We start from the raw sequence: 288,358 nt of genomic DNA, 5'->3' as shown, positions 1-288,358 counted from the left end.
TTACCTACTTCCATTTTAAAACAAATTAAAAGAAATATTTTAGCAATGGATACAGCTGAAAATTTTCAAGCATGAAAAAATTAAGAAATTAAAAACCTTCTATAATGCCCCATGCAGAGATAGCATCTGTCGGCACTTTTGCATACATCCTTCATGGTTTTATTTTTCCTTTGCTTATATTATCAAAATTAGGAGTTTACTTTATGTCCAGTTTTATTTGCTGCCTCTATTTCCTGCCTTTATTTTTATAAGCATTTTCCCAGCATGAATTACTTTTTGAAGATCTCATTTTTAATAGCCATACAATAGTCCAGTACCTGGGCTGTGCCACAAATGATATAGCTAATTCCCCATCAGGAGGCAGTTAGATGGTTTCCATCTAAATTTGGCTGTTACGAATGATGTTGTGATGACTGGTCCCACACATAGACCTTTGTCTCCATCTCTGATTATTTTCTTATGACAGGTTGCTAGTATCTCTAAGTCAGAGGGTATGGACATTTTTAAGGCTCTGGATAGGTATTGTGAAGTTGCCATCATGGAAAGCTGGCCTGAGTTACACTCCCTACAAGGGGTCTGAACACATCCTCAGATGGGTTTCTGAGACCTCCACCTGCCTGCTTTCAGCATTGTCCCCCAGATTCTCCTGCCTCAGCTTCCTCTTTCTGTCTCCTTCAGAAAATAACAAGAAAAGTTTACTATCTGAAATATTTGTGTATTTATCTTCAGTGGTAAAGAATCCACCTGCCAATGCCAGAGATTCAAGAGAAGTGGGTTCAATCCCTGGTTTGGGAAGATCCTCTAGAGAAGGAAATGGCAACCCACTCAAGTATTCTTGCCTAGAAAATTCCGTGGCCAGACAAACCCAGCAGGCGGGCTACAGTCCATGGGGTCCCAAAGAGTCAGACACAACTCTGAGCAACAGAGCACACAAGCATGGTAAAATATCAGTATACTTACCCTAGTTCCATTAAGTTCAATTTGCAGCAAATTATGAATTTAGCATGAAGTTGGAGCTGCTTTGCTGGTTGGAGCTGAGATAGAGTTTGGTGGTTAACAGTTAACCGAGAGGAGCCAGAGATAACCTCACAACTGGGTAAACAGCTTCAGGTCCGTCCTTAGGAAGGTGTTATTCCCAGGTGGGAGCATCACCTGCACCAGTGCTCCAGCCAGGAGTCCCAGGGCATGGGAGAGGGAGGGAAGAGGATAGAGGCTGTCTGGTTTACTGGATACACCAGGGTCAGTTCCTGGGGTGTCTGCAGAGCTGGAAGTCTCCCTGTTGGCTGCTGGGCAGGTGCGCCTGGGGCATGAGTCATACCAGATCCAACCCCTGATGCAGGGGTAAGGATTTAGGTTCTTTTTCCAAAGCCAAGAGGAGCAGTTGCAGGGATTTAAGCAGGAGTTACCTGTCGTTGTTCTTCAGTCACTAAGTCGTGTCTGTTTGCGACCCCATGGACTGCAGCATTCCAGAGTTCCCTATCCTTCACTGTCTCCCAGAGTTTCCTCAAACTCATGTCCATTGAGTCAATGATGCTATCCAAGCATCTCATCCTCTGTCACCCCTTTCTCCTCCTATCCTAAACCTTTCTCAGCATCAGGTTCTTTTCCAAAGAATCAGCAAGTATTGGAGCTTCAGCTTCAGCCTCAGTCCTTCCAATGAATATTCAGGGTTGGTTTCCTTTAGGATGGACTGGTTGGATCTCCTTGCTGTCTGAGGGACTCTTAATAGTCTTCTCCAGCCAAGTTACCTGTTGGGAGGCCCTCTAACAGCCGTAGGGGATGGGTGAGAGGGACATGACTGATAGCGGAGGAATGGGGGAGGCTAAGGTGGTCCTCCGGGGAGAGATGATGGCCGTGGCAGAAGCTCTGGATACCCTGCCCCGTGTCCCCTGGACCAGCTCTGGGCTCACGTGCTCTTGTGCTGGGTTCCCAGTGCAATGATCGCTCCCCCCTCAGGCCCTGCTTCCCTCTGCCTCTCCAGCTAGGGGTTCTCCAGTGTCCCAGGGGCTTGACCAACCATGGACAGGGCAGCCCGAAAATGGGCAGCCAGAGGATAAACAACCCAGGGGCACCTCTCAACCAGGGAAGGATGGGAGTGAGTAGATAAATACCCAGCTTCCCGCCGAGGGACAGATGGAGGCACATCCTTATACCTCCTCAGAGGGTCCCCAGCGGGGCTGAGCCCCCAGTGTGACCCGCTCTGTGATTCAGCCTTCAGGGCTTTCCTCCCTCCCGCCCCATCCCCTCTTCACTGTGCTTCCTGGGATCAGCTCCCACGTAAACCACTTGCTCTTTTGGAGGAACCCAACTCAGCCCTGATCACTCTGGAGCAGCAGGAGGGATGGAGAGAATAGAGGATCTGGGAGGCACTCAGGGAAGGTGGAGCTGTGATGGGCAGAAGGCGGGTGAGAAGGGGGGAGAGGTGGGCATGAACTAGGTGGGTTAGCAAGTAAACGGTGCCCCTTTCCCTAATTTGCATGTATGTGAACAGGAACTTTGCATGCATCCAGCTGACACCCCATGAAGACACCCTATTTCCACTACCCCAATAATGTCGCTTGTGCTCAACTGTAAACCAATCCCCACCCCACCCTAGCCCCTTTCTGCCAAGGAGGTTATTCTGCATGCCCTAGAACTTCATATGAATAGAGTCCCGCAGAAGGCCTCTAGGGTCTTTTACTCAACATAATGTTTTTGAGATTGATCTGTGTCTGTGTTGATCAGCAAGTTATTCTTGTTTATTGTTCAGTGTTAAATCCATTGTATGGATACAAAACAATTTGTTTATCCATTAAACCTGTTGATTTATTCCAGTTTAGACCTACTACGGATAAAGTTGTTATTAAGATACTTATATAGTCTATTTACAGACCAAAGTTTTCATTACTTAAAAAGGTCTTTAAAAGTGGAATTTCTAGGACATAGAGCGGGCATATGTTTTGCATGATAATAAACTGACAAGCTGTTTTCATTCTAGTGACAGGATTATTTTGCATTCCCACCAGAAGTGTGTACCGATTCCATTTGCTCCATATTCTTCACCAACACTTGATGTTGTCAGTCTTTTTCATTTTATCCATATGGCAGATCCCTGATAACTAACGATGCTGAGCATTTTCCATGTGTGTTTTGGCCCTTGGTGTGTCTTCTAATATGAAGTGTATGTTTAAGTTTTTTGACCATGTTTGTGGAGTTTTTCTTTTCATGACTGATTTGTGAAACTTCTTTACAAATTCCAAATATAAGTCTCTTGTCAGACATAGGTATTGGGATTATTTTTCCCAGTCTGTGGCTTGCTTTTTTTTATTCTTAACGATATGTTTTGAAGGCCAAAGGTTCTTATGCTGATGAACTTCAATTTATCATTCCTATGGCTATTATAGATAGTGCCTTTTTGTGTCTTAAGAAATCTTGGTCTACACCCAAGATCACAAAGATATTTTCCTAAGATTTTCTCTTGTTTTTTTTTTTTTACTTATATTTTTTATCTCAAATTCATTTCTGTATAAGGTGTAAGTTAAGGATCTAGGTTAATTGTTTTTCCATCTAGACACAGGTTTGTTACAGCACCGTTTGTTAAAAAATTGGCTCTTTCTCCCATTGAAATATCTCTCAGGCCTAGATAACGAATATGTGTGGGTTTATTTTGTGTCTCTATGCTACTTCATTGATCCATTTCTATTCTTGCTTTTTCTTGATTATTATCTTCATGGTTTTGAAATCGGATGTTATATGTCCTTCAAATTATTTTTAAAGATCATTTTGGCTAGTCTAGTTTTATTGCATTTGTGCACAGTTTTAGAAACATTTCATTGATTTCTATATAAAAAAAATACCCACAACAAACCTTCATGTGTGTGTGTGTGTGTGTTAGATCTAAGGTTCAATTTGAGGGTAATTGACATCTTAACAGTATTATTTTCTAATTCATGAGCATGATATGTCTTTCTATTTGTCTTTCTTAATTTTCCTGTGAAATAATTTATAGCCCTCAGTGTAGAGGTCTTGTCCATTTAAAAAAAATCCTTAAATGGTGTGTGTTTCATGCTGTCAAATCAAACAGTACTGCATTTTAACTTTTTAGTATGGAGCCGGATTCAGCAAACTCTTTCTGAAAAAGACCAGAGCATAAGTATTTTGGATGTTGCCGATCATGCACTTTCTGTCACAACTGCTTAATTCTGGCGTGGTAGCATGTTGGTCGCCATAAACGATGTGTAAGTAAATGAGCTTTGGCTGCATTCCAAACAAACTTTTGTTTATAGAGACTGAAATTTGACTTGTATAATTTTATGAGTCACAAAACATTTTTATTTTTTGAATGGTTTTCACTATTTAAGAAAAAAAAAACTTTTAAAGCCTTCTTAACTCACAGGCTCAAGAATTAAAAACAAGACAAGCGGCAGGACAGACCTGGCTCACAGGTCACAGCTTGCCAACCTCTGACATGGAGAAAACAGTTGATTTTGGTACTTTTGCACGTACAACTTGCTAAATTCACTTACAGTTTTATGATTTTCCTTATAGTTGCATCTTGCTCTTTGTCTAATTCACTAGCGGTTTTTGTAGATTCCTTAGGATTTTCTATAAAACACGTGTGTCACCTGTAAGTAATAAGAGTTTCAATTTATCCTTTCCACACTTCAAGCCTTTTATTTATTTTTTTGATTTATTGAACTGATTAGAATCTCCAATACAAGGTTGCACTGAACTGATGATAATATACATCATGACTTGTTCCCGGTGGGGGAATACACTCAGCCTTTCACCTCACTATGTGATGTCAGCTGTAGATCTTGCATAGAGGCCCTTTATGAAACTACAGGAGGGCTTCCCTGGTGACTCAGTGGTAAAGAATCCGCCTGCCAATGCAGGAGACACGGATTCAATCCCTGATCTGGGAAGATCCCACATGCCCCAGAGCAACTAAGTCCGTGAACCACAACTACGAAGCCTGTGCTCTTGAGTCCACATACAATTGCTGAAGCCCACGCACCCTAGAGCCTGTGCTTCACGAGAGAAGCCTCCACAGTGAAAAGCCTGCACACGGCAACTAGAGAGCAACCCCCACTCACCACAACTACAGAAAGCCTGCATTCAGCAAGGAAGACCCCGCGCAAGCGAAAATAAATAAATAAAGTAAAAACCACAGGAATTTCCTGCTATCTCTAGTTGGTTGAGAGTTTTTGTTATGAATGAGTGTTGATTCTTTTCAGATAGTTTCTTGGCATTTACTGAGATGATCGTATGGCCTTTCTCCTTTGTTATACTAATGTAGTGAATTACTTCAATTAAAATTATGATGTTGAACCAATCTTACATTCTTGTAATAATTTCTACTTGGTCATGGTGTAATATACTTTTGAAGTATTTCTGGATTTTATGTGTTAATATTTTTAGTGGTTTCGCACTCATGCACTTGAGTTGATTTTCTTTCTTTTAACGATGATGGGGTTACAGTGGTCTCAAAATGAATTATGAGATATACCCTCCTCTTTTATTACATGAGAGAGTTTGTGAAGTTTTAATATTATTTGTGTCTTAAAATTTGAATAGAATTGAACATTGGGTCAGACGTTTTTTGGTAAAAAGATTTTTAATTATGAATTCAATTTAAATATCAGATGTAGGGCTATTCAAAGTATCTATTTCTTCTTCTGCTAGTTTTCTGCAAGCTATATATCTCAAGACATTTTTTGAGTTTGTCTAGGTTCTTGAATTTTTTTGGCATAAAGTTGTTCATATTATTCCCTTATTATCATTTTAATGTCTGTATAATCTGTAGTGATATTTCCTCTAGCATTCCTGAATTGGTAATTTGTATTTCCTTTCATTTTTCTCATATTCTTAGTCAGTGCAAGTTGCTATAGCAAAATATAGAGTGGGTGACTTAGAAACAGGAGGCTGGGGAGTCCTAGATCAAGGTGCCAGGCAAGTCACTTCCTGGTGAGGGTTCTCTTCCTTGCTTGCAGAAAGCCGCCTTCTTAACTGTGTCATCGCTTGGTGGAGAGAGAAAATGAACTCTCTGGTGTCTTCTCATCCTAACCCTATTGTGTCAAGGCCCCAACCCTTCTGACCTCAAGCATGCAAGTTCAGTTGTATCTGACTCTTTGTGGCCCCATGGACTGCAGCCTTCCAATTCCTCTGTCCATGGGGATTCTCCAGGCAAGAGTATTGGAGAGGGCTGCCATTTTATTCTCCAGGGGATCTCCCTGACCCAGGGATTGAACCTGCATCTCCTGCATCGGCGGGCGGATTCTTTGCCACTGAGCCACCTGAGAAGCCATTCATTTAATCATAATTACCTCCTTACAGAGAGCTTCCCTGAGAGCTCAGTTGGTAAAGAATTCACCTACAATGCAGGAGACCCTGGTTCGATTCCTGGGTTGTGAAGATCCGCTGGAGAAGGGAAAGGCTACCCACTCCAGTATTCTGGCCTGGAGAATTCCATCGACTGCATAGTCCATGGGGTTGCAAAGAGTTGGACGTGACTGAGCGACTTTCACTTTCACTTTCCCTCCCTATAGGCCCTATCTCTAATGCAGTCAGAGTGGGTGGAGGTGGGGTAGTTAGGGCTTCAACAGATATATTTAGGGGAGAACACAGTTCAGTCCATACCACGTTTCTTCTTGATAAATTGAAATCTTTGGATATGATCCTCTTTGTCTTTTATATGCTCTTTGTCTTAAAGTCTACTTTCTCTGAATTACTATTTATTCACATACAAGTTTTTATGCTTAACATGTCTTTTTCCATCTTTTTTCTTTTTTGCTATGAGCGTATCTGTGCCTTTATATTTCAGTTCCGTTCAGTCATGTATTTAATGCGTATGTTTTGTTCTCATCATGGAGCTGAGTCTTGCTCTTTCAAGTGATCTGAGAGTCTCCGACTTTTATCTCAAGTATTTTGCCTGTGTTGACCGTATCACCTGCTTTTGTTTGTTTTCTATTGGACCTGTTTGTTCTTGGATTCTCTGTTTCTTCTTTCCTACCTCTTTTTGGTTAACTGAGTATTTGTGGTCTTCTAATCTATTTCCTTTATTGGTTTTTTAATTATGCTTCTTCATGTTATTCCTAGTATTTGCTGTAATGATTACCAATATATTATTCTCCCCTCGGGCTCACTTGCCTGTGCCAGTTTAGCAGTCAGAATGCATTCTTAATTTCTCTCAGTCTAACTGAACACTATACCACTTTATTTATATAAGAACTTTATAACAGTGAAGTTCCATTTACACTCACTCCCATTCATTGGCTATTATTGTCAGATATTTTATTTCTCCCTGTGTTTGTAAACCCCAGAATACATTGTTATTATTGATTCTCTAAACCATTTACTAACTTACAGAATTGAACACAAAAACATATTTATATTTACCATTTCCAGTGCTTTTCCCTATTTGGAAATTTCACCTGATATTATTTCCCTTTAGACTGAAGAACTTCATTTGGGATATTTTGTAGTGTGGGTCAGCTAACAACAAATATTATCATCTTTCACTTATCTGAAGATGTTTTTAATTCACCCTATGTTTTTGAGTTTTTCTGGATTAAAAAATCCTAGGTTAAACATTTTTTTTTCCTTCCAGAACTCTAAAGATTTTAAATTGTCTTGAGGCCTCCATTTATCCGAAATAAAATCAGCTTTTGTTATTATTCTTGTTCCTCAGTATTAATATGTTTACTCCCTCCTGACTATCTTTGTGATCTTTTCTTAATCTTGGGACTGCAGCAGTTTAGCTGTAATGGGTCTAGTTATGACTTTCTTTGTAATTATCCAGTTGGGATTCACTGAGATCCCTAATCTCAGCGGTTACTTTTATCAACTTTTGAAATTATTTCTCTAGAATTTTTCTCAAGTGTTTGCTTTTCTCTTCCATTCTTTCATTCATCTCACGGTTTGCTGAGGGCCTGTTTTCAATATTTTTTACATACCGCTTTTTCTGCAGATGGTGATTGCAGCCATGAAATTAAAAGACACTTACTCCTTGGAAGGAAAGTTATGACCAACCTAGATAGCATATTCAAAAGCAGAGACATTACTTTGCCAACAGAGGTCCGTCTAGTCAAGGCTATGGTTTTTCCAGTGGTCATGTGTGGATGTGAGAGTTGGACTATAAAGAAAGCTGAGCGCCAAAGAATTGATGCTTTTGAACTGTGGTGTTGGAGAAGACTCCTGAGAGTCCCTTGGACTGCAAGGAGATCCAACCAGTCCATCCTAAAGGAGATCAGTCCTGGGTGTTCATTGGAAGGACTGATTCTAAAGCTGAAACTCCAATACTTTGGCCAACTCATGCGAAGAGTTGACTCATTGGAAAAGACTCTGATGCTGGGAGGGATTAGGGGCAGGAGGAGAAGGGGACGACAGAGGATGAGATGGCTGGATGGCATCACCAACTCGATGGACGTGAATTTGAGTAAACTCCGGGAGTCGGTGATGGACAGGGAGGCTTGGTGTGCTGTGATTCATGGGGTAGCAAAGAATCGGACACCACTGAGCAACTGAACTGAACTGAACTTCCCCTATTAACATCCCATATTTGTCTTGTAAACATGTAAACATAATCAATGAACCAATACTGATGTATAATTAGGAACTAAAGTCCATAGTTTATTCAGATTTCCTTAGTTTTTGCTTAATGGTCTTTTCCATTTCCAGGGCCCATCCAGAGTGCCACATACCATCTAACCTGTCTCCTTTGGCTCCTCTTGGCTATGACAGCTTCTCATATTTTCCTTCCTTATGACGACCTTGACAATTTTGAGGAGCGCTGACCAAGGATATTGTTGGACAACCTTCCATGAGAATTTAACTGATGTTTTTCTAACAATTAGACTTGGGGTTTGGATTTTGGAGGAGAAAGCACAGAAGCGGCTGCTCACATCATATCAAGGGTACAGTCATCAATGTGATTTGTGACTGTCGACACTGGCCTTCACCACCTGGTTGAGGGTCATATGGTAGTTCCATTATTAATTTTTTGAGGAATCTCCATGCTGATTTCCACAGTGGCTGCCCGGTTTACAGTGCCACCAGTAGGGAAGGAGGATTCCATTTTCTCTATCTTATCCCTGCTGCTGCTGCTAAGTCACTTCAGTCGTGTCCGACTCTGTGCGACCCCATAGATGGCAGCCCACCAGGCTCCCCCCTCCCTGGGATTCTCCAGGCAAGAACACTGGAGTGGGTTGCCATTTCCTTCTCCAATGCATGAAAGTGAAAAGTGAAAGTGAAGTCACTCAGTCGTGTCTGACTCTTAGCAACCCCATGGACTTCAACCTACAAGGCTCCTCCGTCCATGGGATTTTCCAGGCAAGAGTACTGGAGTAGGGTGCCAATATTGTCCCTAGCTCTTGTTATTTTTTGTTTTTTTGATAAAGGCCATTCCAGTAGGGGTGAAGTGATAGCTCACTGTGGTTTTGATTTGCATTTGCCTTATAATTAGTGATGTTGAACAATTTTTCATGTACCTGTTGGTCATCTGAATTTCTTCTTTGGAAAAGTACCTATTCTGATCCTCTTCCCACTTTTTAATCAAGTTGTTTGTCTATTTTTTAATTGTATGGATTCCCTACATATTTTAGATAATAACCCCTTGTCAGACACATCATTTCCAAATATCTTTTCCCACTCAACCTTCTTTCATGGACAGTGGAGTACCCTCAAGTGGGAAAGAATCTGTCAGATTCTTTCTGTACTCCACTGGAGAATTCCATGGACTGTATAGTCCATGGGGTCACAGAGTCGGACACGACTAAGCACCTTTCACTTCACTCACTAAATGCAAGTGCTTTCCCTTCTCCTTCAGTAAAGCTACCTATGTGCTGCTGCCAACAGACCAAGGCTTGTACCAGGAATGCAATGCCACTTCCACCTCTGTCCTCCCAGCCTCTTCTGGCCATGTCTGGCTCTTACTGGCTTCTGGTCTTTATGCCTGGCCTATCCCATTCCCAGGCCACCTCTTTTTGGATAAAGCCTGCTGGTAGGCATGCATCCTCTTTAGCTATATATATATATCTGTATGAAGATACAGGAAGGTAACTATTTGGGGCATTCATACACTCATTCAATCAATACTATTGAATACTTACTATGTTTTGAGCTCTGTCCTAAGTGCTGGGAGTCAGCAGTGAACAAAAAAAGAGAATATCTCTTATTATATTCAGTGGAGAGGGCAGGCACTAGACCAGCAGGTCAGATACACAGTACGTAAAGCTTGTGATAAGAGTAACTAAGGATAAAAAGCATGAATAAGTAGATGGAGTACAGGAGCGAGGAGACTGTAGATTTATCTTAAGTATATTTCTTTTCATCTTTATTTTCTTTCTAAAATATTTTTAAAACTATTAAATATAGTACAAAAAGAGTATAGAAATGGACTTCCTGACAAAACGTTGAATAAAATATGCTAAAACAGGATAAGGTTGCCGTGCGAGAAAAGCTTGCCAATCATCATGTTGCTGACTACAGCAATTCTTGCTGTCAGCTGGAAAGCTCAGAAAGAATGCAAGAAAATTTTAAAAAATATTTTGTGTAGGGAAGAGGTTAGAGTTTTTAAATAGTAAGGTCAGGAAAGGTGACATCATGAACAAGTTCTGAAAAGAGTGAACCACACAGACGCGTGGGGAAGAGCGAGCAGCAACGCCAAAGGCTTGAGGTGGGAACGTTTCTGGCTGTTGGAGGAACCGTGAGAACGCAGTGCACCCAGAGCGGAGGCCTCATGCAGAGAGCAGAAGAGGGTTATGAGCGTTCAGACTGCTTCGAGCTTTGAAGATCGTTTAAAAACCCACCTTCACTCCCTCTCCCAACATTCAGAGACAGGGAGAAGAGGAGGAGTCTGAAAGATAGACAAAAGTCGAGGTCAGCAAGGTGGGTGTGGTGTCCTGGTCAGAAAGGAGGCAGGAGTGACTATGATACAGAGTCCACGTTCGCACTGCTCGCCACACGACACTCCAGTAAATTGAGAGACGAGTTGTTGGGGCAAGAAATAGTGACTTTATTTGGAAAGCCTGCAGACCAAGAAGATGATGGCCTGGTGTCCCAAAGAATCATCTTATCTAAATTAGAATTCAGGCTCCTTCTATTCTAAAAGGGGAAGGGGTATTATTCATTGCTGCAAATTTCTTGGCACTGAAATCTTTTGTTCTTGCATCTGTCCACATAAGTCCAGTCACAGTGTTCTCATAAACCTCCAATTGTTGGAGGTTTTTTTTTTTATCATTTTAATTGAAGTATAGCTAATTTACAATGTTGTGTTAATGTGTCTATTAGCCGCTCAGTTGTGTCTGACTCTGTGTGACCTCATGGACTATAGCCCACCAGGCTCCTCTGTCCATGGGATTCTCCAGGCAAGAATACTGGAGTGGGTTGCCATTCCTTTCGCCAGGGGATCTTCCCAACCCAGGAATCAAACCCAGGTTTCCTGCGTTGTAAGCAGATTCTTTATCATCTGAGCTACCAAGGAAGCCATTGGGTTAGTATCAGGTATACCACAAAGTGATTCAGTTATACATATATGTTCTGCAACTTTTTATCTCTATATGGACAGAAAAGGTCAGAGCCTTGAGAATGAGCTATCCTGAATATTTTGGGCTGTAGGCAATTTTCTTAAATTGTAGTAAAAACAATAGAATATAAAAGTTAAATAAATAGATCCAATATGAAGTCAGAGTTGTTCTTACTATTACAATCAGGTGAACAAGATGAGGACTGAGACTTGTTCACTAGATCCAGCACGGAGGTCACTGGGAACCAGGACAAGAGTTGCTTCAATGAATGGCTGTGGACACAGCTCGGTCAAGTTCAAGAAAGGAGGAGAGCAAAAGGAATGAGTGGGAAAGCATGAGGGGTCAGGGGAGGTTTATTTCTCTTTTAAGTAGGAGAAATGTTTGCACTCTATACATTAATGGGAATGACTGGATGAAGAAAGGAATGTTTGACGATGGGGAAGAAAGAAAGGAAATGGCACAGCTGTGGTCCCAAGTCTTCCGCCCTTTCCTCTTCTCTCCAGTTTTCCTTTGGTGCCTTTTCTTTAGGCACCAATTTTCTTTTGGGAGTCACACTCCCCTAACATCAGTACAAGTGGCCTGAGCAAGGCTGCTTCATTGCCTAACTACCGCGGTGGGTAGTTTGACTAAGCCTGGCCGAGAGCAGTGCTGCAGTCTCAGGCCTACAGTGCATTTTGGAGGGACCATGTGACCCATGATGGACCAATCAGAGCAAATGAGCATCAGCTTTGGGACTTTTGCTAGAACACCAGGAAAGGGAGGCTTTCTGTCCACTGGGGTAGCTACACAGATAGGGAGAGGGCCAAGCTGTGTCTGCACCCAGAACCTGTGCAACCTCACCCAGCTGCCTGACTGACAGGGGGCCTGCCACAGAGGAGGCTAATAATGCCTGTGCAATAGACGGCCTTTCTGGAGCCTGACTGCCCCCAACTCACACTGGTCCTTCTCCACTGTATTACTCTGCTTTAGCTCCTTTATATTTATCAACACTAACTGAAACACATAATTTCATCTATTACTTTTTTTTTTTTTTTGTCTTCCCCACAAGGTCTGTCTTTTCCACTGCTATGTCTCCAGGATCTAGAATTGTTCCTGGCACAGAGTAGGGTTCCAAATAAATATTAACTGACTGAATAAGAAAATACAGAAAAATATACTACAGCTGCATATTCATACTTGGCCACACCTCGCTTATCCAGGAATCACGCATGGACAGCTTCAGTTATCTGAAATGTAAGAAAACTCAAAAAGCCCTAGAATTACCAAGATGCATGATGCATGAGCCATGTCTGAAAGCATGTTTTGTTTTTGTTTTTGTATTTTTAAACTGAGGTGCCCCCTTCGTGTCCTCATTCAGAGATCAGGGACTACTGTAGATATGGTTCTAACACAGCTGGTGATCTGGTTTTCCCCCCGACACAGCAGGTTAGAGACAGGACTTTGGGGGCATTAGGGGAATAGAAACACTGACACCAGCAAGAAGAAACACGTGGCACCCAGGAGTCAATGAGAGAACTTCAAGTGAGAGCAACCTGGCCTTGGATGCAGGATGGGGAATCTTGGGGGACACCCAGAGTTAGAACATGTAGGGGTGGTAGTGATGACTCAAGGTGCAGAGCAAAGCTTAAATTATCCTCTGCCATCCCCATTCTGGAATTAGAGGGATGTGCGGGATATTTTATTCATCTATTTTAAAAATAGATTGATTCCATGCAGAAAAGTAAGGGGTGGAAATAGAAATCACCCCTCATCTTACTCAGAGAGATGCTTCCTCGGGCCTCATGTGGCTGGTACAGAGGCTGAGTCTGCGCTCACGCCCGGGGTTTGCACTGTGCTTCACAGTCGTGACTTTTGTCAACACCATGATATGTCATTGCACGGACACACACTATTTCACGTAATTGTTTCTCTACTGGACAATCTGCTTCCAAATTTTGGCAGCTGTCAATAACTCTGTAGTGAACATCCTTGTCGTGAGGCAAAGCTTGAGTGCTCAGCCCTGATTATGTTTCCTAATAGTAGAATTGCTGCCTCAAACATATGGGTATTTTAGATTTTTTTATACACACAGCAAAATTTCTACATTCGCAAGTTGGGTTTACGGTCTTTCAGATGCTAAGTTAATCATAGCTCACTGGACAAAGAAATGAAGTCATTATAGAAAACCTTCTGTAATTTCTCATCCCTGGATTGCAGCTGATGGATGTCCTCTGTTGGACAATCGTGTGTGTGTGTGTGCGTGCTCATGCGCACACTTATGTGTCTAGTACCTCCCTGGTGTGCATGACACATTTCTTATTTTCCACTTCACTGGTATTCTCCAACTACCCTCTGAGCTGTACAGAGTGTACACTCCCAATTTACAGGTAAAGAAACTGAGGCTCAGAGAACATGTGTATTACGGTGAAAGGAACGTGGCAAACCCATATGGATTTGAATTCCAGCTCTGCTGCTGGGTGAACTTGATCTGTCTCTTGAGCCCCAGTCCTCTTGTATATAAAGTGAGGACAGGAAGTCCTGCCTTATAGAAAGGATGAAATCAAAAGGCAGATGGAAAGTGTCTGGTACACGTTGGGCACACAGTAAACGCTCAAGCAATATTTGTGTTTAGTGTTAGAAAAATCACGTGTCAAGGTCACAGAGGCAGAATTGAACCCACATCTTCTAACCACACGTCAAGTGCCCATTCTGGACACCATCTGCCTTTGAACCACATCTCCAAACTGAGGAGAGAAGATTTTGGATTTGTATCCGTGTGGGGTTGGGACTTCCCTGGTGGGTCAGTGGTAAAGAATCCACCTGCCAATATAGGAGAGGTGGGTTCGATCCCTGGGTCAGGAAGATTCATCCCCTGGAGAAGGAAATGGCAACCCACTCCAGTATTCTTGCCTGGGAAATCCCATGGAACAGAGGATCCCAGTGGGTTACAGTCCATGGGATTGCAAAGAGTCAGACATGACTGCGTGACTGAGCACGCACGCCATGTGGGGTTAACATTGCTGAGTCTCTGGAAGACTTTGCTGCTATGAATCCAAAGGAGACACTGGTCCTGATTGAGCCAGCTTTAAGAATAATGAAGCCTATAGAGGTGAATGGCTGTCAGCTTGTGGTCTATTGGGACTGGGCGATCTTTGTCATGTTGACTAAACCCGTCTGTGTCAGTGTCCTCCCAGCTTGGTATTTGCGCATCTAGCCTCCCTATCCCAACCCACCCACCCACCCCACCAGTGTCCTGGGCAGGTTTGCTGACAGCAGGACTGAAAGAATCCCTCTCTCACCCAGGCGCACCTCTGGGAAAGTCATTCCAGCTGCCAGCCCAGGCCGTGCAGGGCAATGGATGGCCTCCCTTTAATGTTATCAGGGAGATGGGCCACTCCTTAATCTGCTGCAGTGTCATTAAGAGATAAAATGTTTGCTCTATGGAGTTCCTGATGGCCTTTAGAAACTGCAACTTAAACACCAACCAAGAAGGGCTGCTCAAGGCTTAACCCTCCCCTTCCCAGCACCGACAGTAAAGCATCTGCCTACAATGCGGGAGACCCGGGTTTGATCCCTGGGTTGCGAAAATCCCCTGGAGGAAGGCAATGGCACCCCACTCCAGTACTCTTGCCTGGAAAATCCCATGGACAGAGGAGCCTGGTAGGCTACAGTCCATGGGGTCACAAAGGGTCAGACACGACTGAGCGACTTCACTTTCCCCGCACAGACCCAGGCCTTGGCCAGACGTGTCTACGGATCACTGGCTTCCGCTCCCAAGGAGCCCCGGGGTCCTGCTCTCAGCTCTTCTCAGCCCAGGGAGCAAGTGGGTGTGAGAGAGAGAGGATGAAAGGAAGGAAGGAGCCCGTGACACTGAGTCACTCAGTTCAGGTGTGTGTAGGCGAGGACCCTCCCCTGGACTGGTCGGAGAGCAGAGCACCAAGGGGCCCCCACTGGGGGCAAGTGACTGTGAGATACTCCCTTAACCTCTCTGTTCTAGGCCCCTACAGCGCAGAGGGGCTGGAGGGGCCTCCAGCACCAAGGCTCTAAAGTCTGTTTCATGGCAAGTAGAGCCTGGTTCCCTGAGGGGAGTGACATGTCCATGCCCCCACCCAGGTCCCCACTCCCTGCTGGGACACATGTCACACATGTGACCAGGTTGGGGTGGGGGACAACCCTGGGAATGGCAGGGAAGGGACTTGGATGAGCTGACAGAGGGGAGAAAACTCTGTTACCAAGCGTCCTTTAGGGGCCCAACACGGTGCCAGAACCATCCTCCCTTATACACACACAGAATACCCAGAGCCAGACCTGGGGATGGCCAGGGGACTTGGACTTGGATGAGAGGGGAGAAAACTGTTACCAAGCATCCCTTAGGAGCCCAACATGGTGCCAGAACCACCTTCCCTTTACACACACACAGAATACCCAGAGCCAGCCTCAAAACAGTCCTGTGAAGATGGGGCTTCGTTACCCCCACTTCACAGCTGACAACGCTGAGGCCTCGAGTGCTGGAGAGACTTGTCCAAAGTCATATTAAAAGCAAGTTGTACCCAGGTCTATCTGATTCCAAAACCCAAACTCTTACCCGTCACACCACTGGCAGGCGTGCACGGGAGGGAGGTCTCACCTTGACCCCTCTCTTTCCTGCCTCCCACCTTCTGCACGTGCAGTACCCCTCCTAGCACAGCTTTCCTCCTCTATCCAAGTCCTGTTCAGTCCATGGCCTGCTTCCTCCAGGAAGTCCTCCCTGACGTCTGACAACCAAACCCCTGATGCCTCCACCCACCTAGCTCTCTAGTTGTTCAGTTTGCCATCCTCATTTTAGATTTTGGTGCCATGAGGCCCAGACACAGACATTAGCTCATTGCATCATCTCACCAGATTAATCAATACTTACTGGGCACTGACTTAGAGCCAGGCACTGTGGAGACCACAGAAGGGACGGGAACAGACATCCACCGAGCTCCTGCAGATCCCCCTATGCTGGAAACCCAAGAGGGGTCCCTGCAGGCCCCTCACCCTGTTGGAATACGAAAAACGTGAGGCCCAGATGTGGGGGCTGGCGCTCCTGTCCTGCAGTGAGTCAGCGGCCGGAACTCGAAACCAGGCCAGCCCTCACTCATTTACCTGCCCCTGGAACCCCTTAAAGCCCTCAGCTGGGACAGGATTGGTCCCATAGCTTCTGGTCACACAAGCAGGGCTCAGGCTGCCACAGCTGTGCAGAGAGAGGGTGGGGCGGGGACAGCGAGGGAGGACCCTACGTCACCCTCAGGGACACCCAGGGCCCTGTCACCTCAGGGACAAGCTCCCCTCCTCTGTTGACTCCAGGCTGTGCCTCCCCCTGGGGACTCTGCCTTCCCCTTCCCCCAGGCGTCCCCAGGGCCCAGCTCCAGCTGAGCAGCCTCAGGACGTAAATTAATCCATCTCTAAGCTTCAGACTCCAGACGCTCTTTCCTCTGGCATCCCCAGGCTGGTCCCTCTCCAGCTCGATTCTTGGAGAAATGTTCAAGGAGATGATGCTGCTGGTCCTGGGCTCTGGGAGGGTGAGGCCCGGCCTGGGACTGGCGCTGGGTGGGAATCCCACCCTGGAGCTGGTAACGACGTGTCCCGGGGTGAGAGGGGGCGACAGCTGTGCATCACAGACTTGTCTGCACAGAGGGGATGGTGAAGCCCTTGTGCCCTCCAGGCCCTGGACTTGGCCCTGGGGCCACAAGGGGTGGCTGGGATGCGTCCCTACTTTGCTGGTGGAGGACTCACCTGGTGAGGAGTGTCAGTTTACAAATCCCCTTGGGGGCCTCCCTCCCCAGACTTTACATTCTTAGTCTCCAAAGATGGAGGGAGAAGCTGAGAGAGAGAGAGAGAATGTCAAATCCCGAGCTGTCACAGCTACCAAGAGCTTAGGAAATGAAATCTATAGTGTTAGTCACTCAGTCGTGTTCAAACTGTTTGCAACCCCAGGGACTGTAGCCCACCAGGCTCCTCTGTCCAAGGAGGTCTCCAGGCAAGAATGAAATCTAAGTCACTTGTTAAACATGAGAAACTGAGCCCAGTGTTCACACAGCCAGTTAGCAGCAGAGCTGGGACTAACCAGGTGCATCCTGACCATCCATGTACCTATGTGAGACTGTGTGTGTGTGTGCACGTCTGCCTGGGTGTATGGGACGGTCTTAAGTGTGTTTTGAACAGTCTCAGGGTACACATGTGGATGTCACATTTGCCCCAGGGTGTAGGCATGTCTGAGTGTGACCTGGTGTGCAACAGGGGTCTGAGGGGGACAGTGGCTGTCCCCTGGGGTGAGGGCAGGTCGTATGGGTGCCCGTCTCAGCCATTGCCCTGAGTCCCCCGCCCATCCTGGCTGATGGAGGACCATGTCTCTACGCTGATGCTCCATCCCCTGACAATTTCCAGTTCTTGGCCAGAAGCAGTGAGGAACTCAGTTGTTTCTATTTATTCTTTAGATTATGAAACAAAAATTAGATCTAAACTCTTTTCGGGGAGGTAATTTTTCCTAATCACTCACCCTGTTGCACAGATCTCCACAACTTGATTATGTCTAATTAGATTAATTGGACAGAAAGTGATTTCTTCTCTCTGAGATTATGAACTACGGAGAACGGGGGTGGGGGAAGAGGTATTGGAGGCGTGGGGACTCCCTGCCCTGCAACCAGTCCGGCCTGGTGGGGAGGGGCCGTGCATGGGAATGCTCTGACATCTTTTTCTCTGCTTCTCTCTCCCTCCTTTTCACTGGCTCTGTCACCGTGTCCCTCCATGTCTCTGTCTGCCTCTTTCCCCAACTCTCTTCTGATTTGGGCTTCAGAGGCCTCGGGTCTGTCCTGACCGGGCTGGGGTTCACCCTTCTGCCAGGAGAGGACCCGGGGCTCCCCCTGTGTTACCGAGAGGTGTGACAAGGAGGACAGAGGCACAGCAGGACTGACTCAATGTCACCTTCCGCAGCAGCTGAGCCGCAGGGGCTGGCCTGCAGGGCCAGGGTGGGCCACACCAGCTGAGGGCCTCAGGGAGGTTCCGGCTGGGAGAACAGGCTCCAGGAGGTTCTGAGGGCAGTGGGGCTCGCTGTGCTGAGGCAGAGGGTGGCTGAAGGGTCTGGTCGCCCCATCCTCCTACGGCTCAGGCTGGGCACTGCCACCTGCAGGGGCTTGTGGCAGAGAGCCCCGGGCCCCAGACACTGCTCCTTCCCTGGATCCTGGCCCCAGCTCAGCACCCGCCTCCCCACCCTCTGATGCAGCCAGAAAGCTGAGCTGTTCTCAGCTGCTGCCTCCCTGCAGTCCCTTCCAGGGAGTCTCCCTGCCCCGCCCCCTTGCTATCTCTCCCCACCTCTGTCCTCTGTCCACTGTCCACAGTCCTGACCTAGTCCAGGGCATCATCTTCTTCTCCCAGGTGCTGTACAGGTGCCCTGCTGTCCTGGACTCAGCCTCCCCCTCCTATTCCAGGGCACCATCTACAGCAGAAATGAACATGCCATGCTCCCTCTCAAGGACCATCCACGGCTCCTGTTGCTCTGAGGACTAAAATCCCAACAATGCATGCGGATTGCAGGGCTCTTGTAAACTAGCCACGCAGACCACCCTTCTGGTGCAGCCCCATCTCTTACCATCCCCGGCTCCCACTCCGACCCCACAGACCCAGCTATGTGCAGGCCTTTGCACATGCTGGGTGTCTTCCTGGACAGGAAGTAATTTCCTAGGTGCTGCCTGACACCAGCTTTCTTCACAGCTTTGCTCAGTGGGTAGCGCTATTAAACTGGGTAGTATTAAACTGGTGTGTATGCTCTGGGCTATGGATGTTGCACGATTATCTCAATACTCACAGCAACTACCCTGTGGGGATCATTATTAGCCCCATTTTACAGAAGAGAAAACTGAGGTTCAGAGACACAAAACACCTGGCCAAGGTCACTAGGCTGGGAAGTGGTGGAATTTGAACCCAGGTCTTTGCATGATATCAACTCTCCGCATCCCACCTTTCCCCTCCCAGATTAGGGTCACCTCCTCTGTACTCTTGGGTTTTCTGTATACAAGCTTCTGCCTGATTGTTCCCCAGTTGTCAATTTCTCCACTTCTCACGGGCTGTGAACTCCTCGTGGCCGTGCTGGGTCTCCGTTGTTTTAAGGCCCAGAACCAAGGGTGGGACCAGGTGAACACTTGGCCAGAGTCTGCTGCCCAAAGAGTGGGTGGTGACAGCCCCTCCTGGCGCCTCCCTCTCATGCCCTCCCCTCCTTCCACTTGATACCTCAGTAAGCAAAGCCTTTAAACCAAAAACAATTTTACAGTTCATTTGAGTTAATCATAGCTGCTTTTTCTGGAAACTGTTTTCCCCAAATTGTCTGCAGAGAGGCAGGCAACCTGCCTGGCAGCTCCCCACCTTCCATCACAGAGCCCTGGAATCACAGGAGGGGGTGGGAGGGGTGGGGACCCCAGGAATTCAAGTCTGCTATCATGGCACGCACTGTGGTGGATACGGGGGTACAGCAATGAACAAGACAGATTCACTCCCCACCCTCACGGGGTTCACCATCTAATAAAGAGACCAACTTTGAAGAAATAATCACACAAGGGATTGTATAGTTAGCATTGAGTTGTAATGAGTTAATCATGCTGAAGTCTAATAATACTATTATACAACCCTGCCTGGCAACTTGTTATACCTCTTGGAGACTGTTTTCTCACCTGTCATTGGAGACACTAATGGCACCTTCCTCATGGAGTTTTGCGGAAATCCAGTGAAATGTGCAAAGCTCTTAGCCTAGCACCCATCACTCATTTGGTTATAACATATATTACAGACCATATTCCTTAGTTAGGGCTGCCAGAGCGAAATATCAGACTGGGTGCCTTAGACAACAAAAATGTATCTTTTCGTGGTTCTGGACGCTAGAATTCTGAGATTAAGATTCAACAGAGTGGACCTCTTCTGAGGCCTGCATCCTGGGCTTGTAGGTGACCATCATCTATCTCCTGCCGTTTGCACATGGTCTTCCCTCTGTGTGTGTCTGTTTTGCTCTTCTCTCCTTACAAAGACACAAGTCACATTGGACTAGGGCCCACCCACATGACTTCATTTTAACTTAATCATCTCTTCAAAGATCCTATCTCCAAATACAATCACATTCTGAGGTTCTGTGGGTTACGGGTTCAAGAGAATTTAATGCATATATCCACAAGTCACTTACATGTAAGTATTCATAAAAGTTTTACTTATAATAATAAAAAAAATTAAATGTCCAACTATCACTTCATGGGAAATAGATGGGGAAACAGTGGAAACCGTGTCAGACTTTATTTTGGGGGGCTCCAAAATCACTGCAGATTGTGATTGCAGCCATGAAATTAAAAGACATTTACTCCTTGGAAAGAAAGTTATGACCAACCTAGATAGCATATTCAAAAGCAGAGACATTACTTTGCCAACAAAGGTCCATCTAGTCAAGGCTATGGTTTTTCCAGTGGTCATGTATGGATGTGAGAGTTGGACTGTGAAGAAGGCTGAGCGCCGAAGAATTGATGCTTTTGAACTGTGGTGTTGGAGAAGACTCTTGAGAGTCCCTTGGACTGCAAGGAGATCCAATCAGTCCCTCCTAAAGGAGATTAGTCCTGGGTGTTCATTGAAAGGACTGATGCTAAAGCTGAAACTCCAATCCTTTGGCCACCTCATGCGAAGAGTTGACTCATTGGAAAAGGCTCTGATTCTGGGAGGGATTGGGGGCAGGAGGAGAAGGGGACGACAGAGGATGAGATGACTTGATGGCATCACTGACTCGATGGACATGAGTTTGTGTGAACTCCGGGAGTTGGTGATGGACAGGGAGGCCTGGTGTGCTATAATTCATGGGGTCAAAAAGAGTCGGACATGACTGAGCAACTGAACTGAACTGAACTTTGAGAGAATGATAAATTATGATAGGTTAATAAAAATGGAAGTACACAGCATTTTTTTAAAAAATGAACAAACTACTAATATATACAAAACAGATATGAATATCACAGACATGATCAGAAAAAAAAATCAGACCAAAAACATGCTTTATGGTTCTATTAATATGAACTAACTAACAGCATAGAGACTGGAATAAGAGTTATTTTCAGGGCTGGGAAATTAACCAGAAAAGGGAACAAAAAAACTTTCTGGGGTCCTAGAAATGTGCAGTGGAGATCGTGGAGGACAGAGGAGCCTGGCATGCTGCAGTCCATGGGGTTGCAAAGTCAGACATAACTTAGCAATTGAACAACAATGAAGAATGTACAACAACTTGACCCAAGTGGTAGTTACAGAGGTGTACACATTTGTAAAAATTCATAGAAATGTTGCTGTCAGCTTTCGATATGCATCAAACTACAGATTTAGTGGTAAATAGCAGTCATTTAGGAGAAGGCAATGGCACCCCACTCCAGTACTCTTGCCTGGAAAGTCCCATGGATGGAGGAGCCTGGTAGGCTGCAGCCCATGGGGTTGCTAAGAGTCGGACATGACTGAGCTACTTCACTTTCACTTTTCACTTTCATGCATTGGAGAAGGACATGGCAACCCACTCCAGTGTTCTTGCCTGGAGAATCCCAGGGACGGGGGGGCGGGGCCTGGTGGGCTGCCATCTATGGGGTCGCACAGAGTCGGACACGACTGAAGTGACTTAGCAGCAGCAGCAGCAGCAGCAGTCATTTACTTGGCTCCCAATTCTATCGGTAGTGCATTTAATCAGGTCGAGGCTAGCTCAGCATCTCTCTGATGCTAAATCTCACGGGTCTGTGGTTGACTAGTACTGCAGACTGCAGCTGAATGATAGGATGGCTTCACTCACACATCTGATAGGTGGTAGCTATTAGCTGAAACACCTTCATTCTCCTCCATCTGGACTCTCACCCTCCAGCACACTAGCTCAGTTTCATTCTCATATCTCCAAATACAGCAAGAGAAGGAAAGCCCCCATCACCAAGCACCCTGACGCATATATGTGCTTACTGCTCTGGCCAAAGCAAGTTCATTGCACACTGAAGATTGAAGAGATGAAGAAACAGATTTTCATTATTAATGGGAGAATCCAAAGTGCCACATCAAAAGAGCATGGATATAGGAAGGGAAAGAGTTTGTGGTTATTTTTGTTATTTTTACAATTTACCAAATGTACAGTTAAGATCTGTCCCTCTTACCATACAAGTTATATCAATCTAATAAACATCAGTGATGCAAGGATTCAGTTCAGTCCAGTCACTCAGTCCTTTCCAACTCTTTGTGACCCCGTGGACTGTGGCACACCAGGCTTCCTTGTCCATCACCAACTCCTGGAGTTGCTCAAACTCATGTCCATCGAGTTGGTGATGCCATCCAACAATTTCATCTTCCATCACTCCCTTTTCTTCCTGCTTTCAATCTTTCCCAGCATCAGGGTCTTTTCCAGTGAGTCAGCTCTTCATATCATGTGGCCAAAGTATTGGAGCTTCAGCTTCAGCATCAGTCCTTCCAATGAATATTTAGGACCGATTTCCCTTAGGATTGACTGGTTTGAAGTCCATGCCATGACCTTCATTTTTTGAATGCTGAGTTTTAAGTCAGCTTTTTCACTCTCCCCTTTCACTTTCATCAAGAGTCTCTTTGTTCCTCTTTGCTTTCTGCCATAAGGGTGGTGTCATCTGCATATCTGAGGCTATTGATATTTCTCCCAGCAATCTTGATTCCAGCTTGCACTTCATCCAGCCTGGCATTTTGTATGATATATTCTGCATATAAGTTACATAAGCAGAGTGATAATATACAGCCCTGACATACTCCTTTCCCAATCTGGAACCAGTCCGTTGTTCCATGTCCAGTTCTAATTGTTGCTTCTTAACCTGCATACAGATTTCTCAGGAGGCAGGTCAGGTGGTCTGGTATTCCCATCTCATGAAGAATTTTCCAGTTTGTTGTGATCCACACAAAGACTTGGCATAGTAAATAAAGCAGAAGTAGATGTTTTTCTGGAATTCTCTTGCTTTTTCTATGATCCAACAGATGTTGGCAATTTGATCTCTGGTTCCTCTGCCTTTCCTAAATCCAGCTTGAACATCTGAAAGTTCTCAGTTCACATACTGTTGAAACCTCACTTAGAGAATTTTGAGCCTTACTTTCCTAGTGAATGAGATGAGTACAATTGTGTGTTAGTTTGAATATTCTTTGGGATTGCTTTTCTTTGGGATTGAAATGAAAACTGACGTTTTCCAGTCCTGCGGCCACTGCTGAGCTTTCCAAATTTGCTGACATATCCAGTGCAGAACTTTCACAGCATCATCTTTTAGAATTTAAAATAGCTCAACTGGAGGAATCCCATCACCTCCACTAGCTTTGTTCATAGTGATGCTTCCTAAGGCCCCCCTGCCTTAGGACTCCAGGATGTCTGGCTTTAGGTGATTGATTACACCATCATGGTTATCTGGGTCATTACAATCTTTTTTATATAGTTCTTCTGTGTATTCTTGCCACCTCTTCTTAATATCTTCTGCTTCTCTTAGGTCCATACCGTTTCTGTCCTTTATTGTGCCCATCTTTGCAGGAACTCTTCCCTTGGTATCCCTAATTTTCTTGAAGAGATCTCTAGTCTTTCACATTCTATTGTTTTCTTCTATTTCTTGGCACTTATCACTTAGAAAGGCTTTCTTATCTCTCCTTGCTATTCTTTGAAACTCTGCATTCAAATGGGTATATCATTCCTATCCTCTGCCTTTCTCCTCTTCCTTCCTCAGCTATTTGTAAGGCCTCCTCAGACAACCATTTTGCCTTTTTGCATTTATTTTTCTTGGAGATGGTCTTGATCCCTGCCTCCTATACAGTGTTACAAACCTCTATCCATAGTTCTTCAGGCACTCTATCAAATCCCTTGAATCTATTTGTCACTTCCACTGTATAATCATAAGGGATTTCATTTAGGTCATACCTAAATGGTCTAGTGATTTTTCCTACTTTCTTCAATTTAAGTCTGAATTTGGCAATAAGGAGTTCATGATCTGAGCCATAGTCAGCTCCCAGTCTTGTTTTTGCTGACTGTATAGAATTTCTCCATCTTCAGCTGCAAAGAGTATAATCAATCTGATTTCAGTATTGACCATCTGGTGATTCCATGTGTAGAGTCTTCTCTTGTGTTGCTCAAAGAGGATGTTTGCTATGACTAGTGTATTCTCTTGGCAAAATTTTGTTAGCCTTTGCTCTGCTTCATTTTGTACTCCAAGGCCAAACTTGCCTGTTACTCCAGATATCTCTTGACTTCCTACCTTTGCATTCCAGTCTCCTATGATGAAAAGGACATCTTTTTGTGTGTTAGTTCTAGAAGGTCTTATAGGTCATCATAGAATGGCTCAACTTCAGTTTCTTCACCTTAGTGGTTGGGGCATAGACTTGGATTATTGTGATACAAGGATTGGGTCTGCTAATTACAAAAGGTACTTTTGGCCTAAATAAAGCTTTCTTGTTTTCTATTCTAACTAACTCCTTCCTAAACAGAACCAAGACAGAGGTTGTTACAAGATGCATGTGTGTGTGTGCACGCGTGTGTGCACAGATGGGGAGTTGTAGTAGTTTCATAACTTGCAGCCTCAGTCAGGTTTTGCTCAGATGGGATGGAGATGAGATTTTTCAATGGACTAAGTTGTGAGGAGCTGGGCTGGAGAACTCGGGCTGAGAAATGGACTAGGAAAAGAAACATTCTGGGTCAGCCAGTGTGGCAAATGATAGATTTTCAGCACCACGGAGAGTTCTGATGCAGCTAGAGGGCCTTCTTCAGAGTCCTGGAACCATTCAGTCCTCTCTGTCATCATGGTAGAATGCTCTGGTTATTAAAGTAAATTTGCTCTTGCAAACTGTATGTTATTACCAGAAATGAGGGCACGGTCTCTCACTGAGTTCCAGTCTTGGCTGCACCACAGCTGTGTGACTCTTGAAAAGTCAACAGCTTACTTAACCTCTGTGCCATGGCTGCCTTGTCTATCATTGTTCAGTCGCTCAGTCGTGTTTGACTCTTTGCGACCCCATGGACTGCAGCACTCCAGACCTCCCTGTCTGTCACCAACTCCCAGAGCTTGCTCAAACTCATATCCATTGCGTTAGTGATGCCATCTCATCCTTTGTCTCCCCTTTATCCTCCTGCCCTCAATCTTTCCCAGCATCAGGGTCTTTTCCTATGAATCACTTATTTGCATCATCAGGTGGCCAAAGTATTGGAGTTTCAGCATCAGTCCTTCCAATGAATATTCAGGGTTGATTTCCTTTAGGATTGACAAGTTCAATCTCCTTGCAGTCCAATCCAAGAGACTCTCAGGAAATTAATGGAAGCTGCCTCACAGTGTTCCAGTAAAGACCAAATCAAAACAAGGAAAGTAAGAAGTATAACAGTGGCTGGCACACAGTAAGTGCTAAAAAGTTATCTTTTTCTTACATAAGATGGAAAGGATTCAGAAGGTTTCCATGACCCCAGATGTTTGACAAACTTGTTATATGACTTTAGGTGACTTAAATAATATGCCTGGCCCTGTTCCCATTCTGTAAAATGAATTTATTTGCTATTTCCACCTTACTAGAGTGTATGGTTTTACCAAGAGAGTGTAGCCATATATCACTTGGTAAAATAAATACAGTGATAAAGTAAAATTTAAAAGATATTGGACTAGGTGGCATTTATGGTTCCTATAAACCCTATCTGTTCTGGGTCTTGGGTTCAGGACTTGGGGTGGTGCAAAGTCATGCATGAGGGTTGAATAAATGAGGATGATATTGAAGGTAGGCTAGGAAAGGATGCCAACTCTAAAGCATGTCAAGCCTTCTAGCTCTTACACAATGCACCCACACTTTCCCAATATGCTGAGGCTTTTCATCCCTCTGAGCCCTAATACATAGGAGCTCACCACCCTTTCCCATGGCTTCAGTCATGTGGGCATGGTTGTAGCTTCTTAACTTAATCACAATCTCCTCAGAGCCTGCATACATTCTGAGTCCCTCTCCAGGAATGCACAACATCATTCAGTCTGACAAATGAAGTGACAAAGAAACAAACCAATTTAATGGAAAGAAAAAAAAAGGGGATTAGTTGGGTTCATTCCCCTGAAAATTCAAGGAATTAAAGAGCTTCAGGTACAGCTGGATCCAGGAATTCAAACGCTATTATTTTGGAACAGAGCCTTCTCAGCTTCTCTGTATTGGCATTGTTCACAGTTGCTGTCCCCCCTCTAAGTGGAGGAAGGGAGGCTGGTATGTCAGGCTTCTGGCACACCAGCAACACACCCCTCCTTCCGAGAGTTTCAGCATCTCTGCTATGATTCCCACTGACCTCCACTGAGGCATCTGCCCACGCCGGAAACAATCACTGTAACCAGGAGAGGAGCGCACTGCGTGGCCAGGCCTGGGTGACAGGGGCCTGAAGGGCCAGCCCACCTGGACGGGCTGAGAACAGCCAGGGAGCTGTTTTCAAAGGGAAACTGGGGTGGTCTTACCAGAACGAGAGCAACGCATGAGGAGTAGAGAGGGGGTAGAAGGCCGCTATACATTCCTCTTGACTCATTCTTGGTCTCAGCCCAAGTGGCGCTTCTTCAGAGAAGACTTCCCTGACCCCTGATACGTCAGGGCCCCGCAATTCTTTTCCTTTGCTTTTTGACCTTTGTTAGTCTCACAGCTAAAATGCAAAGCTAAACGTGTACTGGTCTAAATATATACTAAGTGCTTTAGATATATTAATGAATGTAATCCTTCTAATATCCCTAGAAGATGGATATTGTTTAAGCTCAATTTTATAGATGAGGAAACTGAAGTCCAGCAAGGTTAAGTAACTTGCCCAGGGCACACAGCCAGCATGTAATAGAGCTGGTTTTCCAGTCCCGTAGTCACGTTTCAGCCCACGCTTTTCTCCAAAGCACTGTACTACTCTTTTCCTAAGCACAGTCACATAGGTAATCATGACTTTGTACACACATGCGTGTGCACACGTATAAACAAATACACACACAGATGCATGCATTCACACACTCACATACACAATCATACATGCCTTCACATGCACACTCACACCGTTGCACAGTGTTGCAGGTACACAAGCGCTCACACACAAACTCAAATACACATTTGTATGCACTCACAGAAACACACACAATCACAAAATATTTACTCATCTGTACACACAGGTGCTCAAATAAAAATTCTCACACATTCATTCACACTCATCCAGGCATTCACACACATCCGCTTGCACTCCCATAAGTATTCTTATGCAAGGCTACACAAAGTCACACATATGAACACACAGAAACACTCACATGCACACAGTTGGGTGGAGTCGGTGCACAAGGCCTGCCTTCTGCACTCCCATTGTGAACCCCAGAGGTGGGATGCCATCCCTCTGGTCCATCATGGTGTCCCTGGGACCCAGCACAATGCACAGAGCAGGACTGGGTGTCCTCACTTCTCCAATGGGAAGAACAAGGCTGCTCAACCCTTCCCTCCCTTCAAGGGGGTTTGGGAAAGTTAGATACATTAAAAAAAAATGGTGCCTCTTCCCTCCTATTTCCTCCCTCCTTGCTCACTCCCTCTGTCCTCCCCTCACCCTCTCCCCTCCCTCCCTCCCTCCCTCCTACAGCCTCTGCTCACCCCTATCTTCCTCATCCTCTCCTCTTTCTCTGCCTCTGCCCCATGTCACCCCCTCTTCCCAGCCCTCTGCACCTTCCAAAGCTAATTAAATGATACTGTGGAATGTATTTCATTTGCATTTGGTTCGAAAGTGCCACAGAGCACCAGTGCGTGCTCATTAAATGGCTCCTTGTAGAGGGATGTAATGAACCAGTTTTATTACAGCAGTCATCTCGACCCATCCTGGGAGGCGATTCTGTATTCATTGGGAAGAAGGAGGACCACAACTCTGAGTCCCTGGGGTTGGAGGCGAGGGAAAGGAGGAGGACCCCATTTGGGGGAGGTACCCAGTTGCCCTGGCTCTAGCTGGGGTTTCTGGCTGCGGCAGGAGGGCGGAGATGAGGCTGGGCTGTTACTGTGCTTCCACCATAACTGTGAAAGGCAGGAATCGCTGTTGGCTTTGACTAGAGCCATGGCCAAGTTTCCCACCCTGCGCCTCCAGAATTCCCAGGAATGCTTATCACAAAGGGCCCCTTAATTTACTCGTGTACCAAGCACCATCTATAGAAGGAATAGTCAGCCTGGCACACACACACACACAAACCCAGCTCCATGGTATTATGCATGTTCCACTGTGATTACAGTGACAGGGAAAGTTGCTGAGAAGCATTTCTGCATTCCTGGTAGCCTCGGTCCATTGTGCACGTCCTCTGTCTTTGGGATCTAATAGCAGCATCTGAGGCAGTGATGTAATAACAGCGGCCACCATCTCTTGGGCACCTACTGTGTGCCAGGCATTGAGTTTAATGATTTACCTAGATTATCTCATTTAACCCTATAAAGTGAAGTGAAAGTCGCTCAGTCATGTCCGACTCTTTGTGACACCATGGACTAGGCCATGGAGTTCTCTAGGCAAGAATACTGGAGTGGGTAGCCTTTCGCTTCTCCAGGGTATCTTTCCAACCCAGGGATCAAACCCAGGTCTCCTGCACTGCAGGCGGATTCTTTACCAGCTGAGCCACAAGGGAAGCACTAACGGGAAATATTATTATTACCCCATTTCACAGATTAAAATAAACTGAGGCCCCGGAGGATTAGGTCACTTCCCCAATCCTGGCGCAGGTCAGGTAGGTATTGAATTCAGCAATCAGGCTCCCCAGTCCACACCTGACCCAACCCCGCCCCTTCCTGGAGCCTCTCTGTAGGGAATAGCGATAGTCAGCCAGGATGGCGGCGGTCAGGCTCTCTCACCCCACTCCCTCTCGCTCAGGCCCCACGTCCTCTCTCTCACCCAGGTTCTATAAACAATGACTTTGCATGGTTGTGTGACAGCTGAGATCATTTATAGCAATGCATACACGCATCAGGTACTCACTTGGCCACACGTCACCTTTGTCCTGTGTACCTGTATAAGCTCCACCTGAAAAGCTCTTGTGACTGCATTATGGCTGTGTCAGCTGGGTCAACCACGAGAGAATACAGCATGTCTGCCGCATGGCTGCTCTGCCAAGGACAGAATAAACATGCCTGCAGTTCCTACGACTCCCTGAGTTTTCTTCCAGCTTCGCCACTCGCTCCTTCCCTAGCCTGGGTTCAGTGAACAGCGTGCACAGTGTGAACAGCGAGACACTCTCCCACCTCCCAGGTGAGAAAACTGAGGCTCGGCAGACAGAGGGGCTGCTGGGATTTCTAAAGTGCCAGCCACAGGACTTGGTCCTCTGGGGTCTGACAAGTGTTACTCCAGAGCCCCCTCCTCCCTGCATTATACTTTGAGAATGGAGTATGTTTGGTTGGCTGGTTGTTTTTTGTTTCTGACCAGATTTGAGGACTCTGAATATGACTTCAGAAGAGACTAGAGCTGGCTGGAATCCCTGGTCCCAGGCATAATACCTTCCACTCACTCCCCGTCACGGTCAGGCCCCAGCGCAGTCAGACCCGGGTCACCTGAGCTAACTGGGCCAGTACTCTTGATGGTTCCTCCTTGCTGTATTAGAATCCAGGCGAATTAAAGAGTTCTGCTCACCCCTTGGATCACAGCACAACTCTGGCCCCAGAGGTCCTTTCCTCTGCCAGGGGCTCTTTGTAGACAAGAGGTGTTAACTCCACCAGCAGGGAAGTTAACCATCCCTGGGCATGGGAACTATCTGTGCCTGGCATCCTGGCATGCAGCTGGGTCCATCCTGCCCACGGGACTTCACCCTTCTCCTTCCTGAACCACAGGGACCTGGAACCTGGAGACTAACAGGATCTGCTCTCCATGAGGACAGAAGAGTTCAGGAGGGCGCTTAGAGAAAAGCAAGGACGGAGAACTGGAAGAGGTGATCTGGTAGGGAAAGGGAGACCTCAGATGGGCTAGAAGGCAGAATGCAACTTTCCTGAGCACCTACTTTGTGCCTGGCATTCATACACACCCTTCATCTAAGCTTCATCATCTTGGTGGGCAGATGTCATCAATACCATTGTGTGATTATACCCATTTTGCAGATGAGGAAATCAAGGCCTGCTGAAGGTAACACAGTTTGGCCATGGTGGAGCAGGAATTCAAACCCAGGCCCCCAGTGACCTCTAAGTCCATCTATTTTCCAACCACACTGTCTAGGTTTACCCTTCATTGTACGAGGGACCCTATCGCTCCTCCACCTCCATTGCCCACCTTCCCCAAAGCCACCAGGCAGGTCTCTGAGAAAGGGAAACTTCAGTAAATCTCAGCCTTCAACCAGGAGGGGCCGAGACCATCCCCCGGGGAGGAGCCAGCATTTCCCAGCAGAATAAATCACCGGCCTCTTAGTTACCACAGTTGTAGACACTGCCTTCCTTCCCCAGGAAGTTTGTAAATCAAACCTTAGACCTGGATTTGCAGAATCTGCTGGGACGTGTGAGTGAGGCAGGAAGCAGGGGGAGGGCTGCTGGGAGGAGAGCAGCGCCCAAGCCAGGCTCTGGGGGCTTTATAGCGGGGGCAGGGGCACAGCGTGGTGCTGAGGGACCACTGCTCCCACTTCGGCCCCCAGGGATGGTCCTGATGTTCCTGGGGCCCTTGCCAGCCCTGACCTTCTGTGGGTCCCTGACCTGGTGTCTAGGTGTCTGGGGGCAACTGGAGCAAAGGGTCTGGGGCTCAGGGATGGAGGCTGGAGAGGCAGCTTGGGAGGGGGCAGCAGCTCTGAGCTGAGTTCTGGGTGGGGATGTATGATGGAAAGAGGGGCTGATGGTCACAGAGGACAGGCCAGGGGAGGCGGTACCTAGCAGGACCCTGGGCCAGGGCAGCCCAGAGGAAATCAGAAGAGCAGGACTCAGCATTGGAATCAGGGCCTGGCTCAGTTCTGGTGCTGCTGACTGGCTGTGTGACCTTGGGCAAGTCACTTGGCCTCTCTGGGCCTCAGCTGCCTCATCTGCAAAATGAAGGTGATTATTCCTGCCCTGGATGTGGGGAGGAGAACTCAAGGAGGTCAAGGAGCAAAAAGCCAGTAGGGAGGGACCATTCTGAACACACCAGGTTTAGTGCCTGGCTCTGCTCCACCTGCCTCTGCTCTAGCCTCCTAGTGATTGGCCAGGCTCTGGTGTCCCCGCCCCTGAGAGCCCAGCTGATTGGAGGAGGTTGGGTCTTTTTGCAAGTAAGTCTGCTCCCCGGTCCCTTTCTCCTCCCCTCACCAAGGCTACTGCCACTGGGCTTCACACATCTGACCCCAGGAATGACTAGAGCCTGGTAAAAGGTGATTCATTGTTTAAATGCTGGCTAGCTCTGGCCCTCTCTCTCCAAGATCCTTGCTGCTCGCCCAGTCCTATACTGACCCTCCTCTTCCTAATCCCTACCCGCGCCCCCCCCACCACCAGCTGTGTGACTTTGGCCAAGCACATCACCTCTCTGAGCCTCAGACTCCTCCCCTATTAAATGGGGGATGAGAACGCGTACCTCTTGGCATTCTCATCCCCACACATTATTACTTACACATTCTAGTAGTCCTTAAACAAACATTTCTTTGGAGCCTGCTATGTGCCAGGTCCTGGTCTGGGCGTTGAGAATACAGAGATGGACAGTGGTGAAGCCTTTGCTCTCTTGAGCTTCCGTCATCGTGGGGTTGTTGGGTGGCTGCCGTGAGGAGCTGGCGGGGAAGGTGTTTGCAGGTGGCCAGGAGCCGAGGCAATGCAGCGTAAGTCAGTGACACACAGTGAGGTCACTCCCTAGAGAAGGAGTCAGGGCTTGTGCTAAGGAGACACTGTGTTCCTGGGGCCCTTGCCAGCCCTGACTTCTATGGGTCCCTGACCTGGTGTCTAGGTGTCTAGTGACACTCAGTCGTGTCCAACTCTTTGCAACCGCATGGACTGCAGCCCGCCAGGCTCCTCTGTCCATGGGGATTCTCCAGGCAAGGATACTGGAGTAGGTTGCCATGCCCTTCTCCAGGGGATCTTTCTGACCCAGGAATCGATCCAGGGTCTCCTGCATTGCAGGCGGATTCTTTACCAGCTGAACTACCAGGGAAGCCCAAGGAGACGCTAGTTCCATACTATTCGGACTTCCAGGTCCCAGGACAAGCCTCAGCTCGCAGTGGAGTTTGAGCCCTCCCGGGCCCCCTTGACTCTTCAGGCCCACCCAAGGGCCCACAGACTCTACAGGCGAGAGTCACCTGGTCATGTGCACCCGCCTTGGATGAGTAGCTGGTGGTTTCCTCTCTCTGAGCTCACTGTCCTCCCCTTCCAGGTTCAGAATCTTCATCCAGCAGAATCACCTTGGGACAGAGTTGGAGCGGGGAAGTGGGGAGCTGGGTCTCGTTATCGGCCACTGTGCCTGCTCGTGGCCCTGAAGCTGACTGCATGGGCAGAAACTTCCCCCACCAGAGCTGATAACAGAATTTTTAATTATTATAACTATCACCTGAAAAACTGGGACCTGCCGCAGATAATTAAAATGAGATTTGGCTCCTCCTTGCCCATCTCTTCTCTCAGCTTTAAAACCAATGGTGAATTTCACATCACACCTGGAAACAAGAGTTACGAACAGGGACATTGTTGAAGAAAGGAGGCTGTGGGGCAAATGTGCATGCGGACACACACCTCGGGGGCTGGGGGAACATGTGCGTGCATGTGTGCACGTGAGGCTGCATGAGCTCGTGTGTGCGAAATGGCGTGTGTGCACAATGGTGCGTGTGCAGTATTTGGGGAGAGGGGGACGGGAGGGAGGCAGGACCTTATCAGGGGCAGGCCGCAGGAGGTGGGGATCGGTGACAGATGATGCAGTGAGGGTCCTGGGGAGTGGGTTCCAGGTACAGATCTGCCCCTGGGATTGATGGCCGGGACCCTGGAGGCCCAGCAGGGCCCCTGCTTCCTCATTGTTAATTTCCCTTCCTGAAGCCTTTTTTCTCACTGGCAAATTACGCACAGACTCGGCCCACCCTGGGTCCCAACCAACTTGGCGGGAGGGCTGGACAACAATGCCCAAGGCCCGGGGCAGCCGTGGACGTGGGGGGTGGGGTGGGTGGGGGGTGCTGCAGGGAGTCCCCAGCATCGTGGCAGCCTCAGAGCTTGTTCTAAGGAGATGCTAGCTCACTGGAGAACAGAGCCCCATGTTAAGAAGCCCACTGTCGGCTGGGGGAGCCTAGTCCTCCCTGGACAGGAGCCTCTGGGAGAGACTGGGAACTCCCGAGGAGATGGAGTCCCTGCAAACTCACAGAAACATGCGCCCAAGGTGTCCTCACAGAGACCCCCGGTGAGGTGGCCCCTCTCACAGGTGGGGCCCCCCTCCCTGAGGCAGAGGGGCAGCTGGGGGCGATGGGGGCAACCCTCCCAGATGAATGGACCCTGGATCAGTACTGCCAAGACCACCCACTCCTGGGAGACCGGACCCCTCAGGGCCCTCCCCTGACCTGGCGGTGGGAGGAGGGAGCCTCACTGAGCTCCTGTGTCATCACAGACAGGCCCTGCCCCTCTCTGGGCTGGACCCAGTGACGCTAATGCTGCCTCCGCCTCCAGGCTGGACTCCTCTCCTCTCTCACCTCCCCACCCCCTTGCCTCCCTCTCCCTTCTTCTTGATCCTGCAGTTGCAGAAACATAAACTTGGCTAATTTCTTGGTTCTGTAAATCGCCCAATGGGGAGGCCAGGTAGGCGGCCCCCGCTCCACTTCATCACCCACCCTAATGCATCGTCTGACACTTTCAATTTATTTTTCTATTCCTTTGCCATCAGAAATGACGATTAAATTTCCAGCGTAAATACCGCTTTACCAAACTGAATTAATCACAGGAGAGGAGGAACAGACAGGCCAGCAGCACCATCAGAGCACCTCACGCATTAACCCTTCCTCCCAAGTGAGGCCACACCGGGAGGGTGGGGTCTCGAGCCGCCCTGGGATCACCTGACCCAGACCCCTTTGCCCTCTTGCAGCTGTTCTCCCGTGGGGGTCTGGGAGGAGAGTCTTGCCCAAGGTCACCCTCCCCATCAGGACAGGGAGAGTCAGGACACCAGTCCCTCATCCCTACACCTGACTCCTTCCTGACCCACCTCCAGCCCCTCGGGGACTCCTGCGGGGTGGGGGGGAGGGTGGCACTCCATGGCCAAGAGAGGGACAGATGACTTATGCTGGGTTTTGGCATTTTTCAAGCCTGGGTTCCTGCTCCTGAGGGATGAGGGATGAGGGATGAGGATGACCCCCCCCCCTTGATCCTAGAGCCTGGGCTGACAGGAGTCCTGGGGAGATCAGGACAGGGGGACAGCTTGCTGTCTCCTCACCCACTACCATTGCCATCGCCTGCCCCAGCCATGGCCACTCTTATCAATCCAACCATGCATTTGACGTGTCTCCCCTCTTCTTTGTCTCCCACCCCCAACCTCACTCAGCCCAGTCTTCCCTTCCTGGGTCCTCCACGGCCTCCTCACTGGTCTCCCCACTTCCACGCTTGCCCCTACCTACTCTCCATCCATCTGCAGAGTCATCAGTTCAAACTACTGCCCCGTCATTTCCTGACTGGCAACACTTACCTGTTCTCAGGTCAGTTCCCCTCCCTTCCTGGCCACTAGAACTAGGGTGACCCGGCTTCTAAAAGCCCCCTGACCCCCTTTTGGGCTTGGTTACTTCTTCGGACTTCAGGGTTTTTTGTTTTCTTTTTTTTAATCTAAACCTCCCTCCTCAGAGAACCTTCTCTGATCACCGTCCCCCATTCCAAATTAGTGTCTTCCTCCTAAGATTCTCTCTCAAATCTATTTCCTCTCCTTCACAGCTTAACACAAGTTATAATTACACACTAATTTGTGGGTTTGTTTAATAGAATTCTCAGAGGAGGAACTTTGTCTGACTGCTTGATGCTGCTATAGCCTTTAGAACATGCCCTGGAGGTAGTGGAGGCTCAGTGCAGACTTTGTAATGAATGAATGAGTGAATGGATGAGTGAAGGAATGAATGAATGGATAACAAATCTCTCCTGTGCCCACTGTGTGCCAGACTGCGGCTGGACCCTGCAGCTGGAGTAACGAAGTGGACATGCTAGCTGGGCTCTGAAGGTTGAGTAAGAGTTTGCTGGGGTTCTAAGAAGTCCACCTGTTTCTGGGTGGACCCTTCCCAGTCACCCTGAGAGGAAGCCCTTTCCCCTTTGAAACTGATTAATTTAGTGGTTCAGTTCAGTGAGTATGTCAGAGCCCAGACCTCAGGGTCAGATCAACCTGGGTTGAATCCTGATTCTGCCCTTGGCATTGTGTGACCTTGGACGGGTCACTCAGACTCTCTGAACCTCTACCTTCCACTCTGTGAACAGACGACCCTTTGACTGATGTTCAAAATCCCATCCACCATGAGAGAGGTATACATGGCCATGGTGCCTCCTGTCCACGTGGGGGACAGACCCAGGCACAGCCAGTCAACCAGCTGGAAGTTCCAGATTAGTCCAGGCAGCTGGGAAGCGGGTGCTGAATGTAGGCTCCAGGATCCCAGTCCAAGGCAAGGTAAAAGGGAGGCTTCCTGGAAGAGGCAAGCAGCCAGAGCTCCCTGCAGCTTACTCCTGTGACTGTGTGTGTGAGTTTTCCTCCTCTTGTTCTCCCTCTCCCAAAGTCCCTGCTGTTCCCGTTGTCTCCTTTCAGTATCCCTCCACCCTGACAGGAGACCTGAGGGACTCAATCCGGTTCCAAGGGCTGCGTCTCTGCCCTGCAAGCAGACCCTGGGAACTCCCAATAAATACCCACCTCCACGCCTCCGGGAACCACTTCCCTCCAGTTTGGCAGCACACAGGCCAGATGCTTGATGCTGCATCTCTCTATATACATGCGTGCGTGTGCACACACACACAGTCATGCACACCTAGGATAGGCAGTAGCAAGGAGGAAAAGCTGGAGCTGGGGATTAACAGAGCCTCCTGCAGGCGTCGGAGTCAGCTTTTGTGCAGCAGCCTAGAAAGTAGCTGGGCTCCTGCAGGCACTTCCCCGCCGCACCCCCAGTTCCGGGCCTGCAGCAGGCACTCCTGTCTCAGTCATTCATCAATCCACCATCGCATCCCACAGATCTTTACTAGATGCCTGCTGTGTGCCATGCTTTGTGGAAGGGGTGAAGGCAGCATGGTGAGTGGGGCCAAGCCCTGGGCTCAGTTTACTCCTCCATGAAATGGGGCATCACCTGGATTGTCCAAGGACCTCTCCAGTCAGCCCCAATCCTCTCATCTAGAATTACTCTCTGAGGCCAGGCTGAGGTGTGGCCGGGTGAGCCGGAGCCTGGGCAGAGGGTTGAGAAGAGGTTGCAGAGTGGCCAGTGGCTGGAGGGACAAGGAGGGGAATGTGGTTCCTGAGCCAGTTTCATCCCACAGACAATGAGAGTTTTCAGAGAAGACAGACCCCACCTTTCCTCCTCAGCCCAGTGACCTCTGCTGTGACCTCGTCCTCCTCTGGGAGCCCCAGGTTGGGGAGGAGCCCTGGGCCCTGACATGGACTTGGAACCTGACCCCCATCTGAGTGGGGAGCCCCCTTACACCTCTGTGCTCAGAGGGAGAAGCTGAGAACAGAGAGGGAAGCAGCTTGCCTGAGATCACACAACAAATTAGGGATTAGTTCCCACTAATGTGTGTGCCTCTGCTGAAGAAACGTAGAATAATAATCATAATAATAACCAGTGCTGGGCACCCACCACGCATGCCAGCACCTGCTGAGCACTTTATAGGTGAGACTGCATTTCACCTTCACATCGCCCCCACCCCGCCCTCGGTGGAGGTATGACTGGCCCCATTTTACAGATGAGGAAACTGAGGTGCAAAGAGAGAAGAGGCTAGTCCAAGGTCACTCCCACCGGTGCCCTTCTCACCACCCCCATCCCTAGTGGGCATTTCTGCATGCTGGGTGGTTATTTATCCCCGTCTGCCCTCCCTGCTTGTCTCTGATGTCCATGGCTGGGTCAGTTTCACTCCCCACTCCCCTCAGCAGGTGCCCATCATGTAACAGGGGCTCAAAAAAGATTTGTGACAGAGAAGTAAAGTGAGAACTTAAGGAAACCAAGTCTCCCAGAGGTTGATCTCCTTGACCCCTGCACACTGGGAAGACTTCAACTCCTGGCTCTTGTAGGCACCACCTCCCACGCCCTGCAGAGACAGGCTGACTCAGAAGGGGTTAACAGCCCAAGTCTCAGGATTGGTTGACTGGGTCCTGTAATTAAGCCCTGGCTGCCGGCAGAGGGGTGGCCTTGCACTCTGGGGAGAGTCAAAGTCAGCCCCTTCTCCCCCTCCCGGAGCACTGAGCCCTGGTTCAAAGCGCCCCCACATCCCTTCCCCCACCTCCTTTCATCTTCCAAGCAGCCCTGGAATTGGAGTGTGCTGCTGTTTATTCCTGAAAAGGAGGCCCAGAGGGGGAGGGGACAGGCCCAGGGCCATGCCCCTATCGGTGGTGGACCTGGGACCTGCAGCCCCTCCTCTGATTCACCTGCATCCTTCCTCCTCCTCCCTGCCTCTGTGGGTGGTTGAACACCAGGCTCTGGCTTTCAAAGTCCCTGAGCATTTCCTGCCCTCTGGCCACCCTGCAGGGCACTCTGCCTGCCTACCAGCCTGGGGGCATCAGTGCAGGACCCTCCAGGAGACAGGAACCACACAGGAACGTGAACAGGGAAAGTGTTAGCCACTCAGTCTTGTCCAACTCTGCAACCGGGGACTGTAGCCCGCCAGGCTCCTCTGTCCATGGGACTCTCCAGGCAAGAATACTGGAGCGAGTTGCCATTCCCTTCTCAGGGGGACCTCCCCAACCCAGGTCTCCCACATTGCAGGTAAATTCTTCTCCATCTGAGCCACTAGGGAAGCCCAAACAGGGAAAGTTCAACACAAATAATCTTCATTGCAACCGTGGATCAGAGTAACAAGGGATTGGCTAGTAGGAAGTGAAAAGAATGCTATCAGTGCTTTCAAATCCAGAAATGCAAATATATGTCTCAGCCACTACCTCTAGGGCTGAGACAGGGTACCAAGGAAGAGCCCACACCCTGAAGAAGAGGGCAGAGTTGTAGCTCGCTTAGTGGCAGGGAAGTCCCCGTGATGCCACACAGGTGGAACTTGCTGGAGTCTGCCCTCCAGAATTTCCAGAAATCCATTCTTTAAGGATGCCAAGGAATGCTGTTTCTAGCAAGGTGACTCGCTGGATGCATCTGCTATGAAATCACCTTTGGAAGCTATTGGGAGAAACCTCCGGCCACTGGGACCTCCACCAATAGCTACTTGACCCTGGGCTTTTTACCTCCCCTGCTGGGCCTCTTTTTCAGGAATAAACAGCAGTGACCCAACTCCAGGGTTGCTTTGAAGATGAAAGGAGGCGGGGGAAGGGATGTGGGGGGTGCTTTGAACTAGCGATCAGTTCTCAGGGAGGGGAAGGGATTGACTTTGACTCTCCCCAGATTGCAAGGCCACCCTTCTGCCAGCAGCCCACTCTGCTCTCCCCCTTGCAGGGTTTAATTACAAGACCCAATGTGTACTACAGGGTCAAGCCCCGGGAAAGCCAGTTGCGCTGCAGGAGCGGGATGCTGGAGAAGTCTCACGCATCACAGAGCTTCTTTCTGTTAAAACATCCATGTTCCCTACCGGGACCTGGGTGCTGGGGAGGCCAGTGCCCCTGCAACAGCCTACTGAGCCAGAGTGTGCACCAGACCGCGGATGGACGTCTCTCCACTGCCCTCTACTGACAAAGTTTAGCATGGAAAGTTAAGCTGGAAAAGGGAAAAGCTGCAAAGTGACGCCCATTTCCATCCCCACAAATCTGAGTGAATTGGAGCCGACGAGATGCAGTAACTCTGAAACCGGCATGGTGCACGTCTTCGGCTAGTCATGTGTACTCATAAGTACCCGTGTACACATCTTTGAATTCCCATTCAGCAGCAAAGAACTCTATCTCCAGCCTACAAACGGCAGCTACGTATCTTTTAAGTGAACCAGATTTTTCTCTAAAACAAGGAGGCCCACAGTCCTAAGACATGTTGAATCCATTGCTAACTATAACTTACTCCTCTGATTCAGACACGGTTTGCTGACTGTTCTGTTACCAAAGACTAAATTTCTGAGTTAACTTGCAACCCCTTGTATATAAAATTAAAATGAGAAAAAATAGAAGAAAGGGACTAGCATCCATGGGTAAAACAGGTATGTGGGAAGCAAATTGAAAATATGCAAAGCTACTGCTGATTTTTCATGATTTTTTATGCTGATCTTGAGGCCATAGTTGGTACTGTGGCTTCCTTCTTCCTCACTCACTCCATAGCCCCCTAATCAACCCCTTCCTTGTCCAAATGCTCAAATGATCAGGCTTTTCACCTGGTGGTGTGACAAAATCTTCGCTGCTGAATAGTCTGAGTCCTCAGTCATCCTGCCTTTGTTGGGGTGGGAGAGGGATGCTTTAGTTTTCCATTATCCTTCCCAATGGGACCTGAAGGACTAAGGGATGACTTGCAGAAACCCCTGACCCAGATTCTCCTCCCCATCTTTCCCCCATGTGTAGTAGCAGCCCAGTTTCCCTTTGGCAATCGAGATCAATCATTCCAGAAAGCAGATTAACCTCTTTCTTGACTGTTGGTTCAGCAGCATTAAGTCCCAAATGGCCAGGTGGCAGTCTCATCTTCCAGAGCCATTGATGTGTCCCCCAGTGGAAGCCTTATGCCCTTAGTTCAAAGTTGCCAGGATGGGACCAAACTCCAAGCTCTTCAGTATAATAGTGACGGGAGCCACTCCCACCTCGTCTCCTGGAGTCCAGGGGTGCTGGTTCCCCCGCAGCCAGGAGCAGGAGCCAGGGAGCCAGCACAGATAACAGCCTTAGATTCAAAGCATAGTCTGCATCCCATCAGCAAGAACTCCAAGTTTTCAGGGTGTTATCTCCTGATTGGCTCCACAACTGAGCCCCCAGTAACCATTCCATCTTTCAGTTAGGCCAGCCACTTCCAGGCATGTGGTAAGACCAGTTAACTCCATGGACACGAGCCAATGGCTGCACTTTCCTTCTGTATCATGAGTTCCCTGATCAGAAGCAGCCCCATGAGGAATGCTGTGGTGGAGGCTAAGGCATTTTGGAGTTGATGGATGATGTTGCAGGAAATCCAGACCCAGAATGTGCGTTTATTCCAACAGGGGTGAATCCCTTCCCCCTCCATGCTGAAGATGTCCAGTGCTGTCAACCAGCCACCAGGTGGCCGGCAGGTCCTGCTGGGAATGGGTGCCACGTTGGGGCCTCGGTGCTGGTCTCTGCTGTTAGGCTCTTATCAGTTCTGCTTTGATGACAGACAGTCCCAGCCGACTCCATAGCTACTTGTTCACATGCCCATGGAGCAAGCATTGGGGTGGCCGCGGGAAAGGAGGCTGTGTGCAAAGTTTCTTTTTTGCCATCTGATTATTTGGGATCTCATCTACAGTGGATTCCCTCTGGTGAACATTCACTTGGGACACAAATATCTTCAGCGATTAGAACATCTGAGATGTCCAGCCAGACATCTTCCCAGACTATCTCATCACTGGTCTTCAATCCTATTCCTTCCAAGTCCCTGACCATCTGCCAAACCACTGGCCATGCATATGAGTCTATGGCTTTCTCTTACTCTAGACTTGGTGGACTTTCAGATGTACCACTCCAAATTCTGCCCCCTGGAAGGATTTTGGTTCACCACTGTCTTTCAGCGTCACCCCAACATGGGTTGGAAGTGGGGTAGCTGTCTACTTCCCGGTGGTACCAGCCCACTGTGCGGACACACCTGTAAAGCAGGCTCAAGTCCTCTCTTCATCAGTCAGCTGGTCACACGGAAGCCCCAGGCGGCCGTCTGCAGGGACTAAGGGAAGGAAGTGATGTGGCAGGAGCTGGTTTTGAAGGAGTCTGAGCTGCCTGCCCATGTGACTTGCTGGCATGATCCACACTCTTCTGAGCTCATCGCCTATCCCTCTTCCATATGAAAGATTGTGCGCTCCCAACCTTACGGTCAAAAAATACCCAGGTCGCCAATCAAAAAATGGGCCAGAGAACTAAACAGACATTTCTCCAAAGAAGACAAACAGGTGGCTAACAAACACTTGAAAAGATGCTCAACATCACTCATTATCAGAGAAATGCAAATCAAAACCACAATGAGGTACCATCTCACGCCAGTCAGAATAGCTGCTGTCAAAAAAGTCTACAAACAATAAATGCTGGAGAGGGTGTGGAGAAAAGGGAACCCTCTTACACTGTTGGTGGGAATGCAAACTAGTACAGCCACTACGGAGAACAGTGTGGAGATTCCTTAAAAAACTGGAAATAGAACTGCCATATGACCCAGCAATCCCACTGCTAGGCATATACACCGAGGAAACCAGAATTGAAAGAGACACGTGTACCCCAATGTTCATCGCAGCACTGTTTACAATAGCCAGGTCATGGAAGCAACCTAGATGTCCATTGCAGATGAATGGATAAGAAAGCTGTGGTACATATAGACAATGAAATATTACTCAGCTATTAAAAAAAATCCATTTGAATCAGTTCTAATGAGGTGGATGAAACTGGAGCCTATTATACAGAGTGAAGTAAGTCAGAAAGAAAAACACCAATACAGTATATTAACACATATATGTGGAATTTAGAAAGATGGTAACGATGACCCTATATGTGAGATAGCAAAAGAGACAGATGTAAAGAACAGTCTTTTGAACTCTGTGGGAAAAGGTGAGGATGGGATGATTTGAGAGAATTTCATTGAAACATGTATATTATCATTTGTGGAATAGATCGCCAGTCCAGGTTCGATGCATGAGACAGGGTGCTCAGGGCTAGTGCATTGGGATGACCCCGAGGCAGGGGATGGGGAGGGAGGTGGGAGGGGGGTTCAGGATAGGGAACACATGTACACCATGGCGGATTCATGTCAATGTATGGCAAAAACCACCACAATGTTGTAAAGTAATTAGCCTCCAATTAAAATAAATAAATTAATTTTAAAAAAAAAAGAAAGAAAGTACCCAGGTCACGATGGAAAGCTCAGGATATGTGATCACCTGTTGTCCCCTAGTTAAATATTTATTTTCTACCAAGACCCCCTAGCAAGCCAGGAGCCATTCTCAAAAGGTGTGCAGTTATCTGCAGTGGAGAGTTGCGATTAGCTCTGAAATCCTGCAGATCTGAACCGGAATTCCCCTGCGCGTGCCGCCCAGAGGCTCCATACTGCCCCACCTTGTCCACAGACATTTCAAGTGCCCTTAGATCTGCTGGGTCATGGCCCTCACGGCAGAGCTGTTTGCACTGCAGGCTGAAGCTGCCTCAGAACCTTCTCGGTTTCTGCCACAAACCGGCAGATGCTGCGGTGGCGGGCCTCCAGACCTGGTTTGTCTGGCACCTCCCACTAGGGCATCTAAAGTACCTGCTACTTCCTGCTCCTCAGAGCCAATCAGCACAATGTCCTCAACATACGAGCCGGGGTGTCACTCGGTGGAGACAGTCGGTTCTCTGCAGACTGACTCTGACCCGCCAGGGGACTGACTCCTCAGCCTGAGCAGCTGGGCCCAGACCCCAGCGGCACCCTCTCTTGCAGGCCTGCGAGGTCGCAGAAGAGAGCTTCACCTGGCAAAGACTTCAGAGAGGAGGCGCGAACTCAGAGCCCAGTCCCTTCATGTCACGATTTTTCATTAATTCGCTCACTTGCCCATCCACGTGTCCTCCCATCCCCACACCTCCAGCATTTGGTGAGCAGCTACTATGAACTTGGCATGGGGTGCAGCAGCGGGCACAAGAGACCCAGGCCCTGCCTCACTGCCCCAGGCAGTCACAGGGAGAGGTGACAGACACCCCAATGACTCACGCAGTTCATGATGGGCTGGTGGTCATAACGACTGCAACAGGAGAGGAAACGAGTGGACAGCACGGGGACCCAGAACAGTGGTGGAGGTGCAGGGTGGTCAGGAGGAGCTCAGGGGAGGTGACATCCCAGCTGAGACTTGAAGTGGAGGAGCTACCCTGTCCAGGCACCCCCTTCACTCTGGGAAGAGTCCCAGTGGGACGATAAATCATGTGGTCACCTTGGTCAATAGGGTTAAACAATCTCTTGGGCCTGGCACACAGTAGGTGCTCAGCACACAAGAGCCATGAGATCATGATCACAGTTATACTTCAGATGTTATTATTATCTGAAGACACCTCCTGCTCTGAGGTCTCAGAAACCATCAACAAAGGGCGTGGGGTAAGCACTGCTTTCCCTGGATGAAGCTGCTCCTCTGGGGCCACGGAGACCCCCCAAGCTCCTACGGCTGGGGATTGCACCCAGGCAAGAGGTCAATCCCTCTCCATCCCCTATCCTTGCAGAGGAGGCAGGTGGCTCCTGCTGACAGACTGTGGTGCCAGGAATCTGGGGAAAGTTTAATTAATTATGACAATTGACACCTTTGCCAGATGTCCACCGTGAGACTCCAGCTCTGATGATAAAAGGTTTGGGTAATTCTGTCTGAGCAGCACTTTGCAAGCAGTATGTTTTTCATTTGGGTCACCAGGAAACATGGTTTATTTTGAAAGACACTGCCCAGGGAGGGCCGGCTGGCACTTGGCCCTACTTACTCCCATCCTGGCAGATCTCAGAGTGTGCCAGAGCTGGGCAATGGCTATGTTGTCCCTGGGGCTGACCTCAGGGAGGGGGACCTGTGCCCAGGGGACAGGGAGGGTATTTACAGAAAGCAGGGAGAGCAGAGAGGTTTATTGAGAACAGATTCTTGAGGGCAGACTCAGGGTGACTGGTCTGCCTTCCTTTAAACGTCACATCCAGAGAGGGTCAGCATTACTTCTGATTTCTTAGATCAGGAAACTGGGGTTCAGAGGGACAGTGATTTGCCCCAGTCCACCCATGCTCCCCTCACCTTCACCCATCAGCTGCCTAAACCCTGGCCCATGCAGTGTCTTCCAATTTCAGCCCAAGACCCAAGAAGACACCTCAAGGCCCCCAAAGTGTGGTGGGCAGCCTCCTGAGTAGGGGCGGGGCTTATTAACATGCAGATCCCAGGACTCTCCCCAGACTCAGGCACCAGAACCTCTGGGAAGGGGTGGGGCTGGGGAATCTGTATTTAACCATCTCCCTGGCTCAGATGGTAAAGCATCTGCCTACAGTGCAGGAGACCCGGGTTCGATCCCTGGGTGGGAAAGATCCCCTGGAGAAGAAATGGCAACCCACTCCAGTACTCTTGCCTGGAAAACCCCATGGATGCAGGAGCCTGTAGGCTACAGTTGGTGGGGTCACAAAGAGTCGGACACAACTGAGCGACTTCACTTTCGCTCTCACTGAATAAGTGTGCTGCCCTCCAGCCGCTGGGAACCACTGTCCCAGCTAGTTCACTCCTTTGCCATCTCCCCTGCTGCTCCACCTGCCCTCCCAGCAGTGCCAGCTGCGCTTACCTCCACCCATGGCCACCATGCCCTCTTCCCAGCAGCCCTGCGGCAGCAACCACCACTGCCCTTCTCCAGGGTGTCAAGTGAGGCTCAGACTCTGCTCTCGGCTCCAGCCCCACCCCCAGTCCTCTCCCTACTTTCCAGTTCCTGGGGAATCCTGGGTGGGGAGGGCCCTGCTGACTCACTCACACCAGCTCCCCACAAGGGACTCAGCTTCAGAGTCCTGTGGCCCAGGAAGAAATCCGGAAGTCCTGGGTGTTTGTGACTCTGCCACCCCAGTGGTGCTCCACCACCCCGTCTACAGCCCCTCCTCTATCCATGCCCAGCCTCTATCCGGCCACAGGACCTGCATCCCCACAGACTCACATCCCTGCAGATCCAAGGGAGCCCCGCTGGGTCAGGGCAGGAGCCTCAGCTCTATTCTCTCCCATTACAGTCCCCAGACCTCACCTCAGGGTCCTGTTCACGGTTCAGTGAGAGACAACACTACTATCTGTATTTGCTTCCTAACTTTGCATCACCAGGAGATTGGGAGTTGATAGAAAGTTCTGGAACCCTTGAGTTCAAGGTACCTGGAAGCTGACCTGTGCCAGGCACACAGATGCCATCTGCATCACCCCACTGAAACTTTGACACAGCCACGTGAAGGTGTGTGATTCCCCCATGGGGACGCTGGATGGGGACGCTGAGACTTGGAGGGGTCTGCATCTCACCTACAACTCACAAGTGCACGCTGGGGACAGAGCAGGCCGTGGACCCTGAGCCCTAGCCCCCCAACTCCCAACCCTTGCCCATAGCACTGCCCTCCCTCTGGCACCTCCCAATCTGCCCAGCCCAAGGCCTCCAGAAGCCCCTTGGCAGTGATGGTACCACAGGCTCCACTGGGGGAAGAGAGAAATCACAGCCCTGCTTGATGCGTTGTGTCTGCCACCTGGGTCGGGTCAGGGCTGCGGGAGAAGCAGGTATAATCAGTCCAGATGGAGCTGCTGAATCAGCCCCACGTACTCCGTCCTGAGCCCCGTCACTTACTCCAAAGACCTTGTTGTGCCTACTCTTCACTCTGTAAATTTCAAAGTGGCCTTTGGCCAAAAGCGATAAAATTCTGACCTAGAAAAGTTAAAAGGCCTTTGAAATTATGAGCCCGGAGCGCTGGCCTGAGGACAAAGTGGCTGAGGCTGCAGAAGGAAAAAGAAGAAAAGCGGAGCTGCAGTTCCGACTCCTTCAGGTCTTCGGTGAAGTCCGTGGGCCCAGATCCCCGATCTGACCTGTGAGTGGAGAGGAAATGAGAACGTGGTATCAGGGGGCACCCAGCATGGGGAGGGGTACATGCAGGGTCACTTTGCAGCTCCAGCCAGGACAGCTATGCATCTAGGAGCTTGGGAGCCCTGCCATGGTCACAGCTCCAAGGAATGCTTCTCCCAGTGTTAGGGCTTGCATCACTGTGGACTTTATAGCAACGCACTTGAAGGTGTCCAGAGCCTCAGAGACACCAAGTCCCCCACACCTGGGCCATCCTGATGACATCACTGGCAGAGCCAACATGTTTTACCACATCCCACCAAAAAGGCCAGTTCCTCATGCGTTGCTCTCTGCTCTGTGTCTGGACTTCAGGGCACCCCTCCTGCCCAGCAGTGGTCCTGCTCTGCTCATAATGCCTCACAGGTAGGAACACCACTGCAGGGCATGCTGATGGGTGCAGCTGTGAGCATTGGGCAGTCTCCACGTGAGGACTGGCTGGGAATGCTAAGGTGTTCATAAACTGTGAGCAGCCTTCAGCCATGACGGGTGAGGGGTTAGAGGAGGCGTTCCAGCTTGCTTGCCCACCCCCCTAAGATGAGATTGTTGTAGAAAAGAGAGTGGGACACAGGAGTATAGTCACATCTCAGGTCACATCCAAGTCCCTGGGACGGCCACCAAGTGTGGCTTCTTGACTTCTCACAGGAAAGAACCAAGAGTGAGCCATAGGAGAGTGAAAGAAGGTTTATTCAGGGAGGAAACACACTCCTTAGACAGAGTTCGGCCGTCTCAGAAGGCAAGAGAGGCACCACGGTATGGGGATTGTCAGTTTTTATGGGCCTGGGTGATTTCGTGGGTTAATGAGAGGGAAGAATATTCCACCTATTTGGGGGAAGGGATGGGGATTCCAGGAAGTGGACCAGCACCTACCTTTTGACCTTTACAGTCATGGCGCTGGTCGGTGTCGCTTAGCATGCTGATGTGTGAACAGAATACTGAGGCTCAAGGTCCAGTGGAAGACTACTACTCCGCATCTTGGACCTGGTTGGTTCCAATCTGTTTATATCATGTCCCTGGGCTACATCATTCTCTTAAAGGTTACGCCCTGCCCTGTTCCCGTCTCCCCTCAGGGGTGGTTGCCTTTTCTCTAGGAGTCTTTCTGGGTCTCAGAACTTGAAGAGAAGGATTCTTAGATAAACCATCATGTCTGGGATATTGAATTTTAAGGAAACTGGCTTAAGGAAGTTAGTGTATGTTGATTCCTCATTTGTTCGGGTCTAGATGCCACAGTTCCTGGAAGAAATGCTTCAGTTTACGGATAGAGTGGTGGCCAGTTTCTAGCCTAAATAATAATGAAAGCAAGCCCTCCGCTCTCTGTGTTTCATTATATGCTGTCTTCCATTTGTTTAGAGAGAGGGGAGTTGTCTTTAATTGACTCTCCTTCATCATTTTCTGGAGAAGGCAATGGCACCCCACTCCAGTACTCTTGCCTGGCAAATCCCATGGACGGAGGAGCCTGGTGCGCTGCAGTCCATGGGGTCGCTACGAGTCGTACACGACTGAGTGACTTCACTTTCACTTTTCACTTTCATGCGTTGGAGAAAGAAATGGCAACCCACTCCAGTGTTCTTGCCTGGAGAATCCCAGGGACAGGGGAGCCTGGTGGGCTGCCATCTATGGGGTCGCACAGAGTCGGACACGATTGAAGTGACTTAGCAGCAACTTAGCAGCCATCATTTTCACCTAGATATGAAGTGCTTTCTCACCTCTGAACTCTTTCAGTCCCGGTGCCAACCTAGGGATGTGGCAAGCTGGTGACCCCTTGGAGCAGAGCAGACAACTAGGGAATCCAAAGCCTGAAAGCAGAAAAAGATGGCACGGCCATCATACACACGAGCAGGCAGCACTCACAGGGTCCCTGCCCCACCCAGGAGTCTGACACGTGACCCAGTGGGTTTTAACATGTGCAAGACTTCAGTGCAAATGGCAAATGCAAGCACTCATGTTCTGCTTCCGCATTCCCATGGCAGACATCACTAATCCATCCCACCACTCTTTCTCTCTGACCTTGAACTCCATCCCAAACTCCTTTCCAAGGCAGCACATCAAGCAGATACAACCATCCAACTGGTACTGTTTTGAGAGATGATCCTTTTTGCCCAATAAGAATAAGGAAATCTCAGGCTACATAAAATGTTGGTGGTAGAGTCAGAGAGTCCTGGGTTTGAATTCTAGCTTATAAATGACTAACCAGGGCAGCATTGGACAAGCATATTTAATCACTCTGAGCCTCAACTATCCCATCTGTAAAATGGGGGTAATTGGTATCCCATAGGGCTGTTGAGAGGACTACATGAGAAAATCCCTGACCCAGCACATGGCACAGGGCAGATGTTTAACGATACGATCCAAACTGAAGAGAGGGTCTTCTTTGGCTAACATGGGTGTTTCTTGATCACCTGATGACCATCTGGTGGCCACTTTTATCACCAAAGTTGGGAGCCAGGATTCATTGGTGTGTTGGGAAGGTCACTGGGTAGGTGTCAGAGGCCTGTGTCCCCGCCCTAGGTCTCCTGCGAACCAGTTGCATGTTCTAGGTTCTAGGGCAGGTCCCCTCCTCCTGGGGGTGGGGGGATGTGGAAGTGGGGGGAGGGGTAGCTGTAGTAGAAGAATGTTGTCCTACCCGGAAAATAGGATTAGCCTAGATCGCCACTGCTCCCTTCAGACATTTAATAAATCTTTTTTTGGTGGCGCTGCATGTTCACTGCTGTGCGTGGGCTTCCTCTAGTTGCAGTGAGCCGGGGTCACTCTTTGTTGTGGCGCACAGGCTTTCACTGCGGCGCCTTCCCTTGTTGTAGAGTACAGGCTCTAGGCGCATGGGCTCAGTAGTTGTGGCGCATGGGCTCAGTAGTTGCAATTCTCAGGCTCTAGAGCACAGTCTCTGTAGTTGTGGAGCATGGGCTTTAGTTTATTCACATCACATGGAATCTTCCTGGACCAAGGATCAAACCCATGTCCCCTGCATTGGCAGGCAGACTCCCATCCCCTGTACCACCAGGGAAATCCTTCTTAAGATGAGCTGCCACTTAATCCGGAGAAGGCAATGGCACCCCACTCCAGTACTCTTGCCTGGAAACTCCCATGGATGGAGGAGCCTGGTAGGCTGCAGTCCATGGGGTCGCTGAGGGTCGGACACGACTGAGCGACTTCACTTTCACTTTTCACTTTCATGCATTGGAGAAGGAAATGGCAACCCATACCAGTGTTCTTGCCTGGAGAATCCCAGGGACGGGGGAGCCTGGGAGGCTGCGGTCTATGGGGTCGCAGAGTCGGACATGACTGAAGCGACAGCAGCAGCAGCAGCAGCCACTAAATCACCACCCCTACCCGCTCTACCTTCCCATTTCCTAAACAAATTCTCAAAGTTTGGTCCCATGGAGTTAATGGGAAGAAACCTGCCTCCTAATGTAATGCAAATCCCAGCCCACCTTATTGTGCAGCAGTTTCAGTTCATTTGTACTTTCTTGATGACACAATCTGTCTCCGTCTCCAGTAGAGTCTCTAATCCCTGCAATTTCCATGGTGCTAGTAATTACGGGAAAAAAAAGTCTGAAGCACAGAAATTCTGCACCTTGTCTATGAGATTACATACTTTAATGGAGTTTATTAAATTTATTCTGCTGCTAGTGAGGAGATTAAAGTCACTATGCAGCTCTAGAGGGCAAAACAAGGACCAATTGGCAGAATCTTCCAGGAAGCAGGTAGGAATTCAGAAGGAAGAAGCACTTTCTGCTATCAGAGCTGGTCAACATCAAATCAGCCCCGTGAGGGCGGAGGACAAGACCAGCAGGGTCCAGAACCTGGTGTGGTCACTGTGGGGGGTGATGAAGAGGGGTGGCTGAGGATCATACCTGAGTCCATTTTCTAATTCCCACTTTCCAGGGATTTGGAAGAGTGAGTCAGTTTTTCTAAACCTCTGTTTCTCTATTGCCTCCTCTGTGAGATGATGACTGCCCTGCCTAGCGTAGTACGGTGAGCGGGCACACTATTCATTATTAAGAGCTGGGAGGAGGCTCCCTCCTACTCCTAGTGTCCTCGGGGAGGGTGGTCCTACAGATGCCCTGGCCTTTCCTTCCCAAAGAACTGGGGGAGTTTGAGGAGAGCAGGACCAGCTCATGGGGCCCACCCTTATCACTCTCTCTTTGGGAGCCTGACTGTCTTCGGAAGCTTGCCATCTGCCCTGCGTTCCCACTGCCAGAGGTTTTACAGCAATGACTCCCAACACCCTGACCCTGAGGAAGCCTATGGGGTCCAGCGTTGCCTCCAGTAATGGGGTGACTGCTCTCTAATCCTGGGGCCCACAGTAGGGGTCCGTAGGCCTGCAGGATGTGTCCCATACTCCAGCAACAGCTTAATCAGTGATAAAGGGGAGACCCGTTCTCTATCTGCCATGCCCGGGACCCTCTGCTGGGTTTAGAATCAGGGAAGCAGATGCTTCCAGCAGGCCCCCTAAAGCGTTATTATCATCACAAGGACTGAGACTTAAGACACCACTGGCAAAGCAGCTGACATGAGAATTCTGTTTCTAGAACATCCACTCCCCCAAAGGCTGAACCATAACACATGTCTTCGTCACTAAGTCCAGCCCCAGCACAGTGCCCAGCACATAGTAGATGTTCAGTACATGATATCGGGGGCTTTTCTGGTGGCTCAGACAATAAAGAATCTGCCTGCAATGTGGGAGACCTGGGTTCAGTCCCTAGGTTCAGAAGATCCCCTGGAGAAGGGGATGGCTACCCACTCCAGTTTTCTTGCCTGGAGAATTCCATGGACAGAGGAACCTGGCAAGCTACAGCCCATAGGGTCACAAAGAGTCAGACACGACTGAGTGACTAACACTTTCAAATAATACTGAGTGAGTTAATTTTACCACTGTGACAAAGATATACAATCTCTTCCAGAAAATAAAGAACATCCATGCAAAACCCACATTTAACTTAGTGGTGAAACACTGAATGATTTCTGACCAAGATTAGAAACAAGTCAAGTATATCTGCTTTTTTCACTCCTATGTCCCTAAGGAACATAGTACTAAAATTCACAGCCATTGCAATAAGGTAAGAAAAAGAAATAAAAGACATACAGTTTGAATAAGAAGAAATAAAACTATCTCTCCTTGCAGATGACAGGTTGTCTGTGTAGAAAATTCCAAGGAATCTTCAAAATACTTCCCAGAATTAAGTGTGTTCAGCAAGGCTTCTGGATATACAAAATCAATGCACTAAAACCAATTATATTCCTATAAACTAACTGAACACACAGAAACCAAAATTAAAAACACAGTACTACTTAAAATTGTATCAAAGAAAATGAAGCATTTAGCTATACACTTAACAAAATACATCCAGAATCTGTATGCTGAAAATTATAAATTAGTGATAAAAGAAATTTTAGAAGACCTAAATAAATAAATGGAGAAACAGACTGTGCTCATGGATCTGAATATTCAACATATTAAAGATGTCAACTCTCACCAAATTGATACACAGGTTTAACACAATTGTTAACAAAATGCCAGGAAGGCTTTTTGTAAACATAGGCAAGCTTGTTCTAAACTGTATATAGAAAAACACAGAACCTAGGACAGCTAAAACAATCTTGACAAGGAAAAAAATGGGAGGAATCACACTATGTAATGTTAAGATGTACTATGCTGCTGCTGCTGCTGCGTCACTTCAGTCGTGTCCAAATCTGTGCGACCCCATAGACGGCAGCCCACCAGGCTCCACCATCTCTGGGATTCTCAAGGCAAGAATACTGGAGTGGGTTGCCATTTCCTTCTCCAATGCATGAAAGTGAAGTCGCTCAGTCATGTCCGACTCTTCCCAACCCCATGGACTGCAGCCTACCAGGCTCCTCCATCCATGGAATTTGCCAGGCAAGAGTACTGGAGTACTGGTTTCCATTGCCCTCTCCGAAGATGTACTATACAGCTACATTAATCAAGATACTGAGATTTTGGTAGAAGGATAGGCACATCAGTTCAGTTCAGTTCAGTTGCTCAGCCATGTCCAACTCTTTATGACCACATGGACTGCAGCATGCCAGGCTGCCCTGTGCATCACCACTTTCAGAGGTTGCTCAAACTCATGTCCATTGAGTCAGTGATGCCATCCAACCATCTCATCCTCTGTTGTCCCCCTTCTCCTCCTGCCTTCAATTTTCTCAGCATCAGGGTCTTTTCCAATGAGTCAGTTCTTCCCATCAGGTGGTCAAATTATCAGAGCTTCAACTTCAGCATCAGTCCTCCAATGAATAGTCAGGACTGATTTCCTTAGAATTGACTGGTTTGATCTCCTTGCAGTCCAAGAGACTCTCAACAGTCTTCTCCAACACCACTGTTCAAAAGCATCAATTCTTCAGCGCTCAGCTTTCTTTAAGGTCCAACTCTCACATCCATACATGACTACTGGAAAAAACATAGCTTTGACTAGATGGACCTTTGTTGGCAAAATAATGTCTCTGTTTTTTAGTATGCTGTCTAGGTTGGTCGTAGCTTTTCTTCCAAGAAGCAAGCGTCTTTTAATTTCATGGCTGCAGTCACCATCTGCAGTGATTTTGGAGCCCAAGAAAATAAAGTCTGTCATGGTTTCCATTGTTTCCCCATAGACTCATAGATCAATGGAACAGAAAACAGAACTCGGAAGTAGACCTAGCCAAATGCATTCAAATGATTTTTGACAAAAGTGAAAAAGCAATTCCATGGAGGAAGAATAGCCTACCCAACAAGAAGACCTCAGAAATTACACATCTGTAAACAACAAAATTAGCCTCAACTCATACAAAGCTCATAATGGATCATATGTTGTTGTCAGTTGTTCAGTCACGTCCAATTCTTTGCAACCCCATGGACTGCAGCGCACCAAGCTTCCCTGTCCTTCACTATCTCCTAGAGTTTACTCAAACTCATGCTTATTGAGTCAGTGATGCCATCCATCCATCTCATTCTCTGTTGTCCCCTTTTCCTCCTGCCCTCAGTCTTTCCTAGCATCAAGTCTTTTCCAATGAGTCAGCTCTTCACATCAAGTGGCCCAAGTATTGGAGCTTCAGCTTCAGCATCAGTCTTTTCAGTGAATATTCAGGGTTGATTTCCTTTAGAATTAACTAGTTTAATCTCTTTGCTCTCCAAGGGACTCTTAAGAGTCTTCTCTAGAAACATAATTCGAAACCATCAATTGTTCAGCACTCAGCCTTCTTTGTGGTCCAACTCTCACATCCAGACATGACTACTGGAAAAACCATAGTTTTGACTTTGTTACTAAAGTGATGTCTCTGCTTTTTAATATACCGCCTAGGTTTGTCACAGCTTTTCTTCCAAGTAGAAAGTATCTTCTAATTTCATGGCTGCAGTCACCATCCGTGATTTTGGAGCCCAAGAAAATAAAATGTCACGTTTTCACCTTTTCCCCATCTATTTGCCATGAAGTGATGGGACTGGATGCCATGATCTTAGATTTTTAAATATTGAGTTTTAAGCTCGTGTTTTCACTCTTCTCTTTCAATGGATCATATACATAAATGTAAAAAATAAAACTTTTAGAATAAAATATAGAAGAAAGTCTTCCTAATCTAAGGCCAGGTAAAGAGTTCTTAGATTTGATGACAAAAGTGTGAACCATCAAGAGAAAATATTAATTAAATTGAACCTCACTGAAATAAAAAACTTTGTTTTTGTGAAAGCCCTTGTGAGGAAGATTCTGACAATGTGAGACACAAGGGTGGGAGCAGGGGCATCAGCACACCCCAGGAAAGGGACCTTGGAACTTGAACCAGACAAGACAGAGAAAGGCAGAACATGTTTTCAAGCCAAATCTGGAGAAAGAGTTTTCTTTCAGTGGCTTAAAGAAGAAATGTTGGACATTTATGTAGAAAAGTCATTATTTCATGCATCCCATGTTTATGGAATATCTCCAAGTGCCTCTTTTCTATGTACTAGGGCCAGAAGTGGACAAGATAGAGAAGGTCTGTCTCTCCCATCTGGGATCCTGTGGTCACCACTGCTAAGGAAAGGAGGAATGGAGGCATCACTCCCACTATTAATTACCTGAAACCAAAAATATGTATGTTACTTTTGCTCTCAGCCCATTGGCCAGAACTAGTCACATGGTGGCAACCTAACTGCAAAGAATGTTGGGAAGTATGGGGATGTTTGGTGTCTCCTATTTGAAGCACAAACTCCATTACTATTCAAAGCTGATTATTTTATATAACCCAATGATAAATTGCCTATAGTCTGCATCTCATAGGTTGACTTGACTTCATATTTCTCAAGGAATTCAATGCATTTCTTAAATCAATGAGTCAAGATGCTGCTACAGATTATGCCATACACAGTCACGTGGATGGAGAAGATACCACACTATGACCACAGTTAAGATTCCCTCAGAAACAGCCACACCAGAAAGACAGACCCAGAGAATGTCACCTCAGCCTTCACTTCAGCAAAGGCATCTCTTTTCCTCTGGCAGACAGACAACTTGAACACCACTTTTCTCCTGGCTGTGACAAGAAGGGCAAAGAGGGAAAAGATTGGGGTGAGGGCTGAGCCTCATTAGTGGGAAGGATGTGGGTGCTAGCTCTGGAATGTTCCATGACAGTGACTGAGTGGTTGGACTTGGAACCTTCTTTAAATGTGACAGCAGGAGAATCAGGAGACATAGCCCATTCATCACATCTCCTCACCCGCGGTGCTAATGTTTCTGAGTGACCAGGGCCCCCTTCTTGGGAGGCTGTAAAAACCTTTGTAGAAATCAAAGGGCACAGAGTCACAAGCCTGGCAGGGACCCCAGAACAGTAGCCAGTCCAGGTTCTTCATCTTATCAAGGGTCCACGATTGCACAATGCTCTTCACATTCATTTCTTAATTATCTCAAAAACCCGGTTAAGTGATGTTACAAGTTTGTGCCCTTCACAAAGACAGAGTGAAGACCTAATCCCAGTACTGATGAATGAGACTTGTTTGAAAACAAGGTCTTTGCAGATGTAATCAGATTAACATGAGGTCATCAGGGTGAGTCTTCATCCAATAGGACTGGTGTCCTTGTAAGAAAGGGGGAATTTAGACAAAGAAACACACAAGGTGAATGCCCTGTGAAGATGGAAGTGGCAAGATAGGCTGGAAGAGGCAAGGATGACTCCTTCCCAGACGCTCTGGGGGGAGCGTGACCCTGCTGACACCTTTATTTTGGACCTCTTGCCTCCAGAACCATGAGACAATCAGTTTCTGTTGTTTTTAGTCACCACTTTGTGACACTTTATCATGGCAGCCCTAGAAAATTGATGCAGTTGTCATCCCCACTGGTCAGAAGGATAAAGTGAGCTACAGAGAGCGCAATGCCTGACCTAAGATCACACAGCAGGCTGAGAAAGCAGGGCTCTGATCACCCTCCCTCCGGAGCTGCTCAGCAAAGGCATGGGCTCCTCCAAGTCCCTGGAGAGATTTTGTCCTAGACAGAGCTCTCTTCACTGTGAGGAGTGGAACTGTGTTCCCCTCCCAGATGCGAAAGGAGATTGTAGTCCAGTTCTGAGGCTAACATCTCATGGACTTCTCAAGTGTGGATAGCAGGTGGGTGACTGAGAGTTCAAGGCTGAGTGAGGTGGGGTCACCTCAATGGTTCTCTGACTCCTGGATCAGAATCTGAGCTCACAGAGGGAGGGAGTGGCAGGGATAACCTCACAATTCCCACTGGATGTGTCTGGTGTCAGTCCCCCCTCCCCCAGCCACTGCCCAGTTCAAGCCTTAATCCTCTGCCTTCTGAATATGTGCCAGAACCTCCCTCACTCCCCACTAACCATTTCCTGCTTCAGCAAATATTTACTGAGCGCCTACTGTATACCTGGAGATACCTCTGGGTGACAGTGGAGGACAGGGAAGCCTGGTGTGCTGCAGTCCTGCAGTCCATGGGGTCACAAAGAGCTGGACATGACTTAGACACTGAACAACAGCAGCAACTGTGTCCCTGAGCCTGTGCTGAGGGGCCAGTGGTAGGCAATACTGAGTGCCTGCCTACCTTCAATTTCATTACATTTACAGTGAAATGAGAATCAGCATATAAATCCATAGTCATCATGTGATGCTTGCCAAGATAGAATGCAATGGGGACTCGGAGCAGGGGAGCCTAAAGCAGACGAGGGGATGGAGTTGGGCAAGCATTCATGGAAAGAGGTGCTGACCTTGGTTTTGATGATTAGGAGATGCAGCTGGGAAGATGAAGGAGAAGCCTGCTCCAGGTGACAGGAACAGTACATGCACATGTACAGTCATGGCTAGCATGGGATCCAGGCCACAGTAATTGGTTCAGGGGAGGACATGTGACTCAGCCTGGACCAGTGAGACTCCATCCTGGGACTCTGTTGGAATATTGGGTAAGCAAAGTACTTTTTTTCTACTGAAGCTACTGGGAGCCTCCAGGAGGAGAGGGTCTACCTGGGAGTGAAGCCCATTCAGAGGAAAGCAGAGGCAAGAGATTGGGTGTAACGGATGCCTGACAACCTCATCTGAATACCTGGATCCAGCTGTACCTGGATTCCCTTAAACTTCTCAGTTACATGAGCCTATAAATTCCTTTTTTCAACCTTTAATAAGCCAACTTGGATATGTGTTTCTTGTAACAGAAATGGACCCAATCAAAACAATTATTATCCCATTTTCCCACACCACCATGATCCTGCTGGCAGTGGTACACCGGTCACTTACTACCTGGGGATTCAAGCCCAGACCCACTAGTGGGTCTGTGGGAACTGGAGTCTGAGAGAATCACAGTGACAGGCCTGCTGAGGGTCAGGGCAAGAAGAGCTCCAGATGCAATTTAAGAGTCTGAAATAGCTCCCTGAGCCAATCTAATCTGAGAAGGTCTGCATGGCAGACAATCTCCAGGAGTTTCTGGAATCCTCACTGCTCACCTCCCACGGCTGGTCTGACCACGACAGTTCCGTTATCAGGTCCGGCAGAACTGAAACGTCCCAGCACCCCCCTGCTACATCCAACAAGGAGGTGGGGGAGAAGTAATTTCACTCTCCTAACATCTAGGGGAGCAGTTCCTCGGCTGCCAGCAGAACGGCCTGGTGGGGGATGGGAGAGTCTCTGGGAGGCCAAGGGCTCGAATGAATCCTGACAGGTGATCATTCCCCAGAGCAGCAGGTGAGTTGTGATTAGTGCTCCTGGGGAGAGAAAGAGGTGACCGTGCCTCGCCAGCTCCCTAGGACTCCAGCCTGGAGGCTGAATGTATCCAGTGTAGGGGAGGGGAGGCCCCAGTGCTGTGGGATCATCTTCCTGGTATGGCCCAGGATCCGCCACCAAAAGGCCCGTCTAGGTTGGTCTCTGCTCATTGGTTGAGGATTAAATGTCAAGGTGAAACAGATGTCTTGCCTTCTATACCAAGAGCTTTTAAGGGCAGGAATCAAATCTCATTCACATGACTTTAGACTGTGCTGGCACACAGTAGGGACTTATTATATGTTATTTGCATGACTGGATAAATCATGTATATAAAGAATGAAGGGGTAAGGTGACACATAGGTCGTGGGGGCCCATTTAAGCTTTGGGAGCACAACATGGGGAGAGGTCACCCTCCCCAGGATGGGCCAGGGACTGGATGCTCTAGCTAGCTTGAGGAAACATCCTGGAGAAGGAGGATCTGAGATGAACTCCTGATGGGGAGGATTTGGAAACCAAAGGGCAGAATACATTCCAGATGCATCCTGGGTGGTGGCGGAGGCGGGGCGGGGGGGGGAGGGGGTGCTGTGTGTACATGCCCTGGGTCTACGCATGCATGCACACAATATGTGCTTGCTTAAAGACTAGTGGGATTTGACCTCATGGGAGCAAAAATGAGACTCTGATTTCAAGGTGTTAGGTAGTTAGAATAGGAAAAGGGAGTCCAAAATGGCAGAGGCTAAAAGATAAAGAAAGGGAAAAGCCTGCAAAAATGGAGCAAAAGAAAATCCGAGGACCAGAGTGAGAACTTTAGGTGAAACAAACAGCCCTCCTGCCTAGCCCAATTTACATAGGGCAGGCTCAGGGGGAGGAGAGAAAACATATAAAAAGAGGAGCCAAGATTGAGCTCCCTTTATTTTGGGGTTGGCCCACCCTCATGCCTTGAGGATGTACTATCCTTTGCTTGCCAAATAAAACTGAGCTGTAACTGAGCTGTAACGCTGGTCCACCATTTCAAATCTTTGCTGCGGTGAGACAGAACTGAGGGAATTATACACACTCCCCCAACCAAAGGACCCACTAGGTTCTCCTAAGAGTCCTGGGAGAAAGATGTAATTAGACTTACTCTGCAGATGAGGGAACAGAGGGTGCAGTGACCTGCTCTAAGTCACACAGTGGCAGAGCCACCATCTGACCCAGGTCTGACTGAGGGTTGTCCATTCTCAGCCCAGCTCATCCAGGGAAGTCAGGTCCTCTCTCTGCTGAGCCAGGAGCAGTCAGCTGCTGTGCACTGGGGATGGGACAAGGGGGTTTACAGGTGGAACCCTTGGCGGGAAGGACCTCTCCCAGAGGCTTTTCTAATTCTGTCACAAAGAACGAAAAACAACAGCTTCCAGGATCAGCTCGTGGCAGAAGAGTGGAAGGCTGGAGTCCAGCAGGTGTGTGCCTGTGATCCATCCCTGAGTACACCCTTACCCAGAGAGGCTGAAGGCAAGGCTGAATGATCTGTCAGAATCTGAGTCCCAGCTGGTTTCCACAGGCCCTGACCACCTCAGGGCCTCATACCAGGGCCAGGAGGCAGCCCTGTGCTATGCAAGTGGGCATGGGGCCTCCCTACCCACGCCACCCCCTTGCCACCCTATCCCCATGGAGGCAGAAGGGAGCAGAGACACCAGAGTCTGTGATAAGGCCCAGGGTTGGGCAGTGTGAAAGTGTTAGTCACTCAGTTGTGTCTGACTCTTTGTGACCCCATGGATTGTAGCCCTGCAGGCTCCTCTGTCGATGAAATTCTCCAGGCAAGAATACTGGGTTGGGTTGCCATTCTCCTCTCCAGGGAATCTTGCCAACCCTGGGATAGACCCCTGGTCTCCTGCATTGCAGGCAGATTCGTTACCGTCTGAGCCACCACGGTTGGGCAGGGCAGCCACAAATCCCACTTGACTTGGGACAGCCCCATCGTACGCCTGTTGTCTGGATGTGATTCATAGCAGTGTCCCCTTGCTCTCTCTGAACATACTGGCTTGACAGCATTACAGGGTCACCTAAGGTGGGGTGTTCTTTAAAGAGAAGGGGAACAAACACTGACTGGGCTCCTAGCAGTGCCCAGGGGCCCCCGACAAGATTTCCTTCTTTTAATCCTCACAAGCTCCCTAAAGCCTAGAGAGCTCTTCCCACCCCATCCACTGTCAGAGGACCCATAATAGATGTTCCAGGAAAGATCATTTCCTGGGCCAAGTACACCTTTCATGTGCTAATACGCGCAGCGGGATGGAAGAAAACACTGCGCACGGCCTGGGGGCTGCTGCAGCAGGCAGGCGGAGGCGGTCTTCCTGGAGCTCTGGCTGGCTCAGGCAGGCAGGTGGGGAGAGGCATTTCATCATGTTTGAGGCAAAACAACAACAATAAGAATAACAATAATAAATCTTCAATCATCTTTTGTAATACTGAGAATAGAAATTCAAAACAGATAGCCCTTTGTTTTGCCAGGCCAGAGGGAGGGTTGGAGAATTCCAGCACGGGTTCCAAGCTCAGTGTAGGGAGGAATGGAGAGCTGCAGATGGAGAGGGGTAACACTGAGCAGAATCCAGAAACCAGAGGGAGCAGGATCCTAAGCCCTGGGAGACTGGATGTCCCACAGTGCCCCAAAGGGCTCAAGTCAGCTGACCTAATACTAAGGGTAAGGAGTCCAGAGAGCTTGGGGACTGCACAGAGACAAGTGGAGCCTGGGGGCTGAGTCTGCAGTGTTAAGGAGGTGTGTGTGTGTGTGTGTGTAAGTCACTTCAGTTGTGTCCAACTCTTTGCAACTCCGTGGACTGTAGCCCACTAGATTCTTCTGTCCATGGGATTGTCCAGGCAAGAATATTGGAGTGGGTTGCCATGCCCTCCTCCAGGGGATCTTCTCGACCAGGCGACTGAACCCACATCTTTTATGTCTCCTGCATTGGCAGGTGTGTTCTTTACCACTAGCCCCACCTGGGAAGCCTGTTAAGGAGGCAGGTGGGATTTACTCCCGGTTCCCTCCTCCTTTCTTCTGCCTCGTGACCCTGGAGTAGGTAAAGCACGTTTCCAACTCTTTCTGATGTTGAGTGTGGCCGTGGAATTTACGGTGGTCAATGGAACACGGGTGGAAGTGGCTGTTGCCAGTTCTGAACTGAGGCCTTAAAAGGCACGACTCACTCATGCATTTACCTTTGTCACATTTTGGCCAAGGGCCCCGAGGAGAACAGGGAGCCCCTGGTTCCAAGAGAGGCCTAGGAGTGGCCCAGAAATTCATCCAAAGCCTGAAGCAGACCTCCACCCCAGGAGCCTGCAGATTCATAAGTGAGAAAGATAAATGTTTACTGCTATCAGCCTCTGAGAATTTGAAGTTGTTTTGGAAAAGAAACAAAGACAAAAACAAAACCTAATGCAGTTACCCACGCAGATTTCACGATGGAGTCCTTTTCCTAGAAGCACCTGATGGCATCTCCAGCACACTGCCTCCCTCAGAGGGTTATTCTCCTGGCAGGTTATTCTCATGGCAACCAGGATGCCTCTGTCTTGTCCACCTGCAAGGGGGCCACATTAGCTGAGGACCACTGAACCTCACTTCCCTCCTGGGTCTCCCCAGGTGGATCTGAGCATATGTGGTGGATGGGGCACATGCTGAGGGCTCCGCCCATCCTCAGCATCCACTCTGCCCTCCTCCTGGACTGCTGGCCCCTGAAGGCCATCAGTGAGGCCTCCCACCTCTGCCGCCAGTGATGGTGTCTCCAGGAGTCTGAGCCTCTGCTGAGCACCGGGGTCTCTCCCTGCTCCAACAGGCAGTGACCCTGCAAGGCACAGGAGGTGCTGGACAGGTAGGTTGCTCTGGGGAGAATGTCCCATCTCTCGTCTGGATGTTACATGGGCCTCTGAGCTGCACTGCTCAGGAGCTGAGGCTCACGAAACTTGTCGTGAGTATAACCAATACTCCCATGTCCCTATGGAACTGGAAACCGTCCCTGCAGGCACGAAGGGAAAGAACACTCCAAGAAGTTGGCCTTTATTCCTCATAGCCTTCAGAGTCCTCTTGGCCCTGCCCCATGCTGGCTGGGCTAGACCTCCCTCTCCCCCCACCCCCACTTCCATAGCCCTCCAAGACTTTCTTCTCTTGAATCTCAATCAGACCAAAACCACATGATCAGTTTCCACACAGGCTGTTCCCCAGGCTTGGAGGCACCCTTCTGGCGGGTCAGTTCCTTCCCACCCATCAGCCTCTGTGTGATCATCCTCTGTGCTCCTCTATGACAGGGTGGAGAGAAAGAGACAGACAGAGACAGAGATACCTGGAAAGAGGAAGCAAGTACAAGGAGAGATGAGGGAGAGAGAGACGGCAACCAGCAGAGGAGAGAGAAAAATGGGAAGAGAGGCACACAGAGAAGAGAAAAGCAAAAAAAAAAGAAAAAGAGACACCTAGAGGGAGATAAAGGCGGAAAAACACATAAAGAAAGACACAGAAACACGTACATACAAACGCACACAGAGAGAAAGAAAGAGAGCCTTTGGGAGCGGGTATAAAAATAAGGGTGTGACAGAGGCATAAAGAGAATGAGAAATACACTCACACCCACCCACCGCTGCCCCAACGCCTGTGTCCAGACAGAGATGGAGAGATACAATTCAGACAGGCGGAGGGAACAAATGGAGTGTGGGGGCAGAGAAGAGAAAAGGGCACGGATAGCAAGACAGAAAAAAGATAGGGAGAGATGAATACACAGAGAAAGGGAGAGCGAGAGTGATGGGGAGAGGCTGTCAGAGACGCTGGCGGGGAGGGAGCTGGAGGGAGGCAGGAACCGGGCAGCGCCTGGGAGCATCAGACGCTGGGAGCTCACCCCCTCCTCCGCTGCCCACAGCCTTCTTTTCTCCACCACCTCCTGACTGGCTCACAGGAGCCTGAACTGTCAGCGGAGTGGAGATGGTCACCCTCCCAGGTCCAGTCGCCCAGACGCGCTCTGCCCTCCACCTGGAGCCCTAAGGACCAAGAGGTGTTGTGGGCGCATCTGCATTGAGCTGGGCTTTCTCCTCCATCCTCCCCTTGAACCAGCCTCCCTGATGGAAGGACAGAGACCCGCCCAGCATCCGCCCCACCCCCAGGCCTCAGAGCCGCTTGGTTCTCCCTGCTGGTTTCTGAGCCGCAAGGACGGGGTGGGCACAACCAAGTCCCCTCAGCAAGCCTCTGCGGGCCCCCCACCATGGATGAGACACAGCCCCTACCCCAGGGACGCCCACACGGGAGGCAAGCAGCCCCCCTCACATGCCCCTCGCTGGAGGCATGACTGTGGAGGCACCTGCCCTCTCGAAGCTTCAGTGCCCACCTCTGTGAAATGGGGATAATGAGACCTCCCCTTCACGCATGCTCCTGTGTGAGGAAGCAGAACTGGAGGAGACGGGCTGACCCCACTCCCATTTCACCAATCTTCTGGGATTAAACAGAGAAGAGGCAAATGTCTATCCAGTTGCCCCAAACCACATCCCCAGGAGATGAGCCTGGCCTTCAGAGCAATGGGCCTTTGGGTGCAGGAAGCCTAGGTCGAAGTTCTATCAAACACCCCCATCACAGCCAGTTCTCTCTTTGCTGCCGTTCATTTCTCCCAGAGAACAAGATTGGAAAGACAGCTCTAATTTACTTTTCCAGAATGAATAAAGATATGACAGTAACCGGGGTGATGAAGCGCTGGGAGCCCATAATTCACATCTCTCATACTCCACGTTGGAGCCGATTAAGCCAGAGCAACAATCTCAGTCTATTTTCTTCCTCTGTTGCTGAGGAGAGCTGGCTCCCCTGGTTGGTTAGTGGGCATGAGGGACTTAGTAGAAGGGAAACGAGGTCAAGGGGAGGAAGGAGAAGGGTCTTCAAGCGCCTGTGGTCCCATGGTGCGGGTGGGGGACCTCGGGGACCATTTTCTCTTGGGATTGGCTCACCATCGGGCCCCTGGAGGGTGCACAGGTGGGGAGTGTTACTGGGGGTGCTTGCATGTGGGTCTATCACTGAGTCCAAAGGCTGTCCTCCTGCAGCGGAAGATAGATGGGCCCCCATCGCAAACAGATGGAATTTGTTCTTTGTGGACCAATACTCCAAGACGAAAATAGTAGGACAGTGGAGGGAGGAGGCTGAGCCCTGCCAAGAGAGAAGTTAAGAGCGCACATATTTCTCATTCTCGAAGTTAGGAGACCACCCCCGCCCCCCCAGCTACACATGCGCAGAAGGGCTCTTTGGAGTTCAAAAGGGGCGTGATGCTAAGGGATGCTAACTACCTATGGCCTCTGAGGTCGAATCCATCTTGCCTAAGAGCTGTGTGTGTACACATGGAAGGACCCTGAGATATACCAAGTATGGCCTCTGAACCAGGCAAATCAAAACGATTGGCCACAGGAAATCCAGAAGAAGTGCCCCATAAAAGTGATTCACACTACCTTGAGACATGCACTCGGCAACTCTGCGTCCGCCCGTGTGTTTACCCACACTCACTATATTCTTTTTCCTCCTAATACATGCTTCACTACTTTCCATCTTTGTGAGAATTCTTTTCTGCCAAGCCAAAGAGCCAGGGCCTTGTCACGGACCACTGATCTAGTGGCTAGGATTTGGTGCTCTTACCACCGCGACCTGACCTCAGCCTCTGGCTGGGAACTGAAGCCCCACTTCAAGATGCTGTAGGCTGAGGCCACTCAAGATCACTGCCAGGCTGGATGCAGAGTACCTGGGGGCCAGGACTAGCCGTGTCCATGGGGAGAGTGCCGCTAGACACATGGGAGCACATGCAGCCCGTGCACAGGAAGGCTTTTCCTTAGCACTCACGAGGATTTGTGTCATCAGTGAGACCAGGAGCGTGTCTTTGGAGGCAGGGCAAGGCTTGCTCTTGCTAGGACCCCTGATATACGTGGGGGCTGATGCACCAATATGCACAGATGTTTGATGCTCCATGTTGCTTACTGGCTGTGTGAGCTGAGGTGCGTTTCCTACTTCTCCAAGCCTCACTGTCTTCATCTGAGGAATTGAAACAGTCACAGCGCCCACTTTATAGAGTTCAGGGGAGGAGTGAGTGCCCACAGGAAGGGCTCTGTGATTACGAGTTACCATCAGCGTCACTACAGTGAGGATCACAAGGCTCCTTCCCGGCGAACGTGGGGCACATGTTCATCTGTGAACCTGGGGCAGGGGGCCCACTGCACTGGTTCATGGATCTCATGGGCAATGGCCTTTCTGGCCACAGGGTGAGACCTTTGTGTCACCTCCAAGGTGCCATGTCACCTTCCTCTGTGGCTCAGATAGTGAGTGAAAGGTATAGTTCAGGCCAAGGCAGAAAAAGGAAAGACGACCTCAACAGAAGTAGGTTACCTTTATTCAGGCAAGGAGGGGCAACAGTTGGCCTAACGACCAGGCTGGGCTTGGAGAGGGATCAGGGAGGCTCCATATTTACAAGGAGGTTTGTGTAAGCGATTAAGGGAAATGTTAATCAGGCGGGATGTTTTGGGTATACTTTAGTTGAGATGGCATTTGTAGTTGGGCAGAGGGTGATAAGTCTTCTGGGCAGGTGTAGGGGGTGGAAGGTTTTTGGACAGGGGGTGATAAATCCCAGATAGATGCAACCTGCCTGGAGCATCAGGGCGGGACCTAAAGTTCTGTTTTGTTTTCTCCGAGGTCAGATGATGCAGCAAGGGCCTTTGAAACTGTTGTTTTCTTTTCTAGGCCCAAAAGACTCCTTCAGTGAGGACCCAGTGTCCAGCCGGGAGGGAGGGAAAGCAGGTGGAAAGCTGTCCCTCTAGGGCCTGAGAACTTGGACTTTATGCAAAGCCAGAGACCTTCTTTGCTGGAACTGAAAACAATTCTCAGGAACACAAAAGGAGGCATTTGAGAGAGAGATCCAGGTGGCCCGCAAAGAAAGAAAGAAACTGACAACAGAAGAGCTGTCAGTTTAATGCAATTTAAATGCAACCAAAGCCTGAACTCATCTGCCAAGGACCAGGGCTTCTCTTTACAGGGAACGAAGGATCCTCATGCAGGTGCCCTGCCCCTGATGGGGGACAGCAAATCCCCCACAGCTGCCACGCCTTCCAGGGTGGACCCTGGTGTTCATTTCCAGTGTCGTGCAGTCTGCAGTGAGAACGGCTGGGTCCTCCTGGGGTGCCTGTGCCTGGGCTGGGGTGACAGTTGCTTTGGGGGTTCAGGACAGAGTGGAAAGGGAGAGCAGAGTCACAGCCAGCATTAGGAGGGGTGTTCCAGCCAGGGAGCCAAGACCAGCTCATGTTCAAGGGAAGAACTGAGGCTGTGAGCCAATCTGGAGCTTTGGGGAGAAGAGGTGGCGGGGTCATGGTTGATGAGTCTAGAAGAAGACTCAGGAGAAAGGCTAAATTGTGATGGGATCTGGTGCTGCCTAGAGGAGAGGGAGGGGCAAGAAAGGCTCAAAGGCAGAGGAGCCAGATCCCAGTCCTCTCAGGCATTGCCATAGGCCCCCTGACCTCCCTGGGGTCACAGCCATCCTGGATTGCAGAAATGTCAACCTCTTGTCAAAGGTCAGGGGCCCATAGGGAATTGGGACTGTGGTGTACCTTACAATCAGAGACACCCAGGTTTAGAGAGGGACATGGCCTGCCCTCTCACTCAGCACATCAGGGGCCCCCAGCCCAGATGAGGGGCCTTTCTCCACCACCTCTGTCCCCACAGACCATCACGCCTCTGACAATGCGCAAGCCGAGGTCTCCCTCTGAAGAGGCTGGGTTTGCCCTCTCTGGGAAACCCCCCATTAAAGGCTCAGGCTGCCTGGAAATAGACTTTCACAGCATCATCTTTCAGGATTTGAAATAGCTAGATGCTTACTCCTTGGAAGGAAAGTTATGACCAACCTAGATAGCACATTAAAAAGCAGAGACATTACTTTGCCAACAAAGGTCCGTCTAGTCAAGGCTGTGGTTTTTCCAGTGGTCATGTATGGATATGAAAGTTGGACTATAAAGAAAGCTGAGTGCCAAAGAATTGATGCTTTTGAACTGTGGTGTTGGAGAAGACTCTTGAGAGTCCCTTGGACTGCAAGGAGATCCAACCAGTCCATTCTAATGGAGATCAGCCCTGGGTGTTCATTGGAAGAACTGATGTTGAAGCTGAAACTCCAATACTTTGGCTACCTGATGCGAAGAGCTGACTCATTTGAAAGACCCTGATGCTGGGAAAGATTGAGGGCAGGAGGAGAAGGGGATGACAGGATGAGATGGTTGGATGGCATCACTGACTCGATGGACATGGATTTGGGTGGACTCCGGGAGTTGGTGATGGACAGGGAGGCCTGGTGTGTTGTGGTTCATGGGGTCGCAAAGAGTCGGACATGACTGAGCGACTGAACTGAACTGAACTGGCTGGAAGGGATGTGCCGGCCTCTCTCTCTCTCCCATCAGCCAAGTGCGTCCATCTCAGACCAGACAGCGACACTGCAGGGGCCTGGCGGGGTCAGTAGGAGGCCATGAGATAGAGTAAGCTGGGGAGGGGCTGGGTAACAGCATCAGAGGCGGTCCCCAGGGCTGGGAAGGGGTCACAGGAGGGAGGAGGTGCAGGGTGCCGGGTGCGCGCTGCACCTAGGGGACCACTTTCCTGCTGGAATGAGCTCTGTAGGCAGGGACTGTGCCCTGCTCCACACACCGTTCTCTGTGACCCTCCGCAAGTGACCTCAATGATCAGGGCAGGGAAATGGGGATAATAACACCCCCCTAGGACTGCAGGGCAGAGCAATAAACCCCAAAATATGCAACAGGCCCAGCCCAGAGCCTGGCAGGTGGATGGTGTCTGACAGAGGGGCTCCCTCCCGCCCACTGCTGGCCAGGATGCCCCGGGGTGATGCTCCACCATCACGCTTCTGGGACTTGTGTCCTGCTCCCCTGGCTCCTGGCTGTGAGACCCTGGGCAAGCCCCTCTCCCTCCCTGAGCCTCAGTTTCCTCATCTGCAAGATGGAGAATAATAACACCTCCCTGCAGATCGAGGTGAGGACTCGGTGAGGTGATCATTGTTACATACCGGCTCACAGCCTGCATGGAAGGCGCTGCCATCAGAGGCAGCTGCTGTCCCCCAGAGCAGGGGCTCTGCGGGGCCTCTTAGACCATGAAACCCTGGACCGCAGGAGGGCTGTTGTTCCCACAGTTATCATTCACTCCCGGCATCCCTTCCAGAATCCCCCGTGGGATCCATGGCTGTCCCTCCCCTGCCTCCTTGCTTTACCATCTCTTGTCTCTTGGTCCAGCTCTGACAGGGGGGGTCTGGCCTCTACTCAGCCTGTAGAAATGGATTCTCTGTGCTTGCGAAAACTACGCATCTATTACCGCTTGGTTAATGACAGCACGCCCCTGTCTCAGCGTGCCTTCCTCTGCTTTTTTGAATAAACAGTGGTAAGAAGCTCGTGAAGAGCTATTTGGCAAAAGGCAGCACTTCCTTTTAAGCTACATTATGTTAAAATCAGAATTTCCTCTCAACTCGCTAATAACCCCTCCTCTTCCTTTTCTTTTAAAGAAGAGGGTCTCTCGTTCATTCTTGTGAAAGCTGCATTAAGGGAGATGAATCTGGAAGGCATAAACTCCTGAGAAGACATAGCTCTTTAAGATGCATTTATCTGCAGTGCGAGTATGAATGTGTAAGTTGTGGGGTCACTGTAGGGTGGGCTGAATTGTTCTGCTTTGAATGAATTGTAGATCTGGCTGTAAGGGCCGGCTTCTCACCGGTGCTCCAGCTTCTGTTTCAGGTGGTGATACTCCAGGAAGTGGAGTGAGTCCTGCTGGGACTGTCAGCCCTGCCTTGGCCTGTCGTCAGGTAAACAGGTTCACCTGGACCCTCTCACCTGTGCAGATAGGTGGGAGGCTGGTGGACATTCCTGACATCCCCCCTGATTCCCAACCGCTTGAGCCTAGAACTCTTGTCTGGCCAACACTGTCCGTAATCCAGTGACCAACTGTCTCAAATTGCCCAGGACAGAGGGCACTCCAGGGAAGTCAGGGGCAACAAGGATGAGGTGGTCACCCTGTTTCTGAGACTCCAGTCTCTAAGTCTGGCCCTGTCTGAAACTTTGTCTGTGGCCTTGGCCTGGGGTCTCAGAGTCTCACCTCCCTAATGTCTTGGTCCAGCCCCTTGGGTCTTTCCCACTAAGGAACTGGGTTGATGGCCTATCAGATGCAGCAGGGCTGGCCTTCATACCATCGTGGATCTGGGCCCTGCACTTTACAGCCTCCACCCTGGCCCCCCTTCTTCTGTATCCCCTCCCCCAGGATGAGAAATGTGCATGGCTAAAAAGCTGTGCCTATCCAAGGTTTAAGCTTCCCTGGTGGCTCAGACAGTAAAGAGTCTGCCTGCAATGCTGGATACCCAGGTTCAATCCCTGGATTGCGAAGATCCCCTGGAGAAGGGAATGGCAACCCACTCAAGTATTCTTGCCTGGAGAATCCCATGGACAGAAGAACCTGCCAAGCCCCAGTCCTTGGGGTTGCAAAGAGTCAAACATGACTGAGCAATTAACACTTCTCCAAGGTTTGAGATTTATTATTCTAGACCATGGTTCAGGTAGCTGTTGCCATTGTTCAGCCGCTAAGTCGTGTCCCACTCTTTGCCAGCCTATGGACTGCTAGGACCACCCGCCGCCCCCCGACACACACACACTTACCAATTCCCAGACCAAGTGGCCCAGAGACCACTTCCTGAGCCCAGGTGGCACTTCTTCCCTGGCTCATGCTCCAGGTCATGGACTGGGGGCCCATGTGAATACCTGAGCCTGAGGCACAGCTTTGGGCACAGGCAGCGGGCAGAGTGGGATGGACAGTCCAGCATTGGGGTGCCGGGGGCCTCCCTGGTGGAAGCAGTGTCTCAGGTGGGGTTGGGAGGATGAGTAAGGGTACACAAGTCACAGGAGGGGAATAGAGTCCCTGCAGACCCACCAATGGAGCAAAGGCTGGGAGGACCGAGAAGGTAAAAGAGTCCAGCAGAGTCAGTGTCAGAAATTCTAAAAACAGACCTGCCCACGGCTGTACACAGCCAAAGCCACCTTACCCAGAAGGGAGCCATGCCTGGAGAGGTTAACGGGCCCGCCCGGGTCACCTAGGGGTCGGCGATAGAATCTCTGAGCTGGGAGTCCACTACCGCAGACCCTAGGCCGGCCTCCTTGACCTCAGGTCTCTCACACACCCCAGTCCACACCAGCTTCTGTCACACTGATCTTTATCCCTCTTCTACAGCAACTCCTTTTTACCTTTCACCTTCATAGCTGAGACAGTTTCTCAATGTCCAGCCAAAGGGGTAATACGTATCAGATTTGATTTAAGTAATAAAGCATTTGCTGGCCCAGCCATTCGGGCGGGAGAGCTGGGAACAACGAGGCCCGACTGCAAACACAGGCATCAATCTTGCTGTTTTCCCAACATGAGGCCTCAGGATGCTGACTGGGGGCTTTGGGGCCAGCAGCTCTGGGGGTGGATCCTCTGTTTCCAGGCTGTGTGAGTCTGGGTGTCTCCTCACCTCTGGGAGCCTCAGCTTGCTCCTGTGGAAAGTGGGGGACCACCATGTACCCTGCAGGGGCTGTCATAAGGACTGGAGATGTTAGAAAGTTAAGCACCGTACGTGAAGTCAAGTACCCTGTGTCTTCCCGGGGCCTGGGGGTTACACTATGCCAGCAGCTGCCCCGGTGCTGGATAGTGATTGGCCATGAAGTCATGAGACTGACTCAGCTTTAAAAGCTACAGTTTCCCCCATCGGCCACAGTCAGGGGGTGAAATGATCTGATTTATCATTTTTAAAGTCCCCCTTGCAAGCTCAGCCTCACCTTGCCTTACAGCCAATCCTGACCTGAGGATCAGAGTGGGAGAAGCTCAGTGCTACTGTCTGAGGTAGGAGTGGGACCTGAAAAAACGCTATGTGCCCTTGGGTGAGCTCCTGACCCTCCCTGAGCTCCCATTTCAGGGAGACTCCCTTCTTTACTGGGTTGGCGTCAGGCAGCCCCGGCTCTCTGGGCCTCAGTCTCCTGACCTTTACAATTGTTGTAGCCACGCATTCCAGGAAACAAACTCACTCAGAAGGACAATGCAGACACCGGCAGGCCCAAGGCAGAGTCTCCTCTTAGTCAAGGACCCCGGCCAGTTTTTGCGAAAACCTTATATACCCTAAGTGTACGTGCTCAAACCCACCTCCCCAAATTCCCTGAAACTAGTCTGGACAAAGCAAAAGAGATATATGTTCAAAGTTAACCCATGATTCACGTGCCATAAGCCTACGTAGTTAAACAGTGGACATTTGTCAATAGGCCTGTGATCACACCCGGATAAGCATAGCAGAATTTACGACTGTTCTGTTACAGAGATAATTAGTGTATTCTTTTAGGCCATGGAGAGTCTAGGTACGAGTCCTGAGGCTCTTCCATCCAGGGGGGTCTGGTTTTCCATTGGTATGTCGTTTCCATAGACACCAGGCGCAGAGTTCAGAGTCCATTGGGAGAGTGACCATGTATGTAGCCCAGTGTCCACAGTCTGGTCTAAGATGGAGTCCTGCTTTCAAGATAGGGCCTGTTCTGTCTGTTCCCTCCTTCAATATGACCTTACTCATGGGGCTGTTGTGAGAACTATAGGAGAATATGTGGGTGAGGGGACCTTCCTGGTAAGGTCCTTTACCTTACATGCTCGGTAAATGGTGACTGTGGTCCTGGGACTTTCCCAACCTGGCAGAGGCTCAGAGCAACCAAGGCCACCCCATATGTGAGCCCAGGACTGAGAAGAAGCAGTTTAATAAACTGGCAAAAAGAAAGAGTATCAGAGTGAGGGGTCAAGACCAAGCTCCTCCCAGAGGCCAGAAGGAACCTTTGAACCGATAGAGAGGCTGCCATCCCCTCTGCTCCCAGCCTTCCAAGGCTTCTGGGCTGACTCAGATGTGTGTGACCCAAGCCTCCTCCCCATCTGCCCCAAGGCCACTGCTCTGACCTTGCTCCCCTCTGACTCTTCCACTCGCAGAACTCCAGCCATACTGACCTCCCACTGTTTCTCAAACAGAGCCCATTCTGGCCTCTGGGACTTCGCATTTGCTGTTGTCCCCTGGGCTTCCCTGGTGGCTCAGATGGTAAAGAATCTGCCTGCAATGCGGGAGACCCAGGTGCGATCCCTGGGTTGGGAAGATCCCCTGGAGAAGGAGTTGGCAACCCACTCTAGTATTCTTGCCTAGAGAACCCCCATGGACAGATGGGCTGCTGCTTCTGGAGACTGGTGGGCTACAGACCATGGGGTCGCAAAGAGGCAGACACAACTAAGAAACTAACACACACCCTGCCAGGAAACTGCTTCCCTCTGCTGTAACCAGGGCTTGTCCCGCCACTTCATTCAGGACTCTGCTCAGATGTCCCAAAAAACATCACCCTCCCCACCCTATCACTCTGCCCTCAGCCTTGCACTATTTTTCTGCATAGCAATGATCAGCCCTGGCATTATTTACACATGCATTTTGTTAGTGTTTGTCTCCTCCCCACCGCATACAGTGGGAGCTCTGATTGTGAGGCAAGGACTTGACCTGTTCTTGTCCCAGCTCTGTCCCCAGACCACAGGACAGGGCCTGGTGCATAATAAACCCTTGGTAAATGAAGAGGCTGGAGGCAAGATCTCTGGGTTCAAGTTCAAACCCCTTCTTTCCCTCAAAGTATGACCTTGAACTGAATCTTTGATGTCTCTGAGCCAATGTATCTCCTCTGTAAAATGGGCCTAATCATCATGCTAAATGCAGAATGGAGTGTGACCCTATGGTGGATAAGTTGGGAAATTGCCTAGTACAGTTCTAGGCAATATACCATAGCATATGCTCCAGAAACCGTTGCTGTTGTCTTAACAGTAGTAAGTGCATTCATTCCCTCCACAAATGCACTGACACCTCATCTGCTGACAGACACAGAAAATCAAGCTTGGCTTCTGACCTAGAGATGCTCGTGGTTTAGTGGGAGAGACAGACCAGGGAATACCTAAGTAAGGACCATGAGTGGAGACAGAAATAGGCTCATGGCGTCTCCTTTTGACCTTTCCCAAATTCTTCCAGTCGGTGGTGGCTTGTTAGTTCCGTGTCCCTTACCTCCTGTCGTAAAATAACTCACACAGATGGTTATCATGGTGCTTGGCCAGGGCGGAAGGTTTCAGTCAGTGTTTTATAGAGGGTTTTACAAAGAAGGGGATGTTGGAGCTAAGTCTTGAATTGTTGCAGGAAGAGGGACCCCTTCCAGGGCCTGAGAGTGGGCTCTTGTCTAACACTCAGAAATGAATTGTCCAAGGAGCAACATGTGCTGACAAGGCAAGAGACTTTATTGGGAAGAGACACCCGGGCAGAGTAAAGGAGGATGCGGGAACTCAGGAGGACTACTCTGTCGCGTAGCTTGCAGTCTCAGACTTTATGGTGATGAGTTTCCGGGCCATTTCTGACCAGTCATTCTGACTCTGGGTCTTCCCTGGCAGTGCATGCATTGCTTAGCCAAGAGGGATTATAGCAAGGAGGATCCTGGGAGGTGGTGGAATACGTGGCATCTCTTTTTGACCTTTCCTGAATTCTCACAATTGGGGGTGGCATGTTAGTTCTGTGTTCCTTACCAAGACTTCCTATTGTAAAATTATTGCAGGAAGGGGAACCCCTTCCATGGCCCAAGAGTGGACTCTTATCTAACACTCAGAAATGAATTGCCCGAGAGACATACAAGCTGACAAAGCAAGAGACTTTATTGGGAAGGAGCACCCCGGTGGAGAGCAGTGGGATAAGGGAACCCTGGAGAACTGCTGTGCCACGTGGCTCATAGTCTCGGGTTTGATGGTGTTGGGATTAGTTTCTGGGTTGTCATTGGCCAATCATCCTTACTCAGGGTCCTTCCTGGAGATGCACAGATTGCTCAGCCAAGATAGAAACCAGAGAGAAGGATTCTGGGAGATGGTGGGACATGTAGTATCTCCTTTTGACCCTTCCCAAATTCTTCCAGTTAGTGGTAGCTTGTTAGTTTCATATCCCTTACCAACACCTCCTATCATAAAATAAGTCATGCAAGTGGTTACTCTTGTGCCTGGCCAGGGTGGGTGGTTTCAGTCAGTGTTCCCCCTGACAGAGTGAATAAGAATCCAGCAGGCCAACAGGGAGGGAAGAACATGAAGGCAGAGAAAAGAGCAGGTGCAAAAGCAGGGGGGGTTCCTGCCCAGTGGGTACCTGGCTAATGTCTGTGCTTATGCACAGCTGGTGCAGGGCCAAGGAGGTTGGACTGTGACCTGAAGACACTCTGGAGCTTGAGAAGGGTTTCCAGCAGGAGGGATCCAGTTGGATCACTCTAGGGCAGTGGCAATGGCACCCCACTCCAGTACTCTTGCCTGGGAAATCCCATGGACGGAGGAGCCTGGTAGGCTTCCGTCTATGGGGCCACACAGAGTCAGACACGACTGACACGACTTAGCAGCAGCAGGGCAGAGTGGAGGGTGGGATGAACTGGAAGTCAAAGAGGTTGTCAGTGTGTCGAATTGTGGCATGAGAGGGGGGCTTGGACAGAGGGCCAGGATGGGGCCCCGTGATCAGGACAGACATCAAGTTAGCTTAAAAGAAGCAGCCCAGCCAAGGGGTTGGCATGGAAAAGTCTGAGCTGCAGAATAAGACTTCTCCAAACTCCCAACCAACTCAGGGCCTTCCTGCTGACAGAGCTGTGCTGTTACGTGGGCTCAGTGGCTGTGGAGTTCAAGAGCTGGGATGAAGGAAAGGTCAGCAGGGTATTGCCACAAGGTAGGGAGGAAAGGATATGAGGAAGGAACATTCTGTCAACCAGAACCAGCTCAAGGAAACCTAACAGGGCGAGAGAGAAGTTTCCTCCCCCCAGAAACTCAAAGGGGAAATACACTTGTTTCCATGACACACTTGTGTTTTTCAGGAGACCATGTGATTATTTCTGCACTGGAAAGCCACAAATGGAAAATTCCACCTGCTGAGACAGCCGCTTCCTCCTCCAGGCATCAGACAACAGAGGAAGCATCTGTCCTGAGTTTACTGGTGCCTGAAATGCTACCATTGGAGCTTCATTCCTATGGCTTGAGGCTCTGTCTTTTGTTAAAATGCAAGCAACTTCACGGAAGTCTTCAACCCAGACTTATTTTCAGGAACTCAACAAATAGTTTTTGACTTCCTGCTCTAAACCAGGCAGTACCTAGAGGCTCGGGATGGACAGCTTACAGCTTGTCCATGTCCAAGTCTTCAAGGAACTGGCAGGTGATACAGAGCAGGACCCTGGGGGCCTCCAAGGCACAAAAGCCTTTCTGTGCCTCCCATTTCTTGATTATAGGAAATAGGCTTTCATTCGGCCTCCTTGACTTTCCTTGAGTTCCAACCCAGCATGTTCCAAGAGTTGCTAAATAAGGAAGGGAGGGGATGCAGAGAAATGGGAGAATCAAAAGAAACAGTAGTACAGCCTTGGGGCAGGGTCCTCATTTCCCCCCTCAAGGGATACACATAACAATATCTTTGAGCTGTTTTGCATAAACTGAAACCCCACCAGGTAGAAGAAGTTAGTGGTATGCCGCCCACAAGCACATAAACTCCAGACCAGTTGGAACCAAAAGGCTGATGATGCTGACTCCCCCCACTTCAGTCAGTTCAGTCACTCAGTTACGTCTGACTCTTTGCAACCCCATGGACTGCGGCACACCAGGCTTCCTGTCCGTCACCAATTCGCGGAGCTTGCTCAAACTCATGTTGGTGATGCCATCCAACCATCTTGTCCTCTGTCATCCCCTTCTCCCCCCACCTTCAGTCTTTCCCAGCATCAGGGTCTTTTCCAATGAGTCAGCTCTTTGCATAAGGTGGCCAAAGTATTGGAGCTTCAGCTTCAGCTTCAGCCCTTTCAATGAATATTCAGAACTGATCTCCTTTAAGAGGGACTGGTTGGATCTCCTTGCAGTCCAAGGGACTTTCAAGAGTCTTCTCCAACACCAAAGTTCAAAAACGTCAATTCTTTGGTGCTCAGCTTTCTTTATAGTCCAACTCTCACATCCATATGTGACCACTGGAAAAACCATAGCTTTGACTAGTTGGACCCTTGTCAGCAAAGTAACGTCTCTTCTAGGTTGGTCATAGCTTTTCCTCCAAGGAGCAAGCGTCTTTTAATTTCATGGCTGCAGTCACCATCTGCAGTGATTTTGGAGCTCAAGAAAATAAAGTCTGTCACTGTTTACATTGTTTCCTCATCCATTTACCATGAAGTTACCTCACATTTAACCAATCAGAAGGATGCCCACAAACTGATCACACCCCCTCTGAACTATTACTATAAAACTTCTCACTACCTGCTTCCCCCCAGATAGTGTTTATGGTGAAAAACATGCCTGCCAATGCAGGAGCCTTAAGAGATGCGATATCAATCCCTAGGTCAGGAAGACCCCCCATGGAGAAGGAAATGACAACCCACTTCACTCTTCTTTTGTAGAGAATCCCATGGACAAAGGAGCCTGGTGGGCTATGGTCCACAGGTCACAAAGAGTCAGAGACAACTGAAGTGACTTATGCACCCACCTGCTTCAGGTTGGGACACACAGTTTTGAGGGCATTATTAGCCTGCTGTGGTCCCCTTTGCCTGGCAATTCAATAAAGCTATTTCTGCTTCACCCCAAACTCTGTCTCTGAGATTTAATTTGGTGTCGGGGTACAGAGGCCAGATTTTGGCATCATAGATAGGTGGACAGGAGACAATAGGAAACCCAGTCATAATGGTGCAGCAAACAGGAGTGGGAGCAAGATGCTGCTGGAGTTGCCAGGAGAGGTGATTCATTTCATAGTTGGAAAAGGTGAAGCTTGAGCTGTGATCTAAAGGGTGAAGAGAGGGTCGACTGAAAAATAATGCAAAACCTAAAAGTTTTATTCAGTGGACAAATCTGAGGAGTTAAGTCCAGAAAATAGCAGCTCAAATGACCCACAGGCTTGTTCCAAAAAGGCAAGATAGGACTGGGAGTGGAGCTAGGATATATGGGAGGTTTTCTTTTTTTTTTTTTGCAACAAAAGACCAAGTAGTTGGAACATCAAAAGATTAATGTTAATAAAAGAAAACCAGATATCTCAAGTTAAGGAATTTAGCACTTTTCCATGTATAGGAAGATGCAAGAGTCTGAACTCACTGAAATCATTCCTTTGATAGATATCTCAGTTATCTGGGGCCAGTATCCTGTGTTTATTCATGCTGAGTTTCCTCAGGGTTCACTGTCTAGAGTGTCTGCAGTGGCTGACTGCTAGATGGACTTGACAGAGGGCAGCCTATTTGTCTCCATCCCAAATTCCCTTAGGAGTCAGGGTCCAGATGGCTGTAATGTGACGGTTTGATAGCTGTAACATCCTTTCTGTATTGATATGGCTGGCAATATTTTAATTCACAGGGGTTGAGTGGAGAGAGAGAATCCAAGCTGTGGGGGACAGCCAGGGAGAATGGATGGAGTTATGAACCAGAGTGGTGGGGGACAGAGGACCTCAGCCTTGGACACAAGGCAGGACATGGAAGATGGGGCTGGAGCATCAAGAAGGGCTTCTCATTGATTGGATGTTATAACTCATCTCAGGTGGTAGCATCTGGCACAGTCTCTGCTACCTGCCCTTCCATCTCACCTCCTCCTACCAGGCAAGTTTGTATCCTGCCCCTATCTCTCTCTGCTTCTAGCTGTGTGATCTCAGGCAAAGGACTCAACCTCGCCGAGTCTCTTTTTTCCCATATGTGAACTAGACTTACTCTTGACAACATATGGAGCCTATGCCATTGAGCATTGCATCGTGGATTTCCTTCCCCCTTTACTCTCAACTAGACCTTATGAAACATGATTTTACTATATCTGCCCCCTCCACTAAGGCATTCTAGAAACCCTTACTATGGCTAATCAAAGCCATGAACTGAAGCCAGGCTGAACTAAAACTGACTGGAGACTGGTGAGGGTTTCCACGGCAATGAACATGTAAGCAGGTTGTCCTGGGAACCTGCATGGATGCTCTTGGAGACATGAGAGGCCCACTCCTAGTGTGGCCTAAGGGACGCAAATGACCTCTTCAGTTTGGGCTAAAGCAGGGGTAGGGTCAGAGCGGGCAGATGAGTCAAGAAAGGACAGATGAGGTGATCCGTTGCATGCCATGTTCAGAGTCAGAGCTGGACAGGCTGTCCATCCCAGCTCAAGCCCATGGTAAGATGGGGAAAATGAGGCTCAGTAGGGGGAAGGGACTCATCCCAACCATCTTTCCCATCAGGGAAGAATGCCGGCAGAAGTTGGCTGTCCTCCTCGCCCACTGCACCATCCTAAGATTGAAACCACATCTCGACTGATGATAATAGGCCCCCATCTTTTGAGCACTTTCTAGGCACCCAACCCTGCAGCAGACATTTTGTGAGCACCTGCTTGTGTGGCCCTCTACTGACTCCAGGAAGATGGTGATACTGTCACCAGATAAAGGGTGAGGAGGACTGTATGTCTGAGGCTGGATGGGAGTGACAGGCGGATGTAGAATGGTAGAGCCAGAGGGGGTGGTGTAGACCAAACTCATAACCCACCTCGTGGCTTAGTAGGCAGCACCCAGGTATTCAGGTGCTTCTGAGACCTCATCTTGTCCATTCTCACACCAGTCTCCAAAGGTGGAGATGGTTCTCCCCATTATACTGGTGAGGAAACTAAGGTTCATGATACCTAGGGGACTCACCTGAGGCTCACTATGCTTACGTGACATACCTGAGATGCACAGCTGATCACGAGTACATCTGAGACTCACAGGTGCTTACCTCAGGCCTGGCTCTCTTCCAAGTATGATTTGCATGTGTTAACTCAGTCCTTACAACAAGTTAGGAGACTTGCCCAAGGTCACAGAGTTTGTCAATGGCAAAGCCAGGAATCAACCAACCACAGGCCATATGACATCAGAGCACAAACTGTAACCCCAGGCCATCAGCTGCCAAAGCTGGTAAGTGATGGAGCAGGATCTAGACCTGGTCAGCCTGACTCCAGAGCTCATGCGCTCTCCATTACCAAAGGCTCAGGCTGAGCAGAGAGGCCCAAGCCTGGGCACCAACCAGAGCAAGATGGACTGTGGTCGGCACCCCACACAGACTCAGCCCAGACCTCAGAGGAAAGCCAGGGGCAGGGGAAGCCTTCCCGGAGCTGGCCCTTAGGCACCCCCAGAGCAGGGACCAAGTTGTTACCAACCAGGTTCTTGGCCTCCTTGTTGAATAGAAATTGATAAAGGGCCAGACAAGAAATTCAAGGCTTTATTGGAGCCCCTTGCTGCAGCAGGGGAGAGTGAGAATAAGTAACAGGTTCTTTTGCTTGCTCCCTGAAGGGAGGGTGAGTTGGTTCCTAATATGGGGAGAAGGTAGGGGTAGGTCCAAGGGTCAGGCCAGAAAAGTGGCTTAGGTGATCTGCCCACTCCATTGGTGGTGCTGCATGGGTTTTTGGTCTTTTTGTATCTGGTTCATAATTTGCCCCAACTGTGCATGCAGGAAGTTCTTTTTGGTTCCTTATAGTTTCTCTGTCTTCTGTTGCTGGAGGAGAATGTCCAGGTGCAAGCACTGAAGCAAAGAGTCCCAGGTCCCAGCCAATCTCAAAGCTAAACTTGCTGAGTGCGAGACATTACACACCCCTGGGCCTTAGTCAAGGGGGACAACTTTGTCTGAGTCTCAGCATCTTCCCCAGGCCCATTCCAGAGCAAGGAATCAGCTTCTCCTGGGATGGGATTCTGGACTATGCATTTCAGAAATCCTCACAGGTGATTCTGAAGCAGCCCTCAGACTCTGTCATCTACGGCCCAGTGTCAAAGTCTAGCTTGGAAAGTCTGGGGTTGTTGTTCCATCGCTTAGTCATGTCCAACTCTTTGCAACCCCGTGGACTGCAGTACGCCAGGTTTTCCTCTCCTTCACTATCTCCTGGACTTTGCTCAAACCCACATACATTGAATTGATGATGCCATCCAATCATCCTATCCTCTGTCGCTCTCTTCTCTTCCTGTCCTCAGTCTCCCCCAGCAACAGGGTCTTTTCCAATGAGTCAGCTATTCACATCAGATGACCAAAGTATTGGAGCTTCAGCTTTAGCATCGGATCCTTCCAATGAATTCAGTGCTGATTTCCTTTAGGATTAACTGATTTAATCTCCTTGCAGTCCAAGGGACTCTCAAGAGTCTTCTCCAGGACCACAGTTGGAAAACATCAGTTCTTCAGCACTCAGCCTTCTTTATGGTCCAACTTTCAAATCTGTACATGACTACTCAAAAAACTATAGCTTTGACTAGATGGACCTCTGTTGGCAAAGTGATGATCAGACACTAAAGAGAATAGTAAAAATAATGGCAATACGTTGGACGTGCCAGGAGCTTAGCCTGTCCTCCTGTATGCCTTAGCTCCCAATCTAATGACAATGAAAGTTAATAACAAGATTATTACCATCTTATTTCACAGATGATGGGGCTGAGGCTCAGAAAGGGAGGAAACCTGCCTGAAGTCATGCAGCCGGTGAGAGGAGAGCTGGGGTTCATGCTAAGACTGTGTGATCTGCTTGGTCAGGCTTCCTCCCTCCCTCCCTCTCTGTGGAGGGTCTGGGTTGGGGGTGGGTGCAGGCAATGGCTCCTGTGGGGGCTTCTACCAGAAAGCTACCTCTCCTGAATGCAGGAAACAGCCTTTGCCTGTCTCTTCTGTCCATTCCCAAGTGGGAATTTAAGTTTTGCAAAGACCTGATTGCCCAGGAGATTTTTACACACAAAAAAGCAGTTTCTCTTTTAGTGTGAGCACAGCAGCATCAGGTCATGAAGGAGTTGGGGGAGATGTATCAGAAGTTCTGCTGGGTCCCAGTGAGCATAAACAGCTTGGGGTGCAAACAACACCCTCGCAGGAGATGCTCAGATGTTCCCTGGGCCCCCAAGGCCTTAGAAGTTACCAGGGCCTCCCCTCCCAGCCCAGCTGAGATCTAGATCCCCTCTAGTGGTGAGATAATCACTAACCACTACCAGGCTGCTCATTCTGTTAGTCTAAACTAACAGTTGAAAGTTTCTGCCCCTTTGATTATTTCTCTTCACCAGAAAAGTAGGGATGACGCAAGGGAGGAGACATGGGATCCAGAGGCACCATTCCAGGCCAGCAACCCACCCAGTGTGTGATGGGGTCATCTCTCTGGGTCTCATGTTCACTATCTGCAAAACGAATTTCCAAGGGCTGGTGAAAAGCTTAAGGAAGAAAGCACGTATGAAGGGCTCAGTATGTTGTGTGGCACACAGTAGGTGCTCAAAAAAATTAGTTCCCTTCTTCCAATGCAAAGGGACTGCATAGGTATTTGTGCTCTGTCTGGGGAACGGTGATAAATGGGGGCTGCTGCAGGCTGTTTGAGCAGTGGTGTGGGGTGTACATATGCATGTGTGTGTTCTGTGTACCTTGAGGGTGTACATGCAACATGTATGTGATGGCCACAAATGTCTTGTTTGAGATCTATGGGTGAAGCTGGGAGAAATGAGGTGAAGTGATGGTTGGTGATGTGGGGAAGTTAGGGGCCTGGGGCTTGTGCAACCCTGGGGAATTGTCAGCACAACCTATTCGTGATTATTTTAATATGAATAAGAACTTTCCTGACCTTAGAGTAAAACTGACATCTAGGAAGATGCCCCAATCCTACAAGTCTAACTCCTGGTCTCACTGGGGAACGAATAGCAGTGAGCCAGGGAGTAGGCACCAGGCATCTTCCCAGGGTGTCATTTTTAGTCCAAGACCAGAGAGAATGCCCATTATTTGATATTAAAACACCACAATAAATTATAGAGGATAAAATGTGCATAGATTTGAAATATTAAATTGAAAAGCTCAAATAATGAGTATGCCGGTGGCTGGTTGCTGCAGCCTCTGCCTCTGGATGCCCTGGAGATACAGAAGTTCCCCTTCTGTAAGAGGAGTGCCCCGGTGGAATCATTTTGCTATCCCTGCATTTCAGGAAATGAAACCTCAGTGAAACAGACTGGACAGAGCTGTGAGTTGCTCTAACAGGGGTTTTAGAAAACTGTCTTTGCAGAGGGACTGGAGACGAGGGAAACTAGAGGGCTGAGCAGAAGCTATTGCAATAATACAGATGGAGGATCAGCAGGCCTGGGAGCAGGACGGGCAGAGGGAACAGAGGAGAGGGAACTGGGGAAACGTGCCATACAAGTGTCTCCTGGACGTAAGGAAGGGTGAATGTGGAGACAGGAGAGGCAGGAGTTCAATCTGATTGGGATGGCGAGCCCTCTGCGCTCAGCCATATGTGGGGTAGCCACGTTCAGAATCACAGGACGAGCAGGAATGAATATTCTTCAGAAAGTGAAGACTGAAAGGGAAGACAAAGCCCCAGTTGCTTTAAAACTCCAACCTATTATTCAACTAGGACAAATCATACTGATGAAGTAGAAGAGGGGGAAATACTCCCCAATTCATTTTACGAAGCCAGCATTACCTTGATACCAAAACCAGTCAGAGGTATCATAAATAAGGAAAACTACAGAATCTTTACAGAAATAGGTATAAAATTCATCAGTAAAATACTAACAAACTGGATGTAAAGATTATTCACTATGACCAAGTGGGACTTATCCCAAGAATCGAAGCTAGGTTTCACATGTGAAAATCAACATGACATAGCTTATTAATAGAATAAAAGATAACAATTACACAATCATCTTAATAGATACATGAAAAGCATTTGGCAAAACCCAACATCTTCTTATGACAAAAACACTCAACAACAACCAAAAAAGAAAGAAAGAAAGAAATTTCTTTATTCAAACAATGTTCATCTACGAAAACTCCACAAATAACATTAGACAGAATAGTGAAAGACTGAACGCGTTCCCTTGAATTCAGGAGCAAGATTAGGATGTCAGCTCTCACTACTTCTACTCAACATTATACTAGAGGCCCTAACCATGGCAATAAGACAAAAAAAGAAAGAAAAGGCATCTAGATGGTAAAAAAAAATTAAAGTAAACCTATTTGCAGATGGCAAGGTATTGCAGATGAAAAATTCTAAGAAATCCAAACACACAGAAATGATTAATCTAATAAACAAGTTCAGCAAAGTTGAAGGATACAAGAAAATACACAAAAATCTAGTGTATTTTTACATGCTAACAATGAACAATCTGAAATGAAGTTAAAAAAATAATTCCATTAATAAGAGTATCAAACAGAATAAGATACTTAGGGATAAATTTAACAAATAAGTGCAAAACACTCTAAAGCCTACAAAACATTGTTGAAATAAATTAAATATCTAAATAAAACAGATCAGATGAGTCGCTCAGTCGTGTCCAACTCTTTGCGACCCCATGAATCGCAGCACACCAGGCCTTCCTGTCCATCACCAACTCGCGGAGTTCACTGAGACTCACGTCCATCGAGTCAGTGATGCCATCCAGCCATCTCATCCTCTGTCGTCCCCTTCTCCTCTTGCCCCCAATCCCTCCCAGCATCAGAGTCTTTTCCAATGAGTCAACTCTTCGCATGACGTGGCCAAAGTATTGGAGTTTCAATTTAGCATCATTCCTTCCAAAGAAATCCCAGGGCTGATCTCCTTCAGAATGGACTGGTTGGATCTCCTTGCAGTCCAAGGGACTCTCAAGAGTCTTCTCCAACACCACAGTTCAAAAGCATCAATTCTTTGGTGCTCAGCCTTCTTCACAGTCCAACTCTCACATCCATACACGACCACAGGAATAACCATAGCCTTGACTAGACGAACCTTTGTTGGCAAAGTAATGTCTCTGCTTTTGAATATGCTATCTAGGTTGGTCATAACTTTCCTTCCAAGGAGTAAGCGTCTTGTAATTTCATGGCTGCAGTCACCATCTGCAGTGATTTTGGAGCCCAGAAAAATAAAGTCTGACACTGTTTCCACTCTTTCCCCATCTATTTCCCATGAATTGATGGGACCAGATGCCATGATCTTCGTTTTCTGAATGTTGAGCTTTAAGCCAACTTTTTCACTCTCCTCTTTCACTTTCATCAAGAGGCTTTTTAGTTCCTCTTCACTTTCTGCCATAAGGGTGGTGTCATCTGCATATCTGAGGTTATTGATATTTCTCCTGGCAATCTTGATTCCAGCTTGTGCTTTTTCCAGCCCAGCGTTTCTCATGATGTACTCTGCATAGAAGTTAAATAAGCAGGATGACAATATACAGCCTTGACATAATCCTTTTCCTATTTGGAACCAGTCTGTTGTTCCATGTCCAGTTCTAACTGTTGCTTCCTGACCTGCACACAAATTTCTCAAGAGGCAGGTCAGGTGGTCTGGTATTCTCATCTCTTTCAGAATTTTTCACAGTTTATTGTGATCCACATGGTCAAAGGCTTTGGCATAGTCAATAAAGTAGAAATAGATGTTTTTCTGGAACTCTCTTGCTTTTTCCATGATACAGCAGATATTGGCAATTTGATCTCTGGTTCCTCTGCCTTTTCTAAAACCAGCTTGAACATCAGGAAGTTTACGGTTCACATATTGCTGAAGCCTGCCTTGGAGAATTTTGATCATTACTTTACTAGCATGTGAGATGAGTGCAATTGTGCAGTAGTTTGAGCATTCTTTGGCATTGCCTTTCTTTGGGATTGCAATGAAAACTGCCCTTTTCCAGTCCTGTGGCCACTGCTGAGTTTTCCAAATTTGCTGGCATCTTGAGTGCAGCACTTTCACAGCATCATCTTTCAGGATTTGAAATAGCTCCACTGGAATTCCATCCCCTCCACTAGCTTTGTTCATAGTGATGCTTTCTAAGGCCCACTTGACTTCACATTCCAGGATGTCTGGCTCTAGGTCAGTGATTACACCATCATGATTATCTGGGTTGTGAAGATCTTTTTTGTACAGTTCTTCTGTGTATTCTTGCCACCTCTTCTTAATATCTTCTGCTTCTCTTAGGTCCATATCATTTATGTCCTTTGTCGAGCCCATCTTTGCATGAAATGTCCCCTTGGTATCTCTAACTTTTTTTGAAGAGACCTGTAGTCTTTCCCATTCTGTTGTTTTCCTCTATTTCTTTGCATTGATCACTGAGGAAGGCTTTCTTATCTCTTCTTGCTATTCTTTGGAACTCTGCATTCAGATGCTTATATCTTTCCTTTTCTCCTTTGCTTTTTGCTTCTCTTCTTTTCGCAGCTATTTGTAAGGCCATACTCACAGAAAACTAGTCAATCTAATCACACTAGGACCACAGCCTTGTCTAACTCAATGAAACTAAGCCATGCCCGTGGGGCAACCCAAGACGGGCAGGTCATGATGGTGAGATCTGATAGAATGTGGTCCACTGGAGAAGGGAATGGCAAACCACTTCAGTATTCTTGCCTTGAGAACCCCATGAACAGTATGAAAAGGCAAAATGATAGGATACTGAAAGAGGAACTCCCCAGGTCAGCAGGGGCCCAATATGCTACTGGAGATCAGTGGAGAAATAACTCCAGAAAGAATGAAGGGTTGGAGCCAAAGCAAAAAGAATACCCAGCTGTGGATGTGACTGGTGATAGAAGCAAGGTCTGATGCTGTAAAGAGCAATATTGCATAGGAACCTCGAATGTTAGGTCCATGAATCAAGGCAAATTGGAAGTGATCAAACAAGAGATGGCAAGAGTGAACGTCAACATTCTAGGAATCAGCAAACTGAAATGGACTGGAATAGGTGAATTTAACTCAGATGACCGTTATATCTACTACTGCAGGCAGGAATCCCTCAAAAGAAATGGAGTAGCCATCATGGTCAACAAAAGAGTCCAAAATGCAGTACTTGGATGCAATCTCAAAAACAACAGAATGATCTCTGTTCGTTTCCAAGGCAAACCATTCAATATCACAGTAATCCAAGTCTATGCCCCAACCAGTAATGCTGAAGAAGCTGAAGATGAACGTTCTATGAAGACCTATAAGACCTTTTAGAACTAACACCCAAAACAGATGTCCTTTTCATTATAGGGGACTGGAATGCAAAAGTAGGAAGTCAAGAAACACCTGGAGTAACAGGCAAATTTGGCCTTGGAATACGGAATGAAGCAGGGCAAAGACTAATAGAGTTTTGCCAAAAAAAATGCACTGGTCATAGCAAATACCCTCTTCCGACAACACAAAAGACTCTACACATGGACATGACCAGATGGTCAACACCAAAATCAGATTGATTTTATTCTTTGCAGCCAAAGATGGAGAAGCTCTATACAGTCAGCAAAAACAAGACCAGGAGCTGACTGTGGCTCAGACCATGAACTCCTTATTGCCAAATTCAGACTGAAATTGAAGAAAGTAGGGAAAACCACTAGACCATTCAGGTATGACCTAAATCAAATCCCTTATAATTCTACAGTGGAAGTGAGAAATAGATTTAAGGGCCCAGATCTGATGGATAGAGTGCCTGATGGACTATGGAAGGAGTCCAGATATAGCACTACCTATATGGTGAACGGATTTTCAAAAAGGATAAGATCATTAACTGAGTGAGGAAGGAGGAGTCTTTTAAACAAATGATGCTGAGACTATTGGCTAGCCATATGTAAAATAACAAAATTAGATCCCTGTCGCACACTATATACAAAAGTTAACTCAAAGTGGATGAGCCTAAATGTAAGGGCTAAAGTGAACGTGAAGTCGCTCAGATGTGTCTGACTGTGTGCGACCCCGTGGACTGTAGCCCACCAGACTCCTCCGTCCATGGGATTCTCCAGGCAAGAATACTGGAGTGGGTTGCCATTTCCTTCTCCAGGGGATCTTCCCAACCCAGGGATCAAACCCGCATCTCCTGCATTGCAGGCAGATTCTTTACCGACTGAGCCACCAGGGAAGTACTAAGGGCTAAAATTAGATTTAAATATAGGCAGAAAGATCTTCCCAGGTGACTCAGTGGTAAAGAATCCACCTGCAATGCAGGAGACCTGGGTTTGATCCCTGAGTTGGGAAGATACCCTGGAGAAGGAAATGGCAACCCACCCCAGTATTCTTGCCTGGGAAATCCCATAGATAGAGGTGCCTGATAGGCTATAGTCCATGGGGTCACAAAGAGTCTGACACAACTTAGTAACTAAACAACATACATAGACAGAAATCATTATGAGCTTAAATTAGGCAACAGTTTCTTAGATGTGACACCAAAAGCAGAGTTCTAAAAACAAAATGTAAATGTCAGACATCATCAAAATTAAAGGCTTTTGTGTTTCAAAGGACTTCATCAAGAAACTGAAAATACAAACTATAGAATCAGGAAAAAATTGTGCCAATCATGCATCTGATAAGCAACTTATATCTAGAATATGTAAAGAAGGCCTACCATGCCACAACAAAAAGCCAAACAACTCAATTTGTAAATGTACTAAGGATTTGAATAGACATTTCTCTAAAAAAGATACACAAATGACCAATAAGATTATGAAAAGATGCTCAACATCATTAGTCATTAAAGAATACTAAAACCACAGTGAGATACCATTTTCTATACATTAGGACGACTATAAGCAAAAAGTAGACAATAGCCATTGTGAGTGAGGATATGGAAAAATGGGAACCCTCATATACTATTGGTGGGAATATGCAGGCAGGTTCTTTACTGTCTGAGCCACCAGGGAAGCCCCATAAAATGGTGAAAACTGTGAAAAGCAGTTTGGCAGTTCCTCAAAAACTTAAGCTTAGAATTACTGTAGAACTCAGAGATTCTGCTGCTAGGAATATACCCACGAGAAGTGAAAACTTGCCTTCCATTCAGAAGACGGTGTCCACCGGGCAAGCTCAGCTTCAGGGAAAGAAAAGGAGCTGGAGGGACAAGATTAGAATGATTATTCCTGGGTGGGCTTAGGATGCCAGGAAAAGGACTTTTGATGAATTTGGGACTCTTAAGCCCTGAAGAGCCTTTTAGGGTTTTGTCCTCTCTGTGTGTGTGTCTACCTCCTCATGCATGTGAATAGCTGAATTAATATGTACATAATAACTTGTCCTGTGTAACATCTCTCATAGTAAAATGACTGGTATTTCATGGCTCAGTAACTCAAGAGGGAAAATCAAACACTAATATTCAGCTGGCATTTTATTCCAATTCACAAATGTGTGCATCCTTGAGTTCCAGGTCTCGCTGCAGCCCTGTAGCCTCAGTACTTGGGGAAGATCTACTTGGGCAGCTGGGTGTGAGGGGCTCTTCTTCGGTGGGTGCCGAGGGGGAAGCCTGCAAGGATTTCAGAATCCCAGGGAGCTGGAAAGGCCATGGCTCAGTGCATCCATCTTTCTGTGCGGCAGACAAGGTCTCTGCTGATAACTTCCTGTCCATCACATTAGGACCACAGAGAAGGTCCCCTCCCCCAACCCCTAAGTGCTTTAGCTGCTCTGTCCTTTGCTGAGCCTGCGAGGCCTGGCAAAGTAAAGTGAAAGTCGCTCAGTCCTGTCTGACTCTTTGAGACCCCACAGATTATACAGTCCATGGAAGTCTCCAGGCCAGAACGCTGGGGTGGGTAGCCTTTCCCTTCTCCAGGGATCTTCCCAACCCACAGATCAAACCCAGGTCTCCTGCATTACAGGCAGATTCTTTTATCAGCTGAGCCACACGGGAAGCCCAAAGGAAGCCACAATCAAGGCCTGGGGAGCTCCAGCCTAAAAACGTGGTGCTGGTCAACTCTGACGGCTGGTCAGAGCCTCAGCTTCACACATCTTGGTTGGAGTCTGGGCTCCACTCACCCACTGGGGAATTTGGGGGATGCTGTTTCACCCGCTGTGCCTCATTTGATGTCAGTGTCGACCCCTGTGAGTGCCCAGGGTGTCTCTATATGGTCGGTTCCCCATCATCTGCTCTCCCAATTCTCTAACATCACATGCATTGCTTATACACGTAACAGTCATTTGATCATGGTTGACATTGGCATTTCTTCCTGACTGATGTGTTGACATGAACTTTAGCCTTCAGCTTACTGTTGCAATAATGATTATAATTACCACTTTCAATGAACTCATATCTGTAATCTCCTCTGTTAAGGTTGCTGTTAGCAGATACAAATCATCTCTGCTCTCGTGAGCATGATGCACTCTGTTCCCTCCGTGGTCCGGGAATCTGTCCTCCAGGTCTTCGTCGGCTTGGACAAGCTCTTCCGCCACTCTTCATTTGTCCTGCAGGGTGGATTCTGCAGCCCCTCCCTGAAGAACACCTTGCCCTGGACATGTGCAGTGACGAATCCTGCTTTGCTGCTGGCTACTGTATATGGAGAACTTACCCTTAGCCAGACATGGAACTAAGTGTCTTGCCTGCATTAGATATGAGAGAATTTTCATTGCCATTTAACAGATGTGAATACTGGGGTTAGAACGGTAGAACTGTTGAAAGATTTGATCAAAATCCTGCAAATACTGAGGGATGAGCCAGCCATTGAGCTTAGGTCTGTTTGATTCTAGAGCCCAGATTCTTCTCTGGTATATAAAGCCTCCCTCTCCTTTCCCTCCTCCTCTTCCCAGCTCTATGCCCAAGCCCAGCACTGTCAAGACCCCCTGGCAGGCAGCTTGAGGATTCATGTCACTCACTAGAATGGTGAGAGGGTCTGGCTTCAGATCCACCTGATACGGAGCGGGTCTGGGACCCCCAGGATCTACAGCCCAGTCTGAGAACTATCTGCCTGAAGAAGAGACACTGGTTTCCCTTCACTCCTTCTAGCAGCTCAAAGGTTGAACTGGCTCTACGGCCAGCATAACTTTGCAGCAGACGTGGGAGTGATGATGACACTGTTCCTAAGGTTACCATCCAAGGAGCTTCTTCTGGACATCACGAGATTCTCACAGCATCCTTGGAAGTGAAGCTTTCTACCCCTTGAGTGGGGAAACTGAGGCCCAAAATATGACAGATTTTCAGAACTGAGACACCCCTTAAAGATCATCAGCCTCTTCATTTTGTACATAAGAGAAGCCCAGAGAAGGGAATAGACTTGCCCAGTGTCCATAGAAAATGGGGGTCAGGGCCAGCACCAGACCCCAGTGGCCCTAATTCCCAGACCAGCACAACCTCTGAGTCAGTCCAGGGTGCTGGCTTTTTTTTTTTTTTTTTTTCTGTTGCTATTTAGTCTGGTTTTTAGTTTCAGCATGATTCCCAATATATCTGCTCTCCTAAGAAATTGAGAGTGGTGGCAGATTTGTTTGGATTCAGACTTGAGTCCCAGGTCGGCCACTGACTCACCGCGTGTGAGTTGGGCAGCTTCTCCTTTGCCTCCAAGCGCCTCAGTTTTCTTATGTGTACGACAGAGCCAGGTTACCGAGTTTGAGTTCCCCAGGTATTCTGGATGTACTCAGAGCATCCCGTTCTCCCAGGGGTTTCAAAACTGGACGTGGTCTCCATGAGCTCTTGGCTTGGCAGCAGCGGCTTCACTTCCCCAGCAATGATTTTATTTCCTCCTGCTGGAAACTCAGCTCCATGCACTTGGGCTGAATGACTTGATTTGTAGAAATTAACATTTCCTGGGGCTGTTCACATTAGAAGCAGCAGGCGGTTGTTCTGAGTACTTCTGAATGAGCTCGGGAGTCTAGCTGGGACAAATTCGTCCCTCCAATGTGACATATGCTGGACAGTGACACTGAATTATGTCACATTATAATAGCATCTCACCAGGTTCCCAGAACCTTTATTTAACTGGAGTTGGAATCTCCCAGCAAGAGACCCACTCCCCTGTCTGGGAACTTTTCATGGCAGGCAGGGTGCTGAGAACTGATTACAATGGTGTTATAGAGGACAGAACGGGTGTTGATGGCAGAGGGAGGGGCCTCAGGACCTCTGGGGGGTGGGGGTGGGCAGGGGACAGAGATAGGCCCCCTGAAGGGAGAGGAGAAGGAGGGGATTGAGAGGGCCACACTGATGGGATAATTCACTTCACAAGGTCTGTCACCCAGGCTAGGGGCCTTTGAGATTCATCTCATCAATTACCCATTTATTTACACTCTCACTCAGCAAACTTCTTGACCAGTGATGGGCTGGGTGATGTGCCAGGTGAAGGGGAAATAGAGGTGATGAAGAGCTTGTCTTTACCCTCAAGGGGCTCACAGTCTGGTACAGGAGACAGAGGCTCTGCCTCAAGAACTACAGTACAAGATGCCAGGGAGAAGGAGGAGAGAGAGAGAGAGAGAGAGAGAGCACTGAATTCCCTAGGGGAGGCAGGTGGGGCAAGTGTGGGTCTTAGGATGCTGCTGCTGCTGCTGCTGCTAAGTCGCTTCAGTCGTGTCCAACTCTGCGCAACCCCAGACACGGCAGTCCACCGGGCTCCGTCGTCCCTGGGATTCTCCAAGCAAGAACACTGGAGTGGGTTGCCATTTCCTTCTCTGATGCATGAAAGTGAAAAGTGAAAGTGAAGTCGCTCTGTCGTGTCTGACTCTTCGTGACCCCATGGACTGCAGCCTACCAGGCTCCTCCATCCATGGGATTTTCCAGGCAAGAGTACTGGAGTGGGTTGCCAGTGCCTTCTCCAGGTCTTAGGATGGGGGCCCCCCAAACAGACTCTGAACAAGGACTCTGATGCTGGTCACCCATCTGGGAGATGAGCCCAGGGTCACAGGTGAGGACATGGAGAGACTGAGCAAGGCAAGGAGGAGAGCCAGCGAAGCCTTGGTTCATCAGTGGGTTACAGCAGTGGGTACCAGGGCACAGTCCTGCTGGGGACCCACTAAGGGCCTCACAGAGGATGCCTCAGCACCATTCTCCTGGAGGATGTGGAGGATGGACGTTTACCCACTGACTCTTGCGGCATAACTGCCCCCTACACTCCCAGAAAATAGCATGTGGATGGGCAGGAGGACTGGATTCAGGGAGCTGGAGGATTTGAAAGGAAGGATTTATTTCAAGGTCATGTGTGGGGAGATTTGTGCACCTCTCCAAATCTCTGCAAGGAAGGCTTGGGTGGTGGAGCTGGATGAGGTGAGGCAATAGGAGAGAGGGGGGATGCTGCTGTGGACAGGCCCCCACAGAGGCAGAAGTAGACAGACCCAAGGAGATGGCTGGTATTAGCCTTTCACAAGGAAGAAGCAGTTCTGCTCCTGGAATGACTGAGGACACATGGAATCATTTATCAACAGAGAGAAGGTGTATGTGTCTCAGAGCTCCATTTTCCCACATGGGGAGGAAGTTGGGTCAGTTACTGGGAGCAATGGTACTTATGCTTGGGCAGGGGGTTTCAAGAGGATGATGGTTTAAAACAGCATTTGAAGACTAGGACAGTGGACACAGACTACAAGAAGGTCAGAGGAGGTACAGGTGATGTTGGTGCCAGCTGAGGTTGGCAGTATCACAGTCATTACCAAAACAGCCCCTCCACACCGCAGGACCGGAATAGCAGAGGCAAATGATCACGTTGGTCCTTTGCTGGGCTTGGCAAGACGGGAGTGACTCAAAGAGAATACCAGCCAAGATCCGATCACCTCCTGAGCCTCTGCTTTCTCATCTGTCAGATGAACTTGGTAATACCCAGTTCTCAGGATACTGTGAAGATGAGGGTCAACGTCTGCATAGGGCACAATGAAGGGCAGCCCCTATTGTGGTCACCAGGACACACCAGCATGGGAGCCCAGGCTTATCAAACTGAAACTGATGCAGACCATGCCCAAGGTTTCACCAGACTCAGAAAGTGGCTTAGGCCAGTGGCCTGGCCAACACCAAGAAACATCAACCCCAGCATCACTGACATTGAGCCAACAGTACTCTGCTTGGAAGGGGCTCCTAGAAATAAATATGGACCCAACATCAGTGCACCTAAATGTACTCAGCAAAAACCTGCAGTTCTAAAGGGAAAAATAGACAACAATACAATGATAGCAGGAGACTTCAATATCCCATTTTCAACAATAGATAAATCATCCAGACAGAAAGTCAATAAGGAAACTCAAGAAGGATTTGAACTGTACTTTAGATCAAATGTACCTAACAGACATACATAAAACATTCACCAGCAGCAAAACACACATTCTTCTCAAGTACAGATGAAACATACACCAGGTTAGAGAGCAAATTTTTAAAGACTGAAGTGATCCCAAATAGCTTTTCCAATCGCAATGGCATGAAACTTAGAAATCAGCAACAGAAGGAAAGCTAGGACATTCACAAATATGTGGAAATTAAACAGCACACCCCTGAACAACCAATGGATCAAAGTGGAAATTAAAGAGGAAACTTTTCAATGTGAAAATAGGCAAAAATAGGAACACTACACACCAAAACTAAGGTGGAGTTTATAGAGATAGATGCCTACGTTAAGAAAAAAAGAGATCTCTAACAAACAACTTTATGTGCAAGGAACTAGGAAAAGAAGAGCAAACTAAATCTGGCAGATGGAGGGAAATAAAGAGTAGAGCCGGGGAAAATGAAATAGAGAATCGATCGATGCATCCATTGACAGTTAAAAGGATAATGGCTAAAGAGAACATGACATATATCACCTATCGTGGGAAACAGGGGGACTGGATCCACGTAGCCCCCTCCCTCTCACAGTCCGGAGGGCGAGACAATGAGCAAATAACCAACGAAGAAGCCAGCTCATCACTCACGGTGGGAGAGTGAGGAGGGGCATGCAAGGCGTCAGGCCCTGAGATGACAGGACAGTGGGACAGGGCCCCCATTGAGGGTCGTCAGGGAGGGGCTCCTGGCGGAGGGTGGGGGGCGGCACCTGAACTTGGACCTGGGCCCCAAGAAGGACCAGCCATGCAGAGACTGGTGGAGGGCACCCAGGCAGAGAGCTCGGGCCCGTGAGAGGTGAGCAGAGAAGCAGGAGGGACACGGGGAGAGATGGCAGAGCCAAGCAGGCAGGGCCTCCAAGGTCGCAGCCAGAGCTCAGCTTTGCCAACCAAGTGGTGGGGGGTCACTGGGGGTCTGAGCAGGCCAGTGACGGGACCTAGCGTAGCTGCTCGAGTGACCACTCTGCCTGCTGCTGTTTGTTGGTCATTCTATGGCACTGTGACCTTGGACACAAGGTCACTTAAGCTCTAGGAGCCCCGATCTCTTCACCTATAAAGTAGAGATGAAGACCTATAAAGTTGGTCTCCTCGGAGGCCAACAGGACCGTCCATACGGAGCACTTGTCAACGTGCCCCGGGCCTTCTAAGCACCAAACGGAGCTTTGCTCTTTCCTGTCACCACGTCAAAAGCCCTCGTCCTCCACCACAAGACGTCACTTGGCCTGAACCTGTTGAAGCCATAGGTCCCTCTAACCCTATGCACCATCCAGTCCCCCCTGCCCTGGGAGCACCACAGCCCCTGGTTCCTTCTTCTCCCATTTCTCAGATGAGGCCCCCAAGGCTGACTGAAGGTCAGGACCAGGCACGGTTCCCCCATGGGGAGGAGGCCTGTGAACCAAGGGCCTTGGACACCAGAGTCTCTGCTCCCACCGCCCCATCACAAGGCAGTTCTGCCCACATAACGATACCTTTCTTTCTGCACTGGCCTCCACCCTGAGGGTGTCTATTAAGCCCCTGTCCAGTAAGGGTTGCCAGGGGAGGTCAGTAGGAGCCTGGTAACAGGGAACAGCCAGGCCCCGCTCTCAATCAGGGCCTTGCAAATGGCCTTAGCATCCATCAAAGTCACGGCTCCGTCTTCTGGGTGCCCAGGATGTATAACATGTCCCAATCAGGGCCCGGCAGAGAGGTGGTGAGAGGTAATAATTACCTTGGCAGGTTCCTACAGCCAGATTTATGATGACATAAAGAACAAAATTTAGCTCCAGGCAGTAAATAGGCAGCTGGCCCCTCAGCACTTATAGAGAATCTCATGACTGGAGTGGGGCGGCGGGGCCTCTACCCCACGTCTGCTCCGCGGGCGGCCCTGGGCAGAGTCAGGCTGTCCCATTCAATCCCTTTGCTCCAGGCCACCTTGTCCGAGAGGCCACCGGCTCTGACTCATTTCACAGCCTTTGAAAGTCAGCGCGCAGGCCACTGATCACATTTGGCATTGCATCAAGGGGTCCCCTGGTTTCCGACACCCCCCAGACAGGCCGCAGTGCAGCTACAGGCGCAGCCTTTGGAGTCAGCCTGATGTAGGTTCAAGTCTGAGCTCTGCCGGGCAAAGGCTATGACTTTGGGTGAGGAAACTGCCTTCCTGAACCTCTGTTTCCTCATCTCTAAAATGAAGAGGTGGCCTCTACTTTGAAGGGCTGTTGTATGGATTAGGTAAGAGACAAAGGCTGCAGGTGCTAAACGACTGGGCAATGGTGAGCACATTTACTATCCAGGGCTTCAGGATTATGATAAGAGATAGTGACTCTGAGGGCCAGGGATGTCACAGGGGCCCTGCTAGTTCTTTTCAAACATTTTATCTCTAGATTTCACCACCAATCCTACAAGGAGGTAATGTTATGTCCCTTCTCTAGATGAAGAAACTGAGCCTGGGGTAGTTCAGGGACTTGAGCAAGGTCACCAGCTGGGGGATGTGGGAGTTGGCTTGTTGATTCTGCAGCCTGCACGCCTCCTAATACACAGCCCACCCTCCCAGCTCCTCTGAAAGCTCGAGTGAGGCCAGACAGACAGGCAGAACCTCCCTCCCTCCCTCCCTCAGGCCAACATTTCCTAAGCATCTGCTTCAAGTCCAGTACTTTGCCAGGCAATGGATACAATCAGATGAACACGGAAACACTTCCTGCCCTTAAGGAACTCAGCACCTGATGGAGGGAGAGGCAGGACCACTGCTCCATAGCGCAGAACACAGGCTGACCCTCATCCTAACACCCCACATGCTTCTTTCATACTTTGTATTGCTTTCCAAGGAAATGCCTCCAATGGGCTGTCTTTCCTCAATGGCCCCAACCCCTCTCCTCCCAACCTCTTTTAAACCCACTCCCCTGAGGCTCTCACTCCCATCAGTCCCTGTTAGCAGTGGCCCCCGGGTCACCTGTAACCTCCTTGTCACCTGTGATGACCTTTCTGTCAGTGGCTTCCCTGTCAGCAGTGGCCCCAGGTCACCTGTGACCTCCCTGTCAGAAGTGACCTCCCTGTCAGAAGTGACCTCCCTGTCAGTAGTGACCTCCCTGTCACCTGTGATGACCTCCCTGTCAGTGGCTTCCCCGTCAGCAGTGGCCCCAGGTCACCTGTGACCTCCACGTCAGTGCTGACCCTGTGTCACCTGTGACCTCCATGGTGCTGAATCCAATATCAATCCTCAGTCCTCACCAGACTCGGCAGAGCAGTTCATCTGGACACAGTTGGCCAACGGTCCCCCTGAAGCCTTTCCTTCACTTGGCTTCTAGGAAAGATCTCTGGTCTTCCCTTCTCCAAGTCCTAATACTGAGGGTTGGTCTTCACTCGTCCACTAGAAACCATGGTGATCTCATCCATCCTATGGTTTTAAATATCAACTCTGCACTGACAACTTACAAATGTAAAACAGCTTCAGCCCAGCCCCCGTTCGTTCCTCCAGGGCCTCCGCCAGGCTGCCTATCCCTGCTCTCGGTGGTCTGACCGACCTCACAGGGTTCACGTGGCCCAAAGGAAACTCCGCAACTTCTCCCCAGACCTGCTCTCCCCAAGGCTCCCCCATCTCCGTTCACACACTCATCTCAGTTGCTCAAGCCAAAATCTCGGTGTTACCTTCATCACCCCCTGCTGTCACCCCTCATGGGGGACACCCCACACCCAGTCTCTAGCAGACCAGGCTGATTTCACCTCCAAAATCCATCCAGAATTTGACTGCTTCTCACCACCATCCTTAGGTAGAGCTCCGCCCAATCCTCCATCGTGGCTCACCTGGGGGATCGCTGTAATCCATAGCACATACATCCCGTGCTCAGGTAACATGGGCCAGACAGTCACATGATCCCCATGCTCCCCAGCTGTGACGTGGGAAAAGCTAAGAAACATTCTCTGTTGGGCAAGGCCCCATGCTCACTTCCCTCATAGCTCAGTAGGTAACGAATCTACCTGCAATGCAGGAGACCCAGGTTCAATTCCTGGGCCTGGGAAGATCTCCTGGAGAAGGAAATGGCAACCCACTTCAGTATTCTTGCCTGGGAAATCCCATGGACAGAGGAGCCTGGCGGTATACAGTCTCTGGAGTGCAAGGGTCAGACACAACTTAGCGACTAAACCACAGCCACAACCAGCATGCTCACTGCACACCACAGTTCCTAGTTCTAGGGAAGAAGGAGAAGATGAATAATGGGAGTGACCAGGGTGTCGCCAAAGGACCCACTTAGGCAGGAGAATGAGAAATGTCAGGGAGTGGCATTTAAACTAAAATCTAAAGGATAATAATAAATAACCAGCCATGGAAACAGCCCTCGGTGCCAAGACCTTGAGGCAGAAAAGAGCTGAGCATGTGTGAGGCACAGGCCAAGGGCAACTGTGGCTGGACCGTAGATGGCTCTAAAATAATTCCCATCCACAGATTCTGCTTGTAATGTACAAGATGTTCCTGCTGTGGTGATGGGATCTAAGTGCCCTCCCCTTGAACTTTCTCAGGCTGGTGACTTCTGCAGAAGTGATGCTACGTGACTCCCAAGGCTACATTGTAAAGGTAAGAATGGCTTGGCCAAATGTTCATTTGGGGTTTTCCTTAACATCATATGGAAAAGCCCAAATGAATTTCTTGGCCAACCTAGTACATCCTCCATCTCTGTCTCACAGGATGCCTGTTCCTGTGAGTGCACCTCCATGGTGTGAAGAATCTGGAGCCGCCCTTAGAAAGGCCGCAGGGAGAGCTTGGAGACCCCACATACAGCCTAGGAACTCACAGCTAACTGACACTGGCACCAGTTTGCCAGCCACATGAGTGAGCACCAGAAAATAATCTGTAGTCCCAGGTGAGCCCCCTGCCTCTGCAGCAGGAGGCACAGACCCAGTCCACCAGTTCTGACTTCTTTCAGGGTGTTGTTTTTAAAGCTAAGCCTTTTGGGGCATTTGTTATGCAGCAAGAGATAAGGAAGGGGCCCCTTCCTGGCTGCGAGAGCTTGGACCAGACACAACCGGCCTGAACCCCATTTTCCCTCTGTCAGGATGGGGAAACAGCAGTCCGCCTGGGGTGGAGGTAGGCCAGGGTGAGAGCATCACGGGGAGCACACAGCCCGGGGCATGCACACAGTAGGTGCTCAGGAAAAGCCGGGGAGGCTCATGTCACACCTTTCTGTGCCTGGGTTCCTCCAACTGCTCCCTGAGCCCCTCCAGGGCTGGAACCTCACAGCCCAACACAGGCAACACAAACGTTTCCTGGGTGGATACAAGGGCCTCACAGTCCCTGCTAGCTAACAGGATTTGTCCCCTCATATTTGGAAGACAATCCATCTTCTCTGCCCACTCCTACTCTGCACATGGCTAACAGCTCTGGTCGCTGGTCAGTGAAGACCTGCCCCTTGGGGGTCCCCTGCCTGCATGATCCATAGGAGCCCCTGTGCTCTGAGGGCCCCCTTGCCTGCAAGTGTCCTCCTGTTTCTGCTGGGGGGAGGGTTCTGAGCCATCATGTTTTTTCAAAATCCTTTAGACATTCTAGTGATATTAAAAAGCAGCTCATTTCGGTGTTCACTATGTCAGCTCAGATGGTAAAGAATCTGCCTGCAATGCAGGCAACTCAGATTCGATCCCTGGGTTGGGAAGATCCCCTGGAGAAGGGAATAGCAACCCACTCCAGTATTCTTGCCTGGAGAATTCCACAGATTAGGGGAGCGTGGTGGGCTATAGTCCATGGGGTTGCAAAGAGTCGGTCACAACTGAGTGACTAACACTTTTCACTTTCACTTCATGTCCTGCTGTGGAAGTGTGAACATACCCTCTCTCTGTCTCTGCCTCTGTCTCTCTCTGCCTTCATCTCTGTCTCGCTGTCGTATTTCTCTGTGTCCCTCCCCCTTGCCTCCCCACCAACAATATGTCAGGACAATCTGTCCCCTCACAGAGGGACCATCAAGCCACACAGAGCAATATCTCAACACATGTAACCAGATTGCCTGGCCTGGGTTCATAAACAAATGTCCCCAAAAAGGCCATGTGTGGCCAAGCCCTGCCTGGTTCAGCGCATGTCCAAAAGCACTGCGTTTGCTCTGCTGAAAAGAAGGTCCCTTAACAACAGGCATTTTGTCATTGCAGAAGGACCTGGCAGCCAAAAGGGGGACATGCAGGCAGGGCCGCAGGAGGCTAGGCTGGGCCACTCGTGATTGTGGACTTGAAGGGTATGCCTGACCTGGTAGAGCCTCTGTGTCCTTGTCAGCAGAGGAGAGAGTGACAGCATCTTTCTTGCTTGGAGGATTCAGAGAAAGGTATAAATTATCAACACAAGAAATGGTGCTTCTGTGATGGAAGAGACAGTACCTTCTTATGTGGTCCTTGGGGCAGCCTGGGAGCCAGGTGTCCTGAACTCGTTTGGCAAACAGAACCTGGGGGTCACTGAGATGAGCTGAGAGGCCGGGGCACACTTCTTAGAAACAGAGGTGCTGGGACTCCAGTGCTGAGTTCACCTCCAAAGCCAGACTGAACAGCCTAAGTGTGTCCACAGAGGGGACACCAGGACCCCTGGGTCCGGTCTGCTGCCAGGGACTCCTGGATCTCCATGAAGTTAGCTCAGCTGCTCCTCTCTGCCCGAGCCCAGGTGGAGGCTGCAGACCCCAGCAGAGGGCAGCTCCCCATCCCTCATCCAAGGGGCAGAGTCAGGGGCTCACAGCCATGGGGGGCTGGGCTATGGGTCCTGGAGCTGCTCCCATGTCCATGGAGCCTGGGTACAAACTGCTGGAGTCCAGAGCCACCACGGACCCCTGGGTGACTGACCTCCTGCATTCCACGTGGTGTGTCTGCCTCCAAAGGTGAGCTTTCCAGGTCTGCGAGTCCCTGAGCGTATCCAAACTGGGTGTTTTTCAAGTTTCAAGGGTGGCCGTGCCTCTGCTCTGCCATTTGCTTCTGACCAGACCCTGACCCTTGGGCCTGAGCCCTGGAGTCTCACCTCCACGCCCATGGCTTCCTGACCTCCCTGCCACTTGCTGGCCATTTCCCTTTGAAAGTTCATTCCACAGCCTGTCTGGAAACAGGATTAATTAGCCGTGTGTGTGAGTGGTCACCTCTGCAAAGGAACGTCCTTGGGAAAAATCTGGGTTTGGCCTCTTCTTGCACTCTCTTATGGCACAGAGTCCTTTGTGTCCTTAAGACTTTGTGGGATAAGTGGAATATTTGAGGGGTTAGAGAGCACATCCTTGGAAGCAATGTAGAGGTGGAGGAAAAAGAGACAGAAGAGGAGAAGCATTTTCTGGGCCCAGTTCTGCCTCTAGCCCAAAACATGACCTTGGACAAATCCCTTCCTCTCTCTGGCCTCTTTCCCCTGCTGGACCATGAGAGGATAGTAGAAAATGGTCCCCGGTGTTGCCAGGGGCTTTCCTTGTGGCACAGCTGGTAAAGAATCCACCCGCAATACAAGAGACCTGAGTTCGATCCCTGGGTTGGAGAGATCCCCTGGAGAAGGGAAAGGCTACCCACTCCAGTATTCTGGCCTAGAAAATTCCGTGGACGTCCATGGGGTTGCAGAGAGTTGGACACGACTGAGTGATGTAAGAGTCTGCTGAGATCTGGCTTCACACAGCAGACAGGGGCTTATGCCTGCATGGTTAAAGCCTCATGTTCTGGAGTCATTCAGTCCTAATTTCAGTCCCTGCCAACTGGCTCCTTAGTGGTTCCATGATCTTGGGTTGTTTGGTTTCTCTGAGCCTGTTTCCTCAGCTATAAATTGGGTACGATAATAATGAATAGTCAGTGAGAAGAAGCAAGCCAATCTCTTTACACTGTCTAGTATATGGGAAGTATTCACTAGCTAACTCTTCCTAGTGATTATAGTGATGAAGAAGGTGATGATAATGAAGACGATGATGGTGATGATGAAGGTAAAGGTAATAATAACGGTGATGGTGGTGATGATGGTAATGGTGCTGAAAACGATGGTGGTGGTGATGGTGAGGATGGTGGTGATGACGATAATGATGATGGAGACCTCTGCCTGCGGTTTGACCGGTTGCCAGTTTCTCCACTCAGTGTGGACACAGAGCAGGTCAGGAACACAGGGATTCTGTTTGACTCCTTCATTTTATAGGTGGAGAAACTGAGGCAGAGAAGCTGGTCCAAGGTCACACCTCCCAGTAAGGACAGTAGGGGCGCCGCCCCAACCCTGGCCCTGGTCTCTGCACCACCTCCAGCTGCCAGGCTCCTCCTTGCAGCCCCAGGTGCTCCCCTTGCCTTCCCAGACAGGCTGCCCCAGCACCTGACCCTCGGTTTTCTTGCTCATCCCAGAAAACTCTGAGTATGAGTCTTCATCACTGGGTTTTAATCATCCTAGAAGCACCCCAAGCACTTCCCGGGCCACGTGTCCGCTCTTTCTCACAATAAACAGGTTCAGAGTCATCAGTCTGTGTTCACAGGAAAAGCTGGGGCTCCTGGCGGGATCCACACTCTTCTACCTCTTGGAGGACTTCTGTGCGCAGGAAGGGGAAAGGTCCTTAGAGGCCAGAGGAGAACCGCCTGCACAGCATGGGACAGGGGCCGAGACTCCCTCAGGTCACACAGCAGGTCAGAGGCATCCAGGCCACTTGTCACCCCAGCACCAGTGCACTGCTGAGCCTCAACGAGCCTCTGAGACCCGGTTTCCCAGTGGGGGTCACAGGGTCAGGTTCACCTGTTCCTCACCCACATTCTGCTCCTGAGTGTGGAGGCACTGTGGGGTTTCTGCATGGCTCCCCAGCTTCTGGTCACTTGAAAGAAGTGACTTTATTGTTTTAAAATGGTCTGTTCTTGTTACAAAAATAAGGTCAAAACATAGAGTCTAAAACCTTTAAAATGCACCCCAAGGTAACACTGTTAACACTTTCAGGAATACTCCGTGGCTGCCGCTCCTCCTTCCCTGCTCCTGCCCGCTGACCCATTTCCTCCTGCTCTGTCCTATTCTGTGCTGGGAGGGGTGGACTATACCAAGGTTTCTTCACAGATGGATTTTCATGGGTTTGGACCACTGAGAGGCCCCAAAGGAGTCCCGAGGGCAGAAGGAGAGGGAGTCGGGGTCTCTGCTCCCTGTTCCATCTCTGCCTCCATCTGGAACCTCTGAGTGGCTGTGCCCTCCCTGAGACCACAGCTCACTCACCTTCTCCAGAACCTCATGACTCACGGTGGGCTGGGAGGTGACTCCCCAGGAGATACCAAGGTACTGTCACCATGAGAGGAATGGATGCTGAAAGCTGAAATAACAGATGTCATTAGAGGAGGGGATGGGATAGTTTGGTTGGGTTTTGAAGGATGAATAGAAGTTCATTAGATGAACAGTACAGAAGGTATCACAGGCAAAGGGAGTCTGTAGTCTCAGCATGAATGAATTCAGAGCAAACATTCAACATCATCCTCAGAACAAGCCTGGGAGAGAAGAAGCTGGGCTATTCCCCACATGGGAAATGGAGACTCACAGAGGTGAAATTTCTTGTCTCAAAGTCACAGAGTAAGTGGCTAAGCCAGGGTGTACCCCCCCAAGCCTGTGCCTGCTCTTTTTCCTGCCCCATTGGCCTCTGTCACTGTCACCGGGGGGCTCATGACTCTGCCAGTTTGGACTGGCACTTGGACTCAGGCTTGTCTGCACCCTGGACCTTTTCTTGAGGTGTACTGGGATGGTAGGGTGGCCAGGCCAACAAGCCCCACAGCGTGACTCATTAACTAATATCCTGCAGCAGAATATCGAGCCCATGGGCAGGGACCTGGGCCTGCAGGCTGCTCCCTGGGCCTGGAGACTGAGCCCAGGTCCCTGAAAGTCTCAAGTTCTGTACCAGGGCTGCAGGGGGGAGGGACTCAGAGGCGCCAGCAGGACAGGATCTGTTGGGGGCTGGGACCTGAGTTTTTTCCTGCTGGCAGGGCCAGGGAGAGTCCCCATCCACCCCCCAGGTCAACTCTTCTCTCGTTCAGCCGCTTCCCTGCTCACCACCCTCTGTCTGGATGCCTCAGACCCAGGGAAGAATGTCATGGCTGCCTCCTCCCAGAAAGACCAGAACAGGCAAGGAACAGATGAAAAAGAATGATGTGTACACTCCCCAAGGTCCTGCCCTCTGGGTTCTTTGTAGACTATGGACACCCTGGATGGACACTGAGGGGCAGGGGCAGGGATGAGTCTAGTTCCTAAGAAAGCTGAACTAACCTGGCTGCCAGCCTGGTCACTGCCAGGGTTTTGCCTAGGACATGGCTTCCTCATTCTTGCACCCAGGCCCTGCCCACCCTCACCCAGGTTCCATCAGTGGGGCTGCTGCTGTCTTCCCAGCTCCACTGCCGTCACTTCCACTTCCCTCAGGACTCTGCTTCCCACCACCGGGGTCTCTCAACATAGCTTGTGCAAGGCGCAGGGGGTCATGGTGGGGGGTGATAAATGGAGTCCCCTTCACTCTCCAGCTCCTCCCCGACCTGCCAGGTGCCCCCCTTCCCTTTCATATCCCTCCCGGTATCTAGGGACAGTCTCTCCCCTTGTCATCCATCTGCCCCTCTAGGCTGGAAGTGCCACCAGGAAGGGCAGGGATTGGATCACTTTTTGTTCAGAACTTGTAAGCAGTGCCTTGAACAGAGCTTGGCATGTAGTAAGTCCACAATAAACATTTTTTGCAACAAGTGAATGAATAAATGTGAAGATCTCCCAATTAAGTGAGGGCACCCGGGAGAGGAAGAGTAGCAAGCCCACTGTGGTTACAGGGGTGGTTTGAGGAGGCGTTCTGGAAGCAAGGACCCAGGCAGCACCACGGTGGAGGCTTGGACAAACAATCACTGGCAAACTTACCTACCTACTCTGTTCATCAGACCTTTTCCTGAGCACCTCCTGTGCTCCAGGCCTTGAGAGAGGAGTCAATGCTGAGCCCAGCAGACCCTGCTGCTCCCAAGAAGCTCTCTCCAGAGGGAGGGAGACAGGCCGGCCCCAAGGCATCTAGATCAGGGAGCTACAAGCCAAGGATCACCTGCAGTAACTCCTGCTGGGCCCCTTCACTTCATGATTCCCCAGGGTGGGGGTTATTGTTTCCACCTGACAGGTGGGGGAACTGAGGTTCAGGCATCCTGACACCAAACCCCATGGCCCTCCTCCAAAATCTGTTCCTGTCTGGGTTTCTGATTCACTGTCACTTACCGACAGCTGAGGTGGGCGCTGGAGTCACAGACATGGATGGCATGGTTATGGCCATAAACATGCCTTTCCCAACACAGGGCCTCCCTGGTAGCTCAACTGGTAAAGAATCTGTCTGCAATGCAGGAGATCCCCGTTCGATTCCTGGGTTGGGAAGATCCCCTAGAGAAGGGATAGGCTATCAACTCCAGTATTCTTAGGCTTCTCTAGTGGCTCGGCTGGTAAAGAATCTCCCTGCAATGCGGGATACCTGGGTTCAATCCCTGGGTTGGGAAGATCCCCTGGAGAAGGGAATGACAATCCACTCCAGTATTCTTGCCTGGAGAATTCCATGGACAGAGGAGCCTGGGGGCTATGGTCCATGGGGTGGCAAAGAGAAGGACATGACTGAGTGACTTTCACTTTCACTTTTCCCAACACAGCTCAGAGACAGGGAGATGTGACCTAACTGACACAGAAAACAGCGGGGCTCAGAGGACCAGCCTTGGACGCCAGGGCCTCCTCTGTCATCACCATCTCAGTGGAAGCTGGGTTATAACTGAACAAATGAATGAACAAAAGGATGAATGAGTGGGAAAATTGATAAATTCTGTCTTGGGCCAGGGGAAGAGACTCCATGAAACCAAGAACCTTAATGACTGTGCCCCTGCCTTACTGTGTGACCCTGGCCAAGTCTCTTGCCCTCTCTGGGCCTTCTGAAGAACAAGTGAGTTAGTCCCGAAGGACCATAACTCACTCTCTGAGCTTCATCCGTTTGAGGCAAGAGGAGGAGCCGAAAGACCCCGGTTGGTTGGTTCTGACCACAGCTGTCAGCCCGGGCACCATCCAGGATTTGAGGGGGGCTGTGCATCCTGGCATGGAACTGCTGGGACCATTCTGATGAGGATGCATGATGTCAGCAGCAGGACACCAGGGAGGCCAGGCTGACACATGGCCAGTGCAGTTATAATCTTGTGCTCCAGAGAGAGACACAGGAATGACTGATGAGGGCAGTTATAAAAGCTGGTGTCCTGAAGCACTCTCCTGAGCCCCTTTACTTCAGCTATCTTATTTAACCCCAAACATATTACAGATAAGTAAATCTGTTCACTAAGACTCTTTTGTCAGAGATGAAATCCAAGGGGCTCAAACTAAAGAGGGAATTGTGTCCCACAGAACTGGGATGAACAGAGACAGACTTGCTTCAGGCGTGGCTGGATCCAGGGGCTTTCATAAGAACACTGGATCTCTTTTTTCCTACTAACATGTCTTAATTGTCCTTCTCTCTGTCTGTGATGGGAGTTGGATGGACCTTTCTCTCCCTTCACTGCTGGAATTCTTCACGGAGAGGGGAGGGAAGGAAGGAGACATAACCATCAACAGCTCCAAGCTTGCATCACCCCCTCCGGAACGCCATAGAGAGGAAGGAGCTAGTCCCCCCCCGGGGGCCAGATATCAAATCCTAGCAAGGATTCTGATTGGCCTCATTTGGGTCACAGGCCCATGCTTCGGACCAGTCACTGTTTCCAGAAGTTGGGATACTAGAATTGGTCTGGCTGGGGCATTAGCTATCTCTAAGGACAGGAGGTAGGTTGGAGGCTGTCATTAGTAATCCTGTCTGAATCTCATGGCCCATGGACTGGGGAGTGCAAGAGGCTTAGTTTCCTAAAGAAAGGGTCACTAAACACAGAGAGGGCAGACAATGACGAGGTGACAGAAATCGTGTCAGTTACAGTAGACATTATTAATCCCACTTTACAAAGAAGGAAAGTCAGTCTTAAAGAACCTAAGTAATGCTAGTAGGCTAGTAGGTGGCAGAACAAAAACTCAAAAGGCTCTTCACTGCTAATCACCAAGCTAGTGCTTCCTGTGGACCCCACTTCTGCCACACCTCCTCCCCCCCACACACACCTGAGTTCCAAAAGGTTTAAACTGATCATTGCAGGCAGAACAGGACGATTCTCAAAGCTCGGGCGCTTAGGAAGGCCCTGGAGCTTCAAATCTAATCTTCATCATGGGTTTAACTTGAAGTTCCCTTTTCCCCTTCAACTGTGGTGCACAGGGCTGCCCTTGGCAATTTTTCTGTCAACTAAGCAGGGCTGAAACAGGATGCGTCAAAGAGAATAGAGACCAGGTCAGCATTGCCGGGGGCGAGATTAGCAGGAAATACTGGGAGCATTAAGACGGCTGAAGTGTGAGCTGTCTGGCACTCGAGCACATTCTCCAGTGGAGCGCACAGCTCACAGTACTTAGACACAAGCAGAGCCTCCCCAGCCCCTCCTGCCCATCCCAACCTGTCGGTTTCATTTAAGGGATGTTCCATAGCACATCAGTCGAACCTCAGTCCAAACCCTCTCTTTTTACGGATGAGAAAACATAGCCCTGAAACACCCACATGCCCATTCAAGGTCAGAGAGTGAGTTAAGGGTGAAGTAAGAACTGCCCAGCAAGTGCCCACTGAACGGCAGACATTTCGAAGGACACTTTGATACTTGACTTAATCCAAGCCTCAGTCGTGATGATTCCCTTTTATTCATGGGGAAACTGAGTGTCCAGAGGTTACCTGTCTTTCTCAGCATCACACAGCTAGGAAATGACAGAGCTACTTGTGAATGGATTGCTTGGTATAAAAGTCAAGTCCTGGGCCACTGTGCCGGTCATTCATCCATTCACCTCTTTGGTCTCCCCTTAATGATCACCATCTGTTTGAAGCTGGACGCCTGCAAGTGGCATTTCCCAGCTTCTCTGGAACACTGGGCCTAGTGAGCTTCAGACAAAATGGGAAGTGCCAGGAGAAGCCCGGGAAGTCGGAGGCGAGAGACCCTGTTCATCTCTCCCTCTGTCGTGTCGGTGGCCAGCAGCTCTTAAGGACTTCAGTGACTCCAGCAGCAGTCCCAGTGGTCCTGTCGCCACCAGGAGCAGCAGCAGGGGCAGTTCTTCTCCTGGGGTTCCCCCAGCCCTGGCTGGCAGCTGATCCTGACTTCCTAAGCCCAGGTTTCCCTTTCCTTCTCTTTCTGTGCCTTCACCTGTCAACCCTTCCATGACAGAGGACCCTCCTCTCTGTGCAATTGCTCTTGGAGTTTCCATTTTCCTAAATGAACCTTAGGTTTGCCTGAGATGCAATGTCAGTTGAAGGCAAGACTTGGGTAGACCAAGTGGCCCCTGCATTTGACCATAAGTGTTGGTTTCAGTGACAAGAATATGGGGTGTGACGGCTACCTCTAACTGTTCTGGAAAGAAAATGACAAGCTCAGTACTTTAAACTCCCAGATCAAAATATCCTCAGAGAACCAGAGATTTAGGAAGACCCTAAGGAAACATCCTACCTCTTATAATCACAGGCAAGACACAGCTGAAAACCAGGTCCCAAATCCAATCCAAAGCACATTGCTATCCAGTCCTGCTGATGAGAAACTACAATAGAAGTTGAACTTGACTCATAGCCTTGGCAAATCCCATGTGTGAAATCAGTAAGGGATTGACTGAAAAAGACAGGAATCCTGAGAACTGGAAGGAGAACTCAGATGAATCTAAGAACCTTGAACCGCCAGCTCTCCCCAAGCTTCCTTTGCCATTTATGGCAGATGCTGCTCTTGTTTAGGAAAAGTAATCTCCCCTTTCTTGGAGACCCCATAATGCTAAAAGATATTGAGTTGGGAACTCCTGTCCTGCTCTTTACCTTTTCCATTGACTTGCCTGTGTGTCCCGTGCAGAAGGCATATAGATCTTGGTGAAGAGTTATGAACTATTATGAACTTATTCCAAATGCACCTGCTATTCCAGATGTGGTATCTCTCCTAAAGGAGAAAAATCACTTACCTCCTGGCACCTTATATAGCTGGTGTTCTGGCCACTACCAGAAGGCGTTTGCTTTAATTCAGCAGGGACGGCAGGAGACTCTGTCTTGCCTCAGGGCTGTACCTGCTCTCCTGCTAGGATGGAGCTAGACTAGAAGGATGGATCTAGACTAGACTCAATGACTCAGCCTGTCATGCGATACTGTGCTGACTTGCCTGACTGATGACACCATGCAGATCAAACCCACTGGGCAGAGAGTGGACAGCACCCTAGAAGCTTTAGTAAGACGTACACATAGCAGATGGAGAAGGAAATGGCAACCCACTCCAGTATTCTTGCCTGGAGAATCCCATGGACAGAGGAGCCTGGTGGGCTACAGTCCATGGGGATGCAAAGAGTCACACATAACTGAGTGACTAACACACACACAAAGCAGATGGTGGGACTTCGCATCATCAGTTCAGAGGCCTGACCCCTACATGAGGTTCCTGGGTCCATACTGTGGAGCATGTTTGAATACTGCCTCTCTAGGGACAGACAACTTGCTTCTCCTCATACTGCCTTTCACCAAGAAAGACACACATTTGGTGGACTTTTCTGGATCTTGGAAGCAACATCCCACACCTGCAGCATGTGTTGCTCCAAACATTTTTACTGTCTTCGAGTAGGGTCCAAGGCAAAAAGGACCCTGTAGAAAGTCGAGACTGCTGTGTGACTAAGGCCTTGTGATCAAGCCTCTAATGATTCCCCAAATTGTCTGTGACAGATGGAGTAGCTACCGAGCCTGGCCCAGCAGCCCAGACCTTCAGGGTATTGGAGTAAATCTTCGCACTCTTCCAAAGACAGCCTCCACAGAGCACCGGGTGACCAGAAGATACTTGCATCCCATCGTGAGACAGGCGTTATCTGATCCGCTGAGCCATGAAGTTGGACATGCATGACAGTAAGTCATTACCAAATGGAAATGGTGTCAAATTCATGCTCCAGCAGACCTGGAAAGCATAAGTAGGTTGCCGGTGCAAATGGTCCCTACTCTCCCAGGACCTGCTCCTTCACTGCTCCAGTTCCCTTCACCCACGCTGATGACCCCACATGAGGCTCCCGATGACCAGTCAAATGGCGGAGAGCAACAAAATTCTGATTGCTAGATGGTTGTACCAGATATCTTAGACATGTGTGGAAGGGGACTTTTGCCGTTTTTCAGGCCCATACAGAAGTATCCCTGAAAAACAGCAAGGAAGGAAGATCTTCCCAGTGGTCAGAATATGGAGCAGCCTGGGAAGACAGATGGCCCAAGATGAAGATTACAGTGGTTCACAGGTCATCTCTAGTAGGTTGGAGGGATAGTTAGAATCACAGAAAGAGCAAGATTGGAAATTGGAGGAAGTACAGAGATACTCTGAATATTCATTGGAAGTTGAAGCTGAAACTCCAATACTTTGCCCACCTGATGCAGAGAACTCACTCATTTGAAAAGACCCTGGTGCTGGGAAAGATTGAAGGTAGGAGGAGAAGGGGACGACAGAGGATGAGATGGTTGGATGGCATCACCAACTCAATGGACATGAGTTTGAGTAAACCCCAAGAGTTGGTGATGGACAGGAAGGCCTGGTGTGCTGCAGTCCATGGGGACGCAAAGAGTTGGACATGACTGAGCGACTGAACTGAACTGAACAGAGATACTCAAACACAGCTCTGTCCTTGCCCGGAGGGGGCCCCCAGGCTCAGCTGAGAACACTGCGCACGTGATTTGGCCAGGCAATGCTCTAGGAGGGACAATGCACGAGCGAACACAGCCCTGCTCTCCAGGAGCTACACATGGTAAATGTCAAGAAGTAGCTTTACCTACTTTCTGTGCGTGATCTTATGTAATTCTCCATGTGATACCTCCGAGGAGGAACTATGATGCTGCTACATTACTAATGAGAAACTGAGGCCCGGGGAACTGAGTGGGTGGTCCCAGGAGCAGGTAGGACTTGCACTCATTTCCCGCTGAGCCCTGATCCCCTGTCCTTTGCTCCTGCAGCGTGTGTGGGAGATGACATTTCCCCGGCGTGTGGGTATCACCTGTACATGAATGTCTGAGGGACTTGACCCTTCCACTACCTCTCAAGTCCTGTGCCATCAGTGCCCACGGGCGCTGCCTGGGATCAGGGACACTGTGCTGCACCCCCTCTCACTCTCATGACAGCTCTGCCAGGGGTGTATTACCTCCATTTTCAGCAGAGGAAACCTAGTCTCAGAGGATGCAGGGAAGCCGAGGGGCAGAGACAGAGACACAGTTGTAGGGACTGGACTCTCCTCCAGGCAGCCCACCTCTGGATGAGGATGCCCCCAAGTCCCTTACATTCCACAGGCCAGGATTAGACTCTCAGGTCCCTGGCACTGCCTACGAGCCCAGCAGTACTGGCTCCCACCTGTCACCGTCTCCCCTGCCCACCTGTCCCAGTTGCCGGGCCCCTGGCTCCTCCTCAGACACACCACAGCCATCCCTCACTCTCCCTTCAGCCCAGAGCGCCCCCACCCTGCCCCGGCATCCCCTCTGTCTCAGTTTCTCACTTGGTTCTGGTCTCAACTCCAATACGACACTCAGGAGAGCCCACCCGGAACGCTGTCTCAAACACAGCCCTCCCTCCCGTCTGCCCCCTGAGCCCTCGCCCTGCCTTCTGCAGCCTTTATCATCATGTGCTTATGTTCCTCGTCTGGTTTTTGCTGTCCTAGATTGGGTCCCCCAGAAGCAGCACTTTAGAGGAGGATATGTGGCAAGTATTTAAAGGGGAGGTGAGGCAGCTCTTCTAGAGACACAAGGAATTCAGACGGGGGAGACAGGAGTTAAACCAGCTGTCATGGCAGGTTCCTGGTGTTTGTCCCCGGAGGCCCCTGGCAGATGGTCAGACACAGCTTAAGGACAATCCCAACTGAAGGGCGAGGGAGCTGAGGCATTTACACCCCGACCCTAGAGAGTCGCTGGTTGAGAGCTGCTGCCAGGGGCTGTCAGTTCCCTGGCACATCTGACCTGCCAGCTACTCAGACCAAGCCCGTTCTATGAGCCTTCCTTCTCAGACTCCAGGGCCTGGCTGTCCTGCACTTGCCTTTCCCAGGACTCTTGGGCACAATCAGGTATCAACACCATGGGAGGAAGCCACAGGGAACACCAGGGAATGGGGTGGAGGTGCAGGCAGCCAAGGATTGGGAGAGGGAGACGCTGGCAGGAGCCAGACCGACACCCTCAGGCCATTCTAAGAGTCACTCCTCTCCTGGGTGGCGACAGCTCCTGCTCTCTCACGTGTCACCTGGAGGCTGCATGACTTTGTGCAGAGTCCCCACTGGAAATCAAGGAAGTTTGAGCAGGCGACCCCAAGACCTCTTCCCCCCAGGTCTTGGCATCCACCGTGGCTCTGGCATCTCTTGTCCAGGACCACTGGCTCCTCCAGGACCACTGGCTCCTCCAGCGCAGGCCTGAGTCTTGCTGCCTGTGTTTCTCTTCTGTCCAAACTTCACTGCAGCTTGGGCTGAACCCCACTTGGAGGGAGGTGAGGCCTTAAAGGGTCACCAGGAACTGTGGCCCTTTCAGAATCATGAAAGCAAAGACCCCAGGACCACAAGGTGTGTGTGTGCATGTGTGTGACAGCAAGATGAATCACAAAGTCACAGCCATCGCATCCGTCAGCTGATGGGAACTGAGTGGTCATCATCCCCAAGCACTCAGGGGGACCAGATCCGCCGAACGTCAGAGCCGGCAGGGAGTCCAGGCCACCAGCCCTCAGCCTCCTGGTTCTGAGCTCTGGAGTCTAAAGTGCGCAGAGATGGAGCAAGCACCCCAAAGTCACCAGCCAGGCAGCACCAAGCCTCAGACCAGAACCTGGGCTCCAGACTCCTGTCCTGGGTGCTTCCACCAGGCCCGTTGCCCCAGGGGTCTGCTCTCCAGCTGCTCCAGACCTGCCCACCACCCAGTGGCATCTTCAGCACCAGAGTCTGTATCTGATTAAATAACGACCCGGGGGTAACTCCACTGTCCCCAAGGGGATGCTCCATTTGCATGAGATGAGTGACGCCCCCCACACTCCCTTCAGGGCTTAACATGAGGGAAATTCAAGTTCACAGTGGTCTCTTTTTATGCCTCAAGAACATTGCCTATGAGAACCAACTGGAATTGGTTACTTAATGCATCATAACTAGTTGTATGAACCTAAACTGTCCCTGTAAATCTGTGTTAAACGCCCACAGAGAAAGTGAAAGTATTAGTCACTCAATCGTGTTCGACTTTTTGCCACCCCATGGACTGTAGCAGGCCAGGATCCTCGGTCCATGGAATTCTCCAGGCAAGAATACTAGAGTGGGTAGCCATTCCCTTCTCCCGGGGATCTTCCCAACCAAGGGATCGAACCCAGGTCTCCTGCATTGCAGGCAGATTCTTCAAAGCATTTAGGACCCTTAAGTAATGAAGTATTAGCACAAAACCCCTACTGATTACTTCATTTTCTCCCCTGCAGGCCACCCTCCTCACCACCCCTCCCCATCACAACCCACCCTCCAGACAGCAGCCTCAGGATCTTTCTAAAATGCACACCCCACTAGATTTCTGCAGGGCTTCCTGTTCCCCAGGGCTCGCACTGCACTCAGGGTCAAGGTCAAATCCCTTCACGTGGCTCCTGAGGTCCCTTGGGATCCAGCCCCCACTACCTCCTCCATCTTCTCAATCCTTGGTCACTCCCAACCCCCATTATCTGCCTGGGCCAAGGGACCCACTTGACATCCTGCTAACACGTGTCTCTCACTTATCTCTCCTGGAACTTTGCACAAGCTTGTCCCTCTGCCCTGAGAGCCCCCCTTCACTGGCACTTTCCCCAGGGCCTCCAGGTCTCTGCAGAGATGGCCCTTCCCAGGGAGGCCTTCCCTGAGCTCCCCCAGCCCCACATGCCTGTCTTCATGCAACTGACCTCCCAGAATGGAACAACCCAATTGTCCATCTTGGATGAGAGTTGGACTATAAAGGAAGCTAAGCATCGAAGAATTGATGCTTTTGAACTGTGGTGTTGGAGAAGACTCCTTTTTTTTTTTTTTAATTTTATTTTTAAACTTTACATAATTGTATTAGTTTTGCCAAATATCAAAATGAATCCGCCACAGGTATACATGTGTTCCCCATCCTGAACCCTCCTCCCTCCTCCCTCCCCATACCATCCCTCTGGGTCGTCCCAGTGCACTAGCCCCAAGCATCCAGTATCGTGCATCGAACCTGGACTGGCATCTCGTTTCATACATGATATTTTACATGTTTCAATGCCATTCTCCCAAATCTTCCCGCCCTCTCCCTCTCCCATAGAGTCCATAAGACTGTTCTATAGATCAGTGTCTCTTTTGCCGTCTCGTACACAGGGTTATTGTTACCATCTTTCTAAATTCCATATATATGCGTTAGTATACTGTATTGGTGTTTTTCCTTCTGGCTTACTTCACTCTGTATAATAGGCTCCAGTTTCATCCACCTCATTAGAACTGATTCAAATGTATTCTTTTTAATGGCTGAGTAATACTCCATTGTGTATATGTACCACTGCTTTCTTATCCATTCATCTGCTGATGGACATCTAGGTTGCTTCCATGTCCTGGCTATTATAAACAGTGCTGCGATGAACATTGGGGTACACGTGTCTCTTTCCCTTCTGGTTTCCTCAGTGTGTATGCCCAGCAGTGGGATTGCTGGGTCATAAGGCAGTTCTATTTCCAGTTTTTAAAGGAATCTCCACACTGTTCTCCATAGTGGCTGTACTAGTTTGAATTCCCACCAGCAGTGTAAGAGGGTTCCCTTTTCGGTGTTGGAGAAGACTCTTGAGAGTCCCTTGGACTGTAAGGAGATCAAACCAGTCAATTCTAAAGGAAATCAGTCCTGAATATTCACTGGAGGGACTGATGCTGAGGCCCAAGCTCCAATACTTTGGCCACCTACTGCGAAGAGACCAACTCACTGGAATATACCCTGATCCTGGGAAAGATTGAAGGCAGGAGGAGAAGGGGATGACAGAGGATGAGATGGTTGGATGGCATCGCCGACTCAATGGACAAGACTCTGAGCAAGATCCGGAAGATGGTGAAAGACAGGGGAGCCTGCCATGCTGTAGTCCACGGGGTCACAAAATGTCAGACATGTCTGCGCGACTGAACAACAACAACCCCCCAAATGACTCGGAGCAAACTAAGGATGGGGCACGTCTCACCTCTGCAGCCCGAGAATCGGTTTTAGGCCTGACCAATCTGGGGCTTTGGTGACATTGATGGAGGGGTAGAAACTTCAGGCTGCAGACCACAGAGGTGCCATGTGTCCCAGTGGTCAGACTGTGTGTCTGACCCCATTCGTCACTCACTGAACGTCTGTTCAGGCTGTGGCCATCAATGGTGGGGATCCCCTGTTACCAGAAAAGGTATTCCCAACTCACCTCTTGGGAGTGGTTTTTAGTCGCCTAAACCAGAGGTAATTTCATCTCCTTGGCCAGTGATTATTCTAGGAGTTGCTACGTTCCACCTAATGAAATACAAGCAAATCTATCTTGCATGAGGCTTCTAGCACAGATTTCTTTTTCTAAATAAAAGAGACAGACTCAGCTGACACAATTCTTTTGCTGTGCCCAAATTATTTCTGCTGCCTGCTATCCAGACATGATGTCTGGCTGGAGCTACAGCAGCCATTTCATGACTATGAGGCTACCAACCCAAGGACAAGAAGCCTCATATACTAAAGAAGGCAGAGCAGAAAAAACCTGAGTCTTGCATGGCATCATGAACACCTGAACCCGGGCCAGTGGTCACCCACATCTAGACCTCTTTTCAGGTGAAAAAAACAAACCACTGTTTTCTTGAGCCACTATTAGACAGAGTTTCCATTACGTGAAGTCAAACACAATTGTAACTGATACAGACAGACTTGGACTCGAGTCCCTTCTCTGACACTGATGAGCTGTGGCCCTGAGTAAGACAGTTAACCTATCCAACCTTTCCAAGTTTCTGAAATTGCAGTTTATTCACCTGTTAGAGTGGAGTTGACGGTCCCTACCTCACAGGTGTTCTCCATGAGGGGGAAGACTGATGGTGCCCAGGTCAATGCAGAGCCTGGTGCAATAGGAAAAATTGCTAAATGTATCAAGACCTCACCATGCACGGACATGGATCTGAGCTGTTTGCATGAATCATCTCTCTCAATTCTTATCACATTTCTGTAAGATAAGTACTAATACTAACATCCCTTTTTTCATTTACAAATGAGAAAACTGAGTTACAGAGAGGCTGAGTCACTTGCCCTGGGACACACAGTCGGCAAGTGGCAGAGAGGAGATGCGAGCCCAGGAGTCAGACCCCAGAGCTCACGCTCCTGACCATCGTGCTGTGGGGCCTGGTGCAGGGCAGGTGCTCAGTGGATGCCTACTGACCAGATGAGTGAGCGCACTGAGACAGGTGCTGGGGGCGCGTGGGCTTCTAGTCAAGCTCCTTCCATCACTGCCTTGGTTTGTGAGGGGCTCCTAAGGAGACCCTGAACCCAGAGGGCAGTGAGCCCACTCTCCACCCCTCTATATACATACCCACCCCCATCGCCCCCCCACACCTATCTCCACCCCAACCCTTAACCACACACACCTCCACCCCCCACCCACACCCCTACACACTCCACCCCTCACCCACACCCCTAAGGCTGTGTTTCCCCCAGGCTCACTGGCCCTTAAGTGTGTCACTGGCCCATCTCAGTCCTCAGACACTTTCTCATTCCATCTGTGATTGAGACAACACATTGGTTCTCATATTAACTTTTATTGCATATTGATTTTCTCTGCCCTGTCTCAGCCATGTCTGTTTTTATATGCTTAAAGCAGTAGAAGCCATTCAGTGGGAGAAGCAAGAGAGCGTACAAACAAGGACCTCTATTAAGGGGGCCATTGCCTTTGATAGAAGCAGAAGCAGCACCCCCTTCACACTGGCTAAAAGAGCCTGAGGAGGGGGCTGCCACCCTCTTCACACCCCCTGAGATGGGGGTGTCATCTGGGGTGACAGAGGAGAAGACCCTGAAGGTGGCTGCAGGGGTGTGTCTGAGTGGAAGTCAGGGGAAGGTTGGGGTGGGTGCCTCAGCAGGAGTCAAACCTGGCTGGGTGGAGGGGTGGGGGTGCATCTGACAAGGAAGGAAGCAGGAGGTCAAGCCAGAGGCAGGGCCTGATGGAGGCAGAGACTCTGAGCTGCTCTCAAAGAGGCCGGGGCCTTGTTCACTCTCCCTCCCCCACTGAAGAATGTGTTCTGGGCTGGGCCAGGCACATGGCTGCCCACCCACCATCTGAGTCCCAGTGTCCAACACTCCTCCTGAATTGGGGCTTGTTGGATGGTTCACCTCTGGGTACCCCCAGAGGGAGGTTCTGGGAAAGAAGGCACGATGCTGGAGTGTGGAGGCCTGGGCTCAGCTCTGGGTCCCCCATCTCACCTCCTTGAACTGCATTTTCTCCTCTGTGAGGGGGAGAATAATAACACCTGCCTCTTGGGGTGCTGGGCAGGGCAGGTCATGAGGTCTTAACAAGAAGCAGTTCATACAGGGGCTGGTGCAGATGGGCTCAATAAGGGCAGCTGTGACAATGATGGAGATGGGGATGGTGATGATGGTGGAGACAAAGATAGTGGTGATGATGGCGGGATGGTCTTGATGGTTGTATTAAGTCAGGGTTCTCCAGAGATACAGAACCAATAAGGGGTGTGTGTGTGTGTGTGTGCATGTGTGTGTGTGTGCACGTGCGTGTGCGTGAATGAGTGAGGGTAAAGAGAGAAAGCTTTTAAGGATTTGGCTCACACAGTTGTGGCAGACATACTGGCAGACTGGAGACCTGGGGAAGAGCCTATGTCGCTGGTCAAGTCTGAAGGCCCGTCTGCTGGCAGGCTTCCTTCTATTTTGCAGAAGCTCACTCTTGTTTCTCTTAAGACCTCCAACGAATTGGCTGAGATCCATCACGTTGGGGGGCGGGGCGTGGGAGGAAGGGTGATCTGCTTTACTCAAAATCTCCTGATTAAATGTAAATCTCATCTAAAATCTTCTAGACTAGCATTTGACCAAATATCTGGGCACTATGGCCCAGCCAAGTTGACATATAAAATGAACCATCGCCGTGGTGATGATGATGATGGCAGAGACAACAGTGCTGATGATGACAACCAATGACTCGAGGAGAAGGCAGAGAAGCAGGAAACACCCCTCATGGTCCCCATCCTTGATCTCAGATCTCTTTCCTCCCACTGCTCCTCACTCAGCATTCTCATTTTTGGGTCTCAGAGGACACCAGGTGGGGCTTCCCAGATGGTGCTAATTGCGAAGAACCCACCTGCCAACATAGAAGACAAAAGAGATGAGATACAGGTTCGATTCCAGGGTCAGGAAGATCCTCCAGAGGAGAGCACAGCAACCTGCTCCAGTATTCTTGCCTGGAGAAGCCCATGGACAGAGGAACCTGGCAGGCTATAGCCCATGGGGTTGCAAAGAGTCAGACATGACTGAAGGGACTAAGCATGCACAGACACCAGGACATCCTGGAAACTCAGAACTGAGGAGTCTCCTTCTCAGGATTTGGACTTCCAGCCCCCTGCTTGCTCTGCTTGGTAGCAGCTCATGCTCCTAAGCCATCCATGGCCCCTTGCTTCACAGAGCTTCATTGCTTAGAGGGTGGCCACAGGGCAGCAGGGCTGGGAGCCAGTTTCACTCTTTATATGTATGGACATAACTCATTTCCACCAGGAAAGTGGATGGGGCTGACAATCTGTAGAGATACCACAATTGTCCCCACAACTTGTATTGCACTCCGCATCACCTTCTATGTAGGAGATGATACAGGAAGTCTCTGACTCCTCTGAATTCCCTCAAGAAGGACTTGGGGGCAAAATTGGCTACCTCTAGGTATCAGCCGCTGTTCTACTTTCCAGGGAATGTCTTAGAGACTGAGGAGATGTGGGTAGAGGGCTTCGGGTGGAACGCAGCATGGCAGGTAAGGCTCAGCATCCTTGGCTTGTAGTGGGAGACCACTGCAGCTCTGCCCTGAGATCAGGTTTGGCTTCCCTGATCTAATTAGCACTGTGGATAATTAAACTTTACACCCAAACACAGGCCTGCTTCACGGACAGCACTTCAGCTCTCCTACTGCTTAAATATGAGATGGTTCCTCTCCTCAAAGGCCAGAACCAGGGATGCAAAAACCAGAGACAGAACTATAATCACCAGTCTGATAACTCAGCATGAGTTAATAAAAATTAAATTAAAAACAAATCTCCCCAACAAACAAAATAATTGAAAACACTCTGAGTCATTTCTTTATTCCTGCTCTATTCAAAGGAACAAGGGCATTTTCATCCTTTACTCCTTTCTTGTTCTCACGGTTCCACTTATTTATTAAGGTCCCTGGCTGAGCACCTACTTGTAACAGGCACATGCTGGGTGCAGGAAGGAGCAATAAACAAGTCAGACCAAGTGCCCACCCTCCTGGGGCTCACAGTTCTTGAAGGACGAGGCAACAGTCACACAGACAAGTGTATCTAGATGAAGCCAAGCATGCCGTGTACTGGAGGCAACATGGGAGGATACTGAGGGGCTAACTCGGGGGCTGACATTTAAGTTGAGACCTGAAGAAGCTGATTACTTGAAGGGCGGAGGGCAGAGTGATCTATGGAGCAGAACTGCATGTGCAAAGGCCCTGGGGTGGGAAAGAAGGTGCCAGAGGGACAAAGGAAGGGCACTGGGGCAGACTGCTTGAGTAAGAAGAGAGCCTGAGGAGGGGGAGGAGGCAGCAGCCAGACCCTGCAGGGCTCATGGCTTTGGTCAGCAGAACTGAGTTTATTCAAGTTTCTTCAGGTGATATTAAAGGATTTTAAGCACGGGTGTGGCCTGATCAATCTGGGGCTACTGCTAACACTGATTGACATGATGGAGGGGGCCTGATTGTCTCCTCCCAACTCCATCATCAGAAGGTCTGCAGCCATTGCATGGAGCAGCCTGGCCCCATCTAGAAGAGGCATTGCAACCGAATGCGGGACAGAGACAGAGCTGGACCTACAGCTACAAAAGCCACTGGGGATCCTTGGAAATCGGGCAGAGATTTGGACTCCCCGGGGGTTCAACCCAAGAGTATTGAGGTCCTAAGTGCTTCCTAGATGGCTGGGACAAGACCCCCTCACTCTGTAGAGCCTTCCAGTGAAGATCAAGTGTGTGGACAACCTGACCCTCTGTGTTTGACCTGAAGGATGTACCTTCTCCCCAAGCAAACCCATCTGTCCTGGGGAGCCAGGGGACGGCAAATTGCTTCCCCAGACTAACCTGGCATAGTGTGGGCAGAACAGCAGGGAGATAACAGCATCAGACAGACCTGGGCAAGGCCCCAGCATCAGTCTCATTGTGCAGATGTGGACAAAGCTCTCCCCTCCCTTGAGCCTCAGTTTCTGCATCTGTGAAATGGGTACAATGTCTACTCACCTCCTGGTTGCATTTTCCTATTCAAAGTGTGCATGCACACACAAACACACATACATGCACACGCACACACACACACACTCTTACACACACACACAACCACATAATAAAAAATGAAATAGAACCCAAGTTACCTTATGATCCTCTAGACTGTCTAGCCCTGCTCTGAGTGCCCAGAACCAGGGCAAGGGAAAAGGAATGGAGAGCAAAAAAGGTGGCAATTTTCAGCCCAGAGAAAAGTTTGTCCACAAAAGAGATTTTTCAGCCTTGAAAATATTTTAGTTGCATGTTGGACATTGGATATTTTGATTGATCTCATATCTGAAATTAAGACTTCATGGGGATGCCCCTCAGCTTTCTTCCCTAGATCCAGCCTGGAATTCAAAGGAAGGCTTGCACAAGACCTCCTGCTTCATCCTGCCCCGGCCTCACCCTGACTGGGTCTGCAGAGCTGACTGCCTCCTGGCTGCAGGCAGGGGGAGATGAGGGGTGGAAGGAGAGAGCTGGTCCAGTATCATCACCTCCCAGGCACTGACCCCGCCCACTTGTGAGAGTGGCCCAGACAGTGTCCCACCTCTGACCAATCAGATCTACACATCCTCCTTCCTTGGGGAGTGTGGAGGGGTCTCAGAAGGACCTTGGGGCCAAGGGCTGTTTCTGCCCAAGAATAATAAGTCAGACTGTGATAGTAGCTGTGAAAGTGAAGTAACTCAGTTATGTCTGACTCTTTGCGACCCCATGGACTGTACCCCACCAGGCTCCTCCATCCATGGGATTCTCCAGGCAAGAGTACTGGAGTGGGTTGCCATTGCCTTCTCCAGGGGATCTTCCTAACCCAGGGATCAAACCCAGATCTCCTGCATTGCAGGCAGATGCTTTACCATCTGAGCCACCAGGGATAGTAGCTGCAATAGTGACCTAAAATGCTCTGGAAACAGGTGAGGAATATTCATTTCATTTGGAAGTTGAAGAAAGTTACGTAGAAGGTCTTCCTTTGACCTTGGCCTTAACCATGGGGTAGGATTTCAATAGGCAGAGATGGGGTTCAGTATGGAGGCATGAGACGGGCAGTGCAGGGCACAGTTCAGGAACCCTGAGGGTCTAATATGTCTGGGAGAAGGTACAATAAGTCAGGCTGAATTTAGGAAAAGGGACCCCAGTGGAATAGCAAGGGCTGTTGAGAGTAAAGACAGAAAATGTGAACAGGGGAGGGACAGAAACAAATGCTCCCAATTATCAGACAGCCCAGGATAAGCAATGATGTGGGGTCTTGGGGTTGGGGAGAAAGACTAGAGTGGGGTTCAAAGTATACTATTTGGAGCAGCTGAAGATTACTATAAGCTTTACACATGAAGTATAACTGATAGAATCAAGTGTGCATATTTAAACTGTATGATTTGATAAATTTTGACTTATATCTGCAACCTTGAAACTATCCCCACAATTAAGATAATATCCATCACCTGCAAAGTTTCCTTGTACACCTTCCTGCCATCCCCAAAACTCACTCTGTCCCTAGGCAATCACTGATCTGCTTCCTGCAATTAGATAGACAGATAAATAGATGAGCTTTTATTTTCTAGCATTTATACAAATGACATGATACAGTATGTGCTCTTTTTTAACCTGGCCTTTTCATTCAACACAGGTATTTGAGATTCATCCTTGTTGTTGTACGGCATAGTTCATTTCCTTTTTATTGCTGAATGGTGTTCCATTGTATAGATTTGCTTATCCATCTACCTGTTGGATCTCTCGAGTGTCTCGCGTTGTTTGAGCTATTAAAAATAAAATTGTTATGACTGTGTGCAGTATAGTCACAAAGAGTCAGACACAACTGAAGCAACTTAGCACGCATGCCCGCAATGGCTAATGATATTGAACATCCTTCCATGTGCTTATTTGCCATCCATATAAGTCTCATTTAGTGAATGTGTGCCATTTGCTAAGTTGCTTCAACTCATTCGACTGTAGCCCTCCAGGTTCCTCTGTCCATGGAATTCTCCAGGCAAGAATACTAGAGTGGGTTGCCACGCTTATTCTAAATCTTTTGCATTTCCACATGAATTTTAGAATCAATGGATCATTTCTATTAAAAATCCTCCTGGTGTTTTGGTTGAGATTGCATTGAATCTATAAATCAATTTGGGGAGAATTGACATCTTAACAATATTGAGTCTTCCAACTCATGATCACATTCACTATTGAGGTCTTTAATTTCTCTCAGCAACATTTTGTAGTTTTCAGGGTATAAGACTTGCACATGTTTTGTCAGATTTATCTCAAATAATTTTTAATTTCCGGTGCAATTGTAAATGGTATTCTAATCCAATTGTTCATTTTTAATGTATAGAAATAAAATTGATTTTCATATATTGATCTCATAACCTACATGATCTCATAAGTCTGTAACGTTGCCAAACTCATGAATTTTAGAATGTAAATTCTATCAGATTCTCTACTTAATCGTGTCATCTGAGGATAAAGAAAGCTTTACTTGTTTTTTCCAATCTGGATGCTCTCCAGCGTTTTATTAATTTTCCACGTCTTGTTGCACTGACTAGAAGCTCCAATATAATGTTGAACAGAAGTGATGTGACCTGACATCTTTTTTTTCCCCCAATCTTAAACAGCAATGATTCAATTTTTTATCATTAAGTTCCATGCAAGATGTAGGCTTTTTTCATAGATGCCTTTTATTAGGATGAGAACATGTCCTTGTTTCATCTTTGGTAGAACTTTTAATCAGAGATGAATGCTGCATTTTATCAAACTTCTCTGATTATATAATTTTTCCTTTTGCTTTAATTAATATGGTGAATTACTTTCACTTTCAAATGCGAAAGCAACCTTGCATTCCTGGGATAAACCTTTGTTGGTCACGATACACTTTTTTATATTGTTGGATCTGATTGTTAAAACTTCATCCAGCATTTTTGTACCAGTGTTCATGAGGGATACTGACCTGTAGCTGTTTTGGTTTAATTTTTTCTTGTAACATCTTGGTCTGATGTTGGTATTAGAGAAATGCTAACTTCATAGGATGAGTTGAAAAGCATTTCCTCTTCTTCTATATTCTGAGAGATTTGTGTACTTGTTATTATTTCATTCCAAAATGCTATGAATAATTCTCCGGTAAAGGCATTTGGGTCTGGAGATTTCTCTGTTGGAAGATATTTAACCACAAATTCAATTTCTTTTATTGACAGAAGGCTATTAAGGTTCTCTATTTATTGTGAGTCCATTTGGTGTGTGTGTCTTTTAAGTGATTTGTCTATTTCATCTAAGGTGTTGAGTTTATTGATGTGAAATTAGTCATGATGAATATTCATTTCATATCAATTTAATGTAAAACCTGTAGTGATATTACCCCTCTCAGTTCAATACTGGAAGTTTGTTCCTTCTTTCTTTTTCTCCTGGTGAGCTAGGCTAGATGTTTATCAATTCTACTGATTTTTAAAAATGAGTGTCTGGTTTTATTGAATTTCTACCTCTCTCTCTCATTTTTATTTTATTGATTTCCAACCTGATTTTAGTTTTTCTTTTCTTTTTCTTGCTTTAGGTTTAAGCTTTCTCTGTTCTCTGGTTTTACAGTGAAAGCTAACGTCATTGAGTTGTGTCCTCTGTTGTTAAATTCCCATATAGATAGCATATGTACCATGTATGACTTGAACGCATTTAAAAATTCTATGGCCCAGAATAGGTTCTATCTTTATAAATGTTCCACATAACACTTGAAAAGACTGTGTATTCTGCTTTTACTAGATGAATGGTTTTATAACTGTCATTTAGGTCAAGCTGGTTGATTGTGTTGTTCAAATCTTAGATATCCTGACTATTGGTCTACCTGTTATGCTACTTATTAAGACAGAGTATTGAAATCTCTGACTGTAGTTGTGGGTCTTTCTATTTCTCTTTAAAGTTCCATCAGTTTTTGCTTCATGTATTTTTAGCATTTTTTATCCAGTGCTTAAATACATGGGGTCCAGGAAGGGGCAGAGCAGGCCTCCCCAGATGGGACCTCAGCACAGAGAATAGAGTCACATGACAGAGTCCCGGGCACGGGCGTTGGCAGTGTCGCGGCCCCACTGTGAGCCCAGCTCTGGGTGAGCACTTTGGCCTCACTGACCCAACACGTCCTCACTCAGCCTGTGTGAAGGTCCTGGGGCCGTCCTCATCCCACACAGGAGGGGCTCAGAAAGGTGCAGGCCTTCACCCAAATCATGTCCTCTGAAAGAACCTACCCCTTTTTCATCATGAAGTGCCTGTCTTTGCTCAGAAATTTACATTGTCTAATATTAATATAACTACTCTAACTTCCTTTTAATTAATATTTGCATGATATATCTTCTATCTTTTTCGTTTAACCTATTTATGTATTTGTGTTAGTCTCTCAGTCGTGTCTGACTCTTTGTGACTATATGTACTATAGCCCACCAGGCTCCTCTGTCCATGGACTTCTCCAGGCAAGAATACTGGAGTGGATAGCCATTTCCTTCTCCAGGGCATCCTCCCAACTCAGGGACTGAACCCATGCCTCCTGCATTACAGGCAGATTTTTTTACCATCTACCAGGACATTTAAAGTATGTTTCTTGTAGGCAGCATATGATTCTTTTGAAATTTTTCAAAAATTCAATTTGACAATCTCTGCTTCTTTTTTGGTAGAGTTCAAACCACTCTACCAAATAATCACATGTTTAATGTGATTATTGATAGGTAAACATACTTTGGCCACCTGATGCTAAGAACTGACTCATTTGAAAAGACCCTGATGCTGGGAAAAATTGAAGGCAGGAGGAGAAGGGGATGACACAGGATGAGATGGGTGAATGGTATCACTGACTCAATGGACATGAGTTTGAGTAAGCTCCAGGAGTTAGTGATGGACAGGGAGGCCTGGCATGCTGCAGCCCATGGAATCACAAAGAGTTGGACACAACTGAGCGACTGAACTGAACTAAGCCTATCAGTTTTTTATTCATTATCTATTTGTCTCATCTTTGTTCTCTGTTTCTCTTTTCTGCCTTCCTTTCAATAATTTTTATTATTATTACATTTTATCTCCTCTGTTGGCTTATTTCCTATAATCTCCATTTTGCTATTTTTTGGTTGCCTTAAGGGTCTATATGACATATCTTTAACATGTAACAGTCTGATCTCAAGTAAAATCATACCATTTCACATATAAGAACTTTACAACAGTATACTTCCATTTCTACCAGTATTAATCCAATTGTCATATATTTTACCTATACAGATGTTATAAACCTATGTGCACTGGAACAATATAAATATGTTGTTACAATTATTTAACAGTCAATTATCTCTTTAAATAATAAGAAATACATATTTGCCAATGTAGTTATCATTTTTGCTCTTTCTTCCTTTTTTAATCATTTTTGGCTTGTGATATGATTAATTCTTTCAGTTTTTGTATATGTGAAAAGTATTTTGCCTTCACTTTTTTTGGAAGGTATTTTTGCAGGGTAAAGAAATCTAGGTTGGCAATTTTTTCTTTCAATATATTAAGGTACATAACTCTGCACCTTCAAATTTGCATAGCTTATGAGAAGAAATTGGCTGTTATCATAATCAGTATTCCTCTATATCTTACAGCTTTACTGTCTGGCTGCTTTTATTATAATTCTCATTATCACTGGATTTGAGTAACTGGATTATAATGTGTCTTGATATAGCGTCCTTCATATTTCTTGCACCTGGATCTGTCAGATTGTGAGTTTCATCAAATATGGAAAAGTGTTTAGCTATTAGTTCAAATAATTATTTTTACCCCTCCCTCTCCTTTGGGAACTTCAGTTGTATGTATATTAGGTTTCTTGAAATTGCCCCAAATTATTAATAATCTTTTTTTTCATCCCTTTTTTCTCTGTGTATTTCCTTTTGGAGATCTTTTAATCCTATGTCTTCATAGTCTAACTTTTTCCTTCTGTAATATCTAGACTAATTTAGTCTTATCTAGTGGATTTTACATTTCAAGCATTGTAGTTTTCATCTCTAGAATTCAATTTGGGGTTTTATTATGCATTCTATATCTCTACTTTCTAAACATCTGAAATCCTTTTTATGATTATTTTAACATTTTGTCTTCAACTTCTAATACTGATGTCAGTTCTGGATTGGTTTCAATTAATTGATTACTTTCATCATTATGGGTTTTGTCTTCTTGCCTCATTTTATGCTTGACCATCTTTATTTGGGTTCCAGACATTATGACTTATGCCCAGTGTATATTGTGTATTTTTGTATTCCTATAGAACTCTTAGACCTTTCTTTGGGGACATAGTTAAATTATTTGGAAACAGGTTGGTCCTTCTGAGTCTTGTTTTTAACTTATTGTAACGAGTTGAATAGTGTCCCACCCCCAAAAAACTCATGTCCACTTGAAAGCTCAGAATGTGACTTTACTTGAAAATACAGTGTTTGCAGATATAATTAGTAAACATGAAGTTATACTGGATTAGGGTGGCCCCTAAATCCTATGACTGGTGTCTTTATAAGGTTCTGGAAATGCATAGAGAAGAATGTCATGTGACGATGGAGGTAGAGACTGGAGTAATGCATCTATAAATGAAGGAACACCAGGAATGGTCAGCAACCACCAGAAGCCAGGAGAGAAACACGGGATAGATTCTCCCTCACAGCCTCCACAGAAAGCTAACCTTGGCAACAATTTGATTTCAACTTTCTAGCCTCCTGAACTTCAAGGGAACAGATTGTTGTTTCAAGCCACCTAGTTTGTGGTTATTTGTTATGGCAGCCCTAGGAAGCTAGCTCCAATGTGCTAGGCAGATCCAGTGTACCATCTAATCTAGGTATAATTCTTCCCACTGAAGCAAGACCCTTTCGAGTATTCTATCCAGTGCCCCACAAATTCTGAGGTTTTTCAGTCCAGCTGGTGAGCAAAGGCATTATTCCTAGTCATGTTCACCCTAATCCTCTCAAATGGCTCTTTTCCTGCCACTTTTCTCATGCATAGACTCTGAACAGCCCTCATCAAATACTTGAAGGCAACCCTCCGCACAACTCTGGAGTTCTGTCCATTTGGGCAGCTCTTTCCTTTCCAATACTTTAACCACCTGATGCAAACAGCCAATTCTTTGGAAAAGACCCTGATGCTGGGAAGGATTGAAGGCAAAAGGAGAAGAGGGTGACAGAGGATGAGATGGTTGGATTGCATCACCGATTCAGTGAACATGAACTTGGGCAAACTCCAGGAGATAGTGAGGGACAGGGAGACCTGGCGTGCTAAAGTCCACAGGGTCACAAAGAGTCAGACATGACTTAGCGACTGAACAATTCCTCTCTAGAAGTGTGTCCCTGTAACTCCAACTATCTTGCCTCCCTTAACTCCTTCCCTCTCCTCAATTCAGACTCAATTAGGCTCTACCTGGGCTCTTCCTCCCTGGACTGACTGTTGCTGCTGCTTAGTCGCTGTCTTGTCTGACTCTTTGTGACCCCACAGACTGTAGCCCACCAGGCTTCCCTGTCCATGGGATTCTTAAGAATACTGGAGTGGATTGCCATTTCCTTCCCCAGGGGATCTTCCCAACCCAGGGATCAAATCTGCATTTCCTGCTTGTCAGGCGAATTATTAACCACTGAGCCACCTGGGTGGAGAAGGAAATGGCAACCCACTCCAGTGTTCTTGGCTGGAGAATCCCAGGGACGGGGGAGCCTGGTGGGCTGCCGTCTATGGGGTCACACAGAGTCGGACACGACTGAAGCAACTTAGCAGCAGTAGCAGCAGAGCCACCTGGGAAGCCCTGTACTGACTGAGAACTCTCCTAAGGCAGAGAGTTGGGGCAATCGCAGGTCTCGCCTTGTCGGTTTCCCTTCTTCTCAGGAACCACTATCCTTCATTGCCTGATGTCCAGTGTCCCAGTGTTCCATAGTTTCTTTTTTCAGTTGTTCAGGTGGGAGGATAAATTTATTCCCTGTTTATCCTTCTTGGGTATAAGCATAAATGCCAAAATCATAAGATCTCAAAGTCCTAAAATCTAAAAGTCTTACAGGGATTATTGAACCAGAATCTCAAAGTGTCAGGCTTTTAAAACATGGCAAGTTGGGTCTTAGCTCGATCAAAGGACTGGATACTTTCTGATAATGATCACTGACAATAGTTATCAAGTATAAGTTATGCCAGGGACTGTGCTCAGTAATTTGCACACATTTTGCCCTTTTGTCCCCATGACAACCCTAGGGAGTGAGAACTAGTATTTCACCTGACTTTCCAGGTGCTTAGTGAGTGTGAGTCATTGCTGAAGGTCAGTGATTACAATGAACTTGTAATCAACAAGGTCTGAACACAGCCTCGATCTCTTTGCTCCGAAGTCCATGAACTCAGCCTCTCTGCTAGTGTGCCTCCCTCAAGGCCTCTCTGCTGAGTGCCCACCCTTCCTCTGTGCACACCTCCAGTGATGGGGAGCTCATTACCCCTCCCCAGGGCTGCCCATCCATCCTGGCGGTGGACATGTCTCTCCTGTTATTCCTAAATCTGCCCTGGGAGACCCCTCAGGAGAAGATAACCTTCACCTGGGACTCCAGTAGGGAGGGGGAGCAGCTGCCCGAGGTGGGACAGCGCTCACACAGGAGCGGAGGGTCTCGGGTTAGAGGAGCCCCAGCTGCAGCCCCTCCCTGTGATAGAGAGGAAGGGGGTTCATTCTGAGGGAGGGAATCAGCCTAGATGTTGGGAGCAGGAGTTCTCAAAGACGAGTGAAGACGAGCCCAGAGCCCTGGGTGCTGCGGTGGGGGGTGGACTGTGATACAGAACAGCTCCCCAGCAGTCAGGGCACCAGGCCCAAAAAGACCGGAATCCTAAGTGCTGTGCCTTCAATTTCTTGGCTCTTCTCCCTGAAAACTTACTCTACAAAATGTGCCTTTGTCCCATCCATCCTCCCAGATGGCTTTTTAAGTGAAGCTTTCTTGTTAACTGGGAGAAGAAAAAGGAGGGGTGGGAGGAGAGGGAGGAGAGGGAAGTGGGGTGAAGCTGCAACCACCAGCGCTGGAGACAAAGTCAGAAGAACAGTGAATGGGAGGATGGGGTAGGGGAGCCCAGGGGTCCAGGAAGGGGCAGAACAGGCCTCCCTGGATGGGAGAGAGAACGGAGTCACGTGACAGAGTCCCAGGCACAGGCGCTGGTGGTGTCCCGGCCCCACTGTGAGCCCAGCTCTGGGTGAGCACTTTGGCCTCACTGACCCAACACGTCCTCACACAGCCTGCGTGCAGGTCCTGGGACCATCCTCATCCACACAGGAGGGGCTCAGAGAGGTGCAGGCCTTCACCCAAAGTCACACAGCTGGAGAGAGGCAGACTCGGGACTCCAGCCTAGGACTGTGGGACTCCAGAGCCCCGGCTCTTACCCAGGAATCACACAGCCCCTCCCAGACTGCCAGCCGGGAGAACCGAAGAGATCAGCCCCACTGCAGCGCCACTGCCCTCAGGCCTCAGTTTCTCCATCTGTACAATGAGGCAGTTGATGGAACTCCCTGGTTCCAAGCCTGAATCCACAACAGACTTTCCTGGGGGCTTTTCAGCAATACTGAGGTCTGGGCCCAACCTCAGTATCTGGATTTTTTAAAGCCCTGCCTTATCCCAGGACATTCTAACTTGCACAGGGTCACACTGCACCCCCTCAGGTGAATTCTCAAGGTGAGTTTCTCTGGAGCCAATCATGGAAGAAGGTTGAGAGAGAAGATTGGCTGTTACAGCACAGCCCAGCCAGCCCAGTGGGAGGGTCTGTGATGGATTCTGCTTCCACATTCACATCTGGAGGCCTCTTTCATCCCCTCCTCCTTAGCACAGCCTCTAAGCCAGACGTCCAGGAGCCATGATGGATCACCTCTGTGATGGTCGCAGATGGCTCCTCCACCACCCATTGTCAGCTGCCCCAACCCAGTGTCTACAGCAGCGACTCAGTGAACAGTTATGAATATGAAGAAGAGAGTGTGCCTGGGGAGGGGGGCTCTGAGATGGGGATGTCACAGCAGAAATGCCAAGCTGGCTTCCTCGTGTGGCCCTCTTATAGGCCTGGCGTGCATTTTCCCAGTCATCAAATGAATACACACACACACATTCACACACTTTTGTTGCCTTTCCAACCCTAAGGACAAGCTGGATTTTTCAGGTTCCTTATCAGTTCCCAAATAAATTGCAGGAATGACTGAGAAAGGGCAGAGGTGGAGATACAGGCATGCCACTTGCAGACAGGGGCTTTGTCTCTCCTAAGGAAGGGGTATCTGCCCATTTCCCAGAGGGGCAGAGCAAGGCAAGGTGTGAGGCCATTGTCAGAGGATTTCACAGTGGAAGGAGAAGCCTCCCTCCTGCCCACCTGGTCCAGGAGCCTCAGAGCTCACATTCCAACCCTTACTCCCAACCTGCTCCTCCCTAGGGTTCCCAAACCCAGGAAAGTGCTCAGAATCCCTCCCCTTATCACTCCCCAAAGTTCAATTCAGCCATTCCTGCCCCCATTCATTCACTGAACTTACCAAGGCCCACTGTGTGCCTGCCCTGTACCTGGGGCACAGCCGTGACCGAGGCAGCTCCCCTCCCTGCCCTGACATTCGGGGTCACAATCTAACGCCAAGAAGGGAGCACATAAGTGCACAGATGATGAATTAAAGCTGTGCAAAGGGCCGTGCTTGGTGCCCAAAGCTACAGAGCAAGAAGGGGAGAAGAGACCCTAGGCAGAGGGGACAAGGGTGCAGAGACCCCCCCACCCCCACCAGGTAAGGAGAGCTGGGGGTGCTTTTCTGCAGAGGGAAGCCCACAGTTCCCAGCTCTGAGCAGCCACATCAGCTTCACAGTGAGCCTGGGTCCTCCCAGCCCAGGGTCATCTGACTGAACACTGTGACCCCATTTCCGGTATCTAAAATACTGCAGTTAATTTGCAGCCCCAGCTGGCCCTGCCCATGAGCAAGGTGTTCCCTCTAAGGCCCCTGTACTTCTTCCCACTAACCACCACCTCTCTGCACCCCTACTGACCTCCTACTTCTCCCCTTTCTCAGCCTCCCCTGTGGTCTGAGATACCCAGAAGGTCCCCTGACTCCTCTGGATGTTGAGTGTCTCCTGGGGGTCTGTGGGGATGGGCTTGTATTTGACACCCTGTTGAGAGGCCCCTGGTGTCCTCCGGGCCCCTTTGGGGACAGTGCCCTGGTCTGTAACCGGCAGCATCACCCCCCAGCAGGGGACCCAGCAAGAGAAAGGACTGTCACCTAATGAACCCACAAGGACCAGCCGGGGACCCTGAGGGGAGGACTTCCTGTCCCGTGAACCTCCATCCTCAGGCAGATGAATTTCTGCCCACCCGTCCTCTGATCCCTGTATGGGGTCTCCCTGGACCAGGACAATGTAAGGACTGTGGTCAGAGCCCAGGGGCATGTTCTGGAAGCCCTGGTGGCAGCAAAAAGCTGGGGGTGGGGGGTGGGCAGAGCAGACGCAGTCGAGGGGATGTGGCTCCAGTCAAATCCATATCCTCTCTGATGCTACCTCTGGTCCTGAGCATGGGCAGGAGGTGACTCGGAAAATTCCAGAGGAGGAGGACTGTTGGGAATCCAACAACCCCTGGGACATCTGATCATGGCGCTGCCACTGTGACAAGGACGCTGCTAACAGCATGCCGGGCACCGTGCCAGGACTATGTCCTCCTCACAGCATCCTCACAACAGCCTCTGGTGGGAGGGGCCCATTTTAGATGAGGAGACCAGGTCTCAAGAGCGGAACTGTCACTGGCCTGGCCCCACTTTAGGTACCTCTTGGCTCCGGTGTTGCCTGGAACCTCCAAGTGTTCAAGCCGACACCACTTCATCTGTAAAATGTAAAATCTGCCCGTGTCCTGAGGGTGGCATGGCAGTGGTGACTGTCCCTTTTAGAGCAAGTCTGTGGAGGCGAGTGATGAAGTACCAGGTCCCCCAAGGCCAGCCTTGTCTGAGGTGCCCATTAGGGAACAAATGTGGCCCAGCTGTACACCGGCTCGGGATGTGCTGAGGAAATCGCTCCAAGGACAATGAAATGAAGGGAGAATCCATCAGCCTGGCAGGGGGCAGGGAGGCGCCCGCTGTCTTGAGGCCGGGCTCCTGCGGGTGAGCGGTGGCAGGTGGGGAGGCCAGGTCTCTCAGGGGTCCTTCCAGAGACAGGAACTGCCGGGTTCAGATGATTCTCCTGACTCAAATTCGTTCCGTGAGATTTAATTTTAGGATTTTTTTTTTTTTAACTGCTGGCAATAGAGAAGGTCTCTCTTTCTTGTGAACTTGAAATAGTAAGAAGGTCAGTCTGAAACTGTGAGGGCCTTCAAGAGAAGAGGTGCCTTCAGCTCAAGTTTAAGTGGGTTTGTGGCACCTAGTATCCACTTTGGAAGAATAATAGCAAGAACATAGAGGGTCTATGTATGTGCCTAAGCTGTTCTATGGAGAAGGAGATGGCACCCCACTCCAGTACTCTTGCCTGGAAAGCCCCACGGATGGAGGATCCTGGTAGGCTGCAGTCCACGGGGTCGTGAAGAGTCGGACACGAATGAGTGGCTTCACTTTCACTTTTCACTTTCGTGCATTGGAGAAGGAAATGGCAACCCACTCCAGTGTTCTTGCCTAGAGAATCCCAGGGACGGAGGAGCCTGGTGGGCTGCCGTCTATGGGGTCTCACAGAGTTGGACACAACTGAAGCGACTTAGCAGCAGCAGCAAGCTGTTCTAAACACCCTACACATACATTTACTTATTTACTTCTCAGCACAACCTTGTGAAACAGGCATTATTATTCCAGTTTAACAGAGAGAGAAACTGAGACACAGAGAGGTTAAGTTAGACCCCTAAGTTCATACAGCAACTAAGCCCCAGAAGCAAAATTCACACTAAGTTGTCTGGCTTAAGAGGGAGGTCCTTAACCACCTTGACACAGTGTACCTGCATGAAACACAGGGAAGAAAGACAAAGCAATAAATATAAATGATGGAGAGTCTGAACAAAAGATGTAAGCAAGAGAATTGCACTGCCAGCTTGTCTTTTTAAAAAGCACTTGGCCATTCAGGCTTCAGCAAATAGTCGCTAAATACCTACTGGGCATCAGGCCCTGTTCTGGGCACTGGATGGGCTGGAGGAAGGGAGACTATCCAGGAAATGATTGCAATACGTCGGTAATAAATAATGAAGACCCAGGGGAGAAAGGACATGCCCTGCACAGAGCAGGTGGGATGGAACCAGCTCCGATGACTCCCTGCCTAGAGATACATGCCCCAAGCTGCTGCCTGTTCTTATCAAGGGGATCTTGGAAGCCTCAGAATTTGATTTGATTATCAAATTGCTAGAAAACAAAAACCATAGGCCATGGTTCTGTGCGCAGATGACACAATGAAGTATAAGTTGAGGCCAATCAAATAGTTAAAAACAACAACAACAAAAACAGTAATACTCAGTGCTGTTGAGCGTGCAGTGAGTCAAGCATTTTCACACAAAGCAGCTATGGGGAGTGTCCATCAGGGCAATCATTCAGGAAAGTGATTAAACACTTAGGGTGATTTCGCTTCTAGGAATCCATCCTGAGAAAGAGACCAGAGATTCAGGCACAGGTAATGCCAAACATGCTGCGATGCATGGGGTCGCAAAGAGTCAGAGACTGGGCGACTGATCTGATCTGAATGCCAAACGATGTACATCACAGCCTAATGATGTAGAAGACTGAAACCCTGTAACCCTCTAAATGGGCTTCCCTTGTGGCTCAGCTGATAAAGAATCTGCTTGCATGCAAGAGACCTGGCTTTGATCCCTGGGTTGGGAATATCCCCGGAGATGGGAAAGGCTCCAATATTCTGGCTGGGAGAATTCCATGGACTGTATAGTCCATGGGGTCACAAAGATTTGGACACGACTGAGCGACTTTCACTTTCACTAATCCTCTAAATATCCAACCTTAAGGGATAATGATAAAGTTTGATGCATCTGAAGGCTGGTCTACTATGCAGTCATAACATGCTTTTGAGAAATTTTTAATTATATAATAGTGAATAGAAAAAAACTGAGTAAATGTATAATTACTTTATTGCAAGTATAAGTCAACACAATTTCAATTATAATACAATTATAAAATTCAGTACATACATGGTAAAAGATTAGAAGGTGATAATTAAAATAACAAAAATAATAAAAAGCTACTGTTTATTGAGAACCTGCTATGTGCAGGGCACTGTAGTAAATGCTTTACACGTATTGCTGTGCTGTGCTTAGTCGCTCAGTCATGTCCGACTCTTTGCAACCCCATGAACTGTAGCCCACCAGGCTCCCCTGCCCATGGGGATTCTCCAGGCAAGAATACTGAAGCAGGTTGCCATGCCCTCCTCCAGGGATCTTCCCAACCCAGGGATCAAACCCAGGTCTCCCTCACTGCAGACGGATTCTTTATCATCTGAGCAACCAGGGAAGTCCTTATACATATTAGTTCATCTAATTTTCAGGACAACCCTGTATCATTTTATTTCTACTTCATAGGTAGGAAAGTGAGGCACTGAGAGGTTGAGTGACATGTCCCATATCACAAAGCTAAGCTAAACCAGAAGTTCACTCCAGGTCTAGCAAACTCCAAAATCCTTGCATTATCACTGTTAATTGCTCTGCCAAGCTGGGGAAACCAAGGCAGTTGGCTTACAGCAGAACCCAAGCACCAGCAATCTTGAGAACCATCCTGAACCTCTGGACTCGTTATGAGTCCTGTACAGGGACTTAAGCAGGGGAGTAACATGGACCCTGGCCCTTAGGGTGTCTTAGACCAGGACTGAGATAACTCAGCAGGGTTACCTATGAGCTGCTCCTGTCCCCCTGCGTCCTTTCTCGTACTTTATGCCCCAGCAATACCAACTTGCTTGCAGTTCCCTGCACACTTGGTACTGTTTCTTCCCTCCATCCCTTCGCTCATGCTGTGTCCACTGCCTGACATGCCCTCTCCTCTACATGCCTCGACTGCCCTGTGAACTCCTCTGCTTCCCTCAGCACCCCAGCTGAAATGCCACCCTCTCCAGGAATCTTGCGCTCTTGTCCTGAGTGGAAGGAGTGCCTCGGGCACCTTCAGGAATGGTCCTCAGCTCTAGGTGTTGCTGTAGTCTGTTTAGGTATCTCTCCTAATGAGACCCAGGGGATGGGGACCATGTTTCTCATCCCGCTGATACATGGTGGTATGATCTGGTGGTCAGAGCCTGGGCAATGGGGGCAGAGAGCTCCAGTTCTAGCTCAGCGTCACCACTTACAGTTGGACGAGGAGCAAATGAGTTTGTCATGCAGCATCTAGGTTCCCTAGTGTTTCAAATGGGGTGATGCTGACACCTACCTGTCAGGGCCTGTGAGGAGGAAGGGAGTGAGTACTGGCAGAGGGCTAGGAGGCAGGAAACAAGCATCTCCTGTTATCTCTCTGACTCCCCAGGGTCCTCTCAGAGCCTGATCCAGAGTCAATAAACGTTTGAATGATTAAGTGACTATTTTGGCCTGACACTGACAACCATTCAAAGCTCCCATCTCCAGGAGCCTAAGCCCTTTGCTCAGTATCTCTGCCGTCTTCACCCAGCAAGAGACCGCATGTCCCCACATCACCACCACCCTGCCTGTGGCCCCAAACACTGACCACACAGAGGCACCAATGGGCACCAGGGCCCTCTGGCTTCCGATTGAGCTTGGCCCCTGGGAGGACCAGCAGGGGATCAGAGGCAGAGGAGGTCAGGTGTTTTATCTCCCTGTCTCCCTCCCTAGTGTCTGAGGAGCAGGTGCACCCTCTCCCAAAGGCCACAACCCCCGTGGGGCACCCTCCCTGCCTTGCAGCTCTCCCTGCCTTCCTTCAGGCTCAGGCACAGTGAAGACTCCTGTTGTTGACAGCCTGGGCCCCACACCTTCCCTGTGTTTCTCTAACTCCGCCCATACCCCCATCAGCGGTGTCCCCTAAAGTGCCCTGCGTGGGGAGCCCTCTGTCTCCTTGCAGGGACCCTGACCCGACCCAGCACCCCCCACCTCTCCCCTACACCACCCTGCACTCTGACCTAACTGCACGCTGACCTTGACACTGGCTCTGCAGGGAGGGTCTGTGCCTTCTTTTCAGCCACACCCTCCCTGGTGCAATACGCAGACACCTTCCCAGACTCACTTCCTCCGACCTCAGGGCCTTTGTGAGTACCTCACTGGGGCAGCTCCCACCTCATCTCCCTGACCTCTCATGTTTGAGTGACTGTGCTTGGTGTATGTCGGTAGAATACCCTGGTTCAAATCCCACCTCTGCTCTGGTACCATCTCTGTGAACTTGGCCAAGTCATTCACCTCTCTGAGCTTTAAGTTTCTCACCTATGAAATCGGCATCATCATATGGACCCTTTGTGAACTTTGGAGGCTGAAATGAAATGACAAATGCAAAGCCCTGTGTGCATAGGAGAGGCTCAGTAAATGGTGGTGATGGTATTGCCACTGAAATGATGGTGATTATGATGATTATAATGCGTCTGTCCTCCTCCCCTACAGCGAGCCCCTAAGGGCACGAACTGTACCTGATTCAATATTGTGTCCCTAAGGCCTAGCTCAAGGCCAGAACCCAGTGGGTGCTCAAGAAAAGATGCTCACCACGCAGACAATTCATTCCACAAAATATGTATTGACAGGCACTGTTCCAGATGCTGGAAATGCAGCGATAAACAGACAGATACAAATCCTTGCCCTTGAGGATCTGGACAGCTCTGGGGCAGAAGCTGGAACTAAGTGGCCTGGAAAGAAGCACAGATTCCAGAATGTTCGAGCAGGGGGGTTGGGAGATGTAGCAGCGCCCCAGCAACCCCGACCCGGAGCCCCTCCGGCACACCTGAGCTCATCAGTAGCTGCTGTGGGCAGTTCCTGAGAATCCTCTCAGCTTCCCTGGGCTACCCCGGCTTTCTCTGCCCCATGGGAGCCCGTTCAGCCCAGGAGCGTGGTCAACTATAGGGAAGGCGGATTTTGTGCTCACAGAGGTGACCCTCACCCAGTAAAGGATGTGTGCCACCTGACTCCCCTGTGGGTCCCTGGCAGGATGGCCCCACCGCCCACAGCAGCATCTGTGCTCAAGGGCTGCATCTTTGTCTCACTCTTCTCCCTCCCTCTCTCTCTTCTCTCTCACCTGTGCCTAATGAGGTCACCTCCCAAATAAACCACTAGGGACTGTTTGGAAAGCAACCCTGAATATTCACTGGAAGGACTGATGCTGAAGCTGAAGCTCCACTACTTTGGCCACCTGACGTGAAGAACCTACTGATTGCAAAAAACCCTGATGCTGGGAAAGACTGAGGGTAGGAGGATAAAGGGGCGACAGAGGATGACATGGTTGGCTGGCATCACCGACTGGATGGACATGAGTTTGAGCAAACTCTGGAAGATAGTGAAGGACAGGGAAGCCTGGCATGCTGCAGTCCATGGGATCACGAAGAGTTGGACACGACTGAGCAACTGAACACCAACAACCCACACAGAGGCTATCTAGGTCCAAGCTCATCATTGTGCCTCTGAGGAAACATATCCGGACAGAACCAGTAACTCAGCCAGTTCCAGGGCAGTTTGGGGCAGAGCACGCTCCCCACTATGACCCCCCACCATGGCGGCTACAAAGGGCAGAGTCCACAAGAAGATTGGGGGGGGGGATTGGGAGGGGGATTGGGGGGGTTACCTTCTGCCTTCCCTTCCCTGAGCCGCATGCTGAGCATTTTAAAATTCTTTGGTTTTCCAACTAAAAGATGTGGAGAACAGGTAATGCAATTACTTCTACATAAGCGTGTACAGGAATTAAATGTTCCAGCACCGCTCCCCTGCACTCTCAAACGGAGCTGTGTTTACTTCCAAATGGGGTGCCTTCCGGGCACACTGATCTGGGCTGCTGTGCTGCTCCACACAGCTTGAGAAAGACCATCACATCCCCTCATTCTGCCTTTTTCAGGGGTCTGAGGCATTTCACACTCACCTGGTCTTGGGAGGACCTCCAGGCTTCACCAGGCTCCACCCGTGGGTCTGGGAGCAGTGGAGTTCTTCTTCTGTCCTGATGGATCCATGGAGGCTCAGGGAGGTGCACAGCATGGCAGGGCAGTGCAGAGTCTAGTCACAGGCTCCTCTAGCTTCTGGCCTCACTGCTTTTCCTGTCTCATCGCACATTTAGAAGCCGAGTCTCACTATTCCTCAAACACATGAAGTACATTCCTATCCCAGGACCTTTGCACTATCTGTTGCCTCAATCCAGACAGACACAATCTTCCCCCACCCCATTTTTAATGGCTTGTTCCTTTTCTCACTCAGGTCCTGCTCCAAGTTCTTCTCATCAGGATGATCAGGGATCAAGGAGGGCTGCCCTGAAGAGGTGGCCATGTGGCTGATCCGAAGCCTGGAGGCTTGGTGTAGGATGGAGCAGACTCCTGTGCTGGTTGAGGGTGTGGCCAGGATAATGATTAAATCCTAAAGTCTTGTGATTCTGACTTGAAATTTTTTGGTCTTAAGATTCTATTAAGGGATAATTCAAGGGCTGAGGGGTCTAAGACTCCAGGGTTTTAGGCTGTTGGGTGCTAACAGGCTGAGATCTCGCCTGCGAGAACTTGCTCCTGGAGGAAAGACTGTCAGACCCTTCCTTTGGCCGAGAGTAGGTTTTCCCTCTTCCTGCCGCCTCCCCCAGTGCTGTGTGAATGGGGCTCTTTGTGGCGTGGAGAATGCAAATTTATTCTGCAGTTCCAATGTCAGGCGCTTGCCTTATCTGTGTGTTCCAGTTTCCAGAACAAATATTGGAAGACAAGTCTGTGGAGATTTTCTGTATGTACATGAGTTAATTCCTCCAGCCAGGGGCTCGTCCAGACATGGATTGTAACACAGGGCACCACTCCCGCGCTCACTGCTGATGACTGGGCTGCAGCGAGCCCAGCAGGGGGATGCGGGCTCTGACTCCAGGGGGCTGGGGGAGACCTTTGTGTGCTGAGGCTTCGGGCCCGGGGTGGGCTCCCAAGTGAGACAGGGCAGAGCTCACCAGCTCAGTCCCATGACCTCTTCCCAATCCTCTTGGATTCAGTTTCTTCGGGGACCAAGGGTCTGACCCTCCCAGTCTGCCCGGTGGTTCAGACGGTCAGAGGAAACTCCCAGGACTGAGGCAGGTAATGAGCATCAATCCACAATCCTCCTCTCATCACATCTGGGGGCGAGCTCTGCTCCAGAGCTTCACACAGGCTCCCTGCTCTCCCAACCCGGGGGTAGGGGGGCACCATCATCACCCCACTTCACAGACGAGGAAAGCGAGGCACAGGGAGGTAAATGACTTGGCCACATCAGACCGCTGCTCTAAGAACCTGTGAACAGATGTAGAAATATTTAAGTTTTTCTAGCAACCCTCCTAGCCGGGTGCCCAGGGACTGGCTGCACTTCAGCCTGTCCTGAGGGCCTGTTCCTTGTCCTGCTGTGAGGATGCTCAGGTTGTAGCCAGAAGACAGTGAGATGCAGGTGATGCCCCCAGGCCTTTGCTCCTGCTGCGCCCTCTTTCCCCCGCCCCCAACCCCAGTTTATCTGGGAAACTCCCACCCACAAGGTTTTGTCATTCCCTGAGGTCACAAGCCGGGCAGCAGGAAGCAGGCCGGAGGCTCTGAGCCCGCTCCAGGCTGCCAGGACCTCCCCTTGGGGCGAATGGAGGAGCGGTTCCCTCTGGGGGCTGTAAGGTGCCCCTCCTCTCACCCACATCAGTCCCTCCTTCCTTCCTGCAGCCCTGAGACTCCTCCTCTCTCACAAACCCCAGCACGGCTGCTTAGTCGTGTCAGTTAACTCTGAACGGATCACAGGAGCCTTACCTGAGATTTACGAGGACACACTTAGGCACCAGGTGATTAACTCAAACCAACAGGCGATGCACGTGGAGTGTGTTAACCCACGAACCTGGGCGGCGGCCTTCAATCCCTGTATGTCCCCTCGGAGACTCAGCGGTGGCCGGCGGCCCAGCTCCTATCGATTAGCAAACCTTAAGACATTTATGACAAGTTGGAATTAATTGGCCACAGTGAGGGATGAGTTTGACTCGGGCCGAGGTTCTGTGGCCCCGATGAGGTGAGCCTGGAAGGGGGAAAAGTCTGTAAAGGAAGCTCCAGCCACTGGGACACTGAAGCCGCCGTTCCTCCAGGCTCTCCCGGGGTCTGTCCTGGCCGGGTTCACTCACCCGTACCATTGCCCCAGCTTCTCATCTTGCAGGCTCTGATCCTCCCTCTTGCCCTAGTGGCAGACTGGCCAGAAACCTGCCATGGCTCCCTGTCTCCCCAGAGACACGGCCTTGGCCTGGCACCCACCCTTGCTTCAGGGCACGGTGCCCCTGCCTGGCCTGGATGGGACACACCCAGAGCCAATACCCATCCAATGTGCAGGGCTGCCCAGTCCCCAGGACTGTCCACCTACCAGGTCAGGGGGGCTAGGAATCACATGTGTTTGAAGGTATTTTCTCTGAGTTGGGGTCATCTCCTGGATCCCTCAGCAGAGCCTACCTCATAACTGCATTGCAGTGTCTGGGGGTGGCAAGACTGTCTGGACCCGTGCAGGACTGGGTGAGCACAGGAAGGCCAAACCATGGCTCCCTGGAGACATCCCCCCCTCCACCCCTCTCTCCAGCCAACTCACAGGTGCTGAGGGCAGGAGACCACTGGGTGGACCCTGACTCCAGGGTCCTTTGCCGCTACCTCTGACCCACCAGCCAATTCTTAGGTTCTTCCTTCAAAATACACTCCTCTCTGGCCTCGTCTCTTTCTCCTGCCCTGGTCCAGACCTCTCATCTGCTAGGTTCCCCACCAGCCTCCAGCCTTCACCCCTCCCTGGTTCCAAGCCACAGCCCCCTCAGAGGAGTCAGATCATGTCACTTTTTGCTGAGAACTCACCCCTGCCTGGGCTTCCGAGGTGGCATTAGCGGTTAAAAACCTGCCTACCAATACAGGTTGGTATAACAGACTTGGGTTCAATCCCTGGGTTGGGAAGATCTCCTGGATGAGGGCATGGCAACCCACTCCAGTATTCTTGCCTGGAGAATCCCATGGACAGGGGAGCCTGGGGATCTATGGTCCACAGGGTCGCAAAGAGTCGAACGCGACTGAAGCAACAGCACACACGTGCACACCCCTGCCTCCCAGTAAACTTAAAATCAAATGCAAGCTCCTTACCACCTGGCCTGTGGGACCTGGACCCTGCCCACATCCATTCCTTTGCTCCTGCTGTTCCCTCCGCCAGGAACTCCCTTCCATTAGCTCTTCTCCTGGCCCAACCCTCCCTGTCCTCAGGACTCAGCTCCAAAGCCATGTCTTCCCCAAGCACTGCCCTGAAGAGGCACCTCCCCTGTGCTGGGGTCCCCCGTATCCTCCTCCAGATTTTCCATCTACCTGTCCCCTTGCTCTGTTCTCCTGGGGGCTGACTTTAGCATCCTTATCCAGGGGACCCTGCACCCCTCTGGCTTCCAGGTCTGGTAATAGGGCGCCCCAGCAGGAGATCAGGGAAGGAGGGAAGATCAGGGTGTTTATATTCCCAGGGTCCCTCCCTGTAGAGCACGGGGCTGGCTCCATCCCCAGGCAGCAGGTTTTAGCTCTGTCAGGTGACGCCCTCCCGACATCCTCCACAGAGCTCTCTCCATCTCTAGTAGTACTAGTTCATGCATGCTTAGTCGTGTCCAACTCTTTGCAACCCCATGGACTGTAGCCCACCAGGCTCCTCTGTCTATGAGATTTTCCAGGCAAGAATACTGGAGTGGGTTGCCATATCCTCCTCCAGGGGATCGTCCCGACCCGGGATCAAACCCGTGTCTCCTACACTGGTAGGCAGATTCTTTACCATCTGAGCCACCAGGGAAGCTGTGTTACATCACAGGTCAGTGCATAGAGCAGACACGTACTTGCATCTCCTAACACGGCACTCAGACTCGCAGGAAAGCCCAGCCAATTCTGTGGAAGTTTCATGTTAAATCTCATTGACTTTTAAATGCCTTCGCATGGCATTTCCCAAGCTAGAATCAGGTGACACCCATTTGGAAGGTGTTAACAATTGGCAACCTTACACCAGCAGTCCATATTGGCCTGTTTCTCTCATTTCACTGAGAGCCTATGACAGTTTCATCCCAGGTTGCCTTGACACCAGATTCCAGTCTGTGCACTAGCTCAGTCAGAACTGGGGGACACGGAGCCACTGTTCCTTCTAGACCTCAAGGGGCCCAGCGTGACCCAAGCACTTAATTTCATCCCTTCCACCCAAGTCCATTCCTCTGGCCCAAACTTGCCCTTCCCTTGTCTGTGCCGGGCTTGGAATTCTGGCCCCACTCACCCCAGACCCTAGGGTCCATGTCACTATGACAGACAGGGTTTCAGTCCTGGGTCAGGAATTCAAGCCCTAGTCTGTCCTGTCACCAACTCTCTGTGTGATCTGGGGCAGGTTGCCTCTCCACTCCAGGCCTCAGTTTCCCCAGCTTCTCCTTCCCCCTGGGATTCCCTTCCCCATGAACAGGTTGGATCAGATGCTCTCCTAGCATGATCCCTACTCCAGTGGTGAGGTCTTGCCCAGGGCACAGATCCTGTTGACAGTCATCTCTCTTTGGGAGGTGAGAAAGGAGGGGGAAAACGTCATTCTGACTATGAGACATAATTATAGTGATCAGAAGGCAAGAGGCGACAGCCTCATGCTGGTCAGTGCCAGCCTGACTACAGAGATGTTTCAGTTCCCAGTGGTACTAAATTGCCTTGCTGAGCAAGACGAAGCTGTAAACACTTGGCCCTCCTCCAAGATGTGGGTTTTAGGATAAACAAAGCCAGTGAGAAGGAATGAAGCCCCTCCTTGACGACAGAGCCTTGGGGACGCGACCCGTGATGACAGGAAAGGGGATGTGGGAATGGGATTGATCACCACCACCGCCAGCAGCATCGTTGTCATGGCAACTGATGTAAATAGCAGCTTACCTCTGTCCCAAGGGCTTTCTATGGACTGACTCACTTGACCCTCACCACAGGCCCTGAGGAAACAGTGCCACCATCATCTCCGCTTCGGAAGCCGAGACGAGGAGAACAAAGCTTGGAGAGGTTATGTCATTTGCCCAAAGCCACCAAGCTTGTGAGTGGTTATAAAAAGACTATAACAGGGCTTAGCGCATCACGAGCTTATGCTGCTTGTTCCAATGATGTGCTGACACCAGCGTGGCCTTCAATGTCCCCTTTTAATCAAACAGTCGAGACAAGGGCTCAGCAGCCATGAGAGTCAGGGTCTGGGGTAGGGGGAGCCAATAGCATCACACCTGCCAACGGGCACACCTGTGTCACTGGCACATCCTGGCACCTGGCCCAGGTCCTGAGGGCCCTTGCGTCATGACTAGAGGTGAGCTGGAGGAGGGACTGTTGGTACATTTCTCTCCTCATCAGAGGCAAGTTGCCTGAGCCCCCTTCTCAGACCTCACTCCCCTTTCCTACAAGCCTGAAGTCCAGGGGCTGGATTTGCTCAGCCCCAAGGATAGGCCAGGGCACCCAGGGACGAGCTGCTCTTCCTTGCCCTGGCCCCTGTTGCAGGACTCAGCATAATGTAAGAATAATAATTGGACTCCAGATAATACAAGAAACAGAGACCAAAAAGGAAGGTATCAGATGCCTGGGGGTGGCCCTAGCATGGAAGGAAAGAGGAGCAATTCAGACTCAGGGTGGAGAGCTGCCAGGTCAGCTCCTGGATCTAGAAGAGGAAACAATGCCCAGTGTTGGCGGGATCTGGGCTGAGCTGGTCCCAACCCCTTGCCTGCCCTCCTTGTCCTCCAGGGCAGAGGAGAGCCTCTAAGCAAGGCCAAGTGTCATGAGCTCCTGCCATGCGGGTCAGTTGTTTCTCCCAGCGGAAAACCAGGACACCATCAAGACAAGGACATGGGATTGATGCCAGGTGGGCAAGAGCACCAGAGTCCCTCCCCCAGCTTCCCTGGCTGGCTCAGGGGCCAACTGGGTACATCTGCTGCTCTGCCCAAGACCTCCCAGCTTCAACCTGAGCTGAGCCAGTGGTCTGACTGGCCAGGAACGCAGGCACCACCAACCTGGAGGGACATTAAAGCCATCCAGAAAGGTTGCCCTGGGGGAAATAATAATAATCAGTTAACCCATCTTCTTACCACTGAGTCCCAAATTCTGATGACGAAGAATGGGGAGGAGGTAGAGGAATGGGGTGAGTAGGAGGAGTAGGGGAAAGAAGAGAAGGTACAGGTCTATGTCTGGAGCGGTTGTACGCACTCCGTGCATTAGACACAAAGCACGGGCGTGTCGTGCATCCCTCCCCTCCCCCGCACCCACCCCCCCCCCCCCCGCCATCACTGCCTGTGTGTTCTTCAAGGGCACGGTTTCTGGTACCAAAGGCTGATAGAGATTTCTCAACGAGGAGCCTAAATTGAGGGAATGAAAGGAATGACTCTGCAGTGACAGACTCTCTGCACCCATAGGCTGGTCAGGCAGCTGAGACGGGAGGGTAGGGGGTTGAATATAACCAGGGAGTTGGAGGCTGGGGAGTTCTGTCCAGCATGTGGGTGACCCAGCCATGTGGGCGACCTCTATCAGCCACTTGTGATGACATTTCTCAATAAGGAGCAGTCCCATGAGTGTTGGAGTGTTTATTTTACAGGTGAGGAAAGTGGGGCTCAGCAAGATGAAGGATAGGAGCCCACTCTCTCTGAATTCATCAAGGGTAGTCAGGACTCGAGCCCAGAACTCTGACGTTTCATGGTGCGCGTATCAGATCCTCGATGCTGGATAGACTGATTTAACCCCATGGCCACCAGTGAGGTCTGGTTTTGATGCTTCTGAAAAAGGCACTTCCTCTTGTATCTGCCATGTGAGCCCAGAGAACTTCTAAGAAATGATGAGATTAGAGGAGGACGTGGACAAGGCTCCCCGCCGGTGTCCCTAGTCACGGCCGCATTCACAAACACCTGTCCACTGTGAACGCGAGGATACCCCATCACACAGCCAAGGTCAGACAGTGTCTTCACGTCCTGAACATCTCTGAAAAGCTTAGAATAGATCCTGCCCATGCATTCCTGCCCTCCTCAGGCCCCAGGGGTAACACTGATGTGTTTCCATCAAGGTCCAGCTGTTATAAAGGGAGCTTTAAATAACCCCTCCACTGCCAAGAAATGTATTATATGTCCCACAGAGATGTGTGCGGCTGTGAACCAATGAACAAGAGAGGTTCAAGGCCCTGGTGGCTGTGAGACAAAGAGCATGAACTGCCCTCCCCTTCCTTCCCTCCTTTGGGATGTCAGTTTCCAGTGACTCAGCAGATGTCAGCAGAGTACGGACCGTGTGCAGGGCTCCAGGCACAGAGAGAAAGCTTGGTGATGCTCTGTGCTTGAGAAGGTCATGGTCAGATGGGGGAGGCTGACCTGCCAGTGTGCTTGAGAAGGTCATGGTCAGATGGGGGAGGCTGACTTGCCAGCAACACACGCCATCTTCCCCACAGCAATGAGTGCCATTCCATGAGCGCCTTCTGTATACAACCGGCCCATTTAGAGCCTTCTGTGTACTGGAGCCACAGACAGGTGCTTCATAGATACTGTCATTAACACAACATTATCTTTTTGGCAAGTAATTTTTTATAGCTTTATTGATATTTAGTTTGTATGACGCTAAACTATACAGGAGGAGAAGGAAGAGACAGAGGATGAGATTGTTGGATGGCATCAGTGACTTAAAGGACATGAGTTTGAGCAAACTATGGGGAGATAGTGAAGAACAGGGAAGCCTGGCATGCTGCAGTCCAGGGGGTCACAGAGTTGGATATGATTTAGCGACTAAACAACAACAAAACTATATATATTTAAAATGTAAAATATCACACATTTAACATATGTATACACCCATAAAACTATTGCCCCAATCAAGATAATAACATATCATCATCCTTAACTTTCCTCATGCCAATCAGGCATCACTCTCTCTGCTCCCTGTCCCCATCTGCAATCATCAATCTCCTGTCACTATAAATTAGCTTGTGTTTTCTAGAGTTTTCTATAAATGGAATCTCAGTACATCTGCCTTCTTTCACACAGTGCATGCGATGCAACCTTGATAGTGTTTATGTGTTAGTCGCTCAGTCGTGTCCAACTCTTTGCAACTCCATGGACTGTAGCACCGGGCTCCTCTGTCCATGGGATTTTCCAGGCAAGAATACTGGAGTGGGTTGCCTTTCCCTTCTCCAGGGCATCTTCCCAACCCAGGGATCGAACCCTTCCCTTCTCCAAGGGATCTTCCCAACCCAGGGATCGAACCCAGGTCTCCTGCATTGCAGGCAGGTTCTTTACCATCTGAGCAACCACAGAAGCCCTATCTGTGCTCCATGATAGAGCACAGATCAATAGTCAACACCTTCTTACAGGTGAGTCATATTCCATTGTGTGGGTATATTGTACCACCATGTTCTTATTCTTTCAACTGTTGATGAATGTTTGGATGGTTTCTGGCTTGGGGCATTGTAACAAAGCTATACATATTCATGTACAAGTACTTATATGGACACGTGCTTTCATTTGTCTTGGGGAAATTCCTAGGAGCAGAATTGCTTCACGGTATGATAGGTGTGTTTCTAACTTTTAAAAGAAACCATTCTACAGGACCAAGATAGAAAGCTCAGAGATAAACCCATGCCCCTATGGGCACCTTATCTTTGACAGACGAGGCAAGAATATGCAATGGAGAAAAGATAGTCTCTTTAATAAATGGTGCTGAGAAAACTGGACAGCTATGTGTAAAAGAATGAAAGTAGAACACTTCTTAACACCACACACAAAGATAAACTCACAATGGATTAAAGACCTAAAGGTAAGACCAGAAACTATTAATATAAAACTCTTAGAGGGAAACATAGGCAGAACACTCTTTGACATAAATCACAGCAAGATCCTCTATGGCCCACCTTCTAGAGCAATGGAAATAAAAGCAAAGATAAACAAATGGGACCTAATTAAACTCAAAAGCTTTTGCACAGCAAAGGAAATTATAAACAAGGCAAAAAGACAGCCCTCAGAATGGGAGAAAATAATAGCAAATGAAACAACTGACAAAAGATTACTCTGCAAAATATACAAACAGCTCAGCTAAGACCAGAAAAATAAACAACCCAGTCGAAAAGTGGGCAGAAGACCTAAACAGACATTTCTCCAAAGAAGACGTCCAGATGGCTAATACCCATGAAAAGATGCTCAACATCACTCATTATCAGAAAAATGCAAATCAAAACTACAATGAGGTTTCACCTCACACAGGTCAGAAGGGCTGTTATCAAAAAAATATCTTCGTAATAATGAGAAAGACGCCATATTTATTTTGACAGCTTTCAAGACTCCATTCCTCCTCTTTCCCTGTTGATCCACATCTGGGCGTCCTGATAAGAAACCCGGCATGTCCCTCTGTCCCTTGGCACCTGGAGGAATTTAAATCACTCAAGCCACAGGCCGGGTGTGGCACTGCCCCCTCCAGCTTCACCCTCTCAGCTCAATAAAAATTCAAAGCCGCCACCACCACTCTCGGTCTTATTCACTCCAAACCAAGCCCTACTCTTTGGGGAATTCTTTTGCCATTTACTCTGTGAATAATAAATTTTATTTCACACCTATTAGTGCCTGCAGGTCATTTGTACCAACATTAATAAAATTACACTTGTTCGACTTAGTATGAACAGAATGCTAGATTTCTAATTTAAAAAATAGATATGCAACAAGCAACAAAGGTTTACTGTGTAACGTAGGGAACTATAGTCAATCTCTTGTAATATAAAAGAAATGGAAAATTTATAGGAAAATTTATAATGGAGAATAATCTGAAAAATAATATATTTTATATGTATAACTAAATCACCTTGCTGTGCACCTGAAGTATAGTTGACCTGTTAAGTCAACTATACTTCAATAAAATGCATATATTAAGAAAAAATAAATAAACTCCTATGTAGAATGTTCCCCAGCATCCAGCAAGGAATGCTAAGTGACTAAAGAAAACAGGGTTTTATGGAATCTATAGACTAATTTAGGAAGAATTGACATCTTAACAATATGGAGTTCTGACCCATGAACACAGTATTTCTCATTTACTTAGTTCTTCTTCAGTTTCCCTCAGCAATATTTCCTAATTTTAACTGTACACGTCTTTCACATCTTCTGTCAGATTTATCCCTTAGTATTTCATATTTTATGCTATTGAAATAATATTTTATTAGGATCTAATTGATGCCTTATTACATTAGTTTCATACTGATAGCACAGGGAATTATATTTGATATCCTGTGATAAACCAAAATGGAAAAGAATATGAAAAAAATGTACCTATATATGTATAACTGAATCATTTTTCTGTACAGTAGGGATTAACACAGCATTTGTATATCAACTGTACATCAATAAAATAAATTAAAAAAATATTACATTCATTTTAACATACAGGAGTTGTATAACATATTGACTCGATATTTGTACATATGAAATGATCATCACGATTCATCTTGTTAACATTCATCACCATATACAGTTATAGAATTTCTTTTCCTTGTGGTGAGAACTCTAAAATCTACTCTCTTGGGCTTCCCTGGTGGCTCAGAGGTTAAAGAGTCTGCCTGGAATGCGGGAGACCCGGGTTTGATCCCTGGATTGGGAAGATCCCCTGGAGAAGGAAATGGCAACCCACTCCAGTACTGTTGCCTGGAGAATCCCATGGAGGGAGGAGCCTAGTAGGCCACAGTCCATGGGGTCGCAAAGAGTCGGACACGACTGAGCGACTTCACTTCACTTCCGGCATCTTTTAAATACGCAGTACATTAACTATGGTCACCATGCTATATATTACATCCGCATGAGTCACGTATTTTATAACTGAAAGTTTATTCCTTCTCACCTTCTTCACCCATCTCACCCACTGCCCTCACTCCCTACCTCTGGCGCCACCAATCTGTTTTTTGTGTCTATGAACCCATGTGAGTTCTTTTTGGTTCACCATATAAATGAGATGATATGGTATTTGTCTTTTTCTGACTTACTTCACCTAGCATAATGCCCTCAAGGTCCATCCATGTTCTTGCAAATGGCAAGATTTCATTCTTTCTTATGGCTGGATAATAAAGTCCATGGGACTTTACCGGAGAGAACCCTGGAGTGAGTTGCCATTTCCTTCTCCAGGGGATCTTTCCAACCCAGGAAGTGAACCCGCATCTTTTGTATCTCCTGCATTAGCAGGCAGATTCTTTACCACTAGTGCCACCTGGGAAGTCCTTTTAACCACAGACTTTCCAACAGGTGTGAGACAATGCTTATTGTGGTTTTTATTTGCATTTCCTTTGTAATTAGTGATGTTGAGCATCTCTTTGTGTATCTATTTGCCATCTATATATCTCTGGGAAAATATCTATTCAGATCCTCTTCCCATATTTTAGTTGGATTGTTTGGGGGTTTTTGCTATTAAGCTGTAAGAGTTCTTTATATATTGGGGATATTAACCACTTATCAGATATGTGACTTGCAAATATTTTCTCTCATTCAGTAGGTTGCCTTTTCATTTTGTCGATGGTTTGAGGCCCAGCCTATCAGTGACTTTCATTCCCCTGGCCACAGCATGGGGCTCAGACCCAGCATGGTCCTCAGAGTTAGCCCCTGTATGACCGATGAAAGGGGTTAAGAGGCCGCCGCTTTCCTTTGGGGTTGCTAAATTGTTGAGGATGAGACTGAGTTGCTTGTAGCCATCTTCGGGAGAGCCTGAGACTAAAGCCAGACAAATACAGCAAGAAAAGGTGTAAAAGCAGAGACAGAGGAAACACGTGTGTGTCCTAATCATATAGAACATGAGTCCCACGAAGGCAGAGCTCCTCAACTGTTCGGCTCTCTACAATATCCCCAGCACTAGAAGGATGCCTGCTTCTAGGAACTACTGCTTGTGCCCTGGATCAAGGCAAACCTGAAGCCAGCAACTCCCCCAGACTTCCAAGTTTCACCATCTAGCACATTTCCCTTTCTGTCTCAGCCAGCTTTTTTTCTTTTTAATTTTGGCCACACTACGTGGCATGTACTTCTTCTTTTATAACTGTATCTATTTATTTTTGGCTATGCTGGGTCTTCATTGCTTTGCACGAGCTTCCTCTAGTTGTGGTGAGTGGGCACTGCTCTCTAGCTCTGGTGCACAGGCTTCTCGTCATGTGGCTTCTCTTGTTTCTGAGCATGGGCTCTAGGACATGCGGGCTTAAGTATTTGCAGTATGTGGGCTCAGCAGTTGCAGCTTCTGGGCTCTAGAACACAGGCTCAAAAGTTGCATCGCATGAGCCTAGTTGTTCCATGGCATATGAGAGCTTCTCAGACCAGGGATCAAACCCACGTCTCCTGCCCTGGCAGGCAGATTCTTTACCACTGAGCCACCAGGGAAGCCCCTCAGCCAGCCTGAATCATGCTTCTATCACCCACACCCACTGAGTCCTAACCTAGTTAGAGAGCCCTGATCTCTAACGACCATGGGAGGAAACGCAGTGCTTGGTTCCTCTAGGAGTTAGGCAAACATTTGTGAAGAATAACCTAAATGAACCCAAAAATCCCTCCTGCCCCCTAAAGCCCTCAGCTCTCTCCCTTTTCTCAGGAACCACTGAGCTACAAATAACCTAGCCAGGGCCATGAATCAGAGAGATCGGCTTTTCCCCACTGCAGCCCCACCTCTGTTCACTTGACATTTGGAAGAGGGTGGCTGGGCTCAAGGAAGCGGCCTGCATTTCTGTGTGGAAGCAGAACCCCAAGGAGAGAAGGAAATGGGTTCCAGGCTAATTGGTCTAGAACTAGACTCTCATGGGCCAGAAGATGCTGGAGTAAAAGGCTAATAGCATTAACTAAGTGCATGTTCTCAGCACATCACAAGTACAGACCATGAGCCCAATGGAGACACCTGGGCTTTGGAGCTCCCTAGACCTGACCTAAAATCCTCGGCTGAAATCTGCCACTGACCAGTCACGTGACATTCAGTTCAGTCGCTCAGTCATGTCCGACTCTTCATGACACCGTGGACAAGTATGCCAGGCTTCCCTGTCCATCACCAACTTCCAGAGCTTGCTCAAACTCATGTCCATTGAGTCAGTGATGCCATCCTACCATCTCATCCTCTGTCGTCCCCTTCTTCTCCTATCTTTAATCTTTCCCAGCATCAGGGTCTTTTCTAATGAGTTAGTTCACATCAGCATCAGGTGGCCAAAGTACTGGAGCTTCAGCTTCAGTATCAGTCCTTCCAATGAATATTCAGGACTGATTTCCTTTAGGTTTGATCTCCTTGCTGTAAAAGGACTCTCAAGAGTCTTTTCTAACACCACAGTTGACAAGTATCAATTCTTCAGCACTCAGCTGTCTTTATGGTCCAACTCTCACATCCATACATGACTACTGGAAAAACCATAGCTTTGACTAGATGGACCTTTGTTGTCAAAGTAGTGTCTCTGCTTTTTAACATGTTGTCTAGGTTGCTCATAGCTTTTCTTCCAAGGAGCGAGCATCTTTTCATTTCATGGCTGCAGTGATTTTGGAGCCCAAGAAAATAAAGTTTCTCACTGTTTCCATTGTCTCCTATTTGCCATGAAGTGATGGGACGGGATGCCGTGATCTTAGTTTTTTGAATGTTGAGTTTTAAGCCCGCTTTTTCACTCTCCTCTTTCACTTTCATCAAGAGGCTCTTCAATTCCTCTTTGATTTCTGCCATAAGGGTGGTGTCATCTGCATATCTGAGTTTATTGATATTTTTCCCAGCAATCTTGATTCCAGCTTATGCTTCATCCAGCCCAGCATTTCACATGATGTACTCTGCGTAGAAGTTAAGTAAGCAGGGTGACAATATACAGCCTTGATGTACTCCTTTCCCAATTTGGAACCAGTCCACTGTTACATGTCCACTTCTAACTGTTACTTCTTGGCCTGCATACAGATTTCTCAGGAGGCAGATAAGATGGTCTGGTATTCCCATCTCTTGAAGAATTTTCTGCAGTCTGTTATGATCCACACAGTCAAAAGCTTTAGCATACTCGATGAAGCAGAAGTTTTTCTGAATTCTATTGCTTTTTCTATGATCCAGGAGATGTTGGCAATTTGATCTCTGGTTCCTCTGCCTTTTCTAAAACCAGCTTGAACATCTGAAAGATCTTGGTTAATGTACTGTTGAAGCCTGGCTTGGAGAATTTTGAGCATGACTTTGCTAGTGTGTGAGATGAGTGCAATTGTGTGGTAGTTTGAACATTCTCTGGCATTGCCTTTCTTTGGGATTGGAATGAAAACTGACCTTTTTCCAGTCCTGTGGCCACTGCTGAGTTTCCCAAATTTCCTGGCATATTGAGTGCAGCACTCTCACAGCATCATCTTTCAGGATTTGAAATGGCTCAGCTGGAATTCCATCACCTCCACTAGCTTTATTCATAGTGATGCTTTCTAAGGCCCACTTGACTTTGCATTCCAGGATGCCTGGCTCTAGATGAGTGATCACACCATCGTGATTATCTGGATCATGAAGATCTTTTTTGTATAATTCTTCTGTGTATTCTTGCCACCTCTTCTTAATATCTTCTGCTTCTGTTAGGCCCATACCATTTCTATCCTTTATTGAGCCCATCTTTGCATGAAATGTTCCCTTAGTATCTCTAATTTTCGTGAAGAGATCTCTAGTCTTTCTCATTCTGCTGTTTCCCTCTTGAGCAGCTGCTATTTTTATTGGCCTGAGGAGAAAGAGGATGCCCAAAGGAAATGTGACCTGACCAGAGAGTTGTCACAAGCTAGGAAGAATAGGGTCTGGAGCCAAGGATCTCTGATTCCCAGACAGCACTCCACATGTTGTGTCCGCGGCTCTCTGGTAGAGGGTGACAGAGTTCTGTGTGGTATGTCCCAGAGAAGCAAGAGTCCAAGGGACCCCACAGGCTTCCAGAGAGCAGCCCCCTGAACAAGTGTCATTCAGGTAGGCCCCAGGAAGCCCAGAAGAAGTGGGTGCTCTGCAGAGAATACTGAGGTCCGGTCCCAGGAGGGGAACTGGGTACCAGAATGTCACCCCTCACACTGGACACTGTGCACTGACAAGTACATTTGTATCTGTGTATTCTTCTGCTGACCCAGGAAATATAGAAAAGAGTCAGACTTGGTCCTTGCCATAGAGAATCTCACCACCCCACATAGGAGGCTAACCTAAATACCAAAAGGGAACAGCACACAATCATCCTTGCTATCAACACCTCTGTTTTACCTGGATTGATGGGGTCCCAGAGAAATTAAGTGATTTGTCCATGATCACAGAGGTCAGGATGGCAGAGCAAGTCCAGACTCCAGCCTTCTGCTGCTAAGGCCCAAGCTTCTTCCTCCACCCAACCCTGCCCCTCGGGGCATGGGAGAAGAGTTAGGAAAGGAAGAGGCCAGCATGGGCTGGAGGCATCTAGGAGGGCTTCCTGGAGGATGGGGAGACCAAGCTGGCCTCTAAATGTTAATTTGGAGGAGAAGAGCATGCGGAGAGGGAGAAGCCACTCACGGCTTGCTGCTCCCAGTTCTCTAGGCCTCTGGGGCTAGGATTCTCCACGAGAAGTTTCAAGGTCTTCCTCGAGCAGATGTCCCAGAACCTCTTCCCAAGCAGGTGGTGCTGCATCCTGGGCCATGTTGGAGGCGGCCCCCACATAAGGGTGGTGGGCGGGGTGGAGCAGGAGCTCCTGGGAACATTCACTCCGTGTCTGTCCCAGGTGATTCTGAATGGAGCGAGGGTGACAGTGACCTTGCCCGTCTGCTCTGAGAGGACAGTAGTCTCACTAGTATCTGATGAGGTCATTAGACCACTTTCCATCAGCCAAGCAGGCCCACCAGACCCGATTCCCCCAAACGTCTCATCAACCCTAGAACTGCACTGCCAGCAGCCCCTGTGATTTCCCTTGCAATTCCCCATGGGATCAGCACCCTGAGAAGGTGAGAATCCCCCCATTATGTCCACAATTGGAGAAATTAGCCTGTTTCCCCCGTGTTCTGCCTCCGAAGCCCGTGTTCACAGCACACTTCCCTATAATGAGCCTGCATAAGCCAAACACCACCACCTGGCATGATAATGCACATCAGCTGCTCTGTGGGGTAGTCTCGTCCATGTGCAGGCAGGGCTGGAGAAGCAGGGACCATTAGGGGAGCCAGATGCCTGAGTAGTGGGGAGACACAGCCATTCTCGACACAGACAGCTTTCCAGACTGGACCCCAGACAGTGAGTCAGCGACTCTTTTAAATCTCAAATCCCCTCTCCCGCCCTCCCTTCCTTTGACAGGTATTCATGATGTCAGTTAGGAGCAGACCCCGAGATGGCACTAGGCTATAGAGATGACTGAGGCCATCATCCCCGTCTCAGGGAAAGAAGTAGAGTAACCGAGGGAGGTCCACAGTGACAATATCCCTTCATTTATGCATCACATGTGCTGTGCAGGGGCCAGAGCCACCACAGTCCCCGCCCCACAGAGCTCACGGTCCAGAGAGGGAGACAGAGGTTAATCAATCTCACAAAGAAGCACAAGGCCACACATGCAGGAGAGGTCCCACAGGGCTTGGCAGCATGTCACCAAGTGGTCTCTGCAGACTAGAACAGCTGAGCCAGGATCTGAACGATGAACAGGAGTTTCACATGAGCTCAGGGATGGGGGAGAGCATTCAGACAAAGGAACAGCATGTGCAAAGGCCCTGTGGGTGAACAGCTGCTGACCTGTGTGATTAGAGGGCAGAGATGGGGGAGGCAAGAGGCAGGCTGTGTGGGACCTCAAAGGCCCCTAAGAAATCTGGGGTTTTGTCCCAAGAATAGCAGAATCCTATTGTGTTTTAAGTGGAGTCCAAAAGCCACAGAGGGAATTGATATGACAATAGTTGTATTTCCAGAACACTCCTGAGGCCACAGTAAGGTGCATTGTGATGGAGGGAAGTGGAGGGACAGTAAAACCTGAAGGAGGGAGTAACACCTCGGTTTAAAGGGGGTGGAACGGCTTCCCCAAAGGGGTGAGAGCGTGACAAGCATCCACATTGACATGAAAAAAAAAAACCCAGTCACTTAACTCATGTTGGGCTGGTCTGCTAGAATGTGGCCCCTGTGTTAGTGAAGTCGCTCAGTCGTGTCCGACTCTTTGCGACCCCATGGACTGTAGCCTACCAGGCTCCTCTGTCCATGGGATTTTCCAGGCAAGAGTACTGGAGTGGGTTGCCATTTCCTTCTCCAGAGGATCTTCCTGACCCAGGGATCGAACCCAGGTATCCCGCATTATAGGCAGACGCTTTAACGTCTGAGCCACCAGGGAAGCCCCTGGGCCACCCCCAAATGGACCACGTTTATCCGGGTCCCACCTCCACATTATCCAGGAACCTGAACAGCTCAGCTTGGTGGTTGCAGCTGCAGGAGAAGGCTCCCAACAAGTCTGTATCAGAGAGGTCAGGTGGCCCGAAGCCTCTGGTGGCAGGAGGACTAGGGACTTTCTCCCCCAGGAAAGCAGAAGGGCTGTCTGTTGGGGTTGAGGAGAGGGCACACTAGGCTGTGACAGAGCCTGGAGGGCACCAGACCCAGCTCTGCACCAAGTGGAGGGTCTGGATTAGATCCATTCATTCACTCACTTATTCATTCTTTCTTTCTTTCAATGAATATGACCTCGGAGGTGAATCCCCTTGACATACTCGGACCTAGCATTTGTCTTTTAAGACTCAACGCAGATGTCTTCTCCTGGAAGCCCTCCCTGATCTTCAGGGCCAGCCAGTCACCTTTTTGATTTTGCTTCCATCATCCCTGGGAGTGTCCATGCATTGTCAATGCTGATGCCTATGTGGCCCCACCCCCACCCCAGGGTCCCATGGGAGCCAGACTCTGGAGGGCAGGTGGGGTCACGTCTTCATCTCCTTCTGTCATCTTCTCTCCGCACAGGAAACTCCAGGATGCTTCCCTGAGCCTGGAATAGCACGGAACTCTTGGACAAATCTCACAAATGCCACAGAGGAGGGGGGTACTGAGGGCTCAAAGTAGAATTGGAAGCAGAGAAGAAAACTGGAAATTAGTAGGCTGTGAGAGTGAGGAGACTGGAAAAGATTCAACATTAAAAATGGTCCAACAGTAACCCAAAACATTTGCTTTACCAGGAACAAATTACCCTGCCCCCTGGTAGATCTGAGAGCTTCTGGTGCAACATTTCTCACATCTCTTGTTTCATGCTGAGCTGGTCATGTCCTAGATTCCAGGAGCCAGAGAGTGATCCTAGCACCGGGAAGAGCACAGGCTCTAACATGGGTCTGAGCGCTCCCCTCCCCTCACAGAGTCAATGCAGATGAGCTCCAAGCTGGCGCTGCTCCTCCACAGACCCCGCGAAAGCAAGGCTCAGAGAGGCCACGTGCATTGCCCAGGGACACACGGCTAAGCTGGACTCTCCCAGGTTAGCCGGACTGGCTGTTCTGTCCCTTGATTCCAGGCTGCATTTCTGGCGACAGAGGCATTTCCTGCAGCCCTTGGGGTCATATCCCTGGGGGTCAGAGGGGCCTCCCAGGCCGTTCATCAGGACCCTGGCACTCGGTCCCACAAGGTCTTCCTCCTCCCGGGCCCTGACTCCTCCCTGCCCCCACGTGGGTGGGTGGATCCTGGGTGGGACCTTCCTGGCTGTGTGACTTGGCCCCATTTTACTCCACTCCTTCCTGGGGCTGCAGTCCTTCCCCTGTAAAATAACAGCCCCACCCTCCCCCACCTCCACTGGAGTGAAGTAATTTTCATGAGGTTGGGGGGCACTTGGCCAGGAATCTTCTCTCTCTGCTGGAAGTTCCTGCCCTCTCCTCCCTCCTCAGGTTCTTTCCAATCCCCCCTACCAAGGTCCCCCTACGGCCCCCACCCCCCAAACGTGGCATTTGTTTCTCATCGGTTTATTCCTTCTCAGCACATTTCACGCGACTGTCTTTACTGTTGTTGCTCATTTCTTTGCTTTGACAGTTCTGCCAACTGTGTCATATCGTTTCTACCTATAAGCCCTCAGGAAGCAGACTAGCAGAGCAGAGGCCTGAGTGACCAGGGGGTGATGCCACCTCTGTGAGGTCCTACCTCCCTGCACCAGACTGGGTCTGCTCAGAACCAAGTCTTCTGGTCCCCGATGCCCAGCCCAGGTGTTCCAGAGCAGGTGTCAAACAATGATTGGTGAATGAGTAACTGAGTGAATGAATGAACAGTGATAAAGGGTGGGGATAAGACAAAGTGATAACAGTGATAAAGGGGGGAGAGGTTGAATGGGATGGTGGGAGCACAGAGGACTGAGTGATGGAGAGTTCTGTGCCAGGTGCTATCCTCAGCACTTTAAACAGATTATCCCATCAACTGTCCCAACAACCAGGTGGGAAAGCAAGTTTATTATCCCCTTTTACAGATGGGGATACTGAGGCACAGGATATGACCTAGGTTGCCTAGTGCCATGAGTCTGGTTTATTGCAGAGCTGGGATTCAAACCCATATCTCCCAAAGGCTGCCTTCTGGGATTAGGCAGAACATCAGCTACCCTAAAAACCTCGAAGCGATTCCCTTTGGTATAAACCACCCACTGGGTCCCTGGAGAATTCTCCTTTCTCGCCATGGTCATGCCCAGTGCTCTACCACTCCACTGTGAATTCTGACCCCTCTGCCTCTGAAGTCTTAGACGCTCAGGAGGAGTCCTCGAATCAGGCAGATGGGAGGCGGGCCTTGAGAGACCAGTGTGGTTACAGAAAGGGGGTGCATCGGGGCTCCCAGGCACCAGAGCTCCTGGGCCCTGCCTGCCCTGGGCGTGGAGTGATACATGTGGAGACCTCAGAATGCCTACAAAGACAGTTACAAACAAGGACCTTGCAGAGGCAACATTAGGTTCTGGGGTAGCTTAAAAGGAAGGGCCAGGAATGAGGCTTCCTGACTGCCTCCAGGACCCTGGGCTTCAAGAGTCACCTCTCTTCTCAGCTGCTGCGAAGGCTGACCCATCCACCCAGGTAGGTGATGGCAAGCCCCATGCTTGCAGCAGCTCAGCCTGGGTTAGGATCCTGGCTTTGCCCTTTTCCAGCTGTGTGAACTTGGGAAAGGTCCCCTCCAACCTGCCTTTTGTACTCTGGGCTCTTTTGATCCTCTCTAGCTTCCAGGCCTTTGCATTGCTGCTCCCTCTGCCTGAACACTCTTCCAACTCTTCTTCACCTGGCTAACAGCTCTGCATCTGCAACTTCAGTTCACTACACCCTCCAGATTCTGCCTGGAAGCCCCCCATCCTGTGTTCCCTCTTGCCATCATGTGCTCCTCCTTTTGGCTTCTAAGCACAAGGACTGACTGCTTCCAGGTCACTGTCACATTCCCCGTACCCAGGATGTGTCCCAAGCTTGGAGATGCCCAGTAAATGGTGGACAATCCCAGGCATGAGTGAGCAGCCCTCTGTGTTCCACCTCCTCTCTAGCCAGGTGACTATAACTATGCTGAGAGATAATCCAGGTGAAGAGCTGGACCACAAGAGCCTCTCAGCATGTGTCACTTCCACCCTATTTGTGCTCTTACAGCAGGAAAGATGGAAAAATCCATCGACTCTGGCTGAACTGAATTGCACCCAGCTGCAGACTCCGAATGGCAGTACAGGTTGGTTTGTGTGGAATCCCTGTGATCTCAGGGTGGACAACGGTCAGAGATTGTCCTGCAGCCCAATCATCAGAAGGCCAGAGGAAGTGGGGGATGACACCCCTCCCTCTTCACAGAGACACTTCCAGGATAATGGAGACTCTTCATCAGGCAGCGTTTATAGCACACCATTCACAGAAGCAGCAGCAGTTGCATCTTTAACCTTTGGACCTCTCAGAGTCTCAGCACTGATCTCAATTAACGTATGTCTGGGCATTTTTCTCCTATCTTTCCACTCCTATTAAATGCTCAGGAACTGGTATAGTGAGAGCTGAGGGGCTGACACACAGGGAAAACTCATTTTAAGAGGATTTGATCAAGCTCCATCTGAGCAGAGCCACGTGGGTGGGCGCATTGGGCGGGGCAGACCCAGGCTGGGCAGTGGAGGTGGGCTCGCTAGGGGGAAGGGAGGGGGCTGAGCTGAAGGAGGTGAGGATGGAGGCCGGGCAGCTCTGGCAGGGGATGCCCACCAGGGTGGGCTTCTTTAGGTCTGCAAGCTTAGGACAGGACTTGGGGAAGGGAGATGACAAACACCCTTAAACCAGGCTTTCCCGGTGGCTCAGCGGTAAAGAATCTGCCGGCAATCCAGGAGACACAGGAGACGTGGGTGTGATCCCTGGGTCTGGAAGATAACCCTGAGAAGGGCACGCAACTCACTCCAGTGTTCTTGCCTGAAAAGCCCAATGGACAGAGGAGCCTGGCAGGCTGCAGTCCATGGGGTCGGAGAGTCAGACACAAGAAGTGACTGAGCGCACACGCACCCTTAATTCAGGTCAGGAGAGGCATCTGTGCTTTAGAGGACACACCACCACCTCCCACCCCCACCCCCACCCCACCCCCTCTTTAACCTCACTCTGTGTGCATTTAGTCACTCAGTCGTGTCTGACTCTTTGCGGCCCCATGGACTGTAGCTCACTAGGCTCCTTCTGTCCATGGACTGTTCCAGGCAAGAATACTGGAGCTGGTCACCATTTCCTACTGTAGGGGATCTTCCTGACCCAGGGATCAAACCTGTGTCTCCAGTATCTCCTGCATTGGCAGGCGGCATCTTTGCCACTGTGCCACCTGGGAACCCCAGAATTCTCTGCTCAAATGGCCCTGAGCCCGCCTCCAGGAGCCTGCCTGCCTCTCTTGCCTGGGTCTGGGTTGCTGACGTGACCAGCAGAGTGAAACTACCCCAGAGAGTGGAGACACCCAGGCCAGAAGGGCCCCTGAGAGTCCACACCCAGCCACGCCTCTCCACCGTTTTCCCTCTGCCCCTCCACCCGCACCTCCAGCCTGTTTACACAGGTTGGTTGTGTGTGGACCAATTTGGGGAGTTGCTGGGTGGGGCTGGGGAGCCAGAGTCCCTGGCCAGAAGTCCTCTTGCAGGCAGCAGTGCAAATTCCATCATTTTCCAGATGCGACCTGCGAACGAGAAAGATGAGAGAAGCAACTCTGCTCCACGCCGAGTCCCATCCTGTGAATGTTGACTGAGGTGGCCATGACCGTGGTCACTTTGGTGCTGGTGGGGTCATCATCAGGAGACTTGACTCATCAGGACATTGCATGCCAAAGGAGCCCCAGAGAGCAGCCCCCAGGTAAGAGTGTCCAAACACATTTCCCCTCAAGCCCCTGATGAGCCCTCTCTCACCACCTGGGTCAGGTCCCAGCTGAGCCTCCCAGGCCTTCAGTTCAGAATAGAGGGGTCTTCTATAGGTGCTCTGGAACCCCTGTGCCCAAGGCTCTCCTGCACCATCAAGGGCAGAGACTTTCTTTTTGTTGTCACAACAGGTCTGGCCGTGGGCCCCAGTAACTCAGTACCAATGCAAAGGCATCAGTTACAGGGTCACTGGGGTCAGAGAGCCATAGGATAAAATTCCAGGTCCTTCCCAAGGCTGTTTCCCCACCTGTGAAGCATCAGCGGCAACAGCAATGCCCTAGGACCGGGGAAGGTGAAATGAGACCATAGGGAAAGTGCCTGCTCCGAGGTGACCCAAGTCCGAGCTGCTACAGTGAACTTCTCCTGGCCCCATGACCCCTAGACAAGTTGTCTCACCTCTAAGCCTCAGTTTCCACATCCCTAAAGTGACGAAAGTAATACACTTTTCCTCTTAGTTTCATTATAAGGATGAAAGAGGATGTCACACTGCCCTGGTTCCTACGTCACCTGGAACTCCCCAGAGACACTGACTCCCCACTTTCTTAGGTCCCCTGGGGAGTCCACCCTCAGGCCCACAATCCCCGGGAGGATTGCTCTGAGCTAGGGGTGGAGGGAGGAGGCAAAACCAAAGGGTCTCCTTGCCCCTGATTCAGAGCAGATCAGGAGGCCCCCACACTGGAGTTGGCTCAATGCTTTGCTAACTTCTCATAAAGACAGACAGGGGAGCCTGGTGGGCTGCCGTCTATGGGGTCGCACAGAGTTGGACACGACTGAAGTGACTTAGCATAGCATTAGCATAAAGACAGACAATATGTCATAGAAATACTGGTGTCATCTCTAATTTCTCCGACATCATTTTAAATGCAGTCCGTACCCAAAGGTTCCAGGTGTTTAGAGAAACAACCAACAAAATGGCTCCGGCACATATGGAATCATATTCTCCCTGGAGCCCTGTGAGGGCTGTGAATGCTTGTGTTAAAACCTAGACCATCTCAGTTGTATACAAGAAAGGAGCAGTCCCACAGTGGGGCAGCTTGATGGGCCTCAGCAGGCCACAGCCAGGGTTTTGGTTAGACCCAGGACCTGGCCTGGCAGGGGCATACATCACAGGGTTAAAAATCACAAACCCCTCAGCTGGTCCTGGGGATGTGAGTCAGCTGATGTGGGCCAGAGCCCCAAGGTCAGCAAAGACAGCAAGTGGGATCCCCCAACATGAGGCTGACAAAAGGGGCCAGCTTTGCCTGACACTTGGGAAGGGCTGGACACTATCCTATGATTTTTAAACGTATTTATTCATTTAATCTAGCCCTTGAAGCAGAGATTCTGTTGTTGTCCACAGCTAGCAGAAGAAGAAACTGGGGTGAGAAACATTAAGTAACTTGTTCAGTGTCCTACAGTTGCTGATGACAGAGCTCAGATTCGAACCCTGGGCATCTGGCTTCAGACCTGCACTAAAGCCCTGTCATAAAGCCCGGAATTCCTAGCCCAGTACAGAAGCTATCCCATAACATGGCTCCTACCAACATATATAGGTTAGCTTTTGCTGCAAAACCAACTACTCCATAATGAACTGCCTTAAAACAGTATTGGACTTGTAAACAGTGGCCATGTTTAACCTCATGGGATAGAGGTTATACATGGGCTCAGCATCATGGATCTCCCCTTATCAAGACTGATCTTGCCAATGCTGTTACTAAGAAACTAATCCACCAACAACAGAGACATACATTGACTCCCCAGTAGGGGACCATTCCCTGCAGGGACCTGCCAGCCACCTGGTGACAGGTCCTCTCTACCAGGGACTGGGGCTAGGCTTACACAGAAGCAGCAGTATTGGCAGGAGCAGGAGCAAGAACACAGCAACCAGAACCAGGAAGAGCAGGCCCTTCCCTCCTGTAGCGTACTTCCAGTGCCCTCTAATGATAAAGCTCAGCAGTGTGCTCACTGTGAAGAATAAATGCTTCAAGAGTCCCGTTCATCGCTGCAGACCAGGTACTGAAGGGTGAGCTTTGAAGTAAGCAGCAACAGACTGATAGCTGGTGGCACCACCAGCTTCTGTATTCTTCTGCACACATTTGGACTCCATATACAACCAACCACTCTCTGTTCTTACTTGACAAAATACAGCTATGTTTTGGGAAGTGAAAAAATGCTCATCCTTTCTCACATTGGGAAGATACATAGTCCCAACAGCCACTGTGTAACAGCATCACTGAATATAGTAATTGCTGCTGAAATTTAGTTATGGTTTCACTGAACATAACTAAAGACTAAGTTGTAAAATTAACCTTGAGCAACTCGTATATAAAATAAAAATGGGAAGAAGGAGAACAGGGAAGAAAATGCTTGGTATATACAAATAAACACGGAAATAAAACGAACAAGGAGGATTCCCTTGTGACTCAGATGATAAAGAATCCGCCTGCAATGTGGGAGACCTGGGTTTGATCCCTGGGTTGGGAAGACCCCCTGGAGAAGGGAAAGGCTACCCACTCCAGTATCCTGGCCTGGAGAATTCCATGGACTATATATAGTCCATGGGATCACAAAGAGTCAGACATGACTGAGCGACTTTCACTTCACTTCACTTCATGCTTCCATTGCCTTCAGTCAAAATCTCTGGTGATCAGAACTCCTTACCTGGTAGTGTGTCCCAAACATTAATCTCTGAAGGATCTGAGTCTTCATTTATCTCAGCCTTTTTGATTTTCCATTAAGCTTCACTATGGAGCATGGAAGTACTAAGAGGTAATCCACAGAATCCCTTGGGTTCAGACACAGTCCTCTTTGCCTCCATTATGTAGTAGCCACCCAAGTCCCTCTTGGTAACTAGAATAAATAAAGCATCCCAGATAGTTAGATTAAGCTTCTCTTGGCCTATTGGTTAAGTGCATAGGAGTCAAAAATGGCCAGGTGCAATCTCATCTTTTTTTTTTTTTAAAGATATTTTTTGACGTGGACCATTTTAAAGTCTTTAATTGAACTTGTTTCAACACTGATTATGTTTTAGGTTTCAGTTTTTTGGCTGATATGCATATGAGATCTTAGCTCCCTGACCAGGGATTGAACTCACACCCCCTGCATTGGAAGACGAACTCTTAACCACTGGGCTACCACAGAAGTCCCTAAAGTTTCATCTTCTGATTCAGCAGAACCATCTTGTTCTTTGTCCCCCTTTGTCTCACTTGAAGACTAAGCTCCTCAAACCAGAAGAGCTCAGAGTTTCCAGGACAGGGAGCAAAATCTCTGTGAGTGACTTACTAGGTGAAGCAGTGATAGAAGCCACCCCCACCTCCACCCATTGTCCCCTGAACCCAGGTGTCCTGGCTGCAAGGAAGCCAACATCTGATAATGGTCCTGGATTCAAAGCATACTCTGCACCTTTAAGAGAACCCACCTTTCCAGGGCATTTTCTCCTGATTGGCTCCACAACGGAGCCTTCAGTAGCCATTCCACCTTTCAAATAGGCCAGCCACTTCCGAGTACATCATGAGAAATGCCAGGCTGAACAAAGCACAAGCTGGAATCAAGATAGCCAGGAGAAATATCAATAACCTCAGATATGCAGATGACACCACCGTTACGGCAGAAAGCAAAGAATAACTAAAGAGCCTCTTGATGAAAGTGAAAGAGGGGAGTGAAAAACTTGGCTGGAAACTCAACAGTCAGAAAACTAAGATCATTGAATCTGGTTCCATCACTTCATGGCAAATAGATGGGGAAACAGTGGAAACAGTGACAGACTTTATTTTCTTGGGCTTAAAAATCACTGCAGATGGTGGCTGCAGCCATGATATTAAAAGACACTTGCTCCTTGGAAGAAAAGCTATGACAAACCTAGACAGCATGCTAAAAAGCAGAGACATTGCTTTGCCAACAAAGTTCCATCTAGTCAAAGCTATGATTTTTCCAGTAGTCATATAGATGTGAGAGTTGGACTATAAAGAAGGCTGAGCGCTGAAGAATTGATGCTTTTGAACTGTGGAGTTGGAGAAGACCCTTGAGAGTTCCTTGGACTGTAAGGAGATCAAACCAGTCAATCCTAAAGGAAATCAGTCCTGAATATTCATTGGAAGGGCTGATGCTGAAGCTGAAACTCCAATACTTTGGCCACCTGATGCAAAGAACTGAGTCACTGGAAAAGACCATGATGCTGGCAAAGATTGAAGGCCAGAGGAAAAGGGGATGACAGCAGATGAGATGGTTGGATGGCATCACCAACTCGATGGACATGAGTTTGAGCAAGTGCCAGGAGTTGGTGATGGACAGGAAAGCCTGGCATGCTGCCATCCATGGGGTTGCAGAGTCGGACACAACTGAGCGACTAAACTGAACTGAGCCACTTTCAAGTGTGTGGACATGAGCTGATGGTTGTGTTTTCCTTGCTGGGTTGTGAGTTCCCTGATCAAAAGTGGTGCCATGAGGAAAGCATGGTGGTGGATAAGGCATTCTGAAGTTCATAGATGATGATGACAGAAGAGGAATTATGGGCAGAAAACACAAATCCAGATCCAGAATATGTGTCTATTATCGTGAGGACGAGTTTCTGTCTCCTCAACACAGACACCATGCAATCCAGTTCCCAGGATCTCAAGACACATAGGATACCCTCTAGTGCCTGCCCAGCAACCTCTGCTCACCCGAACCCCATAGGGCTTTTCTTTCTTGTTTGTAAACTGTGGTGAACAACCCAGTGGACTTCTCTGCCATCCAGGGGCTGCAAGCAGATATTCTCCATTGATGTCTGGAAGCCCAGCTTTGCAAAGGGGGGCCCAACTTTACAAAGGGGACCCCCTTCTAAGAGTTTCCTTCCTTGGATACTCTCTCTCAGCCCTGGTGAACTCTTTGGAGTTCTCTTAAGTCTATAATCAGTTTACTCTGACTGAGGCCCATGGTAAGAAAGGCAATTAGTTCCCCGAAATGAGACCTACATTTGGGGGAAAGAAGAGGAAACAGGCTTGCCACTGAAGCAAGTCAAGTGGCTAAAAATGCTGAGAACAGTTAGCGTGCTGGGAAGGGTTTGGGAAGAAACATGTCATCCCCCTGTTGGGCACTGTGTTCTAAAAAGTGCCATTAGATGGGGCTGATGGACTGTCCCACTGGGAGCCCACATATGTCAAGAAGAAGAAGCTCCAGTTGTGAGCAGAGCATTGAAGGCAGGATGACCCAGCTCCAAGGAGCCCCTTGGCCCAGGCAGAGACTGGCACTATGGAAAGAGTTGGGGGCAGCAGCAAGAGATCATGGATGTGACCATAGGGCAGAGACAGGACCTTTGGGACTATTTAGGGTTCATACGCCTTCAACTCTGTGATCAGAACCAACGACCAGGTTGGTCCCTTAAAGAATAACTGGCTTCCAGCTGTGGCCATCTTATAGATGAGAACACAGAGGCCCAGAGAGAGGAAACAATTGGCCAAAGACCACAATAAATTTTAACTCGAGGAAAGATAATTTTAACTCCGGCACAGATACAGATAAAAACAAAGGAAAAAGTTTCTAAAACTTAAAGGAAGACGAGAAGGACCACAATTTCCAAGACAGAGATGGGGAAACTGAGAACCAGTTGCCTGAGGTGTTAGCAGTGATGAAAAGTCTCCATAACTTTGTAAATGGTATGTCTTCAGCTTAGAAAACTCTGCAATTACAGAGCCTGAGGGAATAAAACAGGGAAAGTGCTTCAATTAATTGATTCTGTTGCACAGGCAGTGAGGCAAAAATCAGACACAAACCAAAGAAAGCACAACCATGGTTACCCAACGGTCACCCAGCCCAAGGCACGAAGGCCTTAGAAAGACCCCACCTCCGCAGCTCACTGGCTCTGACACTGACTGCCCTTAGCAAACTCCCTGGAATTCCTGCCCAGATTTCTCCCATCCGCTCCCACAAGCCAGGATACTATGCTCCAGGCAGAGAAAAGAGGCTTCAGGGCTCCTCACTCCTCCTCTGGCCTCATCATCTCACTTGAGAACAGTCCAGCCACACCCTGGTATTCCTATTTCGGGCTGATTTTTTCTTGTTTACCCTCCGCTCTGCCTTTGACATTTGATCCTGTCTTTCTCAGTATCAACACCCTCCAACACACACTGAGAAGCAGTAAAGAGAGTCATAAAGGGCAGAGCTCTTGAGTCACACAGACCTAGGTAAGAATCCCAGCTTTACCATTTCCTGAGTCATGATGGACTGGTTTCTTAAACTCTCTAAACGTGAGTTTCCCTAATGTTTGGTCTATGAAATAAGCACATTACACAGTTATCCATTTTAGCCAGGAATCTTCAGCTACAAAGGACAGATATCCAGCTCATCCTCACCCACTGCAGATGGGCCTCTTCTAAATTCTATATAGTGGGTGTGGGTGGAGGGAGCAGCACGTATGTCAAAGATAGCTCCAGGCTTATATAAACCCAGCCAGTGATCCCAGGACAAAGGGAGTCCTTTCCCTGCCCATCATCCATTTGCCAAGCCCTAGGGACAAATTCTTACTGGCCAGATATGATCCATGTGCCTACTTCTATACTAGTCACTATGGTCATTGGGATGATAGTCACTTCTGGGTTATACACTTAGTGTTGTGGTCAGTTACAAGTCCCTCTAAGAACACAGAGACTGGGAAAGGGGCAAACAGGAAGAACAAGGGTACTGCTGAATAGTGGAAGAAAATCAGGAGTGTCCTCAGGCAGAAATATGCAGCAGAGAACTACTGAATGCCTCCTGGAATTATGGTGGAGAAATAAAAAATGTGAGACATTTCTGTCCATGGTTAGTTCAGTTCAGTTCAGTTCAGTCACTCAGTCGTGTTTAACTCTTTGCGACCCCATGGACTGCAGCACACCAGGCCTCCCTGTCCATCACCAACTCCCAGAGTTTACCCAAACTCATGTCCATTGAGTCAGTGATGCCATCCAACCATCTCATCCTCTGTCGTTCCCTTCTCCTCCCACCTTCAATCTTTCCCAGCATCTGGGTCTTTTCAAATGAGTCAGCTCTTTGCATGAGGTGGCCAAAGTATTGGAGTTTCAGCTTCAACATCAGTCCTTCTAATGAACACCCAGGAATGATCTCCTTTAGGATGGACTGGTTGGATCTCCTTTCAGTCCAAGGCACTCTCAAGACCACAGTTCAAAAGCATCAATTCTTCAGTGCTCAGCTTTCTTTATAGTCCAACTATCACATTCATACATGCCTACTGGAAAAACCATAGCCTTGACTAGATGGACCTTTGTTGGCAAAGTAATGTCTCTGCTTTAATATGCTGTCTAGGTTGGTCATAACTTTTCTTCCAAGGAGTAAGCGTCTTTTAATTTCAAGGCTGCAGTCACCATCTGCAGTGATTTTGGAGCCCCCAAAAATAAAGTCAGTCACTGTTTCCACTGTTTCCCCACCTATTTCCCATGAAGTGATGGGACCAGATGCCATGATCTTAGTTTTCTGAATGTTGAGCTTTAAGCCAACTTTTTCACTCTTCTCTTTCACTTTCATCAAGAGGCTTTTCGGTTCCTCTTCACCTTCTGCCATAACAGTGGTGTTATCTGCATATCTGAGGTTATTGCTATTTCTCCCGACAATCTTGATTCCAGCTTGTGCTTCATCCAGCCTAGCATTTCTCATGATGTATTCTGCATATAAGTTAAATAAGCAGGGTGACAATATACAGCCTTGACATACTCCTTTCCCTATTTGGAACCAGTCTGTTGTTCCATGTCCAGTTCTAATTGTTGATTCCTGACCTGCATACAGATTTCTCAAGAGGCAGGTCTGGTGGTCTGGTATTCCCATCTCTTTAAGAATTTTCCACAGTTTGTGGTGATCCACACAGTCAAAGGCTTGTCTCAGTAAATTTTAACTCTCAAAATGATTGCTGCTACTTTCAAGGTAAATCCAGAAGACTTCCACTTCCCATTACAATGGAGTAACAGGGGCTAAACTTACCTGCGTATCTTAAATAACTTGTAATTCAGGTAAAATATATGATACGACAGGTTACAGATATGGAGAATAGGCAGCACAGGAAAGTGATCCTTGAAATAAGGAAAACAAAGGAGGTGAGCACTACAGTTTCCCTGCCTGTCTGGACAGTGTTTTCAGGCCCAGCATAGGAAAGGGGGCTCAAGCAGAGCCCGGAAGTCTCCCTGGGCAGAGGAGACAGTTGAGGACTCTATAGGTTGAGAGGGCTAGTATTTATAGGAAAGAGAGGAGAGAGCTACAGAGAGAGAGACAGAGAACTTCAGAGGGTCCCCTTGAGGTTTTAGCTGATCAGCACACGCATGTGAGTAAACTATCCAAGACTATGGTGAAGAAAAACAATGGAAAGCAACCGGTAGAACAATTCACCTGGAGTACTTCTAGCCAATCGAAGCCATAGAACTTCATGAAACGCAGAGGAATGAGGCTGAGTATTCAGAGGATATTACCTAGTAGTTGAGGTAAATTAGCCCTGGGTTGAAGGTTGATCTGTTCCTGGGCAAAAAAAAAAGACTAAACAAATAAATAAATAAAGTCTCACAAAATCAAAGTATTTTCAAGCAATTTGACTGCAACCAAGAAAAAAAGATCAAAAATATTTAACTTATTCCATACAAGATATTTTTCAATGCCCAAATAAAACTCGTGGTGGTGGTTTAGTTGCTACATCAGTCCAACTATTTTATAACCCCAAGGATTGTAGCCCACCAGGCTCCTCTGTATATGGGATTTCCCAGGCAAGAATACTGGAGTGAGTTCCCATTTCCTTCTCCAGAGAATCTTCTTAATCCAGGGTTTGAAATCGTGTCTCCTGAATTGGCAGGTGGATTCTTTACCACTAAGCCACCAGAGAAGCCCAAACAGCCTCAGTAGAGTCCCCCAAAAGGGATGATTGTGAAAAATACATCTGAATAAATATTGAGCAATTTTTTCCAAACTGGATTTTAAAAAATCCACAAATGCACAAATTCAAGAATCTCAACAAAATGAAGCACAAAAAGCATGAAGAAAACTATTCCAAGTCACATTGTGATCAAATTATTTAAAATCAGTGATAAACATCTAAACAGCAGCCAAAGAAAAAAGACACCATACACAGGAATAAGGATGCCAAAAACAGCAGACTTTTCCACAGAAATACTATAGGCCAGAAGTAAATGGAACAACATGGTTCGTCAACACTCAGGCTGAGATTCTACCCCAGAAGGCTATGCTCAATAATACACTCTTTAAATTACTCTCCAATACCATCTCCCATTACAGAGCTAGCCAATTTATTATCCTGCATAAAAATGTTTTAAAAACCCACCTCCACGCCTATGCATTTACTGATATCTGCCTGGTGTTCTCTGCTGCAAATTCCACATGGCTAGGTCCTTCCCACCATCTAGGCCCCTACCCAAGTGTCACTTCATCCTACTGAGCTTTTATATAGCCCCACTCGCCCACAGTCCCAGGCCCTCTTCTTGCACTTATTTCCTCATGCACATCATCACGTCTGAAATCAATCTGCTATTGTTGACTCATTTATTAGCTACCCCCACTTCTGGAGTGTCCCGGCAAGATGAGACCCTTGCCTGTATTTTTTCATGATTGTGTGTTTTGGTCACTGGAGTACTGCTTGACACAGAGCAAGTACAAGATATCTATTAGCTGGATGAACAAATGAGTAAAATAATAAATGAATGAATTTGTGTATCCCCGAACCTATCATACTACTTAGCACATAATGTTTTCCAACCAATGCTAATTAAATGCACAAATGGACAGATGTTGCAAGTGTAAATACCTCAGAACTTATCATAAATCAGGTATGAAGTCAATTTTTGGTTTGTCCATGAAACAAGTTTTGCTGAGCTATTTGAAAGAGTCATTCAGATGGTTAAGGAGATGTTCTCCTGTTTAAAGGAGTGTGTTATTTTCTAGATATTGCCATTCATAAATTCTCTGGCCTGAGAGGAACTTCAGGGGTCACCTAAGACCACAGTCTCTTTTAACAGGTGAGAAAACAGACTAAGAGTGAAGGAAAAAACTCATTCAAGATCATACATTGAGTCACAAACAGATCCAGACAAGAAGTTAGCTCTCCTGATTTCTTTATAATTATTTCTGAAGCAGTCAGGAGATGCTCTTATAATATGCTTGTGGGCACATAAATAAGCACAAGTGTTTTTCAAGGCATTCTAATTACAACAATAAAAACAATTTAAGAAACAATAGTAGGAAAGCTTTAATTCTCATGACAATCCTAGGAGGTGGATACCATTATTATCCCCACTTTAAAGATGAGGAAACTGAAGCCCAGGGAAGTGAAGTACTTTTTCCCATGCTTAAAAGGCTACAAATGGCAGAGTCAAGGTTTAAACCCAGGCATTCTGGCAAGGTGTATCCAAAGTTTTTGATTTGGTAGATCCACTTCTAGGGCATTCTGCCTAGAAAAGAATTATGATGCAGAGAACAACACATTTAAAACTGCCTGACACTGTGTTTCTAAGAACACAGACCTATTCTTCTGACACAGACCAGAAATGATATGTCTCCACCAACCAAGAGCTATCTGCTCCTGGTCAGCTGATACGCGTGCTGTTAGTGTGGTTTTCCACCTGCTCTGAGATAAAGCATTCCAAGATGCAGCATCTTGTCTTTCTCGGGGTCAGGACCAAAGACCTTTCTCCTTGGCCTCAGCGCTGACATCCCCCCAGCATGCGACCTCAGGATAACATGATGCTCTGAGCACTTTGCTCAACCCCAGCCTGGCACCTCTGTGCATCATTCATTCATTATAAGATTCTCACTATTTGTGGAAAATTGACACACAGATGGAGAAGAAAGGAAGAGTGGGGTGGAGGCACATTTCTTCAGCCTAAAATGATCTGTTTTGTAGGCAGGAGATGGATGACAAAAGGAGAGCTGGGCGGAAGTGGCAAAAAGGCTTATAAGGAAATGTGGCAGTCTTGGTGCTTAATGGGGGAATGCCAGACATGAAGACACAGAGGCCAACCACCTGTCTCCTCCTCACTGCAACAGGGATGTGTATCAGGAATCCTGTAAACACTTCCCAGCAGGAGAGGCTTCTCTCCAAAGCTGGTTCCTTATTTCAAGACATTAAGGAGGCTCCTAATATGAGTTCCCTAACATTTCTCCATTCTGTGCTTTCCACTGAATAATACATTTCTCTTATACATGTACTTTTTTTCCTTTTCCTACCACTTTAAATGTCAAGTGTCTCTTCTCTAGAAGCACTGAACTGAGATAAAGATGATTAGGGGATATTTTTGTCTCATTTAAAGATAACCTGGAGCAAATGGGAGTAAATGGACCTACTTGGAGGTTTCACCTCAGTGCACTTCTTCCTGGTTCCTGCCCTCCTGCTCTTACCTTCCTACTGCCTCAAAGGCTGCTGTGGGAGCTCCCAGCATGGGGAGGGTTAATGCACCCTCCAGGGCCTGCCTTCCAGATATTGAGTTCCCACATTAACTCTGATCAGAAGCAAGTTACCATGAAAAGCGCTGATTTCCTGGAAAACTGAAGTGAGGAGCCTGGTGGGCAAAGTGTGGAAGCCCTTCCTGCTCTGGAATGAGACTCCAGTCACAGCTCCTCTGTCACTGTGGCTGTCAGGGTGTGCTCTGGCAGCACCTTGGAAGCCACCCATGGCCCCTTTACCCAATTGAGAAGACACCACACTTTGAGTGGGTCAGCAACGGGATGTAAAAATCAGCTGACAGGAGCTCAATAGGAACTTATTAACTTTTAATGCAGAGAAGCCAAGGCTGCTTAAATATTTAAAAGTACAATTCATCACTTGAAAAACCAATGAGGGCTGCAGAGAGATGCTGGTCTTCTGGGATCTTCATTACCAGGATTTTATCTATCATAGCCTCTTACACTAAGCACTGATTCATAATAACACTTCTCATTTACTGAACATATATTATACACCAAGCACTATGTGATGAATTTTATATACATGATGCCATTTCATCTCCACTGTAACTCTGAGAGGCAGACTATGCTCATCGTTTTTTTTTTGTTGTTGTTGTTTTTGTTTTTTTTTAATTTTATTCTATTTTTAAACTTTACATAATTGTATTAGTTTTGCCAAATATCAAAATGAATCCGCCACAGGTATACATGTGTTCCCCATCCCGAACCCTCCTCCCTCCTCCTTCCCCATACCATCCCTCTGGGTTGTCCCAGTGCACTAGCCCCAAGCATCCAGTATCGTGCATCGAACCTGGACTGGCATCTCGTTTCATACATGATATTTTACATGTTTCAATGCCATTCTCCCAAATCTTCCCACCCTCTCCCTCTCCCATAGAGTCCATAAGACTGTTCTATACATCAGTGTCTCTTTTGCTGTCTCATACACAGGGTTATTGTTACCATCTTTCTAAATTCCATATATATGCGTTAGTATACTGTATTGGTGTTTTTCCTTCTGGCTTACTTCACTCTGTATAATAGGCTCCAGTTTCATCCACCTCATTAGAACTGATTCAAATGTTTTCTTTTTAATGGCTGAGTAATACTCCATTGTGTATATGTACCACTGCTTTCTTTATCCATTCATCTGCTGATGGACATCTAGGTTGCTTCCATGTCCTGGCTATTACAAACAGTGCTGCGATGAACATTGGGGTACACGTGTCTCTTTCCCTTCTGGTTTCCTCAGTGTGTATGCCCAGCAGTGGGATTGCTGGATCATAAGGCAGTTCTATTTCCAGTTTTTTAAGGAATCTCCACACTGTTCTCCATAGTGGCTGTACTAGTTTGAATTCCCACCAACAGTGTAAGAGGGTTCCCTTTTCTCCACACCCTCTCCAGCATTTATTATTTGTAGACTTTTGGATCACAGCCATTCTGACTGGTGTGAAATGGTACCTCATAGTGGTTTTGATTTGCATTTCTCTGATAATGAGTGATGTTGAGCATCTTTTCATGTGTTTGTTAGCCATCTGTATGTCTTCTTTGGAGAAATGTCTATTTAGTTCTTTGGCCCATTTTTTGATTGGGTCATTTATTTTTCTGGAGTTGAGCTGTAGGAGTTGCTTGTATATTTTTGAGATTAGTTGTTTGTCAGTTGCTTCATTTGCTATTATTTTCTCCCATTCTGAAGGCTGTCTTTTCACCTTGCTAATAGTTTCCTTTGATGTGCAGAAGCTTTTAAGGTTAATTAGGTCCGATTTGTTTATTTTTGCTTTTATTTCCAATATTCTGGGAGGTGGGTCATAGAGGATCCTGCTGTGATGTATGTCAGAGAGTGTTTTGCCTATGTTCTCCTCTAGGAGTTTTATAGTTTCTGGTCTTACGTTTAGATCTTTAATCCATTTTGAGTTTATTTTTGTGTATGGTGTTAGAAAGTGTTCTAGTTTCATTCTTTTACAAGTGGTTGACCAGATTTCCCAGCACCACTTGTTAAAGAGATTGTCTTTAATCCATTGTATATTCTTGCCTCCTTTGTCAAAGATACGGTGTCCATGTGCGTGGATTTATCTCTGGGCTTTCTATTTTGTTCCATTGATCTATATTTCTGTCTTTGTGCCAGTACCATACTGTCTTGATAACTGTGGCTTTGTAGTAGAGCCTGAAGTCAGGTAGGTTGATTCCTCCAGTTCCATTCTTCTTTCTCAAGATAGCTTTGGCTATTCGAGGTTTTTTGTATTTCCATACAAATTGTGAAATTATTTGTTCTAGCTCTGTGAAGAATACTGTTGGTAGCTTGATAGGGATTGCATTGAATCTATAAATTGCTTTGGGTAGTATACTCATTTTCACTATATTGATTCTTCCAATCCATGAACATGGTATATTTCTCCATCTATTTGTGTCCTCTTTGATTTCTTTCACCAGTGTTTTATAGTTTTCTATATATAGGTCTTTAGTTTCTTTAGGTAGATATATTCCTAAGTATTTTATTCTTTCCGTTGCAATGGTAAATGGAATTGTTTCCTTAATTTCTCTTTCTGTTTTCTCATTATTAGTGTATAGGAATGCAAGGGATTTCTGTGTGTTGATTTTATATCCTGCAACTTTACTATAGTCATTGATTAGCTCTAGTAATTTTCTGGTGGAGTCTTTAGGGTTTTCTGTGTAGAGGATCATGTCATCTGCAAATAGTGAGAGTTTTACTTCTTCTTTTCCAATTTGGATTCCTTTTATTTCTTTTTCTGCTCTGATTGCTGTGGCCAAAACTTCCAAAACTATGTTGAATAGTAATGGTGAAAGTGAGCACCCTTGTCTTGTTCCTGACTTTAGAGGAAATGCTTTCAATTTTTCACCATTGAGGATAATGTTTGCTGACCTCACAGTCACATCACTAAAGGTCTATCTACTACAGTTTCTTTGACCCAATACCCCTGGTCAGACTAACAAGAAAAAATTACCAAACAGACTAAAAGGGAAAAGCACAGTTTGAAGAGATAGAACAAACATCAGAACCAGATGTGACAAGGAGTTGGAATTATCACACCAGGAGCTTAAAATAACTATGATTAAAATGCTAAGGGCTCTAATGGATAAAGTAGGCAGCATGCAAGAACAGATGAGTGATGTAAGCAGAGGTATGGAAACCATAAGAATGACAAAAATACTAGAGATCAAAAACACGTAAGCAAAATGAAGGATGTCTTTGACAGGCTTATAGTAGACTGGACATGGCTGAGGAAGGAAAATCATAACAAATGAAAACAAAGATCATAACAAAAATCATAACAAAACATAAAAAAACATAAAACAAAACATAAAAAACAAAAACAAAACATAAAAAATCATAACAAAAAATCATAACAAAAGAAAACAAAGTGAATGACAAGCACTGGAAACAGGATAGATGTGAATAAATATGAGGCATTTTTAGAATTTTTGTTAAAAGGTAACCCTTTAAAGCTAAAATAATGTCAATGTAGTACAGGATCTATAACACAGACAAGCAAAAGCTTCATACCTTTTGACAGCACAAAGGATGGAGTGGGAGAAGTAAGAGCATTCTGTCGTGAGGTTCTTACATTACATGTGACGTGGTATAATATTCTTTGAAGAATCTCTGTATTATGTTAAAGTTGAATATTGTAAACCATAAAGAAACTTCTAAAAAGATACCAGAAAAGAAATATAACTAATAATACAACTGAGAATATAAAACAGAACATTATAAGAAATGCATACTCTATTCAAAATGTAGCAGATAAAGAGGAATGTAGAACAAAAACTAAAGATACAAATAGAAAAGAAATAGCACTAAAACAGAAAAACCTGACAGACTTAAATCTAACCATATTTTAGATTTTATCAAGTGCAAATCGTATGAGCATTCAAATTAAAAAGCAGATATTGTCAGATGGGCTAAAAATAGAGTCTTACCTCTCTGCTGTTTATAAGAAACATTGACTTTATACACTAAAGACACAGATTCAAAAGAATAAGACAAGATGAAAGAAAAGAATAAGACAAGATGGACCATGTAAACATCAATCATAAGAAAGCTAGAGTGGTTATCTCAAGATCAGCAAAGTAGACTTCAGGACAAAGATATTACAAGAGATCAAGAAGGATACGTCTTGATAAGAGCCAATTCATCAATAATATATAATGTTTCTAGATGTGTATGCATCAAATTACCAAATAATAGAGCTTCAAAATGCAATGAAGCCCAAATAGAGAAAACCAAAGGAGAAACAGAGAAGGCCACAATTACATCAGTAAGAATATTGAAGACTTGGACAATATCATCTTAACCTCAATGATATTTGTAGAATACTTTACCTATCAGCAGGAGAATATAGATCCTTTTCAAGTGCATATGGAGTGCACATTAAAACAGATCACATGCTGTACCACAGAACAAATCTCAAAACATTTTTAATAAGGATTGACATCCTACAGAGTATCAACTTTGACCACAGCATAATTAAACAAAAAATCAATAACAGATATCTATATGTATGTGTGTGTGCTAAGTCACTTCAGTCGTGTTCGACTCTTTGCAACCCTACGGACCATAGCCCACCAGGCTCCTCTATCCATGGGATTTTCCGTGCAGGAATACTGCAAAGGGTTGCCATGCCCTCCTCCTGGGGATCTTCCCAGTCCAGGGATCGAACCACATTCTTACATCTCTAGCACTGGCAGCAAGTTCTTTACCACTAACACCACCTGGGAAGCCCAACAGACATCTATACAACTCCTAAGTATTCAGGAACAAAGCAGCTTACGTCTAAATAATCTACGGGTCAAAGGAGAAATCACAAGTAAAATTTTTTTAACCTTTTTGAGGTGAATGGTAATGAAAATACTGCATATCCAAATTCATAAATTTTTAAGTCATAAAACACTACTTAGAGGGAAATTTACACTCTTCAGTACTTAGAAAACAAGAAAGAAATATAAATTGCAGTAAAAGCTAAAATTAAAAAGAATAAGTTAACCTCAAAATAAAGGGAACAGAAATAATAAATATAAGAGTTAGAAATCATGTTCTGATAATAGACAATAAGAGAAAATTAATAAAAGCAAAACCTGGTTCTGTGAGAGGAATAATACAATTGATAAACCTTTAGATAGACTCATCAAGAAAACAGGAGAGAATCTCAAATCACAAGTATCAAGAATGAAATAAGGGACATCATGACAGATCTTATGAAAACTTAAGCAATAATAACTCAAAATTGTGAATAATAATGTGCCAATAAATTTGACAGCTTAACAAAATGGTCCAATTCTTTTAAAGACACAAATCATCAAAACTAACACAAAGAGAAACAGAAAGTCTTAACCATCCTGTATCTGTTGAACAAATTTGAATTTCTAACTAAAAATTTCCCATGAAGGAAATACCAGGCCTAGACTGATTCACTGGTGAATCCTAACTACTTTTTCTCTTTTAGATAATAAATGATAACAATGATAGCACAAATTCTTTTGGAAGAGAGAGGAAGGAGCACTTCCCAACCCACTCCTTGAAGGCAGTGCTACCCTGAAAACAAAACCAAAGACATTTCAAGAAGAGTCAGCTATATGCCTCTCAAATAAATCCTTTTAAGGACATCAAATTCAGAAATATGCAAAAGACATCATGTCCAAGTGGAGCGTGTCTCAGAAATCCAAGGTTGCTTTAACCTTGGATCAGTTCCCTCAACCGCCAGCACATGTGGTCACATCCATCACGTGGCTCCTGATGAACAGTGAACTTCAGAAATCCCTCTCTCTTCCTCTCACTCACTCTACAGGTATTTGTTGGATGAATAGGACTGTTCATACAGGTATGAACAATGGGCCAAGTTCATACGTGGTAGCAGATATAAGAACTGAATACAATACCGTGGCTATCCTTGAGTACCTGGTCATGCGGTGTAGATGCCTAGTACGGATGGAAGGAAGTATATGAAAGAGGAGAGAAGTCAGAACAAAGGGTGGAGGAGGGAGTCATTCATGTGGGGGCACAGAGAAGGAAGTCATGCATTGCCTCCAAGGGTGGTCATGGAAAAGAAGACATTCGCTTTTGGCCTTGAGAGACAAGCAGGTTCAAGGTTCCCGTCACATGTCATTTAATGCATATATGTTTAGCAATAAATAAATATTTTTAATAGCAGCATAAGCAACGCTTACAAATTTGCCCAACACACTTCTGCATGAGCACATGATCTGAAAGGATCCTGAGTGAATCTGTGTTTCCTCAACTCAGCTGCATACAACTTCAGAGTCAGATCTTCTGTGGATGCTACTCTCTGCATTTATGGGGTGGAAAAGCTGAGTAGGGGGGAGCAGCGGGTATGGGCTGTGCAGAGCAGTCTAGGCCAGGGGAACAGCATCAGCTAAGGCACAGAGGCATGAAAGGCATGTAGAGATCGAAGTCAGGAGGAGCTCCCTGGGGCCAGAGCATAAAGTATGGGCAAGAAATGGAGAGGGAGGGGCAAAGAGCAGACTGTAAATTCCAGGGTAAAGAGTTTGAACTGCATTCCAGAGGCCAGAGCTGCTTACGGACCTGCTGGTCTTGGCCTTGAGATGCTTCAGGAGCCAGAGCAGGGGGGACAGGGGAGGGCAGGGCCAAGTTGGCCCCTCCCCACTTCAACCTAAGATGCTCTGCTGCTATGATTTTGAGAGCTGGGGGATCCATGTCAGATCTCGTTTGAGAAAATGTGAGATGATCCTTAATGATAATATAAAATTTACATAAAACTATTTAATAAATAATATCTAAATTCTCTTCCAGCAAAGGCTAGAGTCTTGGCACACAAGATGCAGGCTGGGGAGACCAATGTCCTTCATCCAATTTCCCACACAGAGACTCATCCCCCATCTGGAGAACCCTGGGGTGGAGGCAGGAGCCAGGGCTTAGAGGCTTGATGTACTGCTAAGTAGAATCTACCTGTCTCGGGGTGACTAAAGATATCCAACTGGATTATACTGTTCTGATGGAGCGGTGCCCCTTTCAGAACCCAGCACCCTCTGGAACAGAGTAGATCCAATAGACACTGCTCATATCACCTGGATGAGGCTTTGGATGGAGTTCAGCCCACCGCTCACTGGAAGCTCAGCTCCCATGGGTGGGCCCAGTATCAAGACTGATATTTAAAGACAATAATTTCATTTCTGGGGTTCCCAGCCTTCCCCTACTACCTTCTTCGCCACATACACCAGGCAGAGTGCCCTGGGTCAAGAGCACTGTTAACACCCTTCCAGTAACTCCGCCTCCTGAAAATAAATAGGCACCAACTCACTGCAAGAGGCTAAGAGCCCTCATCACAGGGAGCTTGCACATAACTGGAAATAACTTTAACACCCAATGGATGGCTGTTCCCTACCCTCACTCTGTGACAAAGTTGTGACAGTCAGAGGCATCAATTTTCTGGAACTGAGCTGTGAACCCAAGATCAAGAAGGGGCGGGCAATAGAGGTTGGCACAGTGTAAGAGGGTGGCTTTACAATGAAATTATGATTATTGTTCTCCTGGTAGCGTTTCTTCTGTGCCTCCATGGCAGACAGCTCTCTGAGTGACAGCAAATTTGTATTTCATTAGGACACTTTAGGCAAAAGATCAATGATACTCTGAGAATCGCTCTGCTGGTCCACGGGGGCACATGAGCCTAGTGAGCAGCCTGTAAAGATCCAGCTAAAATTAGCCAGCTGCTGCAGACGCTGGATTCGCAATCATAGCGCATCGATTTCCTGAATGACGCTGGATCAGGTGACTTTAATTGGTCTCCTTGTTTTGTCCTTGTAAGCAAGGCCCTTTTGCAATGAAGTGGTTCTTTTTCTGTAACGAAGTGGTTCCCTCTCTGGGTAAAGGGAGCTATTTGAAGGCAGGCTCAGGATTGGACAGCAAGCAGGGCTGAATGAGGATGGGAGAGAGCTCTGTGGCCTGAATACCCTTCAGTGATCTGAAAATAGTCTTCAAATATCCAGTCCCTAAGGGAGAGCAAAGAGGACTTGCCCAGCCAGTGAACAGCTGACTGATAACTGCGGTCAATCTCTCTGGCTCCATTTTCCCTATCTCTAAAATGGGTATAAACGATGAAACCTCATCAATGGATTGTTCAGAGATTTGGTTATTTAATTCATGCAAAGTAATAGGCACAGGGGCTTCCTTGGTGGCTCAGACGGTAAAGAATCTGTCTCCCATGCAGGAGACTCCAGTTCAGTATCTAGGTCAGGAAGATGCCCTGGAGAAGGAAATGGTAACCCTTCCTCCAGTATTCTTGCCTGGAGACTCCCATGGACAGAGGAGCCTGGTGGGCTACAGTCTGTGGTGTCACAAAGAGTAGGACACAACTGAAGCGACTTAGCACACACGAGCACACAGTGGGCCCAGGGCCTGGCACATAGGAAATGCCCACTGCCTGGAGCTGGTTATCATCATCAGTTCAGTTCAGTCGCTCAGTCGTGTCCGACTTTTGTGACCCCATGAATCGCAGCACGCCAGGCCTCCCTGTCCATCTCCAGCTCCCGGAGTTCACTCAGACTCATGTCCATTGAGTCAGTGATGCCATCCAGCCATCTCATCCTCTGTCGTCCCCTTCTCCTCCTGCCTGCAATCCCTCCCAGCATCAGAGTCTTTTCCAATGAGTCAACTCTTCACATGAGGTGGCCAAAGTACTGGAGTTTCAGCTTTAGCATCATTCCTTCCAAAGAAATCCCAGGGCTGATCTCCTTCAGAATGGACTGGTTGGATCATCATCAGGAGACACCATTTTCTACTGGACACTCACTGCACACCCTACAGGTTCCACCTGCCTCCCACACCTCATCTCATTGTCCTCAAAGTCACCTTGCAGGGTGCAATTTCCATTTCAGGGAGGAGGGGACTGAGGTGCAGTGAGGTTCAGCAAATTACCAAATGGGGACAAGGTGGTAGATCTGGGTTTCAAGCTCAAGTCTGTCAGATGCCTCTATGCTTCCTTCTTTCTACTCAAAGTATGTTCCAGGACCAGCAGCAGGGGCATCACATAGGAACTTGTGTGTGTGTGTGTGTGTGTTCAGTTAATATGGGAAAGCCAAACCAAGACAGTCACAACTGTTTAGCAGCTCCTGCCACATAATTTTTCATCCAGCAGAATTTGTATAGTGTGCCAGTGTGGCTGGGATGCATCTCATCCCAACCACACTAGCTGGGAAAACCGAGGCTGAGAGAGGCTGAATGACTTGTTCCAGGTCACTGAGGGACAGAGTAGCAGCCTCCAGTTCCCGGCCTGTGCCTGCCACCTGGAGCCTCTGGAAAATGAAGGGGAATCGCGGAGACCAAGATGGAAGACATCACGTGACGGGAGCGGAAATGTTCCTGTATCCATATGCTCTGACCGTGGCAAGGAGTTTGAGGAGAACGAAGCCCCTTAGTCTTCAAAATGGCTCTCACTCCCCCTGTTGTGGTGCTTGAAATTCCACCCGAAAGCCAACACTGAGATCTTTTAAAATGCAAGCATCCCTGAGAGAGGGTGTCGGCAGTGACCTCAGGAGGCTCTGCATCATAGAGTCCAGTGGTGATCAGAACCCCAGCTAAGGACTCCTGCCTCCTGGTGTCCAACTGTTTCTTCCTGCCTTCCTGCTAATGATATTAACAACTGTGGATAAAGAATATCACCAGCAATTTCAGTAAATAAAGATGTTGTGGCCGTCAAGCCACTAGCCACCGCAGTCACCCTAGACAGTGCAGCCCTAGGGGCTTCAGGATGGGAAAAAAAAAACAGAATACTGGCCCTAGATAGCTAACATACATATCAAAGGAATAATTTCAATGAACCTAGACTCTTGCATCTTCCCAAACATAGAAAAGCACTAAAATCATTAACATGAGTCTGTTTTTTTAGGATTAGCAGTAATCTTTGATATTTGACTACATGTTTTTTCAGTTTTGTTGTTTTTTTAAGCAAAAATTCCTGTATATCCTGGCTCCTCACTTACCCTTTGGAAGAGTTCCTCAGAGCTCTCTGAAAGGCTGGTTCCCAGGCTATGCTCCTCAGTAATGGCCAAAAAAAAAAAAAGCACATCATTCTCAACTTTTAAGTTATGCTTTTTCCCAGTCAGCACAGCAATATGAAATGCCCAAGTGGCACAGACCACAGTTAGGCACAGTTTAAAACTGTCTGTGCATAACCCATTTAATTCTCACAACCACCCCGTGAGGCAGGAACTCTTTATAACCCCATTTTATAGGAGAGGAAACTGAGGCACAGAGGGTAGGAATGTGACCCATGAGGCTACACAGCTCCTAGGTGATGGAACCAAGATTTGAATCCAAGCAGTGATTCCCACCATGGCCCCCTCTGTTTTACCCCCAACACATAACTCATCAGGCTGGGTGCTCAGACACCTCACACAGGATGTCTATCCCCTGTTCTGACTGCAACTCTCACCTCACCTACATCTTTATTGGAAATGAAGGGATGGGGCCCAGCAAGCTGATCACCATCTTGGTGGTGGCCAGCTTCTCCGCATCCTGGCTGGAGGCCAACCACACCCCTTGTAGCTTTCTGGGCACCTTTAATCTCTATGATCAGTGTGTCAGGACGGCAGGTTCAGAACCCATTAAACACGCAACACAGGTTACCCTGATGGTCCCCTCCAGGACAATCAGTCAATAAACCTGCAATGGTAGTTGCACCTGGAACCAGTGTTGTATGTGAGGATGGGGGAGGATGGGAAGGGCTCATGTCTGATCTGGAAGAGCCAAGCATCGCTCTTGCAAATAAACACCTCACCTCTAGCTGGCTCCCTAGGTCCTGGCAGGCTGGAGGGCTCTCCTCTCAGGTCGTACCTTTGGTATCTTCTCGCCAGTTTTACACCTGGACTGAGCCTTGGGAGGGGGCACTTCATATGCAGGACTTCATCACCACCCCGTGACAGCAGCCCTGTGAAGTGGGGACGCTTATCCTCCATTTCATTATCTGCACTGAAGTTTAGAGAGATTAAGTGAATCATCCAAAAATTCACAATGGCAGCAGGAGTTAAATGACCCTCAGTCTACTTGCTACGTGTGAGATGGGACAGTTTAACCCCTGTATGATTCTGTTTCATCAGCTGTAGACTGGGGATAACCAATATAGATCTACTTTATATGGTTATGAGGGAAATGTGCAAAATGTGCAGCTCCATAAAAGTCTGCTGTTACTGCCTACACCCAGTAAGGGCCAGGATTTGAACCTGAGTCCGCCTAGGCAGAACTAGGCTCATCCTCTAACCGCTGGTAGCACCACAGCTGAACCTACACTGTTACTACCTTGCTGAAACTTTCCTGGGAGAGAAGTGTGGTCATTGTTCATATGAGAAGCTGACCGATAGACTTATCCCTTAAAAATAAAATGTGGGCTCCCCTGGGGGCTCAGTGGTAAAGAATCTGCCCATGCAAGAGGCACAGGTTTGATCCTCAGTCTAGGAAGATTCCACATGCCTCAGAACAACTAAGCCCACACACCACAACTATTGAGCCTGTGCTCAAGAGCAGGGGAGCCACAATTACTGAGCCCACGTGCCAGAGCTACTAAAGCCCCCACACCCTGGGGCCTCAGCTCCACAGCAAGAGAAGCCCGCTCACCACAACTAGAGAAAAACCCGAGCAGTAGCAAAGACCCAGCATAGCCAAAAATAGCTAAGTAAATCATTTTTAAAAAAGAAAATGTGGAAGCAAGAGTTTGGGCTTCTATGTGAATGAGTTGTGTCCCCACAGGGCGGCTGGCCCTTTCTCAGGACCAAGACCGCAAGGAAAAGCCATGTTCGGCCCACCAAGCTGATGTCCTGTGATGTATCGGTAGCTTCCATTCAGCACTTACCGTGTGCAGGCACAGTGCCCATGGCTCTGGTTTAATATTCCTGACAGCCCAAAGATGGAGAAATCATTGCTCTCTCCACCCTACAGGGGAGGAAACAGGCACAGAGGAGAGCAGAACCTGTTTGAGTCTCCACGGTGGCAAAGCTGAGACACAGGCTACAGGCCTCGCGGTGGGCACAAATTACACACACGAGCAGAAAGCCCCAGATGCTTAGCCCAGTCTGCCTGGCTGGCTCCTGATGGTTTCCTCTCCTCCACCCGCTTCCTACCTGCCTTGACATTGGTCAAGCATTGGTGCCCCACCCTGGCACTTAGACCCTGTCCCTGAATGATCCTTCCAGTGGTTTCCAAGCTTCCAAAGAAGTATTTGAAAAGCATATGCCCTTTGGTGTCAGAGCTACCTGGACTCAAGTCCTGGGGCTGGCTCTTTTCAGCTTTGAGAGCTTGATGGTACATCATTTAACCTACAAGGAGCGTTCTGTGGCACTGTGATGACCTTAGACTGTGCGAACTTGGCTTGGACATGCTTCACCTAGGATCAGGCAGGAGGTCAGCTCTTCACAAGTGTTCCTGCTAGCCTTCCCTGGCCCAGACTCCACCATACAGGCAGCCCTTTCCCCAGATGGCAATGGTATGGTCCTCAGGGTGGAGAAGCAGGCACGGGGCCTCTGGGTGCTTTTCATAAGGCTGATGAATTCAGAGAGTATGCATGAGAGAAGTTATAGAGTGATTCAAGTCCACCACCTTGTTTGAGCACAACTTTGTGCCAAGATGGTGACAAGCACTTCACATATAATGTCTCGTCTAATCTTCACAACAGTCCAGCAAGGCAGCTTCTATTACTGTGACTTTCCGTAAGGTTGGTCTAGAACTAACACACACAAAGTGACCTCCTTGATGTCACCTCCTAGTACTTAGAAGAGCCAGAATTTGAACCCGAGTCTACATAACTCATAAACCTACAGTCTTAACTACTCCACTGGGCTATCTCCATCAGCCTGAGCCTAGTGGCTGAAATTCCACCATTCACTCCTTAGAGAAGAAATAAGATAAGAGGTGTGAAAATGTTACCCAATACCTGGGACTTAGCAAATCCCCAACCAAAGTTTTGTTGAAAGAGTGGTAGATCTGATGATGTGGACCCAGGAGGATTGTAATTATTTGAGATTACACCTTCATGAACTGGGAGGAAAACCATATAATTGTTTTGGGGTTTTGAGGAACTCTGGGCTGCTTGGCTACCTCTGAGGCTGAGACCCAGGGAACCCACCTGGACAAAATAATGCCCAGTGTCTGCTTTGTGCCCCTCTGGACTCCCACACAAGCCTCTGCTCAGCAGATTAAGTGCTACAGGTCAAACCATGTGGCTGAAGACCTTATTCCAAGGTGTTTGGGATAAGGCTCATTTCTGATGATGAATAAAAGACCAGCACCTACCTCCTTGGGAAACAAGTCCCATTGCTTAGAGGAAGCAGGATTTCATATGTCTGCATGTGTGCTAAGGCTCTTCAGTAATGTCCCTATGTCCCTAACTCTGTGTGACCCTACGGGCTGTAGCCTGCCAGGCTCTTCTGTCCATGGGATTCTCCAGGCAAGAATACTGAAGTGTGTTGCCCTGCCCTCCTCCAGGGAATCTTCCCAACCCAGGAATCGAACCCGAGTCTCATGTCTCCTGCATTGGCAGGTAGGTCCTTTACCACTGGCGCCACCTGGGAAGCCCAGGGTCTCTCATCTATCTGTCCATAAAAAGCAGCATTTTAAAGTTAGTTGGAGTCAATGCACTTTTGTTTTTGGAACCAAGTACGGTAGCTAAATGAATCTGGCACTCTCATTGGATTGGAATGTATGATGGGAAAGTGCCTTTAGCCTTTAGAAGGATATGAGCAAGATGTATTCATTAAGCTCGTATTTAGAGTAGACTCCAACACATCATAGCTCTGACATGTATCAATTACCACATACAAAGTCAAATGCAATGTTAAATCCAAAACCACAGAAGAAAGTGTTGAGTTCCCAAGAAAAGGATTAAAACTTAACAATTTAACACTTTAGGGTATATCAGCATTAAATCAGCACTGCTTCACAGTAACCACAGAGGCCCCTTCCCATATATATAAAGAGAATCACAGAAGCTTTTGAGGTTATCCAATATTTTAATGGCTTTAAAGATTTTCTGAATCAAAATGAAATCCCTCTATCCCTCATTCCACCCTTTTTTCTTTAGATCAAGGTTAAATCAATTCTTATTTTCAAGGTAGAACTGTAAGAGTCCATATTCTTTAAACCCTGATTAATGACATTAGATCATTCACTAATTTTGGCTATAGGCTCTTCTTTCAGTCTTGTACGCAAAATTCCACAGATTTCACACTGAGTGACAGACCTTCTTTAGATGCTCTTCAAACCAGTCAGATTTGATGTTCTCAAGAACATAAAATCTAACATTGTATTGTCTGTCAATGAACTATGGAGTGGAAGCTGTAGACTCGATGAAGACCTGCTGTTTCCCTTCCCACGCTGAACATCCAGAAGCCATGTGATTTGTGTTTGAAAAGCTGAATGGCAAAAATGGTGCTGTTTCTCAGCCTGAGACTCTCAGCAGTAGAGATGAAAAAGGAGGGACAGGGAGAGCAGGATGACTTCCACCGCGGACTGCACGGCGCTGACGCCTCCGCTGGCGCTCCCGTCGGCGCCACTGCTGCCTCCCTCGCCGGGTGTGGTGACAGGCTGTGAATGCATCTGCTGGAGCAGCAGTGACAGAAGCAGCAGCCCCAGCGGGAGCCTGCTCAACAGCCCTCCTCCCATGTCGGCTCTGTGCTCAGCGCTCCGCAGGCTGAAGGACTCTGAGCTCCAGGCGGCGGCGGCAGGCGAAGTAGCGAGTGCGATCTCCGATCCCAGAGCCACCCAAGGGCCTTTTATACACCAGAGAGAATCACGGGGGACGCCGTCTCTGCTCGCCGCCTACAGTCCGAAGACTCGCGCTCCCTCCTGCCCGCCCTCCCGCCCGCACCTGCACCCTCTTCCTTCCTCCTGATACTTTGCTTTTGAAACCAAACATTTGTAAGCTCTTTAGAGCGCCTTGGCGCCATTTCTTGGAGAGCTAACGTTCCTATTGTCTCTCCTCCAAGTGGCATTATTTTTTTCATGATCCTTTAAAGTGATGCTTGCTTGTTGTTCAAAGTTGGTGGTGCAGGATATGACAAGAGGTTTATACCCCAAGATAATCATGTTGATGTTGGTATGCTTCTATATAGCACATATAATCATGTCTTGCACTTAATGGAGATTTTGGACCTAGAACTTTTGCTTAACATTTTTTTTTTCTTTTTTTGGAGGGGAGCATCTTGTGGGATCCTACTTACCTGACCAGGGATAGAAGCAGGATCTACTCACAGTAAAAGCAGCTGAGTCCTAACCACTGGACCTCCAGCGACTAGCAACTTAACATTTATCATGAGCATTTTCCTGCCATTAAAATCTTTTTTGGAACCATAATTTAATTTGTTTTCTAAAAAGATTGCACATCGAGCTGTGTTTTCAGAGTCTTTTCCTCATCTTATTTCATTTTTATTCTTCTGGATTTGTAGAGAAGAAAGAAAATATGCCATGATGTTAGGCTTGGTTGTTCTAGGTGATAAGATTTTTGTATGTTCCAACTTTCCTACACTGATGAGATCTTTGGAAGTTGACCTGGTGGTTTTTGCTTTTGTTTTTAGCCAGTGCCATTGGTAGAATTCAAGCTGGAATAAACCAAGTGGAAATTGCTTTAAAAAAAAATTATAGATAAAGTTGACAGTGAAAATGAAAGAATAACCATAGGAAGTTCATGGTTAATCACGGAGCACTTACAGTCTAAATGGGGACTGATTCTTTTTGAAGAACTTGAATGGGGTAAAAATAATGCATTTGCTGATGTTTGAAATCAGGGATATAACTTATAGCATGACATTTAATAGAAGTTTTTAAAACCTTTGACTTAAATTCCTTTTCAGCTTGAAGAGAAACTTTAAGGCTTTCAATATCCTTTGTCTTTTTTTCCAAGAGTAAAAATGTTTTTTTTACATTCCAGATTAAAACGTATTTGGGTTGGGGTGGGGCGGTGGGGAGGTGGTTCCTAAGCCACTGCTTCCTGCCTCTTCAGGAATCCAGTTCCTTTTTCTGAATCTTCGGTGGAAAGAATTCTCATTATTTTTGCCATTTGAGAGTCCAGCCATAAACACTAGCTCACTTATCTTTGCAGAAAGCGATGTAGAGGCAGTGTCAAAGATGCAGAAAGCTGGAGAGACCACCACAGCTCCACAGGCGTCTCTGTCCACTTTAGTCCATGGTCAAACGAGCTGAGCCCAATGAAATGACGTAGGGCATTTCAATGACAAGGACTCTCACACGTAGACCTTTCCTCAGAACTCCTTTTGACTATTTTTAACAAACACATAAAATCCAGTTGTGCAGGCTTTTCTAACAACACAATAGGGAGCCATGATGTATGTTTTGGTTAAGACAGAACCTTGTGTTTTTGCTTTTCTGCTTCAACCAAACAGAAGGTCTCCTCTAATGTTGCCTGGAGCTTCCCCCACACACACTCATGCATTTGCCACTTCTCTGCTCAGATTCCACCATTACAATGTGGAGTGTCTACCATTGTTGGCTGTTGTTCAATAGTAGAAACTTATTGCTCTGCTTATGGAACTCCCATTTTCAGAAACAGAAGCTAAACACGCCAGAGGCTCTCCTTTCTGATCTCCTTCCCACCTTGGGTGTCATCCTGTGATGATCTTGTGTGATCAAAGGCACTCCAGCGCACACTTTGGAAAGAAAGCTTCCTCGAAACTGACCAGAGTGAGTTTGTGAAATAACAGCCCTGATTGGTATCTTAGTTTTGCCTCTTCAAATGTCAGTACCTTTTAAGACTGAGTTAAAATGTTGCCACCCCAGGGAAGCCTTCTCTGGTTCCTACAGACAGAAATTCTCTCTCACTTCCTCCAGTGTGCCCATGATTTTATTTTATAGCCTTGAAGCTCCCTGAGAATAGTAACTACATAGTTATCTCCTAGAAACAGTTAAGAGTATGGACTTAGGAACTATTTATTGCCTGAGTGCAAGTTCCAGCTTTGCCACTAACTTGCTGTGTGACCTTGGACAAGTTTCTAAACCTCTCTGGATCTCACCTGTAAAACAGGGTGATATCAGCTCATACCTCACAGGACTGTTGTGAGAATTATCACACGTGTCCATGAAAAGCACTGAGGACAAAGCGTGGCCTGTCGTACACAGTGCGATTGTTTCTATCAGCTCTGCTCACATGCCCACCACAGTCACCTGTGCTCTCCAGACCTGTGAAGAGCTCCCCACTTCATTGTGAGTGCAGAGTAGCCCTTTGAGGACATGTCTGTCATTCCTGCTGGTGGCGCACAGAGCAATTCACCAGGGTTTATGGTCAGTCTTCCCATAGGTCCCATGCCCTCTGACCAGTGTGGGGGTCATGCCCTTCACGGGCACCAAATCCTCTTAGTCTCCCTGAGGCCAGTCATGTCCACCCACTTCCTGCCATCTCCACTACAGCTGCCCTGCTCTCGTCTGCACCTGAACCACCGCAGACGCCTCTTGACTGATCCTTGGGTGCCTGATTCCAGGTGCTTCGAAAGACCCTACTAAGGGAAGAGACACATCAGTTGTACTGTCTTCAGCTCCTTCAAAACCAGAGCTATGAGCTCTTTAATAAGGGTCCACATGGGCCTCGGGTTGGACTCACACCACGTGGTTATGAATCACTCATCCCCTTCAAAGGCTCCCATGTCCTTGGCAAACATGACTGATAAAATCAGAGCCTCCGGCACCTCCCACGGGCTCCTGTCCACATGGGTAGATGTGGGGAAGTTGGGGGGAGGAAATCAGGGGTGAGCCCAAGCCTGCGGGGAAGGCCCAGGGCAGGAGGCAAGCGGAGGATGGGTCCCTGCGGCCTTGGGTCAGGCAGCCTGTGACCATACAAAAGATTTAGGAAGATGCGTCTTTTCCAGCTGTGACAACGCTAACTGAGGGGCATGTACACCCTGGAGGCAGTGTTTTTGGGTGGTCTGAGGGACCAGCTGAACGCAGGGACTAATCCAGACAGGCCTGGGTTTGAATCCAGCTCTGCCATCTCCAGGCAGGTGGGGTGGTCTGGCAAGTCTCCTCTGAGCCTCAGTTTCCACACTCAGGTCAATGCAAAAGTGGGGCCTTGTAAGCCAAGTTCAAGGTTGGGGTCTTTGCTTTCAGAGCAGCAGGGCCTCTGTGGTGCTTTAACCAGCTGGGGGACAGAAGGTCTGCCTTTCAAACAGATCGCCAGGACCTTTACCTCATCCTCTCTGTGGATTGTGAGGACAAAATGGTAAAATGCTGCTGAAAAGCTTAGATGGCTCAGCAGCGTCCCAGGGTGGAGGTGAGTGGATGGATGCCCTCCCTGCCCAGTCTATCAGGGCAGCAGCCCCTCCCAGGTGCCAGCATTGCACCCAGAACTTCACCCACATCTCCTCACTGCGTCCCCACAGCCCTGGCAAGATGGATATTGATACCACCCCATTTCAAAGGAGGAGAAATTGAGGTCAGAGGAATCCTAGAATGGGAAGGACCTTGGAGAAGTGCCCTCCAGGCCCATGCTCATTTCACAGGGAGGAAACTAAGGGTTGGGTGGGTTATTGATCTACCGGTTTACGTCAGAATCCTAGAGTGGGAGGGACCAGAGGCCTGGCTCTAGATCAACACCTATTTCACAGAGGAGGATACTAAGGCCCAGAGATGGGCAATGGCTTGCTGGGAAAGAACTGTCCTAATAAAATGATGAAATGGCTTATCTCAGCAAAGCGCATACCTGAGGGTCCGTGAATGGGTTTTCCCTTTGCTTCCCTAGCCTCTCCAAGGTCACTGGCACTGTTTCCAACTGGTGAGCATCCTTTGGGCATCATCAGGACGTCACTGAAATGTGTATGGATGACGCAGGCAGTCAGCCGTCCCAGTTCTGTGTGGCCCCATCCCTCTGAGCCCACTGTCCACCCAGGCTGTGGTCCGAGAGCCTCTGGCTGATGTACAGCTGGGCCATCCTCCACTGACTCCCAGTGCTCAAGTGTCTCCTGAGATCTCTGGGGGCAGAATTCGGGGACCCAGACTCTAGGGAGGGGCAATTGTCAACTGCAGGCGCAGGGATGGGGCCAGGCCTGGGGCAAGGAGATCTTCCACTCTCAGGCTGCACAGGAGACTGGGGTTTCCCACAGTCACCAGGGATCCAGAGAAGGGAACAGGGTGGCGAAGGGCCTGGGAGCCAGGTCACGAGAGTCAGGTTGGAGGAACTGTGAGAAGTTGGGGTGCTGAGCAAGGACTTCTAGGAGCTTTCCTGGTGGGCCCTGGGGACTGGCTGAGAGCCAGGGAGGACTCCCAGAGGTTCACAGGCACCGAGGGTTTTCGGAGCTTTGAAGGCATTCTCCCAGCCCATGCTCTGCTTGCTCACAGGCCTACGTCCCCAGGTAGGGCCTGTCCTCTGCTCCCTGAGAATGCTCAGAGAACATCTTGCTCCCTCATCTCTCAGTGCCTTGAGGAAGGAGCTTGTGGAGATGGAGACACTGGCCTGCCTCAGGAGGGCGTGGCTTTCTGGGACGGGGCTGGGTTTGGAGTGTACTGGTTAAGACCACCCAAGACGCCTCTCCTGCCCCCATTTTTCAGAGGAGAAATCAAGGCCCCAAATGGAGAAGTGTTTTCTCAAGGTCCCACCACAATCTGGAGACAAGCCATCTCTTCCTCTCTACTCTTCTCCTTCCCTGCCCATGTTTTTTTTTTTTTTTTTTTTTTTTTGCTATCTCACATATGTGTCTTGCCCCAGGTCATAGGAGACTCTGTTGTGTGTGATCACAGGCCTTGCAGGTCAACCAACCTGGGTTCAGTCCCCAGTACTATCACCTCCAGGCTGTGTCATCCAACAGGGATCTCTGAGTGTTTTGGAGCCTTCAAGTCTCCCCGGGAAACAGGACTAATGCAAGAGCCTGCCTGAAAGGATGCTGGGGACAGTCAAACGAGATAACAGGTAGAAAGGGCTTAGCACTGTGGCTGATCTATGTAGTGGAGAGAGATGGGGGAAGGGCAGAGATAGACAGAGAGAGAGATCATCAGAACAGAGCCAGAACCAGCCAGCTGACCCCTCTTCCTGGGCAGTCATGATGATTAAATGGTGACCTGTCTGCTGTGTGCTAGACCTGTCCTAGGCCATGTTTAAAGGACAGTGTTTAAAGACCAGGGGGTCTTTCAGCCAAAGGAGAGCACAGCTTGTGCCAGTGATTGCATATCGGTGTCTGAGCTTTTGCAAGGCAGCTGTGCAGAAAGGAAGTGGCATCTTGCCTTCCAGGCAGCCTGGCCTGTCTCTGACCGGGAACAGCTCCCTCTCTGATGCAGCGTGAGGACAGTCTTCCACCAGGCACCTTGGAGCCTGGCCCAGGGACAGCGGCCCATCCACTGTTAGCGTTTCCTGATGCAGCGAAGGTATGAAGAGTGAGGGCGGTGGGTGGGGACTGTTTGTCTCAGGTGGTCAAGCAAGACCTCTCGGAGGAGGTGACATTGATCCAAAACCCATCATAGCATCTCAGGACTGACCCTGCAGCCTAAGGTCGCCCCCTGGAATCTTCCCAGCGTTGGGGGCTGATGTGTTCAGGTGACAAGAACATAGTTGGAGGAATACGATGCTGGTGTTCAGTTCCCGAGCGGAGGGGCCTTCAGGGGTCGGGGAGACGGGGCCCTGACAGAGAACCTAAGCGAGGCCCATCGAGGGGCAGAAGCCGCCCAGTTCCAGTGACTATCCAGGCTAGGGGAGCCGGGGGCAATGGATCAGACCTCCTGATTTTTCAGGAGAAAAGAAAATCGGATTTTTATGTGCGCCACCCCAACTCTTACGCATTGAACGTCCACTTCCACCCCCTCCTTTCTCTTCCACTTTCCTTTCTTCCCTTCCGTGCAAAGTGTTCATTTTCAGAAATCTTCTGACATTGACATCTGGAGTGAGAGTATTTTCTATTTCTCTTTCCCAGAGTGAGGCTGCTGAGTGAGACTTCTCTGGAGGTCACGCCTGCCCTTCGGAAAGTGAAATGCTTTTTGGAGCCGCTTATAGCCACCAATATTTATTGAGCACCTACTGTGTACCAGGCCTCCTCTCATGAGGATCTACTTAATCGATTAAGAGATCTGTTAGGTCGGTTCATCTGTGCGTTCCTGATGAAAATGAGAGGTTTGGAGCAGTTTGGAAACAAATTTGTGGTCACACAGCAAGTAAAGGGTAGAGTAGAGACAAAAACTCATATCTGTGACCCAATGTCTGTTTTTGCCCCTGCACAGTGGTTATCAACCAGGGGCAGATTCTGCCCCTCCAGGGGACACTTGGCAATTTACAGAGAGATTTTCGACAGTCATGACTCAGGGGTAGTCATGACTCATGACTTGATAACCAGGGGACGAGGGCCAGGGATGCTACAAAATAACCTATATTACGTTGGCCAAAAATTTCATTCGGGTTTTTCTGTAGAATGTTCTGGAGAAACCTAAATGAACTTTATGGCCAACATGATATATAGGACACCCCAATCCCCTCAAGGAAGGATTACCTAGAAAAGGCAACCAATCAAATGGGAGCTGCAGCTGCTTGGCCACGCCTCCCCGCTATGGATACTGATGATGGGCTGCGTGGACCAGTTCTCAGAAAGTTCCTTTCGTGCATTTCTTCTCCACCCTCCAGCAAAGGTGTACAGAGCTCCTCTGCCTGGGCTGAAACTCCAGGGAGAACACCTCCTGGAGCCTCAGCAGGTGGGCTCAGGGGCTTAGTCCTCTTCACTGTGGCTCTGGACAAAGTGCTCCATCTCTTCAAGCCCGGGTTCTTTGTTTGCAAAACGGTAGCTCTCAGGCAGCTTGGGAGACGTAATTCACACAAAGCATATGGCACCAGGCCCTGGAGGAGGGAGCACCATCCTTGTTAGTCATCATCAGTGTTAAGAAGGATTCAGAGTCCAGTGAGGAGTCTCACTGGGCAGAGGTGAAATTTGGAAACGCCTCCTCTTGGGCAACACCCCAGAGAACTCCCCGCCTCAGTGCGTTCACTGCTGCCTCAGGCTGGGCACAGCCATCCACAGAGCAGGGGAAGGGAAGCGGCTCGTGCTCCCTGGAATGATGATGACAGTGATGAATGCTGATGTCCAGCCACCCACCCATTACACCCACTGATGGCAGCCTCAGCTCAGGGGCCAAGTCCTCCGAAGTGCAGAGCTCACTCTGGTCCCAGACGCCAGGCCTAGTGAAGTCATCGAGTAAACCCCACATTTAGAAAGGGGAGGGCAGACACTTTCCTGAAATTCAAATGGTAATAAAGGAGAAAAATGGACCAGCTCGCTCCGGGTAACCACCACAAGAGAAGTAATTTTTCTGTCCTAAGCAAGGATGCCAGTGGCAGAGACTCCTGCCCAGATAATTCATCAGCCTCAGATTAATGGACTCCTCGGGAACCATCTGCACATGTCTCTATAGGGTTTCTCAGGACACCTCTATTTAGATTTCATCAAGTCTGTTTTTCTCTGTCATCCCTGAGCAGGGAGGCAGGTACCTCACTGGGTAGCACAATTGAATATTGATTTGCCAACAAAGACTCAGAAGAATACATTGCACTCAAGTGAGCCAATTGTTTCTAACAGCCCAAGCCCTCCCCAGGCCCTCGTGGTTTCCCCCATGAGTCACTGAGCTGTTGGTGTCACATCAGGCAAATGAAAGCCCAGTTTTGTGCTCATAGGGAATAAATGCTTCAGTTTTCTCATCTATAAAATGGGAATAAAGACATGGGTTGAAAGACTCTCACTTTATTCCTCAAAATCTTTTAAAATGAGCATATGTAGTTGCTCTTATTTTTGTGCTAATAAAATAAAGAACTGTTGCCCAGAGTGGGCCATGCCTCAGTGGCTCCCTGTTCTATAACCAACCCCTCCCTGCCCAGACTGTAATTCTGCTTGTGATTCTATCCCTAAACCGGGGTCCTGCATCCGGGGCCTGCTGCATCCTGGACCCACTGTGATGTGACCGGACACCCATGTGTCACTTCCCACGGACCCCACTTTGTGCTCAGTCTGATGAGACATCCCTGCTGCTTTGTCTGGAGCCTCTGAAGGCGGCTGTGCTCTAAGATACAAATGGCCATTGTCTGGGCCTTTCCCGGGGTCAGGGCATCTTCTGCCTCAGTGCCCTTGAGGGTCAGAGTCCAGGCTTGTCCCATGCTACTGGAAAACAAAGAGGGATGATGTACAGAAGAGGTGGGTATAGGGGACAAAGTGTGTCAGTATAAAGTCACTTCTGTCTCTGAACAAAATTTTTTCCAGGAGGAAAAAAGAAATGGGGCAAAGGAGGTAAGAGCCGTGAGAGAAGAATCCAACCTTTGAAAATACTGAATCGTACCCATGGGAGATACTTTCCAAGACCCCCAGTAGATGTCTAAAACTGTGGATAGAACCAATCCCTATATATACTATGCTTTTTCTAGGCACACATATCTATGATAAAATTTAACTTATAAATTAGGCACAGTAAGAGATTAATAACATTAAGTAATATTAAAGTAGAACAATTATAACAATATGCTGTAATAAAGGTTATGTGAAAGTGGTCCCTCTCTTTCTGAAAATATCTTATTGTACAAATTTAATGCCTTTTCCATCTTGACTAAGCAGTTATCCCATGCTATGGCCATAACTTTTGCAGTTTGAAGTACAACAGCAAAGCTAGCAAGCATTTCTTTTTTCTTCTTCACAATTTCATGGATAGAAAATTCATTCTTGCCATAGATTTAGCAACCTCAGCATACAATTTTTTTTCTTATTAAGTCAAGCACTTTCATGTTTTCACTTTTTAAAAAAAAAGCACTTTACAGCTTCTCTTTGGCATATCCAAGTTGCCAGCATCACCACTCTTGCTTTGGGGCCATTATTAAGTAAAATAGGGGTTACTTGAACGCTGGTGCTGCAATCCTGCCACAGTCTATCTGATCATTGAGGTAACTACTAAGTGACTAACAGGCAGGACATGCTGGACAAAAGGATGAGTCACTTCCTGGGTGGGACAGAGCAGGGTGGCTCAAGATTTCATCATGCTACTCAGAACAGAGCACAATTTAAAACTTACAAATTGTTTTATTTCTAGAATTTTCCATATAACATTTTTGGAGTGTGATCTACCTCGAGTAATTGAAATTATGGAAAGTGAAATCACAGATACGGGGTGGCTACTATATAACTAACCGTATCAGTGTGTTCTGCCATGGTTGGCTAAGTGGAGAAGAGGACAATGACGGACACATGAGTGGCATTCCTTGCCTCCTTTTTCTCAGCTCCAGCAGCTTTTGTTTCATTCTAATAAAGAGAATAGAAGGCAGGGAGCTTCAGTAGCTTCTCCCCTTTCGTTGAGTGGAGGGTAACTTCCAGCCCAGCCTGACCTCACTTCTCTCTGGCCTTTACTCCCACCACTCGGAGTTTTTCCCACCTCGGACACATTTACCTTCTTTTGACATGTCATACTGCCCTGGCTCCTCCTTCAGGGTTTTAAACCTGTCCTGAGAGAAGGGTAGGAATACAAACTACCCGTAGTTTGTCATTTACTCCTTTCCTAGATGGGGAAGGAGCAGAAGAAATGAGACCACATTCCAAGACCAGGGATGTGGCATATTCCTAAGACTGAAGCACCCCACCCCCAGGCTAATAAGTTTTCAGTAACAGACAATGGCATAATACTGTTGAGAGAAGGGGGATAGCAGAGAAAGAAGAGCTTGCAAAAAGACCATCTCTGAATCACAGGGCAAAGGGAAAACCTGAAGCTGAGGCCTGAACAGACTTTGTTCTGGCAAAACAACCCCACAGAAGGTATTGCTGCAGGATTTTAAAACTATGCACTGAGGGTAAACACAGCAACAATTCAGCCCTGATCCTAACTAGATTAACCCAAGTCTTCTCAATAGAGGCCTAACAGAAGGTAAGATGTGCCCATTTCCAGGCATGAAGGGTATTTACCCCAGACTCTGAAGTCTTACAAAGATACCTGGCTTTCAACCAAAAACTATGAAGCATACAAAAATCAAGACCAAAAATACACACAGTCTGAAGAAATGAAGTAATGAAATACAGATGTTAGAAGTATATGACATGGGATTTTAAATAAATATGATTATTTGCTAATATACATGTGTGTGTGCACGCTCAGTTGTGTCCAATTTTGGCAACCCTAGGGACCGTAGCCCACCAGGCTCGTCTGTCCATGGAATTTTCCAGGCAAGAATACTGGAGTGGGTTGCCATTTCCCACTCCAGGGTATCTTCCCAACCCAGGGATCAAACCCAAGCCTCCTACATTGGTAGGTGAATTCTTTACCACTGACCCACCAGGGAAACCCATTAATATCTGTATTAATATATAAAAGACTCTAATGTAAAAAGTTGACAATGTGCAAGTTGACAACTCACCAGAGATATAGAAATCATAAGAAAAAGAATGAAGATGCTAAAATAAAAACCACAAGAACAGAGATAAAGAATGACTTTAAAGAAATCATCAGTAGATTCATTATAGCCAAAGAATCAGTTAATTTAAAGATGGATGAGTCAGCATAAATCACCCAACTGAAACCAAGAAAGACAAAATAGTGAGGGGGAGGAAAAGCAGAATGGAACACCCAAGATCTGTAGAACAATATCAAACAACCTGGCATATGCATAACTGGAATTCCAGAAGAGGGGAAGAATATGATATAAGAACTATCTAAAGAAATAATGACTGAGAATTTTTCAAAATTAGTGACAGTAACCACAGAAATAACAGACCCAATAAGGTCAGAGAGCATAAAGCAAGACAAAACCAAACACTAACTGCACCATATGCCAACTGCTGAAAACAAAAGAAAGAGAAAACCCTAAAGGCAGACAAAGGGGAAATAGCCAACACATACAGAGGAACAAAAATAAGAAGTGTGGCAGATTTCTTCTTAGATAGTATGCAAGTTCAGTTCAGTTCAGTCGCTCAGTCGCATGCAACTCCTTGGGACCTCATGGACTGCAGCCCACCAGGCTTCCCTGGCGAAAGTACACAAGCTCGGTGAAAAATTAGTGAGCTCTTTAAATTGCTGAAATAAAATAAATATCAAACCAAAATTCTATACCCAGTGAGACTCTCTTTCAAAAATAAAAGAAAGAGTGACATCAGCAAGACAGTTGTACAGAATCCTAAGCCCTCACTGCCTTACAGAAACACCAATAACAGCACACAGATCCAATTGCCTTTGTGACTGATTCATGTCAATGTTTGACAGAAAACAACAGAATTCTGTAAAGCAATTATTCTCCAATTCAAAAATAAATACATTTTAGAAAACTGCCTTTGTGAGAATCCAGAAGAGGTTGCAATACCGAGGTGAGCACAAAGCCAATAAAAGCCTCATCAAAGTAGGTAGGAAAGTTCGTTACATTTGCCTACCCTAGGCCGTCCTCATGCCCAGTGTGGTATGGTATACTCACAAGAAAAAGTCTCAACTCCAGCTGCTCCCTCAAGAAGGAAAGAGAGGAGTGAAGCATGCACCCCACAGTCTGGTCTTTCAGGCACTGCCAGAGGATTGCTTGTGTCTTGCCTGACTTGAAACACTGGCTGTAGTGGTGGCACAGTCCAGGTGCCAGGTTGGGGGCCACTGAGAACAAAAGTGAGTGCCGTAGCACATACAGCACTGGGGAGACGCCAGTCCTATATAGATAGACACCAGAGGGGAACAAGCTATTACCAGCTCCTAACAAGAAACAGGGGCAAGCCTCTTTAACTGGAAAATCACCAACACAAGCTGAAAGGTACAGCCCTAGAAAAATCTGAGAAATATGCACAATCTCTAATCAAGTCAATGAGTGAAGGTCTTCCTCTGTGTGAAGCCAGTCCATAAAGACTTAGAGGTGGCTTTTTCTTCAAATGTCCAAATCCCAGGAAAAGACCACAAAGCATACAGAAAAAAAAAAACAGATGAATGTGACCCCTATGCTGCTGCTGCTGCTAAGTCACTTCAGTTGTGTCTGACTCTGTGCAACCCCAGAGACGGCAGCCCACCAGGCTCCCCTGTCCCTGGGACTCTCCAGGCAAGAGTACTAGAGTGGGGTGCCATCGCCTTCTCCGGTGACCCCTATACTACTGACCAAATACTATGGAGCCATAAAAAAAGAATTTTGCCATTTACAACAACATGAATGGACCTACAGATTACCATACTAAGTGAAGTAAATCAGAGAGAGAAAGACAAATACCATATTATATGATTTAAATGTGGGATCTAAAATATAGAGTTTGGAGGAAGTAGAAATGGGGTTCAATGGGTATTGAGTTTCAGTTTCGCAAGATGAAAAAAATCTGAAGATGTGCTGAACAATGATCTGAATATACCTAACACTACTGAACTGTATACTTTTGTTGAAAAGGTAAATTTGTTATGTTTTTGACCATAATTTTAAAATTAAAAAAATAAAATGAAGGCAAAATAAAGTCTTTCTCAGACGAACAAAAACTGAGACTTAATGCCACTGACATTTTATGTTCGATGTATTTTACCAATTTTTTTTTAATTCAGACAAAAGCCACCATCAATCAGTGTACTACACTATATTGATAAACCATAAAAAAATCATATAATCATTTCAATAGACGGAGAGCAGCAGAGGTGATGGGGGAAGCATTTGACAAACTCTCTGCAGATTAGAGAACAGCAGGGAACATCCTGAAACTGATAAGTGTCATCTACAAAAAGCTTACAATATAGTATACTCAGGGATGAAGGACTGTTTTTCCCTAAGATTAGGAACCAGGAAGGTTCCATTCCATTTCATCCTGTTCCCGACATCCTCATCTCCACTGGTCTCAGATGTACTCAAGGCTCATTGACCCAAATTCACTCTCCAAAGGGTCGGGGCGGGGTGGGGGGGTGGGGGGACAAATAGATTAAAGAAAAAAAATAATTGCAACCTGCCGCAAGGATTCATGAGCTCCCAACATCAGAAGTGCAAGTAGGTTCGCAAATGGGATGGATGACCCCAGACTTGCTACCACAGGCTTTCTCTTTTGTAGTACTTCCAAAACATCATGTCCACAGATTGCCCTGTTTTATTTTTATCAAAAAGCCAGTGTAACAAGCCAGTGTTAGGGGAAGAGAGCAGAGGAACTGCTGTTTCTCCCCTCCTCCCATCGCAGATCTTCCTGGCCTCCCCATCAGCCTGGAAAACCAGAGGCAGCTCTCCAGGCTCAATTGCTGGTGGGATATTCAGACAATGCTAATGATTTTGCAGAGTTGTCCCTGATGACAACTGGCCAGGCACATTCTCTAAGAGCTACCGCTGTGAGGGCATTTGCAGAGCCCACCTCGCTTTGAACATTGATCTTATTCATCTTTGTTCCTACACAGCGCCAAGCACAGTGCCCAGCACTTAATCGGAGCTTGAGAAAGTACTGGTTGAATCGAACAGAACTTGAAACAGAAATCGAACACACTTTTAAGGTTGCGTCAGAGCACGAAAAGAAAATGTTTGAAAATGAAAATCCTTTTCTGTTGATCCCTGGAGAGCATAGCACTTCAAGGAAGCCTTTAGCAAATCCTTTTGTAAAGTGCAGAAGCGTGGGATTACTTTGTATGATAAATACCCCTCACGCGTGATACTGTGAATTTATATATATACATGCATATGCATGGGCTTCACAGGTGGCAATAGTGGTAAAGAATCCACCTGCCGGTGCAGTAGATGCAAGAGATGTGAGTTTGATCCCTGGGTCGGGAAGACCCCTGGAGGAGGAAATGCTACCTACTCCAGTATTCTTGCCTGGAGAATTCCATGGACAGAGGAGTCTGGCAGGCTACAGTTCATGGGGCCTCAGAGAGTCTGACACAACATGCATATGTATATATGTGTGTTTAATATTAATGTTGAATATAGAATATTGGTGTATAGATATTAATATTAACTAGTTAAATATTAAAGTCTACAGAGACAAACGAAGCCTCTCTGGACATTTTTCTAGCCCCACCCCTCCAGAAATTTTATTTAGGAATTATTCAGATTAGAAATAATTCATCCTCCCAGGATCAGATAAAATTTGTTAATTTTTTAATCATGAGACAGGAAATTCAGGAAACTAAGAGACAGAATCTGGTCCAAAGGGTTTCTCTGTCCTTCTATTCCCTAAGTAAAACAAAGCCCAAAATACACAGCTATGCTGCACTGTCCCCACCCTCAGTCTGCAGTGAGAAGTGGCCACCAATCTGATTGGTCTAAAGCTCAGAATTGCCCACATTACTAGGTTTTGGGGTTGGGGGAGGTGGAATTAGTAACTGGAGGGGTTAATGGGCAGCTATCTTCAACTGAGCCTCTACCAGCAAGTCTTCACCACTCCCCAGAGGGGAGTTAGGACCCCAGGCTAAAAACAGGACCCAGAGTTCACATCTACTCATGGATCTCTTATCTCATTCAGGACACTGAATTTTGGGCTTTCCTGGTGGCTCAGCGGTAAAGAATGTGCCTGCAATGCAGGAGACCTGGGTTTGATCCCTGGGTGGGGAAGATCCCTTGGAGAAGGAAATGGCAACCCACTCCAGTATTCTTGCCTGGGAAATCCCATGGACAGAGGCACCTGGTGGGCTACAGTCCATGGAGTCACAAAAGAGTTGGACACAACTTAGTGACTAAATGGCAGCATAAAAATGTTAAGAAGCAGGAGGACTCTCAGAACACTACAGAACTTGGCATGAGAATAAACTGTGTTCTCTGGCAATTTCCAAACATGTCTCACTGGCCCATCGCCTTGCATCCGTCTGGCCTCCTGGCCCCACCACTTCCTCCCCAGCCTTGGGGGATGTGGCCTATCTCTTCATCCACAGGGAGAAGTTCCCTTAAGAGCTGGAGCTTTGCAGCTCTTAACAGCATGTACTAAAGCTGTTGCAGAGTCTAGAGAGGTGCTCCAAGCAGAGGATTCCTTGTCACACATGTTTGAGAAAAGCTGCAGACTACCTGATTCTCTGCCACAGGGCCTTTCAGAGTCTTTAAAGCAGCTGGTAACCAAGGAGATGAAGGCCTGAGTCTGCCAGGCCACTGCCCCTCCACCCTTTGGCAGGCCACGCAAACTCCGGGTGCCTCAGTCTCCTCCTCTGTAAAGTGGGGCAATAACAGAACTCACAGCACAAGGTTGTTGGGAGGACTGAATGAGTCCATCTATATGTGAGCAATGCCTGATGGAGGAGGCACCATGATACCTTCCGCTATCTGCACCTTTATGTCCATCATCATTACCATCCTTTGGGAAGGATGATGGGCTCCTGCCTCCAGAAACCAAATCCATACCTTGGACCCTTGCCTGGTACCGAGGTCCCCACGACTTGGGTCACAGCCTTGCTCCTATGAAGCTAGTTCCTCCCCCTCTCACCCCTTCCACCGTCTTAGCTTCCCAGAAGCAGACCCTGCAACAAGGCTTTGAGGATGAGTGTTTAATTGAGAAGGTGGTCCAGGAAAGCATCAAGAGGAAGTGAGACAGAGAAGGGAAGGAAGCCCATAAGAGGTACATATTAAGCAAGTGAATGCTGTGAGTGGCAGAGTCTCAGTCCTGGGGGCAGGGCAGTCTGGGAGATGATGCAGAACACAACTCAGAGCTGCCCTACTAGAGAGTTTACTTCCAGTCCCAACCATTGCCGACTGAGGGCTGGTCCTAGGCATCAATTCTCTGGTGTTCCCAGGCCCCCACGATGGATGGAGAGGATCCTGTCTGCAAGGTGCATCTGCCTACTACCCATTGCTGGGACACCTGACCTGGCCCATCCAATGATCTCTTGTCACCAGAGTCTGAAAATGTCAAGTTCAGCTTTTTCTTTCCCTATGCCTCGGGCTGCCCCCCAAACCCCTTCCTGCCTAACTTGTGAAACAGCATGTCATCCAGCCCCTTGCTCTTCCACATCTAGACCACCTTATGGTCCACGCTCCTAACCAGAGCACCCTCCCGCCCAGAGCATCCTCAGATGATCAACAGTGAGACACGTGAGGGCTGGAAGTCAGGGCTCCCCATCACCACCCCCACTCAGTTCATCAAGTCATCTGGGCACCCAACCTAGGCCACTTACTTATTTGAGCACCTACTGTGTACCAGAACTCATGCTGAGAGCATCCCCTGTGACTCTCACAACCCCCTATGAAGGAGAGTTCATCAGGTCTGCCTTCTGGCTGGGAAAACTGAGGACCTGAAAGGTTAGGTCATTGCCCCAAGGTCACCTTCTGTCCTAAAAACACCCTGAAAAGGCTCTTGTGGGAGTAACAAAGGGACCCACACACATCTCTACCCTCCCACTGTCTCTGTCTGCGGGGATGCGGTTTTCAGTACCCCCCAGGTACAACCCACAGGGGCTTCCCTGATAGCTCCGTTGGTAAAGAATCTGCCTGCAATGCAGGAGAGACACCAGTTTGATTTCTGGGCCAGGAAGATCCTCTGGAGAAGGGATAGGCTACCCACTCCAGTATTCTTGGGCTTCTCTTGTGGTTCAGCTGGAAAAGAATCCACCTACAATGTGGGAGACCTGGGTTCAATCCCTGGGTTGGGAAGGTCCCCTGGAGAAGGGAAAGGCTACCTGCTCCAGTATTGTTGCCTGGATAAGACTGTATAGTCCATGGGGTCACAAAGAGTTGGACATGACTGAGCAGCTTCCAGTTTCACTTTTTTCACAACCCACACTGCAGACCCTCTTCCTAAATCCTTCCAGGCCATTGTTTGCCTGGAATCATCCTACTGATCCCATCAAGTAATTGTCAGAGATCATCTCAGAGAACCAGAGGTTGACACCTTCATGGCCAGCAGATGCTGTGTGAGAGCCCATCCTTGCTCCCCAGAGGTCCTTATTTAACCAACGTCACCAGGGCTCTGGGTCTACAGGAAGCCTGCCCCACTTTGGACTTTGCAGTGATCACAAGAGGGCTTGTTATCAAAACTGATATGTGGAGGTTGAAAGGCTTTGGATGAAGATCTCTGCAGTGGGACTGCAGGACTCAGGCAAAAATGCAAGGCCATCAGCTGTTTGGGTGAAACACAGCTGTTACATAATTTTAATTAAATTCTTATTTGTGACTTCCCAGGCCTGACTCTGGAAGGGAAGCCAGGGCCCACCTGCCCTGGTGGAACGCTGCAGACACTGAAAGTGCTAGAGGGGTAAATATGAGCCTGCCTTCTCATCTGTGCCCCCTGAGTTACCTCTCTTCTCCAGAAGTCAGCTTTCCTGTCTCCTTCTCCAGTCATCCTGGCAGAAGTGAGCAGACTAGAGGAACAGATGGGGGCTAGCAGCTGTAGGAGAGCTGGGTGTCCAGAGAGCGGGGCCAGGGGGAACAATCGGGGAAAGACCATGGAGCTCAGGGTCTAACAGAACAAGGTACGAACCCTGAATTCACAAGCTAGGAGATTTTAGCAGGTCACTTTGCCCCTGAGTCTTGGTTTCCCCACATGTAAAATAGCCACTGTGACTCCCACCTGGGTAGAAAAGCCAGTTATCTCACATCTCTCCTTGTTCGCCCTGGTGGCTTCCCTGGTGGCTCAGATGGTAAAGCGTCTGCCTGCAATTCAGGAGACCTGGGTTCAATCCCTGGGTTCGATCCAGGGGAAGATCTCCTGGAGAAGGAAATGGCAATCCACTCCAGTACTCTTGCCTGGAAAACCCCAGGGATGAAGGAGCGTGGTAGGCTACAGTTCATGGGGTCGCAAAGAGTTGGACACAACTGAGCGACTTCACTTTCTTTTCTTTTCTTCTCTTTGTTAGCCCACAAATCTGGTAAGGGTCTTCTCCAACCCCACAGTTTAACGGGCCTGGAGGAGACAGTTGTCCAGGCTGGAAAATCAGATCACTTCTCCTAGAATGCTGCTTGAAATACAGGAATAAAGTCAAACAGCTTTGGAGAGCCAATCACATCAGCCCAAGGGTCTGCCTGTTGTTTAGGTATGGTCATGCTGGATCATAAGTAAACAGAGAGGCCAGTCTGAAAAGGAAATGAAGAAGACGCGCAAAGGGAAATAGAGATGAGTCGTTCTGCAGACTCAGCCAGGGAGAAAGGCAGAGAGAGGCAAGGGGAGCAAGAGAGGGTCTCTGCCAGGTGACTTTCAGGTCCCAGAATGCCTCGTGGGCTTCAACAGTCAGGATCTGAGGCATCCCCTATAGTCTCACCCTAAACACTATTTCCACCTGAGTGAGAATTAATTCAATGTCTGGTGTAATACAACACTTGCAGGGTTAGAGTTGAGTCAGGAATAACTCGATGGGGCTTCCAATGATGTCCTAAGATCAGAACTCTTTCTATTTCTCCTCTGAATGTTGTCTTCATTCTTAGGCTACACTTGAGATGATAATAATAGTTCCAGACTATGGACTTCCAGGCTCAAGTTCAGTGGGAAGAATCTAGTTTAAGTTCAGAGGAAAGAGTAAGAGTCTAATACTCAGAAGTCCCAGTAAAAGGCTCATTGTAAAACGACGGCTCTTGTTTAGTCATAGATCCATCCCTGGGCCAATTACTGTAGCCAGAGAATGGTCTGAATGGATTGGTTTAACCCAGGTCATGTGGCCCATCTCTGAGCTGTGTGTGTTGCCTCACCCATGAACTGAAAGTGGAACAGAGATGACCCCAATAAAAATCCTGCTGATAAACAGATAAGGAACACAAGCAAAACACCCTGATGAAGACATAACCTCAGGCAGATGGAGAGGCAGAAATTAAGTCCTTATGAAATGTATCTATAACAAGGCTGATGCTTAATAAATGTTGACTTCTCTTCCTTGCCCTTGAATTGGCAGCTTTTCTGTATAGCTCAACTAGGCTAGAAATTCATGTCCTTCTTCTCCCCATCCAATCTCTCTGCCTCTTGAACAGACTTCACATGTGGCATTCCCTAGTCTGGGACACACTTCTTGCTCCATTGTCTGTTCAATTCTTAACCTTGGTGCTGAATTTAAGTTTTATCTGCTCCCTGAAACTTTTCTAGAGTCTTCTGGTGGACGCTAATTTATTATATGAGACTACAATCTCTCAATAGAGAGAGGTATTTTTATAATGCACTTTGCTTACAATTCTATTAACTGCCATCAGGAGGCTGTATGTATCAGAAGTTTCAGTTCTAGTAAAACCAGTTTGTTTGCTTGTTTGCTTTCTTTTCCTTTCTTTTCTTTTTAAGCTCCATTGTCAGGTGGAACTGTATCAGAAGGTAGTGATATTATATGCAGGTACAGTGTATCAGAAAGATCTGGGTTCTGATTCGGGTTCCAACACTTAATAGTCTTGAAATTTTGGCAAACAACTCAGCCTCTCTGAGCATCACTTCTCTAAACCACTACCACTTCTCTTAACACTACCAATATCATTGGGTTGCTGCAAAAATTAAAAACATTAACATATGCAATGTATTTAACACAGTACCTAGCACACAATAGGTACCTGATGGATATTAGATTTTCTCCAACGATTTCGACAAGTTGTGTTTCAAAAGTATTTTGGAACTCAGAACACATTGTTTCATTAACTCTTCTATAGACTGTGGTTAGTCAAAGCAAAAGCTCTAATAGCTTCTACTACTTATAACTATGAATAACAATGTTTCTTTGGAAAAATATAGTTCAAATCCCAAACATAAGCAATACATCCTCCTCCCCCTAATTGCTCCCAAGGAAGAAAATGTATATGGGCAGTATTCACAAAATGTATACTCACATCAGAGAGGGCAAAGCAGATTGGGAACCAAGTAGCAGAGACATAGGGTATCAGGGCTGATGGAAAGCATGAATGTTTCAGATTCTTTTACTTATGGTCATTATATTAACAATTTTTAACTTATTAAAAATAGATGGGAGAAAATGGAAACAGTGACAGACTTTGTTTCCTTGGACTCCAAAATCACTGTGGACAGTGACTGCAGCCATGAAATTAAAAGACGCTTGCTCCTTGGAAGAAAAGCTATGACAAACCTAGACTGCATATTAAAAAGCAGAGACATCACTTTGCTGAAAAAGGTCCAAATAGTCAAAACTATGGTTTTTCCAGTAGTCGTGTATGGATGGACCATAAAAAAGATTGAGTGCTGAAGAACTGATGCTTTTGAACTGTCGTGCTGGAGAAGACTCTTGAGTGCCCCTTGGAGAGCAAGGAGATCAAATCAGTCGGTCCTAAAGGAAATCAGTCCTGATTATTCATTGAAAAGACTGATGCTGAAGCTGAAGCTCCAATGCTTTGGCCACATAATGCAGAGTCAACTCATTGGAAAAGACTCTGATGCTGGGAAAGATTGAGGGCAGGAGGAGAAATGGGCAACAGAGGATGAGATGGTTGAATGGCATCATTAACTCAATGAACATGAGTTTGAGCAAACTCGGGGAGATAGTGAAGGATGGGGAAAGCTGGCATGCTACATTCCATGGGGTCACAAAAAGTCAGACATGACTGAGTGACTGAACAACAACAAATAATAACAATAACAATAATAATACCAATAATACCATTGGTTGGGACTTACAGTGTGCCAGGCTCTGAGCGCATCACGTCATTAATTCTCACAACTACTTTTTACGGCAAGGACTAGTACCATCCCCATTTTATAGCTGAAGGAACTGAGAGCCCGCAAAGGTAATAAATTTGCTCAGTCTTACAGGTCATGTATGGATGTGAGAGTTGGACTGTGAGGAAGGCTGAGTGCCTAAGAATTGATGCTTTTGAACTGTGGTGTTGGAGAAGACTCTTGAGAGTCCCTTGGACTGCAAGGAGATCCAACTAGTCCATTCTAAAGGAGATCAGCCCTGGGTGTTCTTTGGAAGGAAGGATGCTAAAGCTGAAACTCCAGTACTTTGGCCACCTCATGCGAAGAGTTGACACATTGGAAAAGACTGATGCTGGGAGGGATTGGGGGCAGGAGGGAAAGGGGATGACAGAGGATGAGATGGCTGGATGGCATCACCGACTCAATGGACGTGAGTTTGAGTGAACTCTGGGAGATGGTGATGGACAGGGAGGCCTGGTGTGCTGCAATTCATGGGGTCACAAAGAGTCGGACATGACTGAGCGACTGAACTGAACTGAACTGACAGGTGTAAGTGACTGACTCCAGTTCACAGCTCCTGACCATTACCCTCACTGCCCCTCCACTTCTGAGGGTCCATTTGTGAGTTTTTAGGGATCATTCTGCAATTACTTTGTGAAGGAAAAGCTGATCGCCTCTACAGATGAGGAAACTGGGGCCCAGAGAGGGGAGACAACTTGCCCAAAGTTGCACAGCAGGGGAGTAAGGGTATCTCTGTGAGCCTGATTCTGACTCTAAGGCTCCCTCCCCAGCTCTCCCCACTCCCAGATCTCTCACAGGAAAATGCAGAGATGAGATGAGAGAGGGGTGCTTTTCACTGCAAGCAGCAGCCTGAGCAGCTGAGGAGCCTATTCATTTATTCCTCAGCACATCCTGCCCTGGCAGCCAGGCCCTTTCAAACATCACACCTCCCTTCTCCCCGCTAGAACATGCAGCTGGTCCTTCCTTAATGTGCCTCCCCTACTTATTACCTTCAAGGAGAGACTCAATGCAGGAGGTAAATACAAAGGACTTGCTTCTGATAAGTGATGATCTCATATCTCCCATGGATTCGAATGGACCCCATAATAGCATGCCATTATCCTCTGTCAGGGATGAAAAGCCCCCAAACATCGCACCTATGCATGGGTGGCAGGAGCTGGCATCCACACAGGGGTGCCAGCATCATCCAGAGGAAACAGGCAAGTGCAGTTCTAGCTGAGGGCAAACGGTTAGAGATACAGGAGTCAGTGGGTGGCTGGTGGAAGCTCCTGGATGCAGGACATGAGGACATCTCCATGTCTATAGCCCTTGAGATCCAGTTAGGCTGAGACCAGCCTCAGCATTACCTGGTCCACAAGGTGAGCAGCAAAGTCATAGCCAGGTGCTGGCTCCTGACCTGTCCAGATTTAGCCCCTCTGCCTTGGTCGTGGGATGAGGTCTCCCAGGCCTGGGCCTCACTTGCTTCTGATAAGTGATGATCTCATATCTCCCACGGATTCAGATGGACCCCCTAATAGCATGCCATTATTCTCTGTCAGGGATGAAAACCCCCTCAAACATCACATCTATGCATGGGTGGCAGGTGCTGGCACCCACACAGGGGTGTGCAAGTCCCTGGACTTGCCAACCTCAGCTCCATCCCCTGTCCCAGTGGGAGCTACCCTCTGGCCCTGGTGGTATGTGATCCACCTCTATGGCCAGCCTCAGAGGGGGACCTAGTGCAGACTCCACACACCCCACACACACCCTGACCCTGTAAGAGCCAGAGAGCAAAGACAGGAGAGCCCAGGCTCCCCTGTAAACTCCCTGTAGGCAGCGCCTGGGTGGACACCGGGGTGAGCGTGCAGATTCAGGGATCACGCTGTCAGACGTGCTTCTGCTCCACCACTTACTGTCTGTGTCTTTCTGGCAAGTTACTAACCTCTCCAAATCCCAACTCCCTTATCTCCAAATGGGGAGAATAGCTCCTTTCCATCTACAGACCTCAGCTTCCCCTCCATCAACTGCAAACCAAAGCATGTGTCACTGGCTCATCTCCACCTGCATTCTCAGCCAGCATGTGAGCTCCACAGGGCAGGGCTGAGCCCGTCTTGCTCACCACCATGTCCCTATGCCCAGCACACACTTGTCAGTGAACACTTGTCACGCCAGTAAACACTTGTCCCATGAACGCACAAACAAGGAAGTGTATGAACAGCTCGAGTCCGGCCACTGGCATAGTCTAGAATTCACCATGTGGCCCAGGCTGGGAAGATACCTGTCAGTGGGAGCCCTGGGTCCTGGCCACCAGCTGCAAGGGTCTGCTCTCCTCCAGCAGTGATGGGGACCCAGCTCTCACCACACTGCTGCCCCCAGCCTTTCCTATCTAGCACTGCGGCCCTTTCACAGGGTGCCCCATTCTGGCCACCATCTTCCATGAGGAAGGTTTCCTCTCTCCTCACTGCCCCTTGCACACTTGCTACCCAGCCCTCTCCTGCCTCCCAACACCCCTCCCTGGTCGGATGTCCAGCAGGGCTCAGGCCACTCCTCTGAGGCCCTGCCTGTACAGCTGCCCTTCAAGCTGTGTGACAAAGGCCGGTCAGTCTCTGTGCCCCAGGAGCAGGGCTGAGGGGTTCAGCCAGAGCAGCCTGGCCTTCCACATCTGCATGGCCAGTCTGATTCTGACAACCCCCAAAGGGGGCCAGAGGACCCAGGGAAAGTCACCTAACTGGGGTGGGGTCTGGAGAGAGCTGTGGGAGGAAATGGGTGGTCCTGGCAAACCTCAAGGTGGGAGGGATCCAGCTGGTGTGTACTTGGATGTGGGGCACACCCACGAGGGACCCTCCCTTTTTCCTCACTTTTCCGGAGTTTGAGAAGGTCCTCCTCGCCCAGCAGCAGGTGCCTCTGCAGGCAAAGGGCTGAGCCGAGGGCAGTTACACGGAGGAGGAGGGAAGGGTCTGAAGGGCCAGTGGGAACCAAGCGGGACTCAGTGCCTGGGTCACCCCAGGACTGGGGACGATCGAGGATGGGGAGAACAAACTTGCATGTTTCCTTGCCTTTCCTATGAGATCAGGGTGGGCCTGGACCACCTCCAAGTCGCCGCCTCCTCCAAGATGCCGGGATTCTCCTCTCTCCTCCCATGGGGCCCTTTAGCCTCACAGAGCCCTTGGGGCAGTGAGGAAAGAGGCACTCCGTCCCAAGTCCCCAGGACCACGCTGGTGGGGCACCACCTGAAGCGAGGCCCCCTCCTCCTGCAGGGCCCCCTGCCCTGTCCCCCAGGTGATCTCAACCCCCACGGGCCGGGTGTCATGAGCACATTGAGTCCAATCCCACAGCAGCCCTGCAGCGGGAGGACTGTCACCTCCTGAGGCAGAAGCTGAGACTCAGGGAGCTTTCCACAGAGCCGGGAACCAGCCCCTCACTAAAGCCCATGTTTTTCCCAGTCCCACTCAGACACTCTGGAACTGCCCTCTCGTCTCCTGATTCTTGATCTCCGTCTCCTCTACAGTAAGTAGGCACCTAAGGTTTCCTCCCCCTCCTGCCCCATCTGTCCCCTCCTGCCATTTATGAACCCCTAATCTGAGGGATTATTTCTTTATTTTTTGGTGGAGGGGGGGATCTGCCCCTCTCCATTCTCCTTCCATGGGGCTGGATTCCTCTGGCCCTGTAGAGCATGTATTTAATGAGAATAAGCAATAAATGAGCACATGAATATATAGATTAGTGTCAGATTAACTCTATTTGTTGTTGTTCAATCGTTAAGTTGTGTCCAACTCTTTGTGAGCCCATGGACTGCAGCGCAGTCCATGGTGAGGCTTCCCTGTCCCTCACTATCTCCTAGAGTTTGCTCAAATTTATGTCCATTGAGTCGGTGACGCTATCTAATCATCTCATCCTCTGTTGCCCCTTTCTCCTCCTGCCCTCGATCTTTCCCACCACCAGGGTCTTTTCCAGTGAGTCCACTCTTTGCATCCTGTGGCCAAAGTATTGGAGCTTCAGCCTCAGCATCAGTCCTTCCAATGGATATTCAGGACTGCTCTCCTTTAGGATGGACTGGTTTGATCTCCTTGCTGTCCAAGGGTCTCTCAAGAGTCTTCTCCAGCACGACAGTTAAAAAGCATAAATTCTTCAGTGCTCAGCCTTCTTCATGGTCCAACTCTCACATCCATACTTGACCACTGGGAAAACCATAGCCTTGACTATTTGGACCTTTGTCAGCAAAGTGACGTCTTCTGTGAAGAGAAACAAAGCAGGAGCAGGGTAGAGAGCGATGGGAAAGGGCATGAGCCAGAGATGGGAATGAGAAAGCGCTTGATATAAACCCGAAGAAAGTTAAGGAATGAGCTATGGTGGGAGAGAATTCCAGGCTGGGAAGAGTGTATGAGGCAGGGATCTACCACTGACTGGAGAGGAGTGGGGAGCAGGAAGCCTTCCAGGGCCACTTAAAGAGTATGGGTTTTACACTAAGCAAGATGGGAACCCAGTGAGGGCTCTGCGCAGAGGATGGACATAAACAGTTATGAGCAGAAATTACAATAATAATAGTAATCCCCTGCAAACATTTACTGTAGGCCAGACTCCTCTTCTAAGCTGGTCAAGTATGTAACTCACGGAATCCGCACAGCAACCCTACAGGCAGGCACTACTACCTCCACGAGTTACAGGTGGGAAGTCCAGGCCCAGACAAGTTACACAGACCGCGTCAGGTCACATGGCTGGTAAGTGGCAGAACTAGGATTCGACCCCAGGAAACCTATTCTAGCCCTTTGTTGCTGCCTCCTGTTAAAAGGACGATTATCTCTCTTTTGCAGATGAAGAAAATGAAACTCAGAAGTGATTTCAGGGTCACGAGCGGCAGCACTGGGATTTGAACCCTAGTCTGTAGGGCCCAGTGCCTGAGCCTGGACCCTGGCTGGGACCCGGATGGCTTCTCCGGCCGCGTCCAAGCTGCACTCCCACCCTGTGCTGGGCCCAGGCAGGGGAGCCTCTCCCCCGGGGTCTCTCGAATCCTCTGCCCCTGTGGCCTTGAGCCCCAGCCCAACCCACCGGACTCAGCTCCTGCACCAGCCTTTCTCCTCCGTTCCTGACAAACCTGAAACCTGGGTCCTGGGCCCTGGTGCCCCTGAGCTCCACCAGGTGCCTGCTGGATCCAGCCCTGGTATTCAGGCTGCCCTTGTTAAGTCTTGTTAGCAGGTGTCTCGCTTGTTCGCAGCCGTTGTCATCCATGAGGTTTAAAAGCACACGGCTCATGAGAGTGCCACTGTGGGGAAGAGCAGCCTTTCCACAGAGCACTGCTGGGTTTCAGAGAGGAGCGGCCTCTGTGAGAGGCTTGAGGACGGCCAGACCAAGACTCCTATCCCCTCTACTACTGAGACTTCAAAGGACGCAAAACGCCCGACGCCACCAGTGGGGCAACCGCCGGGAAGGCTGAGCCCGGGCTGGGCAGAGCAGGAAGGAAGTCAGTGACCCACAGCACAGATGCCCCCGCTGGGCCCTCCCTCCACCCAAAGGAGGAAGGAGGGTCCCAGGGGATTCAGGAGGGTCCCACCTGAATCTCTGAAGCGGGAGGTGTGCACAGCCAAGTGGTCTGGTGGCAGTGGCCGGAACTGGGTTGGCCACGGTCAAGAGAGGATGGAGTTTCCTGGTTTGGAACCCAGGTGCTCCACACACAGGAATGTTTTCTTGTGATTGAAGCAGATGCTGAGGGGGTCCCACCTCTGTCCCCCGGGCACGCACCCTCACACACCAAGGAAAGTGACCTCCGCAACTCTGTGCCTCCTGTTTCCTCCACTAGAGCCTGTCCAATGACCTTCACTCACAAAACAGAGTTTCCACTATGCGCCAGGAGCCACGTCAGGCTTGGGGACACAGCTCTGAGTGGGCCAGAGAAAGGCCCGTCCTCGTGAAGCTGACCTTCGATGGTGAAACGTGAATAGATGCAGCTGTGTCCAGAGGCAGGTGGTGGCACGAGCTAAGGGAGCACAGGGCGGGGCAAGGGGATGGGGTGATGGTGTGCGAGTCAGAGGCTGATGTGCCCTCACTGTGCACAGGATGAGGAGGGGACCAGGGCTCGTCCCGCCTGAACCTCTGGCCCCACACAGAGCTGGGCATGGGCTGCCCTCAGACAACACCTGCTGACTGAGCATCCAGAGGGATGGAGCCCCCTCCCGACGCACTTCTGTGAGGGAGGGGTGGACAAGATGGGCGGAGGGCTAATCTCTGTTCTCCCACCCTTATGCGATCTCTCCACACCTCCACGTTCCTGGAGAACAGGGATGCCTGCACCCCCTTTTCCCAGGGTCTCATTTCAGCAAATGAGAAGAGCGAAGGGGCAGAGAAAGGGAAGGGGTGAGGAGAGAAGAGCGTGACCCCCTCCTCCAGCTTCCCAGGCAAAGTCATCACCCCCTAGAGGGGAGGAGAGTGGCTCGGGCGCCTCCCTCCCAGTGGGGGCAGAGCTGGGGTGGAGACCCAGGAAATACCACATCACATGGCCTAGAAAATGAGCCAGGACTTGATGTTCCCCTGGAAATAGCCGCACCTGGCCCCCTCCTCGCCCTCCCTGTCGAGAAGCCCCGAAGCCCTACCCATTTCCCTTGGAGCACGTGTTTCAAGCACATTGTTTTCGCCTCCTGATAAACTGTGATTTATTTAAGGCTCTCTGATGGTTGTTTCATGTCTCCAAAGCCTACTTTTTACAGGAAGATCAATTTCAAGGAAACATCCCGAGCCTGTGGAAGTTAGACCCATTAACAAGTGCTAAGTGGCCAATAGCTCACGGAGGGGCCTTTCTCTAAGACCAGGAAGTGATAAAACCCCAGACCAGGCTCTCTGTTGGCAGCCCTAGAGGGCCGTTCACAGCAGGGTTTTACAAGACTCAATTATTTCTCTTTCAGCTAAAATTAAACTTCATCTGAGCTCCGAAAGGATGATTAAAGAGACACATCAGAGAGCAAATCAGTTCCGTGTGGTGGACGGAGGGGCCCTCTCAGAACAGCCTCTGGTTCCCACGGCCACACACACACACACACAGGCACACGTGCACACATAGGCACACACAGGTACACAATTTGAGCATCAAGCATACTCAAAAGTGCTGGGGCAAAAGTGAGGGATGAGGGGCCAGAAATGCCACTTCAACACCACAGTCAATCAGGAATAGATCTGAACCAGCAAAGATTATTTCTAGAGGCCAGGAGAGGGCTGAGGTGGGGAAGGGGACAGTCTCCTAATTCCAAGACCTGAATACCGCTGCTTAGTCACTCGGTCATGTTCAACTCTCTGCCGCCTCGTGGACTGTAGCCAGCCAGGCTCCTCTGTCCTTGGGATTTCCCAGACAAGAATTCTGTAGTGGGTTGCCATTTCCTACTCCAGGGGATCTTCCCAACCCAGGGATCGAACTCAAGTCTCTTATGTCTCCTGCATTGGCAGGGAGATTCTTTACCATTAGTTCCTAATAGGGATATGGTTTCTAAAAACTCTGATTTCTGGGAGTGGACAAGGGCCCAGGGCCTCATCTGATGCCAAAATGTCCTCAAAAAAATACAGCTGGAACTGTGGTATTGCCATCAGCTCTCAGACACTGGGGACTTCTATGTGCCAGGCCCTGTATTATCTTCCTCAAACCTCACGATAACCCAATGTGGTAAGCAGTAGTATTATCCCATCAGTGAGAAAACTCACAGAGTTAAAGTCATTTGCCCTAAAACCCCCAAGCTGCAAATCAAAACTAGGTCTGTCTGATGCCAAAGTGGAAGCATTTCACTATTATACCTCCCTCTGTTTGTTTGTATACCCCAAGGATGGGGCGCTCACCACCTCTCAAGATAGCCCATTCCCTCTCCACAGCTTTGAATGATGGAAAGTCCTTCCTTCAGGCCACACTGAGAACATCTACTTCTTCTATCTTTGAAGATAATGTTCTCGTTCTCTAGAGGTGTTCTACCCTTGGGTTCTACAGCCCCAGTCCTCAACACTCCTGCTGATTCTTCTTGAATGAGGAGATATGCAGGTTGGTCATAGATAGCTGGATGAAATCTCCTTGATTCCCCACCCTGATTTTTATTATAATTGTCCCCTCACAAGAGAAGCTAGAGGTCTGAATGATGAGCTTTGAAACTCATGGTAGAGAAATTGCAAATTTGGCCACAGTTCCCCAATTTTTTCCTGTATCCATGCCCTATACAACATAACTTTGCAAATTTTCTCATCAAGAGGCAAACTCTATATCCCCACTTCTTGGTTTGAGCTAGTCTTATAACTTGTTTAGGCCAATACAATGCTGCAGAAGTAACATAATGCCATTCCTGAGCTTAAACTTCGAGACACTGCATGATTCCACCTTCTTTTTCATGACCTGCCTTCACTATGAGAACAGTTCTGGACTAGCCAGTGAAGGGTAAGAGGACATGAACGTGAAAGTGAAGTCGCTCAGTCGTGTCTGACTCTTCGCATCCCCATGGACTGTAGCCTACCAGGCTCCTCCATCCATGGGATTTTCCAGGCAAAATACTGGAGTGGGTTGCCATTTCCTTCTCCAGGAGATCTTCCTGACCCAGGGATTGAACCTGCTGCTACTGCTGCTAAGTCACTTCAGTCGTGTCCAACTCTGTGTGACCCCATAGACGGCAGCCCACCAGGCTCCACCGCCCCTGGGATTCTCCAGGCAAGAACACTAGAGTGGGTTGCCATTTCCTTCTCCAATACATGAATGTGAAAAGTGAAAGTGAAGAAGCTACATTCCATGGGTTGCAAAAGAGTCAAACACTATTTAGCAACTTAACAACAACATGTGGTCGACTCTGCTAAGATTTCTTCCTACTGTATCTCACCAAATCCTCACTGGAAACCCTAAGAAAAAAAAAAAAAAGTGAAAGTGAAGTCTCTCAGTTGTGTCTGACTCTTCCAAACCCCAGGGATTGCAGCCTACCAGGCTCCTCCGTCCATGGGATTTTCCAGGCAAGAGTACTGGAATGGGTTGCTACTGCCTTCTCCGGGGATTGAACCTGGTCTCCTGCATTGTAGGCAGACACTTTACTGTCTGAGCCACCAGAGGTCCTGAGGATATGAGGAGCAGAGATAAGCCATCCCAGCAGAGGCCGTACAAGACCATCCAGACTCCAGCCAACATACCAACTGTCCTGATAACCCATCCAAGACCAGCCAAGCCCTACCCACAGTGGCAGAACCACTCAGGAGAACTACAGACTCCTAGGCTAAATAAATGCCTGTTATTTTAAGCCAGTAAGTTTTGAGATCACTTGTTATGCAGCAGTAGCTAACTGATACAATATACCCCTGTAATCCCAAAGAAGTTGTGCCCAGCCATCTTTCAACACTGCATCTAGAACCTTGCTTCTTCCAAATTCTCCCTCCACCATCATCTTTACTCCTGAAGAACCAGAAGGATTTCTCCCATGTCTAAAGAGACAGCAACTAGATAGTTGCTAGAGCCCAAGTCTCCCTTCAGGCATGCCTTCATTTGGTCAGTCAACAAATATCTATTGTGCACAAGGTTCATGATCCCTGCCATCATAGCACACACAGGGAGTACCAGCACTAAAGAAATTGCAAAAGTAATAACATTGGAAAGAAATAGTGTGTCACTGAAATTGCCTGAATTCCCCCAGTCTGACCTTAAGTTGCAAGCTCAACATTCAGAGCACAGTTTATAAAAGAACAGGTGCTGGCAGAGGGCACCTCATACAGGTGAGTGAACAGCTGGCGTGCCCTGTGTGTGTGTCATTGGGGGTGGGAGGGGGGACATCATCTTCAAATCACAGGAGAAAATGCTATACGGCCTTGCCTAGGTTCTTAGAACCAGGCTTACACGTGGTGGGGCCTCCGCCAGCAAAACTGGCAAGAACTCCATGAGTCTTCATGCCTCCCTACAGGATATAACCTAACTGGGGAGGAAGAGAAGACAGCAGCCAAAGGTCAACAGGAAGAGCTGACACCGTCCAGCAGGACGTGCCGACGTGACGGGTACCGTGGTGAGTGGGGAAACCAGGGCCATGAGAGCCGGACATGCGGGGAGTGTGTGGCGGGGGACCCTCATCCTGTCACTCCGCCGCCAAGAGCCTGTGCTCCTCTCTGACGCAGGCAGACAGCAATAACCCGTTCTCGGGGGCTTGATTTTTTGTATAAGAATCAAATGAGATCATAAATGTAGTGAAGCAGACTCGGGGGTCCTGATACATGTTTAACAAATGTCCGCTTCCTCATTAATAAATTTGTAGAAGACTAGAGTATGGAAGCCCCAAGAGGTGTGGGGAGGTTGGAGACTGTAAATCTGAATGTCCCTTTTTTCCCCCTCACCTCAGCCTTGGACCAGGCCTCTTGCCATCCAGCCCCCTTTACACTGAGCACTCTCCTGTCCACAGGGGCATACACATAGAAGACACCTCCCCACACAGTGTCCCAGATTGTCTCCTGCGCCACTTCCGATAGTTTTCCCTTTGTGCTCAGATGCTTCCCTCTCTTCCCTGCCCCTCCTTTGGCCCTTGATTCTCCTTGCTGCCATTTTCCCATCTTCCCCACTAGGCTGTGAACATCCAGGAATCAGAAAGAATGTCATCCCTGTGTTCCACGTAGTACTTGGATCATGGCAGGCTCTCAGGGGTTGGTGTGGACCAGGAAAGACTCTGGTGTTTCAGAAGTTCTGCTTCTCTACCAGTCATCCACGGGGGCACCTTTCCAAGTACCAGATCCAGACTGGATGGACCAGGGGCTCCTTGCAGAGCAAGAGCTCCTGTGTGTCAGGAGCCTTTCTTTATCAGTTCGTCTAGGTCCCACAAAAGCCAGAGGGCAAGAATTACTCTGTTTTGTTGATAGGGAAACTGATTTAGAGAGTAACGTGGCCAAGAGCTGGTGGCTGGTAAGTCTCTGGGCCAGGTCTGTATCTGAGTCAGAATTTTCTCTCCACCTTGCTGCTTCTTATGTAGACACATAGAGACCACCCAATTATAAGTGTGGTTCTGTAGATTCTCAGAGAATGGGAGTGGGGAGGGGCTTTAAAGACAGGCCCACCCAGGAGAATGGATCAGAATAGGGCCATGAGAAGGTCTCTCCACCCTAAATGATGCCAACCTGGGTCCAAATCTCAGTTGTGAGTATGGAGGATCTTCAAAATATTAAAAATAGAATTACCATATGATCTTTCTGGAAGTACATCCAAAGTACACAAAAATACTAACTTGAAAAGATATCTGTACCTCCATGTTTATAGCAGCATTGTTTTCGATAGCCAAGACTTGGAAACAATGTAAGTGTCCATCCACAAATGAATGGACAAAGAAAACGTGATGTGTACCTATCTCTCTCTCTATATATATATATAATGGAATACATATATAATATACTATATTATATGTTATATTTATATCAATATATGATATATTATAATTATTATACTTAATATGGGAGAAGGCAATGGCAACCCACTCCAGTACTCTCGCCTGGAAAATCCAATGGACGGAGGAGCCTGGTGGGCTGCAGTCCATGGGGTCGCTAAGAGTCGGACACAACTGAGCAACTTCACTTTCACTTTCCACTTTCATGCATTGGAGAAGGAAATGTGTTCTTGCTTGGAGAATCTCAGGGACAGGGGAGCCTGATGGGCTGCCATCTGTGGGGTCGCACAGAGTCAGACACAACTGAAGTGACTCAGCAGCATACTTAATATACTATGTTAATATACAGTATATCATATATATAATGGAATATTATCCAGCCATAAAAATGAGGAAATCCTACCCTTTGCAACAACATGGATGAACCTTGAGAAGGCAATATGCTAAGTGAAATAAGACAGAGAAGGATGAGTACTATATGATCCCACCTATATGTGGAAGCAAAGAAAAAAAAACAAACTAATAGAAAATGAGATCCGATTTGTGGTTACCAGAGTAAGAAGGTGGGGGAATGGGAATCAGAGAAAAGTGGTCAAAAGGCATAAACTCCCAGTTCCAAGACATCAGTACTTAGGGATATAACATTCAGCATGAGTTCACATACAGCATACAGTTAACAGTGCTGTATGATATTCAAGAAAGCTAAGAGAATAGATTCTAAGGGTTCTCATCACAAGGGAAAAATAATCTTATTTTGCTTTCTCTTTTTATTGTATCTATATGAGTTGATGGATGCTAGCTAAACTCACTGTGGTAATCATTTCACAGTCCATATACTAATAAGTGCAACCATTCACTGTATACCTTAAACTTATACAGTGATGTGTGTCAATTCCATCAAAATAAAACTGCAGAAAAAATCTAGTTGTCTCATTTATAACTGGGTGACCTTGGTATATTGCTTAATGTCTCTCAGTTTCCATGTATTCAATACTGGACAAAAGTAGCTGACTGGATGTCCATGGAGCTTCCATATGTATGTTGCTCCATTTGTAAATTCCATACATATGTCTGTTCCATGACATATGTAAAAGCATGTGGTTTGTCTCAATAAAATCTGGCTGGACCTGGGATTAGGGGCCCAGACCACAACCCCTGCAGCCCTCCCTTTTATCCAGAGGCTAAACCCAGGTTCTGTCCTGGGGTTTAGCAGAAAGCAACATCACATGAGGATCCTCCATAACCCATATGCCCTTTATCAAGTGACCAGCATGCCTGAATCAGACAACAACTTTCAGAGGGATAGCCAAGATTCCAGGAGCACCACCTCCTCCCGTCTCGCTTGTCCTCGCTCTCCCCCCATCTCCCTCTCTCCAGTGATGATTCCACATCTTTGGTACAATAGCTGAGCACATTTGCAGAGGTTTCTAATGGCTGGTCAGGTCTCTCTGAGGACTAATGTGTATTCCCTATAATGACATTCATTAGTCTATCCAACATCAATACTGTTCTCAGGTTAATATGTTTGGCTTAATGAGGCATTTATTTTCAGGCTGAAAACTATTGAAGAAGCATGTTTTTCTCCCCATGAGCTAAGCTGATGAATAGATTAATCCTAGACTAAGAAAATGAATCTAACTGGCTTGTTTTTATTCCTTGGTAATGGCTGCCTTGGATTCATTTGAGTTAACCTGGTTATTTCTTATGGAAATAAACAAAAAGACATTCCCTGATTGGTTCTGTGATTTGTCCCCCATTCATTTTGTCCCCTTTCTACCAGCTCTCAGGAAATAAAAAGAAATAGTACCAGTGTATGAGGAGGTGGGGAAAGCATGCTTGAAACTGAGCAGGAGGAGGGGCTAGAATGTGAAAAGGAAGCTCTCTTCTCAGATGGGGACAGAAAACAGCAACAATCACAGATGGAGCGGGGAGTCTGGCTGGCCCATCTCTGTCGTTGCAGGCTTTGTGGGATTCACAGTTGTAGCCCATGTCCAGCGCCCTATTGGCACTTAATAGACATTTGTTGAATGAGTGAAATAGATAGTCAACAAATGACTTTTGTTTTTCAAGGAATCACATGATCTCAAGAAGGAGAAGATGCCCATTGTCTCAGACACATATGGTGGGTAAGCCAGTGTTCATGACTCCTGGCCCAAAGTCAAGGATGACCTGAAGGACAATTTTCGTTGCTGACCAGTGGCTACACCACATCTTTCTCCATACAGCTTCTGAAGGCTACTGCCAGCCATGAGATGCCAGCTAGCACGTATTACCCTTCCTCCCAGGAATTTGCTGCCAGGTCATGCCAATTTGCCTGCCGCTGGCTGAAGTTCAACAGCACAGGGGGATCTGTGCCCCACCCCCTTTTTCAATGACCAGAATTCATTCTGTTGACAAGGCCAGCCCTTTTGTTTTGTTTTGTTTTAATTGTGCTGCTAGGTGGGGGAGGGGTGTGGTGTATGAGTGTGGACTTTACAGGCAGAGATAGCTGATTTCTGATCTCAAGTCCTTCACCCCCTAGCTGAGAGGCCTTGGCAAATCCCTTCATCTCTGAGGTTCCATATCCTAAATTTTAAATGGTGATGACATTTTCTTTCTTTGGTTGCTAAAATGCTTGAAAGAAACCACACGTATAAACTGGCTGGCATGGTAAGTGCTCAGTGACTATGGAGAATGGGATTGAAAAGAAGAGGATTTGATATCATCAAACACAACTGGCATTTAGCCTTCATCCTCTTCACATCTATCTTCCCTGATGCTGGTCTGTTCTCTGCTTTGTTCTGATTCCAAACTGTGAGTCAGATCCATTTGGCTCTCCCTGCCTTTGAAGACCCAGATCCCCCATTTTCCAGGCTGCCCATCACAGTCCTGAGGATGCATCTAGATCTTAGATAATAACCTGATCATCATCCCTGAATGTTACTTCTTCTTAGTTTATCCAGCACATACTCATATCTAGTTCCCTCCACTCCTTTGGGAAGCCAACTCTCCTCTCCAGCCAGAGTTCACATGGAGATGTTAAGACAGATAGGAGAGAGCTAACTGTGGTGCCCCTAATGCTAGACTATCCCCAACCTAGGACAGACACAGCCAGGTACACATGGTCCAGGAGCCCTCCCCATCCACCCTTTGAGTGTCCGACTCTTGCAACCCCATGGACTATAGCCTGCCAGGCTCCTCTGTCCCTGGATTCTCCAGGCAAGAATACTGGAGTGGGTTGCCATTTCCTTCTCCAGAGGATCTTCCTGACCCAGGAATCAAACCCAGGTCTCCTTCATTGCAGGCAGATTCTTTACTGACTGAGCTGTGAGGGAAGCCCCTACACTTTGGGAACTCCAGCATATTGTGATGCTTCTATCCTATTTCTAAATGTGCCTGCCATTTGGGGCCCTTAAGGCTATATGAGGAGAAGGCGATGGCACCCCACTCCAGTACTCTTGCCTGGAAAATCCTTTGGACAGAGGAGCCTGGAAGGCTGCAGTCCATGGGATCACAAAGAGTCGGACACGACTGAGCGACTTCACTTTCACTTTTCACTTTCTTGCATTGGAGAAGGAAATGGCAACCCACTGCAGTGTTCTTGTCTGGAGAATCCCAGGGACGGGGTAGCCTGGTGGGCTGCTATCTATGGGGTCGCACAGAGTCAGACACAACTGAAGCAAGTTAGCAGCAGTAGCAGCAGCAAGGTTATACAAAGGTGGGATATGGTGATCTAGTAGGGTGGACCAGGAGAGGGAGTGATTTTAGGGTAAAGGAAGTGCCTCCTCTTCCCCTTGGCCTTAGACATCCTGTTGCAGGTCCTGGCCCTTTGTCTCCTTCAGAACCATGGACAGCAGCCATAAAGCCCTAGACTCTTACCCAATGCCAAACAGAGACTACTAACATGATGGAAATGAACCTCAGAGATCATCTCAGGTCAACAGTACATTTCATGAGCAGAGAGTTGTTTAGGAGTTGTTTAGAACTAGGAGAGTTGTTTAGAAGTGATATGGTTTAATAAAGAGGTCACTGGACTAGAAAGCTGAAGCCTTGGGTTTGCTATGTGACCTTGAGCAAACTATCTCCCCTCCATGAACTCTAGCACCCCTAAATCCATCATTCCAAGACGTCTGCTTGGAGACACAAGAAGTGGGTAATAGTTCAAGATATAATCCTGTCCCCATATGAGGAAAAGTATCCCCAGCAACCTGGTGGAGCTGCTGATGACTTACTGTGCTTTTGCCTTGCAAATATTTCACTCCTTCCATTTTATACAGTACTAGTTTGATGGATGGCTAATCAACATAGCCATGTTATCAATGTCAAACTAATTAGATATTTCCTGTAAAATTTCTTCATAGGGAACCTCATGAAACATCAATAGCCCTCCAAGCTCCCAGATTCAGAGAATATTCCAACTAGAAGTGCTTTGACAATGGTTCCATCCACCCCCTTCATTGTCCAGTTGAGGGAGCAGAGGCCAAGAGAGGGAGAATGACTTGAGTTAGTGGAAGAGCTGGACCACAAATGGAATTGATTCCTTACTTCCAGACAGTACTATGACCACTTCCCTCTATAGGTGGTAGGGAAATTGACCAAAAACATTTTGGTCATGTCACTGGGTTGAGAACCCTAAAGATGTACAAAGCAATGATCCTGCCATTTACTGACCATTCACCATGCAAGTCTCATGATAATCACAGAAAAAAAAGACCATTTTGTCTTCACTATAAACATGAAGAACCTAAGACTCAGAGACTTGTGGATAATTGAGAAGAAAGATGAACAAGACACTTGAGTCCTGCTTACAGCAAACCTCACATTTTTAACAACTACGTCCTACCCACTCTTGAGAGGCCTGTTTTGCCAACTCTAGTTTCACCCTAACTCTGACTGCCATCACTAACTCAGCCTGCTTTGCTGATAAACTGAAATTTCTTCAGTTTTAGCACAGCAGGTCCTGCATCCCAGGAAATCCCTCAGTCTGGGGCAAACCAGAATGGTTGATGACTTCTACTATAACTCCAGCCTGCATTCAAATTGTCACCCATTCCCCACATCTCTGCTTTTCCAGCTGGTGGAATGTCAGGCGTGGAACATCACCCCAGGGTGAAAGTATTACTCAAAGATTTGGACAGCAACATTTTTACTAACATAAATACAACTAAGTCACAGACTGGATTGCAAAATTCACAGGGCTTTTAAAGATAAACCATCAGTCTTCAGGATGTTTTATTCATGGGGAAAGCATTTATGTTCATGCCTCTATTTATTCACTTTGCCCTTTAGAAGTATCCATCCTAACACAAGAGGTCACCTTGATCTTAGCCTTAAACTTGGTCTTGCATTGACTGAGCTCTTCCAACCATCCTACACTAACCACAGCTTAAAATACAGAATTTGAGTGCAGCCCTATCCAATTCATGAAACTGATCCTGATTTTACCCTTGAGATGATCCTAATCTGTCTCAACCAAAAGCCATCCCTGGACTCCTGAGCCTAAGAAATAGATACAGTGTTATGTCTCGTGTTAGATATATAGCTGGATTCGAGGTCCAGCTTTTCTACTGACTAATGATGTCACCTCACTAAGTCTCCATTTTTTCAACCTTCAGATGGGGTTAATGACCTATGTTAGATGGAATTATTCACACAGAGTGCTCAGGTCAGGGGCTGGAACAGCCATTTTTGACCTGGTCAAAATTCGTGATGGGTCAAAAAATTCTTAATAGGAACCTAACCTTTACTTTAAATGTATCTAAGCCTACTCCAGCCCTTCACACACTGTCCCCAGTGCTTACTATGATGGTGACTGAAACCCAGGCCTAAGCACTTGTCCTCTGCAGCCTCTGCAGTTATCACACAGGGGCACCAGTGTCCCATGCTAAGTTAGGACACTTCCACTCTCTCCTCACATTATGTCTTGTTAAGAATGTTTTCAGAAAGTAAAAAAATATCCCCCAAAGAACAAGCTGCTTTGAGAGAACATCCACAAGGGGACTGGAGAGAACAGATGTCAGGAGCCCAGAAGGGCAGCAGAAGGATGCATGGCTGTTTGGGGCCTTGAAAGCCTCTCACCTTGACAGTCTAGGCCAGGCTGCAAGCCCAGTGTGTGCCACACCTCTGCCCCCGAATATCTGTGTAGTCAGGGTCAATCACTTACCCTTTCTGACCTCAGCTCTCTGCTCTACAATAAATTGCCAGGGCCAGAGTCTAGGGCTCCTCCAGCTCTGACATCCAGGAGACCCCAGTTGGCTCTGACCCCAGGGCATGGGTCTTTTCTATTTGTAGGTCTCCTGAGACTTCATCTGCAAAGCCTCATTTTTATTTCATTTGCAGCTAGTACATCCTCACATGCTCCCAAGAGAAGCAGGAGCCCTAAATCTCTGAGTCACCTCATTCCTGTCTCTGAGATCAGGCTTCCTGAGTCCACATTTCTCATTACAGGGCCGTGGGACCAGGAACAGGAGACCAGAGTTGAAGTCTGGATGTTGAGGCCCGCTCAGAATGAGCTCAGGCACACACCCTACCCTGGGTCTCAAGTCCTCTGTTTAGGTAAAATAAACTCAATTTTTGCCAGGACTCTCACAGCTTGATAGCCTGGGAAGCTTATACTCTGCAACACACCCTCACCTGCCTCACCTCAGATTCACTCAAAACCCCACCTGCAGAGGTTCACCTGTGAGCCAGGCCCTGGGGATACAGGATGCATGAAACCCTGTTGATTCCACTGAGTGACACTCTCAGTCCCATGGGCAAGGGAACCAGATGGAGTAGTGACCCAACTCGGCAAAAGCACAGGGCCAGGTCAGCACAGAGCACCCTAGGACCCTGAACTCTGTCCATTTTGGGTGTTCAGGAGAGCTCCCCAGGGCCTGGGCATACCTCCTCTGTGGCTTCCAAACCTGCTCCACAAGGAGCCACCTGCAAGGCCTCGGACAAGTCATCCCCCACAGGACCTGTTGCCTGGTGTGTCTAAACCAGGTCTCAGCTCAAACACCAACTTCCCCAGGAGGCTTTCTTGGACCCCAACCTAAAGTAGCTCCAATCACTGTCTTCCACATGGTCTGGAAATTATTTGTTACTTGTTTATTGTCAGAAAGCCCCTGATCGCACATACACCAAATGAAATTCTTTTTTGTGTTTACACAATAAACACTTCTGTACCAGGTAATGTTCCAGGAGCTGGAGATTCAGCAGTAAGCAAAACTAACAACATTTCCTCTATAGACCCTCAGTAGATTAGCTTGCACAGAGATAGCAAGGTAAATAAATAAAATATAGAGAGTGTATTAGGACAGGAGGAGGGGTGAGAAGTGCCAGGAGGCTGAGGTGCAATTTCACATGGGTGGTCAGAAAGAGCATTTCTGGGAAGGACTCATGTGAACACAGACCAGAAGGAAGTAAGGCTGTGGGCCCTGAGGGTCCCTGTGTGGGGAGAATCCCAGGCTATAGGAACCATAAGCCAAGGTGGAAAGCAAGAGTGTGCCTGGTACACCCGGGGGTCAGAAGGCCCATGTGGATGGGGCAGAGTGAGGGAAAGGCTACGGAGGCCTTGGGGGTTAGGGAAGAACTCTGGTGTTACCATAGAAAGATAGGAGCCGGGGAGGATGTGAGCAGAGGAAAGAGGTGGTTGCCTGGTGTTGTTAAAGTCTCTCCTGCTACTCAGTGGAGAAGAGACCATAGGAGGCAAGAGTGGAATCAGGAAGACAGCTGGGCAGAATAATCCAGGCTGTGGGCAATGGTAGATTGAATTGTGATAAGAGCATGAGGGTGAGAGATGTTGGATTTTTTAAAAGTATTCAGCACAGCAGCTGGTACACAGTAGGTCCATAGGAGATGGCAGCTATGATGGAAGATGCTGAGAAATCTGAAATGAAATCTTCCAGCTGCCTGCCCTCATCTCTCTGAGACCTAGTAACCATGTTTTCAATCTCTCAGAGGGGATTAAGGAAGAAATATCTTCAGGCTGCAAAGAGAAATTGCCAGTGACATGGTAAGGGTCTAAGTTGCTTGCCAAGGTCTTTGAAACCGTGGAAAAAGACAAGAGGGCCAGATTATATAAGTGATAAAACACTAACATTCACACATTCAACATGTGCTTGAAAGATGCACACCCAGAATATTTTTAAGGGTAAGTTAACCTTTAAAAATGATTTGCTCTTTCTTGATTTAAAAAAAGTTTGAGAGGTAAAACGGATATGTGCATGTGCTGACTTCAGTTTTCCCAAAGGAATCCCTTTTCCCTTGTAATATATTCTGTGTTTGGGATTTTAACTGGATATAGCCAAAGCTATGGTTTTTCCAGTATTCATGTATGGATATGAGAGTTGGACCATAAAGAAAGCTGAGTGCCAAAGAATGGGGGTTTTTGAACTGTGGTGTTGGAGAAGACTCTTGAGAGTCCCTTGGACTGCAAGGAAATCCAACCAGTCTATCCTAAAGGAAATCAAACCTGAATATTCATTGGAAGGACTTGTGCTGAAGCTGAAGCTCCAATACTTTGACCACCTGATGCGAAGAGCTGACCCATTGGAAAAGACCCTGATGCTGGGAAAGATTGAGGGCAGGAGGAGAAGGGGACAACATAGGATGGGATGGTTGGATGGCATCACCAACTTAATGGACATGAGCTTGAGTAAACTCCGGGAGTTGGTGATGGACGGGGAAGCCTGGCGTGCTGCAGTCCATGGGGTTGCAAAGAGTCGGACACGACTGAGTGATTGAACTGAACTGAACTGAGTTACATCAGTAGCCATGCTTTGGTCACATGGGCAATAAATCATATGCATTTCTTTAGGAGTGAAACTGACAACAAGTTTAGAATAAAAAATCTGATTGGGTGTGAGTATGTGTGTATAGTTGACTGAAAACTAAATAGTGTTTCTACAGTGTGTATAGAAAAAAAATCCCCGAGGTAATTCAGCCATTCAAAGCAAGCCATCCAGTTTGTTGGGTTTTATTTTTGATGAAAATATCTGAAGATAATTCAAGATAAGGTCAGAGGTAGCCTAGGAGAGTGAAGAGATAGAGCCCGACAGAGCAAGAAAATGGAGCTAGGGCTTGGGCTGGGACTCCTGTGGTTGTCAGGACTCCACCTCAGACTAACAGGGAGACCTAGAGCCCACCGCTCCTCTTTCTGGGCCTCAGTTTCAACAACGTGTAAAACAAAGGATGATTTCATCTCTAAGATTTCTTCTTTCTAACTTCTAAATTTGTAAATAAGCCAAAGAAGAAGGAGGGTAAATGAGAAATGAGAGGAGACAGGAAGGATAATTCTGTTGTGCTTGGGACTTTGATTCAAAGAACAAGATGAGGCAGAGTAGGCGTCCACCTCCCCTCACAAACACACCAAAAAGACACCTATATGTGGAGCAATTCACATTGAAAAAGACTTGAGACAGGCTTTTCTGCAACCAAGGCTATAAAGAAAGATCCCGTGGAATCTAATAGGAAGGGGGGGAAAGCGATCTAAAAGAAAAAGAGGAAAAACAAAACAGAGAACAACCAGAAAACAGGTAGCAGGATGGCAATACGTACATATCTACTACTAACAACTTTAAATGTCAATGAGCATTTGTTCCAATAAAAAGGCATAAGGATTCAATTTTAAAACATGAGTTTCATTTATGTTACCCCGAGAGACTTACTTCAGAGCTAAAGACACATACAGACTGAAAGTGAGGAGATAGAAAAAGATAATTCATGTAAATGGGGATGAAAGCAAAGCTGGGGTAGCAATGCTCATATCAGACAATTAGGCCTTAAAACAAAGTTTATAACAAATGACAAAGAGCATTATATAATGATAAAGGGATCAATACAGGAAGAGAATATAACATTCAAAAACCTATACTCACCTAATATAGGAACACCTAAACATATAAAACAAATATTAACAGACATAAAGGGAGAAATCAACAAAAACACAATAATAGTAGGGGACTTATACACACCTCATTTGCATCAATGGACAGATCAGACAGGACACCAATAAGGGAACAGTGGCGTTAAGTTACACATTAAGCCAATTGGGCTTAATAGATATCTATAGGACATGTCATCCCAAAATAGGAAAATACACATTCTCTTCAAGTGCATGTGGAACATTCTCCAGGAGAGATCACATGCTAAGTCACAAAACAAGTCTCAACAAATTTAAGAGGATAAAATACAGCAAGTACTTCTTCTGACCATAATAATATGAAACTAGAAATCAGTTACAGGAAGAAAAATGAGAAAAACACAAACATATAAAGACTAAACTCAAGGCTAAAAGCCAATGGGTCAACAAAGAAATCACAGAGGAAATCAGAAACTATTCTGAGATAAATGAAAATACAAACACATCTTCCCTACATCTATGGGTTGCATCAAAAGCAATTGCTAAAGAGAAGATTATAGCAGTACAGGCCTATCTCAAGAAACAAGGAAAAAATCAAGTAAACAAGCTAAACTACCATATAAAGGATTAGAAAAAGTAGAACAAAGCACGAAGTCAGCATAAGAGAGGAAATAATAAAGATCAAAGTGAAAATAAAGAAAACTGAGATCAAAAAAAGCAATAGAAAAGATAAACGATAAGCCTTTATCCAGACTCACCAAGATAAAAAGAGAGGATCCAAATAAAATAAGAAATGAAAGAGGAGAAATTACAACCAATGTCACAAAGATACAACTAATCACAAGAGAATATTACAGTTTCATGCCAACAAATTGAACACACCAGAAGAAATGACTGTTACCCGCCAGGCTCCTCTGTCCAAGGAATTCTCCAGGCATGAATACTGAAGTGAGTCGCCATGCCCTACTCCACAGATCTTCCTGACCCAGGGATCAAACCCATGTCTCCTGTGGCTCCTATGTTGCAGGCAGATTCTTTACTGCTGAGTCACTGGGGAAGCACATAGAAGAAATGGATAAATTTATAGAAATATACACTCTTCCAAAACTCAATCAGGAAGAAATAATCTGAACAGACCAATTATTCGTATTGAAATTAAATCAGTAAGCAAAAATCTTCCAACAAATAAAAGTCCCAGACTGTAGAGTTTCACAAACGAATTCTACCAAACATATAAACAAGAGTTACTCCTCTAACTATCCCAAAAAACTGAAGAGGAGCAATACTCTCAAATTCATTCTACAAGGCTACCATTACCTGATACCAAAACCATATAAATACGCAACAACAGCAAAGAAAATTACAGGCCAATATCTCTGATAAATACAGATGTAAAAACTCCTAACAAAATTATGAATTTAAGAATATATTAAAAAGAGCATACACCATGATCAAGTGGAATTTATTCCAGGGATGCAAGCATGGTTCAAATCAACGCAAATCAATCAATGTTATACACCACAGTAACAAAAGGAATAATAAAAATCACATGATAATCTATAGACACAGAGAAAGCATTTGAAAAAATTCAACATCCTTTCACTTCATGGCAAAATATGGGAAAATAGTGGAAACAGTGACCGACTTTATTTTGGGGGGCTCCAAAATCACTGCAGATGGTGACTGTAGCCATGAAATTAAAAGATGCTTACTCCTTGGAAGGAAAGTTATGACCAATCTAGATAGCATATTATAAAGCAGAGACATTAGTTTGCCAACAAAGGTCTAATCAAGGCTATGGTTTTTCCAGTAGTCATGTATGGATGTGAGAGTTGGACTATAAAGAAATCTGAGCACCAAAGAATTGATGCTTTTGAACTGTGGTGTTGGAAAAGACTCTTGAGAGTCCCTTGGACTGCAAGGAAATCCAACCAGCCCATCCTAAAGGAAATCAGTCCTGAATATTCATTGGAAGGACTGATGCTGAAGCTGAAGCTCCAATACTTTGGCCACCTGATGCAAAGAACTGACTCATTGGAAAAGGCCCTGATGCTGGGAAAGATTGAAGGCAGGAGGAGAAGGGGATGACAGAGGATGGGACGGTTGGGTGGCATCATTGGCTCAATGGACATGAGTTTGAGTAAACTCCGGGAGTTGGTAATGGACAGGGAGGCCTGGCGTGCTGCAGTCCATGGGGTCGCAAAGAGTTGGACACGACTGAGTGACTGAACTGAACTGAACTGAATATCCATTCATGATAAAAAGTTCTCCTCAAAGTTGGTGAAGAAGGAACATATCTCAACATAATAAAATCCATTTATGACAAACCCACAGCCAAATTGTACTCAACAGAGTGACAAGCTGAAAGCTTCTCCTCTAAAATCAGAAACAAGACAAGGATGCCCACTCTCTCCATTTCTATTTACCATAGTAGTGGAAGTCCTATCCACAGCAGTTGGATAAGAAAAAGAATTAAAATGGTTTAAACTGGGAGAGAAGAATTAAGATTGTCACTATTTGAAGATGACATGATACTATATATAGAAAATCCTGAAATCTCTACCAAAAAGCTATTAGAACCAAATTTAGCAAGGCAGCAGGATACAAGATTAACACACAGAAATCTGCTGCTTCCTTACATGATAATAATGAACTACCAGAAAGAGAAAACAAAAAAGTCATTCCATTTACAATAAAATCAAAAGGAATATAGGAGTAAATTTAACTGTAGAGGTGGAAGACATACACTCTGAAAACTATATGGCATTTATGAAGGAAAGAGAAGATGATAACGATAAATGGAATGATACCCTGTGTTCTCGGATCATAAGAATTAATATTGTTAGATGTCCATACTACCCAAAGCAATTGAGAGGTTTAAAGCAATCCCCATCAAAATACTCATGACATTTTTTCAAGAAACTAGAAAAAAGTATAATAAAATATATATGAAACCACAAAAGACCCCAAATAGTCAAAGCAATTTGAGAAAAAAATAATTAAGCTGAGATTTCACAGTCTCTGACTTCAGGCTTTACTACGAAGCTACACTTAGAGTATAGTACTGGCACAAAAACATACGTAGATCAGGGGAACAGAACAGAAACCTAGAAAGTAACCAACACGCATATGGTCAATAGTCTAGAACAAAGGAGACAAAAGCGTAAATGAGGAAAAGACAGTCTCTTCAATAAGCAGTTTTGGGAAAACTGGACAGCAAAGTATGAAAGACTGAAATTAGAACATTTTCTCACACCATATACAAAAATAAATTCATGATGGACTAAAGACTTGACTATAAGAACAGAAACATCAAACTCCTAGACCACATAGGCAGCACACTCTTTACATAAGGCTTAGTAATATTTTTTCTGGATCTGACTCCTCAAGTAAGGGAAACAAAACCAAAACTGAACAAATGGGACCCAATTAAACATAAAAGATTTTGAACGGTGAAAGAAATTATTGACAAAAGGAAAAGACAATTTAATGAATGGGAGAAAATAATTGCAAAAGATATGCCTGATAAGAGGTTAATAGCCAAAATATATAAACAGCTCAAAAAAATTCAATATCAGAACAACCGATTTTAAAATGGGCAGAAGATCTGAATAGACATTTTCCCAAAAAGGCATACATATGGCCACAGGCACATGAAAACATGCTCTTTATCACTAATTATCAGATAAGTCCAAATCAAAACCATAACAAAATAGCACCTCACATCTGTCAGAACAGCTATTGTTAAAAAGACCACAAATAACAAATGTTGGTGAGAATGTGATTAAAAGGGAACCCTAAAAAATCCCATGGACAGAGGAGCCTGGTAGGCTGCAGACCATGGGGTCGCGAAGAGTCGGACACAACTGAGCGACTTCACTTTCACTTTTCCCTTTCAAGCATTGGAGAAGGAAATGGAAACCCACTCCAGTGTTCTTGCCTGGAGAATGCCAGGGAAGGGGGAGCCTGGTGGGCCACCGTCTATGGGGTTGCACAGAGTCGGACACGACTGAAGCAACTTAGCAGCAGCAGCAGCAGCAATAAATTGCTGGCGGAAATGTAAATTGATGCAGCTACTGTGGGAAACGGTACAGAGTTCCTCAAAAAGCTAAAAACAGAACTAACACATAATATAGCAGTTCCACTCCTAGATATATGTGTGAAGAAACTGAAAGCACTAATTTGAGAAGATACATGCACTCCAGTGGTCATAGCAGTACTATTTACAGTGACCAAGGTACAGATGGAGAAGGATAGGGCAACCCACTCCAGTTTTCTTGCCTGGAGAATCCCCATGGACAGAGGAGCCTGGCCGACTACAGTCCATGGGGTCGCAAAGAGTCGGATGTGAATGAAGCAACCTAGCATGCACACAAGACACAGAATCAACCTAAGTGTCCATCAACGGATCAATGGATAAAGAAGATATGATATAAATAGACAATAAAATATTGTTGTTGATGTTGTTTAATCACTAAGTCATAGGCTGTAGGCTCATTTGTCCTTGGGATTTCCCAGGCAAGAATACTGGAGTAGGTTGCCATTTCCTTCTCCAGGGGATTTTCCCAACCCAGGAATCGAACCCAAGTCTTCTGCATTGCAGGCTACCCACTCCAGTATTCTTGGGCTTCCCTGGTGGCTCAGCTGGTAAAGAATCTATCTGCAATGCAGGAGACGTGGGTTCAATCCCTGAGTTGGGAAGATCCCCTGGAGAAGGAAATGACTACCCACTCCAGTACTCTGGCCTGGAGAATTCCATGGACTGTATAGTCCACGGGGTCACAAAGAGTCAGACACAACTGAGCCACTTTCACTTTCATTTCACTTTCATAGACTGTAGCCTATGAACCCTAGCCGGCCAGGTTCCTTCTGTCCATGGGATTTCCCAGGCAAGAATACTAGAATGGATTGCCATCTCCTCCTCCAGCAGATCTTCCTGACCCAGGGATAGAACCCACATTTCCTGCATTGCCAGGCAGTTTCTTTACCACTAAACTGCCAGAGAAGTCCACAGGAAATATTCAGTTCAGTTCAGTTCAGTTCAGTCACTCAGTCGTGTCCGACTCTTTGCGACCCCATGAATCACGCCACGCCAGGCCTCCCTGTCCATCATCATCTCCCGGAGTTCACTCAGATTCACATCCATCGAGTCAGTGATGCCATCCAGCCATCTCATCCTCTGTCGTCCCCTTCTCCTCCTGCCCCCAATCCCTCCCAGCATCAGAGTCTTTTCCAATGAGTCAACTCTTCACATGAGGTGGCCAAAGTACTGGAGTTTCAGCTTTCGCATCATTCCTTCCAAAGAAATCCCAAGGCTGATCTCCTTCAGAATGGACTAGTTGGATCTCCTTGCAGTCCATGGGACTCTCAAGAGTCTTCTCCAACACCACAGTTCAAAAGCATCAATTCTTCGTTGCTCAGCCTTCTTCACAGTCCAGCTCTCACATCCATACACAACCACAGGAAAAACCATAGCCTGGACTAGACGGACCTTTGTTGGCAAAGTAATGTCTCTGCTTTTGAATATGCTATCTAGGTTGGACATAACTTTCCTTCGAAGGAGTAAGCGTCTTTTAATTTCATGGCTGCAGTCACCATCTGCAGTGATTTTGGAGCCCTAAAAAATAAAGTCTGACACTGTTTCCCCATCTATTTCCCATAAAGTGATGGGACCGGATGACATGATCTTTGTTTTCTGAATGATGAGCTTTAAGCCAAGTTTTTCACTCTCCACTTTCACTTTCATCAAGAGGCTTTTTAGTTCCTCTTCACTTTCTGCCATAAGGGTGGTGTCATCTGCATATCTGAGGTTATTGATATTTCTCCCAGAAATCTTGATTCCAGCTTGTGTTTCTTCCAGTTCAGCATTTCTCATGATGTACTGTGCATCACAGGAAATATTACTCAGCGAAAAAAAGAATAAAATTTCACCATTTGCAACAACATGAGTGGGCCTGGAGGGTACTATGCTTAGTGAAGTAAGTCAGACAGAGAAAGACAAATATTATATGTCATCACTTATTTATGGAAGCTAAGAAATGAACAAATAAACATAACAAAATACAAATAGACTCGCAGATATAGAGAACACGCTAGCAGTTACCAGTGGCAAGAGGAAAGGAGAAAGTGGCAAAATAGAGTTAGGAGACTAAGAGGCAAAAACTATTCAGTGCAGAATAAATAAGGTACAAGGATATATTGAGCAGCACGTAGAATATAGCCAGTGTTATAACAACTTTAAGTAGAGTATAGCCTATATTGAATCACTATGCTTTACACCTGAAGCTAATATAATATTATAAACCAACTATTCTTCAATTAAAAGAAAAAAGAAACCAAAGAGCAAGAGTGAGGGAAGGCACCACACTTTGTGAGAATTTGATGGCCAACCCTGGGATGACTGAGGCAGCAGGGACTGTTAATCTGTTCACTTCCATCATCTCACTCAATCTTCCCCATAGTCCCCAGAGGCAGGTCTTTTTAATCCCCATTTCATGAATATGTCTCTTGAGACTCTGACAGGTGATAGGACCTGCCCAAAGTTGCACGGTTGGTAAGTCAGCTGCCAGAATGGAATTTCTCTGACTCCAGATCACATGTTGTCTCCCTTCTCCAGCTGTTTAAGTCCTGAACTCCTAACACAGAAAACTGAAGAAGAATCCCTAAAGGTGGTCTGCACCTTTCTTCTGATCCCCAACTGCTGAGGGTGAGTGTGACTGCACTGTGGGTTTGCAGAAAGCTGGCATCTCTCTCACTGAAGGCCAATCACAAAGGCCCTGCCCTTGTCACTGAAGGACCAAATAAGAAGATGTCATTGTTCCACGGGACCACCCTCTGGGCTTTGTTCCTGGTGAAACTTGGTTGGAGAAAGTTGTGCCTGAGACCACAGTGAGGCTTCTCATTCTCCCCTCCAAGTCTCAGCCGGTGATAGGGTTTCAAGGCTAGTACCTGAGCAGTCAGCTACCAGGAGGATCGCTGCCCACATCCCTCCAGCCCCGAGAGCAGAAGCCTTGGAAAAGGGACCCACACCTGCCTGGAGAAGGTGGACCCTGATCCACAGGCCAAGGAGGAAGGGAGTGGGGGGCACACCACCTCAGCGTCAACCTTTATGTCTGTCTCTTCCAGACCTACCCATGATGACCCATTTCAACCTGATCCCAAACCCAGTGCTGTCCACACAGTAGGAGCTAAGCGAGGTCTGAAGCAGTTCAGCAAGGCAGTGAAGTTCAACTTGGCTGGTTTAGGAGCTCCAGATCAATGCTAAAATCAAGCATATCCTTTACAAGAGTGCATTCAGACATCACTGTTTCTTACTTACACCCTGGTCATTGCAGAGAGGTGCAGTCAGAGGTGGAAAATGACAGGAAAAGTGGATTCTCAGATGTTGCTGACTACAGCCCCAAGAGGACTGCAGAGGTGGGACTCATCCTGTTTTCTGCTGAAATTACAAGACTTTTCCATTGATCTCTATATTTCTATGCATCAGACATCTCTTTTCTGTGTACTGTCAGCACCTCCTAACTCAGCATGTCCAAAACTGAGGTCATCTCTCCACTGCAACCTGCCTCCCACCTGTGTTCTCAGTCTCCAAGATTGGAACACCTCTCCCATCAACCAGGCTTGGGATCTCATGGTGTCTGTGTCACACTTTAATAAAGAAAAGAGCCCAGGACATTTTCTACAGGATGCCCAGAAAACGCTAGAGAGATGAGCAAGGCTGGATCACATCAGACCAGACACGGGACAGACCTAGTTTCTGAGCAAAGGGTATGTGTTTATGGATTTTTTAAAAAATAAATGAATGAATAAAGTCATAGTGAATGAACAAAGTCATGTACAAAAGAGAACATTCATGAGCAAATGAATGAATGAACCAATTAAAGGATAAATAAATAAATGAGTAACTGAATACACAAATGATCAACTGAGAAAAAATTGTACAGACAAAGTACAGGCAAATGGAAGAAGAAATGAGAGAACTAATGGTTGGAGGAAGAAATAAACTTACACGTGAATGTGAGAAATGGTTTTTTCAATGGTTCTTAGGACTGGCTGAAGAGGTGAGGAAGAATGAATGAATGGATGGACATAAAACTACAAAGATTAAGCAGTAAATGAGTGAGCAATTTTATAAATGGGAAAATGGTGAAAGAGTTCCAGCTGGATCCACAGGGTTGGTGAGTTTCCATTCGGAAACCCTGGGGCTGAGGTCCTGACAGACTGACCACCTGCCTCTTAGTGAAGTCTTTTATTAATGTGACTTCTGTTGGATTTGATAATGACATTATTATATAATTTTATTAAATAGTATTAGCTGAAGTTGAAAGCTCCCCAGGATTAACTCTGAATTCAATAGAAAGGGCTAAATATTAGAACCAACTGCATTATTTTCCCAATTGTGCTGCAAATAATTACCCATTATGCAGCAAACTCCCAGCAAGATTTTAATACTCACTATTAAATAACTGCTTCCACTACATCCCCACAAATTAATCTCCAGGAGGTGTAATTAATGTCGACATGATAAGTTTCCTGTGTGGCCTGGTAATAAGGAACGGGGTTGAATCTGTCCCTGTGACCCTCCCATGAGACTCGGCAAGGAGGCTGTGTGGTGCAGGAAGGAGGCAGGGGACCCTGTCGGGGGACTCAGAGCCTAGGTCCCAGGCCCCATCCACTGCCATGGGGCCTTAAACTACTCACTCTCCCATCTGGGCCTCAGTCCCTTTCCCTATGCAGTGAGGTTGGTTCTCCTAACTCCCAACCTCTCTGGGGGAACCTCATTCTAGTAGAGTTCCTAGTGTCACCGTGCGTCTCCATAGCTCAGGCACATCCTCATCACGGGCTAATGGGGGTCTCCCCCACCAAACTGGGGCCAGGACTGATCTCAACCTCAGCACACACTCAGCTCCCAGCCCAGAGCCTGCACAGGGTAGGTGCTCAGTGAACAATGCAGGGAGGAATACGTAGATCTTGCTGGGCGGTGCGGGTTTGAGAAGCCGCTTCAGTCCCGTTCAGAACCATGAGGTTTGATGAGCAGGAGGCCACTCACTGTGTCCTCATGGAGCTTGTCACGTGGCCCCATTGCTGACACTTGTTCCCTGGACTCCACCTGCGTCTGCCCGGCTCAGCCTCTCCCCACTCCCTGTGCACTGCCTCTAGGACCTGGTGGGCCTGAATGTATGGGAACAAGCCGGTGCGATTGTGTACAGAGTATCGACAGGCTCTGATGCAGGGCTGATCAAAGTTCGCTGTGTTCAGTTGCTAAGTCATGTCCATCCCCGTGTGACCCCACGGACTGCAGTACACCAGGCTTCCCTGTACTTCACTATCTGTCGGAGTTTGCTCAAACTCACGTCCATTGAGTCCATGATGCCATCCAACCATCACATCCTCGGTCGCACCTTCTCCTCCTGCTCTCAATCTTTCCCAGCATCAGGGTCTTTTTCAATGAGCTGGCTCTTCACATCAAGTGGCCACAGTATTGGAGCTTCAGCATCTGTCCTTCCAATGAATATTCAGGGTTGATTTCCTTTAGGATTGACTGGTTTGATGTCCTTGTTGTCCAAGGGACTCTCAAGAGTCTTCTCCAACACCACAGTTCAAAAGCATCAATTTCTTTGGTGATCAGCCTTCTTTATAGTCCAACTCTCACATCCACACATGACTACTTAAAAAACCACAGCTTTGACTCTACAGACCTTCGTTGGCAAAGCGATATCTCTGCTTTTTAATATGCTATCTACGTTTGTCATAGCTTTCCATCCAAGGAGCAAGCATCTTTTAATTTCATGGCTGTAGTCGCTGTCTGCAGTGATTTTGGAGCCCAAGAATATAAAGTCTGTCACTGTTTCCATTTTTTCCCCATCTATTTCCCATGAAGTAATAGGACCAGATGCCATGATCTTAGCTCTCTGAATGTTGAGTGAAAGCCAGCTCTTTTATTCTTCTCTTCCACCCTCATCAAGAGGCTCTTTAGTTCCTCTTCAGTTTCTGCCATTAGAATGATATCATCTACATATCTGAGGTTGTTGATATTTCTCCCAGAAATCTCGATTGCAGTTTGTGATTCATCCAGCTCAGCATTTTGCATGATGTAATCTTCATGTAAATAAACAGGGTGACAATATACAGCCTTGTTGTATATTTAATCAATCCTGTATATATCCCAATTTTGAACCAGTCAGTTGTTCCAGTAAGGTTCTAACTGTTGCTTCTTGACCCAAATACACGTTTCTCAAGAGACAGGTACGGTGGTCTGGTATTCCCATCTCTTTAAGAATTTTCCACAATTTGTTGTGATCCATACAGTCAAAGGCTTTAGTGTAGTTAATGAAGCAGAAGTAGATGTTTTTCTGGAATTCTCTTGCTTTCTCTGCGATTCCGCGAATGTTGGCAATTTGATCTCCGGTTCCTCTGCCTTTTCTAAACCCAGCTTGTACATCTGGATGTTCTCAGTTACATTCTGCTGAAGCCTAACTTGAAGGATTTTGAGAATTATCTTACTAGTATGTGAAATGAGTGCAATTGTCTGGTAGTTTGAACAATTTTTGGCACTGCCCTTCTTTGGGATTGGAATGAAAACACATTTTCCAGTCCTGTGGCCACTGCTGAGTTTTCCAAATTTGCTGACATATTGAGTGCAGCACTTTGACTGCACCATCTTTTAGGATTTTAAATAGCTCAGCTGGAATTCCATCACATCCACTAGCTTTGTTTGTAGTAATGCTTCCTAAGGCCTGCTTGGCTTCATACGCCAGAATGTCTGACTCCAGGTGAGTGACCACACTATCATGGTTATCCAGGTCATTAAGACTTTTTTTTGTATAGTTGGGGTCCCCATATTGACCCTGACCCAGTGCTGGTATTGACAAGAGGTCAGCCTGTGGATCTGACCCCCCACAGGGACAGAGACTGGAGACCTGTCGAGTCCCCCATGAGCACCTAGAGGAGAGAGTGTCAGGAAGAACAGGTCCCTTGACAGTGGACTTGAATGTCCCCAATATTCCATCAATGACACTGGATGCTGGCTATCCACTCTATCATCAATCATTCTAGAATTTCTTCCCGCTTCCAGAAGCCCACTTCCTAATTATTTTGCTCATTCTAAACTGTCTTCTCTGTTTCTAAAATTGACATAGATCGGCACCCACCTGCAGGTTTAATGAGCCTTTTCTCTGGATTTGACCCCACCTAACTCACCTTGTTTCTCTGCTCATTAACCCCTCTAGGTGACAGGCAGCCTCTTCTAATTGGACCTGATGAAACTGGCCTGGTGTGTGTTGTTGGGCGGTGGGGAGAGTGCTTTGGGGGTGGGTAAGATCAGAGCTAGAAAAGACCAGTCTAACTTGGAGAAGACTCAGAATAGTATTACAGGGCTACTCAGTGATTCTGATTGTACGATCACTAGCTAAGTCTGGTCTGCAATGGGCAGATCTGTATAATCTGTTGATTCATTCAGTGAACACTCATTGAGCACTCTTTCTGGGCCAGGTCCTGGACTGAGACTGATGTGAATGCCTCTACCCCTCACTAAGAGAGGAAGGCCAGTGCCACTGAGTCACCACATTCACTTCGATCTCTCAGCAAATGGATGTTCAGTGTCTACTCTGTGCCCTCAAGCAGCCCACTGTCTAGGGGGGAAAAAGGAATCCTAAAACACACCTCACCCAAGAGTGGGTGCTCTGATGGGCTAAACACATGATGCTCTAGAGACACAGAGAAAGACACTTGAGTTCAGAGGCATGGCAGAAACAAAAGCCCAGTCATGGAGGAAGAGAATGGGGTACTTGCCTGGCAAACAGGTGGGAAAGGGGGGCATTCTGGGAAGATGGCAAGAATGTGTGTGTGAGAGGTAGGGATCATAAGCAGCCGATGGATGTAGCGTGTGTGTGTGTCTGTGTGTGTGTGTGTGTGTTAAGACAGAGGAAGATAAAGCAGAAGAGGGAGTCCCCATGAGTCATAAAGGGCCTTGATGCCCACACTGAGGATACGGTCTTTATTCTGAGGAGGAGGGGGTAGATCTCTGAGGCAGAGTGCAAGATCAGCTCTGTATAACCAAGCAATCCCTCCACTGAGCAGGGCCCATCTCCATGCTCAGGAAGAACAAGGATCTGGAGGCAGTCTTTTGGTAGGCCAGGGAGAATGGTCACAAGTTGCCTTGGGCAATCTTGTCTGTAGGATCCTCCGTAAGTTCCATGACCTACTTATCTCCCATCTCTGTGTCAGTGATGTTGGGCACTGACCAAGTGACCTTCACAGCTGGTCACCTCCACGGGCTCTGCCCAGAGGAACTGTTCCAGTTGGACTCTTCCACACCCTCTGCTCTCTCACAGCAAGTCCAGGCTCACAGGGGGAGCCCTAGCAGTTGCCCCTGAAGCAGGATCAAGACAGTCCTGCTCACATTAGGTTTGAGATATCCAAGAACACCTCCAAAGACACAGGCAACCAGACAGGTAGCTGGGGCTCCTCTTCTTAAGTCTGCTACAGTCTCCAAATTGTCCTTGATTATTACAAATTGCTCTTAGAGGAAGAAGTTCTAAAAAGAGAAGAAAAATAGACAGAGGAGGCTCCTATGAGAAAGATCAATAATTAAACATGAACATTTTTAAATGTCTGCTCCATATGATGCTCTAACTCCTGATTAGGGTCAATTCTTTAATAGTTGACTGGGGGTTTCTGGATAGTTAAGAAGCAAGAGAATCGGGGGCTTCAGAGTCAGACAGACCTGGATGACCTTAGCTCAGCCATGTCCTTGGACAGATTTTACTTCACCTTCCAGCCTCCATCTCCTCATTTCTGAAGTGGATGGTCATGCCTCTTTCACAAGTTTAAAGGCAAATTTAAATGAAAGAACATGGGTAAAACAGCAACACCTGGGACATGGCAAACGTTCAAACCATGGTTGCTGCTATTACCAACCAAGTGAAGAATGAAGATAAAGCCAAGGTTGTCTTGGGAGAGAGGCTTCCTGCCTCTTTATCTCTTTGGAACTCTTCTTGATAGACTGCACAGCTAGTTTGATAATCTCTTATTCTTCTGATAAAATAAAGCTTGACTGCAGAAAGCTTTATCATCAAAAGAAAAGTGAAGATGCCCACAGTGTGTTGCCCATAAGATCCATTTCTTACACAGAGTCCTTGGTTGCAAAGAGGTGGAGGATAGCCCCTTGCCCCTGCACTGAGGGCAGGCCCCGCAGAGTCTCATCGTGTCTCCATGACAGCTGCAAAGGGGCATCACTCTCCCCTCACCATTAACTCGTTTGCACAAAGTCACAATCAGATGTGAATGGCAGAGTCTGATTTCTGCCTTCTTTGTCCTTTCAACTTACAAGGATTTCCTCTGCCTTTTTTTTTTTTTTTCATTTTGGCTCATTTTCTGCCATCATATCAATCAAGCTTTTATACCATCTATTTTTCCTCTACTGATTTGGAAATTGTTCATTCCATTTATCTTCTTTATTGGTTAATCTTTACATTTTAATAAGCACACTTGACTTAACACTGTCTAAAGTAAATCAATATCTCTTCCTGTGCTCTGAACAATGCACAGAGCTTTGCATACATCAATTTTCATCACTTCTCCATTCTTGCTGTTACGTTTCCACCCTCCTTTACACCACAAATTAGTTACACAACTTTCACTTGTTAATGCTTTTGTGTGACAAGATCAATGTGAGCTCACGGTTTCTCTGCTCAGCACTGTACCTGTGATCTGCTCCTTCCTTTTCATAACACTGTCTTCCCTGAAGTGTGTCATTTATCTGTCCTCTCAGAAAAACCTTGTAATATCTCTCAGACTTTGTCTGAAAATATCTTTATCCTTTTTTTATTTTAAATATTCTTTTATTTCTTCAAATTTGCCATTTATCAAAAGTGATTGAAATTTTTAAAATACAGTTGAATCCCATCACCACATCAATATGGAAATAGTTTTAAGAGAAAACTGATGAGTGTTGTTTCCCACTTCAACCACTATCTTCCTCAATTTTAAACACTAGTGTAAATGCTTTTTGGGTATTTAGATAGTTTAGATAATTTTTGATAGTTCTTTCTCTTGGCATTGAAAATATCATTCCACTGTTTCCTGGTCTCTATGGTTGCTGCTGAAAAGTCTGTTGTCAGTCTAATTGTCTTTCTTTGATGGGTAATCAGGTCTTTTCTCTGGTTGCTTTTTTAGTGCAAATGTTGTATTGGTACATAATATACAGACAGAAGAATGTTCAAATCATAAGTGTGTGCTCAGTCGTGTCTGACCCTTTTACAGATGCCCCCCAGGCTCCTCTGTCCATGGGATTTTCCATGCAAGAATACTGGAGTGGGTTGCCATTTCCTTCTCCACATAAGTCTTCAGCTAATGAATTTTCACAAAGTATACATAAAACATTACTACAAACTGACAAGCCCCCTAATAATCCCTTCCAGTTACTATACCTCCACCAGCCATAACCACTGTCCTAACTTCTAATAGCCTGTTTTTTAACTGTATATAATAATATACTATGTGCCCTTTTTTCTCTCAACATATAATTGTAATATTCATTCATGGTGCGTATTGTTTGAGTTTGTTTAATATTATATTTTATTTTTCCATTCTGCCTTTAATAGGCAGTTTCCAGTTTGGAGTTTTTATGAATAGGGCTGCTCTGAACAATCTTTTCCATTTCTTTTGGCAAACGTATAGTAAATAGATGAGAATAGAATTTGCTGGGTTGTAGTTCTTTTAATTCAGGTCTGTGTCATGTCTGGCTGAGGTTCTGATGTTTGCTTTGTCTTTTCATTTCTTTCGTCTTACCTTTTGGCATTCCTTGTAATTTTTGTTGTTGTTGTTGGAAGCTGGACATTTTGCAATGAGTAATAGAAACTGAAGTAAGTAGACCTCTAGTGTGAGGATTTATGTTAGTCTGGCAAGGAGTTGAGTTGTATTTAGTGTTTGCTATAACTGCAGGTGTCGAGGGCTTAAAATTCCTCTAGTATCCTTGTCTTAACCTCCCCCTCTTGACTTCAGGCTTCCCTGAACCCCAGAGAGAGTCTGCTTGGCAGCTCTTTCAAATCTAATCCATTATTATTTGTATTGAAAACCCTGTTTGGTGATAAGGGAGGTGAGGTGTTTATAATCTTCCAATTAAACCTCAGTCTTTGAGTGGAGCTGTGTCTGCGGCCTGTGACGTTCTTATATGCTTCCCCCAGTGCCAGTTAGGTGAAAGGAAGGCTAACGGAGGCTGCAGTGAGAAGAAGGCCCTCCCTTCATGCTGCTGGAGAAAGGCTCTAGTTAAGTCTTTCCTCTTGAACAGTAGGCCTTTGTTATGGAGAGGATCTGGGTATTTCACAAAGATTACTCTTCCTTTCTTTCTGCCAGAACCAAGAAGGTATCTTCTTGGAGTTGCATCATGACAGTCTGGTGGAATTCCTGGAGAGAAACACCATGAAACCTTGCGTGCCCCCAGGACTGTGGCGTCCAAGGAGTTTCTCACCTTCACATTCAGTCTCCAGCTATTTGACAGAATTGTCATTTAAGTGTTCCTACCTGTTTATGACTCTAGCAGCTTCTGCTACAGGCAGGCAGGTCTTATCTGTGACTTTCTGGATTCACATGTCTCCAGATTTCAGGGTAGCAGTTTGCTCTGCAACCTGTTTTCTGATGGAGCCAAGAAAAGTTGATTTTCCACTTGTCCAGCTGCTTATTGTAAACATGGAAATGACCATTTCCAGGCTTTTTACATGGAAGCTCTATGTATTTATTTGCACTTGCTCAATTTCTTCTTGAAACTATGAATTCAAGTCTTTCAGACATTCTGTAGAAGTCATGGTCCTTACTGATTTGAGTATTAATTTTCCAAATTCTATTTTGATGTTCTGTAACTTCTAATAAAAATTTTTGAAACTTCTCAATCTCTCCTTCCCATCTCTAAACCTCTTCTCCAATCTCTATTTCTTTCTGTGTGCATTCAGGGTAATTTCCTCTTGTCTACACTCCACATAACTGACTTCTTCCACAGTTCTACCTAATCCACTATCCAGTCCATGGTTTGAGAATTTTTTAATTGCAAAAATTATCATTTTTGTTTTTAGATTTTTTTTTTTACTTTTCTACTCACATTTGGGGGTTTGCAAACAATACCTGCAATATAAAGTAAAGCTATAAGCCCAAGCAAAGCACAGGCCTATAGTCACCCAAGCAATTTCTCATTTCTCTCAAAGTCCAGGCAGAAACTGACAATCTCCCATATTGTTTCCCAGTTGTCAGGAATGGATTCTTTTTCTCTTATATGCTCTCTCTGAGATTCAGCCCCCTGAAGGTCACAGCTTTATGCAGCTTCTGCATTGTACCCAAAACATCATTTCCTATTCCTGGAAGGATTAAACCCAATCCCTTGGCTGGTGGCTGTTCATCCCCAACCCTGAAACATGGCAGTAGATTACCAGTTCACACACTTGCCACCTGGTTGTCAGTTTCTTTCTACCTCCTGGGGATGCCCCTTGCCCTCTTGCTATATTTGGTCAATTGTCCCTCGAGTTTGTAGAGAAAAGGTTTTCATGGGCAGAATTTAGAGCCCAATCTCTGTGTTAGGTCCATCCCCTGCCTTGCTCACTCAAAGCCCATCTGGATTCACTGTATCTGAGGATCTCATGGGTCATCCAGGTCCAAGTGTTCAGGAGACAGATATACAGGTCAGGATTCAGCACGCAGAGCTGGGGTGTGGACAGATACATGGGTCAGGACTCAGCACATGGGCTGGGGTGTGGACAGATACATGGGTCAGGACTGAGCACATGGGCTGGGGTGTGGACAGATTTGGAATACAGTGGATGTGCTTACTAATATCCTTGGCAAAATGCAAATGTCCACTTAGATCTGTTTGGCATTTTGTTCCTCAACCTGTGTGTGTCTGGGCTTATGTGCGTAGAAGTACGTACTTTTGTGTCTGAGGCCTGGATCAGTGACAAATATGAGTGTGAGTTCAGGAAGCACCACATCCTGCTATTTTTAGGAAAGGATTCAAGTGGATTCATATGAGCTAAAGTGGAAAGGACACAGCTTAGGTCTGTGTCAATAGCCCAGGCTCTGGTATTTATTAGATATATAACTTTGAGCAGTTATATATAATTTCTCATCTCTGAGCCTCAGTTTCTTCATCCATAAAATGGGAATAATATAAATCATCTTACAGTGTTGCTATGAAGATTAACTGGAGAGACAGGCATCCAGATGTGCCAAGCCAAGCACATACTGGGAGCCTGATAAGTGCATAAAGAGCCCCTACTCTGTGTTCAGAGTCAGGTCAAATAGATCCAGGCTCCAGGTGTCATCAAGAAGAAGATATTTGTGTTGGGCCTTCAAAGATTAAATTCCACTAGGTGGAAAGTAGAGGGAAAAGCTTCTCAGGCAGAGAACACAGCAGGTGCAAAAGTTGGAGATGTTCAAGGGTATAGAATGTTCCAGGAGCAGTGAGTTGGGACAACACCTACCGGGGAACTGAGAGATCTGTGCTCAGAGGAGTCAGATCTCGAGGCCAGGAAGCAAAGCCTGGCTCTGCACCTGGTGTTACTCATGATTATGAAAGTGTTGGGACCTGTGAGTCTATCATCTGAATTAATGAGTATGTATCTTAGCTACTAGTACCTATTGAGAGATTCTGCGTACCAGGCACAGTTTCCTGTATTAACTTATTTAAACCTCACAATAAGCTCACGATGTAAGTATCATTATTATTCCCATGTTACAGATGAGGAAACTGAGATCCAGTGGAGTTGAGTTGACTAGAGAAAAGGGCCAGCTCTCAACCCCTGCAAGGCAGCTCTAGGCACATTTGGGATCAGAGATGACCAAAGGATCACTAGATGCCCCAAGGGTACCGGATCTTTAGTGACAGGGGCTTACTGAGCTGCCTTCTGGAAGTTGTCCTGGAGATCAGTGCCACTTTGGGGATCCATGCCCACCTGGCCAGGAACAGTGGGTTCTCAATGCCAGTCCCCAAACCTTTCATCAGAAGAGCTGAGCTCCCCCTGTTGGAGGCTGGACTCCCAGACACAGGCATCTCTTTGATTACTTTCTAATGAAAAACACATTTGCATCCAAACTGAAATTATATTGTCAGCAGTTAATTATCACTTGTCAAACAAGTGTGTGCTCAGATTGTGGGTTTGATTTCCATTTAGGTTTGCAAAAGCCTTGTTCCTCTTATTTGATGAGGGCTTTCTGAGCAAGAGATACTCATTGTTGGAATTGTTGCTTTTTTTAAGCAGTTTTTTTTGTGTGTGTGTTTTTAATAAGCAGGTTTCTTTGCTGTCTGAGTCCGGGCTCTTGGCAAACAACATAAAAGCACTCAGTGTAATTTAAGCAAAGAAAAATGTCAGGCAGAGGAGTGTTTTAGACTCTGGGGATGTCCCTGGAAACTTAGGGGCACCTGGACCTAAAGGCCACAGTCGGATCCCAGGGAGTTGCCCTACCCATCTGCTCTCAGGGGCTCACAATCTCCCATCCCAGTCAGCGTCCTTATTCCCCTGCCTCCTGGCTTCTGTTCTCACTGTGTATGAATGGCTGTGCCTCCACTGTTTGAATCAATGGCACACTCACTAGGTCAAGGACCAGACAAATATGGGTTCAAGTCCTGACTCACGGGGTACACTTGGGCTTCTTGCTCATTCCCATGAACCCATTGCTTTGTGTGTGAATTGGGGTCACTACCTGCCTTGCCAATTTCCTGTACAAATGAAATGACATCATACAAGCAAAATACTTTGCACATTGACAGTCACGTGGTGGACTCTGCAAGGAAATGTAACTGTGCCATTTCTGCTGCTGCCATGGTTATTGTTGTTATCATGAAAACAGTGTCCTGAGCAGAGCAAGAACCTCTTCTGATGGAGGTGGAGAAAAGATGTCACTGTCCGCCAGGCCCTCACTGGGTGGCCAAGAGACCCGGAGCAGGTGCCTTGTGACCTCCGCCCTAAGCTAAGAGCCCTGACCTCCTTGCTCAAAACGTGGAAAAAGTAATGATCACCTCGTGTGCACAGTTATGGGGACAGAACGAGATGAGATCGTCTTGGCAGGCAAAAGGTGCTCAATTAATCCCCTCTTTGCTTTCTGGCATGTACCCTTGACCTGAGAAGGAACAGTGAGTGCCTAACCGACGCAGAAAGGAGGGAGCCTAGATGGATGATATTTTTAATGGGATTGTGGGTCATATGACAGTTCAATTTAGAATCTTCTCTGAAGGCCTGGACCAGAAGCTGGAATCTTTTGTAATTTTTTTCCTTTGTTCTTTGGCTGACGTCTGTTTTCCCCAGGGAAAACGGAAGCTCCAGGGGGGCGAGAATGAGTTTGTGTTAGCAGTTCTCTCCAAAGCCTGTGGCGGAGCATATAGCACATAGATCACATCACAGATATGTCATGTGGATGAGTGTGATGATGCTCATAAAGCACTCAGCTCAGCACCTGGAATATTCTATGTGATGTCCATGAATTATAATCACTGATTTTTTAGAATTCAGGGTGATGGAAGCCTGAGGTGGACTTCCCTGGTGGCTCAGGTGGTAAAGAATCCACCTGCAATGCAGGAGACCTGGGTTCAATCCCTGGATTGGGAAGATCCCTTGGAGAAGGGAAAGGCTACCCTCTCCAGTATTCTGGCCTGGACAATTCCATGGACAGAAGAGCCTGAGGTGGGGAGAAGGAGAACGGGCTGAAGACACCACCGTGCCTGAGGGTGAGGAAAACCAGGAGGACTAGCAAGATGTTGGGGTGAGCCTCCAGTTTTAACTCATGGGGTGAACAGGAGGGACCCACTCTGTGAAGCAGAAAACCAGGCCTGAGAACAAGGATGCAGAGCCTAGCTCCATAAAGAGAGAGCAGAGCTGCTCAGGGGCAGATTTTCTCTGAACATGGTCTCTGCAGCACCCCCAGCCCCAGCCCTGACACCCCCGAGTCCCCATTCACCCCAGCAGCCCATGTGCATTTCAGGCCAGAGCCCATAGCTACGGGGACCTGGAGTGGCAGTTCTTGTCCAATGGGGAGCCAGAGAGGGTAGTGTCCTCATCACAGGGGCTGTCAATGGGAAAGCAAGGGCTCAGCGTAGGGGCCCCTCCAGCCTGAAAGCAGAATTCATTCTCAGCTCCTGAGAAGATGAAGTGGATGACACCAGCCTGGATTTTCATGTCTCACAGGCTCCTGTCCAGACAACTCCCCCGTTGCCATCTCCCTCCAAAGAAGGAGCGATGGTTGAGGCAGGGGCATCCGAGGGGGGCCGATCCACACAGTGCCCCTCTCCCTTCTGCCTCACACAGTCTCACAAGCTCACTGTCCCCTCAGACCTGGGTTCTAGAGTTGCCTCTTCCTCTTACCCTGGCCAGGTGGCTTCTGTTCCCTGGGAAGAAGGGACATCAAGACTGTCCCTCTGGCATCCCCTCCAGGCCTCTTCATTTGGGTAACAGCCTTGACTTTACCTCCCCCTCCAGAGCTGGTCCCTGATTCCCAAAGCCATAGCCCAGACCAGGGGCAATCAGCACAGAACTAGTTCAGTCCTGTGTTTACCTCAAAGGTAAACATATCACTTACCATGAGCCAATCAGAGAAGTCCAGGGCTTTTGCTTTCTGGCTGGAAGAGGTATGTCTTCCAGTAAATGGCGTCATGAAACTACGTGGCCCCCATTAATGCTGCAGCCACCTGAGAACCTAGATCAAAGATGAAGGCAGTGCCTTGGAGGCAGAGAAGAGGCTTGGAAAACACTGGGTCCTTGGTCACACAACTGAGATGCTGGATCAATCCTTACCTGATACCTAATCCACCACTAGTTTGATCATTTAAGCAAGTGTGTGCTGGGTTTTCTTGCCACCTGCACTGGATCTCAGCTCATCCTGTAATAGGAAGCAGTTATTCCCTGAAGGCTCAAATGTTCACTGGTTCCAGTGGAATCCCAGGAATTAGCAAAGTCTCCCAGTCCCCTGACAGGAAACCTTCAAAAGTGAATCTCCTTGAGTAGCTCCTATTTCCGTGCTAAATCCATTCATTTATTCATTCAACCAGAATAGGTTAAGCACCTACTCTGTTCCCAGCCTTGTGCAAAGTGTGCGGTTAACCTCCAAGGGAAATAAGGTGAAGGAAGGAAGGAAATGAAGAAGGAAATCAGTAAATAAGACAATTTCAGAGGGGGTTACGTGCTTGGAGAAAATAAAACAAGGCAACACGATAGGACCCTGACGCGGGTGTCGGGGGACAGACACTGCTTCGTCTCAGGTGGCCGGGAAGGGTTCCTTGGGACAGGTGGCATGTGGGCCAGGACCTTAATGATGAGAAGGAGCAGCGATGCTAAGATGTAGGACAGGACGTTCCTGAAAGAAAGAATGGCAAGTGCAAAGGCCCTGAGGCAAATCAGGCTTCTTATGTGTCAGGAAAAAAGACAAAAAGACAGTGACATTGGCTCAAGTTAGACTCAGTAAAATTTGAATACGGTTTGTTACGGGCCAGTTACTATTCTAAGCGCTCCATTTGCGTTAACTAACAATCTCTGAACAAGCCCACAGGATATGTGTCATTATCCCCGTTTTACAGATGTCGATTCATGAGTCCCAGAGAAGCTTATTAATAAATTTAAGATCTAATAGCTAGTGAATGTCAGAGGCTGGATTTGAACTCGGGTTTTCAGATGCTGGAGCCCACATCCGTTCGGCCTTCCTGTGCTTCATTTGGGAAACGATGGTAACGGTCTTTCCCGTGGTTTCCTGTGAGCTTGCTATGGCCTTCCCTCACTTCTCAGTCAGGCAGGGCCTCCTCACCCGCTTTCAGCCTCATGGTCAGCCTCGTGTACAGCCCCTGGTGGAGAAGTCTGCCGTTTGGGGGAATATATTCAAGTCAGTGCAATGTTAGTGTTACTGCTCACCTGTGCTATGTTCTCCAATCAACTTTACCAGTATTTAAGGATTTGATTTGTTTTTCTTCCATTTGATCAGCCTAACCACTGTGTCTTGATCTTAGTTTCTCCCAGACTTGAGTGGGAAACAGAAATGCCACTTACTGGCCCTGCAAACCCCAAGAATGATCACCAATGTTGGCAGGGGTTGGAGCAGGTAGAGGCTCAGAGGTTGAATTTTATTCTGAATGCAACTGGATAGACTTCCAGTTTCAGCCTGCCAGTTGCTTCTCCTGTCCTTATAACAAGAAAAACCTGGAAAACTGCAAACCAATGACTGTTCTTGGACTCATCAGAGAACTGACATTACAAGGCAAACTGCCCCTGCAAAATCAGGAGAGATGGGGTATACAGATGGTCACAGCAAGACCCACTGGACCCATTGTTAAAGGAAAAATAATGACTCATGACACTTGCTAAAAAAAAAAAAAAATAGTAAAGCAGATTTTATTCAGGAAGTGGGGGTGCTTCAAGAATGGGATTCTGTAGTAGGGGAGGGAGAGATTGGGCTCACCCCCAAATCCAACAAGAAAAAGAAGGAATTTATAGCCAAGGAGCAATGTAGGGGGTCATTGGATAGAAATTTTCTAAGAGGAAACCTCGGGGGTTAGAGGACATTCTGGCTAAAGTAATCTAACAGGATTCTTGCTGAAGGCAGCCTGGGTGATCAGGCATCACATTGGGGATAGTGAAGATGCAGAACCCAATCAGATAAGGAGGGTAATCAGAGGGCGAGGGTGGGGGATTCTGATTAAACTGACTTGGCAGGACCCTCACTGCAACTGTATGATGCGCTGGTAAAAATGAAATCCCCCATCCAGGGCCCAGTTGAGAAGAGAGTTCAGAGGAGCCTGTTTGGTCAAGGAGAGAATTTTTGCCACCATAAATCTGGCGGGAACACTTACATGCAGCTTAACTTGCTAGAGGCTGAGTGTGGACTAATGTAGGGGTAGAAACTCCTGGGGTCCCTGCAGTCTCAGGGGAGCCCCAAACTTTCATGGGCTTTACTCCTCGAACCCCAGCAAATACACCTGGAAGGCACTGGAGTTTTGAGCAGAGGAGTCACCCACACTGGGATTATCTCTGCAACCAGCAAGCTCCAAAGAAGGTAAAGCAGACCCCTGGTGATCTAAAGCGAAGTCACTCAGTCATGTCCAACTCTTTGCAACCCCATGGACTGTAGCCTACAAGGCTCTCCCATCCATGGAATTTTCCAGGCGAGAATACTGGAGTGGGTTGCCATTTTCTTCTCCACCTGGTGATCGAACAGAACTGGAAAGAACTTCCTCACCAATACTGAAAAACGTCTGACTTCCTGTCTTGCCTGAAATTCTGCCATTAATTTCCTCTCTGGGTCCAAAAGATTTATCTGAGACCCATCGCCAAACGTAAGGACCGCCACTGAGCAACGCCTTGACTGCTGAGCTTACAGATTGGGGTGGGGATGTCAGAGGGAGCTGAGCACAGGGGTCTGGGAAGGATTTCTGGGGTGAAGACTCGGGGACAGAGAGTAGGAGAGCAGGAGCCAAGGAAAAGGGAGGGACACACTTGGCAACCACCTTCTTTCTGATTTATTCCCTGAAGATAAACAAGATCCAGCCCTGCCCTCTAGGAGCACACAGTCTGAGGGAGGAGGCAACACTGAGAACAGAGGCTCGAATGCGGTAAGAGCTGGGCAATGGAAGAGCACAGAGAAGAGGAAGCGGCCAGCCTGGGACAAGGGGTAGTCAGAGATGCTCTCCTGAGGCGGGGACACTGGAGCAGACTAGGCGAGTTGATATGGAACTGGAACAGTGTTCCAAGCAGCCAGAACAGCACGTGCCAAGACCCAGAGGAATGAGAATGCACAGAGCAACCAGAGCCCAGATGGCTGGGGGGAAGTGGTGAGAGACGGTCCTGAGTGCCAGCTGTGGGCCCTGGGAGGACCAGGGGCTTGAGGGCAGCAAGCAGGAGTGGAACGTGACCTCCAGGAAACCTATCTCCCAAGGGTCCTGACAGCTCCTAGTATGCAGGAGGGGCTCCACCAACATGAAATGAAGGAATGAATAAATGATTGTGACAGGGTAATAGGAAGACAAGGAGGATATTGCAGTGGTCCAGGCGACAGCTAATGAGGTCACACAAGGTCATAGCGGTGGGCACAAACAAAGCAGGTGACTTGAGAGCAATCTAAGAGGAAGGCACTGGGTTGGGTGGGGTGTATACCCGTGGTGGCTCAGACGATAAAGAATCTGCCTGCAATGCAAGAGACCCAGGTTCAGTCCCTAGGTCAGGAAGGTTCCCTGGAGAAGAGAGTGGCAACCCATTCCAGTATTTTTGCCTGGAGAATTCCATGGACAGAGAAGCCCGGCAGGCTACGGTGCATGGGGTCGCAAAGAGTCAGACACACTGAGCGACTAACACTTGCACTTTCATACCTGTGTATATGTACGCAAGGGGGCTGTTTGTGTGTGTGTGTCAATGCATGTCTCTGTGTGTGTCTGGGTGTGTGCTGTGCATATCTGCACACTTGTCTGCACGTGCAGAGGTTCTGAGTGGAGCCCACAGGACTCACTAAGGCCAGAGGCCAGCTGGGACCCCCATCCCGTGCCTCTTCCTCTGCCCATGCTGCCCTCATTACCAAAGAGGGGTGCTTGTCCCAGTCCTGACCACCCCCAGGCCATCTTTCTCTGCATCTCCTGCTGTGATTGATATAAATGCTGCTCTAATTTCTCATCATCCCCTGAAATTTACAAAATGGTTTATTCAGTTACACTTTCAGCTCTGCTCCTTCCTTTCCTGTTCTGTGGTGTTGTGACCAGGCAAAGAGAAGAATAAGAAAAGTGGTAAAGCATCAGGAGGAGGAGGAATGATGGAGAAAAGAAAAGCAGCTGTGGGGCCAAAAAGTGATCACAGGAAAATGATGGGAGTGAGTCATTTATTTTCTTTTAAATAAGGATGAGTTCTGTTCACTTCCTAATACACCAGCCTCGTGGTTGCCTGTGATACGGGCCCCAGGAGGAGGGGATGTGACCTGATTACTCATGACTGTCCACCTACCGGCACCCACGGGGCTTGTTGCCCACTGAAGCGTCCTTCTCTCCCTCTCCTCACAGGGGTCTACTGCCTCTCTGCGCCCTGCCCTGGACAGGACCCCAGACAGGCTGGGTCCCCTATGTGTGTGAGCATCTGCTCTGTACCAAGTGCTGGGGTTGAGGTGACCAGAGTAGACACAGTCTGTGCCTTCCAGAGTTTCTAGTTGAAATTGAAATTAAAGCAATAACTACACAAAGAATCAGCTATAACATGATGATGGCCACAGGGGATCTATCTTGTCTGAGGGAGGTCGGGTGGGCTTCCTGGAGGAAGCAGTAGTCCTATGCTGAGACCTGATGGATGCATAAGAGTCAGCCAGGTGAGATGCCCTGGAAGATGCTCCAGGCAGAGGGAACAACATCCGCAAAGGCTCAGAGGTTTGAGTGTCAGAAGAAAGGCTTGTGTGGCTGGACCATCACACAGGCCTTTCTGTATGGCAGGTGCTGAGGCTGAGGAGGTGGATGAAGCCCGACTGCCCTGGGCTGCCAGGCCAGAGCAGGTGACGCTGAGGCAAAACCTAAAGGAAAGGAGAGAGGGAGGGAGCCAGGCAGACAAGGGAAGAGGATCTAACCGGAGGCAAGGGTAAGGGCCAGGCCTTGAGGCAGGAATAGGATGAGGGCTCGCGATCCAGGAGGGATGGAGGGCTGGAAGGGAGTTACTAGTGGGGGATAGTCTGGAGGGATGGGGGGACATGCAGGGCCCAGGACCACTGTCAGTGTGGGCTTTGCCCAAGTGAGGCATGAGCTCTGGGGCGTGAGTCTTACAGGGTCACCTGGCTCTGCAGGGAGAGTGACAGGACAGGGCCAGGCCTGAGGCAGGGGGACCAGGCAGGAGCCCGCTGCACTGGCCCAGGCATAATAGTGGAGAGGGACTGGGTGGGAGCCTAGAGAGTGAGAGAAGATACTAGATCCGGGGTTAAGTGGAGGTCGAGATAGCAGGACTTAAGGATTATGCATTCCATAAAAATCCAGCACAATTCATTTTTAAAAATTCATTCTATTTCATGCAACATCTTCTAGGAATCTCTTCTAACAAAACAGAAATTTGGAGAAAGAATAAAGATATCAATTGTAGTCTCCCCTGGTGGCTCAGACGGTAAAGAACCCACCTGCCAATGCAGGAGACAGAAGAGATGCAGGTTTGATCCCTGGGTCAGGAAGATCCCCTGGAGAAGGGAATGGCAACCCACTCCAGTATTCTTGCCTGGGAAATGCCACGGACAGAGGAGCCTGGTGGGCTTCCATCCATGGGGTCACAGAGTCGGACACGACTGAGTGAATAACACTTTCACTTTCACAGTTTATAATAGTCAAAAAATTGAAACCATTCACATTTCAAAAGTGAGAGTTTAGTAGGAATATTAATCAAATGGACTTTTTCTAAGGATATATAGACAGAAAACTGGTCCAATTGGAGGGTCTGGTAAGAAAGACCCAAATCTGGGTGTGCCCCACATGGATGGCACAGCTGGGGCTTCACGATGTCTACTCCCTCTGCAACAGGGGGCCAGAACATCCCCGTCACTCTTCATGACAGGGGCATTAGTGAGACTTGCTTTGACCAAAGAAACATGAATGGAGGTGAGGATGGACACTTCCAGGAGGGACAGCTCAGGGTCTGAGCTCAATTCTCTGGTCCAATCTTCCCTGTCACAGTAACACTTGGGGATGCTGACCTCCTAAGGGGCCTGAGACCGTGGCCCTGCCATCAGTCTGAGTCCCTGGGGCCAGCGGCAAGCAAAGCCCTCCCCTCTGATCACAGTGGGCATGTGACATGTATGAGAATAGCCTCAACTGTTTTGGAAAGTTGCTTGCTATTGCATCATATCCTAGCTTACCCCGACTGTCACACCATTGTGAAATCAACTATGAAAATATATAATTGCACAGGAATAGAAAAAGGAAAGAAGAAAGGTTATTAGTAGTAGAAACTACTGTCTTTGGGAGGGGAGCAATTAGTGATTGATAACCTCTTTTATATTAATGTTTGCACTTTCCAGACACTTCAGTGTTAAGTAGGTATCGCTCACATTAAGGGGAAAGGTCAGTGTTATTAACGAGAGTGCGGGCCCTGGAGAGGCCGTCCTGTCCCAGGCTGTATCTCCGGCTTCAGGCACAATGAGCATCTGTCCCGCCCAATTAGCCCTTTATTACTGATCGTTTTGTTCTCTAATTGTCCGTCCTGCATAATTTAGCATGGTCATATACTGTCTTTTCTCAAATGTTTAATTTAGTGTTTCTTGGCCTCAGTTTCTCATCGCCAAGTGCAGTGGTGGCAGAGAAATCTTTAGAGGCCTCTCAGCGCCAGCCCTCTCTCAAGCCTGAAATAATGAAAGCTTCCTACAAAGCAGATAATGTTTTGCTGCTGAGGATCTGAGGCACAGGGAGGTGGAGGAATTTGCCCAAAGTCATACCCTCACATGATTTGAGCCCAGGAATCTGCCTCCAAGAGACATTCCCTCCTCACAGAATCCTCATAATAATCCTATATGGTCAGAGTGATTGTGCCCATTTTACAAAGGGGGAAACTGATGAGGCTCATGGAGGTTAAGCCACTTGTCCAAGTCACACAGCAAAGGAGGCTGCGGAGGCTGAAGCTGAAGGCAGATCTGTGCTGCTCTTCTCACTGCTCCAGTGATGAGAAGCCCAAGCAGGGCCAAGGCCTTCCAGGTGCAGGAAGAAGTGGCCACACTCAGTGCACCTGTGGCCAAAGAAACCACCAGCCCTGACACAGTAGTGGCAAAGCAGTAGTAATATCAGCCCTCACCCACGGAGTGCTTACAGCGATTGCCGAGCCTGACTGTACTGTCACATATAATATGTATGACATATAATATCCCTTAAGGCTGCCATCTTCCCTGGTGGCTCAAGTGGTAAAGAATCCACCTACAATGCAGGAGACGCGGGGTTCCATCCCTGGGTTGGGAAGATCCTCTAGAGAAGGAAATGGCAGCCTACTCCAGTATTCTTGCCTGGGAACACCCATGGACAGACGAGCCTGGTGGGCTCCAGTCCATGGGTCATGAAGAGTCAGACACGAGGCGTCTCTCACACATGATGGCACGGAGCTCAGAGAGATTAAGCAAGTTTCTCAAGGTCTCCCAACCAAGAAGTAATAGAACCCAGACTTGAAACCAGGTTTGGCCGAAGCCTGTGGTCAGGACCATCCACAAGGACTGAGCCTCCTCCATCAGGGTTTGAAATCAGATGCAGGAACACTCCCCGGAAGAAGCTCCAGAGACCAAATGTGAGATGCTGTTCTGAGAGCAGAAAGGGAGAGAGAGCTAGAGGCACAGAGTAGGGAAGAGACGAGCCTGGAACCCAAAATGCCAATGTACCCAGGGCCTGGGTGGGCTCCCTACCAGGACTGCGGTGGCTCGGGCCCCATCGCTCAAGAGGGGAAAGGGCACTGTGGCTGTGGCCGAGCCGTCCACCGGGTGGAGCCTGTCCGACACAGCCCAGGTGGCCGGCTGCCGCCTCGGCTCTGGGGGCGTGACTGTGGATCCTGAATCTGTCGGGAGTTTCTAGCCCAACACAGTTGTTCTAATTGTCATGGTCATGCCTGATAACATTTTGTGATAGTCATAAACTCAGAAAGTCTGAGTGACCCCTGAGAAGGGAGAGGCCTGGGATGGTTTGGATGGGATTTAAAAGGAGAAAAGGGGTGACTTGAAGCCTCCGGGAGACTCAGGTCAGGGGGCTGGCTGCCTGTCCTGCCTGTGGGCCATTTCATAGTCCCAGAGGCTGCCATTGAATGTTACATCAGACTATATTAAAGTGAAATGATCAGTTAAAGTCGTTGGACATAAATAAACGCGCAACATTGGAATGCCAAGGGGATGGGCCTGGATTTAAGCCTTGGCTCTGCCACTGATTTCGGGGGCCAGCACCCAGTTTTCAACCTCTTACCAGAGTCTGGGAGTTGAGGCTTCATTCATTCCCTCAGCCCCCTTGCAGAGGGAAGCTGCTCCTTGTCCCTCTTTAATGCAGCTAGCCTTACCGGACGGCCCGCACACTGCCCCAGCCAGAGTGAGTCACAGGTCCTCCAAGTCAGCGGGCCTCTTCCCCCTGGGCCCTCACAGTACTGCTTCCTCTGCCCAGGAGTCCCCCACGGACCGGGCCATCTCTCTGGGACCCAGGAGGACTAGGAAGGCTGCAAACAATTGGGATGGGCACAGGTCTGAGCAGGGCACCAGCAGGGGTGACAGCCAGGCCTCCACACACACACAGAGCTGGGTGGCAGTTTTATTTCACACTTGGTGTCCAAGCTGGCATCACGGTGCTGGCCAGGAGCCTGGTGTGCAGTTATTAACTGTGATATGCTGTAGGTGTGTAATTGTCAGAGTGGTTTTGCACATTTTGATCCATCTATAAATATGGATGGTAATTATCCATCATTAGCATATGCTTAACGTTCTGCATAAGTGTACATTGTTTTCCCGAGAATTCAAGTTGCCAATTCCCAACCAAGACACAGGGACTCCAGCCTCATAGTCTTGTGTCCTGTAGACACGGAACATGGGAGGAGTTACCTGAGCACCTGTCTGTGGTCCCACCCAGGGCCCTGAAGGGGGTCAGAGCTGGAGCTCTGTCTACTGTCACTTACCTGGGTCACCCCTGAGCCTCAGTTTCCTTGGCTGTAAAATCAGGATGAAAGCAACTCCCTCCTCATGGACTGGCCGTGAGGATGAAGGGAGCACACGCAAGTGAAGGGCGCCTGGCACACACAGGAAGTGCTCACTTGTGTGAACTGATGCTCCTGCTGCTGTCACCCCAGGACTGAGACAGAGGAGGTGCGTGGCCTATTTCACAGATGGGACTACTTGCCGCGATGACTCCCAGCTGCTGACACGGAGTCAGGCGCGTGGGTCAGGCATCTACACACATGACCCCCACTTACCCCTCACTAGAGCCCTACTGCAGGTGCTATCCCAGCCCCCTCTCCACGGGCGGGAGTGGGGGAAGGCTATGCCTCAGGCAGATCAAGCACCTCCTAATCAAACAGCCCGAAGTGGGCAGAGGCTCAGAGCAGGGTTTTCTGCCCCAGGGCCTGGGCTGGGCCACCACCTCACACAGCCCAGGACACTCAGTCATGAGCACTGATGAGAAGGTGGTGGACACTTGTGGCCGCCCGCCCAGCACCCCACCACTCCTCCCTTCACTCTCAGAGCCCTGTGTTTGTCCTGCGGCAGCAGGCTCAGATTTGGTGGGCCTCCCCAGGGGTAAAGCCACTCCTGGCACCCCAACCCCTTCTCCAGACATTGTTTTAGGGGTGGGAGTGTGACCCAGATCTGGCTACTGAGGTGTGAGGGAAAATATACTGGTAGAGGGATTTCTTCTAAGACATGCATTTTCTGCCTCACTCCATTCCTTTCTTCTCAGTTTGAACGCTGTAGTGTGAGATGTGATGTTTAGAGCTGTGGCAGCCATCCTATAACCATGAAGCCAAAAGCTAAGAATGCAAAGCCAATACAGCCAAGGATGATAAAGAGGAAGAGGGTCTCTGTTGACATCTCTAAGCATCTGACCAAGCTGAGACCACTTCCTTTGAAAAAAATCAGCAAATACTTTCTGTAAAGGGAAAGATAGTAAATAATTTAGGCTTAGACAAAATCAAGAGGAAAAATCAATGAAGTTATGCAAGTATTTGTTTAACAAGAGAGAAAATAAATTTCCACATATATTTGATTGATGAAATTTAAAATACAATAAAGTGCAATTTTTATAGCAGATTTATCAATGAGAATAATGGTTTTGGTTTTTTTCTACCATGGGAAACACATTTTACTTACTTGCAGATCAAAGTTAGTTTTCTATGTTACCAAATTGATTGCAAATGTTCATCTGTTAAAAACCACCCTTAGTCCAAGGGTCATGCAAAAAGAGACAGCTGGGCCAAAGTGGCCCACGGACCATAGAGGCCAACCCTTGCTCCTAAAGATCTGGTATTCTTGTCGTAATTGTTTGAGCCATTGTTGTTGGATTCCCGTTACACATTTCCCCAAACATTCCAACTGACGGAAGCACCGCCTATGTGCTTAGCACACATTTCTTATCAAAGTCATGAGCATTTGACTGTACCCTCCTCCCCCATCAGACCGGGGAATCCTGGAGGCAGAGGCTGTGTCTCCCAGGTCTCTGTAACCCCAGACCTTCACTCAGATCATGCAACTCCAGTTACCACAGTGTCAATAATACGAACGAATGCGTGAACAAACGAATAAATGAAGCACTTGGTAAATTGAAAAGTGCTGGGCCCAAATGCAGGGTTAAGTTCTGGGAGGGGCACAGAGGGGAGATGGGAGAGGTGCAGCGTGCAGAGCAGGGATTAGAGAAAAAACAGCAGCCCCTTTGCCCCAGCAGGAATGAGGCCTCTGTGCTCTCAGGCATCCCCAGCTGCTCCATCCTGAAGTCATCTCTGCAACCCTGCCCACCCCGTGCACAGTCACTCCCCTGGGCTCCTGGAGCCTTCGACAGCCAGCGCCTCCTTCCCCAAGCCAGAGAGATGGGCTTTGTGCTCTGCCATTTTCTCCCTAGAAATGGTTGCGAGCAACCAAATGATTATCATTACTTCAGCGGCAATTCTTTGCACCATTATTTTGTAAGAGACAAAGGACAGGACAGGAGGCGAGGAGGCAGGAGAAGTGAGGAAAACCATTTAGGGTGAACAGGCTCTAAAATTTCAGCTCCAGGTTTTGCCAGGAGACTGGGTTAGAGAGTGATTTCAAATGAATTTTGCCATCAGAGTAAGAGATCTGTCTCCCCCGAAATGCTCTATTTTGACATTTGGCTTCAAGAGATTTGACAGAATTCATTTTTCCAGCAGACAAGAGATCAAGGTATTAAACAAAATACATTTCACCATGAGAGCACCGTTAGCCATTTGACACATTATGTTTCATCCCGAGACTGTTTCAGCCTCTTTCTTCCCTTTTCTTCTTACTTCCATGCACTGGTAAGAGGGGAGGCCAGTAAAGACACAGGATCCTGTCCCCAAGGCACCCACTCCCCAGCATAGCTCTGTGAGGGACGGGAACTGAAAGTGGAGAACCTGGAGGCAGATGGTCCCTGGAGAGCTGCTAGGTATCCACGGGGACAAGAGCAGGCAAGAGAGAGGCCGGGGGGAGAGGGAGTGGAAAAGGTGGAGTAAATGTAGGTCTGAGAACCTGAGGGCCCAGGGGACTCCCAGGAGCAGCGCTGAGGGCCCAGCATGCAGGGGGAGGGGTCAGGAGGGGGATGGGGAGGGCTGGGCCACACTGGTCACCAGAGCTGGCCTCTGACCAATGGGCTGGGAGTCCTGGTCCCCTTCTGCTGAGGCCCCATGGGGTCCTAGGGGAAAAGCGAGGAGGAAACCCAAGATGCAGTTGACAAACTCTGCTCCTTATCAGTTGCCGATGAGGACTAATTAGCTTTGCATAAACTATCACTCCTGCTAATGACCATCTGGATAAACAGTCAGGGATGCTTGAGGGGACCCTGGTCCCCAGACCCGAGGGTTGTTACAGGGACCTCAGAGTCAAGCAAACCCAGGTTCTCTGTCCTGGTTGTAGCCAGTTACCAGCTCTGGGACTTTGCCCTTAACTTGGCTGAGCCTGTTTCCTCCTCTGGAAAATAGGCCACCACTGGCCTCTCCCTCTGAGTGGCAGTGAGGAGTGAATGGGAGCCTGTCCTCACCTGTGAGCAGTGTCCAGTCCCCCTCTAGCCCTTCCTCACTCCCTCTTCCCACTCCATCTGCCCTGACTCCAGCACACAGGTCAATGTAACAATAAACCAACGCTCTGAGGCACCCTTGCCAGGCCCTGAACTGAGCTCTCCCTATGCTTTTTCTCATTTATTCTATTGGTTCTTTTATAGATTCTACTACTAGGCCCATTTTACAGATGAGCACACTGAGACTCAGAAAGTAAAGCAATGTGAAAAGTCACACAGCTTCAAGAGGCCCGATCAGGACACAAACCTAGTCTGACTGATGGCAAAAATTCATGCTTTTCCCTCATGCCACTCCCAGGCATTTCGCCTTTCTCACCATTTCCTTTAGGGACAGACAAACCGACCATTCTGACGGTCAGCCACCTTCTCACCATGGTGCTTGGAGAGCAAGGACACAACAGTTGGCAAGTATCTACAATGTCTACCCAAGACCACACAGTGAGTGGCCAAGGCGGGATTCGACCACCCTGGTCTGTGTGACTCTAAATTCTAAAATCTTTCCACCACACCACATTGAGGGTTCCTGCATGACTTGCATAGGTCCAGAACCAGGCTGGGGGCCAGCTGCAAAAATGAGCATCATGAAGCCAGGACCACACCTTCCTCATTCAGGGAAGGTCTGAGCTCCTGCCAAGCCAACCCAAGCCTCTCCCTGGATCAGTCATGAGTTCCAGGATTCCCTGGACAACCGGCCATTTCCTGCCAGAAAGCACACCTCCCACAGCCCGCTCACCTCCAATCAGCCTTTCGCTCCATATTAACTGTTCAGCTCCTACCAGCCTGTTTACCTCCCATCAGCCAATTCACCCCTGACCATCCGTGGAGTGACTGAGCATTCGGAAATTATTATGAAACATACCAAGATGAATAAATGTCCACGGAGGCAACAGGATCTCTCCCTCCAATTCCACTTCTTCTTACCCCATCATATCCCATCTGAACCTTTCTGTAGCCTCCTCCCAATCTCCCACCCCATCATCCTTTCTTGACCACCATCCAAGAAAGCAGTTCACCCCAGAAGTCTTCTTGGGCTCCCCTTGCTTAGAATACTCAAGGGCTTCCCCAGAGCTCTCAGGATAGAAACACACCTGCTCCCCACAGCTGACAGGAAGCTGCAGGACCTGGTCTTTCATGTTCTCCACCTTAGGGTTCTGCTCCAAGACTGTGGGACCAGCTCGATGTGTCCCACTCTTCTCCTAAGCAGAGCCCACAATTCACAGTCAGGTCCAGGGTGTCCCTGTCGGTCCTGCACTCACTGAGCGCAGAATCACTCATAACAGCTGCACTGAGACTGGGTCTGCCCAGGAGGGTCTCTGGTCCTCTGGAAATCCTTCCAGTCCCAATCATGGATCCCCCACCCTTCCTGTCATCGGTGGAGACCCCTCCCAGACCACACAGACACTGAGAGTGTCCCTCTCCTCAGGAACTCTGTCAGCCGTCACAGGGACACAGACTATGGTGTTGGACTCTTTCACAGATCTCTGATGAGCAGGTGCCATAAAACTACTAGAATCCCAGAGATGTTGAGAAGGGAAGGGAAATCTCACACCACAAGTGATGGGAGTAAAGAGAAAACAGAGATGTGTGAGGCAGATTAATCTGCTGCTCAGACATGAAAGAAATACACTCAATTATTTTCTATTGCCTTTCATTGGAATGTTCACATCGTACTCAGCTGCCTGCAAGCCTTGGATTACCCAGAGAGAAAGCACAGTGAAAGATAAGGGAGAATAAAAATACTGACAAAAATGTTCCTGAAATTGGAATTCTTTTTGAAAGAAATGAAATGCCAGGCCAGAGACAATAGAGACCACTTGGCACTGATGCTGATCCCCCGGCCGGATAAGCCGGAGTCAGGGGATCCAGCTGTCATCTTAGACCTGCCGCCTCTATGCTGTGTGACTTGGGGCAGCTCACTGCCCCTCTCTGAGCCTCATTCTCCATGAGTCCTGTGGGCTTCTCCAGAGCAGCACTACTGATATTTGGGGCTGGTTCCTCTTTGTTGTGGGGCCTGTTGCGTGCATTCAGCAGCATCCCTGACCTCTACCCACCAGATGGGTACCAACCCCCAGCATTCCAGCATCACAATCAAAAATGTCTCCAGACCTTGACAAATGTCCCCTGGGGAGCAAAATTACCCCTGAAGATACTTTCTGAATTCATGTGGTAGAGGGCAGAGCAGGAAAGGTCACAGTGGACCCCAGCCCAGGGCCAAGGAGACCCTGTTGTGGGGAGCTGGGGACAGAGATGAGGTGAGGAGGGAGGGCTGCCTCATGGAGGGCTCTGCTGCTGAGCTGGAGTGTGTGGGCCCCATCATCAACGCCCTGGGCCGGAGGACAAGGGCCCAAGGTTTGCACCCACCACGCTGGATTGGTGGGTATCTTGCACATGTCTGACCCATTCTCCTGGACTGTGTCCTTGCCATCTCTGGGTCCCATCTCTGGTGCAGGGGAGGCACAAAGCACTTGCTGAGCAGAGCTGAAGGGCATTTGCTTCCAGCTGCTCCAAGCTCCAAGCTCCAGGGGCTCTCGGCCCATCAGGGGATAAGCGTAGAGTCCTTGGCCCTGTTCCCCGTTATCTCCAGCTCCCTCACCCCTGATTCGAGGTTGACTTTCCCACCCCTTTGAAGGCAGACGTGGACTGTGACTTGCTCTGGCCAATGAGACATGAGAGGTGGAGGCATCTGCCACTTGCAGGAGGGAGCATTAAGAGCCAGCGCACAATTTGTGCAGTGAGCTCAGAAAGCCCACATGGAGGTGAAGCTGCGTCAGCCCAGAGCGAGTGTGGGGAGCAGAGCCAGTCACCTGCCCTGGGCATGGTAGCGCAGCTGGGGGCCTCCTCTTGAGTTGGGCATGCTGCGGCCATCGGTTACCGCAGTGTAGCCCAGGCCCCTCAAGTGACGCCACCGCTGGAACCAGGTCACCCGAGAAGATCCCCCCTGCTCCCAGGCCCTCATGGATGCTGGTCCCTGTGGGATAAGTCACTCCATGCCACCCATCACAGGTCTGGAGTGCCCTTCCTGGAGTCCAGGAGGCCGGCTCCTTGGGCTCTGACTGCCCAGACCTGGACCAGACAGGTCCAGGACACATCCCATAAAAATATGCAGAACACCCGAGAACCTCTGGGCTCCAGGTACCTCTCTGTTTATCATCCTTTCAACAAAGAAGCCCCTGGACAGAGTCTGTGCTGGGCCTGTGCCGGGCGCTGGGAGTATCCAGGGAGCAGCCCCTGCCCTCCCAGAGCTCACAGAATAGTTCAGGAGACAGCTGGTACCAGTGAGCACCCAGAAAAGAATCGAGTGGAGCAGGGAAAACACTGGGGGTGGGGAGAAGAGGCCGGGGGAGGGGAACCAAGTCTGCAGGGGGGGTGGACTGGTCATAGTCGGATGGTCATCTGAGAAGCAGAGGTGAGAGAGACCAGCCAAGTGAAGGGAGGGCAGGAAAAAGCATTCGAGGTGGAAGAGCTGCATGTGCAAAGTTCCTGTGGCAGGAAAGGCCTTGGGGAGAAACAGCAGAGCAGAGGGAGGGGAGGGAGATAGAGAAGGGGGGATGGAGCCGGACCACACAGGCCTGCTGGCCACAGGGAGGAGCCTGCACTTGATCCTAGGGTCAAGGAGAAGCCACTGAAGGGGCCTGGAAGGGAGTACTGAGTGGTGTCAGTCACTTAGTCATGTCCAACTCTTTGTGACCCCATGAACTGCAGCCCGCCAGGCTCCTCTGTCCATGGGATTTTCCAGGAAAGAATACTGGAGTCAGTTACCATTCCCTTCTTCAGGAATCTTTCCAACCCGGGGACCAAACCCGGGTCTCCCATGTTGCAAACAGATTCTTTACCATCTGAGACACCAGGGAAGCCCTCAGGAAGGGAGGGTCAAGACCAATTCACATTCAGAACATTCTCTGGGTCCAGAGCGTAGCCCAGGGCCTGGCACACAGTGGTGCTCAGTGAATGTTTGCTGACAGTGGTGATACATGAGGGAAGTAAGGAGACGCTCTCTAGGGCACTGCTGACTCACCCTGGTCAGCTTGCATGCTCCCTACACCCAGCAAGGGGTCTACTCGAGGACAGGGAGGTGCTGGTGTTTGCGGAGAAACCACTGTGGCTGGTCTTCTCACGTGTCGGCTCATGTGTCAGCTCACATGTCTTCAGTTAGGACCCCGCAAGGGTGTGCACAGATGACCCCGGTGAGGCACTGATGTTGTTTTTACAGTAAAACAGGTCGAAATGTTCCACCCTGATGCTAAGATGCATGAAACAGGAATCTCACTTTTTAAAAGCATTCAGAAATATTTCTATCTGGATATCAATGAAAGTTCATGAAAAAATATCACTTGTTAATAATGAGGCAGAACAAGTCCCTAGAACTGAGTAATGGCAGAGAAGTCTCAACTCTTCCCCTAATTACAGAGTCTAAGACATCAAGCTGACAAAACAATAAGAATGAAATATGAGGAAACAGGCAACTTCCTAACAAAAGAGACAGAAACTAGTTAACATGATAACAAATGATACCCAGAATCATCCGAGCCTGCAGCTGGGTTTCAGCATTGTCTGGCCACATGCGTTATCCCCAAAGACCCAGCCTGTTTCCCCCGGAGTGAAACCTGCCCCTGGACTCGCCGTCTGGCCCCTCACAGCCTCTACTCAGGGGCACAGAGCTCCACATTCCCAACACTGTCTTGGCAGCTCTGAGCACAGCCTCTGTGCTCCTGATCCAGCCAGGCTTTTTAGCCCTGAGCACAGTGCACCACCTCTAAGGAGTCTCTTGGATCACACAGGTCACCCCAGCTCTGAGCTCAGCCCCTCCATCTCACTGGACCAGCCATTCAGGGCCACCCAGCCCAATCTCTGTATTATTTAGTGACAATATAGGGGCAGCATGTTGCCACAGGGTATGGCTGGACCTGGGTTCACATGCCCACTTGAGTGTGATCTGGTTCAAGTGGCTTTACCAGTGTGAGTCTCAGTTTCCTCACCTATGAAATGGGAAGATAACAAAAGTACTGACCTCATAGAATGATTGTGATGGTTAAATGATTTGATATATATCAAGCACTTATATATATATATATTCCTTACAGCCAAAGATGGAGAATCTCTATACAGTCAGCAAAAACAAGACCGGGAGCTGACTGTAGCTCAGATCATGAACTCCTTATTGCAAAATTCAGACTTAAATTGAAGAAAGTAGGGAAAACCGCTGGACCATTCAGGTATGACCTAAATGAAATCCCTTACAATTATACAGTGGAAGGGACAAATAGATTCAAGGGATTAGATCTGATAGACAGAGTGCCTGAAGAACTGTGGATGGAGATTCATGACATTCTACAGGAGGCAGTGATCAAGACCATCCCCAAGAAAAAGAAAGGCAAAATGGTTGTCTGATGAGGCCTTACAAATAGCTGAGAAAAGAAGTGAAAGGCAAAACAGAAATGGAATGATATACCCATCTGAATGCAGAGTTCCAGAGAATAGCAAGGAGAGATAAGAAAGCCTTGCTCAGTGATCAGTGCAAAGAAATAGAGAAAAACAATAGAATGGGAAAAATTAGAGATCTCTTCAAGAAAATTAGAGATACCAAGGGAACATTTCATGCAAACATGGGCACAATAAAGGACAGAAATGCTATGGACCTAACAGAAGCAGAAGATATTAAGAAGAGGTGGCAAGAATACACGGAAGATCTATACAAAAAAGGTCTTAGTGACCCCAGATAACCATGATGGTGTGATCACTCACCTAGAACAAGACATCCTGGAATGCAAGTCAAGTTGGCCTTAGGAAGCATCACTACGAGGTGATAGAATTCCAGCTGAGCTTTTTCAAATCCTAAAAGATGATGCTGTGAAAGTGCTGCACTCAATATGCCAGCAAATTTGGAAAACTCAGCAGTGGCCACAGGACTGGTAAAGGTCAGTTTTCATTCCAATCCCAAAGAAAGGCAATGCCAAAGAATGCTCAAATTACCACACAATTGCACTCATCTCACATGCTAGCAAAGTCATGCTCAAAATTTGCCAAGCTAGGCTTCAACAGTACATGAACCATGAACTTCCAGATGTTCAAGCTGAATTTAGAAAGGCAGAGGAACCAGAGATCAAAATTGCCAAGATCTGTTGGATCATAGAAAAAGCAAGAGAGTTGCAGAAAAACATCTACTTCTCCTTTATTGACTATACCAAAGCCTTTGACTGTGTGGATTACAACAAACTGTGGGAAATTCTTTTTTTATTTTATTTTATTTTATTTTTAAACTTTACAATATTGTATTGGTTCTGCCATACATTGAAATGAATCCACCACAGGCATACATGTGTTCCCCATCCTGAACCCTCCTCCCTCCTCCCTCCCCATACCATCCCTCTGGGTCGTCCCAGTGCACCAGACCCAAGCATCCAGTATCGTGCATTGAACCTGGACTGGTGACTCGTTTCAGAAAATTCTTAAAGAGATGGGAATACCAGACTACCTTACCTGGCTCCTGAGAAATCTGTGTGCAGGTCAAGAAGCAACAGTTAGAACCATACATGAAACAAGTCTGGTTCCAGATTGGGAAAGGAGTATGTTAAGGCTGTATATTGTCACCCTGCTTATTTAACTTATATGCAAAGCATATAAGCGACTTCACTTCCACTTTTCCCTTTCAGGCACGGGAGAAGGCAATGGCACCCCACTCCAGTACTCTTGCCTGGAAAATCCCACGGACAGAGGAGCCTGGTAGGCTGCAGTCCATGGGGTCGCTAAGAGTTGGACACGACTGAGCGATTTCACTTCCACTTTTCCCTTTCAGGCTCGGGAGAAGGAAATGGCAACCCACTCCAGTGTTCTTGCCTGGAGAATCCCAGGGACAGGGAAGCCTCGTGGGCTGCCGTCTCTGGGGTTGCACAGAGTCGGATACGACTGAAGCGACTTAGCAGCAGCAGCAGCAGCAAAGCACATCATGCAAAATGCTGAGCTGGATGAAGCACAAGCTGAAATCAAGATTGCCAGGAGAAATATCAATAATCTCAGATATGCAGATGACACCACCCTTATGTCAGAAAGCGAAGAGGAACTAATGAGCCTCTTGATGTAAGTGAAAGAGGAGAGTGAAAAGGTTGGCTTAAAACTCAACATTCAAAAAACGAAGATCATGGCATCCAGTCCCATCACTTAATGGCAAATAGATGAGTAAACAATGGAAACAGTGACAGACTTTATTTTCTTGGGCTCTAAAATCACTGCAGATGGTGACTGCAACCATGAAATTAAAAGATGCTTGCTCCTTGGAAGAAAAACTATGACCAACCTAGACAGCATATTAAAAAGCAGAGACATTACTTTGCCAACAAAGGTCTGTCTAGTCAAAGCTAAGGTTTTTCTAGTGGTCATGTATGGATGTGAGAGTTGGACTATAAAGAAGGCTGAGTGCTGAAGAATTGATGCTTTTGAACTGTGGTGTTGGAGAAGACTCTTGAGAGTCCCTTGGACTGCAAGGAGATCCAACCAGTCAATCCCAAAAGAAATCAGTCCCGAGTAGTCATTGGAAGGACTGATGCTGAAACTGAAACTCCAATACTTTGGCCACCTGATGTGAAGAACTGACTCATTGGAAAAGATCCTGATGCTGGGAAAGATTGATGGCCAGAGGAAAAGGGGACAATAGAGAATGAGATGGTTGGATGGCATCACCGACATGATGGACATGAGTTTGAGTAGGCTCCGGGAGTTGGTGATGGACAAGAAAGCCTGGCGTGCTGCAGTCCATGGGATCACAAAGAATCAGACACGACTGAGCGACTGAACTGAACTGAAAGCTCTTACAATATGCCCACCATATAATAGCTATTCAGTAACATCTGCCACCTTTACCATCCTCCCCTTTTTACAGATAAGGAAACTGAGGCACAAAGAAGGCACATGGCCTCCTGTGTCCCCACAGCCGGTGACCAGGCCCAGGCCAGGGTTTAGTCTGTGTTGTGACTCCATCTCCAGGCACCAGTGTTGGGGTTGTACTTCCTCCTGCTTCATCAGCATGGACGTGAGAGGAGGAGTCCACGCTTTTGTCCATGCTGGTACCGGGCCAGGTCCACAGCTTCTGCCCAGGAAATACTGGCCACCCAGGAGTTGTGGAGGGTCAATAAAAGTGTCCATTACAACTGACCACTTGCCCAACAAGGGGCTAAGCATTGACCTGTGTTGTCCCTTTTAATCATGACCTCAACTCTACTCCCACTTCACGGAGGGGCAAACTGAAGCTCCAACAGGCTGAGGCACATGTCAGGACCACACAGTCAGCGCTTCAGCTCGCAGCTGTCATGTCCAGGCCTGCATCCTGTCCTCCACAGGCCAAGACCTGTGCAGCTCCCTTTACACCGCGTCTCTCCCACAGCCATCCTCAGAGGGAAGTCTCCTCATCTCCCATTTCACAGGTGAGGGAACTGAGGCCTGGGGCCATATGGAGGTCACTCAAGTTCCCACAGCCGGTAAACGAAGAATCTCCCAGAATTCAGACCCAGGGCTCCCTCTTCCCACAGTGATGGCAGTTTCCTCCTCCCTTCCTTGTTCTGAGATTGCATGAGTGACCAATGGGCCCCAGCTGTGGGGAGGGGGCTGCAGGAACAGGGGACCATTAAGACCTGTAGGGAGGGCTGGCTGGGCAGCCAGCCCCCAGGGTTCCAGAGATCTCCGAATTCCATACTCCATCTCCTGGACACTCCTCAGACTTCCAATCCTTTGCAGAGCCAGAGCCTCCTCTGAGAGCAGGAAGGCGAGGGGAGAAGGACCCGCTTTCTCTCCATCCTCTCCACTCAGCATCTGCAGAGCTGTGCATGCACATCAGAAGGAGGAGGTACATCTTCGAGGGCCCGTGATGAACCCCACAGAGATAGATTTTCCTGAACCTCGTTATCTTTCCCTCCCAGGGTCCCAGGTCACGTCAATAACTTCCTCCCACTGCCTGGCGCAGATCTGCCACAAGGCCGCAAGCCTGTTTTAGGAGCTGTAAATCCACCCTCCCTCCCCCCGGAAATCAGTTGGAAACCTGATTGCTAAATCGAGCAGTTTATGAATCAAAGGCTTCTTCTGGGCTTGGGATAGGCTGGCTGAGGCTCCAACTCCCCAGATCAGGTTCTATCCAAGTCTGGGGAGTCGTGGGACCCACCAAGACCAGACTAAGAGAAAATCCCCTAAACCAGGTGGCAGTTGCTGCCCCAGCCTTGGCCCTCACCAGTCATCCTGGGGTGCTGCTCTCACCCACTGGGCCAAGGAAAATTCCCAGCAAGTCTGCAGGGACAGAAGCTACCTGGTCCCAGAGCTTCACCCTCAGGCTCATTTCTCCCTCCACAAGCACTTGTCCAGCACCTACTCTAGAGAATGAAACTGAGCAAGATCCTGTGGGGCCTTCCTGAGGATAGACCCCCCATGTTCCCCACCTCTTGTTTGTAGAAAACCTTCAACCTTCTAGGCTTGCCCCCAGTTCCAAAGAGCAAGGGTGAAAAAAAAAAAAGCAGAAACAAAGAAAAGCAGTCAAGCAAAGCAAAAAGTTTATAACAAAGTCAAGGATCCTTAGTTCCTTCTCAAGGGCTACAGATAATATCCTGAGCCATATGCTTGAGCTGTTTTGCAGGTATTAAAACCCCTACCAAGTGGAGGAAGTTGACTGAGTGTTGGCAACCAGCACACAGACCTCAGATCCGTTGGAACCAGAAGGTTGATAATTGAGTTAACCCAAAACGTCGCTCTGTTACCTCCCCATCAAGCCAACAGAGAATTGTACCTAAGCTGATCATACACTCTGCTGGCCTCGCCCTCACACTGTCTTTAAAAGTCCTTTCCCAAACACCATCAAGGAGTCTGGGTCTTTTAAACATGAGCTGCCATTCTCCATGTTTGGCACCCTGTTATAAATGCTGTACTTTCTTGCACCTTGACCTGGCATCAATTTTGCTGTGCAAGGAGACCCAAGTTTGATTTGGTAGCAAGAACACTCTGGTCCTGAAGTGGCCCAGGAGATTACCTCAAAGTCCCATCACTTTACCAAGTCAGGGGGCTTTAGGCGGCACCTCCTGGAAGAAGGAGGCCAGAAGTGGAGCTCATTTGCAGCCCCTCTTCCCTCTGGATGGAAGAGCTGTGTGGTGCAGGAAATGGGTAGTGGGCAGTGGGGGCTGAAGAGGAGGAGTTCTCCTGTGTGTGGCACACATGCACATCCCATCTCCTGGCACCTTGGACCTCTTTAAAAGCAGCAGAACTCTCTCCTGATACACCCACTCATCCACCCAGCCTGATTCCCCTTCTATTCCCAGCCTCAGCCACAGCCACTTCCTCCTACTGACCACCCCTAGCAGAGTTCCCTTCAACCTCACAAGCTACATGCTCCCTGGAGCACAGGCCTTTGTTCACTCTGCAGGAATTCCCTTCCTGCCCATCCCTGAGCCCAGGAGAGCAGAAACCTGCAACCAGGTTTGCCCAAAGCTGGCATGATGACCGCCTAGTCAGTGCTCATCACTAACCTGTGAACAAATGGATGAGGAAGGGATCAAGTAATCAGTCCAGAGGTTATCTGCCCTGAGGCATGTGAGTATGCTACGTCGCTTCAGTCAAGTCCAACTCTTTGTGACCCCACAGACCATACCCTGCCAGGCTCCTCTGTCCACAGGATTCTCCAGGCCAGAGTACTGTAGTGGGTTGCCATGCCCTTCTCCAAGGAATCTTCCCAACCCAGGGATCAAATTTGCATCTGTTATATCTTCTGCATTGGCAGGTGGTTCTTTACCATTTGTACCATCTGAGAAGCCCCTAATACCAGAGTGGGTAGCCATTCCCTTCTCCAGGGGATCTTCCCAATCCAGGGGTCGAACTCAGGTCTCTCACATTGCTGGGATTCTTTACCAGCTGAGTTACCAGGGAAGCACCCTGGGGCACATCCTGTGAGGAAACTTGGGCCCCAACCAATGGCCCTCATAATGCTAACCACAGCCCCTGCTGTGCACCCAGGCTGGAGTGAAGGCCTTTTCCCTCTTTTCCTCATTTGATCTGCACAACACAAAATGCAGGTGCTGCTGCCATCCCTCATCCTCATCGGGGGAGGGGATCACAGAGGCTGAGAAAGACTGAGTGAGTGCAGCATGTCAGGAACAGACCTCCAAACGACGTCTGCTCACCCAAATCCTTGCTCTTTCCATGGCTCTGGCCTCCCCAGGCCCCTAGTTCAGTTCAGTTCAGTTCAGTCGCTCAGTCGTGTCCGACTCTTTGCGACCCCATGGACCACAGCACGCCAGGTCTCCCTGTCCATCACCAACTCCCGGAGTTCACCCAAACTCACATCTATCGAGTCGGTGATGCCATCCAGCCATCTCATCCTCTGTTGTCCCCTTCTCCTCCTGCCCCCAATCCCTCCCAGCATCAGAATCTTTTCCAGTGAGTCAACGCTTCGCATGAGGTGGCCAAAGTATTGGAGTTTCAGCTTTAGCATCAGTCCTTCCAAAGAACACCCAGGACTGATCTCCTTTAGAATGGACTGGCTGGATCTCCTTGCAGTAAAAGGGACTCTCAAGAGTCTTCTCCAACACCACAGTTCAAAAGCATCAATTCTTGAGCACTCAGCTTTTTTCACAGTCACACTCTCACATCCATACATGACCACAGGAAAAACCATAGCCTTGACTAGACAGACCTTTAAGTCAGGGAGTATTGTTGTGTCAAGACAACCTTGGTGTTAGAACCTCTGACTCCTCCTCTGCTGGGTTCTATTAATAAAGATTTAGCATCCAGACTGAAGGAGGTGAAGGTCCAGGGCTCTGCCTCTTGCCTGTCTGCATTGGCTCCTTCCACAGGCCGAAAACTCAGGGCCCAATAGTTGTTGGGAGTCATGTGTTCACCCACCAGAGAAGGACCAGCTTTCTCAACTGCAGTTTTAGCAACAGGCAGATGTCCATCACTGTGGCTGAAGGCATGGGGGGATTCAGATTGGTCCACCGCTGGTCAGTGCCCATCCATGTCCACTAATGAGTGTCCATGAGTGATGACAAGGTCAAGTAAGACCAGGTGGACTCCTGATATTGTCACCTGGAAACAGGGTCAGATGCCAGGAGGAAGGGATGACAACTGGGCAGACAGCAATCCCCATTTTATAGATAAGGAAACTGAGCCTCCTAGAACAGAAGGAATTTTCCTGAAGTCACACACTGAGTAAGTGGTAGAGCTGGGACCTGAACCCAGGTCCACCAGGCTCTCGAGTCTGTGCTCTAACCACTTTGAAGCACTGCCCATTCTGCAGTCTGCAACTGCAGAGAGGTCAGAGGCAGGGCTGAGACTGAGAACCCTTGGTCCCAGGATAACAGGAAGGGCAGGCGCTCTGCCCTTGGCTCCTTCAGCCTCTCTCAGAGGTTGGGCTGTGTGTGGAGGCTGAGGTGGGGCCATCATAGACCCTCCATGCCTCACAGCCCAAACTGGTGCTGGAAAATTCCTCCCAGTAATGGGGATGTTTGCAGAAACACTCGGAGTGCAATAAACAGACACCAGAGTAATTAGACACAAACAGTGGACGTGCCAGGCTTCTCAATGCCAGCAAGCCCTCTCCATGTACCCTCCCCTCCACAGTACGAGAAGAAGCCGCTGGGTCGAGTTGAGCAGTTGAGAGCTGAAGAACCAAAGAAGAGACTGGAAGGGAAAAGGTTCCCTTGGAAATCTCAGCATCCAGACAGTGAGGGTGAAGCCCAGAGATGGGAGAAGAAACTGCCCAAAGACACAGAGCAGCCTCAAGGGACAGGCAGGCCTGGACCCACAGGCTGCTGGGAGGCAGGTCAGGCCAGTTCCTGGCACATCTGGTTAAGTGCAGGTCAAGGTCGTCTAGGGGAAAGGATTGCAACGGACAGGCAACAGGGGCGCAAAATTATGGGAAAGTGTTGCATTTGTTCATCCATGGGCTCTATATTGAGTGCCTACTACACTCCAGGCCCTGTCCTGGGATAGGACAGCGAGTAAGACAGGCAGTGAGTGAGTTCAGTCCAGGGACATTGAACCCAGAGTCAAAGACCAGCTCTGCTTCATGCTTATAACCTGCACTGGGAACCCAAATGGCAGCAGAGGAGCCCTGGGGGCTGAGGGCGGGCCGATCCTGTCCAAAGTCACTGCTAGGAAAAGCAAGGGGCAGACTCTCCAGAGGAAAGTCAGGGCATGGCCACACGCTCCCCCTCCCACCCCCACCCTCACCTTCCCACCCACCCCCCACCCCCTGCGTCCCACCTCCCCTGTGGAGCAGGGCCTGTGTCTCTTGGCAATGGAGGGTCATGTAGCGGAAGCAGTGCAGGAGCAGAGCTGTGCTGTAAAATGTTCTCTCTGGGCCAGTATGGGGTGTGGAATACTGGGAGGTGGAGGGCTCGGATGGGGAGGGATGGGGAATCAGGAGGCTGTTGTCGTGTTCCCAGTGAGCTCTGGTAGGGACCTAGGATGTGGAGGCACAGGAACAGGGTGGGGTGGAGTTTAAGGAAAAATGCACACACCCTCTTGCATCCCCATGACCTGGGAAAGGGATCAGGACTCCAGAGGAGGTGGCTGGCTTCATGTGGTTCAGAACTTGCCTCTTGGGCCTTCCAGACCGAGTAGGTGGATAACCAGCAGCTGTGGGAAATGGGAACTCACAGCCAGGGCCTCCCAGCAACCCCATATCTGCAGTCCCAGCCGTGAGGACAAGGCCATGGGGAGCCTGACTCCCTGGGGGAGCGAGATGAATCACTGCAAGCTGTCCTGAGGTTGGGCCCCCTTGGGAAAGAGGAGGATTTGCAGACAGACAGCAGGGCAGGGGAGCCCCTCAGCATCTCATGGATCTGGGTTTAAATCCCAGCCCTGCCACTCACTTGTTCTGCGGCCCTGGGCGAGTTATTGATCTCTCTGAGCCTCAGGTCTCCCCATCTTCGGAAAGGTTAGAGCTGATGGTCTGTAAGCTTTGACCTTCACGATTCTTCAAGCAGCAGACAGTGAGCAGCAGGATTAAAGCAAGAGCCCTAGCAGTACCACATGCTTCCCATGAACCAGGCCAGACAACAGGAGGGCCACTTTCCATACATCACATCATTGCACTGCCAAAATGGCCCTCTGAAGATGAATGGTCCTCAGGGCATGCAGTACCTCAGCACCCTTTTCCCTCTGTCCCAGCAAACCCCATCCATTCCTCAAGGTTCTGCTTAGCAATCCATCATACGTCAGGAGGCCCAGGTTCTAGGCTAGGTTCTGATTCTTCTTCATCATGTGACCCAAGGCCAACTGCCTCAGTTTCCCCACCAATGCAATGGGTACTCACCTTGGAGATCTATAAATACTGTTTCAGCATTCACACTTTGGGAATGGGCTTGAATGAGCTGCCATTTGCTGTGTGACTTTGGGGGGAGTTACTTGAAGTCTCTGGACTGAGCTGATCTGCTCACCCAGCAGCCCTGTCCCTCTGAGCCAGGGTGCCCTCTCTTGCCCACTTAGAATTGGCCTTCAGTGCCCCAGCTTGGGCAGACTCCAGCTGTACTCCAGCACTTCTCAAGGTAACATGGAGACTTATCCAGCTACCCCAGCCTGTCCCCCTGGATGGGAGACAAGGACACATCTGTACTCCAGAATTGATACGCCAGAAAAAGTAGCCAGAGCCCTGGAGGGGACCAGAACCCCAGAATCACATTAGCACTGTGAAAGAGGAGGAGAAATGCATCTCCCCAAACTTTCCAAACTTCAAACCCTGGAACAAGGAAGTTGAGCCAGGATAGAAGGTGGGTCAAAAAGTCAGGCCCTGAGCACCCATTGCACAGATAGGGAAACTGAGGCAGCTCAGCTCAAGTCACACAACGATGAGGTATCAGAGGCTGGTCTGGAACCTGGGCCTCCTGATTTATGGCCAGTTGTTGAAGCAGAACCTTGAGGAATGGGTGGAGGGTTTTGTGTTGTTGGTGTTTTTTTGTTTTTTTTTTTTCTGATTTAAAATCTACTTGAATCGCTTGCCACTCACTTGTTGTATCACAATGAAAAAATTAAGCGTATTCCTCTGATATTCATGGAATAAATCTGTGAAATGCCAAAAATTATTTTAGAGAAAGAAAAAGTAGAATTTTTCAGACTGTGTATACGTGATAACCAAAAAGAAAATCATCAGTCTATTATATTGGCTCATGTTTAAAATCTGAGGTAAAATGCATATCATCTCCCTATACACAGATGTCTTAAGGTAAATTGTTGAGCGTGCTGCTCAGCATCAGACCTGAGATTGGTGGCCTTGGGCATCTGTGAAGCTCAAGTTTTCAGAACCCCAGAGATGGAAGCAAGGAAGCTCAGGGACTATCATTTAATTTTTTTTAAATAATACTAAAGTTTATTTTGGGCTTTCCTGGTGGTTCAGATGGTAAAGAATCCACCTGCAATGCTGGAGATCTGGGTACAATCCCTGGGTTGGGAAGAGCCCCTGGAAGAGGGCAAGGCAACCCACTCCAGTATTCTTGCCTGGTGGATCCCCATGGACAGAGTAGCCTGGAAGGCTATAGTCCATGGGGTTGCAAAGAGTCAGACATGACTGAGTAACTAAGCACAGCACAGCACAGAGTTTATTACTCTTATTATAAAGACTATACCCATGACCCCTCAGACAGAGCTGGTGGGAGTATACGTGGGCACAGTATTTTGGAAGACAATTGAGCAATGCGGTTCAAAATTTAAATGCTTATTAACCTCTAGCTCAGGAAGCCCATACCAAAGCATTTATCCTACAGAAGTATACACAAAAATACTGAAAAATGTACATTCAAGGGTGTTCCTAACGGCACTGTACAGAAAGAAACTGGAAACCGTAAATGTCCATTATGTGGGGAGTGTATGCGTGCTAAGTCGCTTCAGTCATGTCTGACTCTGTGATCCTATGGACTGTAGCCCACCAAGCTCCTCTGTCCATGGGATAATCCCAGCAGGAATACTGGAGTGGGTTGCCATGCACTTCTCCAGGAGCTCTTCCCAACTCAGGGATCAAAACTGCGTCTCCTGTGGCTCCTACATTGCAGGCAGATTCTTTACCGCTGAGCCACCGGGGGAACCCTCACCAGTGGGAAAACTAGGTAATAAATCGTGGGTCATCCACACAATGGAATGAGATCCAGTGTGGGTTTTTTTTAATGAAGTAGATATACAGTGATGTCAGAGAGACATTTCCAAGACAAATTAGAAGGGGAAAAGGAAAGTTGAGAAACAGTATATAAAGAATGATCTCATTCTTATAAAATGTCTCCAGAGGTCTGAAAAACAAACTGCCAACTCCTGGAGTTGGAGGAGAGAAGAGGTGAAGGTATTCACTGTCTTTAAAGAACAGAAGGAAATGCAAAAAGTTTCTATTAACTGTTTAGTAAGAAAAACAATAACAATATTCATTTTAAATTAAATCAAATCAGTGTACACTGGTAATAAAACAAAGTGTGTTTTGTCTTTTATTTTTAATGTGTATTATCAACACCCAAAGGTGTACTTTTAACATTTTATTGCATTTCTTTCAGTATTTTTTAATCAGTTTTTTGGGCATAGTTATTATTGATCTGTAGGTGTAATTTAACACTCTAGGATCCTTTAAACATTTAATAGTATAGCCTAAGTATTTCCCATCTTTTATGAGTGTAAACAATATTTCCATCACCTGAGAAGTATTCCAGAGGGTCCATAATTTAGTTAACTAAACTCCTCTTGTTGAGTTTAGATGGTTCCTCTTTTTTTTTTTTTTTGCTATTATAAGTAGCCCTGCAGTAAATGTATTTATGCCTGAAGCCCTGGGGAGAGAGGCATAGAAGAGTCCCTGTGCATCATTAAAAAATGCAAAATATATATGTAAAAGACTACTGCCTAGGCTGAACCTGATGGAGGCGCAAACAAAACCAATGCAATTCTCCCCCAACTCTCCCTCACTTCTGCTCTACCTAAGGCCCACCTCAGCACTCAAGGACTTCACAAGTGGACTCCTTAGCTCTGCAGACCCTGCAGACAGACCAGCACCCTGTGGAATTCATTCTGTCCCCTAGCCAGCATGGAGAGGTCCAACCAGCCCTGGCCTTACTGGAATTCAGAATTTGAGGACCCCTGCCAGGTGGCAACCCACTCCAGTACTCTCGCCTGGAAAATCCCATGCACGGAGGAGCCTGGTGGGCTGCAGTCCATGGGGTCACACAGAGTCGGACATGACTGAGCAACTTCACTTTCACTTTTCCTTTCATGCATTGGAGAAGGAAATGGCAATCCACTCCAGTGTTCTTGCCTGGAGAATCCCAGGGATGGGGGAGCCTGGTGGGCTGCCGTCTATGGGGTCGCACAGAGTCGGACACGACTGAAGCGACTTAGCAGCAGCAGCTGCTGGAAGAAGGTGGAAAGGCAGGCCTCAGGGTCTGCTGCTTCCCTCATGTTCCCTCCTGTCCTCCTGAGACTTCCAGCCCCTTCAGGGTCGTGCAGCCCAGAATGTGAACGTAAGCTGTAGGCTTCCAGAGTCTGTGTGTTCAGCCGCTGTGCTGAATTGCATGGAAGGGCAGAAGGATGGGAGGAGCTGAAAATGAAGGGACCCTTCTTCTCCAGTCTCTGCTGAAGAGATGCAGTCCTCGTGCATGCCTGTCAAGTTTCCTGCCTTTACAGGACAGGCTCTGCCCACTTCTGCGGGCTTGTATACTTAATCCTCTGCCCACTGCGGTCTTTATCATGAACCTTCCATTTCTGCAGGAGCAAGACCCTTGCAATAGTAACCAATGTTTTGTGTATTACTTTCAGTCGGCCCTTGACCCTTTTCAGCCTTTAGTTAGTCACTCTGGCCTCTTTGCTGACTGTGAAAAAGGACTTTTAGCAGGAACCTGAGTGTCAATTGGACCTGCCTTTTGAGGAGCAAAGTCCAAGGTCCCCAGGGTGTCAACAGTGGATGTGAAAAGACACACAGGGATGGTGAGCTGGGCTTTCCATGGAAGCAAGAGAAGGATGAACCTGTTCAGGGGGGCAAGCGTATGGGAGGGCACCTGATAAGTGTTCAGATGGGGTCCCGCTGCTGCCGCCCTGTCCTCTAAGCCTCCATCATCTCTGTCCTAGGCTATTCCACAGCTCCCTCGCTGGCCTCCCTGCTTCCACCCTTGCCCCCTACAATCTCCTGCAGACACAGCAGCCAGACTGACCCTGAAAGCCTGAGTCACATCGTGTCAGCCCTCCTCAAACCATCCACTGACTCATTTCTCATTCAGAGTCAAGGCTACGTTCTTCCAGAGGCTTAGGAGACCACCCTCGCTCCGGCCACCTTTGTCTCTCAGCCCCCAGGCCAGCAGAGACTTTCCAGCTGCTCATCACACCTGAGCATCAGAGCCCTTCCCCACACCTCGAATCAGTAGATATGTACCTGCCCCAGGACATTTGCACTGGCTAGTCCCTGTACCTGGAACATTCTTTTCCTAGATGTCTACACAGCTCACTCCTTTATCTACTTCCAGCCTTTGCTTAAATGTCCCCTTCTCATTCCTTTAAAATTACACTTCTATCCCCCCTCAATCAAGCAATTTCAGTCTTCCTTACCCTACATGAATGTCTCATGCCCTCACTGACTTCCAATACACGATGGATTTTTACTTTTTATTATATTTATGGTCTGTCTCCTCCTTAACTAGACTGTAAAGTGTGTAAGGGCCAGGACTTTTTTTTATTTCTTTGTTTCCCATGAGGTAGTGCTCAATAAATACGTGTTGGATCCAGAATGGATTCCTAAGCAGAAGGCTCCTCCCAGACTGCCCCCTTGGTATTGTGTCCCAGGAAGGAGACCACACACACACACACATCCCCACGGTGTGTGGGAGCTGAGACCAGAGGGATCCTGAGCATCTTTCTCTGGAGAAGCTCCAGAAAGGCAGGCAGGAAAGACACCAGAGAAGAAAGGGATGATGGGAGTATCCAGAGGCTGGGGCTGTGGATGGCTTCACAGGATTCTCAAGGTCCCAGCCAGGCAGAGGAAAGGCCAGAAGAGAGCTAGCTTGGAGTAGTCCTGCAGACAGACAAGGTCCAGTTGCATGTCCCTGCACCTGAGGGGAGGGAGGGAAATGCTTACACAGATGCCAAGATGGAGAACAGGCCCTGGAAGCAGACACAATTCTGGGGAATGGTAGAAGTCAGCCTGGAGCTGACGGAGCCCGTATTTCCACCACTCTGAAGAATGGGGCTCTAGACATGTCAGGACAAGTCATGGCAAAGGGAGACTAGTTATGTCTCTGTTCTTCCGAATTTGTACCTGCTGCATGCAGTTCTTCTATCCCTTTCAGAGTTCAAACTCAGCACAGGGGAAGCCCTGAGTCCCTTCTCAGGGCCATGAACAATGGTTTTCACACTTTTTCTCCCAAGAACCTTAAAAGAAAAAGAGAGAGTGGCCCACACAACGCTCAGGAGTTGCAGGCCAAAGCTGATGCACTGTGACAGTTAATTTTAGTCTACTTGGCTAAACCACAGTGTCCAGATACTTGATTCAATATTATTCTGTGTGTTTCTGAAACAGTGTTTTTGGATAAGACGAACAACTGAAACTACGGGCTCTGAGTACAGCGGATCGCCCTCCAAAACGCGGGAGGGCCTCGTCCAGTCCGGTTGAAGGCCTGAATAGAATAGACTGACTTCCCTCGAGGGAGAAAGACCCCTACCAGCTGATTGCCTTTGGATTTGAACAGCAGCTCTTCCCTGGATCTCCAGCCCAACATCCTACCCTGCAGACTCTGTATTTGCCAGACCCCCACATCTCATCAGGCAATTTCCTTTAAAAAAAAAAAAAAGGATTCTATCTCCTGGTGGTTCTATTTCCCTGAAGATCCCTGACTAACGCAAGCACTGAATCTTATTTTATTTCTAATACTATGAAATATTTATCTCTATCCATAAGATATTCATATTTGTTTAAATATAGAAATGTCCTCAGTCAGCAGATAATCAACAAATGCTTATTGAGCAAATGGGTCAGATCCTGACCCATTTGCCTTTTCTAAAAGACACTTCATAGCTTCCGGTTCCCATGCATCACCCCCCAACCTCCAGAGTTCACTACTCTCTCTCTTATCTCTTACTTGTTAAATTCCCATTCATGTTTCAAAGCCCAGCTCACTTAGTCCACTTGAACTGCTATACCTGGCAGAGAGGTGGACCAGGTACTATAAACAACTGCTCCTCATGGAAATAACCTTGATCTTTTTTACTCTCATTAAAAGCATCAAGGCACTGTCACAAAATTATGAAACCCTAAGAAGTGAAAAACAAAGAAATAGAAGAATTTCTAGGAAGCAAGAAGCACCCTAACTAGCTTTTCCCAAAAAAGTTTTACAAAATCTTGGAGACCTCAATAGGAGACAAAGTCTAGCACCATGCAAGGTGATGGGGCTAATAGAGAATTCCTGCATGAAGAGAGACCCCCAAAGGGCTACACCCTCAGGGAATGGTTGAATAAAGAATAAACACACTGAAAAGAGAAGAGCAGCTAGAATACATGTCTGACTCAAACTCGGTGTCAGGCAAAGGGAGAAACACTTTACAAAGGGTTGTAACTACAGGGTTACAAAGGGTTGTAACTACATGCCCATTCCCAAGTGAATTTGGAGTCAAATGTGTGATATACATCACTCAAACAACTAACATTTTAGTTGATAGTGACCCCACATTGATGAGCAGCAATAAATGCGAACTGAAAGAATGCAACCTCTAAGGACCATAAATTCACAGCACACACAAGGTAAAAAGCACCATAAGTGAGAGTCCACAGAAACTTCAGACTAGAGAATCAGACCCAGGAAGACTCCAGATGTCAGGGTTATTAGCCACAAACTAGAAGAACTTTGTCTAATAGGTGTAATGCAATAAAAGAGAAGATTGAAAATATGAGCAACAGCAAGAGACAATAAAAAATTCCAAAAAAAATTGACCAAGCAGATTTTAGAATGAACCTAAGAAAAGAGCACTTTAGAAAGAGTTGAAGAGACTATTAGTGAGGCAAGTAATACTGTTGAAGAGCGCAGTACAAAAAGACAATAAGATGGAAAATATTAAAGCAAGAGGTTAAGAGGCAATGGGAATGAAGAACTACTTGAAGATAATTATTCAGAATTACTGGAAGACAACAATTTTCATCTCCCAGACATTAAATGAGAAAATTAAAGACAGTCACACCGCACTGTAATACATATAATAAAACAATAGGAGAGAGAGAGAATTAATATTAAAAACAGCCAGAGACAACACCTCTCCTATTCCATTCCCTCACTTCCTCCCCCCAGGGGGAGATGTTTGAGGGCACATACTTGCAAGTAGGAGATAAGTCCCAGAAACCTAATATGCAGTACAATGATCATAGGAATAAAAAGGTATTATGAAAAATAAATCATTTTTAAAATCCAGGGGCGGGGGTTGGGGAAAGATGCCTACAAAACAAGGATGGATAACTTCTCAGCAGCAACGATAAAAGCTAAAAAAAAGACAGTGAAGTACTATGTTCATTGCACTGAGGAAAAGCAGCTGTCATCATAGAAGGCTGGCAAACCTCTCTCTAAGGAGGGAAAAGGAAAGATATTTTCAGACAAACAAAAACAGAGTCCACCACCAGCTGGAGATAAATTCTAAAGCATGCCTTTTTCAGGCAAGAAGAAAATTACTCCACTCTGAAGGACGTGGTTTGGGCAAAAGAGAAATGAGTCCCAGTATAAGGACTGAGAGAAAAAATAAATGGTGACATGCTGATTATCACACGGGAAAGCCAAACTTACATTAGATGTCTGAAACAATAACAATCATCTCTAACATTAAAGACAGTGTGATGACGATAATAAAATCTCATTTCAGAGGTTAGAAATAAACAAGAGAGAACAAAAACACCTGATAAGAAACCCCAGGTAAGTTGAGAGAAGGTGATTAGAGCATCCCAGTGTTCCCGTGTTTCTTGGGAGCAGTATAAAAATACCAATTAACTTTCAGTTCAGTTCAGTTCAGTTCAGTCACTCAGTCATGTCCAATTCTTTGCGACCCCATGAATCGCAGCATGCCAGGCCACTTTAAGCCTTATTAATTGAGGTAGACCTCTTAAAGCACCTAGAGTAACTGCTAGAAGAATATATCAAATAGACCAAAGCCTGGACCATGTGTCAGGGCCAAATGCAAGCTCCACAAATGTCAAAGGATGGATACAAGGACCCAGATCACAAAGCAATTAGGTTAGAAACTAATAATGAAAAAGATAACGGGGGAAATCCCCTTCATTAAGAAATTAACCATATTTCTAAACAATCCAAAACTGAAAGAGAAATAATAATGGAAATGTTTAATATACAGAAAAATAATGACACTATGATACATTAAAACTGAGAGGTGCAGAGAAAGTGATAGAGGTTCAGTTCAGTCGCTCAGTCGTGTCTGACTATTTGCAACCCCATGAATTGCAGCACGCCAGGCCTCCCTGTCCATCACCGACTCCCGGAGTTCACTCAAACTCACGTCCATCGAGTCCGTAATGCCATCTAGCCATCTCATCCTCTGTCGTCCCCTTCTCCTCTTGCCCCCAATCCCTCCCAGCATCAGAGTCTTTTCCAATGAGTCAACTCTGCATGAGATGGCCAAAGTACCAGAGTTTCAGCTTTAGCATCATTCCTTCCAAAGAACACCCAGGACTGATCTCCTTCAGAATGGACTGGTTGGATCTCCTTGCAGTCCATGGGACTCTCAAGAGTCTTCTCCAACACCACAGTTCAAAAGCATCAATTCTTTGGCGCTCAGCCTTCTTCACAGTCCAACTCTCACATCCATACATGACCACTGGAAAAACCATAGCCTTGACTAGACGGACCTTTGTTGGCAAAGTAATGCCTCTGCTTTTGAATATGCTATCTAGGTTGGTCATAACTTTCCTTCCAAGGAGTAAGCATTTAATTTCATGGCTGCAATCACCATCTGCAGTGATTTTGGAGCCCAGAAAAATAAAGTCTGCAACTGTTTCCACTATTTCGCCATCTATTTCCCATGAAGTGATGGGACCAGATGCTATGATCTTAGTTTTCTGAATGTTGAGCTTTAAGCCAACTTTTTCACTCTCCTCTTTCACTTTCATCAAGAGGCTTTTTAGTTCCTCTTCACTTCCTGCCATAAGGGTGGTGTCATCTGCATATCTGAGGCTATTGATATTTCTCCCAGCAATCTTGATTCCAGCTTGTGCTTCTTCCAGCCCAGCATTTCTCATGATGTACTCTGCATATAAGTTAAATAAGCAGAGTGACAATATACAGCCTTGACATACTCCTTTTCCTATTTGGATTTAGAGGTTCAGAGCCTTAAATAATGAGAAAAGGGCTTAAAACGAATGAGATATGTATTCAAAGTAAGATGTTAGAAAAAAAAAATAAACCTAAAGAAATGCAAGGAAGGAAATAAGAGACAGCAAAAATTAATAATAAAAATAGAAATGAGAGCAAGTATTTACTGAGCAAAATTCAGACTTAAATTGAAGAAAGTAGGGAAAACCACTAGACCATCCAGGTACAACCTAAATGAATCTCTTACAATTATACAGTGGAAGTGATAAATAAATTCAAAGAATTAGATCTGATAGACAGAGTGCATGAAGAACTATGGACAGAGGTTCATGACATTGTACAGGAGGCAGTGATCAAGACCATCCCCAAGTAAAAGAAATGCAAAAAGGCAAAATGGTTGTCTGTCGAGGCCTTACAAATAGCTGAGAAAAGAAGAGAAGCGAAAGGCAAAGGAGAAAAGGAAATATGTACCCATCTGAATGCAGAGTTCCAAAGAAAAGCAAGGAGAGAAAAGAAAGCCTTCACAGTGATCAATGCAAAGAAATAGAGGAAAACAATAGAATGGGAGAAACTAGAGATCTCTTCATGAAAATTAGAGATACCAAGGGAATATTTCATGCAAACATGGGCACAATAAAGGACAGAAATGCTATGGACCTAACAGAAGCAGAAGATATTAAGAAAAGGTGGCAAGAATACACTGAAGATCTATACAAAAAAGATTTTAATGACCCTGATAACCACAGTGGTATGATCACTCACCTAGAGCCAGACATCCTGGAATGCGAAAACAAGTGGGCCTTAGGAAGCATCACTACGAACAAAGCTAGTGGAGGTGATGGAATTCCAGCTGAGCTTTTTCAAATCCTAAAAGATGATGCTGTGAAAGTGCTGCACTCAATATGCCAGCAAATTTGGAAAACTCAGCAGTGGCCACAGGACTGGAAAAGGTCAGTTTTCATTCCAATCCCAAAGAAAGGCAATGCTAAAGAATGCTCAAACTACTGCACAATTGCACTCATCTCACACACTAGCAAAGTCATGCTCAAAATTTGCCAAGCTAGGCTTCAACAGTACATGAACCATGAACTTCCAGATGTTCAAGCTGAATTTAGAAAAGGCAGAGGAACCAGAGATCAAAATTGCCAACATCTGTTGGATCATAGAAAAAGCAAGAGAGTTGCAGAAAAACATCTACTTCTCCTTTATTGACTATGCCAAAGCCTTTGACTGTGTGGATTACAACAAACTGTGGAAAATTCTTAAAGAGATGGGAATACCAGACCACCTTACCTGGCTCCTGAGAAATCTGTGTGCAGGTCAAGAAGCAACAGTTAAAACCATACATGAAACAAGACTGGTTCCAGATTGGGAAAGGAGTACGTCAAGGCTGTATATTGTCACCTTGTTCATGTAACTTCTATGCACAGTACATCATGTGAAATGCCTGACTGGATGAAGCACAAGCTGGAATCAAGATTGCCAGGAGAAATATCAGTAACCTCAGATACGCAGATGACACCACCCTTATGGCAGAAAGCGAAGAGGAACTAAAAAGCCTCTTGATGAAAGTGAAAGATGAGAATGAAAAAGCTGGCTTAAAACTCAACATTCAAAAAACAATGATCATGGCATCCAATCCCATCACTTAATGGCAAATAGATGGGGAAGCAATGGAAACAGTGACAGATTTTATTTTCTTGGGCTCCAAAATCCCTGGAGATGGTGACTGCAGCCATGAAATTAAAAGACGCTTGCTCCTTGGAAGAAAAGTTATCAGCAACCTAGACAGCATATTAAAAAAACAGAGACATTACTTTGCCAACAAAGGTCCATCATGTATGGATATGAGAGTTGGACTATAAAGAAGGCTAGTGGCAAAGATTTGATGCTTTTGAACTGTGCTATTGGAGAAGACTCTTGAGAGTCCCTTGGACTGCAAGGAGATCAAACCAGTCAATCCTAAAGGAGATCAAACCTGAATATTCATTGGAAGGACTGATGCAGAAGCTGAAGCGCAATACTTTGGCCACCTGATGCAAAAGACTGACTGATTGGAAAAGACCCTGATGCTGAGGAAGATTGAAGGCAGGAGGAGAAGGGGGCGACAGAGGATGAGATGGTTGGATGACATCACCGACTTGATGGACATGAGTTTGAGCAAGCTCCAGGAGTTGGTGATGGACAGGGAAGCCTGATGTGCTGCAGTCCACGGGGTTGCAAAGAGTCAGACATGACTGAGCAGCTGAACTGAACTGAAGTGATCTACTGTGCACCTACTATGTGTAGAATGCAATTCTAATATGTATTCGCTCAATTAATCTTCACAAGCATATAAGACACACACTATTGCTGTTGCTCTTTTTGTAGATGGGGGAACAGAGGCACAGAATGGGTAAGGCAAGAACAAAGTAAAGAGGATTGGCAATGCCAAAGACTGATGCTTTGAAATGACTAAAAAACCCAGTCTCTGGCATGAGTGAAATAAGGAAAAAAGGTAAACAGAGAGAAGACACAAATAAACAGCTTTAACGACAGGAAAGAGAAGCTTCAGGGGTTAAATAGATAAATAGGAGAACATCAGAAATAACTTTATGACAATAAATTTGAAAACAGATGACACAGAGACCTTCCTGTAAAAAATACAAATTATGAAATCTGACTCAACAAGACATTTTTATATCTTGTTGCATAATTGTATAACATTATGAAAGAATTAAAGAGTATGTATTAGAAGTAGAAACCTTTTGACAAAGACACTGGCCCAGATGGTTTATAGCATGATTTCTCAGACATTATAAATAAAGAACAATCTAATCTTTCAAAAACAGGTCCCATTTATGAAGCTAATAAAACCTTGACACTAAACCCAGAAAAGGACAATATGAGAACGGAAAGTCACAGGCCAAATTCAGTCAAGAACACAAATGTAAAATTCTTAAACATAATATTAGCATATGAAATCTAGCAATATATAAATAATAAACAAATCATGATCAACTGGGGTTATTCCAGGAATGCAAGGTTGATTTAAAGTTAGAAAATTAATTAATGTAAACATCCCATTAAAAAGTTAAAAGAAGATAAAACATGTAAATATCAATAGATGCAAATAAAATTCAGTATTCTTCAAGACCAAACTCCCAGCAAACTAAGAATAAATTAGACTTTTTTAGCAGGATAAAGAGCATTTCTGAAAAATCTAGTGCAAATATCAAACATTATGGTAGTGAAAACAGCTTTCCCTTTGAAATAAGGAATGAGACAACAGTCTCCTCCATCACCACTCTGGAAAGGTCAGAAAGAAAAGCAATGAAAGGTGAAAGGAAGAAACAAACCTGTCCTTGTTTGCAGATGATGTGACTGTCTATGGGGAAAGTCTAAAAGAATCTACAGATAAATAAATAGAATTAATAAAGCAGTTTATGTGTATATCAAATCATGTTATACACTTTAAATATCTTATCATTTTATGTCAATTATCCCTCAAAAAAGATAATTAAAAATAAGGAAACTTAACAAGTTTACTGGTCACAAAATCAATATACAATGCTAAATTACATTTCCATGCCTCAGTAAAATAAAAAGGAATATCATTTACAGCAGGAAAAAAAGTATAAAATACCTAGCAACAAATCTAATGAAAGTCACTGAAGCTCTTTCTGGAGAAAATTAATAAGCTCAATTTGTTTAATAATTATATATATATAATAATAATAGTAGTGTGTGTGTCTCTCTTCCCCCTCCCCTGGCTCTCAGCTGATAGTTTCATCCTTGAGTAGAGGGAGGACCAGCATATTTATCAGAACAATTTCTGTTGACTGATTACCATTGATCTGTAGCTTTAAAAATTTGAGTTCTTCATACTAGCTCCTTCACTATCTTTCTCACAGGTGGGCAATAATATTGCTATCAGCATTTCAGGAAACAAGTCTCAGAAACGTGAAGTAATCTGCCAAAGGATGGTAAAGTGTGCAGGCAGCAGCAGAAACCAGGTCTGTTTTGTTTCAAAGTCAAGCTCTTTCCACCCCATCTTGTGCTCCTTAAATAAGAGTTCATTGTTGATTAATTCCCCACATAGTGAATAACAGTGTGCTGGAAGCTGGTATTAATGAAATGCAGCAATGAACAAGATGGACATGAACTTGCTTTCATAGAACCCAGAGTCCTCTGAAGAAAACAGATTGTTAAATAATTACCACAGAGCTGAATAATGCCATTCTATGGGGGCTCAGAGCAGGGGAACAGGAAGGCTTCCTGGAGGAAGAGGTATTTACTTACAAACCAGAAGAGGAGTATGAGTTGTCCTGGTAAAGAATAGTGGAGAGGTTAAGGTAGAAGGGTGATGGAAAGGTATTCCAGGCCCAGGGAACAGCATGTGCAAAGGCTTGGAGGAGAGAGACTGGCCTGAACATGGAACAGAAAGCTGGCTAGAACCTAAGCTGTGGCCAGTGATGGGTGACAGGCAAGGGCTGATCCACACAGGCCCACCACAGCAGGTAAGGAGCTTGGGCTTGGTCCTAAGGAAAATGGGAAGCTATGCAAGCTTTTTTTTTTTTTTTTTGGTTGTTGTTTTGTTTTGTTTGGGGCTGTGCCGGGTCTTTGCTGTTGCACAGGGTTGTCTCTAGCTGTGACTAGCAGGGGCTGCTTGCAGTCTTCTCGTTGTTGCAGAGCACAGGCTCGGTAGTTGTGGTACACGGACTTAGCTGCTCTGCAGCCTGTGGGATCTTCCTGGACTAGGGATCGACCCTGTATCTCCTGCATTGGCAGGCAGATTCTTTACCACTGAGCCACCAGAAAAGCCCCCACCGAAGCGTTTTATGAAAGAGAACATCATGTGTGATTTGGGTTTTAGAAGACAGAGTGGACAGAATTAAAGAAGAGGTACTGAAGTCAGGAAGCTGGGTCAGAGGAGATTCTCATCCCCAGCCTACGTGCTTTCTGTCCATCCAGAGCCCTTACAACCTCATGAGGCCACCCTCAATACTGGTCAGGACTCTAGGCCACAGCAACAGAGGCCAGTCCAGCAGCTGAGCCCTTTAGAAGGGGGATGATTAGTCCCCAGGCTGACAAAGGGGCTCAGAAGTTTGGGGGCAGTAAAAAGAAAAGCCAGAATCATGATCTTGGTGCCCCCAGGACACTCTGTCTATCATCGCTCATCTCTGTCTCTGCTTCTTTCTGCCAAGTGACCTCAGTTTCTCCCACTGCACCTGGGTAAGACCCACAGGGCCAGGGAAGGTGACCCCAAGAGTCTACTTTGAACTCTTACTCCAAAGGCAAGATGGAGTTTCTCCCATAGACAGCAGCAGAAAATCCCAGGGGAGGCCTTGATGGGTGGGTCCTGAACCAGTAAGGAGGCAGTACTCTGATTGGCCAGCTTGGGTCACATGTCCATCCCTGAGCTCTAAGCTGGGAGGTGCGGAGGCCAAAGAATTGTAATTGATGGGAGAACAGAAATGGAAAGGCTGTGCCACGACCTAGTAATAGGGGAGGCTAGTGAGCAGGTTAAAAACAAAGCAAGTACAT

General features: G+C 47.9%; 2 long non-coding RNA genes across 2 annotated transcripts; one reads left to right on the top strand and one right to left on the bottom strand.

Annotated features, from left to right (window-relative positions):
* Positions 1-55,760: 55,760 nt before the first annotated feature.
* On the top strand, positions 55,761-56,768 carry LOC133231742 (uncharacterized). Its single transcript, XR_009731222.1, has 2 exons — positions 55,761-56,409; positions 56,574-56,768. It is a non-coding gene; the product is annotated as an uncharacterized LOC133231742 (long non-coding RNA).
* Positions 56,769-246,090: 189,322 nt separating this feature from the next.
* LOC133235924 (uncharacterized) lies at positions 246,091-247,761 on the bottom strand. The gene is made up of 3 exons (XR_009732694.1): positions 247,636-247,761; positions 247,421-247,537; positions 246,091-246,212 (listed from the first exon to the last, which is right to left on the bottom strand). It is a non-coding gene; the product is annotated as an uncharacterized LOC133235924 (long non-coding RNA).
* Between the last annotated feature and the right edge of the window lie 40,597 nt (positions 247,762-288,358).

The sequence above is a fragment of the Bos javanicus genome, chromosome 2 (assembly GCF_032452875.1).
Source record: "Bos javanicus breed banteng chromosome 2, ARS-OSU_banteng_1.0, whole genome shotgun sequence".
Lineage (NCBI taxonomy): Eukaryota > Metazoa > Chordata > Mammalia > Artiodactyla > Bovidae > Bos > Bos javanicus.
This window is presented reverse-complemented; position numbering and strand designations above follow the sequence as displayed.